At 44.7% G+C, this 288,358-nt stretch overlaps 5 protein-coding genes and 1 long non-coding RNA gene across 7 annotated transcripts in view; 3 read left to right on the top strand and 3 right to left on the bottom strand.

Moving 5' to 3' along the window:
* The window catches only part of LOC140105477 (single-stranded DNA cytosine deaminase-like), a 4,845-nt gene extending 235 nt beyond the window's left edge, over nucleotides 1-4,610 (bottom strand). The window contains exons 1-3 of the mRNA XM_072129426.1: nucleotides 4,603-4,610; nucleotides 856-1,277; nucleotides 94-209 (exon numbers count right to left, since the gene is read on the bottom strand). Of these exons, the coding sequence (XP_071985527.1) occupies nucleotides 94-209; nucleotides 856-1,277; nucleotides 4,603-4,610 (546 nt within the window). The remainder of the gene's footprint in view (nucleotides 1-93; nucleotides 210-855; nucleotides 1,278-4,602) is intronic.
* Nucleotides 4,611-29,615: 25,005 nt separating this feature from the next.
* On the bottom strand, nucleotides 29,616-47,583 carry MFAP5 (microfibril associated protein 5). The gene is made up of 8 exons (XM_072129258.1): nucleotides 47,482-47,583; nucleotides 41,010-41,069; nucleotides 40,856-40,897; nucleotides 36,025-36,054; nucleotides 34,216-34,245; nucleotides 32,416-32,503; nucleotides 30,463-30,536; nucleotides 29,616-30,377 (listed from the first exon to the last, which is right to left on the bottom strand). The coding sequence occupies exons 2-8, from the start codon at nucleotides 41,065-41,067 to the stop codon at nucleotides 30,289-30,291; spliced, it is 411 nt and encodes a 136-aa protein (XP_071985359.1). The 5' UTR covers nucleotides 41,068-41,069; nucleotides 47,482-47,583; the 3' UTR covers nucleotides 29,616-30,288.
* A 48,612-nt stretch (nucleotides 47,584-96,195) lies between these two features.
* On the bottom strand, nucleotides 96,196-124,044 carry LOC140105724 (uncharacterized). 2 transcript variants are annotated; one of them, XR_011850630.1, is made up of 3 exons: nucleotides 123,795-124,044; nucleotides 108,947-109,109; nucleotides 96,196-96,701 (listed from the first exon to the last, which is right to left on the bottom strand). It is a non-coding gene; the product is annotated as an uncharacterized lncRNA (long non-coding RNA). The 2 variants fall into 2 exon arrangements; XR_011850629.1 differs by lacking the exon at nucleotides 96,196-96,701 and adding an exon at nucleotides 105,607-106,435.
* A 212-nt stretch (nucleotides 124,045-124,256) lies between these two features.
* Nucleotides 124,257-138,465, top strand: RIMKLB (ribosomal modification protein rimK like family member B). Its single transcript, XM_072129746.1, has 7 exons — nucleotides 124,257-124,529; nucleotides 127,332-127,388; nucleotides 132,538-132,760; nucleotides 136,443-136,673; nucleotides 136,775-136,861; nucleotides 136,972-137,175; nucleotides 137,935-138,465. The coding sequence occupies exons 3-7, from the start codon at nucleotides 132,589-132,591 to the stop codon at nucleotides 138,432-138,434; spliced, it is 1,194 nt and encodes a 397-aa protein (XP_071985847.1). The 5' UTR covers nucleotides 124,257-124,529; nucleotides 127,332-127,388; nucleotides 132,538-132,588; the 3' UTR covers nucleotides 138,435-138,465.
* Nucleotides 138,466-167,440: 28,975 nt separating this feature from the next.
* On the top strand, nucleotides 167,441-248,794 carry LOC140105474 (alpha-2-macroglobulin-like protein 1). Its single transcript, XM_072129425.1, has 7 exons — nucleotides 167,441-167,512; nucleotides 245,494-245,672; nucleotides 246,166-246,346; nucleotides 246,687-246,843; nucleotides 246,929-246,981; nucleotides 247,593-247,613; nucleotides 248,711-248,794. The coding sequence occupies exons 1-7, from the start codon at nucleotides 167,441-167,443 to the stop codon at nucleotides 248,792-248,794; spliced, it is 747 nt and encodes a 248-aa protein (XP_071985526.1).
* Nucleotides 247,594-287,008, top strand: LOC140106207 (alpha-2-macroglobulin-like protein 1). The gene is made up of 31 exons (XM_072130497.1): nucleotides 247,594-247,613; nucleotides 248,755-248,914; nucleotides 249,110-249,194; nucleotides 250,028-250,133; nucleotides 252,906-253,008; nucleotides 253,124-253,233; nucleotides 255,262-255,426; nucleotides 256,561-256,785; nucleotides 259,885-259,951; nucleotides 260,224-260,369; nucleotides 262,591-262,740; nucleotides 262,926-263,102; nucleotides 263,979-264,069; nucleotides 264,414-264,507; nucleotides 265,605-265,830; nucleotides 267,727-267,853; nucleotides 267,962-268,083; nucleotides 268,609-268,660; nucleotides 268,901-268,990; nucleotides 270,422-270,598; nucleotides 270,749-270,830; nucleotides 270,908-271,064; nucleotides 273,891-273,965; nucleotides 274,138-274,300; nucleotides 275,571-275,761; nucleotides 277,003-277,218; nucleotides 279,424-279,539; nucleotides 283,117-283,207; nucleotides 283,799-283,867; nucleotides 285,685-285,787; nucleotides 286,868-287,008. The coding sequence occupies exons 2-31, from the start codon at nucleotides 248,803-248,805 to the stop codon at nucleotides 286,903-286,905; spliced, it is 3,726 nt and encodes a 1,241-aa protein (XP_071986598.1). The 5' UTR covers nucleotides 247,594-247,613; nucleotides 248,755-248,802; the 3' UTR covers nucleotides 286,906-287,008.
* The last annotated feature ends 1,350 nt before the right edge of the window (nucleotides 287,009-288,358 follow it).

The raw sequence follows: 288,358 nt of genomic DNA, 5'->3' as shown, positions 1-288,358 counted from the left end.
TTGGGTCTGTGTCATAGCAGCAACACTTAATACACAGTCTAAATTTATAAAAGGAGTTTTCAGAAAACCCCTTTTATGTCATAATATATTCACCTCTAAGATCCGGTTCAGTTTCCTTGAGAGTCTGACCGAGTTCTCGTGTAATCCATCCCAGGCCTCAAATTTCTGCTCACGAGTCTCCACAAAGGTGTTCCAGCAATAGAAGTAATCTGAATATAACAGTAAAAGTACACAAAAAGAAAGAAATTCTCACAAATCATACATATGCACAATGTCCTGGAGATGGACCATTATTAAATTTATACCTGAAGTTCTAAACTCTGCGACACAATTTTTGGCGCACAGAACATAAAAATAGACCACACCCCCTTTTAGACCAAGCCACGCCCCCTCAGTCAGACAAGTCGGAAAATGGCTAAAAACAGGTCTCAAAAGCCTCGATACCTATGGTGTAAAGATTTTCACACTGTTGTTTTGGCTCAAAACCACCGGAATTGTGGCGCAAGTGCGTTAATACATCCCCCCCAATGTGTCACATTGTTACTAATAATAATATTATTGCAACAATGTTGGCATTACCTCAACCCAACAGGTGATGGAGACCCGACCCTACCGGATATCTGTGCAACCTATTAGTGGAGACTGGCAAAGCGATGTCACATGGTCACAGGTTGCTGTGTACCTGAGCCTAAATCTAGAAGACCAGTGTGGATGACCCACCAGAGATTCAGAGGATCCTAAACCCATTGCTGGAACCCAAAGATACTGCAGGAGGTCACCTAATTTGGATTTTTTTGCTGGTGGGCCTTAGGCACCCAATGCTGTAGAAGACCACTGGAGACATTGATGTCTTACCTTTGTAACTCATGACTGCCAGCCGCACCCCCGCCCTCTTCAGCTTCCGCAGACCCTCAGGTTCCGCGTTCCGCTCCTCGCAGAAGTACAGCCTGGCGCTAAAGATGCGGAGGGTCAGGTTAGGATGGTTGAGGAGAAACTCAGCAGTTCGCCGGGCACAGTCGCAGCATGGACTCCAAGAACTGAACCAGGTGACCCGGAACGCCCTGTTTGGATCATGTCCCAACCACAAGGACAGGTAGCGTAGGAATAGGATCTCCGCATGGCAGTTACTACGGTTTCGCAGGTAGCCAAAGTCCATGGCACAGGAGACGGCGCTGTAACGACGCTTGACGATGTAACACAGGTAAGTCTCATGCCGCCCCCGCGCCCAGCGGAGGTTCTTGTAGTGGTACAGGAATTTCTTGCGCTTCAGTAGCAGACTAGAGGGTCAGGACAGGGTAAGAAGGTGCACAAAAAGAATACCACAAATTATATACTCCAACAACATGCTTTGTAAGATCTCTACTTGCTGTCAGACACTTGGAACATGAAAACGACCAGAACTTGTCACGAGCTAAAGTACAAAGTGCTCTACTGTCCTGGTAGTTTGCTTTAATGTATCTGTCCTGGTAAAATATTTCAGCATTTCAGGTCACTGAAGATTGTGGTATATGTACATATTTTTAGGTCTCTGGTAAGTAAGTCTACATTTACATTTCTTTGCGTAATGATACATCTATATTGATTCTATATGTACATACGTGGGATATGTCCTGCTGCTCCTTTCCCTTCCCCATGGAAGTTGGAGGAGGACTCAACATCAGCAGAAGCCTGTGATTGGCCTCTGCTGATGTTCAGGGTGTTTCCCCCAGTGATGTCACTGTCAGGACTGCATCTGCCATGAGGTTAGATGAGAATCTTGCCTCAGGTTGCAGATGTTTGATTCCTAAGGGAGTCGTCAGATTTTCCCAACGCTGGCAAGTCCATACAATCAGGAGAAATCAATTGCACCAGAATATGAATTAAAGACTGAGATGAAACTGACATGCAGACCCATCAATCTAATGCTCTGTATGACACAGGTTGGCGTCACATCATCATGCCACCCTGTGTCTTTGCCTGGCAGAAGAGATAGGACTGGGACACGCTGACACTTGGGGGACAGGACAGGGACACGCTGACACTTAGGGTACAGGGCAGGGACACGCTGACACTTGGGGTGCAGGACAGGGACCCGCTGAAACTTAGGTAACAGGTCAGGGACCCGCTGAAACTTGGAGTTCAGGACAGGGACACACTGAGACTTGGGGGTACAAGACAGGGACACGCTAACACTTGGGGGACAGGACGGGGACACGCTGACACTTGGGGGACAGGACGGGGACACGCTGACACTTGGGGGAGAGGACAGGGACACGCTGACACTTGGGGGAGAGGACAGGGACACACTGACACTTGGGGGACAGGACAGGGACACGCTGACACTTGGGGGACAGGACAGGGACACGCTGACACTTGGGGGACAGGACAGGGACACGCTGACACTTGGGGGGACAGGACAGGGACACTCTGACACTTGGAGTACAGGACGGGGACACGCTGACACTTGGGGGGAAAGAACAGGGACACGCTGACACTTGGGGGACAGGACAGGGACACGCTGACACTTGGGGACAGGACAGGGACACGCTGACACTTGGGGGTACAGGACAGGGACACGCTGACACTTGGGGGACAGGACAGGGACACGCTGACACTTGGGGGACAGGACAGGGACACGCTGAAACTTGGAGTTATGGACAGGGACACACTGAGACTTGGGGGTACAGGACAGGGACACGCTGACACTTGGGGTACAGGGCAGGGACACGCTGACACTTGGGGTGCAGAACAGGGACATGCTGACACTTGGGGGACAGGACAGGGACACGCTGACACTTGGGGGACAGGACAGGGACACGCTGACACTTGGGGGACAGAACAGGGACACGCTGACACTTGGGGGACAGGACAGGGACACGCTGAAACTTGGAGTTCAGGACAGGGACACACTGAGACTTGGGGGTACAGGACAGGGACACGCTGACACTTGGGGGACAGGACAGGGACACGCTGACACTTGGGGGACAGGACAGGGACATGCTGACACTTGGGGGACAGGACAGGGACACGCTGACACTTGGGGGACAGGACACGGACACGCTGACACTTGGGGGACAGAACAGGGACACGCTGACACTTGGGGGACAGAACAGGGACACGCTGACACTTGGGGGACAGGACAGGGACACGCTGACACTTAGGGTACAAGACAGGGATGCGCTGACACTTGGAGTACAGGATGGGGACACGCTGAAACTTGGAGTTCAGGACAGGGACACACTGAGACTTGGGGGTACAGGACAGGGACACGCTGACACTTGGGGGACAGGACAGGGACACGCTGACACTTGGGGGACAGGACAGGGACACGCTGACACTTGGGGGACAGAACAGGGACACGCTGACACTTGGGGGACAGAACAGGGACACGCTGACACTTGGGGGACAGGACAGGGACACGCTGACACTTAGGGTACAAGACAGGGATGCGCTGACACTTGGAGTACAGGATGGGGACACGCTGAAACTTGGAGTTCAGGACAGGGACACACTGAGACTTGGGGGTACAGGACAGGGACACGCTGACACTTGGGGGACAGGACAGGGACACGCTGACACTTGGGGGACTGGACGGGGACACGCTGACACTTGGGGGGACAGGGACACGCTGACACTTGGGGGACAGGATAGGGACACGCTGACACTTGGGGGACAAGACAGGGACATGCTGACACTTGGGGGACAGGACAGGGATAGGCTGACACTTGGGGGACAGGACAGGGACACACTGACACTTGGGGAACAGGAAAGGGACACAATGACACTTGGGGGTGCAGGATAATGACTGGATTGTGCCATCTGGGGTTCTAGAACACTTCCATATTTACACAGATATTGTTCTCTAGATAATATATTCTGTATTTCTGAGAATATGATTGAATGTTATAGAAAATGGGGGGAAATCTCCAAGATCTGATGTCAAAAACATACAAAAACGTGACAAATCAGAAATTAAAACCTATGGGCCCTTAAAATGTACAAATGAAAAAAAAAAATTAAAAATGAAATATAATCTGCAAAAGAGCACAAGTAAATCAGAAACTAATATGAGGGAAAAAATTATGGGCAGCTATGATTGAGCTATGATTTTATACCAAAACTTGTTCTGTGCTGTAGTAATAATAATAATAATAATAATAATAATAATAATAATAATAATAATAATAATATTATGTAACACACAGAAACATTTAAATACTAAATAATAAAAAAAAGAACGGAAACTGAGAAAACAGAAAACTGACACAACAGCATTCATAGAAAGCTAATATATATATACAAATTGGCACCAAATAAAAAAAAAAACTAAGAAAAAAGCTAAATTAGTAATTACTAAATTAAAATCACATCCAAAAAAGCCCCATTGTGTCAAGCACAGACTGCACATAGAACGACTGTTATTAATAACCGCTCAGCTTCACTCTGAGTCAAAAAATGGTGAATTCAGCCCAAAATGTTTACAATCTCATTTTTAGTAAGATGTAATTTTTGCAGACGAGTGATCTGACGTGTAAGTTTTTGTGTTGTAAATTATGAGTAAGAACAAAACACAGAGACCATAGGAGACTCATCCTGATACTCGGGGGAGTGCTAGGGTCTCACCTGTCCATTTCGAGAGCTCTTCTCCACGCTCTGAGTCCCGCTGCTATGTGTCGCATTCTTAAAAGACCCCCCTGACGTCACTGGCACAACACTCCTGCCCCTTTATCAGAGCAAACGGTCAGAATTCAAAAAGCTACAAAGTGTCCAAAATTGTTTACTTCATAATCAGTTCCTTCTCTCAATGCAAATCTGATGTTCTGCAGATGAGACTCGTCACATGAAGTACTGAAACGTAGTCACCCCTCACTGTACAATGTATGAACGGGGGTGGCTAGATTCTCAACAAACGTTACAAAAATAAAAAGGAATAAAGCAGTTATATTCTTGTACATAGGGGCAGTATTATAGTAGTTATATTCTTGTACACAGGGGGCAGTATTATAGTAGTTATATTCCTGTACATAGGGGGCAGTATTATAGTAGTTATATTCTTGTACATAGGGGGCAGTATTATAGTAGTTATATTCTTGTACATAGGGGGTAGTATTATAGTAGTTATATTCTTGTACATAGGGGGCAGTATTATAGTAGTTATATTCTTGTACATAGGGGGCAGTATTATAGTAGTTATATTCTTGTACATAGGGGGCAGTATTATAGTAGTTATATTCTTGTACATAGGGGCAGTATTATAGTAGTTATATTCCTGTACATAGGGGTCAGTATTATAGTAGTTATATTCTTGTACATACGGGGCAGTATTATAGTAGTTATATTCTTGTACATAGGGGGCAGTATTATAGTAGTTATATTCTTGTACATAGGGGTCAGTATTATAGTAGTTATATTCTTGTACATAGGGGTCAGTATTATAGTAGTTATATTCTTGTACATAGTGGGCAGTATTATAGTAGTTATATTCCTGTACATAGGGGACAGTATTATAGTAGTTATATTCTTGTACATAGGAGCAGTATTATAGTAGTTATATTCTTGTACATAGGGGGCAGTATTATAGTAGTTATATTCTTGTACATAGGGGGCAGTATTATAGTAGTTATATTCTTGTACATAGGGGGCAGTATTATAGTAGTTATATTCTTGTACATAGGGGGCAGTATTATAGTAGTTATATTCCTGTACATAGGGGGCAGTATTATAGTTGTTATATTCTTGTACATAGGGGGCAGTATTATAGTTGTTATATTCTTGTACATAGGGGGCAGTATTATAGTAGTTATATTCTTGTACATAGGGGCAGCATTATAGTAGTTATATTCCTGTACATAGGGGGCAGTATTATAGTAGTTATATTCTTGTACATAGGGGGCATTATTATAGTAGTTATATTCTTGTACATAGGGGGCAGTATTATAGTAGTTATATTCTTGTACATAGGGGGCAGTATTATAGTAGTTACATTCTTGTACATAGGGGCAGTATTATAGTAGTTATATTCTTGTACATAGGGAGCAGTATTATAGTAGTTATATTCCTGTACATAGGGGGCAGTATTATAGTAGTTATATTCTTGTACATAGGGGGCATTATTATAGTAGTTATATTCTTGTACATAGGGGGCAGTATTATAGTAGTTATATTCTTGTACATAGGGGGCAGTATTATAGTAGTTATATTCCTGTACACAGGGGGCAGTATTATAGTAGTTATATTCTTGTACATAGGGGGCAGTATTATAGTAGTTATATTCTTGTACATAGGGGGCAGTATTATAGTAGTTATATTCCTGTACACAGGGGGCAGTATTATAGTAGTTATATTCTTGTACATAGGGGGCAGTATTATAGTAGTTATATTCTTGTACATAGGGGGCAGTATTATAGTAGTTATATTCTTGTACATAGGGGGCAGTATTATAGTAGTTATATTCTTGTACATAGGGGTCAGTATTATAGTAGTTATATTCTTGTACATAGTGGGCAGTATTATAGTAGTTATATTCTTGTACACAGGGGGCAGTATTAAAGTAGTTATATTCTTGTACATAGGGGTCAGTATTATAGTAGTTATATTCTTGTACACAGGGGGCAGTATTATAATAGTTATATTCTTGTACATAGGGGGCAGTATTATAGTAGTTATAATCTTATACATAGGGAGCAGTATTATAGTAGTTATATTCTTGTACATAGGGGGCAGTATTATAATAGTTATATTCTTGTACATAGGGGCAGTATTATAATAGTTATATTCTTGTACATAGGGGACAGTATTAAAGTAGTTATATTCTTGTACATAGAGGACAGTATTATAGTAGTTATATTCTTGTACATAGGGGCAGTATTATAGTAGTTATATTCCTGTACATAGGGGGCAGTATTATAGTAGTTATATTCTTGTACATAGGGAGCAGTATTATAGTAGTTATATTCTTGTACATAGGGGGCAGTATTATAGTAGTTATATTCCTGTACATAGGGGGCAGTATTATAGTTGTTATATTCTTGTACATAGGGGGCAGTATTATAGTTGTTATATTCTTGTACATAGGGGGCAGTATTATAGTAGTTATATTCTTGTACATAGGGGGCATTATTATAGTAGTTATATTCTTGTACATAGGGGCAGTATTATAGTAGTTATATTCCTGTACATAGGGGGCAGTATTATAGTAGTTATATTCTTGTACATAGGGAGCAGTATTATAGTAGTTATATTCTTGTACATAGGGGGCAGTATTATAGTAGTTATATTCTTGTACATAGGGGGAAGTATTATAGTAGTTATATTCTTGTACATAGGGGTCAGTATTATAGTAGTTATATTCCTGTACATAGGGGGCAGTATTATAGTAGTTATATTCTTGTACATAGGGGGCAGTATTATAGTAGTTACATTCTTGTACATAGGGGCAGTATTATAGTAGTTATATTCTTGTACATAGGGGTCAGTATTATAGTAGTTATATTCTTGTACATAGGGGGAAATATTATAGTAGTTATATTCATGTACATAGGGGGCAGTATTATAGTAGTTATATTCTTGTACATAGGAGGCAGTATTATAGTAGTTATATTCTTGTACATAGGAGGCAGTATTATAGTAGTTATATTCTTGTACATAGAGGGCAGTATTATAGTAGTTATATTCCTGTACATAGGGGGCAGTATTATAGTAGTTATATTCTTGTACATAGGGGGCAGTATTATAGTAGTTATATTCTTGTACATAGGGGGCAGTATTATAGTAGTTATATTCTTGTACATAGGGGCAGTGTTATAGTAGTTATATTCCTGTACATAGGGGTCAGTATTATAGTAGTTATATTCTTGTACATACGGGGCAGTATTATAGTAGTTATATTCTTTTACATAGGGGGCAGTATTATAGTAGTTATATTCTTGTACATAGGGGTCAGTATTATAGTAGTTATATTCTTGTACATAGGGGTCAGTATTATAGTAGTTATATTCTTGTACATAGTGGGCAGTATTATAGTAGTTATATTCTTGTACATAGGGGGCAGTATTATAGTAGTTATATTCTTGTACATAGGGGGCAGTATTATAGTAGTTATATTCCTGTACATAGGGGGCAGTATTATAGTTGTTATATTCTTGTACATAGGGGGCAGTATTATAGTTGTTATATTCTTGTACATAGGGGGCAGTATTATAGTAGTTATATTCTTGTACATAGCGGCAGCATTATAGTAGTTATATTCCTGTACATAGGGGGCAGTATTATAGTAGTTATATTCTTGTACATAGGGGGCATTATTATAGTAGTTATATTCTTGTACATAGGGGGCAGTATTATAGTAGTTATATTCTTGTACATAGGGGGCAGTATTATAGTAGTTACATTCTTGTACATAGGGGCAGTATTATAGTAGTTATATTCTTGTACATAGGGGGCAGTATTATAGTAGTTATATTCCTGTACATAGGGGGCAGTATTATAGTAGTTATATTCTTGTACATAGGGGGCATTATTATAGTAGTTATATTCTTGTACATAGGGGGCAGTATTATAGTAGTTATATTCTTGTACATAGGGGGCAGTATTATAGTAGTTATATTCCTGTACACAGGGGGCAGTATTATAGTAGTTATATTCTTGTACATAGGGGGCAGTATTATAGTAGTTATATTCTTGTACATAGGGGGCAGTATTATAGTAGTTATATTCTTGTACATAGGGGGCAGTATTCTAGTAGTTATATTCTTGTACATAGGGGGCAGTATTATAGTAGTTATATTCTTGTACATAGGGGTCAGTATTATAGTAGTTATATTCTTCTACATAGTGGGCAGTATTATAGTAGTTATATTCTTGTACACAGGGGGCAGTATTAAAGTAGTTATATTCTTGTACATAGGGGTCAGTATTATAGTAGTTATATTCTTGTACACAGGGGGCAGTATTATAATAGTTATATTCTTGTACATAGGGGGCAGTATTATAGTAGTTATATTCTTATACATAGGGAGCAGTATTATAGTAGTTATATTCTTGTACATAGGGGGCAGTACTATAATAGTTATATTCTTGTACATAGGGGCAGTATTATAATAGTTATATTCTTGTACATAGGGGACAGTATTAAAGTAGTTATATTCTTGTACATAGAGGGCAGTATTATAGTAGTTATATTCTTGTACATAGGGGCAGTATTATAGTAGTTATATTCCTGTACATAGGGGGCAGTATTATAGTAGTTATATTCTTGTACATAGGGAGCAGTATTATAGTAGTTATATTCTTGTACATAGGGGGCAGTATTATAGTAGTTATATTCTTGTACATAGGGGGAAGTATTATAGTAGTTATATTCTTGTACATAGGGGTCAGTATTATAGTAGTTATATTCTTGTACATAGGGGGAAATATTATAGTAGTTATATTCATGTACATAGGGGGCAGTATTATAGTAGTTATATTCTTGTACATAGGAGGCAGTATTATAGTAGTTATATTCTTGTACATAGGAGGCAGTATTATAGTAGTTATATTCTTGTACATAGAGGGCAGTATTATAGTAGTTATATTCCTGTACATAGGGGGCAGTATTATAGTAGTTATATTCTTGTACATAGGGGGCAGTATTATAGTAATTATATTCTTGTACATAGGGGGCAGTATTATAGTAGTTATATTCCTGTACATAGAGGGCAGTATTATAGTAGTTATATTCTTATACATAGGGAGCAGTATTATAGTAGTTATATTCTTGTACATAGGGGCAGTATTATAGTAGTTATATTCTTATACATAGGGAGCAGTATTATAGCAGTTATATTCTTGTACATAGGGGGCAGTATTATAGTAGTTATATTCTTGTACATAGGAGGCAGGATTATAGTAGTTATATTCTTGTACATAGGGGGCAGTATTACAGTAGTTATATTCCTGTACATAGAGGGCAGTATTATAGTAGTTATATTCTTGTACATAGGGGGCAGTACTATAGTAGTTATATTCCTGTACATAGGGGGCAGTATTAGAGTAGTTATATTCCTGTACATAGGGGGCAGTATTATAGTAGTTATATTCTTGTACATAGGGGCAGTATTATTGTAGTTGTATTCTTGTACATAGGGGGCAGTATTATAGTAGTTATATTCTTGTACATAGGGGGCAGTGTTATAGTAGTTATATTCTTGTACATAGGGGGCAGTATTATAGAAGTTATATTCTTGTACATAGGGGCAGTATTATAGTAGTTATATTCTTGTACATAGGGGGCAGTATTATAGTAGTTATATTCTTGAACATAGGGGGCAGTATTATATAAGTTATATTCTTATACATAGAGGGCAGTATTATAGTAGTTGTATTCTTGTACATAGGGGGCAGTATTATAGTAGTTGTATTCTTGTACATAGGAGGCAGTGTTATAGTAGTTATATTCTTGTACATAGGGGGCAGTATTATAGTAGTTATATTCTTGTACATAGGGGGCAGTATTATAGTAGTTATATTCTTGTATATAGGGGGCAGTATTATAGTAGTTATATTCTTGTACATAGGGGGCAGTATTATAGTAGTTATATTCTTGTATATAGGGGCAGTATTATAGTAATTTTATTTTTGTACATAGGGGGCAGTATTATAGTAGTTTTATATGTGTACATAGGGGGCAGTATTATAGTAGTTCTATTATGGTCGGGACAAACATATTGGAATCTTCTGCACCAACAGAAGCTTCTTCTAGAACATCTTTCCCAGACACAGGACAATGATCTAAACTCATAACTCTGAGGTTAAACGGAAAAAAGGTTTTAGCACATGGATCTTCTTCCATAGGTTGTGATATAGGGGCTTATTTATGATTTGGTGGCTCCCTGGGACAGTTCTATGTCCATTTTTGGAGCTCTGCTTCCCATAAGATCCATTAAAGTGACTTTGCCCCTTAAATAACTGCTCTATGAGACTTTTTGTTAATCTCACTTTGCACGGTTTACAGCAGACGAATAAAGAAGTGTAAATAGTCCTGTGAGACTTTTTGGCATAAAAAGTCTCAAAAAACCTCAATGTGACTACTTTGAGACTTTTTTATGCCAAAAAAGCCCAGGAAAACCAATGATAAATAACCCCCATATAGCTTATTGGAAACGGTACTAAATCTGTTATCATTCTGAGATTTTATGAAACTTTGTTTCCTATGAGAGAAGTAATTTCATAAAATTTGTTGTTTTTTGAACGTCTCAGCGTCTTATTACGTTTGTTCTTCGTATTAATATTGGCTGAGACCATTATGTAAATGTCGGTGGCAGCTGGATACAGAAAGCTCGGGGTTTGTGGCTCTGATTTCCCGTCACAGAAAGTTTGTATCTGGCGCTGAGGCTGTGAGCGGACGAGCACCCCCCCCCCCAACTATTCTCCGCACATTTACATTCACTTTCTCTGTAGACTAAAAATAGGAAACCACAGAAGACAAAGGTGCAGAGCGATGGTAGAAAGATGACGCTGCACCGAGAGAGATTCTGTCTGACAATATATGAGAGGCCCGGATCAATATATAATGACCAATCTAGCAAATATGGGGGAGATTAATCAGTGCTTCTACACCAGTTTTGGCTGATTTCACAAAAAGAAGCGTGTGCGTTAGAACACATGCGTTTTTAAATGTTACCAGGAATTTGGCTACTCTAAGACCGTTTTTCTTAATTGCTTTAAGTATAAACATTGACAAAGCTGTTTATACCTACAGCAATGAAGAAAAACAGTAGCCGAACGCATCGTAACACTTAAAAACGAATACGTTCTGACTCAAGCATTCTTTTGACGCATCCAAGGAGGCAAGGGTAGCCAGCTATCGCGATTGACCCATTCCTTAGGAGGGTTGATTGTGGGCTGTTGGTGGGAGTCGGGATGGATCGGGCAGCACCGGAAGCCACTCTTAGAGTGGTAGCGTATGCCGATGATGTCACTGTTTTTGTGTCCTCGCGAGGGGAGGCGCAATGGGTGGTCAATCGGATAAGTGTGAGAGTCTCTGACTGGGAGAGGGAGGTCCAGGGTTTGATCTCCTGGACACTCTTCCAGGACTCTGCCAAAGTTCTTGGCATCGAATTTGGCCAGGGTGATTACCCCATGCAAAACTGGGACGGCAGGCTTAAGATCGCCACCCAGAAGGTGGACCAGTGGAAAACTTACCTGCTCCCATTGCTGAAATATCTGGGCAGTGTGTGCATGTTGCCAGAACCCCTCTGGACTCGGGTCTACAGTCTGTTCTTCCAGCTGTTATGGGGGAATAGGCTGAACCAAGAGGGAGGTTACTTACCGCACGAGGAGACAAGGAGGGTTGTGTATGGTCAACCCTGTGGTGTTCCTAGTGAATACCTTTCTTAAGATCAATGTTGCAAACCTCTGGAAAGAGAGGGCTCCTCCGTGGGAATGTGGGAGATCAGGACCATGTCAAGGAAAGTCCTTGACAAGAGGGTTCTGTTTGCCCGTTTCCAGAAGCCTCTGGCCCTCAGGGATTACCCAAGTCGGGATCTTGGGGGGGGCTTAGGTCTTTTGAATTCTATCAGGATCCCCTTGAAGTTTTGGGACTTGGCTTGGCGCTGCTTCCATGGAAAGCTGTGTGTGAGGGACAATCTGAAGTGTAGGAGCTCTGAGGAAAGGGGTTGTCCCTGGGAGGAGTGCGGTGGCCTGCTGGAGAGCATGGACCACTTCCTGCTTCATTGTCCTTTTAACACAGAGGTGTACAACCGGGTGGGCGCTTCCATCCATTGGCCCAGGTTGGCCGGTCTCTCCTATGCGGAGTTGGCCTATGGAGCATTCAGAGGCCTGGGTGGCCGGGACCGCTGCACGTTATTCCTAGTCAGTCTAGTGGTCAGGTACCACACGTGGAACGCAAGGTGTTTAGTATCGACGCAGCGTAAAATCCTCCCGGTGGATGAGGTGGTTAGGAACATTCTGGGTGACCTGGTGAAGGTGCGCTCTCTGGAGTATGCGAGGCTGGGCACGGGGAGGGCCTCTCTCCTTTGGAGGGGCTTCTCCTTTAGTGTCCGTTAGTCTGTCATCGATTTGTTTAGAGATTTGATGTGTGTTATAGTGTATTGTTTTAAATAGATTATTATAGTATTTGTGTATATAAGTTGGTTTGTGTATAGGGATTTGAGGTTAAGATGGGGGTGAACGGGATATTGGACTATACGATCCTGGGCACTGGTCTGGACTACTGAATGCGAACTTTGGATGTTAGACCAGTGTCTGGGTGGGAGGGGGATGGGCGTGGGATTTAGTTAGTTATATTTAATTTTTTTTTGTTTCTTTCCCTGTATATGTCTAATTTCCGTAAGTCTCTTTTAGTTTATATTATTGTTTTGTTACTATTATTATTATTTTGTTTTATTTTGCCAGAAGTTATGGCTTGATTTATGTTTATGATTGTAATGTTTTTCATTTTTATATATAAAGTTAAAGATTTACAGGATGTAACTCAGGATGAGTACAGGATAAGTAATGTCATGTATGTACACAGTGACTGCACCAGCAGAAGAATAGTGAGTGCAGCTCTGGAGTATAATACAGGATGTAACTCAGGATCAGTACAGGATAAGTAATGTCATGTATGTACACAGTGACTGCACCAGCAGCAGAATAGTGAGTGCAGCTCTGGGGTATAATACAGGATGTAACTCAGGATCAGTACAGGATAAGTAATGTCATGTATGTACACAGTGACTGCACCAGCAGAATAGTGAGTGCAGCTCTGGAGTATAATACAGGATGTAACTCAGGATCAGTACAGGATAAGTAATGTCATGTATATACACAGTGATTGCACCAGCAGCAGATAGTGAGTGCATCTCTGGTGTATCTCGTCAGCTCGTTAACTCTCTGTTGCTTCCTAGCCCGCAGGCTGCTTAAGCCTGGGGGCGGCAGGACTGGCAGTGTTCCGCCCCCTCTTTTGGTTAGGGTATAGATCCTCCCTGGCCCGTCCCCTGCCCGGGGTTTTTTTGCGCCGGGCAGCCAATCAGGAGGCCAGGAAGTGCTTCCTGGCCACTTGAACGGCGCTAGCCCTGGGCTATTTAGCCCTGAGCACGGAGCTAGTCCTGCCTCTTTGGGACTTGCTCCGTGCTCAAGAGTTTTCAAGAGTTTCAGAAGCCCAGGAACACCCCTGCAGGACTGCAAGTATGGCAGACCCTGTATTGATGGCATTTGTGGAGGAAAAGCTGAGGAGGGAGGGCTCCGGCTGGCTGGCGCCGTTAATGTCGCAGCCGGATCCCTCTCCTCTGTCAGCGGCTGCTCCCCCATCGCCGCCTCCCACTGCCCGGCCTGCACGGCGCGGACGCGCACCGTGCAGGCTCAGCCCCTCCCCCATAAAGACACGGAGCCGGGCGAGGGCTCCGTCCCGGAACCCGACCTCGGCCCCGATGTCGGCAGAGCGCGCTCGGCGCTCTGCCAAGTCCAGGAGTCGCGTGCCGGCCGCTGCTGGCGGGCCGGCCGCGACCACAGTATTCAGGCCCCCGCGCGTGGAGGAGGCTCAGGACAGGACAGCTCCTGTGCCTCCTCCCCCTGGCAGCGTGCCTGCGCAATGCAGGCTGCTGGGGTAGACAGGCCAGGCCCACTACCCAAACAGCCTGGGCGTTTGGCTAGGTGGTTTGGGCTGGGGGCCTATAGTGAACACAGTCAGCCTTCCCAACCCCCCCTCATTCACCTCCACCCCCACCATCTACCCCGGCCAACCCCTCAGAGTTCAGTGCGCCGGCGCAGCCGTTGGCGTTTGCACCAAGCACCATGCAGCCCCCCGCACACACTTTCCCCGCCCCCCCCCCATCCCAGCAACCGGGTCCAGATAGTGGGAGCGACAGCGGGGATTCGAATGAACCCGTGGATCGCCAGGGCACGATTTTGGTGTCTGGCGGTTCACGGGGCAGGCGGGAGAGGGTCCCCAGTCGCTCGAGCGTTGCCTGCAGTTGCGCAGCACTGCCGCGGCATGGATGTTGCTCGTGGGGCTGGGTCTCGCGCGCGTAGCCCTGTGGGACGGTGTAGGCACCGCTCCCGTTCAGCCCGCTCTTCCTCCCGCGCTTCTTATGCGAGCCGCAGGCGATCCAGGTCTCGTGATAGAGACAGCAGACATTCTGGGAGATTTGGGGCCGGACTTGGTCCAGGCGCTCTTCGTCCTCGTCCAGTGGTGGTCATACCCGCTCAGCTGGCAGGCGGTCAAGGAAAGGCAGGACATTTCTCCCCCTCACGGGGTGGACGAGGCCAGGGTGCCGCCGTCGGTTCCAGCTGCTGTACTGCCCAGTGCACCCATGGCGCCTCCTCCTTCACCAGCGATGACCCAGGTCGTTCCCGCAGCGGGTGAGTTGTTGTGTAATAATGCTTGGAAACAGTCGCATATTGCGGGGGATGATGTGGTAGGCGCCCTTAAGGCGGTGTTAGCCAAGATGGAGGCTGGGGCGCCCCCAGGGGCGACGCATTTGCCGCCTGAGCAGGCTACGGGGTCGGCCGGGATGTTGTTTAGAGATTCTCATTTTTGTGGCGTTGCTCCTCTGGGGCTACGTGTGGCGGCCGACCTCAGGGAAAAGATCGTAAATTTCGAATATATTGATATTTGGTCATTGTTGTCTCCTGAGCAGTTGACTGTCGATAAGGAAAGACGGTTTGAAAAAAGTGATGAGAGGAAACCAAAGGTCGCTAGGACCTTTGGAAATTGGCTCCAGGCTTTCGCGATTATGGCAAGTATTGTGGTTCAGCGTAAGCCGGAGTGTGCTCGGGATTTGTTTGTGTACATGGATACCATTTATACAGCGCACAAATTACATGGTGGTGCGGGATGGTGGAGGTATGATGAGGAGTTTAGACGCCGCTTGGCGGACAGCCCGGAGGTGGGCTGGGCGTCAAAGGCGACCGATGTTTGGATTCAATTCATGATATCGCAGAAGCCGCAGGTTCCCTTTCAGGCGGGAGCCGTCTCGGGCGCTAAGCCTGGGGCGGCCACCAAGCGACCGGGATCATGTTGGCTTTTCAACGAGGGACACTGCCGCTTTTTTGCCTCCTGCAGATTTAAACACGAGTGTTCCATATGTGGCGGGGCGCACTCTGCCCTCCGCTGCTTTAAGAGGAACAGACCCCCATCTAAATCAGCTGCTTCAGGCAGGGGGGAGGACACCAGTACAGGTGCAAAGGATGCTGCCGTGGCTAGACAGCTACCATCTGAAGCGGGAGGCAAAAGTGCTGCGTGAGGGTTTTGCTGTTGGTTTTGTGATCCCTTTTGTGCCTCAGGACGGGCTGATTCTATCCGATAATCTTAAATCGGTTAGGGATAATGAGTCGATGGTGGTTGAAAAATTATGTAAGGAAGTAGAGTTGGGCAGAATGGCGGGCCCTTTTTCTTTTCCGCCTTTTGAGAATTTGCGGGTGTCGCCGTTGGGCCTAGTCCCAAAGAAAGAGTCAGGGAAATTCCGTTTGATCCACCATTTATCATACCCGGCGGGTGAATCGGTGAATGATGGTATTCCACGGGAGGAGGTGGCCGTGTCTTACACTTCTTTCGACAAGGCCGTGCTGCTGGTTAATGCGGCTGGCCCTGGGGCCCTTATGGCCAAGTCGGACATTGAAGCTGCTTTCCGCCTCCTTCCGGTGCATCCATCTTCTTTCCACTTGCTGGGTTGCAGAATCAATGAGTCTTTCTTTGTGGACATGTGCCTTCCTATGGGTTGTTCTATTTCTTGTAGTTATTTCGAAATGTTCAGTAGCTTCCTGGAATGGGTAGTCCGTGTGGAGTCGGGCTCCAATTGGATTATTCATTATTTGGATGATTTTTTATTCATTGGTAAGAGTGGCTCCGCAGATTGTTTGAGGCTGCTAAATGTTTTCCGTTGTATGGCTGATTATTTTGGAGTTCCGCTGTCGGCTGAGAAGACTGAGGGCCCTACTACGAGGTTGACCTTTTTAGGCATTCTGATCGATTCTGAGGCCATGACCCTTGGCCTTCCGGCCGCGAAGTTGGAACGCCTACGTGGGGACATTGATTTATGTTTGCTGTCTGACAAGGTTACGCTGCAGCGTTTGCAGTCACTGTTAGGGCAATTAGCCTTTGCATGCAGGATTTTTCCTATGGGTCGGGTTTTCTCAAGGAGGTTGTCTTTGGCTACTGCCGGCACCGTCAAGCCGTACCATCACATTCGTCTGACTTCGGTCTTAAAGGCGGACCTGAGGGTATGGCGATCCTTTTTGACTGATTATAGCGGTGTGTCAGCGTTTTTGGAGCAGGGGATCGACAACGCCGATTTGCAGTTATATACGGATGCGGCAGGGTCAGTAGGATATGGTGCGATTTTTGAAAAGAAGTGGTCTGCAGAGCGTTGGCCCGTACAGTGGGTTGAGAGAGGTTTCACCAAAAATCTGACATTGCTGGAACTTTTCCCAATTGTAGTGGCGGTGGAGCTGTGGGGGCTAGAAATGGGAAATAGGAGGATTCGTTTTTGGTCGGACAATGAGAGTACGGTGCAGGCTTTGAATAACCTAACTTCAAGTTCATTGCAGGTGTTGGCCCTGCTCAGGCATTTGGTGTTGCGCTGCTTGCAATTGAATATTGTTTTTAGGGCAAAGCATGTTCCGGGTGAAACTAACGTTGTTGCCGATGCATTATCTCGTTTTCAGCTTCAGCGTTTCAGGGATTTCCACCCCCTGGCGGACCAGGAGGGGTCCCCCTGCCCCCTTTTCCTGTGGGAGCTAGTGATGCGCAGTTGACTCCACTGTTGCAGTCCTCTTTGGCGGAGAGTACTTGGAATAGCCACGGTAAGACGTGGGGGGAGTGGTTTAGTTTGCTGCCAGCAGAACAAGGGGATGTGGTAACGGTGGCTAAGGCTACTACGTTAAAATTCTTAGCCAGGCTGCGTGCCGACGGATTGTCGGTTGCGGCTGTCAAAAAGAAGCTGGCCGGGGTATCATTCGTTTTTTAAATTGTGGGGTTTGCACGACGTTACAAAAGATTTTCAGGTTCAGTTGATGTTACGGGGTTGGGGGAAAGAGCCAGTTGTCAAGGATTCGCGCAGGCCTGTTTCTTTTGCACTGCTGCAGCGTTTATGCATGGCCGCATCGGATATATGCTCGTCAGAATATGAGGCATTATTGCTGCAGTGTAGTTTTGCGCTGGCTTTCTTTTGTGCGTTGAGGGTCAGTGAATTAGTGGCGGCGTACAGCCGTGCGAAGGCTAGCTTGGTTGAAGGGGACGTTATAGTGGTTGGGGAATTTGTTAAGGTCCTCGTGAGAAGGTCTAAAACGGACATTTATGGCGCGGGCCGCTGGCTGTCCGTGGGCAAGGTGGGTGGCCCTTTTTGCCCTTTCATCCTATTGGGTAGTTTCATCGCGCAAAGGCCCTCCCCTTCTTGTGCCATCGGGACGGGTCCCCCTTCACAAAATTTCAGTTTATTTCTTTGTTCAAGAAGGCGCTGGCGTGTGCTGGTGCGCCGGTAGCGGATTTCTGTACCCACTCGTTTCGGATCGGGGCCGCAACTGCGGCCGATGCGGCGGGGCTTTCGGATGCTGATATTATGCGCATTGGCAGGTGGAAGTCGGATTGCTTTAGGCGTTATATTCGCCCAAATTTGCTGTTGGATTAACATGTTTTTCTTTTGTTTTCTTGCAGAATTTGCTCGCCCGAAGGTTTGGATTGTAGGACTTTCGTACATACATTGGGCGGCACGGAGGGCCGCTGTCCAGCCTGGAGGCCTGAACTTAGGTTTTACCTCCGCAGATCTGTCCTGGAGGGGGATCAGAGGTCTTAAATGGCTTCAAGTTTTGCCGGAAGTAGTGGCCATCAGCAAAGCTTCTCCGGGGCCTACAATCCTTGTTGTTCACGCGGGGGGGAATGACATGTGTTCAACGCGGCTCGCTGATCTGATTTCGGTGATGAGATCGGATTTCGAGCGTTTTGCTGCCTTTTTTAGTGATCTAGTGGTGGTGTGGTCGGAGATAGTGCCACAGGTCATCTGGAATGGCGCTCGCAGCCCCGAGTCCATAGAAAGGGCCAGGCGCATGCTCAATATGCGGGTGGCCCGTTTTGTGAGGTCCAGGGGCGGTGTGGTTATACGCCATAGGCAGTTGGAGGGGGATAATTCGGGCCTTATGAGAGAGGACGGGGTCCACCTGAATGAGATTGGTCTGGATATTTTTATATCGGGCCTTCAGGACGCCATTGAGAGGGCCCTAATCCTTTTGTGTGGGGGTCGGAGCACAGTGTAGGGGTACACTGTACTCCTGGTGGCCTGTGAGGAAACTGGACCCTCTCGGTTTACGTCGTAATCACCTGTCGGATCAACAAGGACATGCCCCCGCGTAGGCGGGGCCAGGCATGTAGGTGAATAATTCCGGAAGGGTCTGGGTCTTCCCACAGGTCATTTATTTGTAAATATTTGTTAATTAATAAAGCTGTGGCCGACCTCCACTTTTACTCCCATCAGATCGGTTTCAATGTTTAGTTCTTTTGGCGTAGGGGACGGGTGGGTTTTACACCGGTGGGTTTGGTTATTGATACTGCCAGTCTTCCTAGCCCGCAGGCTGCTTAAGCCTGGGGGCGGCAGGACTGGCAGTGTTCCGCCCCCTCTTTTGGTTAGGGTATAGATCCTCCCTGGCCCGTCCCCTGCCCGGGGTTTTTTTGCGCTGGGCAGCCAATCAGGTGGCCAGGAAGTGCTTCCTGGCCACTTGATGGCGCTAGCCCTGGGCTATTTAGCCCTGAGCACGGAGCTAGTCCTGCCTCTTTGGGACTTGCTCCGTGCTCAAGAGTTTCCCACCCGCCCGCCCTTTGGAATACTGTTTCGGGTTTTGGTTAGGTATTGACTAGGGAATTTTTTGTTATATATAATTCTTTATCATTTGTTTGGAATTGTTTTTGTGTTTTAATGTTCTTAACAAAGTTTTTTGGTAGTCACAGCTTGGCCTGTGAGGAAACTGGACCCTTTCGGTTTACGTCGTAATCACCTGTCGGATCAACAAGGACATGCCCCCGCGTAGGCGGGGCCAGGCATGCGAGGTGAATAATTCCGGAAGGGTCTGGGTCTTCCCACAGGTCATTTATTTGTAAATATTTGTTAATTAATAAAGCTGTGGCCGACCTCCACTTTTACTCCCATCAGATCGGTTTCAATGTTTAGTTCTTTTGGCGTAGGGGACGGGTGGGTTTTACACCGGTGGGTTTGGTTATTGATACTGCCAGTCTGTGTGAGGCTGTGTGCTGCTGCTGCTCCTGAGCTCCAGGGAAAACCACCTCCGCCTGGGGCCTGCTCTCTCCTCTCCCAGGGAGGGAGTGGGTTTCCAGGCATGAGCCAGGGCAGCAAGTCCCAGGCTCCTGCTTCCCGGTCTAGGCCGGCGGGAGGCAGGGGTAGCCAGGAACCGGCCAGCGCTGCGGAAGCCTTGGGGGTAAGAAGATCTGCAAGGAACAGCAGCAATGCTGCTCCAAGTACCCCCAGGCCAGCTAAGGCTTCAAAAAGCGCCAAAACCCCAGGAAAGCTCGATACCTCGGGAAAGTTGGGTACCTCGGAAAAGCTGGATACCGAGGGAAAGCTGAGTGCTCAGAGAGGTGAGGCTGACCTCAGTGAAGAGGGCTGGGGAATGCTGAGGACCCGGGAGTCTATTTCCACCTATGCCTCCCGGGCTCTAGGCAACCTCTCTGAGTACGAAGAAGCCAGCAAGACGGTGAGGAGACTGCGGGAGGAGCTCAGGTGCACCCATGCCAGGGCAAGCTCTGCCCCAAAGAGGAAGAAGGAGCAGATTATGGCAGAGATTTCCAGGCTCCAGACTGACATCCAGGCCTTGGAGGAGAGGAAGGCTTACCTGCTGGAGAGGAGCGGTCCATTCAAGGAAAAAATCCTTAATGATGAGAGATTCCGGGAGATGGAGGAGAAGAAGCAGAGGCGGCTGATGGGGCTTCAGCCTGAGAGTCAGACGGAGGAGGAAAGTCCGGTACCGTACAGTGGGCCCCCTGCAGGACAAGCGGCCATGTCATCTGGCTGCGGTTCTGCCGGCCCGGGTGATGATAGTGACAGCCACCAGGGAGGGGTGCTGATGGAGGAGATCAGACGGCTCGAGTCCCCCGTGCACCTCCAGGACTTTACTTTTGGAGACGATCTGCCGGAGGATGCACCGGGGGGCAGCAAACCACGAAGGAAAAAGACCAAATCCGTGGAAGTGGTGAGTCTGGTCTACAGCCCCCTCCCCGTAAAACCCGAGTCGGCCGCAGGGTCAGCTCACTGTGCGAGCCCCGTTACCCAGCCCAGCGCGGGTCCTGCTGTGGACTCAGTGCCAGGGAGCGGGGAGATTACAGGTGTGACATCTGATGTGGCAATGGGCTCCGTCTCTGTTTGTGGTAACAGTGGGGGAGCAGGGGAGGCATCGGCCGCAAGGCCGGACAGTCAGGGCGGCTCGGATGTGGCGATACAATCAAAATCCAGTGCTGTGGTGCGTCCCCCAGTGGGAGGGGGGGATAGCCCGGCACTGGTGGCAGCTTCCGGTGCCTTGGCTCCTCTTCATGCTGTTGCCGCTGATCACTTAGGGGGGGGGGGGGCGGCGGCAGCGTGGAGGGGTCGCTGAGGCTGAGGGTTTCGGACCTCCCAGACAGGACAGTAAAATTTTATTTTGTGTTGGGGATGATCCGGATGCAGGTGAAGAAAAGCGGCGCCAAATACCTGTGAAGGATCAGCGGCGAATTCTACCCAATTATAAGAAAGCTAAATTAACATCTGCTACTGATGATGCGGAGGGCACAAGTGTGGCAAAAGTTGGGGTCCCCTCGGGGCAATGCTCTAAAGGGGGACCCTCGTCCCTTGTGCCTGAAGATGCGGAGGTGGTTATGCCCCCTATTTCCCTTATGGCCCTTAATGTTGCTGCTGGTCCAGCTGGAGCAAATGCTGGTGTGAGTGGTTCAAAAACATTACCAGTTATGGGAGTGAGTGATGGAGTGACTGGTGGTGCGAGTGGCATGGAGGTGGGTAGTGTTAATGTGGTGGGTGCAGGGGTTGGTCCGGTTGCTCCCCCAGTGGCGGCCCCAGTTAAGAGCTATGCCAGTGTCGCTGCTGGGGGAAGTAGGGTTCCATCATCCTCGTCTCTGGGCTCTGGGGACGGCTTTTTGCAACGGCGCCTCCTGCAGGCCTTACAGAAGGGTGAAAGGACGATCAATGTAGCGGGGCAGGAGGTTGATTTGTCGTTTTGGATAGAGAGGCACGGCCTGTCTGCCTTCCGAGAGCAAAGAGGCAGGTAGACATCATGGTCGCTCCCGACAACCGGGCCGGGTGCTAACCGTAGGAATGTGGTCCGTCTTCGGTGGCGTGGCAGTGATGTGTGTCCTCCTTGGGCACAGGTAGTTGAGCTGCTGCTGAAGATGGACTTCAAGGCAGCTGACATCTTTGCCTTGATCCATCCCTATGGTACATCTGAGTTTGATATCAGCTTTATTCGGCCGGAGGGGCTTGAGCTCTTCTGGTCCAACTATGAGCTGAGATACAACGAGCCCGAGTGGCGGGACTTTGCTGTGCAAGCAGTGTCCCGCCAGAGCGAACTCAAGAAAGTGACCGTTCTTACCCGTAACGAATCACTATCTTGCTTTGACATCATGACCTGGATGAATTGTTACGGAGAGGTGCTGGGAGTACCAGAGAAAAATCGAGACGAGTATGGTATCTGGTCAGGGGCCTGGACCTTCATGGTGAAGTTGAAGCGTTCAGGTAACTCAGTCGCCCACATTCCTTCATCAGCCTTCCTGGGGAGGGATCGGATCCTGATCTTCTACCGGGGGCAGCCTAAGCTGTGTCACAGGGGGTGTCGGCCATCTCGCTGCATCCTGTACAGGGCAGATTAGGTGTAACCTGTGTGGTGATCTCGGTCACCCATACAGTCGTTGTCCTCTTTCCTTCGCTATTGCAGGCTCAGCCTCAGCGGATGAAAGCCATGAGGCTGAATCTGCTGGGGAGGGGACTAGCAGAGGCGGAGGAATGTAGGGGCCAGGGAAGAAAGACAGGAAAAAGATGCCTGCCCAGCTGAGGCGTCTAGAGTAGCGTCAACAGGAGAGAGAGGGGGGGAGTCTCGGGCTGCTGGGACAACCTCTGGCGCTGTCCTGGAGACCACACCTGTCGCTGAGGCCCCAGGGGATGATGTACTGGATGAGGAGGTCAGAAGGATCAAGAGAGAGGAAGGTGCCACGTCCTCAGACTCCTCCCATTATGAGAGTATGGACGAGGATAATAGGGCGTGGCTAGAGGAAAAGCGTAAGCGTGGTGCCAAAAAGAAGAAAAAGGGTAAAAAGAAGGGAGGTGTAAGATCTTCTCCCTCCCTGACTAAGGTACCCAAGGAAGGTGCAACCGATCCCCCGCTGGTCGAACTTTCAAATCGATTCCTGGCCCTGGATGGAGCCTCTCCTGCCGATGGACGTGCTGAGGGTGAAGGGCCAGAGGTGGCGGAGCCTGCAGGGGGTGCCGAGTCTCCCCCTGGGGAGTCAGGGTCCTCAAGAGGGGAGACTGGCCCAGAGTCTGGAGACGAAGATGAGGGGGCAGGTCCTGGATCTGCCCCTGAAGCATCAGAGGTGCGGGAGATGGACACCACAATATGTCTAAAAAGGGGGTGTTCATTTCCCGAGGGTGGTGGTAAGATGGGTAAAAAGAAAGCTGTCCAACTCAATCACTCATGATGGCGGCACCCACTCCGTTGACGCTGGCGTCCATTAATGTCGCCAGCATTAAGTCTGATGCGGCTAGATTTGCGGCCTTTGATTTTCTCGGCCGTGTTAAAGCCGACATTTTATTTTTGCAGGAGACCAGGCTGCCAGATTTGGCGGCCGTGTTTAAAGCTAAGAGGGAATGGAGACACAGGCCTTCCTATTGGTCTCTTGCGGCCGAGCCATATAGCGGAGTGGCGGTCCTTTTTACCGCACAGGTAGAATGCCGACGGGTTATTGAGTTAGAAATGGGGAGGTGCCTGATCCTGGATGTCCTCATGAAGGGACAAGAACTTCGCCTAATTAACATCTATGGTCCCCAGTCCAAGTGGGACAGGAAGTGTCTCTTTATGAGGATCAAGCCCTACCTTTTTACAAGTCGGCAGGTGGTCTTTGGAGGGGACTTCAATGCTGTCACGAGGTCCCAGGATAGGGGAGGTTCCAGAGACAAGCTGATTTATGATAGCGTCGCTCTTAATAGCATAGCTAGTGAGGCTCGCCTGGTGGATGTCCACATCCGGCACACCCCAGGCCACGCGGGGTTCACCTATTATAGGGGAGGCTGTAGGTCTAGAATAGACAGGTTTTATTTAAAGGAGGAAGCCATTTCTTCACCAGTTTCTGTTGTTGAGGTGGAGTTCTCCGACCACTGTTTAATTTTGTTTTCTCTGAATGTTACAGAGACCCCCCGGATGGGAAGAGGCTACTGGAAGCTCAATTCGTCTCTCCTGGAGGAAGCGGAGATCAGACAATCCTTTGAGGACTTTCTTCAGAGCCAGGTACCATTGCTGGGCTTTGTAGCAGTAAGTCAGAGTGGTGGGAGATGCTCAAGAAAAGGGTGGCGAGATTCTTCCGCCAGCTCTCGAGCCTCAGGAGCCTGGACAGGTACCGCCTGTACCAGGGCCTGAGGAGGAAACTCGAGCATCTCGTCTCGACTGGAGGTAGTCGTGAGGACATCTCCAGAGTGAAATCCTTGCTGAAGAGGTGTCAGTACGAAAGACACGCATCTTTGGTTTTTGAAAGGGATTACGGGAAATACCGCTCGCCGACCCTTACAGAAACTGCAAGATGTCAGTGAATGGTAAAGTTGTCACGGGACTGGTTGACAGTACGGGATTCCTGAAAAGGTCCAGATCAGGGATTCTGGAGGTCGTCAGATCCTTCTACTCACACCTCTTGGGCAGGAAGGATCTAGATCGGGATGTGATGTCGGCTTTCCTGGCAGAAACTGTCCTGCCAGGAGTAGACCCCTCTCTTGATGTTTTGACAGAGATGATCAGGGAAGAGGAAGTCAGCCTGGCGATTGAAGGGCTCGCCCTCAAGAAATCGCCGGGTCTGGATGGCTTAAAATCCGAGTTTTATAAGACCTTTAAGGACGCCTTGGTTCCCCTCTTGACTGAGGTATTCAATGAGTGTCTTTCCTCGGGCGCTCTGCCGAAGTCAATGAGGAGGTCAGCCCTGATCATCCTGTCAAAGGGTAAGGACCGATTTCATGTTGAGAACTGGCGTCCCATAGCGCTTCTCAATACAGACAGAAAGGTTTTGGCGAAGGTGCTGTTTAATCGGCTGGTGCAGTTTGCACCCCGGCTCCTTTCGGGGACCCAGCACTGCTCTGTTCCAGGCCGCAGTACATTTAGTGCTGTGTTTTGTGTCCGGGAGGCAGTGGAGCAGGGCAGGGCTGGTAACTGGAAGGGGTACTTGCTGTCCTTGGATCAGGCAAAAGCGTTTGATCGGGTTAACCACGAGTACCTCTGGTCTGTCCTTCTGAGGTATGGCCTGCCGGGTGGGTTTGTCAATTGGCTGAAAGTTTTGTATGCAGGGGCAGAGAGTTTCCCGCTTGTGAACGGTTGGATTGGCTGCTCTTTTGAGGTCGGGTCTGGTGTTCGCCAGGGTTGTCCTCTGAGCCCACTACTGTACGTGTTCGCGATCGACCCATTCCTTAGGAGGGTTGATCGTGGTCCGTTGGTGGGAGTCGGGATGGATCGGGCAGCACCGGAAGCCACTCTAAGGGTGGTAGCGTACGCCGATGATGTCACCGTTTTCGTGTCCTCAGGAGGGGAGGCGCAATGGGTGATGTCAGAGGTAGACCGCTACTCAGAGGTTTCTGGGTCCAAGATCAACCGGGATAAGTGTGAGAGTCTCTGGCTGGGAGAGGGAGGTCCAGGCTTTGATCTCCAGGACACTCTTCCAGGGCCCCAGGACTCTGCCAAAGTTCTCGGCATCGAATTTGGCCAGGGGGATTACCCCATGCAAAACTGGGACTGCAGGCTTAAGATCGCCGCTCAGAAGGTGGACCAGTGGAAGGGTTGGTCTTTGACCCTCAGAGAAAGGGTTAACCTGATTAAAACTTACCTGCTCCGTTGCTGATTTACCTGGGCAGTGTGTGCATGTTGCCAGAACCCCTCTGGACTCGGGTGTACAGTCTGTTCTTCCAGCTGTTATGGGGGAATAGGCTGAACCTAACCAAGAGGGAGGTTACTTACCGCACGAGGAGACAAGGAGGGTTGTGTATGGTCAACCCTGTGGTGTTCCTAGTGAATACCTTTCTTAAGATCAATGTAGCAAACCTCTGGAAAGAGAGGGCTCCTCCGTGGGTATACTCCTGCAGGGGATGGTTTCGGCCTTTCTTCCAGGAATGGGAGACAGGAGGACAAGTGAAGGATCTCCGTACACCACATGGGCATCTTCCGGCTTACGCTACCCCGGTTCTGAAGGTGATTCGCCGGTGGGGTCTGGGAATGTGGGTGATCAGGACCATGTCGAGGAAACTCCTTGACAAAAGGGTTCTGTTGACCCATTTCCAGAAGCCTCTGGCCCTCAGGGATTGCCCAAGTCGGGATCTGGGGGTGGGTTTAAGTTTATTGAATTCTATCAGGATCCCCTTGAAGTTTTGGGATGTGACTTGGCGCTGCTTCCATGGAAAGCTGTGTGTGAGGGACAATCTGAAGTGTAGGAGCTCTGAGGAAAGGGGTTGTCCCCGGGAGGAGTGCGGTGGCCTGCTGGAGAGCATGGATCACTTCCTGCTTCAGTGCCCCTTTAACACAGAGGTGTACAACCGGGTGGGCGCTTCCCTACATTGGCCCGGGTTGGCCGGTCTCTCCTATGCGGAGTGGGCCTATGGAGCATTCAGAGGCCTGGGTGGCCGGGACCACTGCACGTTATTCCTAGTCAGTCTAGTGGTCAGGTACCACACGTGGAACGCACGATGTTTAGTATCGACGCAGCGTAAAATCCTCCCGGTGGATGAGGTGGTTAGGAACATTCTGGGTGACCTGGTGAAGGTGCGCTCTCTGGAGTATGAGAGGCTGGGCACGGGGAGGGCCTCTCTCCTTTGGAGGGGGTTCTCCTTTAGTGTCCCTTAGTCTGTCATCTCCTCTCCTGGTGTTGGGCTGATGCTGCACTGTAGATTTTTGTTTTGTGTTCTGGGCATGTAGTGATGTTGCGCTTGCAGGCGCATCTTATTGATGTTGTTAAGGTTTTATTTGTATTCTGTTTTCTTTATGTTATGTTGTAATCAGTGTTTGGGACATAGTGTTAGGTTGGGAGGGGGGTGATGGTGGTGGGATTTACGAACTGACCTTGGACTCTATGACCCTGGGCACTGGTCTGGACTACTTAACGCAAACTTTGGACGTTAGACCAGTGTCTGGGGGGAAGGGGAGGGTGCGGGCGAGGGATTTAGTTTAGTGTAGTGTTGTGTGTATTTGTTATATATTAAAAAAGGGTGTGGGGTGTTATCTGTGTGGGGTGGTTTGTTATTAGGGGGTGTGGGGTGGGTTTATGTATATTTATAGTCATTTATGTTTATTTGTGGGTGTGGCTTGTCTTTGTTTATTGGTTTGGTTTAGGATGTAATAATCGGTTGGGGGGGGGGGGTTGTGGTAATTGGTGTTTATTCATTTCGGTGTATTTTAAGTTATTGTTTTTGCTAGGTGTGAATGGGGCTGGACCAGCAGGTAAGATATTGTATATATTGTATGTTATGTTTTGTTTGTATTGTTATGTTTTTTACTTTTATATAAAATAAAAGATCTACAGGATGTAACTCAGGATCAGTACAGGATAAGTAATGTTATGTATGTACACAGTGACTGCACCAGCAGCAGAATAGTGAGTGCAGCTCTGGATTATAATACAGGATGTAACTCAGGATCAGTACAGGATAAGTAATGTCATGTATGTACACAGTGACTGCACCAGCAGCAGAATAGTGAGTGCAGCTCTGGAGTATAATACAGGATGTAACTCAGGATCAGTACAGGATAAGTAATGTCATGTATGTACACAGTGACTGCACCAGCAGCAGAATAGTGAGTGCAGCTCTGGATTATAATACAGGATGTAACTCAGGATCAGTACAGGATAAGTAATGTCATGTATGTACACAGAGGGGCTTATTTACTAAGGTCCCGCGGTCGCATTTCCGTCGGGTTTTCCGTCGTTTTCAGGGATCACGCAGGGGATTGCGTTGAACGCAATCGTATTGTATCCTAATCGGGCCGGCTTTCATGAACCACAAATAGGGGGGGCGGCCGACGGACAATGCGCAGGATTTAACAAGTCAAATTGTGTCTCACGACATGCACTCACATACACTGGGAAGAAGAAGGTGAACTCTGTCGGACCTGAGCGGGGAAGAGACACATGCAGGATATCAGGTGCACAATCTTAGTGAATTGCAGAAGACTTCATGCTCATCGGACAATGCACCTCAGGGATCGAGCAGCAGGGACCAGGTAAGTAAATGCGCCCTAGTGACTGCACCAGCAGCAGAATAGTGAGTGCAGCTCTGGAGTATAATATGGGGCAGTAATGTCCTGAGTGGTGCACGTTCTGGGGGCCGATGTGATACTCTGCGGTGCGGGGGTGAGCTGCCCTAGTTGCACATTATACAAACACATTGCAGGTGTGCGGATGTGTGCACGGTGCAGGGTTTGGGGGATGTGAAATTCGGTGGGGTGGGGGTTGTTTTGAACATTTAGGGCACTGACTAAATCTGCGATTCATGGTTAGACGTTCAAATTCACTGTTTATCATTGGTGACGGATCCTGGAACAAAACCAAGAAATGAAAATATTCTTCTGCACAGTTTAGTAATATTAGTTACTGTATACTGTGAGATAGAGAGGCACAATATAGCACTACTATATTACTGTTAGATATTGTACAGCACTAGTATACTACTGGTAGGCACAGTATAGCAGTATTATAGTACAGATAATAGTGCTAGGTAGTGTATAACATTATAATAGTACAGTTAGGTAGTGAATAGCACTATTAGAGTACTATTAGGCAGTATATAGCACTATTATAGTACAGGTAGCCAGTGCATAGCAGTATTATAGTACAGTTAGGCAGTGTATAGCACTATTATAGTACTGTTATGCTGTGTATAGCACTATTATAGTGCAGTTAGGCAGTGTATAGCACTATTATAGTACTGTTAAGCTGTGTATAGCACTATTATAGTACTGTTAGGCAGTGTATAGCAGTATTATAGTGCAGTTAGGCAGTGTATAGCACTATTATAGTACTGTTTGGCAGTGTATAGCACTATTATAGTACTGTTAGGCACAGAATAGCACTATTATAGTAAAGTTTGGCAGTGTATAGCACTATTATAGTACTGTTAGGCACAGAATAGCACTATTATAGTACAGTTAGGCAGTGTGTAGCACTATTATAGTACTGTTAAGCAGTATATAACACTATTATAGTACTGTTAGTAACTGTATAGCATCCATGTAGTAGCAGTCGGGCACATTATTGCACTGATACATTATTGTTCGGTGAAGTATAGCGCCATTATACCTGGAGACTCTGCTGCTCAATAGAGAAACATCAGCTAGATGGAATGACGCAAAAACAGCTCCATACGTTCCATAGCTCAGCGTATATTATAGCGGTTGGGTACACATGTGCATCATACAGTTCAGATACAACTGGATTCATTATATGATTTATATGGCAATTGTTACATCATTACATGAATAGGGATACAGAGGCACAGAGATATAGGAAGGGACAAGCCATGTATAACATAGTGCAACTGAGTAAACCCTGTAGACGTGTCTTATACTACTCCCTAATGTCCACCCCCTGACACCGCTAAACAGCCCAGTCCTCACTAGCTGAGGTAAGTCCTGTGCCCTGCAACTACTATAATACTGCCCTCTCTGGACAAGAATACAACTACTATAATACTGCCCCCTATGGACAGGTGTATAACTGCAGGTATAGAGACCGAACTTCTATAATACTGTCCCTATTAACAAAATATGGACCAGAATTGCTCTTTAAGGAGTGTGCAAATGTATTTCTCCCAGTGTTTCTCCAATATACAATTACCACCCTGGTCCGTGCGTGGGGCCAGCAGCACCCTTCAGAATTTCGAGCTCATTCAGAAAAGCCGGCACAAGTTAAGGGTGTTGCTCATTTAGGATGCTACAGGCAACAAACCCATATTCCTGCACCATAGATGGGGACTGCATGGAGGCTGAGCTGGTAGTGGGGTCAGGGTATGGAGTTTCTGGGGTTCTTATGATTCAGTGTTCTGGAGAAGACCACCCCACCACTGGAGGGCATGATACAGAGGGTTTATATTTAGAGTGTGCTACTAGTTAGTTCCCATCGCCTTCAGCCTCTGCGGGTTCCTGAGGGTCAGGGAGGCGTCGTGGAGGGAGCCCGGCAAGCTGGCGGCACTTTTCCTCTGTGTGAATAGAGACATCTCTGTAAGAGTTGGCCGGATACATGGACATCTTCTGAAGCTTAGACCTCAATAGTGTAAGACTCACCTTGAATGATCTCGTCTTCCTTGCACATGATCTTTGTACAGATCTCCTTATTCACCATGTAGACACGACGCACGCTGCAAGGAAAGGGCATGTGTTAGAGGGACGTATGGGAGTCATGCTGTACAACAGGACAAGGGACATCCTCAAAGGTCCATGTGTATGGCAGTGGTACAAAGCTGGACCCAGGGGGTATAGAGACTAATTTGTATTACTTACGTTACTAGTCACCTTATATGGGTTAAAGTTATCAAATGGACCTCCTAAGGCTTGTGAGGCCAGGTGCCACCATATGGAGGTATGGGAGGCATGATGGACAACAATACAAGGGATGTCCTCAAAGGTTCACGTGTATGACAGTGGACCAAGAGGCTATGGAGATTAAAATTGTACTACTTACATTACTAGTCACCTTATATGTGTTGGAATCATGAAATGGACCTCCTAAGGCTCCAAGTGCCACCACATGGAGGTATGGGAGTCATAATGGACAACAGGGCAAATAATGTCCTCGGTGAATAGGGAAGTGGAACATAGGTGGACCTTATTATATATATTATTTACAGTAATAGTCACCATATATGGATAGAGTCATCAAATGAACCTCCTAAAGCACTGATGGCAAACCTTTTAGACACCGAGTGCCCAAACTACAACCCAAACCCACTTATTTTTCGCAAAGTGCCAATGCTACAATTTAAGCAGTAACTTATTACTCCCTGCTCTGTCACATGTTTGAATTGTATAGGCACCTGAGGACACCAATACAGTAGAAGGAACGAGTAGAAGTTTGGATTATCATTGTAGCTTCCTTCTAGGGTTCTGGGCTGCCTGGGACTGCAAGAGGCCTTGAATCCTGTCTGGCGAACTCTGCACTGGGGTGATGACAAAAGTGCCCATAGAGATGGCTCAGAGTGCCACCTCTGGCACACGTGCCATGGGTTTGCCACCACTGTCCTAAGGCTTCTGAGCCCAGTTGCCACCATACCCTTTGCACAACTTCAAGCTACACCCAAGAATAGTCCCTACAGACTATAAGACTATAACCCTATAGTCCCTACATAGTATAACCACCATATGACTTATGGTAGAGAGCACCTCATTATGTGATGGAACATGCCACAATAATTGTTTGTGTATATAAAGGTATATAAAATTGGGCTATAAGGCGGTACAATACGAGACAACGGGGCTCTGTAAATACCATATCTCCGAACCATCCAAGACCTAAATAATGTTGTGAACATGAGACTAAACTGACCCTACAAATGGGGTTAGATGATGACTTAAATACTGCAGCATGTCCCACATCATATTGCATGTAATATGTTCCATTGACATTTCATGTAACCCTCATGCAACTTTGTCACAACTTCAGTCAATCTGGAAGTGACATCACAAAATAGAGTCTAACATGTAACTTCCTGTGTTGGGTGCACAGATCCTGTAGCTTTAGTCCATCCCTTTTAGGCTAAATTCACACTGCCGTGAGCCCGCCGCACCGTAGCACGGCGGGCACACGGCAGCGCGGGGAGAGGAGGAGGAGGTGAGCGCAGCTCACCCCCGCCCCTCTCCATAGGAATTAATGGTGCACGGCGCCGTAATACGGGGAAAGATAGGACATGTCCTATCTTTCCCCGGGCTACGGAGCGGTACGGTGCCGCACGTGTGCTGCACCGTACCGCTCCCGTACAGGGCCGTGAGCCCATAGAAGTGTATGGGGGGCGTATATCGGCCGTATATACGTCGGCCGTATATACGTCCCCCATACTATAGTGTGAATGTAGCCTTAGGTTGCAATTGTGCACAACCAAGTTGTTTGTGGTGCCTGCATATGAGAACGTCTCTGGCACATAACCTCATAAAACATAAAGATTGATCTCATTTATTGGAGTCTTCAGTTAAAGGCTTCTGAAATTATAATTTTTGACATAGTTTTGCCTTTAAGAAGAATACCTGGTGACACACAGGTAGCTGATACACTGCTTGACCGGCTTCTGTACGGAATACACGCGGGTGCACGGATACTTCACCTCTTTACAGTCTGGGAGGGAGAAAGAAAACTTCATGGAAAGTTTTAAAGTTACATGTTAAAGGGAACCTATCACCAGGGACCTCATTTTCACTAAAGACAGGTTGCAGAAGCCCCTCACACCTGCAGTGCACATCTGCCTTTCTGATTTCTCTAAGCATTTGCAACTGTTTTGGATCCACTGCTGTTTGTTTTTGGCTTTTGGCAATACTGATGGATTATTGACGGCACTGATGGACAGGGGCGTTGCTAGGTCAAAAGATCAGGGGCTCGTGCCCCGGACCTTGTGGCTGGAGCCCCGTGTCTCCCCCGGGCATCCTCCCCTCTCTCATCACAATTGGTGTCCTCAGAAAGCAGATTGTTATGAGAATATGTGCAGTCACTGCTTTCCCCAGCAGGAGCTGCAGCTTCTGGGGGAATAATACTCCAGAGGCTGAAGGACCTGTGATGACGTCATAGTCACATGACCTCAAGGGGAAAGCAGTGCACACACAGAGCTGCATCAGTGAGGTGAGGGGGGCTGTGTGGGGGCACATTACCTACTGGGAGGGCTGTGTGGGGGCACATTACCCACTGGAGGAGGGCTGTGTGGGGGCACATTTCCCACTGGGGGGGGCTGGGGGGGGGCACATTACCCACTGGGGGGGGGGCTGTGTGGGGGCACATTTCTTGGGGCGTGTTCACACGTGGCACTAGGACAGGCCTAGGTTTGATCTCATTTGTGTTTCCAGTGAAACCAGTGTGATGGGTAACAAGCTCCTGGTGTTGTTTAAATGCAAGCCTTACAGTATTTGGGGGAGATTGTTAGGGGCAGCAGCAGAATAACACTGTCCAAGATGTAGGGACAATGAGGAACATAAGATGTGATGATGCTGTGCTACAACCTACAACCCTAGCAACGCCCCCTGCTAATGGGTGAAAAGAAGGGCAAAATGATCAATGCAGAATTACTGCCGAAACCCTCTGCACTCTTTTGGGGGGTTTTCCACATGTATCCGCGTTTAACAGAACAGGTTCTGTCGTAATCTATGGAATCATCTGATGTCACTCTTTGATGTTATAGTGGGATCTTGGCCCTCAGCTCAGTCCTTTCGAGCTGGCACAGATGTTACCTTGTCAGGCTGCGTTCCCGCCTCGCTTATTTGGGGAAGTTGGCCTATGTAAGTGCACATGGAAATGAAGAGTGAAGCGATTCTAAGCTGTCATGTGCGTGTCATACTAAAACACAGCATTGTTTGAAGACCAAACCACGCTCCCTATGCATATTTAAGCATGGCACAACGTTCTACAACACCCTACAGGCTCTCTGCAGCCAGGAAATGCCTGTTTTTTAATGATTCGGGTGTAATCAAATTTTGTCAGAAAATTCTGCAAACTCTGCGAATCAAATTTTTGAAAATTTTGCACATCTCTATGTACAGCTCCTCCCTCCTGCTCCTGCAAAGAGGTCACAGCCTGAAGAGCTGACATCAGTAGGAGAGCGAGGAGCTGTACAGGAGCTACAGAGATTTTGGCAGGGTGCAAGGTAAGTTGTAACACACAATTATATTTTAATGCAAATGCTTCGAAAAAGCAGAAAGAAACATTTGCACTTCTACTTGGGCTTCTACAACCTGTCATTAGTGAAAATGTGGTCCCTGGTGACAGGTTCCTTTTAAACTAGGCGCACGCCATACATATTGAATTGAAAGTTGCATAGATACAGCCGCCCAATGAGGACTTACCTCCAGGTGTTGGAGTAACTCCAGCATCTTCTGTAACGCACAAAGAACACCATCAGGGTTTACAAAATGAGCTCAGAACTGCCTTATCTGGGCAAAGCTATAGGAACTATCTTTATGGCCAAACACTACCTATCTTTGTCACTTCCTAGGGTGTATGGGCAAAAGTACAGCCATTACCAATCTGGGAAAAGGTATAGAGCAGTGATGGCGACCCTTTTAGTGCCCAAACTACGACCAAAATCCACTTATTTACCGTGAAGTGCCAACGCAGCATTTTAAGCAGTAACTTATTGCTACCTGTTCTTCCACATCTTTCCATTGTATCGGCCGCCTAATGCCACTAATACAGTTGAAAGAAAGAGGTTCTCTCTGTAGAAGAAGAATGGTGGGTCCAGCAGGAGGACCTCCAAAGATAATGCAGTTCTGTCTGCAGCTTCTCACTTTTCCCGCAGTTCCAAACAGCCAATGAAGTGTTGCTTTAAAATAGCGCTGAGAGCAGCATCTCATAAGTTGCTTGGGACTGCAGGGAGATTTGGTGGATGTGATCCTGTTTGGTGAACTCTGTCCTGTGCTGATGGCCTGAGTGCCCACAGAAAGGGCTCTGAGTGCCACCTCTGGCACCCATGCCATAGGTTCGCCACCACCGGTATAGGGATTACCTATCTGGGCAAAAGATAGGGGACCTGGAAAAAAGTACTTGGCACTACATATATATTATTTCGGCACTATGTATATGGGTAAAGGTTTACGTACTACCTATCTGTATAGACTCTATGGGGCATATTTATCAGGACCTCTCTGCCACTGACTTGGCCCTGAAATAATGGCGAATGCTAGCTTATTGCTAGCACTTGCGATTATTTGCCCCAATCCGCCACCTTCACGCTAGTGAGGCGTGAAGGGGGTGTGTGGCCGGCTGAGCGGAGGGCGACTTTTTTCATATATGCCTGGCGTAGGATAAACGCTTCGCAGCCTCCCGCCCCGATACATCAAGAGGCAGAAGCCTCTTGATGTATCCCGCTACGAATATGCAGCGGTGGGGCTATCATACGCTGGCGCACAAGCGCCAGCGTGTTATAAATATGCCCCTATCTATCTGGGAAAATCTTTTTGAGATCCCTATTTGGGAATGAGTATAAGTGGCGCCTTTCTGGAAATTTTAGAATTCCACGTTATGTTCAGTCAATCAAAAAAAGTATATACTGTACACTACCTACCTGGGGAAAGGAAGCAACACTGTCTATCTGGACAAAACTATAGAGCAATCTTTGTAAAATATAGACATATTACCTTAAAGAGAACCTGTCATCAGAAATTGGCCTGATAAACCACTAGCAGTATGTTGTCAAGCAGCTGAGCAGCTTCTATATCATGTTTCTCTCATGCCTCAGTGTGGTTGCATCATCCAGAAAATCTACTTTGAAATGAGATGTAAATTATATGTATAAAGTCAAGGAGGCGGAGAGTTTAACACTGAAGTCAAGCTCTCCCTGCCTCTGGACACCTCCTCATGCACTGGACTTCAGGAGATCAGATAAATGCTTAATGATCTGGACCATCAAAAACAGTGAAGTGACTGTTCCAGGGCAGGGAAAAGTGTGACTTTAGTGTTAAACTCTCCGCCTCCCTGACTTTATACAATTTACATCTCACTTCAAAGTAGATTTTCTGGATGATGCCACCGCACTGAGACATGAAAGAAACACAATCTAGAAGCTGCTTAGCTGTTTGACAACATACTGGTAGTGAATTATTAGGCCAATTTCTGATGACAGGTTCCCTTTAAATAGATTGACAACAGACACTTACCTGCCTCTGGAGAGGTGGTGGCTGTATCATCTGTAGGACAGAAATAGTTTATTAATCCCTGCGGTGTAATATACTGATGGGGAGTTAAAGATCCAAATCAGAACCCGTTCATACAGACCTCGGTATAGGATGGATGTATCTATTGTCTATTCTGAGAAATATCTAAATTATCCTGGATATAACTGGCTTCCAGGTTCATTCGGTTGCCGAGTTGCCAACATTGATGGACGCCCCACTAATTGTTCCATGCATTCAAGTACAACTAGGATGTACTGCAGCAGATTGAGGAGCGATTTACATGTGTCTCCTCCTTCTGAAGATATAAGATCATATAATACATCACTGACTTCTCCAATACATCAAGAGAAGTTATAAGAATCTATCACTGAAATCATGACATCTACTACTGCCCCCTGCTGGTCCCTTAAGCATCTGATATACTCGTGTATATACAGAGTGTGACAAAAAGGTTGGGACGATGGAATATCTTGTGAAAAAACTAAAAGTATACGTATCAAATAAGATACCAAGTGTTGCCTCCTACCCCCTGGTGCGGGGGAGAACTTTAAAATCTTAATTGAGAACCCCAATTTTTTATTGCAGATTTGGATTCCTAGGAAAATGTATGGTTATTCAATCTACGATTTAAGCCATTTTCATTGACAGATGTCGCTGTATTCATCAAAAATCTAAATGGGTAAAAATGTGTCTCCTCCTCTCACACAGCGGGGGCGGGTATAATGTGAGTCTCCTCCTCTCACACAGTGGGGGCGGGTGTAATGTGAGTCTCCGCCTCTCACACATCAGGGGCTGGTATAATGTGAGTCCCCGCCTATCACACATCAGGGGCTGGTGTAATGTGAGTCCCCGCCTCTCACACATCGGGGGCAAGTGTAATGTGAGTTCCCGCCTCTCACACATCGGGGGCTGGTGTAATGTGTGTCCCCGCCTCTCACACATCGTGGGTGGGTGTAATGTGTGTCCCCTCCTCTCACACATCGGGGGCAAATGTAATGTGAGTCCCCGCCTCTCACACATCAGAGGGCAAGTGTAATGTGAGTTCCCGCCTCTCACACATCGGGGGCTGGTGTAATGTGAGTCCCGCCTCTCTCACAACGGGGGCTGGTGTAATGTGAGTCCCGGCCTCTCACACATCGGGGCTGGTGTAATGTGAGTCCCCTCCTCTCACACATTGGGGGGCTGGTGTAATGTGAGTATCCTCCTCTCACACATCAGGGGCTGGTGTAATGTGAGTCCCGGCCTCTCACACATCGGGGGCTGGTGTAATGTGAGTCCCGGCCTCTCACACAACGGGGGCTGGTATAATGTGAGTCCCGGCCTCTCACACATCGGGGGCTGGTGTAATGTGAGTCCCCTCCTCTCACACATTGGGGGGCTGGTGTAATGTGAGTCCCTGCCTCTCACACATCGGGGGCTGGTGTAATGTGAGTCCCTGCCTCTCACACATCGGGGGCTGGTGTAATGTTAGTCCCCGCCTCTCACACATCAGGGGCTGGTGTAATGTGAGTCCCCGCCTCTCACACATCAGGGGCTGGTGTAATGTGAGTCCCCACCTCTCACACATCGGGGGCAAACGTAATGTGAGTCCCCGCCTCTCACACATCGGGGGCGAGTGTAATGTGAATCCCCGCCTCTCACATATCGGGGGCTGGAGTAATGTGAGTCCCCTCCTCTCACACATTAGGGGGCTGGTGTAATGTGAGTCCCTGCCTCTCACACATCGGGGGCTGGTGTAATGTGAGTCCCTGCCTCTCACACATCGGGGGCTGGTGTAATGTGAGTCCCCTCCTCTCACACATTGGGGGGCTGGTGTAATGTGAGTCCCTGCCTCTCACACATCGGGGGCTGGTGTAATGAGAGTCCCCGCCTCTCACACATCAGGGGCTGGTGTAATGTGAGTCCCCACCTCTCACACATCGGGGGCAAACGTAATGTGAGTCCCCGCCTCCCACACATCAGAGGGCAAGTGTAATGTGAGTTCCCGCCTCTCACACATCGGGGGCTGGTGTAATGTGTGTCCCCGCCTCTCACAGATCGTGGGTGGGTGTAATGTGAGTCCCGCCTCTCTCACAACGGGGGCAAGTGTAATGTGAATCCCCGCCTCTCACACATCGGGGGCTGGTGTAATGTGAGTCCCCGCCTCTCACACATCGGGGGCTGGTGTAATGTGAGTCCCCGTCTCTCACACATTGGGGGCTGGTGTAATGTGAGTCTCCTCCTCTCACACAGCGGGGGCTGGTGTAATGTGAGTCCCCGCCTCTCACACATCGGGGGCTGGTGTAATGTGAGTCCCCACCTCTCACACATCGGGGGCGAGTGTAATGTGAATCCCCGCCTCTCACACATCGGGGGCTGGTGTAATGTGAGTCCCCGTCTCTCACACATTGGGGGCTAGTGTAATGTGAGTCTCCTTCTCTCACACAGCAGGGGCTGGTGTAATGTGAGTCCCCGCCTCTCACACATCGGGGGCTGGTGTAATGTGAGTCCCCACCTCTCACACATCGGGGGCTGGTGTAATGTGACTCCCCGCCTCTCACACATCGGGGGCAGGTGTAATATGAGTCCCCGCCTCTCACACAGCGGGGGCTGGTATAATGTGAGTCCCCGCCTATCACACATCAGGGGCTGGTGTAATGTAAGTCCCCGCCTCTCACACATCGGGGGCAAGTGTAATGTGAGTTCCCGCCTCTCACACATCGGGGGCTGGTGTAATGTGTGTCCCCGCCTCTCACAGATCGTGGGTGGGTGTAATGTGAGTCCCGCCTCTCTCACAACGGGGGCAAGTGTAATGTGAATCCCCGCCTCCCACACATCGGGGGCTGGTGTAATGTGAGTCCCCGCCTCTCACACATCAGGGGCAGGTGTAATGTGAGACTCCTCCTCCCACACATCAGGGGCTGGTGTAATGTGAGTCCCCGCCTCTCACACATCGGGGCTGGTGTAATGTGAGTCCCCGCCTCTTACACATCGGGGGCTGGTGTAATGTGAGTCCCCGCCTCTCACACATCGGGGGCTGGTGTAATGTGAGTCCCCACCTCTCACACATCAGAGAGATTACTAACTTAGGCTACTCCCCTCTGAAGAGGTGTATAATGCTCTACATTATGTACTGGAATTTTATTTTCCTGGGGAATCCAAATCTGCAATAAAAAGGGGTGTTGCCATCAATATTTTTGAAAAATATTTTTAGTTTTTTGATCACATTTCACAAGATATTCCACCATCCAGACCAATTTGTTAAAACCTGTATGACACCATTGGGGCACATTTACCTACCCGATCCTGTCGTGATCCCTGATCCAGATGGTCCGTCGAAGATGAAGAAACTCGTGCGCCCGAGTTTCTGCATCCGTCGCTTCTTTGCTCAGGTCCGCCGGAGTTCGCCTTCTTCCCGATGCTTGTAAGTGCGTGTCTTGTGACACAATTTAAATTTTAAATCACATGCGTAGTCCGAATCTGCCGGGTTGTCCGACAGCCACGTCCCCGATTGTGCCAAAATCCAATCGCGTGCGCCAAAAACCCCAGTTAAATGTGGCGCAACACGGAAATCGACGGGAAACCTCATGGAAATGCGGTGTGCAGACCCTTAGTAAATGAGCCCCATTATGTATCAGGTAAGAAAGGTTTTCATCACGGTTATACATTGCTGTGCTCTGCGCCTTCTGCATTGAACTGCTCCACAGCCCCTCCCCTCTGCTCTGAGTGAAAGCCGCAGTAGATTTTTGGTTACTTCATCAGTAACAGGGAAGAATGGCGATGGAACACTTCAACTGCACAGAGCTTAAAGTGTAGTGTGAGGACACATCCCTACCCTACAATCCTAAAATATAAATCCATTGTTCCACAGTCCTGCTGCTACTAACACTATACATAAAGGGATTATTACATTATCTCTCCAGTGACAATACATAGCACTCTCTTCAGTCTGAGGTTTTCCCTTTGTTAAAAAAATATATATGAAATTATTTAAACAATGTAACATTCAACTTGTCCACTAGATGTCAGCGGCACATCATATTTTCCATATTGTTGGGACATGAATAAGAATTTAGCTCCGGCCTCTTTCACACGGCGTTGTGGGGACGCACATCCGTCCGCAAACTACGTCCCCATAAACGGTTTTGGTGTCCGGCCGTGGTTTGGTGGACCTGCACGTGTGCCACTGTACTTTACTGTGCACGGAGAAAAGATGGAGCATGCTCTATCTTTTCCCATGTTTAATGTTTCACTATGGAGAGGGGAGGGGCGAGCAGCGCTCATCCCCCCCTCCGGTATGGCTGTATGCCGGGGCACTACTGCTGGGTGAAAGCAGCCTTAGACCTGAAGTCTAGGAATTCCACTTTATTTCCATTGAACTTTGGTTCCATTCTGAGAGTATCATGGCTGTCAGGGCTAAGAAGACATCAGGATTGAGCAGACGTGAGGTCATAGACCCATCATGGGGTATTGAATGTGAGGCTTGGAGGTCACATGGAGTAGACTCTTAAATTTCTAGTGTTCAATCTCTGTTATGAAAAGTACTAGCAGCAGGAATGTGAAATATGGATTTATATTCCAGGATTGTAGCTTCTCCAAGAGCACTGGGGGCATATCCTCACACTGCTGTGCACTGCATTGAACTGATCATCAACCTTTCCTCTCAGTTCTAAGTGATTGCTGTGAACGTAAAAGGTAGCAGGCTTCTGGTCGGATGCTACGGAAGTCACTCAGGGGGGAAGCGAAGAGAGGAAGAGTGGTATAATGCACAGAGCTAGGAGCACAGCTGTGTCAGGTCATTCCTTCTAATTCATAAAGATTATATCAAACTCACCAGAATTTCTCCGAACCACCACATTCCCCAGAGCTGGCAGCACTGCACAACACAAAGCAAAATAACATGAAGAGTAATGTAATACTTGGGCATTGAGGTGCAGAAGACCTTGGTGTGTGACGTCTGCTGATAGGTTCTGTATTGTAATACTCACCGACAGCCAAAACTGTGAGAAGCAACAAGCAGCAGCAATGACTGTTCAGGCCGCGCATCTCTGCGGAGAGAAGACAAAGTGTAAGTGGAGACTGAACTAAATAGGAAGAGAGAGGACAGATCAAAAGTGTGAAATATAAGGAAGATGAGTAAAGGTAAAATAGTTTCATACTTTCATAGTTTCCCTCACAACAGAGCCAGATCCAGTACATCGATAAGAGAACCAGAACCAGTGCCGCCACAACAAAGATACAGTCCCTCAATATCAGAAGCATATACATTGCCTCAAGAACAGAGAAAGGATACAGTCCATCTTTAACAGAGCCAGATACAGTGGGGCACATTTACTTACCCATCCCGTCGTGATCCCAGCTGTGCATTGTCCGACAAGGATTCGGAGCTGCCGTGATTCACTAAGATCGTGCGCCCGATATCCTGCATGTGTCGCTTCCCCGCTCTGGTCCGCCGGAGTTCACCTTCTTCTTCCTGGTGTATGTGAGTGCTGATCTTGCAACACAATTTACAATTTGCTTTTTAAATTTTGCGGTTTGTCCGAATCTGTCGGGTTGTCCGACGTCCACGCCCCCCGATTTGTGTCGCATGCAAGCCAGCGCTGATGCAAAACACAATCCGATCGTGTGCGCCAAAAACCCGGGGGAATTCGGTGCAAAACGGAAAAAATTTGCAAAACCCGACGAAAATGCGGCGTTCGGACTCTTAGTAAATGTGCCCCAGTGTCTCCATAACACCATAACAGAGCCAGATATAATGGGGCACATTTACTTACCCGTCCGGAGGAGTTCACAAAAACTGCATTGTCCGTCTATAATGCACTGAGCTGCAATTCACTAATTTCGTGCGCCCGCTCAGGTCCGACAGAGTTCACCTTCTTCTTCCCGGTGCATGTTAGTGCTTGGCTTGCGACACAATTTTGAATGTTAAATCCCACGTTTAGTCCGAATCGTCAGATCGTCCTACGGCCCGCATGGAAGCAGCGCAGCTGCGCCAAAATCTGCTCACATGTGACACAATCCCCTTCTAAATGCGGCGCACATAGGAAATTGTCAGATATTCCGACGATAGTGAGGTCCGCGGACCCTTAGTAAATGAGCCCCACTGTGGCTTATTTACTAAGGGTCACATGCACACTTTTGTCAGACTGTGTACCGTTTTAGGGGGTAAAACGGCTTGCACAGGTATTTTAAAAGTGTGTGTGCTGGGATTTTGGCGCACCCGCACTGGCTTCCATGCGATACAAATCAGGGGGATGGGGGGGGGGGGCGGCCATCGGACGATCCAACTGATTTAACTTTTAAATTGTGTCGCAAGCCCAAGCACTTACATGCACCAGGAAGAAGAAGGTGAACTCTGTCGGACCTGAGCAGTGATGCGACACATTCATGACTTTTGGCGCACGAATCGCAGCAGAGTGCACCATAGTCGGAAAATGCACTGCACAATGCTCTGTGAACTCCGGTGACCCTGTAAGTAAATGTGACCCAGTACCTTCATAGCAGAGCCAGATACTGTCCCTCCATAACAGAGCCAAGTATTGTGTCCCCATAATAGAGCCAAATAAACTGCACATAAAAATGTCAGATGCTGTTCCCTTACACCACAGTCAGATCCATCGCTCCTATAACATAAAAGACCCTATAGAAGATCCGCACGTATAGCGCCCCGGCAGAGTCATTTATTTTACATTCTATAATTGCTGCCACCAAAACTGTTGGACTTTCTGTGCTGCTGTGTGATGTGGAGCTGTTCGCCCTGGAGCCCTCACAAGTTCTGTTCAGGAAAAGCTGGTCCATCAGGAGCGACTGTACCGACTGCTTCATACTACACAGCGCCAGGGCTGGACGCTAGGGACTGGAGGGCGAGGAGCTGCTTATACTCATCATGTTACGTCTAAGAAGCGTATAGCAGAGGGTGGACACTGTACTATAGCATGAGGAAAGGGCAGCTCCCCTCATGACCCGGTCCAATGTCAAGTCCAGTGGATGATATGGACCTCATTGCGATGGTTTTTCTTTCCTATTGTAGCTGATGTGCTCCATGTTGTGCAGGATGTATGTACTTAGTGTGTGTCCAATAGAGTAGAGCATGTGCCGCTTATTATGGAGGATGTGCCCTATCTAATGGGGAAAATAATAAATACCATTATATAGTGACCCGGTGGCACCGCACATAATGTTATCTAATATCAGTACATAATCCTAGTAATCAGGGCCGGATTAAAGGAGGGGCTCCCGGGGCTCGGGCCCCAAGGCCCCAACCACTTTCACTTTTAGAGGGGCCCCCACCAGTTTCCCACAGTCAGCTGAGCTGAGTTGCTGACTGTCTCTGTGTGCGATACACAACATCACACATAGGGGTGTAGGATGTCAGTGAAACACAGCTGCCATTGCTAGGGGAGATCGCTGATGCACTGTATCGGCGGAAGCATATTGTGGGGGAATGCCGGCGGTGAGTGATGACGTCAAGCTATCGGCGCCCGATCACTACATGCTGCCCGAAAAGCAAGGAAGAGCTTACAGCATCGGGGGATCACTGGAAGGAAAGGTGAGGTAAGTATAATGTTTATTATTTTGTGGCTTTTTTCTACAGGGGACTGGTGGCTGTATACTACAGGGGGCTGGTGGCTGTAGTCTACAGAGGGCTTGTGGCTGTATACTACAGAGGGCTTGTGGCTGTATACTACAGAGGGCTGGTGGCTGTATACTACAGGGGGCTGGTGGCTGTAGTCTACAGAGGGCTTGTGGCTGTATACTACAGGGGGCTGGTGACTGTATTCTACAGGGAGCTGGTGGCTGTATACTACAGAGGGCTGGTGGCTGTATACTACAGGGGGCTGGTGGCTGTATACTACAGGGGGCTGGTGGCTGTATACTACAGGGGGCTGGTGGCTGTATACTACAGGGGGCTGGTGGCTGTATACTACAGGGGGCTGGTGGCTGTATACTACAGGGGACTGGTGGCTGTATACTATAGGGGGCTGGTGGCTGTATTCTACAGGGGGCTGGTGGCTGTATACTACAGGGGGCTGGTGGCTGTATACTATAGGGGGCTGGTGGCTGTATTCTACAGGGAGCTGGTGGCTGTATACTACAGAGGGCTGGTGGCTGTATACTACAGGGGGCTGGTGGCTGTATACTACAGGGGGCTGGTGGCTGTATACTACAGGGGGCTGGTGACTGTATTCTACAGGGAGCTGGTGGCTGTATACTACAGAGGGCTGGTGGCTGTATACTACAGGGGGCTGGTGGCTGTATACTACAGGGAGCTGGTGGCTGTATACTACAGGGGGCTGGTGACTGTATTCTACAGGGAGCTGGTGGCTGTATACTACAGAGGGCTGGTGGCTGTATACTACAGGGGGCTGGTGGCTGTATACTACAGGGGGCTGGTGGCTGTATACTACAGGGGGCTGGTGGCTGTATACTACAGGGGGCTGGTGGCTGTATACTACAGGGGGCTGGTGGCTGTATACTACAGGTAGCTGGTGGCTGTATACTACAGGGGGCTGGTGGCTGTATACTATAGGGGGCTGGTGGCTGTATACTACAGGGGGCTGGTGGCTGTAGTCTACAGAGGGCTTGTGGCTGTATACTACAGGGGGCTGGTGACTGTATTCTACAGGGAGCTGGTGGCTGTATACTACAGAGGGCTGGTGGCTGTATACTACAGGGGGCTGGTGGCTGTATACTACAGGGGGCTGGTGGCTGTATACTACAGGGGGCTGGTGGCTGTATACTACAGGGGGCTGGTGGCTGTATACTACAGGGGGCTGGTGGCTGTATACTACAGGGGACTGGTGGCTGTATACTATAGGGGGCTGGTGGCTGTATTCTACAGGGGGCTGGTGGCTGTATACTACAGGGGGCTGGTGGCTGTATACTATAGGGGGCTGGTGGCTGTATTCTACAGGGAGCTGGTGGCTGTATACTACAGAGGGCTGGTGGCTGTATACTACAGGGGGCTGGTGGCTGTATACTACAGGGGGCTGGTGGCTGTATACTACAGGGGGCTGGTGACTGTATTCTACAGGGAGCTGGTGGCTGTATACTACAGAGGGCTGGTGGCTGTATACTACAGGGGGCTGGTGGCTGTATACTACAGGGAGCTGGTGGCTGTATACTACAGGGGGCTGGTGACTGTATTCTACAGGGAGCTGGTGGCTGTATACTACAGAGGGCTGGTGGCTGTATACTACAGGGGGCTGGTGGCTGTATACTACAGGGGGCTGGTGGCTGTATACTACAGGGGGCTGGTGGCTGTATACTACAGGGGGCTGGTGGCTGTATACTACAGGGGGCTGGTGGCTGTATACTACAGGTAGCTGGTGGCTGTATACTACAGGGGGCTGGTGGCTGTATACTATAGGGGGCTGGTGGCTGTATTCTACAGGGGGCTGGTGGCTGTATTCTATGGGGGCAGGCTGTATACTACAGAGGGCTGGCAGCTATATTCTACAGGGGCTGGCAGGCTATATACTACTGGGGGCTGACTGGCTATATTCAACAGGGGGTTGTATACTAAAGGGGGCTGGTGGCTGTATTCTACAGGGGGCTGGTGGCTATATACTACAGGGGGCTGGCAGCTATATACTACAGGGGCTGGCAGGCTATATACTACAGGGGCTGGCAGGCTATATACTACAGGGCGCTGCAGGCTATATACTACAGGGCGCTGCAGGCTATATACTACAGGGGCTGGCTGGCTATATACTTCCAAAAACATTATTGGAAGGGCCCCCACCAGTTTGCACCCAGGGTCCCCCACCACCCTTAATCTGGCCCTGCTGGGGAGATGCCTCAGGTTCAGACAATCTACAAGACCCTAATCTCGAATAAATGAAGTGTCTCAGGCAGCTTCACAAATTGTGGAGAGGCAGACAGGGCTGATATTCGGGGCATTAGGGCTCTGATACTGATACCAAAGGCATTGGGGCTTTTCCTGAGGGAACTGAGATCTACAATGGGACACTATGGCTTATATTGGGGCAAATGGAACTGATACCAGGGGCATTAGGGCTCTGATACTGATACTGAGGGCATTGGGGATTTTCCTGAGGAAGCTGAGACCTACAATGGGACACTATGGCTTGCACCGGGGCAAACAGAACTGGTACTGGGGGTATTAGGGCTCTCATTGGTGGCACTATGGATTGTGGTGGGGCCAATGAGGCTGATACTGGGGTCATTAGGGATCTCACTGGGGACATTGAGATCTACTGGAGGCACTATGGCTTTGCAATGGTGCTGGGATATCGAGGCTTGTACCAAGGGAACCAGGGGAATCTAGGGAAGTGATGAAGGCAGTGGAGACTTTGGATGAGATTGGGGCATAGTAAAATCATTATAACACCATTACCATAGGCACAGTATGGCCACCATGGAGCTATTGGGGATATTCAGCTCCAAAATTGCTATCCCAGAAGAAAATAATACATGGGCACCATGTCATATGGACACCTCCTCCACACAATGGGGCTACTACTCCCCTCAGGAAGGGGATGAAATGTCCTTTCTAGAATTTTCTCTTTTATGTGAAATGTCACCCCTTTACCTATATATTAAAAAAAAATCTCCCACAAAGTCAGGCAAATATGACTCTTCTCACCTCATTTTCAAATGAGATGAGTCAAGTTTAGTAGTTGCAGTGGTAGTATCACTAGTGGCTCCTATCTAGCACCTAGGAACGTGGTGTTGGTGTCATATTACAGATAAGAATCTCATCTTTCAGGTGAGCTACAGAACCAGAGATACAGTAAGCTAAACACATAGTTGGAAATGAAAGCTGCAGATAAAGATCCAGTTACCACCTATTTTTTAAGTGCATGTATGTCCAGTTCTATATATAAACACCATATATACATACATACAGCACACACACACATACATACAGTACCATATACACTCATGTATCATATACACAGAATATACACATCACATATATGCACCCATACAGCGAATACACAGATAAATACAATAAAATATACAGACATACACATCACATATATGCACACATACAGCAAATAGAGATACATACAATACAATATATAGACATACAACATACACACAACACATATATGCACACATACAACAAATACAGAGATACATACAATAAACAGACATACAGTATACACACACACACATACAGCCCAAAGATGCTGGGGCCCCTTGGCACTGTGGGCCCCATAGCAGCTGCTATGACTGCTATCCCTGTAGTCCAGTCCTGACCCTCCTGCACTGACAAACAATTTGCTACACTTTTTCCAGTGTTCAGCGCAGCAACATTGTATAAGTGCAGGGAAACTGGAACAGAATCTTAAGACCACAAAATGATTATTAAAACTATGTCCAAACGACTGCTGTAAGAAGTCAGCAGACGTTGTCAGCTTCCTCCTCGCCTCTCCCCCTCCCCAATCAGACATCTGTCCCCACATCCCCCCAGGTCCGGCCACCACTTACTGCTCCGTGTCCTGGATCTCAGCTTGTCCTGTCCTGCTGTGTGCGGATCTTTCCTTTGTCCCTTCTCTGCTCCCCTTCGATTCCCCTCATTATTTGTCTTTAGTCCAATATTCCTGAATTAAAGGCCGCACCCAGAAACGCCAAAAAAAAAAAAAAAGTGATCACTTGGGCAGCTGCTTGGCCCGGACACAAGGTCTGCACGTGCTCATATAATGTGTCAGTATAGACGCAAATTACGGGTCACACCTACCGTACAGTGAGGAAAGTCTATGGAATATCTGCAGCCCTGATCCGCGGAAAAACACAGCAGTAGTGGGATCAGACACCGGAGCTCTCAGAGATGGCAAAGAAATCGTAACTTTTATAAGCTAAGAAAGTAAAAGTATGGACGACGCGTTTCGTATAAATCAACTAAATAACGTATCTATAAGAATTTAGTGCTGAACTACATCTCCACTGGGATCAGATACTGTCACATGATGATACTAATGGGAGACATTCTATACTATATCTATATAGTGTATATATATAAATCTATACTGGGTCATTATCCTTCTATAGGTAACAAGTATAGACGTGTTAGGTTACACCCCGTGTGGCTTATAGCTCCGGTGAAAAGGGCAATAAATAATAAAAAGAAGGCATTTAAAAAATATATAAGTCTCTGAAGTCTCTTTCAGTAACTGTCTCTGACCTTCTCTTTCAGTGACTGTCTCTGCCCGTCTCTGTCTCTGACGTCTCTTTCGGTGGCGCTCTCTGCCCGTCTCTTACAGTGACTTTCTCTGACCGTCTCTTTCAGTGACTGTCTCTGCCCGTCTCTGATGTCTCTTTTGGTGGTGCTCTCTTCCCGTCTCTTTCGGTGGCGCTCTCTGCCCGTCTCTTTCAGTGACTTTCTCTGACCGTCTCTTTTAGTGATTGACTCTGACCGTCTCTTTCAGTGACTGTCACTGGCCGTCTTTGTCTCTGAAGTTCTCAGTCTTTGACCCTCTCTAAGTGACTCTAAGAGAACTGTCTCTGACCTTCTCTTTCAGTGACTGTCTCTGCCCGTCTCTGACGCCTCTTTTGGTGGCGCTCTCTGCCCGTCTCTTTCAGTGACTTTCTCTGACCGTCTCTTTTAGTGACTGTCTCAGGCCGTCCTTTTCAGTGACTGTTTCTGGCTGTCTTTTTCAGTGACCCAACAGTGCAGATTCCTTTAGCGGACATACACACACACACACAAACACTAAGCTGTATATTAGATTTTATACATTTGCCAATAAGCTCCCAAATTTTGTCACCGAAAATTGAATATTCGGAATCCAACTTCTTGGTGTGCATCTTCCCTTTCCAATCTTTATATTCAACACTCCACTTGCTCTAGCGCCTCAGACTCAAGGTCAAAGATGTCGGCTGCACCCATTGAATTACCTAACACAATTATACTCGAGTTGTGCCTTAAGCCGTGCACAACCACATGGTGCAAGCTGATTCTATACTCTCATACAGTATTCGCCTTTAAATATTACCCTTCGAGCGCTTTTTCTCCCATTTCTTTCTGCTATCCTTTAAATAACATTGAAGGTTATGTTTTAATATAGAATTGTTTCCCTTACATCCCTCCTCATCCAATCCTTTCCCGTCCTTGGTTGAGCTTGATGGAAATATCTTTTTCAACCATATGAACTATGTAACTACAGTGGGTACCGAAAGTCTTGAGACCCCTTTAAATTTTTCACTTTTACTCATTGCATCCAATTGGTAAGATGAGAAAAATTCTTTAATTCAATGAAATCTTACATAATTAATGTACACTCCGCCCCCATTTTGGCAGGAAAAAACTGACATGTAGTTAAATGGAAGACGGCTTATTTACTTGCGGTTCGCGGATCGCACTTTTGTCGGATTTTTTTGGGGGTTTGCACTGCTGTGACAGGTATTTAACTGGGGATTGTGTCACACGCGAACGGATAGTGGCACAGCTGCGCTGCTTTCACGCAACTGAAATCGGGGGGCGTGCCGTTGGACAATCCGACTGATTCGGACTGAGCGCAGGATTTAGGGTTCAATTTGTGTCACAAGACAATGCACTTACATGCACCGTGAAGAAGAAGGTGAACTCCGGGGACCTGAGTGGGGAAGCGACAAATGCAGGATATCGGGCGCACAATCTTAGTGAATCGCGGCAGATGTGCATTCCGGTCAGACAATGCACTTTTGGGGAACGCGCAGGACGGGGAAGTAAATGTGCCGCACAGTGTGCAAAAAACAGATGAAGGATCCCAGACTATGAGAAATAAGATTCCCTGCAAATTGGCACCGGAAGGCCCCTTTAGGCGCAGAATTTTATGTTGCGACGGACACCGTGCTGTCGTGATACAAATCTGGTGCAGATCCATCATAAATACATGTGCAAGCAGTTTACATCCTGTATTATACTTCGGAGCTGGATAGATAAGCTCGGATCTTGGCTGCTTCTCCTCTCCGTATGTTCTGGAGGAGGATGCTGATGCAGCTGTGGTCCTGTACACTGTCCTTGGGCCACCACCTTCATCTCTCCCTGTACATTGACCTCTTAATCACTTCCCCTCTCTCCTCGCTGTGTCTCTGGCATCTTCCCAGCTCTCTTCTCACTGCTTTGGAATTTCTGGAAAATGACCTGTAACATTGTGGCAGCTGCACCCCTCCCTGCGGCGCACTCACACTGCAGCACAGCTCGAACCTCATCAATTAGAGCCATGATCTCAGTGTATACATGGAATACAGCGAGCAGCCATAGAGGAAAGATACAATCAGATCAATGCTGTAGCACATACAATGGGTTTCTAGTAGTGCAAAGATAACGCACAGTGATATTTTGGGGTCAATGAAAATCCTGAGGGCAAAATGCACTAACATTTGTAATAGAGTCAATGGTAATCACCAATAGGTAATCAATAATTCTATGGTACTGAAATAATTGGTCTATTGACTCCTACACTGGACGCAATCGAGCATTTCTATTTTCCCTATTATTTGATGCTTAGTGACTACTGATAAATGATACAATCTGAATCTCCCTTCCAAAACTTCTAACTGATGTACAGAAATGGGATAATGACATATTCCTAATTATACGCGTCAGCTGTAATGTGTGGTATAGTATATACAGGATGCGTCAGCTTTCCTGTGTGGTGTAGTATATAGGTGATGTGTCACGTCTCCTCCTGTGTGGTGTAGTATATAGAGGATGTGTCAGCTCTCCTCCTGTGTGGTGTAGTATATAGAGGATGTGTCAGCTCTCCTCCTGTGTGGTGTAGTATATAGAGGATGTGCAGCTCTCCTGTGTGGTGTAGTATATAGAGGATGTGTCAGCTCTCCTCCTGTGTGGTGTAGTATATAGAGGATGTGTCAGCTCTCCTGTGTGGTGTAGTATATAGAGGTTGTGTCAGCTCTCCTGTGTGGTGTAGTATATAGAGGATGTGTCAGCTCTCCTCCTGTGTGTTGTAGTATATAGAGGATGTGTCAGCTCTCCTCCTGTGTGATGTAATATATAGAGGATTTGTCATCTCTTTCCCTGTGTGGTGTAGTATATAGAGGATGTGCAGCTCTCCTCCTGTGAGGTGTAGTATATAGAGGATGTGTCAGCTCTTCCCCTGTGTGGTGTAGTATATAGAGGATGTGTCAGCTCTCCTCCTGTGTGATGTAGTATATAGAAGATTTGTCAGCTCTTCCCCTATGTGGTGTAGTATATAGAGGATGTGTCAGCTCTCCTCCTGTGTGGTGTAGTATATAGAGGATATGTCAGCTTTCCTCCTGTGTGGTGTAGTATATAGAGGATGTGTCAGCTCTTCCCTTGTGTGGTGTAGTATATAGAGGCTCTGTCAGCTCTGCTCCTGTGTGGTGTAGTGTATAGAGGATTTGTCAGCTCTTCCCTTGTGTGGTGTAGTATATAGAGGATGTGTCAGCTCTCCCCATGTGTGGTGTTGTATATAGAGGATGTGTCAGCTCTCTTGTATAGTGTAGTATAATTTGGATTTGTCAGCTCTCTCCCTGTGTGATGTAGTATATAGAGGATGTGTCAGCTCTCTTGTTTGGTGTTGTATATAGAGGATGTGTCAGCTCTCTTGTGTGGTGTAGTATAATTTGGATTTGTCAGCTCTCTCCCTGTGTGATGAAGTATATAGAGGATGTGTCAGCTCTCTTGTGTGGTGTAGTATAATGAGGATTTGTCAGCTCTCCTCCTGTGTGATGTTGTATATAGAGGATGTGTCAGCTCTCCTCCTGTGTGGTGTAGTATATAGAGGATGTTTCAGCTCTCCTCCTGTGTGGAGTAGTATATAGAGTATGTGTCAGCTCTCCTCCTGTGTGGTAAAATATATATAGGATATGTCAGCTCTCCTCCTGTGTGGTGTAATATATAGAGGATGTGTCAGCTCTCCTGTGTAGTGTAGTATATAGAGGATGTATCAGCTCTCCTCCTGTGTCGTGTAGTATATAGAGCATGTGTCAGCTCTCCTGTGTGATGTAGTATATAGAGGATTTGTCGGCTCTCCTCCTGTGTGGTGTATTAAATAGAGGATGTGCCAGCTCTCCTCCTGTGTGGTGTAGTATACAGAGGATGTGTCAGCTCTCCTCCTGTAATATATAGAGGATTTCTCAGCTCTTCTCCTGTGTGATGTAGTATATAGAGGATGTGTCAGCTCTCCTTCTGTGTGGTGTAGTATATAGAGGATTTGTCAGCTCTCCACCTGTGTGGTGTGGTATATAGAGGATGTGTCAGCTCTCCTGTTTGGTGTAGTATATAGAGGATGTGTTAGCTCTGCTCCTGCGTGGTGTAGTATATAGAAGATGTGTCAGCTCTCCTCCTGTGTGGTGTAGTATATAGAGGATGTGTCAGCTCTCCTCCTGTGTGGTGTAGTATATAGAGGACGGGTCAGCTCTCCTCCTGTGTGGTGTAGTATATAAAGGATGTGTCAGCTCCCCTGTGTGGTGTAGTATATAGAGGATGTGTCAGCTCTCCTTCTGTGTGGTGTTGTATATAGAGGATGTGTCAGCTCTCCTTCTGTGTGGTGTAGTATATAGAGGATTTAGTCAGCTCTCCTCCTGTGTGGTGTAGTATATAAAGGATGTGTCAGCTCTCCTCCTGTGTGGTGTAGTATATAGAGGATGTGTCAGCTCTCCTGTGTGGTGTAGTATATAGAGGATTTGTCAGCTCTCCTTCTGTGTGGTGTTGTATATAGAGGATGTGTCAGCTCTCCTCCTGTGTGGTGTAGTATATAGAGGATGTGTCAGCTCTCCTCCTGTGTGCTGTAGTATATAGAGGATGTGTCAGCTCTCCTCCTGTGTGGTGTAGTATATAGAGGACGTGTCAGCTCTCCTGTGTGGTATAGTATATAGAGGATGTGTCAGCTTTCCTGTGTGGTGTAGTATATAGAGGATGTTTCAGCTCTCCTGTGTGGTGTTGTATATAGTGGATGTGTCAGCTCTTCTCCTGTGTGGTGTAGTATATAGAGAATCTGTTGTCTCTCCTGTGTGGTGTGGTATATAGAGGATGTGTCTGCTCTCCTCCTGTGTGGCGTAAAGTATAGAGCAGTGGTGGCAAACCTATGGCACGGGTGCAAGAGGCGGCACTCGGAGCCATCTCTGTGGGTACCCATGCCATCACCCTAGAATAGAGTTCACCATGCAGGGCTCAAAGAATGCTAACCCAAAAATTCTTCCTGTACACAGGGAACGAGGAGAGAAACTGCAATAGACTGAATTTGCCCTTCTTCTTTCAATTGTGTTGGTGTCCTCAGCAATTAATTACTGCCTAAATTGCTGTGCTAGAACTTTGCCATAAAAAGAAGGCTTTTGGTTGAAGTTTGGACACTCATGATTTAAAAGGTTTGCCATGACTGGTATAGAGGATGTGTCAGCTCTCCTGTGTGGTGTAGTATATAGAAGATGTGTCGGCTCTCCTCCTGCGTGGTGTAGCATATAGTGAATATGTCAGCTCTCCTCCTGTGTGGTGTAGTATATAGAGAATGTGTCAGCTCTCCTCCTGTGTGGTGTAGTATATAGAGGATATGTCAGCTCTCCTGTGTGATATAGCAAATAGAAGATGTGTCATCCCTCCTGTGTGGTGTAGTATATAGAGGACGTGTCAGCTCTCCTCCTGTGTGGTATAGTATATAGAGGATGTGTCAGCTCTCCTGTGTGGTGTAGTATACAGAGGATGTGTCAGCTCTCCTACTGTGTGGTGTAGTATATAGAGGATGTTTCAGCTCTCCTCCTGTGTTGAGTAGTATATAGAGTATGTGTCAGCTCTCCTTCTGTGTGGTAAAGTATATAGAGGATATGTCAGCTCTCCTCCTGTGTGGTGTAATATATAGAGGATGTGTCAGCTCTCCTGTGTAGTGTAGTATATAGAGGATGTATCAGCTCTCCTCCTGTGTGGTGTAGTATATAGAAGATGTGTCAGCTCTCCTGTGTGATGTAGTATATAGAGGATTTGTCGGCTCTCCTCCTGTGTGGTGTATTAAATAGAGGATGTGCCAGCTCTCCTTCTGTGTGGTGTAGTATATAGATGATTTGTCAGCTCTCCACCTGTGTGGTGTGGTATATATAGGATGTGTCAGCTCTCCTGTTTGGTGTAGTATATAGAGGATGTTTTAGCTCTGCTCCTGCGTGGTGTAGTATATAGAAGATGTGTCAGCTCTCCTCCTGTGTGGTGTAGTATATAGAGGATGTGTCAGCTCTCCTCCTGTGTGGTGTAGTATATAGAGGACGGGTCAGCTCTCCTCCTGTGTGGTGTAGTATATAGAGGACGGGTCAGCTCTCCTCCTGTGTGGTGTAGTATATAGAGGACGGGTCAGCTCTCCTGTGTGCTGTTGTATATAGAGGATGTGTCAGCTCTCCTGTGTGGTGTAGTATATAGAGGATGTGTCAGCTCTCCTTCTGTGTGGTGTAGTATATAGAGGATGTGTCAGCTCTCCTCCTGTGTGATGTAGTATATAGAGGATGTGTCAGCTCTCCTGTGTGGTGTAGTATACAGAGGATGTGTCAGCTCTCCTCCTGTGTGGTGTAGTATATAGAGGATGTTTCAGCTCTCCTCCTGTGTGGAGTAGTATATAGAGTATGTGTCAGCTCTCCTCCTGTGTGGTAAAGTATATAGAGGATATGTCAGCTCTCCTCCTGTGTGGTGTAATATATAGAGGATGTGTCAGCTCTCCTTTGTAGTGTAGTATATAGAGGATGTATCAGCTCTCCTCCTGTGTGGTGTAGTATATAGAGGATGTGTCAGCTCTCCTGTGTGATGTAGTATATAGAGGATTTGTCGGCTCTCCTCCTGTGTGGTGTATTAAATAGAGGATGTGCCAGCTCTCCTTCTGTGTGGTGTGGTATATAGAGGATGTGTCAGCTCTCCTGTTTGGTGTAGTATATAGAGGATGTGTTAGCTCTGCTTCTGCGTGGTGTAGTATATAGAAGATGTGTCAGCTCTCCTCCTGTGTGGTGTAGTATATAGAGGATGTGTCAGCTCTCCTCCTGTGTGGTGTAGTATATAGAAGACGGGTCAGCTCTCCTCCTGTGTGGTGTAGTATATAGAGGACGGGTCAGCTCTCCTGTGTGGTGTAGTATACAGAGGATGTGTCAGCTCTCCTCCTGTGTGGTGTAGTATATAGAGGATGTTTCAGCTCTCCTCCTGTGTGGAGTAGTATATAGAGTATGTGTCAGCTCTCCTCCTGTGTGGTAAAGTATATAGAGGATATGTCAGCTCTCCTCCTGTGTGGTGTAATATATAGAGGATGTGTCAGCTCTCCTTTGTAGTGTAGTATATAGAGGATGTATCAGCTCTCCTCCTGTGTGGTGTAGTATATAGAGGATGTGTCAGCTCTCCTGTGTGATGTAGTATATAGAGGATTTGTCGGCTCTCCTCCTGTGTGGTGTATTAAATAGAGGATGTGCCAGCTCTCCTTCTGTGTGGTGTGGTATATAGAGGATGTGTCAGCTCTCCTGTTTGGTGTAGTATATAGAGGATGTGTTAGCTCTGCTCCTGCGTGGTGTAGTATATAGAAGAAGTGTCAGCTCTCCTCCTGTGTGGTGTAGTATATAGAGGATGTGTCAGCTCTCCTCCTGTGTGGTGTAGTATATAGAGGACGGGTCAGCTCTCCTCCTGTGTGGTGTAGTATATAGAGGACGGGTCAGCTCTCCTGTGTGGTGTAGTATATAGAGGATGTGTCAGCTCTCCTTCTGTGTGGTGTAGTATATAGAGGATGTGTCAGCTCTCCTCCTCTGTGATGTAGTATATAAAGGATGTGTCAGCTCTCCTGTGTGGTGTAGTATATAGAGGATGTGTCAGCTCTCCTTCTGTGTGGTGTTGTATATAGAGGATGTGTCCGCTCTCCTCCTGTGTGGTGTAGTATATAGAGGACGGGTCACCTCTCCTCCTGTGTGGTGTAGTATATAGAGGATGTGTCAGCTCTCCTGTGTGGTGTAGTATAAAGAGGATGTGTCAGCTCTCCTTCTGTGTGGTGTAGTATATAGAGGATGTGTCAGCTCTCCTCCTGTGTGATGTAGTATATAAAGGATGTGTCAGCTCTCCTGTGTGGTGTAGTATATAGAGGATGTGTCAGCTCTCCTTCTGTGTGGTGTTGTATATAGAGGATGTGTCAGCTCTCCTTCTGTGTGGTGTAGTATATAGAGGATTTAGTCAGCTCTCCTCCTGTGTGGTGTAGTATATAAAGGATGTGTCAGCTCTCCTCCTGTGTGGTGTAGTATATAGAGGATGTGTCAGCTCTCCACCTGTGTGCTGTAGTATATAGAGGATTTGTCAGCTCTCCTTCTGTGTGGTGTTGTATATAGAGGATGTGTCAGCTCTCCTCCTGTCTGGTGTAGTATATAGAGGATGTGTCAGCTCTCCTCCTGTGTGCTGTAGTATATAGAGGATGTGTCAGCTCTCCTCCTGTGTGGTGTAGTATATAGAGGACGTGTCAGTTCTCCTGTGTGGTATAGTATATAGAGGATGTGTCAGCTCTCCTGTGTGGTGTAGTATATAGAGGATATTTCAGCTCTCCTGTGTGGTGTAGTATATAGAGGATGTGTCAGCTCTCCTGTGTGGTATAGTATATAGAGGATGTGTCAGCTCTCCTGTGTGGTGTAGTATATAGAGGATGTGTCGGCTCTCCTCCTGTGTGGTGTAGTATATAGAGGATGTGTCAGCTCTCCTCCTGTGTGGTGTAGTATATAGAGAATCTGTTGTCTCTCCTGTGTGGTGTAGTATATAGAGGATGTGTCTGCTCTCCTCCTGTGTGGTGTAAAGTATAGAGCAGTGGTGGCGAACCTATGGCACGGGTGCAAGAGGCGGCACTCGGAGCCATCTCTGTGGGTACCCATGCCATCACCCTAGAATAGAGTTCACCATGCAGGGCTCAAAGAATGCTAACCCAAAAATTCTTCCTGTACACAGGGAACGAGGAGAGAAACTGCAATAGACTGAATTTGCCCTTCTTCTTTCAATTGTGTTGGTGTCCTCAGCAATTAATTACTGCCTAAATTACTGTGCTGGAACTTTGCCATAAAAAGAAGGCTTTTGGTTGAAGTTTAGGCACTCATGATTTAAAAGGTTTGCCATGACTTGTATAGAGGATGTGTCAGCTCTCCTGTGTGGTGTAGTATATAGAAGATGTGTCGGCTCTCCTCCTGCGTGGTGTAGTATGTAGAGGATGTGTAAGCTCTCCTCCTGTGTGGTGTAGTATATAGAGAATGTGTCAGCTCTCCTCCTGTGTGGTGTAGTATATAGAGGATATGTCAGCTCTCCTGTGTGATGTAGCAAATAGAAGATGTGTCATCCCTCCTGTGTGGTGTAGTATATAGAGGATGTGCAGCTCTCCTCCTGTGAGGTGTAGTATAAAGAGGATGTGTCAGCTCTCCTCCTGTGTGGTGTAATATATAGAGGATGTGTCAGCTCTCCTTTGTAGTGTAGTATATAGAGGATGTATCAGCTCTCCTCCTGTGTGGTGTAGTATATAGAGGATGTGTCAGCTCTCCTGTGTGATGTAGTATATAGAGGATTTGTCGGCTCTCCTCCTGTGTGGTGTATTAAATAGAGGATGTGCCAGCTCTCCTTCTGTGTGGTGTGGTATATAGAGGATGTGTCAGCTCTCCTGTTTGGTGTAGTATATAGAGGATGTGTTAGCTCTGCTCCTGCGTGGTGTAGTATATAGAAGAAGTGTCAGCTCTCCTCCTGTGTGGTGTAGTATATAGAGGATGTGTCAGCTCTCCTCCTGTGTGGTGTAGTATATAGAGGACGGGTCAGCTCTCCTCCTGTGTGGTGTAGTATATAGAGGACGGGTCAGCTCTCCTGTGTGGTGTAGTATATAGAGGATGTGTCAGCTCTCCTTCTGTGTGGTGTAGTATATAGAGGATGTGTCAGCTCTCCTCCTCTGTGATGTAGTATATAAAGGATGTGTCAGCTCTCCTGTGTGGTGTAGTATATAGAGGATGTGTCAGCTCTCCTTCTGTGTGGTGTTGTATATAGAGGATGTGTCCGCTCTCCTCCTGTGTGGTGTAGTATATAGAGGACGGGTCACCTCTCCTCCTGTGTGGTGTAGTATATAGAGGATGTGTCAGCTCTCCTGTGTGGTGTAGTATAAAGAGGATGTGTCAGCTCTCCTTCTGTGTGGTGTAGTATATAGAGGATGTGTCAGCTCTCCTCCTGTGTGATGTAGTATATAAAGGATGTGTCAGCTCTCCTGTGTGGTGTAGTATATAGAGGATGTGTCAGCTCTCCTTCTGTGTGGTGTTGTATATAGAGGATGTGTCAGCTCTCCTTCTGTGTGGTGTAGTATATAGAGGATTTAGTCAGCTCTCCTCCTGTGTGGTGTAGTATATAAAGGATGTGTCAGCTCTCCTCCTGTGTGGTGTAGTATATAGAGGATGTGTCAGCTCTCCTGTGTGGTGTAGTATATAGAGGATTTGTCAGCTCTCCTTCTGTGTGGTGTTGTATATAGAGGATGTGTCAGCTCTCCTCCTGTCTGGTGTAGTATATAGAGGATGTGTCAGCTCTCCTCCTGTGTGCTGTAGTATATAGAGGATGTGTCAGCTCTCCTCCTGTGTGGTGTAGTATATAGAGGACGTGTCAGTTCTCCTGTGTGGTATAGTATATAGAGGATGTGTCAGCTCTCCTGTGTGGTGTAGTATATAGAGGATATTTCAGCTCTCCTGTGTGGTGTAGTATATAGAGGATGTGTCAGCTCTCCTGTGTGGTATAGTATATAGAGGATGTGTCAGCTCTCCTGTGTGGTGTAGTATATAGAGGATGTGTCGGCTCTCCTCCTGTGTGGTGTAGTATATAGAGGATGTGTCAGCTCTCCTCCTGTGTGGTGTAGTATATAGAGAATCTGTTGTCTCTCCTGTGTGGTGTAGTATATAGAGGATGTGTCTGCTCTCCTCCTTTGTGGTGTAAAGTATAGAGCAGTGGTGGCGAACCTATGGCACGGGTGCAAGAGGCGGCACTCGGAGCCATCTCTGTGGGTACCCATGCCATCACCCTAGAATAGAGTTCACCATGCAGGGCTCAAAGAATGCTAACCCAAAAATTCTTCCTGTACACAGGGAACGAGGAGAGAAACTGCAATAGACTGAATTTGCCCTTCTTCTTTCAATTGTGTTGGTGTCCTCAGCAATTAATTACTGCCTAAATTACTGTGCTGGAACTTTGCCATAAAAAGAAGGCTTTTGGTTGAAGTTTAGGCACTCATGATTTAAAAGGTTTGCCATGACTTGTATAGAGGATGTGTCAGCTCTCCTGTGTGGTGTAGTATATAGAAGATGTGTCGGCTCTCCTCCTGCGTGGTGTAGTATGTAGAGGATGTGTAAGCTCTCCTCCTGTGTGGTGTAGTATATAGAGAATGTGTCAGCTCTCCTCCTGTGTGGTGTAGTATATAGAGGATATGTCAGCTCTCCTGTGTGATGTAGCAAATAGAAGATGTGTCATCCCTCCTGTGTGGTGTAGTATATAGAGGATGTGCAGCTCTCCTCCTGTGAGGTGTAGTATAAAGAGGATGTGTCAGCTCTCCTCCTGTGTGATGTAGTATATAGAGGATTTGTCAGCTCTTCCCCTATGTGGTGTAGTATATAGAGGATGTGTCAGCTCTCCTCCTGTGTGGTGTAGTATATAGAGGATGTGTCAGCTCTCCTGTGTGGTGTAATATATACAGGATGCATCAGCTCTCCTGTGTGGTGTAGTATATAGGGGATGTGTCATCTCCCCTGTGTGGTGTAGTATACAGAGGATGTGTCAGCTCTTCTCATGTGTGGTGTAGTATAAAGAGGATGTGTTAGCTCTCCTGCTGCGTGGTGTAGTATATAGAAGATGTGTCAGCTCTCCTTCTGTGTGGTGTAGTATATAGAGGATGTGTCAGCTCTCCTCCTGTGTGGTTTAGTATATAGACGATGTGTCCGCAGCTCTCCTCCTGTGTGGTGTAGTATATAGAGGATGTGTCATCTCTCCTGTGTGGTGTAGAATATAGAGGATGTGTCTGCCCTCCTCCTGTGTGGTGTAGTATATAGAGGATGTGTCAGCTCTCCTCCTGTGTGGTGTAGTATATAGAGGATGTGTCAGCTCTCCTCTTGTGTGGTGTAGTATATAGAGAATGTGTCAGCTCTCTTGTGTGGTGTAGTATATAGAGGATGTGTCAGCTCTCCTCCTGTGTGGTGTAGTATATAGAGGATGTGTCAGCTCTACTGTGTAGTGTAGTATATAGAGGATGTGTCCGCTCTCCTCCTGTGTGGTGTAGTATATAGAGGATGTGTCAGCTCTCCTCCTGTGTGATGTAGTATATAGAGGATGTGTCAGCTCTCCTCCTGTGTGATGTAGTATATAGAGGATTTGTCAGCTCTTTCCCAGTGTGGTGTAGTATATAGAGGATGTGCAGCTCTCCTCCTGTGAGGTGTAGTATAAAGAGGATGTGTCAGCTCTCCTCCTGTGTGATGTAGTATATAGAGGATTTGTCAGCTCTTCCCCTATGTGGTGTAGTATATAGAGGATGTGTCAGCTCTCCTCCTGTGTGGTGTAGTATATAGAGGATGTGTCAGCTCTTCCCTTGTGTGGTGTAGTATATAGAGGCTCTGTCAGCTCTCCCCGTGTGTGGTGTTGTATATAGAGGATGTGTCAGCTCTCCCCGTGTGTGGTGTTGTATATAGAGGATGTGTCAGCTCTCTTGTGTAGTGTAGTATAATTTGGATTTGTCAGCTCTCTCCCTGTGTGATGTAGTATATAGAGGATGTGTCAGCTCTCTTGTGTGGTGTTGTATATAGAGGATGTGTCAGCTCTCTTGTGTGGTGTAGTATAATTTGGATTTGTCAGCTCTCTCCCTGTGTGATGTAGTATATAGAGGATGTGTCAGCTCTCTTGTGTGGTGTAGTATAATGAGGATTTGTCAGCTCTCCTCCTGTGTGATGTAGTATATAGAGGATGTGTCAGCTCTCCTCCTGTGTGATGTAGTATATAGAGGGTGTTTCAGCTCTCCTCCTGTGTGGAGTAGTATATAGAGTATGTGTCAGCTCTCCTCCTGTGTGGTAAAGTATATAGAGGATATGTCAGCTCTCCTCCTGTGTGGTGTAATATATAGAGGATGTGTCAGCTCTCCTGTGTAGTGTAGTATATAGAGGATGTATCAGCTCTCCTCCTGTGTGGTGTAGTATAAAGAGGATGTGTCAGCTCTCCTGTGTGATGTACTAAATAGAGGATTTGTCGGCTCTCCTCCTGTGTGGTGTAGTATATAGAGGATGTGCCAGCTCTCCTCCTGTGTGGTGTAGTATACAGAGGATGTGTCAGCTCTCCTCCTGTAATATATAGAGGATTTCTCAGCTCTCCTCCTGTGTGAAGTAGTATATAGAGGATGTGTCAGCTCTCCTTCTGTGTGGTGTAGTATATAGAGGATATGTCAGCTCTCCTCCTGTGTGGTGTAATATATAGAGGATGTGTCAGCTCTCCTGTGTAGTGTAGTATATAGAGGATGTATCAGCTCTCCTCCTGTGTGGTGTAGTATATAGAGTATGTGTCAGCTCTCCTGTGTGAGATAGTATATAGAGGATTTGTCGGCTCTCCTCCTGTGTGGTGTAGTAAATAGAGGATGTGCCATCTCTCCTCCTGTGTGGTGTAGTATATAGAGGATGTGTCAGCTCTTCCCCTGTGTGGTGTATTATATAGAGGATGTGTGAGCTCTCCTCCTGTAGTATATAGAGGATTTCTCAGCTCTCCTCCTGTGTGATGTAGTATATAGAGGATTTGTCAGCTCTCCACCTGTGTGGTGTGGTATATAGAGGATGTGTCAGCTCTCCTGTTTGGTGTAGTATATAGAGGATGTGTGAGCTACCCTTGTGGTGTAGTATATAGAAAATGTGTGAGCTGTCCTGTGTGGTGGAGTATGTAGTGGATGTGTCAGCTCTCTTCCTGTGTGGTGTAGTATATAGAGGTTTTGTCAGCTCTCCTCCTGTGTGATATAGTATTTAGAGAATGTGCCAGCTCTCCTCCTGTAGTATATAGACTATTTGTCAGCTCTCCTCCTGTGTGATGTAGTATATAGAGGATATGTCAGCTCTTCTTCTGTGTGGTGTAGTATATAGAAGATTTGTCAGCTCTCCTCCTGTGTGGTGTGGTATATAGAGGATGTGTCAGTTCTCCTGTTTGGTGTGGTATATAGAGGATGTGTGAGCTACCCTTGAGGTGTAGTATATAGAGGATGTCCGAGCTCTCCTGTGTGGTGGAGTATATAGTGGATGTGTCAGCTCTCTTCCTGTGTGGTGTACTATATAGAGGATATGTCAGCTCTCCTCCTGTGAGGTGTATAATATAGAGGATGTGTTTCCTGTGTGGTGTAGTGTATAAAGGATATGTCAGCTCTCCTCCTTTGTGGTGTAGTATATAGAGGATGTGTCAGCTCTCCTCCTGTGTGGTGTAGTATATATAGAGGATGTGTCAGCTCTTCCCTTGTGTGGTGTAGTATATAGAGGATGTGTCAGCTCTCCCCCTGTAGTATATAGACTATTTGTCAGCTCTCCTCCTGTGTGATGTAGTATATAGAGGATATGTCAGCTCTTCTTCTGTGTGGCGTGGTATATAGAGGATATGTCAGCTCTCCTGTGTGGTGTAGTATATAGAGGATTTGTCAGCTCTCCTGTGTGGTGTAGTATATAGAGGATGTGTCAGCTCTCCTGTGTGGTGTAGTATATAGAGGATGTGTCAGCTCTCCTGTGTGGTGGAGTATATAGTGGATGTGTCCGCTCTGCTCCTGTGTGGTGTAGTGTATAGGGGATGTGTCAGCTCTCCTGTGTAGTGTAGTATATGGAGGATGTGTTAGCTCTCCTCCTGTGTGGTGTATTATATAGAGGATGTGTCAGTTCCCCTCCTGTGTGGTGTAGTATATAGAGGATATGTCAGCCCTCCTCCTGTGTGATGTAGTATACAGAGGATATGTCAGCACTCCTCCTGTGTGATGTAGTATATAGAGGATATGTCAGCTCTCCTCTTGTGTGGTGTAGTATATAGAGGATATGCCAGCTCTCCTCCTGTGTGATGTAGTATAATGAGGATATGTCAGCTCTCCTCCTCTGTGGTGTAGTGTATAGAGGATGGGTCAGCTTTCCTCCTGTGCGGTGTAGTATATAGAGGATATGTCAGCTCTCCTCCTGTGTGATGTAGTATAATGAGGATATGTCAGCTCTCCTCCTGTGTGGTGTAGTGTATAGAGGATAGGTCAGCTCCCCTCCTGTGTGGTGTAGTACATAGAGGATATGTCAGCTCTCCTCCTGTGTGATGTAGTATAATGAGGATATGTCAGCTCTCCTCCTGTGTGGTGTAGTGTATAGAGGATGTGTCAGCTCTCCTCCTGTGTGGTGTAGTATATAGAGGATGTGTCAGCTCTCCTCCTGTGTGGTGTAGTATATAGAGGATGTTTCAGCTCTCCTGTGTTGTGTAGTATATAGAGGATGTGTCAGCTCTCCTCCTGTGTGGTGTAGTATATAGAGGATATGTCAGCTCTTCTCCTGTGTGGTGTAGTATGATGAAGATCTGTCAGCTCTCCTGAGTGGTGTAGTATTTAAAGGATGGCTCAGCTCTCCTGTGTGGTGTAGTATATAGAGGATGTGTCAGCTCTCCTGTGTGGTGTAGTATATAGAGGATGTGTCAGCTCTCCTGTGTGATTTAGTATGTAGAGGATGTGTCAGCTCTCCTCCTGTGTGGTGTAGTATATAGAGGATGGCTTAGCTCTTCTGTATGGTGTGGTATATATAGGATCTGTCAGTTCTCCTGTGTGGTGTAGTATATAGAGTATGTGTCAGCTCTCTTCCTGTGTGGTGTAGTATATAGAGGATATGTCAGCTCTCCTCCTTTGAGGTGTAGTATGTAGAGGATGTGTCTCCTTTGTGGTGTAGTGTATAGAGGATGTGTCAGCTCTCCCCCTGTGTGATGTAGTATATAGAGGATGTGTTGGCTCTCCTCCTGGGTGGTGTAGTATATAGAGAATGGGTCAGCTCTCCTCCTGTGTGGTGTAGTATATAGACTATGGGGGTCATTTACTAAGGGCCCGATTCGCGTTTTCCCGACGTGTTACCCGAATATTTCCGATTTGCGCCGATTGTACCTGAATTGCCCAGGGATTGTGGCGCACGCAATCGGATTGTGGCGCATCGGTGCCGGCATGCGCGCGACAGAAATCGGGGGGCGTGGCCGAACGAAAACCCGACGTATTCGGAAAAACCGCCGCATTTAAAAACCGAAAAAGTGTCGCTTGGGGAGCGCTTACCTTCACCTGGTCCGAGGTGGTGCATTCCGGCGCGATGAGATGACTTTCAGCGCAGCAGCGCCACCTGGTGGACGGCGGAAGAACTACATTCATAAATCCCGGCCGGACCCGAATCCAGAGCAGAGAACGCGCCGCTGGATCGCGACTGGACCGGGTAAGTAAATGTGCCCCTATGTGTCAGCTCTCTTCCTGTGTGGTGTACTATACAGAGGATATGTCAGCTCTCCTCCTGTGAGGTGTATAATATAGAGGATGTGTCTCCTGTGTGGTGTAGTGTATAAAGGATATGTCAGCTCTCCTCCTTTGTGGTGTAGTATATAGAGGATGTGTCAGCTCTCCTCCTGTGTGGTGTAGTATATAGAGGATATGTCAGCTTTCCTCCTGTGTGGTGTAGTATATAGAGGATGTGTCAGCTCTTCCCTTGTGTGGTGTAGTATATAGAGGATGTGTCAGCTCTCCTCCTGTAGTATATAGACTATTTGTCAGCTCCCTCCTGTGTGATGTAGTATATAGAGGATATGTTAGCTCTTCTTCTGTGTGGTGTAGTATATAGAGGATTTGTCAGCTCTCCTCCTGTGTGGTGTGGTATATAGAGGATGTGTCAGCTATCCTTGAGGTGTAGTATATAGAGGATGTGCGAGCTCTCCTGTGTGGTGTAGTTTATAGTGGATGTGTCCGCTCTCCTCCTGTGTGGTGTAGTGTATAGGGGATATGTCAGCTCTCCTGTGTAGTGTAGTATATGGAGGATGTGTTAGCTCTCCTCCTGTGTGGTGTAGTATATAGAAGATGTGTCAGCTCCCCTCCTGTGTGGTGTGGTATATAGAGGATATGTCAGCTCTCCTCCTGTGTGATGTAGTATACAGAGGATATGTCAGCACTCCTCCGGTGTGATGTAGTATATAGAGGATATGCCAGCTCTCCTCTTGTGTGGTGTAGTATATAGAGGATATGCCAGCTCTCCTCCTGTGTGATGTAGTATAATGAGGATAAGTCAGCTCTCCTCCTGTGTGGTGTAGTGTATAGAGGATGGGTCAGCTCTCCTCCTGTGTGGTGTAGTATATAGAGGATATGTCAGCTCTCCTGTGTGGTGTAGTATATTGAGGATGTGTCAGCTCTCCTGTGTGATTTAGTATGTACAGGATGTGTCAGCTCTCCTCCTGTGTGGTGTAGTATATAGAGGATGTGTCAGCTCTCCTCCTATGTGGTGTAGTATATAGAGGATATGTCAGCTCTCCTGTGTGATTTAGTATGTAGAGGATGTGTCAGCTCTCCTCCTGTGTGGTGTAGTATATAGAGGATGGCTTAGCTCTTCTGTATGGTGTGGTATATATAGGATCTGTCAGTTTTCCTGTGTGGTGTAGTATATAGAGTATGTGTCAGCTCTCTTCCTGTGTGGTGTAGTATATAGAGGATGTGTCAGCTCTCCTCCTGTGTGCTGTAGTGTATAGATGATGGGTCAGCTCTCCTCCTGTGTGGTGTAGTATATAGAGGATGTGTCAGCTTTCCTGTGTGGTGTAGTATATAGAGGATGCATCAGCTCTCCTCCTGTGTGGTGTTGTATATAGAGGATGTGTCAGCTCTCCTCCTGTGTGGTGTAGTATATAGAGTATGTGCCCGCTCTCTTCCTGTGTGGTGTAGTATATAGAGGATATGTCAGCTCTTCTCCTGTGAGGTGTATAATATAGGGGATGTGTCTCCTTTGTGGTGTAGTGTATAGAGGATGTGTCAGCTCACCCCCTGTGTGGTGTAGTATATAGAGGATGTGTTGGCTCTCCTCCTGGGTGGTGTAGTATATAGAGAATGGGTCAGCTCTCCTCCTGTGTGCTGTAGTATATAGAGGATGTGTCAGCTCTCTTCCTGTGTGGTGTACTATATAGAGGATATGTCAGCTCTCCTCCTGTGAGGTGTATAATATAGAGGATGTGTCTCCTGTGTGGTGCAGTGTATAAAGGATGTGTCAGCTCTCCTCCTTTGTGGTGTAGTATATAGCGGATGTGTCGGTTCTCCTCCTGGGTGGTGTAGTATATAGAGGATGTGTCAGCTCTCCTCCTGTGTGGTGTAGTATATAGAGGATGTGTCAGCTCTCCTCCTGTGTGGTGTAATATATAGCGGATGTGTCAGCTTTCCTCCTGTGTGGTGTAGTATATAAAGGATGTGTCAGCTCTCTCCTCCTGTGTGGTGTAGTATATAGAGGATATGTGGGCTCTCCTCCTGTGTGGTGTAGTATATAGAGGATGTGTCAGCTCTCCTCCTGTGTGGTGTAGTATATAGAGGATGTGTCAGCTCTCCTCCTGTGTGGTGTAGTATATAGAGGATGTGTCAGCTCTCCTTCTGTGTGGTGTAGTATAATGAGGATCTGTCAGCTCTCCACCTGTGTGGTGTGGTATATAGAGGATGTGTCAGCTCTCCTGTTTGTTGTAGTATATAGAAAATGTGTGAGCTCTCCTGTGTGGTGGAGTATATAGTGGATGTGTCAGCACTCTTCCTGTGTGGTGTAGTATATAGACGATTTGTCAGCTCTCCTCCTGTGTGATATAGTATTTAGAGAATGTGCCAGCTCTCCTCCTGTAGTATATAGACTATTTGTCAGCTCTCCTCCTGTGTGATGTAGTATATAGAGGATATGTCAGCTCTTCTTCTGTGTGGTGTAGTATATAGAAGATTTGTCAGCTCTCCTCCTGTGTGGTGTGGTATATAGAGGATGTGTCAGTTCTCCTGTTTGGTGTGGTATATAGAGGATGTGTGAGCTACCCTTGAGGTGTAGTATATAGAGGATGTCCGAGCTCTCCTGTGTGGTGGAGTATATAGTGGATGTGTCAGCTCTCTTCCTGTGTGGTGTACTATATAGAGGATATGTCAGCTCTCCTCCTGTGAGGTGTATAATATAGAGGATGTGTCTCCTGTGTGGTGTAGTGTATAAAGGATATGTCAGCTCTCCTCCTTTGTGGTGTAGTATATAGAGGATGTGTCAGCTCTCCTCCTGTGTGGTGTAGTATATATAGAGGATGTGTCAGCTCTTCCCTTGTGTGGTGTAGTATATAGAGGATGTGTCAGCTCTCCCCCTGTAGTATATAGACTATTTGTCAGCTCTCCTCCTGTGTGATGTAGTATATAGAGGATATGTCAGCTCTTCTTCTGTGTGGTGTGGTATATAGAGGATATGTCAGCTCTCCTGTGTGGTGTAGTATATAGAGGATTTGTCAGCTCTCCTGTGTGGTGTAGTATATAGAGGATGTGTCAGCTCTCCTGTGTGGTGTAGTATATAGAGGATGTGTCAGCTCTCCTGTGTGGTGGAGTATATAGTGGATGTGTCCGCTCTGCTCCTGTGTGGTGTAGTGTATAGGGGATGTGTCAGCTCTCCTGTGTAGTGTAGTATATGGAGGATGTGTTAGCTCTCCTCCTGTGTGGTGTATTATATAGAGGATGTGTCAGTTCCCCTCCTGTGTGGTGTAGTATATAGAGGATATGTCAGCCCTCCTCCTGTGTGATGTAGTATACAGAGGATATGTCAGCACTCCTCCTGTGTGATGTAGTATATAGAGGATATGTCAGCTCTCCTCTTGTGTGGTGTAGTATATAGAGGATATGCCAGCTCTCCTCCTGTGTGATGTAGTATAATGAGGATATGTCAGCTCTCCTCCTCTGTGGTGTAGTGTATAGAGGATGGGTCAGCTCTCCTCCTGTGCGGTGTAGTATATAGAGGATATGTCAGCTCTCCTCCTGTGTGATGTAGTATAATGAGGATATGTCAGCTCTCCTCCTGTGTGGTGTAGTGTATAGAGGATAGGTCAGCTCTCCTCCTGTGTGGTGTAGTATATAGAGGATATGTCAGCTCTCCTCCTGTGTGATGTAGTATAATGAGGATATGTCAGCTCTCCTCCTGTGTGGTGTAGTGTATAGAGGATGTGTCAGCTCTCCTCCTGTGTGGTGTAGTATATAGAGGATGTGTCAGCTCTCCTCCTGTGTGGTGTAGTATATAGAGGATGTTTCAGCTCTCCTGTGTTGTGTAGTATATAGAGGATGTGTCAGCTCTCCTCCTGTGTGGTGTAGTATATAGAGGATATGTCAGCTCTTCTCCTGTGTGGTGTAGTATGATGAAGATCTGTCAGCTCTCCTGAGTGGTGTAGTATTTAAAGGATGGCTCAGCTCTCCTGTGTGGTGTAGTATATAGAGGATGTGTCAGCTCTCCTGTGTGGTGTAGTATATAGAGGATGTGTCAGCTCTCCTGTGTGATTTAGTATGTAGAGGATGTGTCAGCTCTCCTCCTGTGTGGTGTAGTATATAGAGGATGGCTTAGCTCTTCTGTATGGTGTGGTATATATAGGATCTGTCAGTTCTCCTGTGTGGTGTAGTATATAGAGTATGTGTCAGCTCTCTTCCTGTGTGGTGTAGTATATAGAGGATATGTCAGCTCTCCTCCTTTGAGGTGTAGTATGTAGAGGATGTGTCTCCTTTGTGGTGTAGTGTATAGAGGATGTGTCAGCTCTCCCCCTGTGTGATGTAGTATATAGAGGATGTGTTGGCTCTCCTCCTGGGTGGTGTAGTATATAGAGAATGGGTCAGCTCTCCTCCTGTGTGGTGTAGTATATAGACTATGTGTCAGCTCTCTTCCTGTGTGGTGTACTATATAGAGGATATGTCAGCTCTCCTCCTGTGAGGTGTATAATATAGAGGATGTGTCTCCTGTGTGGTGTAGTGTATAAAGGATATGTCAGCTCTCCTCCTTTGTGGTGTAGTATATATAGGATATGTCAGCTTTCCTCCTGTGTGGTGTAGTATATAGAGGATGTGTCAGCTCTTCCCTTGTGTGGTGTAGTATATAGAGGATGTGTCAGCTCTCCTCCTGTAGTATATAGACTATTTGTCAGCTCCCTCCTGTGTGATGTAGTATATAGAGGATATGTTAGCTCTTCTTCTGTGTGGTGTAGTATATAGAGGATTTGTCAGCTCTCCTCCTGTGTGGTGTGGTATATAGAGGATGTGTCAGCTATCCTTGAGGTGTAGTATATAGAGGATGTGCGAGCTCTCCTGTGTGGTGTAGTTTATAGTGGATGTGTCCGCTCTCCTCCTGTGTGGTGTAGTGTATAGGGGATATGTCAGCTCTCCTGTGTAGTGTAGTATATGGAGGATGTGTTAGCTCTCCTCCTGTGTGGTGTAGTATATAGAAGATGTGTCAGCTCCCCTCCTGTGTGGTGTGGTATATAGAGGATATGTCAGCTCTCCTCCTGTGTGATGTAGTATACAGAGGATATGTCAGCACTCCTCCGGTGTGATGTAGTATATAGAGGATATGCCAGCTCTCCTCTTGTGTGGTGTAGTATATAGAGGATATGCCAGCTCTCCTCCTGTGTGATGTAGTATAATGAGGATAAGTCAGCTCTCCTCCTGTGTGGTGTAGTGTATAGAGGATGGGTCAGCTCTCCTCCTGTGTGGTGTAGTATATAGAGGATATGTCAGCTCTCCTGTGTGGTGTAGTATATTGAGGATGTGTCAGCTCTCCTGTGTGATTTAGTATGTACAGGATGTGTCAGCTCTCCTCCTGTGTGGTGTAGTATATAGAGGATGTGTCAGCTCTCCTCCTGTGTGGTGTAGTATATAGAGGATGTGTCAGCTCTCCTGTGTGATTTAGTATGTAGAGGATGTGTCAGCTCTCCTCCTGTGTGGTGTAGTATATAGATGATGGGTCAGCTCTCCTCCTGTGTGGTGTAGTATATAGAGGATGTGTCAGCTTTCCTGTGTGGTGTAGTATATAGAGGATGCATCAGCTCTCCTCCTGTGTGGTGTTGTATATAGAGGATGTGTCAGCTCTCCTCCTGTGTGGTGTAGTATATAGAGTATGTGCCCGCTCTCTTCCTGTGTGGTGTAGTATATAGAGGATATGTCAGCTCTTCTCCTGTGAGGTGTATAATATAGGGGATGTGTCTCCTTTGTGGTGTAGTGTATAGAGGATGTGTCAGCTCACCCCCTGTGTGGTGTAGTATATAGAGGATGTGTTGGCTCTCCTCCTGGGTGGTGTAGTATATAGAGAATGGGTCAGCTCTCCTCCTGTGTGCTGTAGTATATAGAGTATGTGTCAGCTCTCTTCCTGTGTGGTGTACTATATAGAGGATATGTCAGCTCTCCTCCTGTGAGGTGTATAATATAGAGGATGTGTCTCCTGTGTGGTGCAGTGTATAAAGGATGTGTCAGCTCTCCTCCTTTGTGGTGTAGTATATAGCGGATGTGTCGGTTCTCCTCCTGGGTGGTGTAGTATATAGAGGATGTGTCAGCTCTCCTCCTGTGTGGTGTAGTATATAGAGGATGTGTCAGCTCTCCTCCTGTGTGGTGTAATATATAGCGGATGTGTCAGCTTTCCTCCTGTGTGGTGTAGTATATAAAGGATGTGTCAGCTCTCTCCTCCTGTGTGGTGTAGTATATAGAGGATATGTGGGCTCTCCTCCTGTGTGGTGTAGTATATAGAGGATGTGTCAGCTCTCCTCCTGTGTGGTGTAGTATATAGAGGATGTGTCAGCTCTCCTCCTGTGTGGTGTAGTATATAGAGGATGTGTCAGCTCTCCTTCTGTGTGGTGTAGTATAATGAGGATCTGTCAGCTCTCCACCTGTGTGGTGTGGTATATAGAGGATGTGTCAGCTCTCCTGTTTGTTGTAGTATATAGAAAATGTGTGAGCTCTCCTGTGTGGTGGAGTATATAGTGGATGTGTCAGCACTCTTCCTGTGTGGTGTAGTATATAGAGGATTTGTCAGCTCTCCTCCTGTGTGATATAGTATTTAGAGAATGTGCCAGCTCTCCTCCTGTGTGGTGTAGTATATGGAGGATGTGTCAGCTCTCCTCCTGTGTGGTATAGTATATAGAGGATGTGTCAGCTCTCCTGTGTGGTGTAGTATATAGTTGATCTACCGGCTCTCCTGTGTGGTTTAGTATATAGATGATGTGTTGGTTTTCCATTTGTGCGCTGTAGTATATATAGGATCTTTCGGCTTTTTTCTCAGTTCCCACTATCCACATGTTAGCACTAATCTATGAGATTACAATGTCGTGGAGATATGAAATCATCTTATTTTTGGGGGTTACCTCTAACAAACCCAAAGAAGAAGACTTTTTAAGAAAACATCTGTTGTGTTACATGTGGTGATTGTACATGTTGTACATTTGGGCGTTTGTGTTCTTTGCAGAATTCCCCTTGGCTTGTGTTTGAGCTGATTTGCCTTTATTGACGTATGTTAAAATCTTCAAATTGATCTTTTTCGTCCAAGTTCTGCTCAGTGAACACATATGGATAAATTTGGCAAAATTTGTCCCGATTTAATCTTTGCATTTACCCTATGGATTTGAAAATTGGATCTTCTTTCTGTGTATTTTTCTTGCAGATAAAGACTGAAAGCCGGAATTCGGTTCTTGTTTTACAACTTTATTCATTTTATGTATAAATCTCCTATGCAAACCTCTCTGCAAAAGCTTAATGCTGCTGCTTCATAGAGATTTGTGTTGTCTGATCCCATGTATGTGATTTGCTAGTTATCAGCCAGACCTTATTAATTCAATGCTGGAAATGCTGGAGGTAGAAAGGTATGTAGTAAACCTTATAGTTGATAATTTGGGCCGCTGGACCTGGTTTGTGTCGTCATGAGATCTGAGATTCTCACTGCTAAATTGACCCCAGAAATCTGGTCCTAGGTTTTATACAGGGCAAGGTACTTGAGCCAAAAGTGATGCTCCCCCTCCCCTTATATATAGGTCATGGCATATATACATATTGGGGGTCATTTACTAAGGGCCCGATTCGCGTTTTCCCGGCGTGTTACCCGAATATTTCCGATTTGCGCCCGATTTTCCCTGAATTGCCCCGGGATTTTGGCGCACGCAATTGGATTGTGTTGTATCGGCGCCGGCATGCACGCGGGGGAAATCGGGGACGTGGCCAAACGAAAACCCGCTGGATTCGGAAAACCCGCTGCATTTAAAGTCGCTGGACTCGCACTTACCTTCACCAGGAATAGGCTTGTGCATTCCGGCGGACCTCGCCAGACTTCAGCTCAGCAGCGACACCTGGTGGATGTCGGAGGAACTGCCTTAGTGAATCGCCGGAAGACCCGAATCCAATGCACAGAACGCGCCGCTGTATCGCGACTGGGCCGGGAAAGTAAATCTGCCCCATTATATATGTCATACATACCTCCACATCTCCATAACTAACACCTGGCACATGGGCTGTAGCAATGTAGAGAGGTAGAAAGTTTCTCAATGACAGCCGACTGAGCTCTGAACCTGCAGCACCACAAGCAGGATATAATAATAGGAAGGTCCTTAAAAGTATAGAAGAAAAGTAGAATTGTCAGTATGGGATCTATAGCAAATAAAGATAATGCTTTCTCCGACAAAGGACAAAAGGACAAGTGTCAGTGTACAACCACCTAAGGTGCAGGGCACATAAACATGCCAACCTATTGATTTTCACATGAAGTGCACTCCACAGGGTATAACGCATTGTGCACTCCATGACATTTTATTTTACAAGGTTTGATTGCTAATGGGGGTAGTAAATAATCCAGACAGGTCATCCATCTCTTGGTATCTGTCTTAGCTGGTCCTGGAGTGAAGTCGCAGGGTTTACTGATGAAATGCGACCTGCGTTACTATATAGAGGATGAACAAAAGGGAAAGCAGCTGCGGAGATCATGACTCATCTGGGATTCATCCACATTCCACTCTGCAATAGTCAACCCTATACAATGGCTTCAGGGATGCAAGTTCACAGATAAAGCCACCACCCCTAGCCGCACACAGTGATGCGATACAGTGTAATAACACAAAACATAGAAAATACATAGATGACTATATATACATAAAAAAAAAAAATATATATATATATATATATATATATATACAGGCGGTCCCCTACTTAAGGACACCCGACTTACAGACAACCCATAGTTACAGACGGACCCCTCTGCCCACTGTGACCTCTGGTGAAGCTCTCTTGATGCTTTTCTATAGTCCCAGACTGCAATGATAAGCTGTAAGATGTCTGTAATGAAGCTTTATTGATAATTCTTGGTCCAATTACACCAAAAATTTTGAAACTCCAATTGTCACTGGGGCAAAAGAAAAAAAATTGTCTAGAACTTCCATTATAAAATATACAGTTTCGACTTACATACAAATTCAACTTAAGAACAAACCTCCAGACCCTATCTTGTATGTAACCCGGGGACTGCCTGTATATAAATATATATGTATGTTCAAACTGTTACCTTCTTTAGATCTTTAATTAAAATATGTCACGGATGCACCCGTTATCCTAGTCTTGGATCGTGGGCACACCCGTGCCCCTCTGTGTGCTGCGGTCCCCGCTGCCGTTGTCCCGCTCCCCGGCCTGGACTCACCTCTCCTCGTTCCTGGTTGTACTCCTGCTAGGCCGCGCTCTCCCACTGCTAGGGCTCTTTAAGACTTAAAGGCCAAGCGTCCTCCTGATTGGCTCTGGCTGATCTGGCTCAGCCCTTATAATCCGGCACCTCCCTTCACTCCTTGCCGTATCTTGAGCATCATTTCCTGCTAAGACAAAGCCCTCCAGCGTTCTCTGTGTTTCTCTGTGTTTCGGCGTTACCAGTGTTCCTCTGTGTCTCTGCCATTCCTGTGTCCTGCTGTGCCTTCCAGGGTTTCTGTCCTGCTGTGCTTTCCAGGGTTCCTGTCCTGCTGTGCCTTCCAGGGTTCCTGTCTTGCGGAATCTATAGTCAGTGTTCCTCTGTGTGCCAGCGTTACCAGTATTCCTCTGTGTTTCCTGCTGCCATCTCAGGTTTGGACTGTTTCCTGCATTTCCTGCCATAGTACCTTGGCTGCCACCGCAGGCCTAGTCGCACCTGTGGGACAACCTGGTGGCACTCGCCGCAGCAAGACCATCCCGCTTTGTGGCGGGCTCTGGCGAAGACCAGGTGCCACTTAGACTCCGGTCCCGGGTTGTGGCTAGCTTCTACATCCTCGGCGGTGGTCCAGAGGGTCCACAGACTCTTCCCAAACAGACTTTTCCACACACTTTCCCTCCTCAAGTGTGACAAAATATATAATATAAAACATAACAATAACACAAAACATAAACCAAACATTTAATAGAATATATACAAAATAGTAACAATAACTCACCTGCTACTCCAGCCCCATTCACACCTAGCACACTTTTTTTTTGAGAAATGATAATAACAGAACATACACTAAAATATACCATAAATTATTAAATAACACCAAATACCCCCCCCACCACCACCACCACAGCATAAATGAAACCCATCTACAACTGAAAACAAGTCACAACTACAAATTAACATAAATTAACATAGACACAGCACAAAACCTCTAATAACTTTGACCGAAATCAAAGAATACACAATGAGTTCATAACAAAATGTATTAATCCCACCACCATCACCCCTTCCCAACCTAACACTATCGCGAACACGAACAACTGTGGGCTCAAAGGACAACCCTGGCAAACACCAGACCCAACCTCAAAACTGCGGCAAGTCCAACTTTTCACAAGTAGGAAACTCTCTGTAACTACAGCCGCAAGCCTCTGCCTCTGCCTGGAAGGTTTAGAGTTGATTATACAATACACCTCATAAGGAGGAGTTGATAAAACCCCTTGTGGGTGGGAGCACATGGTCCACTCTTAGACTGTCAGTCTGAGTAGTCAGTCCAGTGTACAGCACATACCTGTCCCAAATCAGTAAGCAGAGGTGTAACAGACAGGCTGCCTGACATCTTGGGCAGTCAGGAGACTAAAGCCCAGTGTAGAAGTCCACCATCTGGACTCAGCTCCATCTCTCCTAGCCCAGCCTGAAGCTACCAACCAGGCTGTGAATGGCTTCCTGCGGACCTGCACTCTGATCATCTATCTCCTTCCAACTGAAGTTCTGCTGCTGTTTAAGGCTGTTGCCTGCTGATGAAGTTCCAATAAAGAATTGTGAGTTGATTTGCACCAACGTGCCTCCGTGTGATCTCTGGATCAGGCTGTTCCCCATCACAGGCCACCCATCCTCCATCACGCAGGGATCCCTATCTATACACCAGGGTTGCCCCAGGGAGAAACCTATTCCATCAACCTCTCCCTCCATTTTCTTGCACACACCACCTGCTGGAGACCTGCCAGGCTCTGGACAAGGCCCCCATTCCCATATATCAAGGACTGTGACCATAGCTTGCCCAATACCGCAACATCAAACCACTCTGGTATTCTGGGCCCGGCTTCATCCAGGCCACAAGAAAGGCTAGGTCCTGGTGGGGGTGACAAACTCCCCCGGCAGGCCATACCTCAGAAAGACGGACCAGAGGTACTCGTGGTCAACCCGATCAAACGCTTTTGCCTGATCCAAGGACAGCAAGTACCCCTTCCAGTTACTAGCCCTGCCCTGCTCCACTGCCTCCAAGACACAGAGCACAGCACTAAATGTACTGCGGCAAAATGCACCAGCCGATTAAACAGCACCTTTGCCAAAACCTTTCTGTCCGTATTGAGAAGCGCTATGGGACGCCAGTTCTCAACACGAGATAGGTCCTTACCCTTTGACAGGATGGTCAGGGCTGACCTCCTCATTGACTTCGGCAGAGCGCCCGAGGAAAGACACTCATTGAATACCACAGTAAAGAGGGGAACCAAGGCGTCCTTAACAGTCTTATAAAACTCAGATGTTAAGCCATCCGGACCTGGCGATTTCTTGAGGGCTAGCCTACTCATGGCTACTCAGGGGTTTACTCATGGCTCAGGGATCTTTAGGATCTCCGATCTTTTCAGGGACACACTGGGGACTTGAGCAGCTGGATGTGCACCATGAACGCCCCTCCATGGCTGCCGGTGTCACTGTCCTTCCCCAAGTGAGGTGTTACCGCTGGCTATCCTGCAGGGGGCCCACTGCATGTGGCCTGCTGATCTTCCTGCAGGCTGCCAGGTGTCTCCTGCAGCTTGTCGTCATCATCTTCATTCTCCCCCATAAACCTGGCTCTGAGGCTGCAACCCCATCAGCCTTTGCAGTCTGTTATTACCCATTTGTGCAAATTGGTGGTCATTCAATAGTTTCTCCTTAAACGGATCACTGTTATCACAAATTAAGTTTTTTCTTTTGTACATCTTTGTAATCTCAGCTTTAAGTCTTCACTTGTCTCTAGCCTCTACTTCTTCTGTACTGTATTCACCCTGGCATAGACACATCACAGCTTCTCCTAAAGCCTCCTGATGGTCTTACTTGCCTATTCGTTGTCACAGAGGTGGCTCTAGACACGGCAGGCATAGATGGATAAGGGCTTCCTGGGTCCTGCACCACCCAGCCTCCAGGTGCCTGTGGTCAGCTTAACCTCCGCTTTTTATGTGCAACCGTGGTAGGACCACTCTCACCCACACCAACTTGGAAATCCAGCGTCCAATGACACACCTGGGGGGGGAAAAGGAGATGCATTGCTGGTGGAACATCTCACCCCCGAGTCCTCTGATGTGTAGGCTGGTTACTGTCTTATCCTGCCCCCCACCAGCCTGGTCCAGAAAGCAGGAGCTTTTTCCTCTTCCCTTCCTATGGCTTGTTCCTCTTCTCTTCCTATGGCTTCTCCCTCTTTCTTCCTCTTTTCTTCCTATGGCTTCTTAAACTTCCCTTCCTATGGCTTGTCCCTCTTTCTTCCTCTTCCCTTCCTATGGCGTATTCCTCTTCCCTTCCTATGGCTTCTTCCTCTTCTCTTCCTATGGCTTCTTCTTCTCGTCTTCCTATAGCTTCTTCCTCTTCCCTTCCTATGGATTCTTCCTCTTCCCTTCCTATGGCTTCTTCCTCTTCCCTTCCTATGGCTTCTTCCTCTTCCCTTCCTATGGCTTCTTCCTCTTCCCTTCCTATGGCTTCTTCCACTTCTCTTCCTATGGCTTCTTCCTCTTCCCTTCCTATGGCTTCTCCCTCTTCTTTTCCTATGGCTTCTCCCTCTTATTTTCCTATGGCTTCTCCCTCTTCTCTTCCTAAGGCTTCTCCCTCTTCTCTTCCTATGGCTTCTCCCTCTTCTCTTCCTATGGCTTCTCCCTCTTTCTCCTTCTTCTCTTCCTATGGCTTCTTCCTCTTCTCTTCCTATGGCTTCTCCCTCTTCTCTTCCTATGGCTTCTCCCTCTTCTCTTCTTATGGCTTCTCCCTCTTTCTCCTTCCTCTCTTCCTATGGCGTCTTCCTCTTCTCTTCCTATGGCTTCTTCCTCTTCTCTTCCTATGGCTTCTTCCTCTTCCCTTCCTATGGCTTCTTCCTCTTCCCTTCCTATGGCTTCTCCCTCTTCTTTTCCTATGGCTTCTCCCTCTTCTTTTCCTATGGCTTCTCCCTCTTCTCTTCCTATGGCTTCTCCCTCTTTCTCCTTCTTCTCTCCATATGGCTTCTTCCTCTTCTCTTCCTATGGCTTCTTCCTCTTCCCTTCCTATGGCTTCTCTCTCTTTCTTCCTGTTCTCTTCCTATAGCTTCTTCATCTTCCCTTCCTATGGCTTCTTACTCTTCTCTTCCTATGGCTTCTATGGCTTGTCCCTCTTTCTTCCTCTTCCCTTCCTATGGCGTATTCCTCTTCCCTTCCTATGGCTTCTTCCTCTTCTCTTCCTATGGCTTCTTCTTCTCGTCTTCCTATAGCTTCTTCCTCTTCCCTTCCTATGGATTCTTCCTCTTCCCTTCCTATGGCTTCTTCCTCTTCCCTTCCTATGGCTTCTTCCTCTTCCCTTCCTATGGCTTCTTCCTCTTCCCTTCCTATGGCTTCTTCCTCTTCCCTTCCTATGGCTTCTTCCACTTCTCTTCCTATGGCTTCTTCCTCTTCCCTTCCTATGGCTTCTTCCTCTTCCCTTCCTATGGCTTCTCCCTCTTATTTTCCTATGGCTTCTCCCTCTTATTTTCCTATGGCTTCTCCCTCTTATTTTCATATGGCTTCTCCCTCTTTCTCCTTCTTCTCTTCCTATGGCTTCTTCCTCTTCTCTTCCTATGGCTTCTCCCTCTTCTCTTCCTATGGCTTCTCCCTCTTCTCTTCTTATGGCTTCTCCCTCTTCTCTTCTTATGGCTTCTCCCTCTTTCTCCTTCTTCTCTTCCTATGGCGTCTTCCTCTTCTCTTCCTATGGCTTCTTCCTCTTCCCTTCCTATGGCTTCTTCCTCTTCCCTTCCTATGGCTTCTCCCTCTTCTTTTCCTATGGCTTCTCCCTCTTCTTTTCCTATGGCTTCTCCCTCTTCTCTTCCTATGGCTTCTCCCTCTTTCTCCTTCTTCTCTCCATATGGCTTCTTCCTCTTCTCTTCCTATGGCTTCTTCCTCTTCCCTTCCTATGGCTTCTCTCTCTTTCTTCCTGTTCTCTTCCTATAGCTTCTTCATCTTCCCTTCCTATGGCTTCTTACTCTTCTCTTCCTATGGCTTCTCCCTCTTCTCTTCCTATGGCTTCTCCCTCTTTCTCCTTCTTCTCTTCCTATGGCTTCTTCCTCTTCTCTTCCTATGACTTCTTCCTCTTCCCTTCCTATGGCTTCTTCCTCTTCCCTTCCTATGGCTTCTCCCTCTTCTTTTCCTATGGCTTCTCCCTCTTCTCTTCCTATGGCTTCTCCCTCTTTCTCCTTCTTCTCTCCATATGGCTTCTTCCTATTCCCTTCCTATGGCTTCTTCCTCTTCTCTTCCTATGGCTTCTCCCTCTTCTTTTCCAATGGCTTCTCCCTCTTCTCTTCCTATGGCTTCTCCCTCTTCTCTTCCTATGGCTTCTCCCTCTTCTCTTCCTATGGCTTCTCCCTCTTCTCTTCCTATGGCTTCTCCCTCTTCTTTTCCAATGGCTTCTCCCTCTTCTCTTCCTATGGCTTCTCCCTCTTCTCTTCCTATGGCTTCTCCCTCTTCTCTTCCTATGGCTTCTCCCTCTTCTCTTCCTATGGCTTCTCCCTCTTTCTCCTTCTTCTCTTCCTATGACTTCTTCCTCTTCTCTTCCTATGGCTTCTCCCTCTTCTCTTCCTATGGCTTCTCCCTCTTTCTCCTTCTTCTCTTCCTATGGCTTCTTCCTCTTCTCTTCCTATGGCTTCTTCCTCTTCTCTTCCTATGGCTTCTTCCTCTTCCCTTCCTATGGCTTCTTCCTCTTCCCTTCCTATGGCTTCTTCCTCTTCCCTTCCTATGGCTTCTTCCTCTTCCCTTCCTATGGCTTCTCCCTCTTCTTTTCCTATGGCTTCTCCCTCTTCTTTTCCTATGGCTTCTCCCTCTTCTTTTCCTATGGCTTCTTCCTCTTCTTTTCCTATGGCTTCTCCCTCTTCTTTTCCTATGGCTTCTCCCTCTTCTTTTCCTGTGGCTTCTACCTCTTCTTTTCCTATGGCTTTTCCCTCTTCTTTTCCTATGGCTTCTCCCTCTTCTTTTCCTATGGCTTCTCCCTCTTTCTCCTTCTTCTCTCCATATGGCTTCTTCCTCTTCCCTTCCTATAGCTTCTTCCTCTTCCCTTCCTATGGCTTCTTCCTCTTCTCTTCCTATGGCTTCTCCCTCTTCTTTTCCAATGGCTTCTCCCTCTTCTTTTCCAATGGCTTCTCCCTCTTCTCTTCCTATGGCTTCTCCCACTTCTCTTCCTATGGCTTCTCCCTCTTCTCTTCCTATGGCTTCTTCCTCTTCCCTTCCTATGGCTTCTTCCTCTTCCCTTCCTATGGCTTCTCCCTCTTCTTTTCCTATGGCTTCTCCCTCTTCTTTTCCTATGGCTTCTCCCTCTTCTTTTCCTATAGCTTCTCCCTCTTCTCTTCCTATGGCTTCTCCCTTTTCTCTTCCTATGGCTTCTCCCTCTTCTCTTCCTATGGCTTCTCCCTCTTTCTCCTTCTTCTCTCCATATGGCTTCTTCCTCTTCTCTTCCTATGGCTTCTTCCTCTTCCCTTCCTATGGCTTCTTCCTCTTCCCTTCCTATGGCTTCTCCCTCTTCTTTTCCTATGGCTTCTCCCTCTTCTCTTCCTATTGCTTCTCCATCTTCTCTTCCTATGGCTTCTCCCTCTTTCTCCTTCTTCTCTCCATATGGCTTCTTCCTCTTCCCTTTGTATGGCTTCTTCCTCTTCTCTTCCTATGGCTTCTCCCTCTTCTTTTCCAATGGCTTCTCCCTCTTCTCTTCCTATTGCTTCTCCTCTTCTCTTCCTATGGCTTCTCCCTCTTCTCTTCCTATGGCTTCTCCCTCTTTCTCCTTCTCATCTTCCTATGGTTTCTTCCTCTTCCCTTCCTATGGCTTCTTCCTCTTCCCTTCCTATGGCTACTCCCTCTTCTCTTCCTATGGCTTCTCCCTCTTTCTTCCGCTTCTCTTCCTATGGCTTCTTCCTCTTCCCTTCCTATGGCTTCTCCCTCTTTCTCCCTCTTCTCTTCCTATAGCTCTCCCTCTTCCCTGCCTATGGCTTCTTCCTCTTCTCTTCCTACGGCTTCTTCCTTTTCCCTTCCTATGGCTTCACCCTCTGTCTTCCTCTTCTCTTCCTATGGCTTCTTCCTCTTCTCTTCCTATGGCTTCTCTCTCTTCTCTTCCTATGGCTTCTCCCTCTTCTCTTCCTATGGCTTCTCCCTCTTCTCTTCCTCTCTATGGCTTCTTCCACTTCTCTTCCTATGGTTTCTCCCTCTTCTCTTCCTATGGCTTCTCCTTCTTCTCTTCCTATGGCTTCTCCCTCTTCTCTTCCTATGGCTTCTCCTTCTTCTCTTCCTATGGCTTCTCCCTCTTCTCTTCCTATGGCTTCTCCCTCTTCTCTTCCTCTTCTCTTCCTATGGGTTCTCACTTTCTTTCTCTTTTCGCCCTATGGCTTCTACCTCTTCTCCCTCTTCTGCTTCTCACACTTCTCTTACCGAAAGCCAAAAATGCAACCTACTCTTCGTCTTCTTCTCTTCCCATTCTCATTGCACTCTATTGTGTCATCTTCTCCTTTCTCTATAACCTCTCCTTGTTCTGTTCTCTCTATTTCTCCATCCTTACTGTGGCCTTTCCTTGTGACTCCTTGCGCCCTATGTCTCTAGCTCCTCCCTCCATTTATATTTCTATGACTCCTCCCATTATTTTTGTCCCCTCCTACCATTATGATGATTATTTGAGGCTCTCCATTTCATCCATCATTGGGTACAATCAAGCAAAATGTTGTTTGGAAACACGTTTGACTATTGTGAAATCCTGGGGTTGTGATTGAGGCTTAAGGGATTCACAAGGATATAACATGTATCCAGCAGAGTATACAGCGCCCCCTGAAAGTTACAAAGACCTGAAGTAGACCGGCCGTGACCTGCAGGTCCTGAGGCTACAGAACAGTCACCAATTACCCAATCGCAGCAATAAAATATGTTGTGTAGATAACACTCAGGTTATAATCACCAGGTTATTACAGTCATAGAACTAAGTAAACAGGATGCTCAGATAATTGTCACCTTCTAGATTCATGAGTCTAGTATTGAGTTACAGCCCATGCAGGTAGGTATTCCAGTACCGACCCATATGTGGCCATTACCCAATACACAACTCACTATACCAATAATAATCACTACTCGTGTGTCCGTCTTTACTGTTATTCTGACATTCTTTTCATGAACCAGGAAGCTCAGGATGAATATAAGCTATGCACACTCCCACATAGGAGACATGTGAAGTCTACCTGCCCATGTGAGATCACCCAGGGGCGCGACAATAGAATCCTAGAAGAATCTCAGCAAGAGAAGACATGGACATTACCCTACACTGATAGAGTTACAGTAACCTGTAGGACAGGTCGGGCGAGTGATCAATAAGGGTCAGCGGTCGGCAGATGCATAGAAGCCAAAAATGCAACCAAGTAACAGCTATTGTAGCCCAAGCGGATCCTACATGCACAGCTGAGTGTTTGTTACAATGGCTCGGTCAATAGATATGTAATCATAGCTTTGTACATGTTGTTTGTAGAAGCAGGGCTGTAAAACGTGGACTTATATATATATATATGTTCTCTCCGTGGTTGCGTGGGTTTCCTCTGGGTCCTCCAGTTTCCTCCCATACTCCAAAACATACTGGTAGGTTGATTAGACTGTGAACCTCATTGGGGTGTTAGGTATTGTCCCTGGAGAGATGTGTAATCATAACTATGTAGCAGCAGGACTATGATATAAAGATTTATATTCCTGGGTTATAGCTTCAGCCAGTGCACTGGTGGCATGTCCTCACACTGCTGTGCTCTCTACAGCCTTTATTATGTATTGTCCGTGGATCAATATGTAATCAGACCTTTGTGTGTGTTGTTAGTGGCAGCAGAACTGTGAAACATTGATGTGTATTGTAGGATTGTAGCTTCTCCAAGTACACTGGGGGCTTGTCCTCACACTGCTGTGCTCCATGCCTTGAGATACTCTACATCCCTGCCCTGCAAACTACAGTAGTCATTCATAGCAGAGGGAAGGGGTCTGGAATATTTCAGTAAAGAGAGCACAGAGCACAGCAGTGTGGCATCCATATATCACAGTCCTGCTGCTACTAACAACATACACAGAGGTCTGTTTACTTATCTCTCCAGGGACAATACATAACACTGGCTGCAGAGAGCACAGAGCACAGCAGTGTGAGGACAATACCCTAACACTGGCCACAGTCTGTATGGTCACCAGATCACACTAAAATGTTAGGTTTTATAGGTCAATAGTGGCAGCCATATTATTTGGAGAGGTTAAGGCTTCATGTTGGTGTGGGGTAACTTTGGAGGAAGAGTCTCCCTTTAAGCCTAATTTGCATAAGAAAATCTAAATACTGAACACAGATGAAACAACCTGAGTGAAGTTGGCCCCCCCACCTTGTTCAAATCAAACAAAATTGGTGTCAAACGTTTGTGCTACGTTTGTGCTGGTTTGTGCAGCAGAAATTTTCGTTTGTGCCGCTATCGTTTTTAAGATTTTAATGAAAGTTTCCAGAGGTCATGAGAGGTCAACCAGCCCCCCCCCCCCACGTTGCCCAAATCAAACAAAACTGGGACTGAACAATTCTGCTACGTTTGTGCTGGTTTGTGCTGCGCAAATTTTTGTTTGTGCTGCTTTTGTTTTGAATATATGAACAAAAAATGAAAGTTCAAAAGTTCAAGCAGCCCCCCCACATTAACGGAATCAAACAAAACTGGTGTCAAACGTTAGTGCTACGTTTGTGCTGGTTTGTGCTGCAAAATTTTTTGTTTGTGCTGCTATAATTTTTAAGGTATGTTCAGGTGTTTGAGGTGTTTAGGATGAACTGGTAAAAAACAAACTTAGTGACACTTCCCTGGTTTGATCACCAGGGGGAGCTAGCAAACACATTGTACTTTGGAAGAAATGAACTCTGATGACCTCTGCAAAAAAGTATGAATATATTAAAAATGATAGCAGCACAAACGAAAATTTTTGCTGCACAAACCAGCACAAACGTAGCACTAACGTTTGACACCAGTTTTGTTTGATTCGGTTAATGTGGGGGGGCTGGCTGAACTTTTGAACTTTCATTTTTTGTTCATATATTCAAAACAAAAGCAGCACAAACAAAAATTTGCGCAGCACAAACCAGCACAAACGTAGCAGAATTGTTCGGCACCAGTTTTGTTTGATTTGGGCAATGTGGGGGGGCTGGTTGACCTCTGATGACCTCTGGAAACTTTCATTAAAATCTCGAAAACGATAGCGGCACAAACAAAAATTTCTGCTGCACAAACCAGCACAAACGTAGCACAAACGTTTGACACCAATTTTGTTTGATTTGAACAAGGTGGGGGGGCCAACTTCACTCAGGTGATGAAACATAGTAACAGGAGATATAAGTGTCAGTGGCTTCAGAAGTTCGTTTTGTGTCCACAGGCCTTGTCCTACAATCAGTGGGGGTCTCACATGAAGGACCCTAGAGGATAAGGCTCCAGACTCTTCCCTTCTGATGTCCAGGAGCTTAAAAGCTGCTGCAGAAGCCCCCGGTATAATGAATGGCACATGGTAGGGGCCGCAGTACAGGTATCTGCCACCAGAGGCCGCTGTCACACCTCTCACAACGCAGCATCACAAAATAAGGAGGAGGAGAGGAGGAGGAGGAGGTGGGGGGTCCTGGCAGCCCCCACACATGACATGTTGTTTGTGACCTGCAGAGCTTGCACTCTTATCCCTGCTCACAGCTGCAGCAGACATTGGTCAGCCATCTGCTGCAGTCAGGGAGGGGGAGCTGCTGCATTGCTGCTGCATGGAGGAGGGGGGCGCTGCTGAGGAGTCTTGGTCTGCTCCAATCAGGTTTCGGCCTGCAGCCACACCTCCCCTGCAGCATCATGCAGAGATGACGTCATCTGAGCACAGGAACACGTCACCACCACCACCTGCTGCCGTGTCTGCAGCTCCTGCTCTCAGGCATGATGGGACTTGTAGTCCTCCTGTGTGATCCTAAGCAACAGAATACTGGGACTTGTAGTACCACCCCCACCCCCACTGTCTTTTTGTGCATTGTGCAAACTATAGCCTTGTGTCCTGCTGGGAGTTGTAGTTTATGGAGCACGTGTAGAGGCGCTGAGTTTGTCATTATGTTATATTATGGTGCATGCGCTTATTTTTACATCGATGACCTGTTCACACTGAGTATGCAGCAGAGCCGGATGACATCATAGCGTGAAACATATTTTACATAGGACTGCAGGTAAATTCAATACCTTATCTTTATCAGCTGTAAATCCATGCTTTTACATAGGACTGCAAGTAGGTCCATTGCCTTATCTTTATCACGTATATCCATCCTTTTACATAGGACTGCAGACACAGCCACTGCATTATCTTTCTATAATATACGTGCTTTGACATAGGACTGCATGTAACCCACTACTCCATTCACTCCCTGGGATTTCTGTGCTTTTACATCCCACTGCCTTATTTTAATCATGTGATCGTAATTCTTTTACATGGGACTGCATGTAACCCACAACACCATACTGTCCATGTGATATATGTGCTGTTACATAGGACTGCATGTTGTCCACTGCACCATCCACTCCATGTGATCTCCATGCCATTACATAGGACTGCATACAGAGGCATTGCATTTTCCTTACCATTCAATCTCTATGCTTTTACATGAGACTGTATGTAACCCACTTTATATACTCCATGGGATCTCTATGCTGTTACATAGGACTGCATGTAACTCACTGCATTGTCTTAATCACGTGACCTCTATGATTTTACATAGGACTGCTTGTGACCCACTACACCGTTTTCTCCATATGATCTCTCTAGCCACACCATGGGCTCTCTATGCTGATGCATAGGACTGCATGTAACCCACATGTGGTATCTATGCATTTACATAGGACTGCAGAACAGTTACACGACACACTCAGCTCTGCTACATATGTGAGGGGGATGCCTAGCTGCAGACCCTTCCTGATAACAATGCTCCCAGCAGCCCCCAGGGTCAGACCGCCATCCCTATCCTCCGCCTTATATTGTCCTGCAAGAAGCAGTGCATGCTGGGAGAGTCACCCACTGACACACATACTGCACCATAGCAACTGTGTGTGACAAAGCAGCGCCGGGTGATGCCGGGTGTACGGCCATGAGCCCCTGGGGTGAGAGTCATTATTTTATGGAATATTTGGACATAACACGGAATGGCATAGCCCCCTCCTCATCGCTTCCCCCTGACCGTGACCCTACACTACACGAGACAATTACTTACATACCACTTCCCTAAAATCCAGGTTGCAGAATTAACTCCTTATAAACAAGATGCTATGATACACATCACGTATCAGAAGATCCAGGAATTACGGATCGACTGCGATCGCCTCGAGTTATTTTGGGATCAATTGCATTGGCTCTGACTCTTTAGCAAGGCCCCGGGAAGGAAAGAGTTAAAGGGGCCTTCACTGCTGCTTTCACGGTCTGCAGGATATTGAGTTTTTAACTCTGTTGCTCCCAGATCGTACAACGTGGCGGGAGCAGCATCTGGAGGCTTCCTCTCCTGGGGGTGCAGGGTGCTAGGGGCTGACAGCTGCACTCCCCGGGGTGGGGAGCAACATTGCTCCTGGTCTATACCTATTCCCTAGTTATATCTGATCCTGGGAAAGTTGGGTGACAACTATTAAAGGTCACCACCCACTTTTCCCTATGGGCTCCTAATCAGCAAAGCTGCTATCAATCAGTCAACCACAAAGCTGGATGGCAGACCATAGGGCTACCCTTTCCAAAAAAATGGGTTTCCATAGTTGTCTACAGGTTGTGCATGGTAGTGCATCTCCTCTCTGTTTAATGTAATACCGGACACAAACTATGGACATGAGTGGCGCTGCTTTTGGAAGAAATCGGACATGTTTTTTTCAACCGTGGACAACCCCTTTAAGAGAGGTCATACAGCTTAGCATAATGAAACTGGAAAGAACTTACCTTTAAAAGGGTTGTTCTATGTGTGAATACAATCCAAAGGAGGTGGGATTCCTGCAACTGAGTAGCCCTGGGCCCCGGCACTTGCCCAGATATGCCAAGTGCTGGTGCCGTCTCGCTTGCCAGCACTTTATTCTGTTTGTGTATCCATTTCTAGACTTTTTAATAGAGATTTTTAATGTTTACCAAATAAAATAATCAACTGTTATTCATTTCAATTTCAGGTTTTTGTTTTGGTTTGTTGTACCAGCTTTATGACCGGGGGTGTGTATTTTATTCCCTATCCCTTTAACAGTGCCCATATTTCTAAGAACCCCGATTTTGATGATCATCTTATCCCACATCCATCAACTTAGATTAATTGCCAAAATCACAACTAGTCATAAATAGGTGACCAGAACCAAGATCACTACATAGATACAGGACTAGAACCAAGATTACTACACATATACAGGACTGGAACCAAGATTACTATATAAATAGGGGTGTAGAATCAATCCTACTACATACAAACAGCACCAGAACCAAGATGACTATATATATATACACTCACCGGCCACTTTATTAGGTACACCTGTCCAACTGCTCGTTAACACTTAATTTCTAATCAGCCAATTACATGGCGACTCAGTGCATTTAGGCATGTAGACATGGTCAAGACAATCTCCTGCAGTTCAAACCGAGCATCAGTATGGGGAAGAAAGGTGATTTGTGGCCTTTGAACGTGGCATGGTTGTTGGTGCCAGAAGGGCTGGTCTGAGTATTTCAGAAAGTGCTGATCTACTGGGATTTTCACTCTCAACCATCTCTAGGGTTTACAGAGAATGGTCCGAAAAAGAAAAAACATCCAGTGAGCGGCAGTTCTGTGGGCGGAAATGCCTTGTTGATGTCAGAGGAGAATGGGCTGACTGGTTTGAGCTGATAGAAAGGCAACAGTGACTCAAATCGCCACCCGTTACAACCAAGGTAGGCAGAAGAGCATCTCTGAACGCACAGTACGTCGAACTTTGAGGCAGATGGGCTACAGCAGCAGAAGACCACACCGGGTGCCACTCCTCTCAGCTAAGAACAGAAAAATGAGGCTACAATTTTGCACAAGCTCATCGAAATTGGACAGTAGAAGATTGGAAAAACGTTGCCTGGTCTGATGAGTCTCGATTTCTGCTGCAACATTCGGATGGTAGGGTCATAATTTGGCGTCAACAACATGAAAGCATGGATCCATCCTGCCTTGTATCAGCGGGTCAGGCTGGTGGTGGTGGTGTCATGGATCCATCCTGCCTTGTATCAACGGTTCAGGCTGGTGGTGGTGGTGTCATGGTGTGGGGAATATTTTCTTGGCACTCTTTGGGCCCCTTGGTACAACGCCACAGCCTACCTGAGTATTGTTGCTGACCATGTCCATCCCTTTATGAGCACAATGTACCCTGTAACATCTGATGGCTACTTTCAGCAGGATAATGCGCTATGTCATAAAGCTGGAATCATCTCAGACTGGTTTCTTGAACATGACAATGAGGTCACTGGACACAAATGGCCTCCACAGTCACCAGATCTCAATCCAATAGAGCATCTTTGGGATGTGGTGGAACGGAAGATTCGCATCATGGATGTGCAGCCGACAAATCTGCGGCAACTGTGTGATGCCATCATGTCAATATGGAGCAAAATCTCTGAGGAGCTTCCAGCACCTTGTTGTATCTATGCCACGAAGAATTGAGGCAGTTCTGAAGGCAAAAGGGGGTCCAACCCGTTACTAGCATGGTGTACCTAATAAAGTGGCCGGTGAGTGTATACAGTACCAGAGCCAGGATGACTGCAAAGATACACCACCAGAACCAAGATTACTAAAAGATACAGCACCAGAACCAAGATTATTACATAGATATATTACCAGAACCACCAAGATTTCTACATAGATACAGGACTGGAACCAATATTACTACATAGATACATTACCAGAACCAATATTACTACAAAGATACAGGGCTGGAACCAATATTACTACATAGATATGGGGCTAGAATCAATCCTACTACAAACAAACAGCAGCAGAACCAAGATGACTACAAATATACAGTGCCAGAACCAAGATTTCTACAAAGATACAGCACCATAACCAAGATAAATACATAGATATGGGGCTAGAACCAAGCCTACTACATAGAGATAACACAAGAACCAAGATGACTACAAAGATACAGCACCAGAACCAAGATTACTACATATATGCAAAACTGGAACCAAGATTAATACATAGATAGGGTGATAGGACCAAGCTTACTACAAAGATACAGCACCAGAACCAAGTTTACTACATAGATACATGGCCAAAAACAAGTAGCATAAGACAGACAGCCTTATACCGCACCAGACTGGTATTGGATGATGAATATGATGTAGAATACGATGTCTCTATGTAGCTCCCATCATAGGAGAAGATAACAGAGTCACAGCACAGATTTGTGGGGGCTCATGGGTAATACCAGCACTACTCACAGATGATGTAGAGGATTTCTCTTTCCTTTTTCTTCTACCAGGCTGCCATGTCAGTTTCTTTGAGCCACAACTAATATCTTCCGATTTAGCAACACAAAAATGTTACCTCCTTACTTTATGGTGCAACAAAAGATTTTATTGAGTATTGCAGAGGGTTAAAATGCTTTACACAGTATTTATACATCTTACACTAGTCATGTATTTATTAACAACATTCTTAATACTTTATACTGTCTTCTGCTCCCATAGAGACACTGTTGTAACCCCATAGTAGCCAATATAGTAACAGTGCCTCCACATTGGCCAATATAGTAACAGTGCCCCCACAGTAGTCAATATAGTAATAGTGCCCCTACAGTAGCCAATATAGTAACAGTGCCCCTACAGTAGCCAATATAGTCACAGCGCTGCTATAGAAGCCAATATAGTAACAGTGCCCCTACAGTAGCTAATATAGTAACAGTGCCCCTACAGTAGCTAATAGTCACAGTGCCCCTACAGTAGTTAATATAGTAACAGTGCTCCTACAGTAGCTAATATAGAAACAGTGCCCCTACAGTAGCCAATATAGTAACAGTGCTCCTACAGTAGCTAATATAGTAACAGTGCCCCTACAGTAGCCAATATAGTAACAGTGCCCATACAGTAGCTAATATAGTAACAGTGCCCCTACAGTAGCCAATATAGTAACAGTGCCCCTACAGTAGCTAATATAGTAACAGTGCCCCTACAGTAGCTAATATAGCAACAATGCCCCCACAGTAGCTAATATAGTAACAGTGCCCCTACAGTAGCCAATATAGTAACAGTGCCCCTACAGTAGCTAATATAGTAACAGTGCCCCTACAGTAGCTAATATAGCAACAATGCCCCCAAATTAGCCAATATAGTAACAATGCCCCCACAGCAGCCAACATAGCCACAGTGCTGCTATAGTAGCCAATATAGTAACAATGCTCCCACATTAGCCAATATAGTAACAGTGCCCCTACAGTAGATCATATAATAATAGTGCCCCTACAGTAGCCAATATAGTAACAGTGCCCCTACAGTAGCTAATATAGTAACAGTGCCCCTACAGTAGCTTATATAGTGACTGGGGCAGCAGAAACAGTGTTCCTGCAGTTTCCATTGTACTAAAAGTGCCCCACAGAAGCCAATACACACAGTACCTCACATACTAATGAATAGTCACAGTGCCCCCACACATTACTAAATAATCACAAAGAGAGCCCCCACTCCATAGTAGCCAATTGTCACAGGCCCCCCCTGTAGTCAATACAGTGAGCCCCTGAGTACCAACAGGGACCCCCACAGTAGCCAGATGTCAGTGCCCCCCACATTAGTCAAGTCATAGTGCCCCCACAGTAGCCAATAGTCACAGAGCCCCCAAAAGCAGCCAAGTCTAGCGCCCCATATGTAGATTACATTTCCTGACGATCTATAAATAAAGCTCTTGGCTTGGGATGAATGCTGCCCCTGCATGACGCCGACACATCGCCTGGAGGAAACACATTTATGACCTGAGATTGGATTCTCGGCTATGAGACTTCAGGAGGATAATTTCATCTCATTTTGATGACGAATAGGAGTTTAGAGAAAGTGCGACCGGTTAAACCAGTCCAGCCAAATAAGAGGCACATCCTAATTTGTTTTATATTTAAGATTTACAAGTGTCTGAGAGAGAATTTCCCATCAAACAAACATATGTTACATTAACTAATTATTCTATACAGCTATCTATGTATAACCTTATACCCAGGTTATACCAGCTTGCTCCATATCACCATATACAGGAGATGTATAACTCCTGTACATATATAATTATATACAGGAGATCCCCAGGTTATACCAGCTGTACATATATAATTATATACAGGAGATCCCCAGGTTATACCAGCTGTACATATATCATTATATACAGGAGATCCCCAGGTTATACCAGCTGTACATATATCATTATATACAGGAGATCCCCAGGTTATACCAGCTGTACATATATCATTATATACAGGAGATCCCCAGGTTATACCAGCTGTACATATATCATTATATACAGGAGATCCCCAGGTTATACCAGCTGTACATATATCATTATATACAGGAGATCCCAGGTTATACCAGCTGTACATATATCATTATATACACGAGACCCCAGGTTATACCAGCTGTACATATATCATTATATACAGGAGATCCCCAGGTTATACCAGCTGTACATATATCATTATATACAGGAGATCCCCAGGTTATACCAGCTGTACATATATCATTATATACAGGAGATCCCCAGGTTATACCAGCTGTACATATATCATTATATACAGGAGATCCCCAGGTTATACCGGCTGTACATATATCATTATATATAGGAGATCCCCAGGTTATACCAGCTGTACATATATCATTATATACAGGAGATCCCCAGGTTATACCGGCTGTACATATATCATTATATACAGGAGATCCCCAGGTTATACCAGCTGTACATATATCATTATATACAGGAGATCCCCAGGTTATACCGGCTGTACATATGTCATTATATACAGGGGATCCCCAGGTTATATCGGCTGTACATATATCATTATATACAGGAGATCCCCAGGTTATACCGGCTGTACATATGTCATTATATACAGGGGATCCCCAGGTTATATCGGCTGTACATATATCATTATATACAGGAGATCCCCAGGTTATACCGGCATGTTCCATATAACTATGATGATGCATATTTTTTTGTATTTTTTGCATATTGTTAGTCTGATCAGTGCAGCGTGCGCTCCTCTCCCTGGATGTGTGCTCTCCCTCTTCCCCCTCCCCTCGGCGTCCCCCTCCCTCCTCCTCCGCCTCCTATGTCTGGTTTCAGCCAGTTCATGATGAAACACTGCAGGCAGAGAATACACACCCAGCACATATACACCATGCACACACATATGTCACACTCAGTGCTGCAGAGCATGCGTCTCATACGCCGCAGCGCCCGGGTTATACCGTCCTCCCGTTCTCCAGACACGTAGAGGTGATGCGACATCCCTGAGGCGGCTGCCAGACAGATTGGTGGAGGAATCAGCAGCGCTGTGTAGGGTGTAAGCTGGCGGACAGACCGTGGGCAGCACATCCATCAGTAATCTCCTATTTAAAGGGAAAGCTCCATTAAATCTTCTCTGGTGGTCCTGACGCATAGGACTGTGAGGTCTCGCAGACAATTAACCCAGCACTCGCCACACCTGTCTCATAGATAGATTGTAAGCTCTTGTGCGCAGGGCCCGGATTTCCATGGATGTTATTGCTCTGTAATGTCTCATTTTAATAATAATAATAATTCTTTATTTATACAGTGCACACAGATTACACTGCGCTGCACAGAGTTTACCAAATCAGTCCCTGTCCCCAATGGGGCTCACAATCTAATCATCCTACCAGTATGTTTTGGAGTGTGGGAGGAAACTGGAGGACCCGGAGGAAACCCACGGAAACATGGAGAGAACATAACAAACTCTTTGCAGATGTTGACCTGGGTGGGACTTGAACCCAGGACCCCAGTGCTGCAAGGCTGTAATGCTAACCAATGAGCCAGCGTGCTGTTTGTACATGTCCCCCATGATCTGTACAGCGCTACGGAATATGATGGCGCTATAGAAATAAAGATTTATTATTACTTTCCTATGTGGTAGGGGGGACCTGACAACTTCTCTAAGTGTCTTTTTTTGAGAGGTTGTCACTGTGCCGTTTCGGGGACCCGAGTCATTCTTCTTCTTCTATGGCCAAAGAAACCAAATTTTTTCTAAAAAGATGGAAAACTCTAGGACCAGGAAAACTTTGTGCAGTTAAGGTACGTAATAGGCATACCGTCCCTTTAAGACAGTTGTTAAGTATCTGCTTTCTCGGGGTCAGCAGTGCAGGATAAGATTTATGGCTCCTTACAGATACTTCCTACTTACCTGCTACTGTCCTACACTTGCACATTGTTCTCTGGAAGCATTTTATAGATTTCCATAGATTCTTCGGGACACGTCCCGGATTTTTGGGTTTGCTTTGCCGTCCCAGACAGCATCAGGTCTGTCCTGTATCTGAACTCTATATGTGACCTCCAGATGCAGAGTTGGTTGTAATAATGACGCAAGGAGTCGCGGGTCTACCCCTGCCACTGCTTTGTGAGTCTGGGAGGACGCCGTGTGATGACATCATCACATCTACAGCTGCAGAAGAGAAGGATGCTAAGCAAAATTGGAGGGGCTTTCAAAATAGTGGTGATCTGGTGGACGGATTTACAAAAAACGAACACCAAACTGATCAGGGACACAACGACAATCACATGAGGGTGTGATTTAGCAGTATTTTACTTGGTGAAACATCTTTTTAAGTGTAGGAAACCCAAGTGTCGGCTGCACCCAGGGCTCATGGCTGTATTGTTAGAATAGATCTCTGTGTACTTAGATACCTCATGTTTGTAGTATGTCGGTATTTTAAAGAGCTGTGTTGTGGTATTAGGTAGGTGTGTTACATGCTCATGTGCACACTGTATTACATTGCACTATAGGGAAGGTTGCCAGCGTAAGGCGGGCCCTGGGTTTGACAATCAAATTCCAACTTTCTACAACGTTTCATTCATAGAAATCTTGGCGCCATGCCATAATTCTTTATCTCGCATCTGAAAATCTTGCCCCCGAGGCCATGTTTTATTGACACTTTGTAGTCAATGGTGAAAACTATCCAAAAAGCAGCTGCTACTTTCCCCTGTAATTCTAAGGCTACGTTCAATTTTTTTGGATACATTCAGCATCCCCAGCAGGAAAGCTCAGTCACACACAGGTGGGGGTTCTCCTGTTTGCCTCCGTTTGCTCCGTATACTTAACATCCAGCACTGGATGGAAAAGCGCAGTAGACTGCACTGTATCATCCTGCTTCCTGCTGGAGAGTTCAGTGTACGCTCAGCGGAGGCCATTAGAGGCTATTGGAAACGGATGCAACTGTATGGCATTCATACCCAGCCTCTGCTGAGTGTATACTATGGCCGTATACCTGGTGATGTACCTGTCCAAATATGGACAGCTATGTCACTTGGGAGACACCCTGAATCCTCCCACCATATCCTTCCAAAAGAGGAAGGTAGCCTTACTGTTATCTGCATGTAGATTTTGCAGCAGCTGTAAAGCAAGATACTGAAAAGCAATAAGTGCTCCCTCTGGTGGTCAAATTTATATTATGTATCTTGTTATACTATAATTGTCTGACTCCATGACTCCCTGAATCCAAACTTGTGCCACCTTGCCTCTAATTCCACGCACCCATACATAAGGGTGCCCATACCCAAAGATCGGCACCTGCAGAGGGGCCTTAATTCTCTTTCTGGTTCAACTTGAGTGAGACACACCTTGCCTTTAGTCAAGTGAGTACATGGACGTCACTCTGCCCTGTCTTGATGAGATTGACCCTTTTAACTTTGCGCCATGCCAGATAGGACAAGACACCAGTAGCCTCCCCTATTACCAAACCCAAGGTCCAAACGTGTAGAGGGGCACAATCTTTCACTACATTTACCCTACTCTAGCTAAGCCCACCAAATTCTGAGAAGAGCCATAAAAGCCAAAGGACAACACCAATCTATCCAGTTTGATCCTTAAGTGGGGTCTTATTATCTGGTCCCAACTGAAGAAACCATTCAATATGTCAAATAACATGTCAAGTGTTTTATAAAAGCTTTGTCACCCCAGTGGAGGGGACCCTATGGGGTATGATGGGGTCTTGTATTAGGATCTTATGGGTTCCCCTCATGTTTTTGAGCTTTGCACGTTCTCTTGAATGGAAAGCTCTATTCTTGGGCGGCAGCCTAGATGTACACTAGGACCCAAATGGGTCATCCTAAGCATCGTAAGCCTTTAACTTTTGGGTAGTGTCTAGTCCTCCAGAGCAGGTGTTACTGTATGCAGTAACCCTTCTCCGTGGTTAATAAAGGGGCATCAATGCCCTCACAATGGTCACGACTCATTGTTCGCCATTGCATGGTAGATCATTTCCGGCAGAAGGTTTTAGTACTTTGGTGGGGACCAGCAGCTGGGACTTGCCTCCTTTTTGTCATCAGACAGGTTTGGCTGGATTCACATGAAAGTATTAAGCATTTTTATAAGTGTGTACAGAGATGTCTCGTATTGGGAGGAGATGGGCCGGGAGGATTAGGGCTCCTGGTTTTTTTTCCTTTTACAACAGTTTTTTTTCCCGGCTCCATTGGAAGCTGATATTGTTATGTGTCTGCAACTACTGGACTAAGGATCCCTCTAGGTCGCCCCCTATTGTGGCCGGAATTTTTGGAGTTGCAACGTTGACAACTCTATGGCGACTGATGGCTGCCTTTCCAATGGTCTTAAAGTCCTTGTCAATGGACTAAAAATGGGCATGGAATTGAGTTTATTTTTTTGGAAAAAGTTTGGAACAATAAGAACAGGGATGTATAAGGCCACAATGTGGGTGGGTATGGTCATAGGGTTGGGGGTGCACATTAAAACTTTATTTTCATAGCAGTTTATAAAGCTGTACAGATTTTATGGTGAAACTGGAATAGACCAAAGTAGGGTTATTATAATTTGGGGGCAAAATAGAGGGGACATAATAAGTATGTGGAGGTACAATAGGGGGATTATAAGTTGGGGCACAAAAGGGTAGGGGTATTATACAATGTGGGGGCTACATTACAAGTTGTGGGGGTTATGGGGGGATCTTATACCATGTTGACCTTTCAGAGGGGATTATATAAAGCAGGGGCGACTGCGGTATTATAGGGTATGGAGACACTCGGTGTAGAGTTAGGTGCAGGGTAAGCGTTGCCCCATTTGCCACATCATGAAACTTCTTTCTGTTTTTGTAAAGTTTAGAGGTACACAACCCAAAAAGTTCACAGAGCATCACGCATGTTTGCAGTAGTGAGATGACAGCCCATGATATGAGGTTGTACACAGTGACATGTCGCCGGTGCGGCTTGGTGCGCTGACGTCACTCTCCAATGTTCGTGCACTTTTGTGTGTGTCATGCTCGTACACTGGAAAGGAAATTTGCACACGTACAAAACCCCCCTCCAGCTCTAGTTCTAACCAGTTTTGTTGTAAAGCAGCTGACACATTGCAGCAGCATGCGGAGGCAGCGAGGGAGAAAGGAGGGAGGGAGACAGCAGCCGGAGAGAGGAGAGAGGGAGGGGGAGCCCTGGCCATAAAGACAGGAGGATGCAAGACAGGGAAATAGGACACCCAGAGCAGAGGAAGGGATGTGAGGGCGATGGATAGACAGATACAGTTAGGGCCAGAAATATTTGGACAGTGACAAGTGGACAAGTTTTGTTATTTTAGCTGTTTACAAAAACATGTTCAGAAATACAATTCTATATAATATGGGCTGAAAGTGCACACTCCCAGCTGCAATATGAGAGTTTCCACATCCAAATCGGAGAAAGGGTTTAGGAATCCTAGCTCTGTAATACATAGCCTCCTCTTTTTCAAGGGACTAAAAGTAATTGGACAATGGACTCTAAGGGCGTCTGAAGGCGTCTCCCTCGTCAACCTGTAATCAATGAAGTAGTTTTGCATTTGGAAGCTGTTGCTGTGACCAGACAACATGCGGTCAAAGGAACTCTCAACTGAGGTGAAGCAGAACATCCTGAGGCTGAAAAAAAAGAACAAATCCATCAGAGAGATAGCAGACATGCTCGGAGTAGCAAAATCAACAGTCGGGTACATTCTGAGAAAAAAGGAATTGACTGGTGAGCTTGGGAACTCAAAAAGGCCTGGGCGTCCACGGATGACAACAGTGGTGGATGATCGCCGCATACTTTCTTTGGTGAAGAAGAACCCGTTCACAACATCAACTGAAGTCCAGAACACTCTCAGTGAAGTAGGTGTATCTATCTCTAAGACAACAGTAAAGAGAAGACTCCGTGAAAGTAAATCACATCTAGATGCAAACCATTCATCAATTCCAAAAATAGACAGGCCAGAGTTAAATTTGCCGAAAAACACCTCAAAAAGCCAGCTCTGTTTTGGAAAAGTATTCTATGGACAGATGAGACAAAGATCAACCTGTACCAGAATGATGGGAAGAAAAAAGTGTGGAGAAGAAAGGGAACGGCACATGATCCAAGGCACACCACATCCTCTGTAAAACATGGTGGAGGCAACGTGATGGCATGGGCATGCATGGCTTTCAATGGCACTGGGTCACTTGTGTTTATTGATGACATAACAGCAGACAAGAGTAGCCAGATGAATTCTGAAGTGTACCGGGATATACTTTCAGCCCAGATTCAGCCAAATGCTGCAAAGTTGATCGGACGTCGCTTCATACTACAGATGGACAATGACCCCAAGCATACAGCCAAAGCTACCCAGGAGTTCATGAGTGCAAAAAAGTGGAACATTCTGCAATGGCCAAGTCAATCACCAGATCTTAACCCAATTGAGCATGCATTTCACTTGCTCAAATCCAGACTTAAGACGGAAAGACCCACAAACAAGCAAGACCTGAAGGCTGCGGCTGTAAAGGCCTGGCAAAGCATTAAGAAGGAGGAAACCCAGCATTTGGTGATGTCCATGGGCTCCAGACTTAAGGCAGCGATTGCCTCCAAAGGATTCGCAACAAAATATTGAAAACAAAAATATTTTGTTTGGGTTATGTTTATTTGTCCAATTACTTTTAAGCTCCTAAAATGTGGAGTGTTTGTAAAGAACTGTGTACAATTCCTACATTTTCTATCAGATATTTTTGTTCAACCCTTCAAATTAAACATTACAATCTGCTCTTGAATTCTGTTGTAGAGGTTTCATTTCAAATCCAATGTGGCGGCATGCAGAACCCAACTCGCCAAAATTGTGTCACTGTCCAAATATTTCTGGCCCTAACTGTATATAATGGGATGGATACAGAGATAGAGAAGGAAGAAGGTAGTATAAGATGGGGATAGATAGAAGATGGATGGAGAGAGAGAGAGAAATATAGGAGAAGTAGGTACACAGCAATAGGAACATAAAGGAATTTGAGATGGGATAGATAAATAGATCAATAGATATAAAATGGATAAATGTATAAGAGATAGATAGATAGATGATAGCTAAATAGTTAGATATGAGAAAGATAGTTATGTGATAGAAGATGGATAAAAGAATAGTGGATAGATATATATTAGATAGATATATGATAGATAGATATGAGATATAGAAAAAGGCTCCTTTCAAGCCGAAACGTTGCTGCACATGGAATAAAAGGAAACCACTTTTCAACCACAATTGGACTTCGGAGTGCTGCTTGTTTTGACTTTATAGATAGATATATAGATATATATGAGATAGATAGATAGGTAGATAGATAGATAGATAGATAGATAGATAGATAGATATGAGATAGATAGATATATATGAGATAGATAGATAGATAGATATGAGATAGATATGAGATAAATAGATAGATAGATATGAGATAGATAGATAGGAGATAGATAGATAGATAGATATGAGATAGATATGAGATAGATAGATAGATATGAGATAGATAGATATGAGATAGATAGATAGATATGAGATAAATAGATAGATAGATAGATATGAGATAGATAGATAGATATGAGATAGATAGATAGGAGATAGATAGATAGATAGATAGATATGAGATAGATATGAGATAGATAGATAGATATGAGATAGATAGATATGAGATAGATAGATAGATATGAAAAACGAAAAAAAGAGCAGCACAGTCTATCCAAAGTCAAAAATAAATGGGTGTTTGTGGGTGCTATCCTAGTACTCTTACCAATAGAGTCCAAATGTAGAAAACAGAAACTGGCAGCACTCCGTTGGGAAAGGCTGGGATACAGCTGAAACGTTGCATAGGATGGAATAAACGCCCGTTTTTTTCACACTAACGGAGTGCTGCCAGTTTCTGTTTTCTAGATAGATAGATAGATATGAGATAGATATGAGATAGATATGAGATAGATATGAGATAGATAGATAGATGATAGATATATATGAGATAGATAGATGATAGATAGATATGAGATAGATAGATAGATAGATAGATATGAGATAGATAGATAGATAGATAGATATGAGATAGATAGATAGATATGAGATAGATATGAGATAGATAGATATGAGATAGATAGATAGATAGATATGAGATAGATATGAGATAGATAGATATGAGATAGATAGATAGATAGATAGATAGATATGAGACAGATAGATAGATATGAGATAGATATGAGATAGATAAATATGAGATAGATAGATAGAGATGAGATAGATAGATAGATAGATAGATATGAGATAGATAGATATGAGATAGATAGATAGATAAATATGAGATAGATAGATATGAGATAGATAGATAGATAGATATGAGATAGATATGAGATAGATAGATAGGAGATAGATAGATATGAGATAGATATGAGATAGATAGATAGATATGACATAGATATGAGATAGATAGATAGATAGATAGATATGACATAGATATGAGATAGATAGATAGATAGATAGATATGAGATAGATAGATAGATAGATAGATAGATAGATAGATAGATATGAGATAGATAGATAGATAGTTATGGGGGTCATTTATCTTTTTTTTCCTTGTCGTTGGTGAAGGGGGAAATAAGATAAATGACCCCCCCTGTGTGTACAGTGTGAGTATTTCTCCCGCTGGTGTGATGTCCTGTAGGATCAGGGTAGAGCGATGCTCTGCAGTGCAGGATGACTTGTACACGTTACAGACTATTATGTCCTTATAAAACCCGTCGGTTTTCATGCATATTACCCATTCCTGCCCTGTGTTCCTCAGCATGGAGCATTAGTCAAGGAGAAGACGGCACAGAACCTCTCAAGTGCCTTGAATGTTTTATGAAGATGGGAAAATCAGAACTAAGACTGTAATAGACGGCGCCATGTATATTTCCAAAGTACAGTGTCTGTTACCAGCACTGGCATCACTGATGGGAAAGGATACTCAAAGCCTGTGGCAAATGTGTAACCTGCTCTTCTTAAAGGAGATCTGTCATGTCTGACATGGAGTCTTATTTACTGCTGGCATGTTATAGAGCAGGAGGAGATGAGCAGATTGTACATAGTTTCCTATCTGCTGGCAGCATGTTATAGAGCAGGAGGAGATGAGCAGATTGTACATAGTTTCCTATTTGCTGGCAGCATGTTATAGAGCAGGAGGAGATGAGCATATTGTACATAGTGTCCTATCTGCAGGCAGCAAGTTACAGAGCAGGAGGAGCTGAGCACATTGTACAGTGTCCTATCTGCAGGCAGCATGTTATAGAGCAGGAGGAGCTGAGCAGATTGTACACAGTGTCCTATCTGCAGGCAGCATGTTACAGAGCAGGAGGAGCTGAGCACATTGTACAGTGTCCTATCTGCAGGCAGCATGTTATAGAGCTGGAGGAGCTGAGCAGATTGTACATAGTGTCCTATCTGCAGGCAGCATGTTACAGAGCAGGAGGAGCTGAGCACATTGTACAGTGTCCTATCTGCAGGCAGCATGTTATAGAGCTGGAGGAGCTGAGCAGATTGTACATAGTGTCCTATCTGCAGGCAGCATGTTACAGAGCAGGAGGAGCTGAGCACATTGTACAGTGTCCTATCTGCAGGCAGCATGTTATAGAGCTGGAGGAGCTGAGCAGATTGTACATAGCGTCCTATCTGCAGGCAGCATGTTACAGAGCAGGAGGAGCTGAGCACATTGTACAGTGTCCTATCTGCAGGCAGCATGTTATAGAGCAGGAGGAGCTGAGCACATTGTACAGTGTCCTATCTGCAGGCAGCATGTTATAGAGCTGGAGGAGCTGAGCACATTGTACAGTGTCCTATCTGCAGGCAGCATGTTATAGAGCTGGAGGAGCTGAGCAGATTGTACATAGTGTCCTATCTGCAGGCAGCATGTTACAGAGCAGGAGGAGCTGAGCACATTGTACAGTGTCCTATCTGCAGGCAGCATGTTATAGAGCTGGAGGAGCTGAGCAGATTGTACATAGTGTGGGTCATTTACTAAGGGCCCGATTTGCGTTTTCCCAACATGTTACCCGAATATTTCCGATTTGCGGCGATTTTCCCTGAATTGCCCGGGATTTTGACGCACGCGATCGGATTTGGCAGCACGGATTTGGCAGCACGGAACGCGCCGCTGGATCGGGAATGGGCCGGGTAAGTAAATCTGCCCCAGTGTCCTATCTGCTGGCAGCATGTTATAGAGCAGGAGGAGCTGAGGAGATTGTACATAGTGTCCTATCTGCAGGCAGCATGTTATAGAGCAGGAGGAGCTGAGGAGATTGTACATAGTGTCCTATCTGCAGGCAGCATGTTATAGAGCAGGAGTAGCTGAGCAGATTGTACGTAGTGTCCAATCTACAGGCAGCATGTTACAGAGCAGGAGGAGCTGAACAGATTGTACTTAGTGTCCTATCTGCAGGCAGCATGTTAAAGAGAAAGAGGGGCTGAGCAGATTGTACATAGTGTGCTATCTGCAGGCAGCATGTTATAGAGCAGGAGGAGCTGAGCACATTGTACATAGTGTCCTATGTGCAGGCAGCATGTTATAGAGCAGGAGGAGCTGAGCACATTGTACATAGTGTCTTATCTGCATGCAGCATGTTATAGAGCAGGAGGAGCTGAGTAGATTGACATACACTCACCGGCCACTTTATTAGGTACACCATGCTAGTAACGGGTTGGACCCCCTTTTGCCTTCAGAACTGCCTCAATTCTTCGTGGCATAGATACAACAAGGTGCTGGAAGCTCCTCAGAGATTTTGGTCCATATTGACATGATGGCATCACACAGTTGTCGCAGATTTGTCGGCTGCACATCCATGATGCGAATCTCCCGTTCCACCACATCCCAAAGATGCTCTATTGGATTGAGATCTGGTGACTGTGGAGGCCATTTGTGTCCAGTGACCTCATTGTCATGTTCAAGAGACCAGTCTGAGATGATTCCAGCTTTATGACATGGCGCATTATCCTGCTGAAAGTAGCCATCAGATGTTACAGGGTACATTGTGCTCATAAAGGGATGGACATGGGCAGCAACAATACTCAGGTAGGCTGTGGCGTTGTACCAAGGGGCCCAAAGAGTGCCAAGAAAATATTCCCCACACCATGACACCACCACCACCAGCCTGACCCGTTGATACAAGGCAGGATGGATCCATGCTTTCATGTTGTTGACGCCAAATTCTGACCCTACCATCCGAATGTCGCAGCAGAAATCGAGACTCATCAGACCAGGCAACGTTTTTCCAATCTTCTACTGTCCAATTTCGATGAGCTTGTGCAAATTGTAGCCTCAGTTTCCTGTTCTTAGCTGAAAGGAGTGGCACCCGGTGTGGTCTTCTGCTGCTGTAGCCCATCTGCCTCAAAGTTCGACGTACTGTGCGTTCAGAGATGCTCTTCTGCCTACCTTGGTTGTAACGGGTGGCGATTTGAGTCACTGTTGCCTTTCTATCAGCTCGAACCAGTCTGCCCATTCTCCTCTGACCTCTGGCATCAACAAGGCATTTCCGCCCACAGAAATGCCGCTCACTGGATGTTTTTTCTTTTTCTGACCATTCTCTGTAAACCCTAGAGATGGTTGTGCGTGAAAATCCCAGTAGATCAGCAGTTTCTGAAATACTCAGACCAGCCCTGGCACCAACAACCATGCCACGTTCACAGGCACTCAAATCACCTTTCTTCCCCATACTGATGCTCGGTTTGTACTGCAGGAGATTGTCTTGACCATGTCTACATGCCTAAATGCACTGAGTTGCCGCCATGTGATTGGCTGATTAGAAATTAAGTGTTAACGAGCAGTTGGACAGGTGTACCTAATAAAGTGGCCGGTGAGTGTAGTGTCCAATCTGCAGACAGCATTTTATATAGCCAGAGGAGCTGAGCAGATTGTACATAGTGTCCTATCTGCAGGCAGCATGTTATATAGAGTAGGAGGAGCTGAGCAGATTGTACATAGTGTCCTATCTGCAGGCAGCATGTTATAGAGCAGGAGGAGCTGAGCAGATTGTACATAGTGTCCTATCTGCAGGCAGCATGTTATAGAGCAGGAGGAGCTGAGCAGATTGTACAGTGTTCTATCTGCTCCCTCCGTCTGTCCTGCATTGAAACATGCAGATTCACTGCGGGGCTGTCATGTGATCCAGGGTTTACCGGATCAATGAGAGAAAGTAAATGTATCAGCCCTATTAATTATGTATGTGCAGGTGCTTAGCCAGGAGCAACATATACCACAGCGCTGTACACAGATTGTACACACAGTCATGTCTTATTGATAGAGATATCTCAGGTCAGTGTCACCTACAGGCTCCCTGTCCTTCTTCTTGGGATAAGGTCCAGTCACTGGTCTCAAGTGGTTTCACAGGCAGCAGTACACTGTCATCCAATTTTACTTCTTACAATTCAAGCATCATAAATCCTTCACGCTTACTCTGTACACTGAGATTTATGACAAAAACTGCAAGATGTGCCCTCCCCCCCCCCCCCCCAGAATATAAGTAGCAGTAGGTCAGCATACAGCCCTCAAACTGATGCTATAGAGAAATCTGAAGCTGCAGGGGATACAGTTTTCTCCTTTACTGCATACTCAGAGATGAGCTCCTGTATCTAAGCTACCATTATATAGCCATCCATGTTACACAGAGGTGAGCTGTTTTATCTAATCTGCCGTTATATTGATATTCACCTTACAAAGAGCCGAGCTGCTGTATCTAAGCTGCCCTTATATAGGCATCTATCTTACATATAGCTGAGCTGCTGTATCTAAGCTGCAAATATATACGCATCCACCATACATAAAGCTGAGCTGCTGTATCTAAGCTGTCATTATATAGACATCCACCTTACATAGAGCTGAGCTTCTGTATCTAAACTGCAGATATATAAGCATCCACCTTACATATAGCTGAGCTGCTGTATCTAAGCTGCCATTATATAGTCATCCACCTTACATAGAGCTGAGCTTCTGTATCTAAACTGCAGATATATAAGCATCCACCTTACATAGAGCTGAGCTACTGTATCTAAGCTGCCATTATATAGTCATCCACCTTACATAGAGCTGAGCTGCTGTATCTAAGCTGCTATTATATAGTCATCCACCTTACATAGAGCTGAGCTGCTGTATCTAAACTGCCATTATATAGTCATCCACCTCACATAGAGCTGAGCTGCTGTATCTAAGCTGTCATTATATAGACATCCACCTTACATAGAGCCGAGCTGCTGTATCTAAGCTGCCATTATATTCCATACCCTACCTGAGGGTGTTATGGGTTTAGCCATTACTGTGATGGTATTTCAATGAGGATCACAGTCCTTGGCACTGCTACAAATATTTCATTGAAAAACTTTGCAGAAAATGTAGTTGAAATCTTTTACTGCATAAACTTTACTTTGTGCATTTCAGTTACACAAAAAGCAGAACTAGCAAAAAAAGATAATTACAATGTAACTGCCCCTGGGGTGACACCTCTAGATGTGTGAGAGATGTACAGAACAGATTGTAATAGAAAGAACAGCACTAAAGAAAGTTATAGAAGACAATGAGATATGTATATATGGGGAGACAAGCTAACATTAATTGTCTGCAAGTAAGAAGAACGTTCTGGTGTAGTATTTCTATCTTCCTACACAGGGGGCAGTATTATAGTAGTTATATTCTTGTACATAGGGGGCAGTATTATAGTAGTTATATTCTTGTACACAGGGGGCAGTATTATAGTAGTTATATTCTTGTACATAGGGGGCAGTATTATAGTAGTTATATTCTTGTACATAGGGGGCAGTATTATAGTAGTTATATTCCTGTACATGGGGGCTGTATTATAGTAGTTATATTCTTGTACATAGGGGGCAGTATTATAGTAGTTATATTCTTGTACATAGGAGGCAGTATTATAGTAGTTATATTCTTGTACATAGGGGGCAGTATTATAGTAGTTATATTCCTGTACATAGGGGGTAGTATTATAGTAGTTATATTCCTGTACATAGGGGGCAGTATTATAGTAGTTATATTCTTGTACATAGGGGGCAGTATTATAGTAGTTATATTCTTGTACATAGGGGCAGTATTATAGTAGTTATATTCTTGTACATAGGGGGCAGTATTATAGTAGTTATATTCTTGTACATAGGGGGGCAGTATTATAGTAGTTATATTCCTGTACATAGAGGGCAGTATTATAGTAGTGATACTCGGTATCAGCTAGAAAAATTATATTCATTTTTTAAATACTCTGCAAGTTCCATAGTAGATATACATGGATGTAGCTGTATGTGGGTGGGTAGGGGCATTTCTGTCTCATTGAGTGCATTCTGTATGTGGTGTATATGTACACTCAGAGTTGTGTGTTTGCCTCGAGGCACAAACAAAGGGATGAAGGAAGTAATGTAGAAGTGTAGAAGTATCTGACGTATAAATAGCGCTCAGTGCGTTCACTTTACATTTGGTTTATAATATGTCGGAAGAGATCTGCCCGGAGCGAGTGACAGCCTCATCCTATGACTGCTCACTGCTAGGGAACGATATGGGGATGGAAAGAATCAGAGGCCCTTAAGTTCTTAAAAAAATTCTGTAACCTTTAATTTTTGGCTAAATCCTATACGATGATCAGGCAGAGATGCTATCCCCTGTCTCCTGGGGATCCTCAGCAGTGGACACATAAATCTCAGACCGTGTTTTTCAATGAACAGGAAGAAGTCCCCTGAGAGGCGAGAAAACTTCACCCTCCAGGGGGCAGTGGAGGGGTTACCTTTTGTGTGCCTGGTCATATTGGATCTAATGGTAGACAATGGAAGTAATTAGTGGGGTATATTCACACAGGAAGGAAATGCTGATTTGTGCATGAAAATTATGCAAATTTACAGCACGTTCTGTGGTAGATTGATCACAATGTAATCATACATTTGTGAATGTTGTTAGTAGCAGCAGGGCTGTGAAATATAGCTTCATATTCCAGGATTGTAGTTTCTCTAAGTGCACTAGGGGTGTCTTGACACTGTTGTGCTCTCTGTCATTTGTTTTAGGTATTGTTCTTGCAGAGATGAGTAATCAGGCCTTTGTGTATGTTGTCAGTTGCAGCAGGATGTGAACTATAGATTCATATTCCAGGATTGTAGCTTCTCCAAGTGCACTGAGGCTCTGTCTTCCCATTGCTGTGCTCTGGGCTGTCTGCAGCCTGTATGCACAAGGGGTGTCTTGACACTGTTGTTCTCTGTGAATGTTGCTAGTAGCAGCAGGACTGTGAAATATAGATTCATTTTCCAGGATTGTAGTTTCTCTAAGTGCAATAGGGGTGTCTTCACACTGTTGTGCTCTGTGCAATTTGTTTTAGGTATTATCCCTGTAGAGAGGAGTAATCAGACCTCAGTGTTTATTGTTGTAGCAGCAGGACTGTGAAATTTGTATTTATATTCCAGGATTGTAGTTTCTCTAAGTCCACTGGGGGTGTCTTGACACTGTTCTGCTCTGTGCGACCAGTTTTAGGTATTGTTCCTGAAGAGATGTGTATATGTTTTTAGTTGCAGCAGGACTGTGAAATATGGATTTGTATTCCAGGAGTGTAGCTTCTCAGTGCACAGTGCACTGTTGGAATGTCCTCACACTAATGGGCTTTTAGCTCCCTACATTGAACTGCTCCACAGCCCCACACCCTCACACAGACTTTGTAGCAGTTAAGAGCTCAGAGCATAGAGCACAGCAGTGCGAGGCCACGCCCCCAGAGCACAGCAGTGTGAGGCCACGCCTCCAGAGCACTTGAAAAGATACAATCCTAGAGTAGAAATCCACATTTCACAGTACATAACACTGGCTGCACTGCTGACAGGAAGAAAGACTTTATTGGTGAGGTGAATATAAGGAGAAGGTTAGGGTCATGCCCTTTTATGACTATCATTGACTCTTTATATGGCTGTAAGCACACAGTGCAATCAAACAGAGGTATTGTAATGTTGGTGTAACTACAACACACCTGAGCGCTCACCCTTAGACCCTGATAAATAGGTTAATGTATGGACAAACACAGTATATCCCGGTGGGTGATGCTGCGGAGCACACAGCCCGGGCAGTTCAGCCATCTGTGTACACGGCAGTATTTGCTTGTGATAACGTCCATGCCATTGTGTGCAAAGCGGCAACAGTGCAGAGCCATGAAATGCCGAAAAATAACCTACCCAAAGGGTGATGGCACACGTGGCGTTTTAAAAAACGTATGCAATTTTTGAAAACGCATCCGTTTTGACAGGTTTGACTAATTATCTTAATTGAAACCGGTCAAAAGCGCATGCGTTTTTTGACTGCTTAAAAACGGGCCAAAAACGTGTTCAAAACGCCACGTGTGCCATCACCATAAGAAGAGGCAACATAAGAAGATGACTGAGGTGTCTACGAGGGATCACATAGGGAGCTGCAGCATCACTATAGGGGACCCCTCTGCGCTGATGTCCTGTGCGCTCTACATCTGTTCACCATTGTGTGTCTAATCTATCCCTGCTCAGCAGAGCAGAATGTACCAGTTAATGGGGTGATTAGGGGGTGATAGTCGCCATCGAAAACACCTTCTCAGAGCGTTATCACTTGTGTAGCCGTGATACCGCACGTCTTCTCTGTGTGCACTTTATTACAAGCAAAGAAGAATCTCATTGTCGCTGCCTCTCATTTTACTCTCCGGGACATGGGCCCCAAAAATGTAACATGTTATGTAGATCCACCAGATGATACATATAGTATTCACTAATGTCAATGTTTTATGACAATGCAGATACATGAGCATTGCCTCAACTGGGTCACACTGACACACACTAACATCTGGGGGTACAAGACGGGGACGCTTGGGGGACAGACACACTAAGGCCGGCAGTACACGGGCATTTTAAACCCATTTTTTGGCCGTTTTTAAGCAGTCCGTTAGAAAACGCATCCGTTTTTGACCATTTTTCCCAATTATCTTAATTAAGATAATTGGAAACCGGACAAAAAATGGATACAGACTGCTTAAAAACGGCCTAAAACGAGTTCAAAACGGCATGTGTGCCACCACCCTAACATCCAGGTGTACAGCATAGGGACCCTTAGGTACTGGACACAGACACTTGGGAGACAGTGACAAACTGACACTTAGGGGCCAGGACAGGGACACGCTGACACTCGAACAGGTAGGGACACAATGACACTTAGGGGCCAGGACAGGGACACGCTGACACTCGAACAGGTAGGGACACAATGACACTTGGGGTACAGGACAGGGACACGCTGACACTTAAGGGGACAGGACAGGGATGCGCTGACACTTGGGGGAACAGGGGCCCGCAGACACTGGGGGTACAGGACAGGGACACGCTGACACTTGGGGGGACAGGACAGGGACACGCAGACACTGGGGGTACAGGACAGGGGCCCACTGACACTGGGGGTACAGGACAAGGACACGCTGACACTTGGGGGAACAGAACAGGGACACGCTGACAATCGGGGGATAGGACAGGGACACGCTGACAATCGGGGGACAGGACAGGGACACGCTAACACTTGGGGGAACAGAACAGGGACACGCTGACAATCGGGGGATAGGACAGGGACACGCTGACAATCGGGGGACAGGACAGGGACATGCTGACATTGCTGACCATTAAATATTTTTAAGATTATCATCATTTTTCATTCTCAGATTCAGCAGGGGAGAGACGAGCTGCTTTCACATATCTCCCATATACTGCACACAGTAAGGAGTAGACCCTGCTGCTCCATGTCTTTTCAGTAGAGTTTCATAACCAGCATCAGCATGGCTGATGTTATACAGCAGCACTGAGCAGTATAACAGCAGATCCAAAATTGGGTGAAACAATAAAATACTTACTAGGAGCAGCATCAGTAGATTTTTATGTATCTTTTTCCTGCAGCTGCTCCTCTCTTTACCTTCTCCGGTCAGGAGCTGTAACCAGATCTCTCAGTGAATGATCTCCTATATTTGATTTCATCAGGTACTTGATTTCTTATTATCAGAAGGCAGGAGAAGGAGCCTGAAAATTGGGGAGAGACATGTCTTTAATAAAGCATATTACAACATTTCTTATCTGTGCCCCGATCAGTTATGGGAAAAATTGAAACCACATTTATTTTCCTATTGGTTCCCAGATTTCCCAATCTGTAACTGATTGTGGCATATTCTATGAAATACAAGGACTAGGGATGTGTAATCACTCGGACCATGTCGTGTGCCCAAGAGCTCACATTCTAATCCACCCTGTTTTGTCGGATGCCTATAAAAGGGGTTCAAATGTTGCAGATTTTGTGATTCAATGAGACTGAATTGCAATACCACGCATAGCCACTATACAAAGTGTGGCGCTGTGCATAACTCGTGCACACACACACACACTGGTCTCTGAATGATACAGGAGGTGGATCCCAGATTCTACCAATCCGGAAATGACCATCAAAATATGGGTCTTCAGTATTTCAGTTCTGGAAAATCCCTTTAAGCTAATTCTCAGGTCAGTATCAGAGGGACCTTATCTGTAATGTTGGGGTTTTTCTCCACTTTCCCTTGAATGCAGTAATTATCCGGCTATGTACACAGGGACGGTGCAGATAGAAGACCCCCCCCCCCCTCCTCCTCCTCCTCCATGTGATTGATGTGCTAATGCATTGTGAATGGTTAATGGCAGGGCTCATCCCCTTAATGTAGTGGAAGGGCCATTGTGGCAGATCTAGGGGGGGGGGGGGGTTGGGTTTGGATGCTGGGCAGGGTGCAGTGGGCGCCCGTCACCTTGTTTTGTCAGCCTAGCAGATAGCGGGGGAACAGTAGGGCACCTGGTAAAGGCTGACAGCCCGCCGCTGCAGAGTACACATCAGATAACCGACCAAGTTCTGCAAGGCGCACAGATCATTTTAGGATGTTTCCCCCTTTTTCAGGACCTCTGCTTGCTTTCCTGCTTGATATCCATTGCATTGTTCTCAAAGAGCAGGGCATTATGATGATGAGATGCAGGTGTCTAGGTCCATCATGGTATTTCCCATGTTACATATCATACACGGGCGTAACTGGAGGGGGTGCACGGTTGCAACAGGGCCCAAGAGCCTGGGGGCCCATAAGGTGTCACTTTCCTATATGAAAACAATAGTACTATAAACCATACATTATATTCGGGGGCCTGGCACAGACTGATATCATATACATGTCGGAGGACCTCTTTATGTTCCACGATGTCTGCCGGAGAAGCCTCCCACCATACACCCTGTGGATGTCACCTGCTTTGGCGGCAGCTACCTGGCGCTGGTTAGTACAAGTCAGGTAGTGATCCCCCTCATATCCCTAAATCCTCCCCTAGTCTCTCTCACTCCTTGTAATGTGTGATAATGACATTGTTCTCACACGTATAACCTTACACTCATCCAGATTTCATTTCATTTGTCATTTCTCAGCCCAACCTCCTAATTTCCTTAATTCCTTCCGTAGTGCAAGATTATCCTCCTCCGTTGCTAATTATCCCATTTTAGGAGCGGTATAGTAATTTTTTTTTTGATTCCCGACGAGGAACGAGTGTATCCATAGTAACATATGTAACGCAGGCGCTGTGGACCCATTGGCACACAATTTTGTAACACTAGGGGTATTGGCTGTGTAGTTATCCTTTAACCCCCAGGAAAAGGTTGCTACCTCTTGTGAGTATTCCGCATTTAGTGATGCATAGAACTAAAGAGACATCCACAGGATATGACATAAATACCAGGGGCCACAGGTGACATCTGCGCCTGTATCCCGGGTACAGGTCTCCCTGTCCCTGCAAGGATAGAACTGTTGTTACGTCTCCATTCAAGAGCAACGAATGTATCCCCTAGCCACAATTTTGATAGATTTCAAAAAAGGAAACTTGGGGAAACCCAAGGGTTTACCCCATCCCATCTGGAATTCTGTTCATGAACCAGGTGGCTCAGGATGAGCTGGTGGTGGGTTTGAGGTTGCGGTCACATGTACCACTAGCGCTGTGTTTACAAACGTGTAACGGCCCCTAAGAGCTTATTGAGGTCTTTAAAGAAAATCTACCATCAAAATCCATCATGATTACACTTACTGGTAGATCCAGGCACCGTGACTCTTGTATTTTCTTATATTTGTTATCCGTGGCCTCCTTCCTTCTAAAATCAATTTTTTAAATTATGCTAATCAGCAAGGGTGCTGGGGGGATTACCAGATGTAATCACAGTTGGAAAGGGAAGTGCTCCTGCGCAGTGTAACAACCTGTGAAGCTACAACACAGAGAGGCTCTAGTAACACCCCCTTCAGACTCATTAGCATAATGATAAAAGTTGATTTTAGAAGGAAGGAGGATATTGATTACCACAGTCACTGTGCCTGGATCTATGAGTAGATGTCCCTGGTTTATCATAATGGATTTTGATGGTAGATTTTCTTTAAAGGCCTTTTCAGATTTATTTTATTTTTTTAGAACAGCAGTCTGAACTTACATCCTGAGGGCACGTTCACACGTTGCGTTTTGGCCTGCGCTCTCATTGCGTTTGAAACGCATCGCAACAGCTGAGGAGAAGTGATTTGCCTAATTACATTACTGTTTACATTTCTTAACACAATGTTAATGTGTGCGTTAACATCACATCTACAGTGTTTTTGTAAACTCAAATGTTAACAGTAATGTAAATCACTTCTCAGCTGCTGCAATGCGTTTCAAACGCAGGCCAAAACGCAATGTGTGAACGCGCCCTAAGACCTTATGCTCACAGCCCTATATTGCAGCAAGCTCGTGGCCGCCATAGAGGTACATTGAAGTGCACAGCAGTGTGAGGACAGACCTCCAGTGCAAGCTACACTACTGGAATACAATACTAGAATGGAATGTCAGGGATGGAATGTATCCAAATCACCGCTGCAGATTCTAGGTCCCGGAATTCGACCTTTGCAATACAGAGGTTAAGCCTCGTTCCTCCCCTGCAGCAAAATTGCAGCTTGAAGCGGCTGTAGAAACCATCTGCTGCAGCAGAAATCACTGCAGGTCGTGTTGTTATCTCTAGATCATAAATTGCATCTGTCGTCTGGATCGTGTATGTTTCGCCTCGTAAGGTTTTACCTTGTTCGTATTTTTCTTTTTTTGCGTTTTCCTCTATGCAGATGTTTTCTATGTCTAGACTGATCTATATTATTATTCTGTGTGTTTTTTCGCAGTTGCTGCGTCTTGAGCTCACATTTCACGCCTGTAACTGCTGACTGTGTACGCGATCAGCTTATTCCCATCTAGCAAAGTCATCGGGTATTGATGGATCCTCCTTGCAGAGTCACCACTTACAAGCATATGGCACCCACCCCCCTTCCGCCTCCGTCATGTGAGGGGTTAATAGAAATGGTGCAGTCCCTCTCCTTTCCTCTTGCAGATCCTTCTTTTACAAGTGAAATCACCCTGCAGCAGGAGCAGCAGCGTCAGCTCATTTGAATGGATTTGTCTGTCTCAGCGTCCTCCTAATTGTGGCGCGGGAGCATCTTGTGTGTGTCATTGTATCCCTGTACCTGAACAATACATGGCCGCCGCATCTCCGCGACGCTGTCCCACCCGAGCCCTGGATGTGTAGTGGCTGATGTCTAGCGCAGCCCATGTCTACGTCCCATGTGTTTTACTGAGCGCGGCCGCACTGCACCCAGGCAATAAAAGGATTACTGCAGCATCCCGCCTCGTAAAAGAAATTAATCAGGGGAATTATTATAATGAGGTTTGACCTCCATCGCGGAGGATGATGTCACGTAACGCAGTGGTGCGATGTCGCCATACACTGGGAGCCATCATTGTTCTCCAGCCTCCATACCTAACAACCTAAATCCTTGTCTTCTCTGATCTGAACCCCCTCAGGCCGTATTGTCTTTCCTCCCCAGATGAAATTCATTATCCACCCCCTTCCTCCTCCTCCCGGCTCCTGACTGCAGCCTTCCCAGATACCTAGAGATGTCCATACAGGTTTCCAAGCAGTCCTGTAAAACGAAGCAGGGGGATTTATTACAAGCGGAAGTTTATACAGTCAGTTTTCTTTGCTACAATTTGCACCAAGTGTATCAAATGCCATAAATCTGCTGCGGCTTTAGACAGGTGGCGGAATCGCTGCGGGACGTCCATAGCGCAGAGTCTGACCACATACGTGCCGCAGCTTTCAGCCATGATTTATCCACGACTGGGCTGGAGTTCTGCATTTAGATACCGCAGCAATATAGGACGCTGCATGATTACTTAAATCCCATGATTTATAGTGTAACAGCCAGCGAAGCTACAGCACGGAGGGGCACTGGTAAGGCCCCCCCCCCCCCCCCCGCCCAGAGATCTTAGGGGCGCGTTCACACAATGCATTGCATTTTTTTATGCATTTTTGATGCATTTCAAAGGCTTTAGCTTTGGTCACATGCAAAGTTTCCACTGCGTTTCCACTGCATCTGCTAAAACGCAATGTAACTTCAGCATGTGATCAAGCTTGAAGCTTTTGGCCGGTGACACACGTGGCGTTTTGAACCCGTCCATTAAAAAAAAGCATGCATTTTTTGAAAACGCAGCCGTTTTTGACCCGTTTTAATTAAGATAATTGGGGAAATCGGTCAAAAACAGATGCGTTTTTTTGAACGCATTGCTTAAAAACAGCCCAAAAACGGGTTCAAAACGCCACATGTGCCGCCGGCCTTTGCAACATGTCAAAAATGTATAAAAAAAACCACGTGTGTGAAAGCGCCCTCAGGGTCATTAACATAGCTATACAAGTTGATTAAGTGTCCCTGGTTTCTCATTGTGGATTTTGATGGAAGATTTCCTGGTGACACAGGAGGCGATTTTGTTGCGTTTTTGAAGGCATTCAAAATGCAACGCAAACGCCACATGTGAACGTAGACTTTGGGACCCATAAGTAGTACCCATAATAAGAACTAAACATTCTAGTGGGGGGGGGGCTTGTTACAGCTTTTGCAGTTGGGGTTCAGCAGCTCTGAGTCGCTCCTCTTCCTCTGAAGTATTTACGTCTGGACGCAAAGTTCTTGAAAACACTAAACATTCATTAAATTGTATTTACTTAATATGAGAAAATGTATTTAGACCAGAGGCAGAGGCTGCAGGTTCTTGAGTAATTCCTCTCTTTCTGGGCCTCCATCCTATGAGTTACACACCAGGACTTATCTTACAAACACTGCTGCAAAATCTACCCCTTAAAGGGGTTGCCCCAACTGTGATCGATATCACCTGTTCATAGGATAGGGGTAACAATCTGATCGATTTTGGGGGGTCCAACCACAGAGATACTTGACCAATCATTACGAATAACAAGAGAGATGGAGGTCCCAAGTGTCAGTTCTCCAGCAATGAGGATGTTATCTTCTATCCCTTTAAGGACGCTGTCACATGTCTCGCTAGGCGTCCGTTCATAACGCGACGCTAGCGCACATGGTTCGGTCCTCGGCCCGAACGCACATGCATTTAGAGGGAAACGCATGCAATTGATAAGCCGATTCAGGGAAACGCATGCCGATTCGGACCGAGGTCCGCCCCCTGTGCACTAGATTTGCTTTATGAACTGATGCCAAGTGGAACGTGTGACAGCAGCCTAAAGGAAATCTACCACCAAATTGGATTGTAAACCAATCACACTGACATACTGGTGCCTGCCCCCTCTGGCAGGATCTGCTCTTCTTTAAGCTTCCTTTGCCCTTGCTTTTAAGACAAAAAACTTTTAAAATTATGCAAATTAGCCTGAGGTGATTCAGGCTCCATTAAAACCATTTGATTTGATGCATTATGAAGCAAACATACCTTGAGAATGCTGTAGCTACACTGATGCAGGATCATATCTTGGTTAATCCCTGAGTTGAGTGGTTTTGCTGAAAAAACAATTATAACATTCAGGACCTTGGGAAAGCTGGGTCAGGCTGGCTGCCTACATAAACACACAGAGTTTTTCATTAGACATGGAGACATGGAGGTTAGTCAAGACATGACTAATCAACCTGAGCTGGATCACTCATACACAGCAGTTGAGGGATGGTGCAGCAATTGATTATTTTGCCTTCAGGCACAACCCAGGGATTACATCATCCTCTTCTGCAGTGAATAACTAATGTGCTATGAGAAGCCTCCATTATCTTAAGAGCTTCATTATCATAATTTTATAATTGTTTTATCAGCAAAACCACTCAGCACAGGGATTAACCAAGATATGATCCTGCATCAGTGTAGCTACAGTATTCTCAAGGCATGTTTGCTTCATAATGCATCAAATCAAATGTTAGGTTTCCTTTAACACCTATGGAGCCCGGAGCCCCTCAGTCTCAATTGCATAATTTTAAAAGCCTTTTTTTTGTAAATCCAGGGCATAAGTAGCTAAGAAAGAGCAGATCCTGCCAGAGGGGGCATGCACCAGTATGTCAGCTTGCTTGGTTTACAATCCTTAATCCTGGTGGTTGATTTCCTTTAAGCTGATCATTGTCATTCCAGTTATTTTGACCTGGGGAAGGAGATCCCCTGATCAATCATGTCTGAACCTTCATTTGCAGCAGATGTCGGGGGACTTTTGGGCTACAGACATAAGACTTCAGCAACACAAACCTGACAGCTCAAAGCAGCTGCGGGGAAGTAATCATGACAGTGCAGTAAACCTCCGCACACCCTATTTGCTTGAGGTTGGCATTGACCCTGCGGTGACTGGTGCTAGTAGGGTGGCACTGGTCCCCTCTATCAAAGTACTGCCAGGAGGATCAGGAAGAGGAAATTAAGTTAACTAGTTGCTTAAGCAACTTTGTAGTTAAAACAGGTAATAGGACTCTCATCATCCTCTGAGGGGTTTATATAGAAACACCTGGAGCTTCAGGCTGTGACATCTGTATTACAGACCTGCATCCTAAGTACAGGAGGCAACGTCTCATTTACATACTGAAAGCCCTGGAGGTGTTCATGAAACAAAGTAGCAGAAAGGAAGTGGCAGTCGCCTTCCCCTGCACAGATGTGACGCGTTCCTGGATTGCAGTCACTTACCTGGTGCCTTTCAATGGTGACAATTCTCACGGATCATTCATTTATCTCCCCCCCCAAACATCCTGTTCCCTCAGGTCACACCAAAGCAGGTTACTGCTCTGGACAAAGGGGGTCAGTGGCCACCAGGTATCTCTGGCGCTGCTTATCCCAAGTGAAAATTGGAGATTTGAAATCTACATCACAGGCTGCAGTGTACTCCAGAGCTGCATTCACAATTCTGCTGCTTTTACTGAAGCAAAGTTTCAAGTATGTCGACAAATAACTTTTGTGGCCGCAAGTTACCGTTAAAATACTCCCCTGCTGCTCTCCACCAACATCTGTATCCACAGTACAAGATGACAAGTCACCAATATACACACTGGAGATATTATAGATACTCCTCTACACATCAGCAATCTAATAAGTTACCCACTAAACACCAGGGGTGTTATAAGCAACACACTAGAGACCAGGGCCACTGCAGGTACCCCTCTAGACATAAAGACTATAATAAGTAGATGACAGGGAATAAATATGTACCCCACTAGACAACAGGGACAATATAAGTACTCCACTAATCAGCAGGCACATTATAAGCAACCCACTAGAGATCAGGGCTACTATAGAGACTTCTATAGACATCAGGGATAGAATAAGTTCCCCACTAAACACCAGGAACATTATAAGTATGTCACTAGAGACCAGGGCTACTATAGGTAACCTCTAGACATTAGGGGCATTATAAGTACCCCACTAGATAACAGGAACAATATAATTATCCCACTCATCACCAGGGACATTATAAGTACTCCACTAATTCGCAGGGACATTATGAGTACCCCATTAAATATAAGGGATACTATACATACCACACTAAACACCAGGGACCTTATAAGTACCCCACTAGATAACAGGGACATTCTAAGTACTCCACTAATCACCAGGGACTTAATAAGTACCCCATTAAACATCAGGGACATTATATGTACCCTGCTAGACATTAGGGCTATAATAAGTCCCCAATTACACACTTGATAAATTTGATAAATTCTACGTAACCACTACAGGCTAGGGCTATTATAAGTACCCCACTAGACATTAAGGCTATAATATCGGTATCTTTATAGACATCAAGGCTATTATAAGTACTGCACTAGACACCAGGGCTAATATAAGTACCACACTACATATCCGAGATATTATAAATACCCCGCTAGACACCAGGCCTATTATAAGTACCACAATATTTATCAGGGCTATCATAAGTACCCAAATAGACACCAGGGTTATTAGAAGTACCACACTAGACACCAGGGTTATTAGAGGTACCACACTAGACACCAGGGTTATTAGAAGTACCACACTAGACACCAGGGTTATTAGAGGTACCACACTAGACACCAGGGTTATTAGAAGTAGCACACTAGACACCAGGGTTATTAGAGGTACCACACTAGACACCAGGGTTATTAGAGGTACCACACTAGACACCAGGGTTATTAGAGGTACCACACTAGACACCAGGGTTATTAGAAGTAGCACACTAGACAACAGAGCCATTATAAATACCCCACTAGACACCAGAATTACCTCATTAGGCACCAGGAACATCATAAGCACTACATTAGACACCATTAGTAGCCTATAAGATGCAAGGCATTGCATATTATACATCAGGGAGTAAACTCATTGGTCCAATGTCTGACCGGGTTACTGGTCCCAGAACTGGGTCCCAAACCTCTAGTAGAAAACAATCCAATCTTCAGCTGTTTTGAAGCTAATTGCTTGTATCAACTTACCAATTATTAGACTGCATTTATTATATGATCTATTTGTGCAGGTGAGAATAATAAAGTGACGGCACATGTGATATTCTGACACCAGAATCAGGACCGGGGATAATATTACTCTTTTGTATGTCAGGTTTTCATGTCTATTCCCCAAATAAAGAGTGTGACACAACATTGGAGTCATTGTAACTACACACAAAGTGATAATTATATTGCAATAAAAGAGCAAAAGCAATAAGTGCTGGTACCATTCAGGGGACAGAGCAGAACTGGGGCATTCAGCACACCGCCGGGTCGTGACCATTAGGTCCCAGAATGAAAAAGAGGCAATAAACATCGAAGACAGGACAAAGAAAAAGAGAAGACAATAAGAAAGGGAGGAAGAAACAAGAGCGGGGAAAAGTAACAAAGAGGGTTGTAGGAGGGAGATTAAGAAGTGGCAGATATTGGGGGAAGGATGGAGAAGAGGCGAAGCTTCTGTCCCAGTATCCACTAAGGACTTGGGTACATGGTAGTGAGCCAGAACTTTAGTAATAACCCAGTGGACTATAAATCTATTAGACACCAGAGGCATTACCATGGAAGCTCTCATCCAGGGCCGCGTCTAACCCTCTAGACACCAGGGATGTTATTCAGAACTTTCTAGAGAATAAAGATATCTAAAAAGCAAGTAAGTCATCCTGAGCTGTAATGGAAACAGTACTAGTGCCCTGTACTCAGAAGAATATATACAAGATCCTCAATGAAACCAGAACTTTATCCAGGAATAATATCTAGGACCCTCTAGAAACCAGATATATTATCCAGGACCCCCTAGAAACCAGGAATATTATCCAGGGCCCCCTAGAAACCAGATATATTATCCAGGGCCCCCTAGAAACCAGGGATATTATCCAGGACCCCTTAGAAACCAGATATATTACCCAGGGCCCCCTAGAAACCAGATATATTATCCAGGACCCCCTAGAAACCAGGGATATTATCCAGGGCCCCCTAGAAACCAGATATATTATTCAGGACCCCCTAGAAACCAGGGATATTATCCAGGACCCCTTAGAAACCAGATATATTACCCAGGGCCCCCTAGAAACCAGATATATTATCCAGGACCCCCTAGAAACCAGGGATATTATCCAGGACCCCCTAGAAACCAAGGATATTATCCAGGACCCCCTAGAAACCAAGGATATTATCCAGGACCCCTTAGAAACCAGGGATATTATCCAGGACCCCTTAGAAACCAGGGATATTATCCAGGACCCTTTAGATACCAGGAATATTACCCAGGGCCCCCTAGAAACCAGATATATTATCCAGGGCCCCCTAGAAACCAGATATAGTATCCAGGGCCCCCTAGAAACCAGATATATTATCCAGGGCCCCCTAGAAACCAGGGATATTATCCAGGGCCCCCTACAAACCAGGGATATTATCCAGGGCCCCTAGAAACCAAGGATATTATCCAGGACCCCTTAGAAACCAGGGATATTATCCAGGACCCCTTAGAAACCAGAGATGTTATCCAGGAACCTCTAGAAACCAGGGATATTATTCAGGACACTCTAGAAACCAGGAATATTACCCAGTACCCCCTAGAATCAAGGGATATTACCCAGCACCTCTAGAAACCAGGAATATTATTTGGGACCCTCTAGAAACCAGGGGTATTATCCAGGACCCCCTAGTTACCAGGATTATTATCCAGTACTCCCTAAAACCAGATATATTATCCAAAACCCTGTAGAAATCAGGGATATTATTCAGGACCATCTAGAAACCAGCAGCATTATCCACGACCCTTGAGAAACCATAGATATTATCCACGACCCTTGAGAAACCATAGATATTATCCACGACCCTTGAGAAACCAGGAACATTATCCATGATCCCTAGAAATCAGGGACAATATCTACAACCCTTTGGAAACAACTGACATTACTAAGGACCAGGGTGATTATTCAGTACCATATTAAACCTGGGACATTATTCAGGACCCTCTTCAAACCAGGGATATTATCCAGGATCGTCTAGAAACCATGGATGTTATCTACAACCCTTTGGAAACCACTGACATTATTCAGGACCCTCTTACAACCAGGGCCATTCTCTGGAATCTTCTTGAAACCTGGGACATTATTCAGGACCATCTAGAAACCAGGGACACTTTATCCCAGACCTCCTAGAAACCAGAATCACTCTCTCAAACCCTTTGAAACCCGGGAGCATCTTTGAGGAACATCTAAAAAATGAGGCATATTAAGTAGGACCCTCTAGAAGGGTTATCCAGATTCCTCTAGAAGCCAGGGATGTTATTCAGAATCCGAAAGCAATCAGGAACATTATCCAAAACCCTCTAGAAATCAGTGGCACTACCCTCAACCCTCTAGAAACCAGAAACATCCAGGATTCTGTAAAAACTAGGGACACTAACCACAACCTCCTAGAAAGTCTACAACCCTATGGAAACCACTGACATTACTAAAGACTCTCTTATCCAGGACCCTTTAGAAACCAGTGGTATTATCCAGCGTTCTCTAGAAATCAGAGGCATTATTCTGGACACTCTAGAAACTAGGGATATTATCCAAGATGCTTTAGAAACCATGGATATTATCTACACTTTGGAAACCACTATTAAGGACCGTCTTATAACCAGGGCCATTTTCTGGGACCCTCTTGAAACCAGGGACATTATCCAGCACCCTCTACAAACCAGAGATACTATTTTGAACTCTCCTCCCACCAGTGACATTGGGGCTAATTTACTAAGGGTCCGCGGATCGCACTTTTGGCGTATTTTCCAACATTTTCGGGATTTCTCGACATCAGGAATCTTCTAGCTGTGTTACTTTAAACCCTATTCCCTATCACTTTATGCATGTAAGGGGTTTATTTATTTCTCAGCTACTGTTTTCCTTGGTGATACATTTGATTGTCTCAGAAGAAATTTTTTTCTCCTGATAACAGTGGCTACTAGTCACATCAAAGCCTTGACCTCTAGCCGTACATGGGTGAGATGAAGGGTTCACTCTCTATCAATGCATCTCCTGTTTACACTGAGATAATAAATGTAATACACTGATATTTCATTAAGGTCTCCGTGTTTTGTGATGAATATGTACTTTTTGGGAAATTGCTTGTTAATTAATGATCTGCATTATTATCATTTAGGGCACCCATTAGATTGGGGGCAGTAAGGGGGCTGTTAGGTCTGCTCCAGCGACAAATGCCAAGATAACTCTGATCCGGGAAGTGTAACTCCGTAGATATCATGGGCAATAACAGCCATGGCATCTATGAAGTCGTACAAAGGGTTGGATAATGTTCTCCTGTTTTGTCATTTACTGCCTACAACTTTCCTACTGATGTCTGATGATCTGATCAAGGGGGTTTGACCCCTAGGACCTCCACCGTGAACAAAGTTTCCCCCTAGTGATCAAATTATTTATTTATTGACTATAGGACTGACTGATGTATATGTCGGACACCTATAAACAAGATAACAAACATTATAAAACAAAATAGTTAATCAAACTACATCTGATAATGCAGCATCCGATAGACCGGAATATCTGACAATCTGGCTTTCCTCAAGATGTTCTGATGATGGATTACTAGGAAGTTTATCACATTGCTTCTCCCTAATCATATGGCACCCATCCTAATGAGATGAAGTAATTCATCCGCTGCGCGTGCGGTGGTTGTGTGAGCTTTTTATAAAACGCTCCGGGGGGAAGGTTTGTGGCTTCATACAAATAAAGTTTTATCATTGCGTAATGAAGTGTTTACAAACTTTCTAAGACACTTAATGTTTCACTTTCTCACAACACAATCAGGAACATGAAAGAACATGAAATTCTCAAAGCTTGTATCAAGTCAATGTTCTGTAAGATAAACAGATCAGCAGAAAAAAAAATGTTCTTCTGCCTTGACAGTTTGCTACAATGTATCAGTGCAGGTTACAGATGGAGACAGGGTTGTTTAGATAGTAACAAACCCTTAGGTGTGAAAAAGCACAAAGTATGAATCTGTAAGATGAAGAGGTAGGTGCATCAAGTCCAACCTACAACCCTAGAGTGCCATCCTTTTCACCTAATTCACCCGTATCCTTATTCCCTTGGTCTCTCCTCTGCACCTGCTGTAGCTCAGCTCTGTTCATCTTACACAGAGGTGTTCAGCACTGAACACAATATTCCATGAGATTTATATGACTATATCCTTATCATATCTGCATCTCTTCATGTGTCCCGTAATTTTATCTCCCTTGGCAGCAGCTGCCTGGCACTGAAGCTAAGTTTACTGTCTACCAATACTCTGCTGTCGTGTTACCCAGTGTTTTCCTATCAAAGACAATAGTTATACTTTTCATTTCTTCAGCCCAAGTGAATCCTCCACAAATCCCAGTAATACTATCAAATTCCCCTCTGTATATATTACATTACAGGGCTTAGTATCATCAACGAATGTTGAAATTCTACTCTGTAAAGCATTTATGAGGTCCATGTCTATGTTTTCATAAAATAAGTTGTTACGGCAGAGTATGTAAGAGTCAGCAATAGTCTGGTTTTTACCTATTTTCCTACATGAGCGTAAGATCTCCATAGTGTGTGGGTCTACAGATTGTAGCAATGGAGTCTATCGGAGTTACTATCCAGGTGGATCTGCTTGGGAACAATGTTTCTTTTTCGGGGAGACTTACATGTCTCATAGACCCAGTGTGTGGGGAATAGTAACCTTATTATACATACATGTTGAGGAATGAGGGTCTTTAGGTCCACACATCTGGAGGGCATTGAGTCCAGCTTCCTGGTTTGAAATCACCGGCCCCCAAACCTTCCTGTTATAATGTACCCCCCTCTACTATTTCTACAAGCTACATATAATCAAATAGCAAAAGGTGCTAAAATTAAAGGGGTATTCTCGTCTGGACGCTCACATTCAGTTTCATTAATCTTCCATATATAAACATTTCTTCAATTGGATGTTATTAAAAAAAATGTTCCTGTGTGAACATAATTTCTCATAAATGTAGTCATGTTGTCCCTTAGAAACGAGATGGCTTCCTCGGATACGACCACGTCACACTCTGGCAGCGGTGGCCAGACTTGGGATATAGAGTCCTGCCTGACCTCCTGGATTCAGCGATCATCACCACAGGACTGATGTGGGATTTGCAGTAACTCCCGGACATTTCATATACAAAAACCTTTTGTTTCTTTGTGCAATCCCTCCAGCAGAGGTGGCCGTATCCGAGGAAGCCATCTCGTTTCTAAGGGACCATATCACTACATTTATAAGAAATTATCTTCACACAGGAACATTTTTTTAATAACATCTAATTGAAGAAATGTTTATATATGGCAGATTTATCAAACGGAATGTGAATGCCCAGACGAGAATACCCCTTTAAGGCAGACGGGCACTTTCATCTCCTCCTGGGATCTGAGAGTCAGAGCTAAGGACTAGGCAGTAGGGTTATTGTCAAGACCCCATGACGGGAGCGGGGGCTATCGGTAGCAGGATGCCGACAGCAGACGTTTACTGAGGAACACGTGCAGGGGCGTAACTTTAGGGGGTGCAGAGGTTGCGATCGCACCCGGGCCCAAGAAGTTTAGAGGGCCCTTATGGTGTCACTTTCCAATATGAGAAGACTATTACTATACACCATACCCCACTGAACACGTGTTACTTCAGGTCTCGTTCACACGACGTTCAACGTGATGGAAACGCAACGTTACCTCAGCACGTGACCGCGGTTGGAGTCTTTGGATTGAGCACCGTGTGAACGTGGTTTTAAGAATTTCTTTGACTACATAATAAATCTGCCAGTGGGGAATCCCTAGGGCTCTCCCTGAGGTAGCGGCCATATTGTCCACAACTGAGAGAAGATGGCCACCAAAGTTGAAGTAGTTAGGCCCCTTGTCAATGTTACCTCATACTGTTATTGTGAATGGCTGTAGCTTGGCACTGACTGAATGGGTGACTCACTGTCTGCACTAGTGGCTGGCCTCACGCCCTCACCATGTTACTAGTATATTTTTATTTTCCTGTCATAATCAGGATTCCTCATCTTCGTTTTCCCGCCCACCGCGCTGCTTTTATATACGGGGAGGCCCCTGCTGACGTCGTCGGAAACCCCTAGAGGTGTATGGAGAAGATGAGGAGAACGTAGAGAGCAGCACGATGCTCTCTAGCCCCGCCTCCCCTTCATGTCTAGACCAATGGGCGGCCGCCGTGCCGCCGCACCCTCCGTCACTCACTGCTCCCCCTCCTGCGCGTCCCTGCCCTCATCTTCTTTTCTCCTCCTTTCCCGCCATCAGGTGCCGGCCAATGCGCGCCGCCCTGCTCAGCTGCTGACCAATAGGGCGTCGGCGGTTGGTGTAGGTGGGTGTGGCTGAAGGTTGCAGCGTGTGCAGGCTGTCGCTCAGTCGGTGTGAGTGTGGTGAGGAGCGAGGACGTGACTGTGCGGAGCTGCGTCTTGCCCGGGATCTCTCTCATCTTGTCGTAGCTGCTCCGGCGGCGCGGGTGTCCACCCGTATCCCAGCCCGCCAAGGGGGAGGCTCGCGCCCATCTCATCGGCAGACGTCGTGCTGTACGTGGCCGCGCCGCTCCTTTGTGTTGCCGCATTGTGCTCGTCCTCCCCTCAGACGTAACAAAGACGACGGCTGTGAGTATATGGCGGAGTGATGGGGAGGAGGGCGATGTGCCCGGGTGTGAAGGGGGGAGGTCGTCTGTCGCTTATATCTGCAGGGCGAGCAGCGTTAATGAGGCGGCGGGTTTGAGGGGAGCGTGCCGGCGCGTGGCATCGCGCTGTTATCGGCCGATGTGGTGGCGACCATTTGACTAGTTCATTTGAGTTTCTCCCTCGTGGGGGGTCAATCGTGAGGGATTTGGTCAGAGCGGGCGAAAAAAAAGCGGGATTGCGTGTGTGGGGTCATTTAAAGGGAAGAGATGAAGCAGATGGTAAAGGCTGGGCATGAGAATGTCATAGGGGGCGATACTGAGGGTGATTATCATAGAGCATGAGGGGCTATGGGTGATTGTATGAACAATAGGGGGTGTCTGATGACTGGCATAATGGCTCATACTGCAGGGGGGTTATAGGTGATCGATTTATAGTTACTATGGATTATGTAAATTGAAGGAATTGTATCTTGTATTACCGCGGCATGAGGCTAGTAAAGAGGGTGATGCCTGGATTTGGGGTGGGCGGGGGGCATAGACACTGATATAATAAGGGGTGCTGAGTAAACGGTTGGTAGGGTGGCGTAGGCTTATGTTACCAAGGCATGAGGTTGGTATAGAGGGTGATCACACTATTACGGAGGGGTTGGAGTACTGCGCTATTTATATAAAATATTTGGGGGGGGGGGTGCGCGCAGGTGGGTATGTCGGAGGCTGGCATAACGCTGTGGTATATACGATGTTGAGCTTTATGGGCATCAAGCTAATTTTAGGGGGGGTAATTTCTGCGATTTAAGGTTAAGGAATGCCAGTATATTGAGGAGGAGGAGGAGAGGGGCAGGCTATATGGCTATGACATAGCGGGGCACCATGGAATTGGCACAAAGGGGGGTGGGAGCGCTGTGACTGGCATGTAATGATATAGGCATGGGAGGGGGCACAGATGTTGGCACACATGGTTGCGATGCTGTATAATACGGCATACAGGGACACACAAGGGCACTGGTAAATGATGCCAGCCTGGTTGGGCATAAGGTCTGTGGGGGTCACACAGCTACTTGACCAGCGATGCCAGTTCTGGCAAGTGACGTCATCATCCTGCTAGCAGCTGACTGGGTACCAATCATGAAGGACATGGACGAGTGACATCGGGCATTGTACTATGTGAAGGCTGCTGGGAGTTGTAGTTTTGCAGCAGCTGTAGTGCCACAGGTTGGTGACTATTAAAGAGCGATGCCGATGGGGTGATTAAAGGGACAAAACCACAGTAAATGGATGTGAAGTTCCTCAGCTCCTCACCAGGGGGCGACCCTGAGTCTGTGTACACAGCGGAACACATGGATGTAGTAGACACATAGTTGCGGTTTGGAAGTAGTTCTTAGATGCTGGATGGGCACCTGCAGCACCCTTCTTGGTTACAATTGTCAGCTTTGGGGCAGCTGCTGGGCTTAAGGTGTGTAGGTTGGGGGGGGGGGGTGCATGGCTTGGGTTCTGCATCCTCTGTGCTGCTGTGGCAGCGAGGTGATGGTGGACGTGCATAGATCTGCAGAATCTGTTCTCTTGTCTTTGTATACGAGGGGTTGAAAAGAAATATTGTGCATCTTTAAGGGTCACTTTGCATAAGCAAAGCACAAGATGTGCAGAAAATTATTTTGAGTGACTAGCTAAATCTGCCCTGGGAGGGGTCTGGTGTCTCTGTTCCCCCTCCCCATTTACATGTCTTTGGGTTCCAACACGGGCTAATTAACACCTCAGGTGCCGCTTATCTCCCATGCAATGTGTCTCCGCCTCCTTTTGGGGAAAATCAGCATTGCTCATCCTGCTCTACCTGGTTCATGTGTATACTGGGTCCCACAGGTGCTGGTGATGTAATGACGTAATCGAGCAATCTGCCGCCTAATTAGGAGACCAACAGAACGGCTGAGAGGAATAACTAAGGGACAAAGGCTCATGGAAGGGGTGGTCCAGTACCAGAAAATCTTTCTTCCACATATGGCAGCACACATGTCTGTATGTTGGGTGCTGATTGGCCCAATTTAATTAAGAGAAGCTGTGACACCAGCTGTGACCAGTGTGTATGGGTGATGCCACACATGGCGTTTTGAACCCGTTTTTGGTCCATTAAACGTATCTTGTGCATCCCTTTAAATTGTCACTGTGGTAGATCGGACTCATTACAGGTACTGAGCGTGTGACAGTGTGCCTTAATCATGCCTCATCCTCACACTGCTGTGCACTTTGCATTGATCTGTCCTGTCTAAAAGCTGTAACATGATGCATATCTATAAGAGCTACAGTGCAGAGTGCCTAGAGCACAGCAGTGTGAGTGTCCCTCCCCCCCCAGTGCACTTGCTGACTTGCATACAGCCCTCCAGGACTAATACCGAATACCCTTTAAGCAGCATATTCTGACCAGTGGGCTGTCATTTCTCTCTAGCTATTGTGGGACTAAAGTTCCCAGCATGCTCCAGTCTGTTGGTTAGAAGGACAGATTGGGAGTTGTAGTCTTGTTACATGGAGTGTCTTGAAGGTTACATGGAAGTGTAAAAGAGGTACAGACGCGTGTCTTGTCTGATGTCCGTGACATTTTAAAAGACACAACATACTGTTGGATGGAGGCAGCGAAAGGCCGGAGATAAGCGGCGGCAGATAAGAGGCGCCGGGCTGGTGTTTTTTTTTGTACCCTGTTTATTATTGGATTAATGATACGTTGTATCTATGTTGAGGCTTCTTTATACAATGTATCATCCCATAGACGTCTAATGACTTCTCTTGTGTCTCATAGGTGTCACTGCTCCTCTAGAACATCTGCCGTAAGACCAGGCGACAGCCGCAGCACATAGTAAGTGACAACTGCCTTGTGTAATCTGCAGCTCCTCGGAGGGGCGCTGTGTACTGCCAGCCTCTTGTTTATTGAATAAATGCTCAAAATCAACCTCCCCTTTAAGGATAGTAGTTGTGATGGTATAGAACAGCTATCCATTAGCCGTCTGCTCTGCTCAGATTTAAAGGGCTTCAGATCATTGATTTAAAGGCCTCTACATTTCAGGTGTGAACCGGGACCAAGAGCCTTCAGGTGTGTCCCTTTTCCATAGAGCTTGTAGTCTGACGTGGGACTATGTGGCGGTGTGAGCTGCGTTCCTCTTCCCATGGTCTCGTGCTGTGACTAGTATTAGCTATAACCTCCTCAGGCCTTAAATAATCGCACAGTGACTTGTTCTCCAGCTTTACTTCGCATAGTTACGTATATTCCTGGAGAACCCCAAGAACCCTCCTGATAGTGTGTGTGACCCTGAACCTCTGACAGCTGCTGCAGATAAGGTGTAGCCAGAGCTTTGGGAAGGGACACAGTTGTTAGAATGGAAATATTTGACAAGTGGTAAATGGAAACATTTTAAATATAAAAAAATGCCTAAAAGCTAAATAGAGATTTGGCTTTTTTTAAAATGTATATAATGCATCATAGATGCAAGAAGCCCTTAATTTCCTTATAGCATTCACTTATCCAACCCAGAAATGAGAAATGGCCTTCAAGCACAGCCAGCAGAATAGTGAGTGCAGCTCTAGAGTATAATACAAGATGTAAGTCAGGATCAGTACAGGATAAGTAATGTCATATATGTACACAGTGACTGCACCAGCAGCAGAATAGTGAGTGCAGCTCTGGAGTATAATACAGGATGTAACTCAGGATCAGTATAGGATAAGTAATGCCATGTATGTACACAGTGACTGCACCAGCAGCAGAATAGTGAGTGCAGCACTGGTGTATAATACAGGATGTGACTCAGGATCAGTACAGGATAAGTAATGTCATGTATGTACACAGTGACTGCACCAGCAGCAGAATAGTGAGTGCAGCTCTGGTGTATAATACAGGATGTAACTCAGGATCAGTACAGGATAAGTAATGTCATGTATGTACACAGTGACTGTGCCAGCAGCAGAATAGTGAGTGCAGCTCTGGGGTATAATACAGGATGTGACTCAGGATCAGTACAGGATAAGTAATGTCATGTATGTACACAGTGACTGCACCAGCAGAATAGTGAGTGCAGCTCTGTGTGGGTGGTGGTCTTGGTCCTTTAGTTCAGTGAGTTGTGCTGTTGCGTGTTTGGTTTTGTGAACAGGAAATCATGTGACAGTGAAGTGTTTGCTGTATTTGTAATGCTCTGGATAGTAAATGCCTGGTATAATCTTGTCGCCTTGTTATTCAGGTTCATTGACGTGTGTGATGCTCTGTATATTCCTGTAACATTTCCCTGCTGTGCCCCGGGCTCAGAGGTGTGTCCTAGTATAAAGCCCTGACACATAAATGTGACTTCCTGACCGCTGCACATGGTGGAGGAAGCCCGGGGCAAGTCATGGCAGTGTATACTAGGACCGCAGCAATTACATGCAGAAGACATCAGTTATGTACTGACATTTACCCTACTGTAGCGTTAGTAACTCTGATGCCTCTGATTGCTACTTCATGTGGATCTTGGTGGTTCCAAGATTCAGGCCGCAGTCACGCGTACCGCTAGGCGTCCGTTCATAACGCGACGCTAGCGCACAGGGGGCGGACTTCGATCAGAAAGCACATGTTTTTCCAGAGAAACGCATGCGATCGGCTTATCAATCACATGGGTTTCTCTGGAAACGCATGTGCGTTCTGGCCGAGGACGCCTAGCGGTACGTGTGCACCTTGCCGCTCACTCCCATCTCTGTCATGAATATTGGAGCTTTGTACTCCGCTATAGATGGTGAGTAACGCAGCATATGCTCCATGGCTGAAATGGAAAGGGTCCCCTGTTTCCCGATTGGTTGGGGCACTGCTGATCAGATGTGTCTGTTTGTGAATATTGGGTGACCCATTTATACTGTCGGTTTTCCAGTCTGAGGGGTTTATTTCCCCCCTCTATAGCGTTAACCGTTGCTGATGACTCCTACTGGGGGTGGTCACTTTACTGCTATGTGCTGCGGCAGGGACACCTTTGGCCTAGTTCATGACCTTCATTACTAGGGGCAGATATTTTGGGTGCCCTGACAATCTTTGTATGCCTTACCCCATCCTGATGAACAATGGCTCCCCCGCTAATCCTCACTGTATACCTGGCTGACGCATTTGCCCCCTCTGCATCGTATGATGAATATTAAAGGCTACCACAGATTCTTATTCTATTATCCGCCGGGTATTTTGTTCTGCATGTGTATGGGCTAGTTCAGAGCAGTAATGGGCCACTATGGGCTAGGACCTACGTGGGAGTCATGCCACGCTTCTATACCCTGAGCTGTAATGATTGTAGGGGTCACTGTGATGTATTCAGAGGTTGTTGTGACTGATAAGTAATAAACGGCTTCATCTTGCCATGGTAGATGTAGTAAATCCTCTGTAATTGTTCTGTGTTAATCCTGGAAACAATCGCCACCTGATCTGGTGCCACGTTGAAGGAATTTTATTGTAAGGGCACGGGACAAGATGGCGCCTCTTCACTACAGCAGGGGCCCAGCTACCTTGGAAAAGTTTAATGATTAAAATAATCTGATTTCATCTGGGACCCTCTTTGTGTGTACATGGATGACCCAGAGGAGGTGCCAAGGGTCTGGAAGTGCCTGCCAGATGTGAGGGCCTGACCCTTACAGGTGAGCCCACCCTATATGACTGAGGGGCAGTAGATGAGCTAAAGATGAGCTAATGTAAAGACTGCATGCAGTACAAAATATCCCTATGGAGAGATCCCTATAGAAATACTTCTGGAAACATTACCAGACCTTGAAGCGAGCCCTGTTCATGTAAACTTCCTATCAGCTGACATGTCACAGGTTCACAGCGAAGCTTTTTCTGGATGGTCGTCTTAAGTAAAGGTCTTACATGCACGGAGGATAGCGAAGGTGTATGCAGAGGTCTAGCCCCCTGTTCACACTGGATCTGGGCTTTAGAAACACATGCAGGGTAAATGGGCTGTCTATCTAGCCCACAATCATAATGGGGAAATGAGCGTCGGGCTCTATAGGACGGCTGCGGTCCTATAACAGATCTCACTTTAAGGGGAGTAGGACCCCTGTCCTCGCGATCAGTTGTGATTATACATTAGTATGGTTGAAGGCTGGGGCATCCCCTTTAACCCCCTGATGTGGTTCCTTGTACACAGTATCACCCAATGCAGTTGGCATAGTCTGATGGCTATTTTCCTAGCTTGGTGGTAGATGACTGGCCTTCTCTGTGGCACACCCTGTTGGCACTACTCTCTCCCAAAAAAAAACCCCCTATGGCAGCTTTCTCTCCTAGCCGGCTGGACAGAGGTCACCGTCCTCCCAGGAAACGCTGTGTTACATGTGACCCTTTTAATTACTTCCAAACCCAGAAACCAGATCCGCATGTGCAATCCTGTCCCATATTTCTCGGGGTACAGGTGGCCAATATTGAGGAATGGGAAGGGATGAAAGTGAAGTATCGAGGGGGTGGTTGAGATGCATGGTCGGGTGCATCCCTGTAACCCCTACTAGTGTTTGAGGGGTTTTAGAGACAGGAAGGGGCTCCCTGCACCACTGTGGTTCTACCTCCATGGAGATGATCTGCTCCATACAGGAGGGAGGGGAGGGCATGGACATCTGATTGTTGGTGCACCCGGAGCCCTGTCTGGTAGCGGGGTGGGATTTCTATTTGGAGTATTGGGGGGGGGGGGGGGCTGTATTCAGCTTTTCTCCCCTGCATCCCTTTCTCTCCAGGTTGCAGGATGGATGGGGGGAGGGCAGCATGTGGCGGCTTCTTACATTACAGACTCCATTGTCTGCCGGCTGCGTCTCTGCAGCTGGGGGGGGGGTGTAGAGCTGAGCTGCGTCAGCAATGCCAGCCGGCGACGCCAGGAGGGTGGTGCTGAGGGCGCCGTGCAAACTTCATCACCGGCGCCTCCACCAAATAGAGGGTCACGGCGTCTTTTGTGCCCCTCACCGTGACGATTAACACATTAGTCACCGGGATCACATGACATGTCAGCTTGTATTGTAGTATAGTATATCATACGGACAGGAGGCGGCTTGTACGACTAGAAGGTTCTCTTCTCTGTGTAATTGTGATAATTGCAGGGGACGCTGTATGAATCAGATGGAAAGCAGTCGCCATCTTAATGTAGTGAAGACGACGATTTGGTGCAGTGCCTAACGCTCTGCTGGCTTTGCCATACATTGTAGTGATGGATGTAGGTCCCACATCTAACACCCTCATCACCTTCTAAGCCATAAATGACGTTACTAGAAATCGCTCTGACCTCTGTGCCCAGGCTAGGCTGTATTTCGATGCCAGCGGTGCCTAATTGCTTACTATAAGCCTCCATGTATGTGCAAGCTAGGCTCCGTTGATTGTGCTTCCAATGGTAAAGGGCAAATAAATCTTTGCCTGACACCCAATAAGGGTTGTATTAGATTGTCGGTGATCATCACTAACCTTCTCGATTTTGAAAAGCCCAATGTAACCCAGCAAGTAACGAGCATTGGTAGCAGTGGGTATGATTGTCATGTTCTACAGTACAAATTGGGTTTGCACGGAGGCCCTGGCACAGCTTCGCCTGTTTCTAAGGATATGTTTTATCATAGATTAGTATAGAAACACTTGGTATTTGGCCACATATATCTATTACCATACTCTACTACTTTTGGTGGGTGTGTTTGGGGGGCCTCTTAACACGGTCAGGCTTTTGGGATTTTGATGGGTGGGGCTACCAGGAGGTACATCTACAGGTCTTGTCATGACTCGTACACCAGTCTAAGGGAAGAGGCCAAACACTTGAGCCTTCGAGGAAAGGGCTGACAGCAGTAGGGATTATTGGGTGCCCTAGGCAGTCCCCCTGCTAGCGTATTTGTACGCAAGTCCCAACGGGCCATTTTGTCCCATTTCCAGCTTAATTGTGGTTTAAGTGTGTAGGGGAGCGCAAGGGGTTTGGGTAACTGATGTTGGTATGGTATTATGGCATATTACTTGTTGTAAATCAATGTTTATCTGTTTCTTGCAGACCGCTTAGTAAAGCATTGCGCCCATCTCTACCCTCTCCGGACCTGTGAAAATGTGCAGCTCCAATGGCCGTATCTGGTTTCTTACAGACAGAAGGATAAAGGATGACTACCCTCAGCAGGAGATCCTGCGTGCCCTCAAGGCCAAATGTTGTGAAGAAGACCTCGAGTTCCGTTACTTGCTCATGGATGAGGTGGTCCTGACCATCGAGCAAGGAAATCTAGGTAAGCAGAGTCGTAGCCTGGAACTTTGAATTGTAATTTGGAAACCATGGAAAATGCTTGACTAGTTCCTTCACCTCAGAAGATGCTTTTATCTTAAGTATTTGATCTAGTCTTTTAACATAATCTCCAAGAAGCCATTACTTCTAACCCTGAGGGTTCCTCTATACCATTTACTTGTGTAGGTTGTTGCACTCAAGAAGAAAAACGTAGCCGTGTTACTTAACATGTCATGACCTGCCTGAATCTTGTTATTTGGTTCCAGCCGCTTAACTGCCTTGACCCATGACCAGGTTTGGATCTGTGTCTAGAGCAGAGCGGCCATGTTTGCTAGTCGTTTGGCCATACCCAGCAATGCACTGGGTCGCAATGTAAGGACCTTCTCCCATATTCAAGTTGTTCAGCCTTTACTCCGGTGAATGTAACCCTCTCTCTTTACACAGAATACCCTGAATGGCAGCCTGTATTCAGTGTGTACGGCTGCAGTCAGTGATTAGTTTGTGACCCTTTGTTAGGAGTGCTGCGCAGTATTGGAGGGTGCTGGTTTGGGCTTTTACGAGGCCTTATCTTAGACTGGTTCTAGATGAAGACCTCTTCTAGATCAAATCTGCTGCGCTTGGGGCCTCCTCCTTTAAAGCTGCTGGGGAAACATTACCAGACCTTGAAGCGAGCCCTGTTCATGTAAACTTCCTATCAGCTGACATGTCACAGGTTCCCAGCGAAGCTTTTTCTGGATTGTCGTCTTCCCCTCTCGCAGTCTTGGGATGAATCTGTGCTGCCATAACAAGGGCATGTGTTTAGTGTCCGTGCTATGGACGTGTTGTCTCCAGGGTTATGTAAGGCGTTGGGACGGGGTTTGTAGCTGTTGGTAGTTCATACATTGCATTCACTTACAGATTAACTGAGGTTTGTTGTGTGAAATAAGCACATTAGAGGAAACAGGAGGATAAGCCAGAGTGAATGTTCCCCTTTTCACAAACTGGTATACTACAATCTATCCTTGGCCTGCTAGTTTAAAGGGCTTTGCGGTAGGAAAGAGGCCATAAAGTTCCCCATATTAAATGTGGTGCAAGATTGCATGAATAACCTACTCTTCCTTCACTGAGCCTTCTGGTCCCTTCAGATCCCTTTGCTCCCTTCTCCTAGTTGCAGGGGTCAGACTTGGTGGACCCCCAGGAACAGAACTCTTGTTCCCTATCTATGGAATAGGCCAGCCCCTTAAAGGGCCATTCTTGTATTATGCTTAACTACCTAACGCTCTGCGCCGTAGCTCTACGGCGCAGAGGTATAGGGAATGTATGAAGAGCGCTCAGGGGCTGAGTCCTCGTCATACAAGGGTGGGGGTTGTTGCATATTGCAGCAAACCCCCACCGCTAATAACCGCGGTTGTTGCTTGCACCGATCGCGGCTATTAACCCTTTCACTGCCCCTGGCAAAGTCGGCGGCGGCATTTAAAAGACGCCGGCGCGTGGGCCCCGCCATCTTTATTACGATCGTCACTCCCCCGAATGTCATCAGGGGGTGGCGATCGGTTGCCATGGTAGCCTCGGGTCTTTGTTTGACCCTGGGCTACCTGGCTTCTGTAGATTCGTTACATTGAGTAGGAGCGATCTGACCATCTAGGGTTAATGTACCCTAGATGTCTAAGAAATAGTGAAAAAAAGTTTAAAAAAAAATTAATAAAATATTAAATTCAAATCACCCCCCCTTTCCCTAGAACTGATGTAAGACATAACAAACAGTAATAATCAGACGCATTAGGTATCGCCGCGTCCCAAAATGCCTGATCTATCAAAATATAAAAACGGTTACGGCCGGCGGGACCTCCCAGATGGGAAATGGCGCCCAAATGTCCGAAATGTGACTTTTACACCTTTTTTACATCACGTAAAAAATGGAATTAAAAAATGATGTAAAACCTGTATAAATTTGGTATCACCGCGATCGTACCGAACCAAAGAATAAAGCTGAGGTGTTATTTGGAGCGCCCAAAGTCGTAAAAACTGAGCCCACAAGAACGTGACTTTTTTTTTTTTTTTTTAATTTTTCCACATTTGGAATTTTTTTTTTTCAGCTTCGCAGTACACGGCATGTTAAAATAAATAACATTACGGGAAAGTAAAATTTGTTACGCAAAAAATGAGCCTTCACATAGCGCTGAAAAATAAAAAAGTTATGGATTTTTGAAGGTGGAGAGCGAGAAATGAGGGGAAAAAAACCCTGCGTCCTTAAGGGGTTAATTTACCCATCGTGTAGTTGAAAGCCACTGATATAGGGCCACGTTTCCTTCACAGTAGCTTGCAGGAAACGCTAGAGAGGCCTTGCTGCACTTTGATAGGGAGAAGACTATGGTGGGTGCTGTAATGTTTAAAAATGGGGGTGATTGACCTCTACTGATTGTTCACCCATGACCTTTCCACCTTCAGTAAAAATATTATTTTGAAATTTAATAAGATCCTCCTTCCCCTTTAAGGTGGGAGGCTTGTAATGCAGGATGATGGATTCAGCAGTGTCGGCTCTTTGCCTCCTCGGCTTCGTTGCGCTTTTTTATAATTTTTTTTTTTTTTGTCCACTTAGCGCGTCCTCTGCTTCTAGAAACTCTATTCCCCCATCAGCATTCCAGGCACTTTCCTGTGTCTGCTTTCCCCGGCTGCCGTCTGTCCAGCTCCTGCAATGCGGCAGCTATAAATGTGCTCACGAGACTAGGCAGCTGCGCTCTCGCCCGTTATCGGGTGAGATTATGACCAGGATCTCCCGGACATCCAGGCACATATTGTGGTGGAGCAGTAGAGGTCACGCAGTACAATGAATGGCTTAGCCCTGGGGAGGGCCGGAGGTGATGGAGGAGCTGTATGTATGGTCTCGTGTGTGAAGGGGCTTATGGCCCCGGGGTCCTCTCTATTATGACCTGTTGACATAGTTTTCCTGTTGGCTTTGCTGACCAAGCAGTTGCTTTCTTGCTGCATTTTCCATGAATGAGATAATATATCATGAGTCTTGTGACATGTGATGGCGACACGCACATGTCGGACCCCCGGGCTGTGCTGCGTCCTGGATGCCTGGGAGCAGCGCTTCTTCTGAATGAAATCTGAGCTAAGATCAGCAGCAAGGTTATCTGTGCAAATAATGTAGATGGTGTATGGTCCTTCCAAAATCACTTTCCCACATAAGACACATCCCTACTTTCCTGAGGGTCTGACCCCCCCCCCCCCAGTGATCAAAAAAGGGTACTTAGGGGGCTTTTGGTCCCCTACTATGAATGGGGGGGGGGAGCTGTCCATCAGCTTTCTATACTATAACAGCCTTTCAAAGGGATTGCCCAAGAGTTAGGATGAATCGGGGATAACTTTTGAAACTTGGTGTAACCCCTCTAAGGTCTGTGGATTTTCAGCAGGACCCCTGTGAGTGCTGTCATCCTTGTAGCGTTTATGATCATCACTTCCCTCCATACAAACATATCGTGGGAAATATCTATTTGTGTCTTTCCTGACAAACTTTCCAAATAAAATCAGAACACTTTCAGGAGTTTCCATGCACGGCGAGGCTTCCTGTCATCATTTTCTTCCTCCTTCCTTGGCCTCGGGACAGGTCACTTAGTGTCTCTGTGATATTGTTTTGTGACAGTGGAGTATTAACTCGCTAGTTAAATAGCTTTTGGTCTGACTTCAGTGCTTTATCATTTTAGGTCTCCGTGTAAATGGAGAGTTCATCACTTCGTACCCCCAGGTGGTTGTAGTCCGGGTGCCCACACCCTGGGTGCAGAGTGACAGCGACATCACCGTCCTCAGGCACTTGGAGAAGATGGGTTGTCGGCTGATGAACAGACCCCAGGCCATTCTCAACTGTGTCAACAAGTTCTGGACCTTCCAGGAGTTGGCTGGTCATGGCGTGCCCCTGCCGGACACCTTCTCTTACGGTGAGCCTCTACTTGTCTTGTTTGCTGGCCGAATACAGGAGGAAGGGGGAAAGGCCTTGGGTTTTGTGTTCACTTTTGACACAATTGTGATTATTTCACAGGCGGTCATGAAAACTTCTCCAAAATGATCGATGAGGCAGAGGTCCTGGAATTTCCCATGGTGGTGAAGAACACTCGGGGGCACAGAGGTGAGTCGATGGGACATATTAACCCCCTGCACACACCAGTGTATTGCATGTTTGTAATAGATTACCCCTGCTGTGTATCCAGCATCACTCATATTGTCTGCACTTTCTAGGTAAGGCTGTGTTTTTAGCCCGGGACAAGCACCACCTGGCTGACTTGAGTCATCTCATCCGGCATGAAGCCCCCTACCTGTTCCAGAAATACGTGGAGGAGTCGCATGGACGGGACGTCAGAGTCATTGTGGTTGGAGGACGTGTGATCGGCACCATGCTGCGCTGCTCTACAGATGGCAGAATGCAAAGCAACTGCTCACTAGGTATTTATCCACATGTTTTGCAGCACATACTGATTAAGCATTAGCAACTTTTAATTCAGGCGCAATTGTGGCACACAAATGAAGGCGGAGTAGACTGAGACGCAAGACACTGAACTCTTCTGCAGAGTGGTTTATTGCCTTTTTATTGCGGCAGCAGAGCTCAGCCAGTGTTCACACTTCATGCAGCTTCTGTTTACAGCTCATGAGCTGCTAACAAATATTCTGCAAAAGTAGCAGCTCAAAGCAGGATAGAAAAGTGTGTGGGGGAGAGACAGTACAGCAAAGTGTAGCAGTATAGAAGAGCAGTGAGAGGTGGAAAAAGTACTTAAGTGTCCCGTGTAGCAGGATGACCACACTAGTGTATGAGGACAGCACTGGCCAGAATTACAGGGGGACAGCAGATGATCGGCACTGGGGGATCCCCTCCAGGAGAAGCCACTGCTGAGGATCACCGGGTGCAGTTTCACATACCTGGGCTCAGCTGTGAGTGTTGGCTTCTTACCCACCACGGCATGAAAATGAGTGAAGCTTGTAGGAGGCTTGCATGTAAGTGCCAGGACCAGAAATTGCACCTGAAATGTAGTGCAATTGCAAAATCGTGCAGGGATTAATAAGTGGTTAATGAACTCCACAGATGGCTGTGGTGACTCGGGCGCAATACTGCACCTCAGTCACAAAACTAAAACTAGTGATACATGTGGCCTATTGTCTACCGGTACCTTCTAATTCTAACCTTGTGTCCTTGCTCTTGGTAAACAGGAGGTATCGGGATGATGTGCACCCTGAGCGAGCAAGGCAAGCAGCTCGCCATTCAAGTCTCCAACATCTTGGGAATGGATGTGTGCGGCATCGATCTGCTCACCAAAGAAGACGGTTCTTTTTGTGTCTGCGAGGCGAACGCGAACGTGGGTTTCATCGCATTTGACAAAGCCTGCAACATGGACGTAGCCTCCATGGTGGCCGACTACGCCATTTCTCTTCTGCCAAGTCGACTGACCAGGCGAATGTCCCTCCTTTCTGTCGTGTCCAGTGCCAGTGAGACGAGCGAGCCCGAGCTGCCTGGTGGAACCTCCGGCACGGGTGTTGACGTGCCTGCACCTCTACTCCATCACCATGAAGCTGGTGATAGCATGAGTGCCAGCTCCAGCTCTGTGGACAGTGATCCTGACACTGCCACGGAGAGGGAGCTCCTCACCAAGAGCGCCATCTTTAATATGAACCAGCTTCTCGCCAGCGAAATCAAGCTTTTGGTGGAATAGAAGATTGGAAGGGGGGGAGGGGGTTGTGAAAAGTGGGCTGGAGGGGGGGTGGGGTTATGTTGTGGGTGGGCGGGATAACTAGCACGTGTAAATATTGTAGGGTCCATTACTGCTGGTGTTGGGGACAGGGGTGGGGTTGGGGTGGGATTTGGGAGGATGGGGTGGGCTAATGCAGAATCCCTGTTGTAAATTGATTGAGGCTGCACCACTGAGCTATGAATTGGGAAGTGGGGAAGGTAGTAGCGAGGAGACTTCTTCCATATTACATTGGACATATTTATAGAGGGAAGTCTACAAGGAAGTTTTTCTTCTTTGCTCAATGACTGAACGTTGCAGGTTTGTTTTTACAGAGTAAGGACGCCATGTAAGTAGGGAGTCATCCGATGTTGGTATCTTCATGTGGCGGGTGCAACATTTGAGCAAAGTTTTTTTAAGTTTTGTACTTTTCTTATTGTCTTAACCTTTTCTCCCACCAATGAGCTAAATAGTGGCTTTTGTTGGCGTGTCATTATGTCCCTGCAGAGGGCAGCTACATGTCCTGCCCCTCGGGATGTGGTTGAGCTCAGTGGTGTGAGGTGGTTTATAGATGATGGATGTAGTACTATACTTCACCTTCAGGTGGTGTAGGTAAGAGCAGGGTCAGAAGTCTGTATACCACTAGTACCCATCCAAAAAAAAGTCTGCATGGCTGTCTGACCCTGCTGTACTTTCATTACCCCACTTGTTCTTTGTAATGTGGAAGTGTCAAGGGGGCTTCTTCTGTTAAAGGGAAGTGCAGGCATTTGCATGGTGGGCCAAGCCCATCAGTCCTGGCTTATGCCGGTGTTGGGAGGAATGCTCTGCACCATATCATCCTATATCTCCCATAAGTTGCATGTGCATGAACAGGTATCCCTCTTCCTACTTTCTGGCAGCGTATACGGGACACCTGAGAGCTAAAGTGATATTCCCATCTGTAGTCTAGGACGTCTTATTGATGTCTTTACTATTAGTCTTACTTGGTTCCACCACTTTATATGGAAGGCCCCCCCCCCCCCCCCCCCAAATAGAATTTATTTTTTCTCCTGTGGAACCCTGAATATCACTTGCCTAGAGCGGCCTCTGACTGCCCCCCGGCTGGTCTAGTCATATCTGAATGTTGGCATTGGCCGCCACCTTATCATTGGGTGCCCGACGTCTTAAACGCCGCTCTGCCTGCACCAGGAGTATGGCCCTACTCTCCCCTGTTCATGTTGGCACACTGAATGCCCCCTGTACCATCTCCTATATAAATATATGTGCACACGACTATATGGTTTACTGTAATCCACCCCTTTACTCCCAGAACTATCCCGGCAGCGCGCTGCAAGCCGTGTGATCCCTGTGGCGCGACGCCTCTGGCAGTGAAGCGGTTACTGCTACTTCCCCACTTTCATTAGTTAACCCTCTCACTGCTGTGCCCCAGCAGCAGTCGGGTTGATAGCAGTGTTATATGATACTGTTTCTTTTTTTAAAAAAAAAAATTGCATTTGAAAAGTGTACGTTTCTGTTTGATTTTTTTTTTTTTTTTGTTTTTTTTTTAAAACCCAGGTTGCTGCTTTAGTTTTTTTTTTTTTCTCCACCTTACATTGTACTGGATGAAGGATCTCAGTGGGATTAGGGAGGTTTAGGGATTATTACCCCCTTGTACCTGTTCTTCACTGGCTGCAGGGTTCTAGCGTTGTGCCCCCTCCTCCGGGTTATATTTATAACTACAAGTGCCCACTGTGTGGTTGTGCATTAGACGTTACATTGCCAAGTCAAACATGGGCATCTCATTAGACATGGCTCTAGTACTTTCCTCCTGTCTTGTTGCGGAATTATTTTTCCAGGTATATATATAGTTTTGTGTTTTTTGTTTTACTATTTATGTAATTTTTCATATGCGTGACCGTCCCCTTATTCATTAGGATGGTGCACGCCCGATCTCCTCTGTACAGAATCTTCTTCTCGCCTCCATCTGGACCTATAGAATAATCACAAGACTGATCCTCCATTAGCATGAAAAGTTTGGGTTCCCTCCATGTGCACATTAACAGCTTAGCTGCCGGACCTTTTTTTTTTAAATTATAATGGGAAGACGTCATGTTCAGTCTATGGGAGGCCATTACTTCAGACCTAACCAGGGATCAGTATTGTCTTAAGCGTTGTGAGGGGGAGGGGAGGCCCGCAGCCAGTTTCTTACATTCCTACCTCCTTCCCTGTTCCTTTCTGGTCAGTAATTTTTCTTCAGCCTTTGGAAAAGTCACCCCAGACACTACAGAGGGCAGCAGGGACCCCTCCCTTAACCCATTCCTTCTTTTCAGTGCAATATATAATATTTTTTTTTATATACTTTTTTTTTTTTTTAATACTTTATTTAAGCCAACAGCCAAAAACAGTTTAAAAATATGAATAAAAAAGCTGGAATGTAATAAATTGTCAACTATGAAACCTGAATCGCTCCTTATGTTTTTCTGTGCACTGAGGTTGTGGCTCGTGTGAGCCCTTCCCTGGGTAATAATGGTGTCCAGGCTCGTGTTGAGGGATCAAACCCATGAAGACCGCCTCTCATTACTGTAGGGTCCATCGGATGTTCAATCCAAGCAATGCAGCTCTAGTTTTATGTAGAAGGTGCAGAGAAGGAAGTGTCAGGTCTTCGGTTGCCTTGCAGATGTGGTCTTTGGTTCTCTCAAGGGAGCTTCAGCCTTAAAGGGATTGGTCCCATGTAGATCTTAACATTTCATGGGTTACGCTCTGCGATGCTGGATTGAGACTTTCTGCCATGTATGTTGTATATGTTGGTAGCAGCAGGACTGATTTATAGTCCAGGGTTGTTGCTTCTCCAAGTGGACTGAAACTTCTTTCCATTGAGCAGACCTGTAGATTTCCCCTACCGTCTGGCTGAATTTTGCAGTACATTGTAAAAATGCAGTGTAAACCCAGAGCCTTGCTAATTAAGTGTACAGAGCTAAGAGCACAGCAGTGTGAGGACACATCGCTTGGAGAAACTACAAATATATATCCATGTGTCACAGTCCTGCTGCTACGGACATGCACAAAGGTCTAATGTAACACTGCCCGCAGCCTGGCAAATATTTCTGCAGCCGTCATGTCGGTTGTATAAGAAATGAGTTGCGGTGATGTAGCGTTTTGGCTCTTCCATGGCATTTTCTTTCCCGCACTGCTTATAATCTGCTGCTGGTAAGATCGGACTCCTTGTACATGTCCGAGTGATGCCATGGTCTAGTATGAACTTCTCTTTTAGCTCACAGTCCACATCTAGTGATGCCATCTTACCGAAAGGGGTTTTGAAGACTCTCCTTGAGATGCCAAAGGCCACATTAAAGGTCATTGCCCATGGCTAGAATACTGCTAGGATGTGTAAAACTTCCAACAAGGGACAATGTAAATACCCTAAAGACTGTGCAATATGGGGTTATATTCTGTACAGAAGGCTCTATGTACTATGTACCTTTCTAAATTTTAGCTTCTTTCTTGTGACTTTATAGTTGCCTCCCGCCCTTGGAAGATGGCGTTGTGCGAAACCCTTCATCCAATGGAAATAACCCGCACTGCTCGGAGTCGTAGCATTGTATACAGAATCGTTGCCATGTTGTGTTGGGTCTTGGGAGCTGACAAGAGGATGAAAAAAAAAAATTACCAGAAAGGCACGAGCTGTTTTAGGGGGGTCTCGAAAGATGCAGGATCGCTGCAAACGGGAGCCTGAGAGAAGAAAGCGCTAACCGGAGAGGAGATGCCTATGTGAGATGTATAGACTTGCCACTACAACCCGGGATTATCACTGGATGAGGGATCGGAGACATGTGGTTTCTAGTTAATGCAAGGCAAAGTTTTGTCGCTGCATTAATTATCGCTTCACAGCTCCGGTGCTGAGCGCTCGGCGATAATCTGCTGAGACGCAGCTCTGTGAGAGGAGCCGGAATATCACGTCAGACCCAGAACATCAAAATCTGGTCTCTCAATCAGTGATAAACCTCTTCTGAACACTAAATATGTGCATGCATGTACCTATAAAGCTGAAGGTGACTTGTGCTTGGGCATCCTTAAAGGGAAAGTGAGCGGAGGTGTCATGGAACATGTCAGCAGATGGTATCGGTGGAGGTTGGGATGCCAGGGCCCCCACCGATCTCTAGAACAATGGCTTTTGTATTATTTGTCTTAATTGAATTGAAAGAAGCCATTGGATCTTTCTAAAGATCGGCAGGGGTCTATGTGCCTCCACCCCCACAAGAGGAGTCTGCACAATGCCGCTTGTTTCCTTTAAGGAGGTCTGGAGTAAATGAAATTACCATTACAGGGTTAATGGTCAAGGAGAAGGAAACTCTCCAATTTGACAAAACTTTTAATAGCGGCTCAAAATTGTGAGCAAAATTTGTAATCGCGACACAATGGCTTATTAACTAGACTGACTTAACCCTCGAGGCTGCTGCTGATGCATCATTGTGCAGTTTGCTCATTTTTGTTTGACAATTTTGGCCCCTATTAAATATTGAGCATGTCCTCAAATTTGTTTGCCTGTTGCCGATCTATCAGACTGGAAAAAGTGTCATTACATTTAATAATGTGAATCATAAGCTCTGGCAAGCTCAGGTTTTGTGTGGTTACACTTGTAGAATACCATTGTACATCCACCAACCGCAGCACACGTTCCTAATGGCCCTCGTTATTTGGTAGTTGGTGCATTATAACTAGTACCAACGCAGGTCACCTACAAGTCTTTCTAATGGAGACTTTATAGGAAACCATTGCAAGAAACTAGTTCCTATCATGTGATACTATTACACTGCAGACATACCACACCTCCTGACCCTGTGCCATGTACCAACCGTAACCTATATTACACTGCAGAGATCCAGACCCCTCCTGACCCTGTACCACGTATCATCCATAACGTGTGATATTATTACACTGCAGACATCCCAGCCCCTCCTGATCCTGTACCATGTATCATCCATAACATGTGGTGTTACTACACTGCAGACATCCCAGCCCCTCCTGACCCTGTACCATGTATCATCCATAACATGTTGTATTATTACACTGCAGACATCCCAGCCCTCCTGACCCTGTACCATGTATCAGCCATAACATGTGATATTATTACACTGCAGAATTCCCAGCCCCTCCTGACCCTGTACCATGTATCATCCATAACATGTGGTGTTACTACACTGCAGACATCCCGGCCCCTCCTGACCCTGTACCATGTATCATCCATAACATGTTGTATTATTACACTGCAGACATCCCAGCCCTCCTGACCCTGTACCATGTATCAGCCATAACATGTGATGTTATTACACTGCAGACATCCCAGCCCCTCCTGACCCTGTACCATGTATCATCCATAACATGTGATATTATTACACTGCAGAATTCCCAGCCCCTCCTGACCCTGTACCATGTATCATCCATGTGATATTATTACACTGCAGACATCCCGGCCCCTCCTGACCCTGTACCATGTATGAGCCATAACATGTAATATTATTACACTGCAGACATCCCGGCCCCTCCTGACCCTGTGCCATGTATCATCCATAACATGTGATATTATTACACTGCAGAATTCCCAGCCCCTCCTGACCCTGTACCATGTATCATCCATGTGATATTATTACACTGCAGACATCCCGGCCCCTCCTGACCCTGTGCCATGTATCATCCATAACATGTGATATTATTACACTGCAGAATTCCCAGCCCCTCCTGACCCTGTACCATGTATCATCCATGTGATATTATTACACTGCAGACATCCCGGCCCCTCCTGACCCTGTGCCATGTATCAGCCATAATATTACATGTTATGGCTGATACATGGTACAGGGTCAGGAGGGGCCGGGATGTCTGCAGTGTAATAATACAACATGTTATGGCTGATACATGGCACAGGGTCAGGAGGGGCCGGGATGTCTGCAGTGTAATAATATCATATGTTATGGATGATACATGGCACAGGGTCAGGAGGGGCCGGGATGTCTGCAGTGTAATAATATCACATGTTATGGATGATACATGGTACAGGGTCAGGAGGGGCTGGGATGTCTGCAGTGTAATAATATCACATGTTATGGATGATACATGGCACAGGTCAGGAGGGGCCGGGATGTCTGCAGTGTAATAATATCACATGTTATGGATGATACATGGTACAGGGTCAGGAGGGGCTGGGATGTCTGCAGTGTAATAATATCACATGTTATGGATGATACATGGCACAGGGCAGGAGGGGCCGGGATGTCTGCAGTGTAATAATATCACATGTTATGGATGATACATGGTACAGGGTCAGGAGGGGCTGGGATGTCTGCAGTGTAATAATATCACATGTTATGGATGATACATGGTACAGGGTCAGGAGGGGCTGGGATGTCTGCAGTGTAATAATATCACATGTTATGGATGATACATGGCACAGGGTCAGGAGGGGCCGGGATGTCTGCAGTGTAATAATATCACATGTTATGGATGATACATGGCACAGGGTCAGGAGGGGCCGGGATGTCTGCAGTGTAATAATATCACATGTTATGGATGATACATGGTACAGGGTCAGGAGGGGCTGGGATGTCTGCAGTGTAATAATATCACATGTTATGGATGATACATGGCACAGGGCAGGAGGGGCCGGGATGTCTGCAGTGTAATAATATCACATGTTATGGATGATACATGGTACAGGGTCAGGAGGGGCTGGGATGTCTGCAGTGTAATAATATCACATGTTATGGATGATACATGGTACAGGGTCAGGAGGGGCTGGGATGTCTGCAGTGTAATAATATCACATGTTATGGATGATACATGGCACAGGGTCAGGAGGGGCCGGGATGTCTGCAGTGTAATAATATCACATGTTATGGATGATACATGGCACAGGGTCAGGAGGGGCCGGGATGTCTGCAGTGTAATAATATCACATGTTATGGATGATACATGGTACAGGGTCAGGAGGGGCTGGGATGTCTGCAGTGTAATAATATCACATGTTATGGATGATACATGGCACAGGGTCAGGAGGGGCCGGGATGTCTGCAGTGTAATAATATCACATGTTATGGATGATACATGGTACAGGGTCAGGAGGGGCTGGGATGTCTGCAGTGTAATAATATCACATGTTATGGATGATACATGGCACAGGGCAGGAGGGGCCGGGATGTCTGCAGTGTAATAATATCACATGTTATGGATGATACATGGTACAGGGTCAGGAGGGGCTGGGATGTCTGCAGTGTAATAATATCACATGTTATGGATGATACATGGTACAGGGTCAGGAGGGGCTGGGATGTCTGCAGTGTAATAATATCACATGTTATGGATGATACATGGCACAGGGTCAGGAGGGGCCGGGATGTCTGCAGTGTAATAATATCACATGTTATGGATGATACATGGCACAGGGTCAGGAGGGGCCGGGATGTCTGCAGTGTAATAATATCACATGTTATTACACTGCAGACATCCCGGCCCCTCCTGACCCTGTGCCATGTATCATCCATAACATGTGATATTATTACACTGCAGACATCCCGGCCCCTCCTGACCCTGTGCCATGTATCATCCATAACATGTGATATTATTACACTGCAGACATCCCGGCCCCTCCTGACCCTGTGCCATGTATCAGCCATAACATGTTGTATTATTACACTGCAGACATCCCAGCTCCTCCTGACCCTGTACCATGTATCATACGTATATTCCCCATGCACCTCTCCAATGAATTTTAGCTTAGATTCAACCACACATTTAAGGGTTAAATGGGCCCCACAAAAGCTGATATTTGCCATTTTGATTTCAGAGATGTACATCTTGTCCTGACTAGCATCTGACCGGAAGCCAGACACTAGTGTGAACAAGGCACGGAAATCTTTCAATACTATTACTGTGATACCATTGACTATGTCCACCCAATGAAAATGTCACACCAGGATTTAGCTTTTGCCAACCTCATGAGGCTCTTCATTCCCCTCAAAAGCTTACGTGTGCCTGAATGCCAGTTTCGGAGGCCTTTTTGGCCACAGCTGAAGCCTGGGCTTACCCAGTGATGTTTGCTGCCTTGGTTGTTATCACCAAGAACTTGTGCTTTTTACTTGTCCAGATCAGTAGCCGTGCTAAGCAGAGGGTTCACTCTGAGATTTAAATGGCATTTAGACAAGTAACTTTTTGGGGCAATGTCGCTTCCTTTTGGGATTTGAGCTGAAGCTGAATTTTCATGTTTGTCTACAAGTAAATATCATCATTTTTGTTTTTCATTTTCTTCCTTTTGTAGTTATGACCTTGGTAGGTGACTATTCTGTTTTATACTTTTATACATTGTACACTACTTACGATGATCACAAGTGGCTGCATCAGGGCTGGAATATCATTTGAAGGTTAATGCATCCTCTCCCTTCACTCTTACTGCTGCAGTAATGTTTTTATATAGAATTTTTTAAAATGCAAATGTGATATAGGAAGAGGTCTGGAATGAAATTTGTGACCCCCCCCCTATGAATGGGGCACTGCTCTAGTGGTCCCTGTGTGTCCTGCACCCATGATGTTACATGTATCCTCGTGGAACCCAGCGGATATCACACCTGGGCCTGTTGATTGATTGGAGCGATACAGGTGACATCGCTTCAGGACTGGCAGAGACCACCAGAGCAGGGGAGCATTTTAGGGCTAATTACCATTTAAACCACTTTAACCCCAAAACACATTTTGAATGCTCTGGGAGTTTTCATACTTTTCTTGTATACACCATGTTCTGGGCCTAACACAGTGCAGAAAACCGGACTTGGAGTACTGTAGTCCTGATTGGTCCTTAGTCCCTGTATTCCCTTAGTTTTGTGTGTGGGACCGTAGTCCCATAATCGTTGGATAACGATCTTGAAGTAAGTTTTGTGCTCTGCACTGTTTGGTCTTGTAAGTTTTAGGCGACACAGTATTTCATGGACTGCATATGATGGAGTTAATGGGCCCCAATACTATAGCTTCCTGGTCTGGAGTAGCCATGCTCATCCAATAAATACATTAGTTGTGAACCTACATGTCATGTCCATCACCAATCAACTTGCTGCATGCACAGCCATAGCATGGTCTATATAATGGCCACTAATCCTAGTGCAATCTCCACGGCCCGAGGTCTGTCCTGTTCCTTCAGCATTGATAGAAGCACAGTGTTGGACTATGGTTTCCACCACCTTGACTGTGACCAGAGTGTTATGTCGGCCATACTCTTCTTGCCCACTAGTACGTGTCCCAGGCTTTATAAAGCCACTATAGGACATTGCTAGCGACAACTTTCTATAATATCCCCACACGATACCCATCATCCATGCCCGTGGCTGTCTGTAGTACCCATATGCACTAGACAATCGGCCATAGCTTTCGTAATTGTTTTTACTGTACATAGACTTGCAGCTGTCAACCTTTACGGTCAAACTAAATATTACTCTAGATTTTGGCTTTCTGCCGGCCATGGTTACAAAAATAGCCTTTATGGGAGGAGTGTACACATAGATGATGCTTCCCACAATGATAAAATGTTCCCATCAAAATCTATTAAGCAACGTACCAAGTATAGAGAGACCTTCAACGTGACGAGGATTTGGAACCCAAAACTTTGTAGAACGATAAAATGCTCTCTGTGTTTGTTACATCTCACGACGGCTTCAGGACACCTTGGCAAACTCGGAGCAGGTACTGACGTGAGAAACTCTTACATTACTGCTGCAGTAAATTTATTTTTACAGAAAGTTCTCAACTGGTTTCTGTGTAATAATTGTATGTTCTGGAGAGAAGAACCAATGTGCACCGGTCAAAAAACGCAAAGAAAGCAAATGGCCTCCAGTGTAAGGAGGTAACTGTGAGCAGACGGTAGCATAATGCATTGTGTGTAAATGTGACTACTGATCGATTACATTGAACTGTTCCCGCGATTGAGACTTGTAATATCCTATAAGCCTCCTGTTGGCTGAGTTTTTTTTTTTTTTATTTTTTTTTTTGTTTTTCTATTGAAATGCATCTCGTGTTAAATGCAATCTACCTACAATAAACAGATTTAAAAAGATGAAAATTTGTGTGTATTTTATTGTGTATATGGAATCGGGCCAACGTCTAGCAATAATCCAGCTTTTGGACAAGGGACTTTGTATGAAATTGTATAGATGTGACCTGAACTTCTTTCGACATGCAGAGGATGTAACACTCAAGCTGGAACTACGAAAGTCGGATGGTGGAAAGATTACCATATGATTTTCCAAAGCAGTTTTTCTGATTTTGATTTGTGCCGGCATTTTCCCGAAGTGTGAAGGTTGATGTGACCATTTGCTGAGGAATCTGTGGCAATAATTGAGCTAATTCAAGATGGTGGTAGGTCAACATGTCATCGATAATCTGGCTTCAGTCGGTATCTGTCGCACGTTTTCGGCATGGTTGACAGACGGCCAAAGTCCTTATGTAGACCTCGATCAACCTATTCATTTACGTTCTTGTTAAATATTTTTGTCATTAAGTGATCCTTAACATTCCCTTTTTTTTTTTTTTTTGACTAAAGATGCAAAACGAAGGAAAAGTCATCAACAAATAGTAGTTTTTGGAACCTTGTCATAAATTGGACGCAAATAACAACAGGTCATGAATGACGGCTCGAGACCAATGTGGAAAACCCTTATCTGATACATTCCCCTCCAATCAATATGACAATGCAGGGTAAAGAGCAAAATAACACTTGCCAAATTGAGGCAAATAAGTTTAGGGAAATTTTGGAGACTTATGAATTTCGGACTTATGAATTTACGGCTGTTTGCTAGTAAACATTTTGGAAATAATTTACGTAGTACTTGGAGGACCACAGAAGTCTGAAGACTCCAACAGAAGCCAGAACTTTCTGCAGTTAATACTGCATTTACCAGAAGACTATTTTTAAACCTACAATATACACACAAATAATTTGGCTCTGTGTGTCTTTCCACGTTGTTTTAAAATTCTGCTTTGTCAAATTCCAAAATGGCCGTCCTGTGGGCTGATGAGGAGGAGGAGGGGGGTAATGGAAAATTCTTCTCTTAGGGAAGCGCTCATCTGAGGATATACTTGTATTTATGGCTGGGGCTTGGATTACTTTAAGGACTTTTGGCAATTTTTCTTGATATGGATTAACTTCATGTATCGTGCCCCATATCCTACACTTATTTAGACTAAGGGTGGGTTCTTCATGACGTGTAGATTATACAGTATATAAATGGAGTCTAGTAAAAGGAAAGTGTAATTTCTGTAGATGTGAGGTATATAATTATTGACCATTTATTGTGAAAGTTCTCCTGAATGAGGGGATCAGGTTCTGGCAAAAAAAAAATAGGGTGAAAAAGTTTAGGTAAAGAAATTTGACCTTCCTGCTTAAAGAGAACCAGCCATAAAAATCATCATTTGCCCGTATCCCTAAATGGTTCCTTTCCATGGCTGCAATGTAAAAAAAGAAAAGTTTGGAAACATATACAACTCCTCTGATGTGAGCCATGCATATTAAAATTTACTTGCCCCGCCTCCGTCTTCCTGATTGACAGGTCTGAGTTCTATGATATTCTGCTGTATGGCATGTTGAGAGAGCTCTGTTACATTATTGGACACTTACTCATGTGACCAGGATGACGTCATCTAAGGTCCTGTTACATCTACAACGGCTACCACATGTGTGTATCTGATCACATGAAATCAAAGCAGCCTCCATGGAGGATGGTAAGGAGTAAAAGTTCATTTAAGCTTGTGTGATTTTCATGTGATCCGATACGTTCAAGGGTATACGTAGCAAATGTAACAGGACCTTAGATAATATAATAATCTTTATATAGCGACATCAAATTCCGTAGCAGGACATGCCCTTCTGATGCCTGGTGATATAAATGTTTTTTTTTTTTTAAACTTTACATCCCCATAAACCATTTTAGCTAAGCGAAGGGTGTCTGTTAGTTAATAGGGCTCTATGGGAACCTGTCACTAGCTGTAATTGTGAAAATATGGTGACTGGTTCCCTTTAATGCTGTAGATTGCAGAGGTGCACAAGCTTTTGTTAGTTGAGGGACACATTGGGGCACATTTACTAAGGGTCCATTCTGACGGATTTTCCCCAAATATTTCCGCTTTGTGCCAAATTGCCCTGGATTTTTGGCGCACGCAATCGGATTGTGGCGCGCTGGCTTGCATGCGGCAGAAATTGATGGTCCTAGCCGTCGGACAACCCGGCGGATTCAGAAAAAACGCGGAATTTAAAAATCGAAATGTGCCACAAGATCACGCACTCACATGCACCAGGAACAGGATTGCAGGAAATTGGACGCACGACCTTAGTGAATCGCCGGACCCGAATCCTCGTCGGACAACGCACTGCGGGATCACAAAAGGACCGGGTAAGTAAATGTGCCCCATTGTCATCGTTTCAAACCTCCCTTGAGAGACAACTTGTAACCCAAAATACTGCAGTACTGCAAATAATAATTCTCTGGGTTTGATAAGGATTTCAACTACCCTAATACTCATAGACACTGGCAATAGATCAGTAATTGGGTTTCCACATGGAGAGCTCTAAACAGAAACTGAAGAAGTGGCTTTTCCTATGACCTACGACCACCTTTATGCCAGAAACTAGATCACTCTGGTCAAAGTGGATCCAGCTGCATCGCTGAAGGAGGATTAAACCTCAAAGTGGGAAGATCTCAAAATTCTGTTCTACGCTTCATTCACACTTGACGTTTTATATAAGTATGCTGTATAGGATCCATTACAAACCCTGTTGTGCCTGAAGTTACGTTTTACGTACATATCATGTGATTCTCTTGATAAGGACATATACAAATCCCTGGTCAGACCACGTATGGAATATTTTGTACAGTTTTGGGCACCAGTGTATAAAAAGGAGATAGTAGAACTGGAATGGGTGCAGAGGAGAGCAACCAGGATTATTAGGGGAATGGGGGGGACTAGAATACAATGACAGACTACAAAATTTGGGATTATTCAGTTTAGAAAAAAGACGACTGAGATGAGACCTCATTACAATGTACAAATACCTGAACGGACAGTACAAGGATCTCTCCAAAGATCTTTTTATACCTAGGCCTGTGACCAGGACATGGGGGCATCCTCTGCGCCTAGAGGAGAGTAGGTTCTACCATCAACATAGACAGGGGGCGCCCTCTACACCTAGAGGAGAGATGTATCATCATAGACAGGGGGCATCCTCTACACCTAGAGGAGAGGAGGATCTACCATCACCATAGACAGGGGGCATCCTATACACCTAGAGAAGAGGAGGTTCTACCATCACCATAGACAGGGGGCATCCTCTACACCTAGAGGAGAGATGTATCACCATCATCATAGACAGGGGGCATCCTCTACACCTACAGGAGAGGAGGTTCTACAATCACCATAGACAGCAGGCATCCTCTACACCTAGAGGAGAGATGTATCACCATCATCATAGACAGGGGACATCCTCTACACCTAGAGGAGAGGAGGTTCTACCATCACCATAGACAGGGGACATCCTCTACGCCTAGAGGAGAGGAGGTTCTACCATCACCATAGACAGGGGGCATCCTCTACACCTAGAGGAGAGGAGGTTCTTCCATCACCATAGATAGGGGGCATCCTCTACACCTAGAGGAGAGGAGGTTCTTCCATCACCATAGATAGGGGGCATCCTCTACACCTAGAGGAGAGGTGGTTCTACCATCACCATAGAGAGGGGGCATCCTCTACACCTAGGGAAGAGGAGGTTCTACCCTCACCATAGACAGGGGGCATCCACTACACCTAAAGGAGAGGAGGTTCTACCATCACCATAGACAGGGGGCATCCTCTACACCTAGAGGAGAGGAGGTTCTACCATCACCATAGACAGGGGGCATCCTCTACACCTAGAGCAGAGGCGATTCTACCATCACCATAGAAAGGGGACATCTTCTACACCCAGAGGAGAGGCAGTTCTACCATCACCATAGATAGGGGGCATCCTCTACACCTAGAGGAGAGGAGGTTCTACCATCACCATAGACAGGGGGCATCCTCTACACCTAGAGGAGAGACTTATCACCATCATCATAGACAGGGGGCATCCTCTACACCAAGAGGAGAGGAGGTTCTACCATCACCATAGACAGGAGGCATCCGCTACACCTAGAGGAGAGGAGATTCTACCATCACCATAGAAAGGGGACATCCTCTACACCTAGAGGAGATTCTACCATCGCCATAGACTGGGGGCATCCTCTACACCTAGAGGAGAGGAGGTTCTACCATCACCATAGACAGGGGGGATCCTCTACACCTAGAGGAGAGGAGGTTCTACCATCACCATAGACAGGGGGCATCCTCTACACCTAGAGGAGAGGCAGTTCTACCATCATCATAGACAGGGGGCATCCTCTACACCTAGAGGAGATGAGGTTCTACCATCCCCATAGACAGGGGGCATCCTCTACACCTAGAGGAGAGGAGGTTCTACCATCCCCATAGACAGGGGTCATCCTCTACACCTAGAGGAGAGGCGATTCTACCGTCACTATAGACAGGGGACATCCTCTACACCTAGAGGAGAGACACATATCACCATCATCATAGACAGGGGACATCCTCTACACCTAGAGGAGAGGAGGTTCTACCATCACCATAGACAGGGGGCATCCTCTACACCTAGAGGTGAGGAGGCTCTACCATCACCATAGACAGGGGGCATCCTTTACACCTATAGGAGTGGCGGCTCTTCCATCACCATAGACATGGGACATCCTCTACACCTAGAGGAGAGGAGGTTCTGCCATCCCCATAGACAGGGGTCATCCTCTACACCTAGAGGAGAGGCGATTCTACCGTCACCATAGACAGGGGGTATCCTCTACACCTAGAGGAGAGGTGTTTGTACCATCACCATAGACAGGGGGCATCCTCTATACCTAGAAGAGAGGAGGTTCTACCATCACCATAGACAGGGGGCATCCTCTACACCTAGAGGTGAGGAGGCTCTACCATCACCATAGACAGGGGGCATCCTTTACACCTATAGGAGTGGCGGCTCTTCCATCACCATAGACATGGGACATCCTCTACACCTAGAGGAGAGGCGGTTCTACCATCAACATAAACAGGAGGCGTCCTCTACACCTAGAGGAGAGACGTATCACCATCATCATATACAGGGGACATCCTCTGCACCTAGAGGAGAGGAGGTTCTACCATCACCATAGACAGGGGGCATCCTCTGCGCCTAGAGGAGAGGAGGTTCTACCATCACCATAGACAGGGGACATCTTCTACACCTAGAGGAGAGGAGGTATTAAAGTCAACATAGACAGGGGGCATCCTCTACACCTAGAGGAGAGGCGGTTCTACCGTCACCATAGACAGGGGGCATCCTCTACACCTAGAGGAGAGGCGGTTCTACCATCACCATAGACAGGGGGCATACTCTAAACCTAGAGGATAGGTGGTTCTACCGTCACCATAGACAGGGGCATCCTCTACACCTAGAGGAGAGGAGGTTCTAACATCACCATAGACAGGGGGCATCCTCTACACCTAGAGGAGACGAGGAGACGAGGATCTACCATCACCATAGACAGGGGATATCCTCTACACCTAGAGGAGAGGTGTTTGTACCATCACCATAGACAGGGGGCATCCTCTATACCTAGAAGAGAGGAGGTTCTACCATCACCATAGACAGGGGGCATCCTCTACACCTAGAGGTGAGGAGGCTCTACCATCACCATAGACAGGGGGCATCCTTTACACCTATAGGAGTGGCAGCTCTTCCATCACCATAGACATGGGACATCCTCTACACCTAGAGGAGAGGTGAGTCTACCATCATCATAGACAGGGGGCATCCTCTACACCTAGAGGAGAGGCGGCTCTTCCATCACCATAGACAGGGGGCATCCTCTACACCTAGAAGAGAGGAGGTTCTACCATCACCATAGACAGGGGGCATCCTCTACACCTAGAGGAGAGGAGGTTCTGCCATCACCATAGACAAAGGTTCTTTACTTTAAGACCAATGAGACTATGGAACTCTCTGCCGCAGGAGGTTGTTATGGCGGACTCTATGTACATGTTCAAGAGAGGCCTGGATGACTTTGTGTAGAGATCAAAAATATCACAGGTTATGAGGAAAAAACATTTATTTAATTCATGGCGGTTGGACTTGCGTCTTTTTCCGGCCTTATATACTATGATATATTCTGCTGTTCTTGCTTTTCAGACGTGACAATCGTATCTGCTTCCTCATCGTGTTCTAAAGGTCCTGCAACATCCTAGTGGTAAGAAGTCCATGCGGAACTTTGTGGTTAGGATTCTATGTTAATGGAAGCTATTAGTTACATCTCCTGTGTACATGATAACGGGTTACGTAAACTTTTTCTTTTTGTTTTTTAAAACTTAATTCCCTTCTTAAAGAACTTCTACGTGGACCTAGTCACGAACAATGGACTTATCATGGTAGGAGGACCTGTAGGAGGGGAGTTTAGTTCCTACATTTTTTTAATAAGAAATGTTGACTCAACCTCAAGGAAACTTTATTACCACAGAACTGAGGACCAGATTTGGCCACGGTTACATGTTGTAACATCTCATTTATATCTAACTTGTCGGCTAACCTCATACCTAATAACAAAGGATGTTGTATCTTTAAAATTACACCACGAGGATCTAGACGTAGAAGCCGTAGGAAGATCTACACAGCTGCCGCCCGGTTATCTTTGCATAGTAATCTCCTCTGATCTAATCGGATCACGGTTAATCTTCTTTCAGGCAAACGCCTTCTTGCCCGGCACTAAACATGAAGAATCAGCCGTCTCTCACTGACTCACCGAGTAACCTTAATTTTTAGCTTGGTTCTTAGGATCATCTGAAGGAAGTGGCCCCAGTGCATGCGCTTGTCACATATCGGGTCATTATGGGATTTATTGTTTGATTACCACTAGTTTTTTTTTCAACTATTCCAGCACATGCTACCACGTTATTTCCATTACTGTCATGTGCAAAGATGTGTCTGGGGAAACAATACCTGATAAATTCACTGCAGATACAAGATAGAAGTCATAAGTTATAAGCGGGATCATTATCTTTCTTCTAATCTCCAATTAATAGGGGAATTAAATAGCAGTTCGATATATTTCTGCCAAGATTTAAATATAATCTACTATAACACTGTCCCCTATGTACAGGAATATAACTACTATAATACTGCCCCCTATGTACAAGAATATAACTACTATAATACTGCCCCCTATGTACAAGAATATAACTACTATAATACTGCCCCCTATGTACAAGAATATAACTACTATAATACTGCCCCCTATGTACAGGAATATAACTACTATAATACTGCCTCCTATGTAAAGGACTATAACTACTATAATTACTGCACCTATGTACAAGAATATAATTACTACAATACTGCCCCCTATGTACAAAAATATAACTAGTATAATACTGCCCCCAATGTACAAGAATATAACTACTATAATACTGCCTCCTATGTACAAGAATATAACTACTATAATACTGCCCCCTATGTACAAGAATATAACTACTATAATACTGCCCCCTATGTACAAGAATATAACTACTATAATACTGCCCCCTATGTACAAGAATATAACTACTATAATACTGCCCCCTATGTACAAGAATATAACTACTATAATACTGCCCCCTATGTACAGGAATATAACTACTATAATACTGCCCCCTATGTACAGGAATATAACTACTATAATACTGCCCCTATGTACAAGACTATCACTACTATAATACTGCCCTCTATGTACAAGAATATAACTACTATAATACTGCCCCCTATGTACAAGAATATAACTACTATAATACTGCCCCCTATGTACAAGAATATAACTACTATAATACTGCCTCCTATGTAAAGGACTATAACTACTATAATTACTGCACCTATGTACAAGAATATAACTACTATAATACTGCCTCCTATGTACAAGAATATAACTACTATAATACTGCCTCCTATGTACAAGAATATAACTACTATAATACTGCTCCCTATGTACAAGAATATAACTACTATAATACTGTCCCTTATGTACAAGAATATAACTACTATAATACTGCCCCCTATGTACAAGAATATAACTACGATAATACTGCCTCCTATGTACAAGAATATAACTACTATAATACTGCTCCCTATGTACAAGAATATAACTACTATAATACTGTCCCTTATGTACAAGAATATAACTACTATAATACTGCCCCCTATGTACAAGAATATAACTACGATAATATTGCCCCCTATGTACAAGAATATAACTACGATAATACTGCCCCCTATGTATAAGAATATAACTACTATAATACTGCCCCCTATGTACAAGAATATAACTACTATAAATCTGCCCCTTATGTACAAGAATATAACTACTATAATACTGCCCCCTATGTACAAGAATATAACTACTATAATACTGCCCCCTATGTACAAGAATATAACTACTATAATACTGCCCCCTATGTACAAGAATATAACTACTATAATACTGCCCCCTATGTACAAGAATATAACTACTATAATACTGCCCCTATGTACAAGAATATAGCTACTATAATACTGCCTCCTATGTACAAGAATATAACTACTATAATACTGCCTCCTATGTACAAGAATATAACTACTATAATACTGCTCACTATGTACAAGAATATAACTACTATAATACTGTCCCTTATGTACAAGAATATAACTACTATAATACTGCCCCCTATGTACAAGAATATAACTACGATAATACTGCCCCCTATGTACAAGAATATAACTACGATAATACTGCCCCTATGTATAAGAATATAACTACTATAATACTGCCCCCTATGTACAAGAATATAACTACTATAATACTGCCCCTTATGTACAAGAATATAACTACTATAATACTGCCCCCTATGTACAAGAATATAACTACTATAATACTGCCCCCTATGTACAAGAATATAACTACGATAATACTGCCCCCTATGTACAAGAATATAACTACTATAATACTGCCCCCTATGTACAAGAATATAACTACTATAATACTGCCCCCCCCTATGTACAAGAATATAACTACTAGAATACTGCCCCCTATGTACAAGAATATAACTACTAGAATACTGCCCCCTATGTACAAGAATATAACTACTAGAATACTGCCCCCTATGTACAAGAATATAACTACTAGAATACTGCCCCCTATGTACAAGAATATAACTACTAGAATACTGCCCCCTATGTACAAGAATATAACTACTATAATACTGCCCCCTATGTACAAGAATATAACTACTAGAATACTGCCCCCTATGTACAAGAATATAACTACTAGAATACTGCCCCCTATGTACAAGAATATAACTACTAGAATACTGCCCCCTATGTACAAGAATATAACTACTATAATACTGCCCACTATGTACAAGAATATAACTACTATAATACTGCCCCCTATGTACAAGAATATAACTACTATAATACTGCCCCCTATGTACAAGAATATAACTACTATAATACTGCCCCCTTGCTGAGAGGTTGTGTGCAGTGTGAGCTCCTGAGGTCTCCTCATGTCTGGAGCTAGCCCAGGGCGGGGCCACCCTGGGTGGGGAAGTTCCCCATGCAAGGCCCAGGCTCCAAGGCCTTCTCTGGGAAATAACTCCCAGACACCAAAACTAATGGATGAGAATCCTAAAATCTCCGGTTCAGTAAGTCATGTCAGCGGCTGCAGTTCAGCCAGAAGCAGTCATGTAAAGAATGAAGAGTTTGTGAAGAAAGAAGCAGCAGTAAGTTCCAGTTTGGTGAAATCACCTACCAGTGTGAATGTGCAGCAAAAGCCAGTGAGTGGGAACACAATGTCGGGTCATCCAGGACAGAGGAGCGAGCAGGTTGTGCAAGAGCAGAGGAAGCCTCCAGCCCCAGCCTCACCTGTGCCGTGTACACCTCCATCAGCCAGGCAGAGGAGGACATCTCTGGAGAAGCAGACCTTGCTGGAGAACCTGCAGCAGCCTGTGCTGATCCGCTCTGAGCGCACAAGGTATGGGAGTGGAGGCAGCAAGGCCGAGACCAAACTAACAGGGAGGCCTCAGGCTGCCACAAGTGCTGCTACTGGACAGTGTCACCCCCCAGCAGTAAGAGCCACAGCGCGCCAGAACCCAACAGTGGCGCAGAGGCCCGGACCCAGCAGAGTGCCATCACCTACCACCTGTAAGAAACCTGCAGCAACTCCATGTGCAGCGGCTGAGCGTGCACCTGAGCTCCTCCTGGCTGATCAGATCCCAACACTGGTAAAGAGATTGGGAAACCTGAAGGAACAAAAACTGCTGCTACAAAAAAACATTGACTGTGCCTACAATCTCAAGGCAGCAAACCCGGAGAGACATGAGCTGTTAGACAAGAAGCTGACCACCCTGGCCAAGCATCTCGCTGACAATGTCGCCCAGACTGAGGCTGTCCTGGAGCAGATGGGTCCCCTGGCAGAGACCTACAGGAACCAGGAGCGCTTCCAGGCCCAGAGACATCATGGAGGGGCATCTAATCCGGCAACTGAGACCAAGGGGAAACCTATACTCCAGCCTGCGACTTTCCCATACCAGCAAGGGGATCTCTACAAGAAAGATAAAGCCATGAAACAGCAACCATCCACAGCAGAAGCACCACAAGTCCCAGCAGCCTGCAATCAGCAGAAGGATCACAGCCGTCCCTCTGATGTTACCAGAGCAGAGCAAACACCGCATGTCCCAGCATTCAGCGTGCAACGTGGACATCTGCCTGATGGTAGCGGAGAACAAGCACCACAAGTCCCAGATGATGGCTCATTGCAGCAGGACTGTGCACCTGATCCTGAAGGTAACACTGTGGCATCTGAGCAGGATCATCAGGACTCTGCTGGGACTGATTGTACTGACATTGATGGGACTTCAGTGCCTGATACTGCTCATACATCAGTGCATAATGCTGTTTCTAATATCTGTGATACTGCTGCCCCTATTGTCTGTGATGCTGCTGCCCCCAATGTTGGTGATAATGCTGATGCATCTGTATCTCCTCCTGATAATACCATTGTGTGTGATAATGTTCCAACAGGGGAAGCGCAGTCTGTGTGGGATGTTGCCATAGAGCAGGCAGAGCAGTGTATGGAGGCTGATGGTGGGGAGGGGGTAGTACAGTCTGATGCTCAGGACTTCCCCCCTCTAGTTGCTGAGGTATCAGACCCTCAGAGTGCAGGAGCCCCGCAGCGCCCCAAGACACAGCAGGGTACTGGCCCTCACCAGTCTTCTTCTGGCAACGCCTGGAGCCGGGGTGCACCATCTTTTTCATCCGGCTCTCATTACACCGGTCAGGCATTTAAGAGGAGGAATGTGGTGAGATTTAGGCACAAAGGGGCCAAGGAGGACCTACCTGACAGGCGGTTTGTGGTCAGGTCGCTATTGTGTGAACAAATGGGTTTCTCGCCAAGTGACATTTTGGCTGTAATTAACCTCCCCGATCGCCAGGGATATGACGTGAGCTTTAAGCTGATGGGCAACCTGGACCGCTTTTGGGCCATCTTCCCCAGGTTTAGAGATGCAGAGGGGTGGAATAATTTCAGCTTCATCCCCATCTCTAAACTTGGTACAGTCACTGTCACAGTCATCTTCTGGAATGAGTCTGTTCCCCAACAGGATATTGTCATCTGGCTCAAGAGGCACTGTGACCTCATGTCAGAGCTCACCAAGACCCGGGATGAGGACGGGATCTGGACAGGAGGGTGGAAGGTCCTGGTGAAATTAAGACAATATAACAACATAACCCAGCATCTGCCCAACTCCTTCTTCATTGGCCGGGAGAAGGGGATATGTTTCTATCCAGGTCAGCACCGTAGATGCTTCAAATGCGGTAGAGTCGGTCACATCGCCAGTAATTGCTCTGTGGTCAAGTGCAGCCTGTGTGGGGATATCGGCCATGTGAGTGCGGACTGCCAGAACATCAGGTGTAACCTGTGCGGTGAGATCGGCCATGCCCACAGGGATTGTCCCAATGCCTGGCACAACATATGTAAGAGCTTCCCTGATGAAGACCTATTGGCAGGGGCAGATGACCTGGGGGAGGAGGAGGCTTTGTTATTAGGGTCAGATCAGGCTACGCCAGAACCTCATCAGGTCCTGGAATCAAGTGATGCTGTACCAACACCAGACCAGCCTCAGACCCAAACCACAGAGGGAGACATGGAAGTAGTCCAGCAGGTTGCACCGCCCTCAGTGCTCATTCCCTCTCCAGCCACAACATCTGCTAATAAGAGGAGGAAAAAAGACAGGTCCACCCGGAAGCCTGAGGGTGAGTGGACCACAGTTCACAAGTCATCAAAGATCAGAGTGGACAGTGGAACAGACATGACCATGACTGTGAATAGATTCAGTGTCCTCTCAGAGTCAGACGCAGAGGAGGAGCTAGAGAAGGAACTGCAGAGGATGGTGGCAGAGTATGATGAGGATCCCGATGGTGACCCCCCCTCAAAACGGAGACCCCATAGGGTGGGGCCAGAGTCTGAATCAGACATGGAGACGGGTGGTGAAGAGGAGGGATCTGATCCAGATTTATGATGATGGGGACACTCTCTCTGCTTCTTGTTATAGCTCTAATGGCGAACTTTAATCTGAAAATAATATCTAGCAATGTCAACAGCATTAGAGCAAGAAGGACAAGACATGCGGTGTATGAACATCTACATTATCTCGATGCCGATGTCTTTTTCCTACAGGAGACTCATCTTAATAGTCTTAGTTTGTTAAAAGAAGCAGAGAGAGAATGGCGCTCCGGGCCGTCCATCTGGTCACTGTCTGTGGAGCCGTGTGCCGGGGTCTCCATACTGTTTAATACCCACGATGTCACCATTCACAGACTAACCGAGGTGTCGATGGGAAGATGTTTGGTGCTGGAGGTTACTATCCGAGGTAGAAGGCTCCGGCTTATCAATATCTATGGTCCACAGACAGTGACTGACAGAGTCAATCTATTTAATGATGTGAAGCCCTATTTATTTACATCTCTCCCAGTCATCATGGCGGGTGATTTCAACGCCACTAGGACATTGAGTGACAGACCCACTGGTAGGCCTCTTGCTAGGGACTCTAAGGTCTTAAATGATATTATAGCACAGTCAGGTTTGTCTGATGTCTTTGTGGTACCCAAATTTACCTACTCCTGTGCTGGGAGGTATAGCAGAATAGACCTAGCGCTGGTGAGTCCCTCGGAGGTCATTGGGGATAGAAGTGAGAAGTCTGTCCCATACTCGGATCACCTGGCCCTTTACTTCTACTTGGGTAATACAGAACGGCCAGATATAGGAAGAGGCTTGTGGAGACTAAATTCTACCCTATTAGAAGATGTGTTTGTCCAGGAGCAAGTCCACTCTCTTATACAGGGGGAATTGGAGAGAGTGTATTTCTATAACCACATATCTGACTGGTGGGAGGATGTCAAGGAGGAGATCCGGTCCCTCTTAAAGAGACTGTCAGTAAAGAAGGGTAAGAGTAAGTACGGCCAGTATCTCAAGCTGCGGAAAGAATTGGAGTCACTCTATTTGGCGGGTGGGGATGACAAACAAAAGATTGACCGACTGAAATCTGAAATAAAGCAGTATCAGTACAGCCGCTACACGTCCCTGGTTGTGGAGCGTGACTATGGAAACTTAGTCACACCAGATCCATATGAGAGTTGCCGGGAACGTGTGGCTAAGAAATCGATCACAGGTCTGACTGACTCCCAGGGAGTTTTGCAGGAATCTCGGGAGGGTATCCTGGGGGTGGTGAGATCCTACTATGCTGAGTTATTTCAGAAGAAGGTTTTGGATAAAGACAAAATGGCTCAATTCTTGGAGGCAACTCCAGGCCCTGACACTAGAGATTTGGACTTTTCTCATTTGACAGCAGGAATAACAGAGGAGGAGGTTAAAGAGGCCATTGATAAGTTACATCTGAAGAAGGCACCAGGTCCTGACGGTATTACAGCAGAATTCTATAAGAAGTTCAGGGAACTCTTAGCCCCGATCCTTGTGGATGTGTTTACCAATTGTCTAAAAAATCACCTGATGCCTCCATCCATGAGAGTGTCCTCCCTTATTCTGCTGTCTAAAGGTAAGGAGCCTAGTGACATCAAGAACTGGAGGCCGATCGCCCTCTTGAATGTTGATAGGAAAATTCTGGCAAAAATTCTATTCTCTAGATTAGTCTGTTTGTCCCCGGCACTGTTGGCAGGCTCTCAGTACGGCACGGTAAGAGGGCGGAACATCTCTGGAGCAGTCATCTCGATTAGAGAGATGTTTGAGAGATGTAAAGCTCTGAGGTGTGGGAGATATGTTGTAGGTCTGGACCAGGCTAAAGCCTTTGACAGGGTTGACCATGATTATCTATGGGCCACTTTGTCAAAGTACGGTATTCCGGGACAATTTATAGATTGGCTGAGAACTTTGTACAGAGAGGCGAAGAGCTTTCCTCTGATCAATGGTTGGCAGGGGGATACTTTTGAAGTAGAGGCAGGGGTGCGACAGGGCTGCCCCCTGAGTCCACTGCTGTATGTGTTTGCTATCGACCCGTTCCTGAGATCACTGCAGCGGTGTGATTTTCAGGGGGTGCCTGTCCCCCATTGCTTGCCTTTGAAGGTAGTCGCCTACGCGGATGATGTCACTGTGGTGATATCTGAACCTCGTGAGGTGGAGATGTTGTCTGCAGCCATCAGAAGTTACTCAGAGGCCTCCGGGTCTCTGGTCAACCTAGAGAAGAGTCAGGCTTTCTGGACATTGGATACTGCTCCTGGCTTTGATCTGCCACAATTCACCAAGGCCTCCACCCATATTAAAATCCTTGGGGTTAAATTTGGGAGGGAAGATAATTCTACACTAAATTGGGAGGAGAAGTTGGAAGCCGGAAATGCAAAGGTTCAGCGATGGAAGAACTGGAGGCTGACCTATAGAGAAAGGGTTACTCTGAAGACTTACCTGGTCCCTGTCTTCCTCTACATCTCTGTCGTATTTCCTTTGCCAGAATCTTTCTCCGCTCGGCTCTTTAGCCTGTTCTTCCAGCTTTTATGGGGGAACAGGTTGAACCCAGTAAAAAGAGGGATCACCTACCTGCAGAGGAGAGAGGGTGGACTGGATATGTTAAATCCAAGGGTTTTCTTTGACTCCATGTTTCTGAAAGTCAATTTTGGTTGCCTGGACTCAAACAATGGTCTCCTGTGGGTAAGTAGTGTCAGGGACTGGATATTGCCTTTTGCAGAGTCTTGGGTGCGAGGCAGCAGTCTCAAGAGGGGCCGATGGACTCCTGGCTTCCTCCCCCAGTATCTGGTATATGGTCTGAAGTGTGTCAGGATGTGGAAGCTGGAGAAGTCCTACATTGTCAGTAACACCAGGAGGGATCTCTATACTAGGATATGTCGGGCTTTCTACCACTCACCACTTGCTCTAAGAGACTGTGTGACCACCACCTTACAGAAGAGTCTCAGGTTTCTCAATGCGAAGCGACTTCCCCCCAAGTTGTTTGATATCTCTTGGTTGTCACTACATGGGAAGTTATTTGTTAGAGGGAACCTAAAGTTTGTGATTGTGGCAGATAGGAAGTGTCCCCTGGGGTGTCAGCAGGAGGAGACGATGGAGCATTTCATCTCTGAGTGCTGGGGAGGGAGGAAAATCTGGAAGGAAGTATCTGACCTGCTGAACATCCCGAGGCTACAATTCCTCCAGTACCCGGACATCATCTATGGCGTCCCATCTCCAGATGGTATTATAGATCCGGGAACCATGTATCTCATAATAACAGTGATAAAGTATTACCAATGGCACGCCAGAACCCGGGTGTCCCTGCATAGTGAGGACTATAACTACATGGCTGTGGTATCCCAAATATTGTCTGAGCTAAGGTGGATAAAATCACTGGAAATCAGGAAAGACCAGAGAAATAGGAAATTATGGAGGAATATATCTGGTGTATAATTTCTATATTTATTGATTTAGTTTTCTTCTTTTTCCTTTCCAGCAGCAGCTATGGACTCTAAGTTACATTTACTCTGAGTTTATATTTGTTTGATTCCTAATTGTGTATACAGAAGAATGTATTTATGATTTTGTTTAATTGTATTTTGTTGGTTTTTACAATAAAAATTGCCCCCTATGTACAAGAATATAACTACTATAATACTGCCCCCTATGTACAAGAATATAACTACTATAATACTGCCCCCTATGTACAAGAATATAACTACTGCAATACTGCCCCCTATGTACAAGAATATAACTACTGTAATACTGCCCCTATGTACAAGAATATAACTACTATAATACTGCCCACTATGTACAAGAATATAACTACTATAATACTGCCCCCTATGTACAAGAATATAACTACTATAATACTGCCCCCTATGTACAAGAATATAACTACTATAATACTGCCCCCTATGTACAAGAATATAACTACTGCAATACTGCCCCCTATGTACAAGAATATAACTACTGTAATACTGCCCCTATGTACAAGAATATAACTACTGTAATACTGCCCACTATGTACAAGAATATAACTACTATAATACTGCCCCCTATGTACAAGAATATAACTACTATAATACTGCCCCCTATGTACAAGAATATAACTACTATAATACTACCCCCTATGTACAAGAATATAACTACTATAATACTACCCCCTATGTACAAGAATATAACTACTATAATACTGCCCTCTATGTACAAGAATATAACTACTATAATACTGCCCCCTATGTACAGGAATATAACTACTATAATACTGCCCCTATGTACAAGAATATAACTACTATAATACTGCCCCCTATGTACAGGAATATAACTACTATAATACTGCCCCCTATGTACAGGAATATAACTACTATAATACTGCCCCCTATGTACAAGAATATAACTACTATAATACTGCCCCCTATGTACAGGAATATAACTACTATAATACTGCCCCCTATGTACAAGAATATAACTACTATAATACTGCCCCCTATGTACAAGAATATAACTACTGCAATACTGCCCCCTATGTACAAGAATATAACTACTATAATACTGCCCCCTATGTACAAGAATATAACTACTGCAATACTGCCCCCTATGTACAAGAATATAACTACTATAATACTGCCCCCATGTACAAGAATATAACTACTATAATACTGCCCCCTATGTACAAGAATATAACTACTATAATACTGCCCCCTATGTACAAGAATATAACTACTATAATACTGCCCCCTATGTACAAGAATATAACTACTATAATACTACCCCCTATGTACAAGAATATAACTACTATAATACTGCCCCCTATGTACAAGAATATAACTACTATAATACTACCCCCTATGTACAAGAATATAACTACTATAATACTGTCCCTATGTTCAGGAATATAACTACTATAATACTACCCCCTATGTACAAGAATATAACTACTATAATACTGCTCCCTATGTACAGGAATATAACTACTATAATACTGCCCCTATGTACAAGAATATAACTACTATAATACTGCCCCCTATGTACAGGAATATAACTACTATAATACTGCCCCTATGTACAAGAATATAACTACTATAATACTGTCCCTACGTACAATATATAATATGTATGTTCTCTTCCTTTCTAACCACCCTGTGTTGTAGCTTTCCCTAAGAAAATCCCTAATAATACTGTAGCCAATGATAAAGTCACTTCTTCCCTTCGCTGGCCCTTACAGGAATATGTTGGTTCTCCCTGGGGCTGATCTTACGGTGCGGCTCAGGTGTGAGGACCTGGGGCCAGGATCCACCGAGCACTGATCACAATCCCAGTCTCTTACAGTCAGCACCTCCTTGGAGACTTCATTGTCGAGACTTCAGTGCAGAATGTGCAGAGCATGTACGTCTGTGCTAGGAAGGAGTGGGTTATGTAAGGTGGAAAGCCATTCTTTGGGTTCATTATGGAGTAAAAATGGGGTCACACAAGGACAGAAATAGTTTCCTGAGTCCCAGGGGTTGAAGATTATAGAAAAAATATAGAGACATTACCAACTGAATGGTGGAGTCTCAGAAGCTACACATCATGTTTCCTCTATGGACCTACTGGAGCTACCTCAATGATGGGCTTGACCCTGCTAATCCCACATGGCCACCACGTTATATGACAAGCCACGTCCTCCAGACCCATAGTCTATATTTTTATCTTGCCTTACACCTTCCAAACTTTTACAATCCTGTGGTTGTAGAGTGTACATGCCATGAAGGTTGTAGACTATGAAGATCTTACTAAGCAACTGAAAAATAATAAACAGGCTATCTCTAGTGCAGTGATGGCAAACCTTTTAGATGCCGAGTGCCCAAAAAGTGCTGATTCGACAATTTAAACAGTAACTTATTACTCCCTGCTCTGTCACATGTTTAAATTGTATAGGCACCTGAGGACACCAATACAGTAGAAGGAAGGAGAAGAAGTTTAGGATTATCATTGTAGCTTCCTTCCAGGGTCCTGGGCAGCCTGGGACTGCGGGAGGCTTTGAGTCCTGTCTGGCAAACTCTACGTTGGGGTGATGGCGCAGGTGCCCACAGAAAGGGCTCTGAGTGCCACTTCTGACACCCGTGCCATAGGTTCGCCACCACTGCTCTAGTGGGTCCGAGGTTGGACATCCAGTACAGAGCAGGAGGCTCATGCAGATTCTACTATCTGATTGCGGAAAGAAATGGGCTGATCTGGTGGGTTCAGCTTTCATATGGTGAGGACTTGATGCGGACTTGAGTCTCCTACAGAGGTGCCTTAGTGTCAAGACCTATGGAGACCTCTGGGGGTCTAAGGGCAATCACAGAAAGGGCTACAGTGATTAGGAGCTAGGGAAGAATTCCTTCTCCAGAAGAACTGCAGCAAAGATAGATAGATAAGTGAATTACGGACCACATGAGCGCCGGATTTCCTGGACTGAACACTGACAAAGGAATGGACATTATAGACAACGTCACCGCCCTGTGGGTATGGATGTCTGTTATGCCAAGGGAAATAGAACAGACACATTGGGGCTCATTTACTAAGGGTCCGCGGAGCGCATTTTTGTCGGGTTTCCCAACAATTTCTGTTTTGCGCCAAATTGCCCCGGGGTTTTGGCACGCGTGATCAGATTTTGGCGCTTCGGCAATGGCTTGCACGCGACAACCGGACCGTCGGACAACCGGATTCGGACAGCACGCAAGATTTAACATTTAGAATTGTGTCGCAATACACGCACTTACAAGCACCAGGAAGAAGAAGTGAACTCCGGCGGACCTCGGCACAGAAGCGACGGATGCAGGAACTCGGGCGCACGATCTTAGTGAATCGCGGCAGACCCGAATCCTCGTCGGACAACGCACCACGATATCGCGACAGAACCGGTTAAGTAAATCTGCCCCATTGTCTATATATAAGAATTAGTGTGAATGGGGACCAAGGCCAGATGCAGAGGAGCATTCGGAACCTGTGGAAATGGATCCGTAGGTTGATGCAGCTTTATGGACTGAACACGATGCATGCATGGGTCAATCCATTATACAGAAATATGGTGCAAGGACTCCTTGTCTGTCGGCACAGAAGTAGCACCGGCCCTGCACTGAGTGATCTGAGTGACTCAATGGATGCGTCTACAGTTTGGCCACCGCTGTGCACAACACATGGGTTCAAACCAGAGACCGGCAGCCAGTTCTAATATCAGCCCAGCTCTGTGCCAAGTCACATTTGACCGGATTATAGAAAAGTGTCACAAACAAATAATTTCCCAGAAGTGTAAACACACAAAATAACTATTATCTCCTGATAACAAGACCGGCGCCGGCCAACATCTCCCACAGCAAAGATTATAGGCTGGTTATTTATAGGTTACATGAAAATAAACTTTCATTTTAGGCATTTTTCCTTCTATAACTGTACACAAGCACAAAATAAGAGCAGCATTATACCTGTTATATTCCTGTACATAGGGGGCAGTATTATAGTAGTTATATTCTTATACATAGGGAGCAGTATTATAGTAGTTATATTCTTGTACATAGAGGGTAGTATTATAGTAGTTATATTCCTGTACATAGGGGGCAGTATTATAGTAGTTATATTCTTGTACATAGGGGCAGTATTATAGTAGTTATATTCTTTTACATAGAGGGTAGTATTATAGTAGTTATATTCCTGTACATAGGGGGCAGTATTATAGTAGTTATATTCTTGTACATAGGGGCAGTATTATAGTAGTTATATTCTTTTACATAGAGGGTAGTATTATAGTAGTTATATTCCTGTACATAGGGGGCAGTATTATAGTAGTTATATTCCTGTACATAGGGAGCAGTATTATAGTAGTTATATTCTTTTACATAGAGGGTAGTATTATAGTAGTTATATTCCTGTACATAGGGGGCAGTATTATAGTAGTTATATTCTTGTACATAGAGGGTAGTATTATAGTAGTTATATTCCTGTACATAGGGGGCAGTATTATAGTAGTTATATTCTTGTACATAGGGGCAGTATTATAGTAGTTATATTCTTTTACATAGAGGGTAGTATTATAGTAGTTATATTCCTGTACATAGGGGGCAGTATTATAGTAGTTATATTCTTGTACATAGGGGCAGTATTATAGTAGTTATATTCTTTTACATAGAGGGTAGTATTATAGTAGTTATATTCCTGTACATAGGGGCAGTATTATAGTAGTTATATTCTTGTACATAGAGGGTAGTATTATAGTAGTTATATTCCTGTACATAGGGGGCAGTATTATAGTAGTTATATTCTTGTACATAGGGGCAGTATTATAGTAGTTATATTCTTTTACATAGAGGGCAGTATTATAGTAGTTATATTCCTGTACATAGGGGGCAGTATTATAGTAGTTATATTCTTGTACATATGGGGCAGTATTATAGTAGTTATATTCTTGTACATAGGGGGCAGTGTTATAGTAGTTATATTCTTCTACATAGGGGGCAGTATTACAGTAGTTATATTCTTGTACATAGGGGGCAGTATTATAGTAGTTATATTCCTGTACATAGGGGGCAGTATTATAGTAGTTATATTCTTGTACATAGGTGGCAGTATTATAGTAGTTATATTCCTGTACATAGGGGCAGTAGTATAGAAGTTATATTCTTGTACATAGGGGGCAGTATTACAGTAGTTATATTCTTGTACATAGGGGCAGTATTATAGTAGTTATATTCTTGTACATAGGGGGCAGTGTTATAGTAGTTATATTCTTGTACATAGGGGGCAGTATTATAGTAGTTATATCCTTGTACATAGGGGGCAGTATTTTAGTGACTTTATTCCTTTTGGGGACAGTTATTATTTTTAACCATTGATATGTTTTTATTTCTCATAGATTTGATGTTTTATTATGCTGCAATTACATCATCTAGATCTTGTGTTGTCTTTTATAACAATTATATAATACTTACGTTCTCTTTGTATCTATTTACATTCCTTGGTCTCGCACGCTCCCCCTGGTGGTCAGATGTGGAGGGCTGGTATGTGACTGCAGAATGTATGTGCTAGAAGGAATGTCTCAGATCCTGCCTCCTTCCTTTAAAAATGTGCGTTGGTGATATGTAAAAACAAAGGAAAAGATCCCTGGTGGGAAAGTAGAGCCGAAAGCAGAAGACAGGAAACTCAGATTCTGGGAATCATGGAGGCAGAGACGTGGCTTCTACCTTCTGGGCCCCAATACAAAAATCTACAATAAGGCTCCTATCTAACAATTTTAATGCATAAAACTGCTATTTTTTCTGTGTGGATTGGGCCCTTCTCCCAACAAGGATATCAGTGTGATATACGTCTGCACCCGTCATTGTCGTGGGTTGGGTGTTCTTGTGATGACACAGAACCAAAAGTGTATTAGTCTCTGAGCCGTCATTTTCTTAAAATGACTTCTGACTTCTGCAGGGAAGTTCTTTAAAAGATGTGTCCCTTGAATGGAAGTGCTGTACAAGCAATTCCCTTAGTTATTGCTTTTTCAGCGATTTTTCGAACTTCTCCAGGAAACTGATAGAAAAAACTTCAGAAGCCTTGCACGCTACCCACAATCCAACACTGATCTGTGTGGTAGAGTCTCAGGCTGGACACCGGAGCTGGCAATTATCTCTCACAAGAGAGGTTGGACCAGTTTAACACTAGAGCTTAAAGGGCTATTCCCACTTTGGCAAATTAATGTTATGTATATTGAAAAATGACACAATTTTCCAATATACTTTCTGTATCAATTCCTCACGGTTTTCTAGATCTCTGCTTGCTGACATTCTTTAGGAATTTTCATTTCTTATTTCCAGTGGACAGAAATCTGACCATGGTCACACAGGTGCACGGCTTGTTATATCACAGACAGTAATCAGAGCTGCACCTGTGTGACCATGCTCAGATTTCTGTCCACTGGAAATAAGAAATGAAAATTCCTAAAGAATGTCAGCAAGCAGAGATCTACAAAACTGGAAATTGATACAGAAAGTATTTAGGAAAAAGTGTATCATTTTTCATCATACTAACAATAACATTAATTTGTAATAAGTGGGAATATCCCTTTAAGATGTCAGACTATGAATGCTGCGACTAGGACCAAAAGAAGAGAAGACACCAGCCTCCAGCCGAACATCTCAGGACACAACATAACAATAGAATAACTCACAGTCTGTTAGATGATCAGTCTTGTAACCAGACGGTGTTATGGGGGGCAAACTGGGCATTTGCCCAGGGCCCCCTGTCCTAAAGTGGCCCAGCAAGTGAAGTTTTGTGGGCAGAGGATGTGTTGCTCTTTTATTACCCCTTGGTTGATTGTCCCTGTGTAGAGCCACTAAGTAGCGCATGGCGATGTTTCTGGTATTTAATGATCACGTTAAAGTTCCCAAATCCGATATGGAAAGTAGTGATGGGAGTCACCAAACCCCAAAATACCAAATCAGCCCCTGAACGGGGAAAGCTGCAAGCCTAATCTTTACCTTCTTCCTAAATATCTGCTTAACCCCTAATATACCCCTATGATTTGCCTAGTATATGGGCATCGGGCACATGTTTTGGTTTCGCCGCCTTCTCATCTCCTCTCCCCCACCTGCTACTAATTACATATAATTGCAGTAATCGGCTGCGGAGCCTCCATCCTCCTCCTCCTCGCATTTTATTTTATCACAAATTATAGAAAATGAGCGCAAGCCCAGGGTCACGTGACCTCCAGTGCTAAAGCGTGAGGCACGAGCGCCCCCTGCTGCTCACTTATAGGCCATGCATGAGGATAGCAAATATTGTCAAATAAATGTGCAATGAAAATAGATAATAATTAAAAATATCTTGGAAACATATCAATATGTATAATAGAGGACTATTGTTGGGGGGAAATATTTGTTTAGAGCAGGGAATTAGGTAACAGAAAACCCAACAGACCCCATAATAGTAAAGAGGATTGTGGGAAAGAGATAATAGCGGTCCTATAGGGTTATAGAGCCCCCTATGTGTTCTCATAGGTTATACTGCCCCCTATGTGTTCTCGTAGGTTATACTGCCCCCTATGTGTTCTCATAGGTAATAGTGCCCTCTATGTGTTCTCATAGATAATAGTGCCCCCTATGTGTTCTCATAGATAATAGTGCCCCCTATGTGTTCTTATAGGTAATAGTGCCCTCTATGTGTTCTCATAGGTAATAGTGCCCTCTATGTGTTCTCATAGATAATAGTGCCCCCTATGTGTTCTCATAGGTAATAGTGCCCCCTATGTGTTCTCATAGATAATAGTGCCCCCTATGTGTTCTTATAGGTAATAGTGCCCTCTATGTGTTCTCATAGATAATAGTGCCCCCTATGTGTTCTTATAGGTAATAGTGCCCTCTATGTGTTCTCATAGATAATAGTGCCCCCTATGTGTTCTCATAGATAATAGTGCCCCCTATGTGTTCTTATAGGTAATAGTGCCCTCTATGTGTTCTCATAGATAATAGTGCCCCCTATGTGTTCTCATAGGTAATACTGCCCCCTATGTGTTCTCGTAGGTAATAGTACCCTCTATGTGTTCTCATAGGTAATAGTGCCCCCTATGTGTTCTCATAGATAATAGTGCCCCCTATGTGTTCTTATAGGTAATAGTGCCCCTATGTGTTCTCATAGGTAATAGTGCCCTCTATGTGTTCTCATAGGTAATACTGCCCCCTATGTCTTCTCATAGGTAATAGTGCCCCCTATGTGTTCTCATAGGTAATAGTGCCCTCTATGTGTTCTCATAGGTAAAAGTGCCCCCTATGTGTTCTCATAGATAATAGTGCCCCCTATGTGTTCTCATAGGTAATACTGCCCCCTATGTCTTCTCATAGGTAATAGTGCCCCCTATGTGTTCTCGTAGGTAATAGTACCCTCTGTGTGTTCTCATAGGTAATAGTGCCCCTATGTGTTCTCATAGGTAATAGTGCCCCCTATTTGTTCTCATAGGTAATAGTGCCCCCTATGTGTTCTCATAGGTAATAGTGCCCCCTATGTCTTCTCATAGGTAATAGTGCCCCCTATGTCTTCTCATAGGTAATAGTGCCCCCTATGTGTTCTCATAGGTAATAGTGCCCCTATGTGTTCTCATAGGTAATAGTGCCCCTATGTGTTCTCATAGGTAATAGTGCCCCCTATGTGTTCTCATAGGTAATAGTGCCCCCTATGTGTTCTCATAGGTAATAGTGCCCCCTATGTCTTCTCATAGGTAATAGTGCCCCCTATGTCTTCTCATAGGTAATAGTGCCCCCTATGTGTTCTCATAGGTAATAGTGCCCTCTATGTGTTCTTATAGGTAATAGTGCCCCCTATGTGTTCTCATAGGTAATAGTGCCCCCTATGTCTTCTCATAGGTAATAGTGCCCCCTATGTGTTCTCATAGGTAATAGTGCCCCCTATGTGTTCTCATAGATAATAGTGCCCCCTATGTGTTCTCATAGATAATAGTGCCCCCTATGTCTTCTCATAGGTAATAGTGCCCCCTATGTGATCTCATAGGTAATAGTGCCCCCTATGTGTTCTCATAGGTAATAGTGCCCTCTATGTGTTCTCATAGGTAATAGTGCCCCCTATGTGTTCTCATAGGTAATAGTGCCCCCTATGTGTTCTCATAGGTAATAGTGCCCTCTATGTGTTCTCATAGGTAATAGTGCCCCCTATGTCTTCTCATAGGTAATAGTGCCCCCTATGTGTTCTCATAGGTAATAGTGCCCCTATGTGTTCTCATAGGTAATAGTGCCCCCTATGTGTTCTCATAGGTAATAGTGCCCCCTATGTGTTCTCATAGGTAATAGTGCCCCCTATGTCTTCTCATAGGTAATAGTGCCCTTATGTGTTCTCATAGGTAATAGTGCCCCTATGTGTTCTCATAGGTAATAGTGCCCCCTATGTCTTCTCATAGGTAATAATGCCCTTATGTGTTCTCATAGGTAATAGTGCCCCTATGTGTTCTCATAGGTAATAGTGCCCCCTATGTCTTCTCATAGGTAATAGTGCCCCCTATGTGTTCTCATAGGTAATAGTGCCCCTATGTGTTCTCATAGGTAATAGTGCACCCTATGTCTTCTCATAGGTAATAGTGCCCCCTATGTGTTCTCATAGGTAATAGTGCCCTCTATGTGTTCTCATAGGTAATAGTGCCCTCTATGTGTTCTCATAGGTAATAGTGCCCCCTATGTGTTCTCATAGGTAATAGTGCCCTCTATGTGTTCTCATAGGTAATAGTGCCCTCTATGTGTTCTCATAGGTAATAGTGCCCCCTATGTGTTCTCATAGGTAATAGTGCCCTGTATGTCTTCTCATAGGTAATAGTGCCCCTATGTGTTCTCATAGGTAATAGTGCCCCCTATGTGTTCTCATAGGTAATAGTGCCCTCTATGTGTTCTCATAGGTAATAGTGCCCCCTATGTGTTCTCATAGGTAATAGTGCCCTCTATGTGTTCTCATAGGTAATAGTGCCCTCTATGTGTTCTCATAGGTAATAGTGCCCTCTATGTGTTCTCATAGGTAATAGTGCCCTCTATGTGTTCTCATAGGTAATAGTGCCCCCTATGTGTTCTCATAGGTAATAGTGCCCCCTATGTGTTCTCATAGGTAATACTGCCCCCTATGTGTTCTCATAGGTAATAGTGCCCCCTATGTGTTCTCATAGGTAATAGTTCCCTCTATGTGTTCTCATAGGTAATAGTGCCCCCTATGTGTTCTCATAGGTAATAGTGCCCCCTATGTGTTCTCATAGGTAATAGTGCCCCCTATGTGTTCTCATAAGTAATAGTGCCCCTATGTGTTCTCATAGGTAATAGTGCCCCTATGTGTTCTCATAGGTAATAGTGCCCCCTATGTGTTCTCATAGGTAATAGTGCCCTCTATGTGTTCTCATAGGTAATAGTGCCCCCTATGTGTTCTCATAGGTAATAGTGCCCCCTATGTGTTCTCATAGGTAATAGTGCCCCCTATGTGTTCTCATAGGTAATAGTGCCCCCTATGTGTTCTCAAAGGTAATAGTGCCCCTATGTGTTCTCATAGGTAATAGTGCCCCCTATGTGTTCTCATAGGTAATAGTGCCCCCTATGTGTTCTCATAGGTAATAGTGCCCCTATGTGTTCTCATAGGTAATAGTGCCCCCTATGTGTTCTCATAGGTAATAGTGCCCCCTATGTGTTCTCATAGGTAATAGTGCCCTCTATGTGTTCTCATAGGTAATAGTGCCCCCTATGCGTTCTCATAGGTTATAGTGCCCCCTATGTCTTCTCATAGGTAATAGTGCCCCTATGTGTTCTCATAGGTAATAGTGCCCCCTATGTCTTCTCATAGGTAATAGTGCCCCCTATGTCTTCTCATAGATAATAGTGCCCCCTATGTGTTCTCATAGGTAATAGTGCCCCCTATGTGTTCTCATAGGTAATAGTGCCCCCTATGTGTTCTCATAGGTAATAGTGCCCCCTATGTGTTCTCATAGATAGTAGTGCCCCCTATGTCTTCTCATAGATAATAGTGCCCCCTATGTGTTATCATAGGTAATAGTGCCCCCTATGTCTTCTCATAGATAATAGTGCCCCTATGTGTTCTCATAGGTAATAGTGCCCCCTATGTGTTCTCATGGGTAATAGTGCCCCCTATGTGTTCTCATAGGTAATAGTGCCCCCTATGTGTTCTCATAGGTAATAGTGCCCTCTATGTGTTCTCATAGGTAATAGTGCCCTCTATGTGTTCTCATAGGTAATAGTGCCCCCTATGTGTTCTCATAGGTAATAGTGCCCTCTATGTGTTCTCATAGGTAATAGTGCCCTCTATGTGTTCTCATAGCTAATAGTGCCCCCTATGTCTTCTCATAGGTAATAGTGCCCCCTATGTCTTCTCATAGGTAATAGTGCCCTCTATGTGTTCTCATAGGTAATAGTGCCCCCTATGTGTTCTCATAGGTAATAGTGCCCCCTATGTGTTCTCATAGGTAATAGTGCCCCCTATGTCTTCTCATAGGTAATAGTGCCCCTATGTGTTCTCATAGGTAATAGTGCCCCTATGTGTTCTCATAGCTAATAGTGCCCTCTATGTGTTCTCATAGGTAATAGTGCCCCCTATGTGTTCTCATAGGTAATAGTGCCCCCTATGTCTTCTCATAGGTAATAGTGCCCCCTATGTCTTCTCATAGGTAATAGTGCCCCTATGTGTTCTCATAGGTAATAGTGCCCCTATGTGTTCTCATAGCTAATAGTGCCCTCTATGTGTTCTCATAGGTAATAGTGCCGCCTATGTGTTCTCATAGGTAATAGTGCCCCTATGTGTTCTCATAGGTAATAGTGCCCCCTATGTCTTCTCATAGGTAATAGTGCCCCCTATGTGTTCTCATAGGTAATAGTGCCCTCTATGTGTTCTCATAGGTAATAGTGCCCCCTATGTGTTCTCATAGGTAATAGTGCCCTCTATGTGTTCTCATAGGTAATAGTGCCCCCTATGTGTTCTCATAGGTAATAGTGCCCTCTATGTGTTCTCATAGGTAATAGTGCCCCCTATGTGTTCTCATAGGTAATAGTGCCCCCTATGTCTTCTCATAGGTAATAGTGCCCCTATGTGTTCTCATAGGTAATAGTGCCCCCTATGTGTTCTCATAGGTAATAGTGCCCCTATGTGTTCTCATAGGTAATAGTGCCCCCTATGTGTTCTCATAGGTAATAGTGCCCTCTATGTGTTCTCATAGGTAATAGTGCCCCCTATGTCTTCTCATTGATAATAGTGCCCCCTATGTGTTCTCATAGGTAATAGTGCCCCCTATGTCTTCTCATAGATAATAGTGCCCCCTATGTCTTCTCATAGGTAATAGTGCCCCTATGTGTTCTCATAGGTAATAGTGCCCCCTATGTGTTCTCATAGCTAATAGTGCCCCCTATGTCTTCTCATAGGTAATAGTGCCCCCTATGTCTTCTCATAGGTAATAGTGCCCCTATGTGTTCTCATAGGTAATAGTGCCCCCTATGTGTTCTCATAGGTAATAGTGCCCCCTATGTGTTCTCATAGGTAATAGTGCCCTCTATGTGTTCTCATAGGTAAAAGTGCCCCCTATGTGTTCTCATAGGTAATAGTCCCCCCTATGTGTTCTCATAGGTAATAGTGCCCCTATGTGTTCTCATAGGTAATAGTGCCCCCTATGTGTTCTCATAGGTAATAGCGCCCCCTATGTGTTCTCATAGGTAATAGTGCCCCTATGTGTTCTCATAGGTAATAGTGCCCCCTATGTGTTCTCATAGGTAATAGTGCCCCCTATGTGTTCTCATAGGTAATAGTGCCCCCTATGTGTTCTCATAGGTAATAGTGCCCTCTATGTGTTCTCATAGGTAATAGTGCCCCCTATGTGTTCTCATAGGTAATAGTGCCCTCTATGTGTTCTCATAGGTAATAGTGCCCTCTATGTGTTCTCATAGCTAATAGTGCCCCCTATGTCTTCTCATAGGTAATAGTGCCCCCTATGTCTTCTCATAGGTAATAGTGCCCTCTATGTGTTCTCATAGGTAATAGTGCCCCCTATGTCTTCTCATAGGTAATAGTGCCCCCTATGTCTTCTCATAGGTAATAGTGCCCTCTATGTGTTCTCATAGGTAATAGTGCCCCTATGTCTTCTCATAGGTAATAGTGCCCCCTATGTGTTCTCATAGGTAATAGTGCCCTCTATGTGTTCTCATAGGTAATAGTGCCCCCTATGTGTTCTCATAGGTAATAGTGCCCCTATGTGTTCTCATAGCTAAAAGTGCCCTCTATGTGTTCTCATAGGTAATAGTGCCCCCTATGTGTTCTCATAGGTAATAGTGCCCCTATGTGTTCTCATAGGTAATAGTGCCCCCTATGTCTTCTCATAGGTAATAGTGCCCTCTATGTGTTCTCATAGGTAATAGTGCCCCCTATGTGTTCTCATAGGTAATAGTGCCCCTATGTGTTCTCATAGGTAATAGTGCCCCCTATGTGTTCTCATAGGTAATAGTGCCCCCTATGTGTTCTCATAGGTAATAGTGCCCTCTATGTGTTCTCATAGGTAATAGTGCCCCCTATGCGTTCTCATAGGTTATAGTGCCCCCTATGTCTTCTCATAGGTAATAGTGCCCCTATGTGTTCTCATAGGTAATAGTGCCCCCTATGTCTTCTCATAGGTAATAGTGCCCCCTATGTCTTCTCATAGATAATAGTGCCCCCTATGTGTTCTCATAGGTAAAAGTGCCCCCTATGTGTTCTCATAGGTAATAGTGCCCCCTATGTGTTCTCATAGGTAATAGTGCCCCCTATGTGTTCTCATAGATAGTAGTGCCCCCTATGTCTTCTCATAGATAATAGTGCCCCCTATGTGTTATCATAGGTAATAGTGCCCCCTATGTCTTCTCATAGATAATAGTGCCCCTATGTGTTCTCATAGGTAATAGTGCCCCCTATGTGTTCTCATGGGTAATAGTGCCCCCTATGTGTTCTCATAGGTAATAGTGCCCCCTATGTGTTCTCATAGGTAATAGTGCCCTCTATGTGTTCTCATAGGTAATAGTGCCCCCTATGTGTTCTCATAGGTAATAGTGCCCTCTATGTGTTCTCATAGGTAATAGTGCCCTCTATGTGTTCTCATAGCTAATAGTGCCCCCTATGTCTTCTCATAGGTAATAGTGCCCCCTATGTCTTCTCATAGGTAATAGTGCCCTCTATGTGTTCTCATAGGTAATAGTGCCCCCTATGTCTTCTCATAGGTAATAGTGCCCCCTATGTGTTCTCATAGGTAATAGTGCCCCCTATGTGTTCTCATAGGTAATAGTGCCCCCTATGTCTTCTCATAGGTAATAGTGCCCCTATGTGTTCTCATAGCTAATAGTGCCCTCTATGTGTTCTCATAGGTAATAGTGCCCCCTATGTGTTCTCATAGGTAATAGTGCCCCCTATGTCTTCTCATAGGTAATAGTGCCCCCTATGTCTTCTCATAGGTAATAGTGCCCCTATGTGTTCTCATAGGTAATAGTGCCCCTATGTGTTCTCATAGCTAATAGTGCCCTCTATGTGTTCTCATAGGTAATAGTGCCGCCTATGTGTTCTCATAGGTAATAGTGCCCCTATGTGTTCTCATAGGTAATAGTGCCCCCTATGTCTTCTCATAGGTAATAGTGCCCCCTATGTGTTCTCATAGGTAATAGTGCCCTCTATGTGTTCTCATAGGTAATAGTGCCCCCTATGTGTTCTCATAGGTAATAGTGCCCTCTATGTGTTCTCATAGGTAATAGTGCCCCCTATGTGTTCTCATAGGTAATAGTGCCCTCTATGTGTTCTCATAGGTAATAGTGCCCCCTATGTGTTCTCATAGGTAATAGTGCCCCCTATGTCTTCTCATAGGTAATAGTGCCCCTATGTGTTCTCATAGGTAATAGTGCCCCCTATGTGTTCTCATAGGTAATAGTGCCCCTATGTGTTCTCATAGGTAATAGTGCCCCTATGTGTTCTCATAGGTAATAGTGCCCCCTATGTGTTCTCATAGGTAATAGTGCCCTCTATGTGTTCTCATAGGTAATAGTGCCCCCTATGTCTTCTCATAGATAATAGTGCCCCCTATGTGTTCTCATAGGTAATAGTGCCCCCTATGTCTTCTCATAGATAATAGTGCCCCCTATGTCTTCTCATAGGTAATAGTGCCCCCTATGTGTTCTCATAGCTAATAGTGCCCCCTATGTCTTCTCATAGGTAATAGTGCCCCCTATGTCTTCTCATAGGTAATAGTGCCCCTATGTGTTCTCATAGGTAATAGTGCCCCCTATGTGTTCTCATAGGTAATAGTGCCCCCTATGTGTTCTCATAGGTAATAGTGCCCTCTATGTGTTCTCATAGGTAAAAGTGCCCCCTATGTGTTCTCATAGGTAATAGTGCCCCTATGTGTTCTCATAGGTAATAGTGCCCCCTATGTGTTCTCATAGGTAATAGTGCCCTCTATGTGTTCTTATAGGTAATAGTGCCCCCTATGTGTTCTCATAGGTAATAGTGCCCCCTATGTCTTCTCATAGGTAATAGTGCCCCCTATGTGTTCTCATAGGTAATAGTGCCCCCTATGTGTTCTCATAGATAATAGTGCCCCCTATGTGTTCTCATAGATAATAGTGCCCCCTATGTCTTCTCATAGGTAATAGTGCCCCCTATGTGATCTCATAGGTAATAGTGCCCCCTATGTGTTCTCATAGGTAATAGTGCCCTCTATGTGTTCTCATAGGTAATAGTGCCCCCTATGTGTTCTCATAGGTAATAGTGCCCCCTATGTGTTCTCATAGGTAATAGTGCCCTCTATGTGTTCTCATAGGTAATAGTGCCCCCTATGTCTTCTCATAGGTAATAGTGCCCCCTATGTGTTCTCATAGGTAATAGTGCCCCTATGTGTTCTCATAGGTAATAGTGCCCCCTATGTGTTCTCATAGGTAATAGTGCCCCCTATGTGTTCTCATAGGTAATAGTGCCCCCTATGTCTTCTCATAGGTAATAGTGCCCTTATGTGTTCTCATAGGTAATAGTGCCCCTATGTGTTCTCATAGGTAATAGTGCCCCCTATGTCTTCTCATAGGTAATAGTGCCCTTATGTGTTCTCATAGGTAATAGTGCCCCTATGTGTTCTCATAGGTAATAGTGCCCCCTATGTCTTCTCATAGGTAATAGTGCCCCCTATGTGTTCTCATAGGTAAAAGTGCCCCTATGTGTTCTCATAGGTAATAGTGCACCCTATGTCTTCTCATAGGTAATAGTGCCCCCTATGTGTTCTCATAGGTAATAGTGCCCTCTATGTGTTCTCATAGGTAATAGTGCCCTCTATGTGTTCTCATAGGTAATAGTGCCCCCTATGTGTTCTCATAGGTAATAGTGCCGCCTATGTGTTCTTATAGGTAATAGTGCCCCCTATGTGTTCTCATAGGTAATAGTACCCTCTATGTGTTCTCATAGGTAATAGTGCCCCCTATGTGTTCTCATAGGTAATAGTGCCCCCTATGTGTTCTCATAGGTAATAGTGCCCCCTATGTGTTCTCATAGGTAATAGTGCCCCCTATGTGTTCTCATAGGTAATAGTGCCCCCTATGTGTTCTCATAGGTAATAGTGCCCTCTATGTGTTCTCATAGGTAATAGTGCCCCTATGTCTTCTCATAGGTAATAGTGCCCCTATGTGTTCTCATAGGTAATAGTGCCCCCTATGTGTTCTCATAGGTAATAGTGCCCTCTATGTGTTCTCATAGGTAATAGTGCCCCCTATGTGTTCTCATAGGTAATAGTGCCCTCTATGTGTTCTCATAGGTAATAGTGCCCTCTATGTGTTCTCATAGGTAATAGTGCCCTCTATGTGTTCTCATAGGTAATAGTGCCCTCTATGTGTTCTCATAGGTAATAGTGCCCCCTATGTGTTCTCATAGGTAATAGTGCCCCCTATGTGTTCTCATAGGTAATACTGCCCCCTATGTGTTCTCATAGGTAATAGTGCCCCCTATGTGTTCTCATAGGTAATAGTTCCCTCTATGTGTTCTCATAGGTAATAGTGCCCCCTATGTGTTCTCATAGGTAATAGTGCCCCCTATGTGTTCTCATAGGTAATAGTGCCCCCTATGTGTTCTCATAAGTAATAGTGCCCCTATGTGTTCTCATAGGTAATAGTGCCCCTATGTGTTCTCATAGGTAATAGTGCCCCCTATGTGTTCTCATAGGTAATAGTGCCCTCTATGTGTTCTCATAGGTAATAGTGCCCCCTATGTGTTCTCATAGGTAATAGTGCCCCCTATGTGTTCTCATAGGTAATAGTGCCCCCTATGTGTTCTCATAGGTAATAGTGCCCCCTATGTGTTCTCAAAGGTAATAGTGCCCCTATGTGTTCTCATAGGTAATAGTGCCCCCTATGTGTTCTCATAGGTAATAGTTCCCCCTATGTGTTCTCATAGGTAATAGTGCCCCTATGTGTTCTCATAGGTAATAGTGCCCCCTATGTGTTCTCATAGGTAATAGTGCCCCCTATGTGTTCTCATAGGTAATAGTGCCCTCTATGTGTTCTCATAGGTAATAGTGCCCCCTATGCGTTCTCATAGGTTATAGTGCCCCCTATGTCTTCTCATAGGTAATAGTGCCCCTATGTGTTCTCATAGGTAATAGTGCCCCCTATGTCTTCTCATAGGTAATAGTGCCCCCTATGTCTTCTCATAGATAATAGTGCCCCCTATGTGTTCTCATAGGTAATAGTGCCCCCTATGTGTTCTCATAGGTAATAGTGCCCCCTATGTGTTCTCATAGGTAATAGTGCCCCCTATGTGTTCTCATAGATAGTAGTGCCCCCTATGTCTTCTCATAGATAATAGTGCCCCCTATGTGTTATCATAGGTAATAGTGCCCCCTATGTCTTCTCATAGATAATAGTGCCCCTATGTGTTCTCATAGGTAATAGTGCCCCCTATGTGTTCTCATGGGTAATAGTGCCCCCTATGTGTTCTCATAGGTAATAGTGCCCCCTATGTGTTCTCATAGGTAATAGTGCCCTCTATGTGTTCTCATAGGTAATAGTGCCCTCTATGTGTTCTCATAGGTAATAGTGCCCCCTATGTGTTCTCATAGGTAATAGTGCCCTCTATGTGTTCTCATAGGTAATAGTGCCCTCTATGTGTTCTCATAGCTAATAGTGCCCCCTATGTCTTCTCATAGGTAATAGTGCCCCCTATGTCTTCTCATAGGTAATAGTGCCCTCTATGTGTTCTCATAGGTAATAGTGCCCCCTATGTGTTCTCATAGGTAATAGTGCCCCCTATGTGTTCTCATAGGTAATAGTGCCCCCTATGTCTTCTCATAGGTAATAGTGCCCCTATGTGTTCTCATAGGTAATAGTGCCCCTATGTGTTCTCATAGCTAATAGTGCCCTCTATGTGTTCTCATAGGTAATAGTGCCCCCTATGTGTTCTCATAGGTAATAGTGCCCCCTATGTCTTCTCATAGGTAATAGTGCCCCCTATGTCTTCTCATAGGTAATAGTGCCCCTATGTGTTCTCATAGGTAATAGTGCCCCTATGTGTTCTCATAGCTAATAGTGCCCTCTATGTGTTCTCATAGGTAATAGTGCCGCCTATGTGTTCTCATAGGTAATAGTGCCCCTATGTGTTCTCATAGGTAATAGTGCCCCCTATGTCTTCTCATAGGTAATAGTGCCCCCTATGTGTTCTCATAGGTAATAGTGCCCTCTATGTGTTCTCATAGGTAATAGTGCCCCCTATGTGTTCTCATAGGTAATAGTGCCCTCTATGTGTTCTCATAGGTAATAGTGCCCCCTATGTGTTCTCATAGGTAATAGTGCCCTCTATGTGTTCTCATAGGTAATAGTGCCCCCTATGTGTTCTCATAGGTAATAGTGCCCCCTATGTCTTCTCATAGGTAATAGTGCCCCTATGTGTTCTCATAGGTAATAGTGCCCCCTATGTGTTCTCATAGGTAATAGTGCCCCTATGTGTTCTCATAGGTAATAGTGCCCCCTATGTGTTCTCATAGGTAATAGTGCCCTCTATGTGTTCTCATAGGTAATAGTGCCCCCTATGTCTTCTCATAGATAATAGTGCCCCCTATGTGTTCTCATAGGTAATAGTGCCCCCTATGTCTTCTCATAGATAATAGTGCCCCCTATGTCTTCTCATAGGTAATAGTGCCCCTATGTGTTCTCATAGGTAATAGTGCCCCCTATGTGTTCTCATAGCTAATAGTGCCCCCTATGTCTTCTCATAGGTAATAGTGCCCCCTATGTCTTCTCATAGGTAATAGTGCCCCTATGTGTTCTCATAGGTAATAGTGCCCCCTATGTGTTCTCATAGGTAATAGTGCCCCCTATGTGTTCTCATAGGTAATAGTGCCCTCTATGTGTTCTCATAGGTAAAAGTGCCCCCTATGTGTTCTCATAGGTAATAGTGCCCCCTATGTGTTCTCATAGGTAATAGTGCCCCTATGTGTTCTCATAGGTAATAGTGCCCCCTATGTGTTCTCATAGGTAATAGTGCCCCCTATGTGTTCTCATAGGTAATAGTGCCCCTATGTGTTCTCATAGGTAATAGTGCCCCCTATGTGTTCTCATAGGTAATAGTGCCCCCTATGTGTTCTCATAGGTAATAGTGCCCCCTATGTGTTCTCATAGGTAATAGTGCCCTCTATGTGTTCTCATAGGTAATAGTGCCCCCTATGTGTTCTCATAGGTAATAGTGCCCTCTATGTGTTCTCATAGGTAATAGTGCCCTCTATGTGTTCTCATAGCTAATAGTGCCCCCTATGTCTTCTCATAGGTAATAGTGCCCCCTATGTCTTCTCATAGGTAATAGTGCCCTCTATGTGTTCTCATAGGTAATAGTGCCCCCTATGTCTTCTCATAGGTAATAGTGCCCCCTATGTCTTCTCATAGGTAATAGTGCCCTCTATGTGTTCTCATAGGTAATAGTGCCCCTATGTCTTCTCATAGGTAATAGTGCCCCCTATGTGTTCTCATAGGTAATAGTGCCCTCTATGTGTTCTCATAGGTAATAGTGCCCCCTATGTGTTCTCATAGGTAATAGTGCCCCTATGTGTTCTCATAGCTAAAAGAGCCCTCTATGTGTTCTCATAGGTAATAGTGCCCCCTATGTGTTCTCATAGGTAATAGTGCCCCTATGTGTTCTCATAGGTAATAGTGCCCCCTATGTCTTCTCATAGGTAATAGTGCCCTCTATGTGTTCTCATAGGTAATAGTGCCCCCTATGTGTTCTCATAGGTAATAGTGCCCCTATGTGTTCTCATAGGTAATAGTGCCCCCTATGTGTTCTCATAGGTAATAGTGCCCCCTATGTGTTCTCATAGGTAATAGTGCCCTCTATGTGTTCTCATAGGTAATAGTGCCCCCTATGCGTTCTCATAGGTTATAGTGCCCCCTATGTCTTCTCATAGGTAATAGTGCCCCTATGTGTTCTCATAGGTAATAGTGCCCCCTATGTCTTCTCATAGGTAATAGTGCCCCCTATGTCTTCTCATAGATAATAGTGCCCCCTATGTGTTCTCATAGGTAAAAGTGCCCCCTATGTGTTCTCATAGGTAATAGTGCCCCCTATGTGTTCTCATAGGTAATAGTGCCCCCTATGTGTTCTCATAGATAGTAGTGCCCCCTATGTCTTCTCATAGATAATAGTGCCCCCTATGTGTTATCATAGGTAATAGTGCCCCCTATGTCTTCTCATAGATAATAGTGCCCCTATGTGTTCTCATAGGTAATAGTGCCCCCTATGTGTTCTCATGGGTAATAGTGCCCCCTATGTGTTCTCATAGGTAATAGTGCCCCCTATGTGTTCTCATAGGTAATAGTGCCCTCTATGTGTTCTCATAGGTAATAGTGCCCCCTATGTGTTCTCATAGGTAATAGTGCCCTCTATGTGTTCTCATAGGTAAAAGTGCCCCCTATGTGTTCTCATAGGTAATAGTGCCCCCTATGTCTTCTCATAGGTAATAGTGCCCCTATGTGTTCTCATAGGTAATAGTGCCCCCTATGTGTTCTCATAGGTAATAGTGCCCCCTATGTGTTCTCATAGGTAATAGTGCCCCTATGTGTTCTCATAGGTAATAGTGCCCCCTATGTGTTCTCATAGGTAATAGTGCCCCCTATGTGTTCTCATAGGTAATAGTGCCCCTATGTGTTCTCATAGGTAATAGTGCCCCCTATGTGTTCTCATAGGTAATAGTGCCCCCTATGTCTTCTCATAGGTAATAGTGCCCCTATGTGTTCTCATAGCTAATAGTGCCCTCTATGTGTTCTCATAGGTAATAGTGCCCCCTATGTGTTCTCATAGCTAATAGTGCCCCCTATGTCTTCTCATAGGTAATAGTGCCCCCTATGTCTTCTCATAGGTAATAGTGCCCTCTATGTGTTCTCATAGGTAATAGTGCCCCCTATGTCTTCTCATAGGTAATAGTGCCCCCTATGTCTTCTCATAGGTAATAGTGCCCTCTATGTGTTCTCATAGGTAATAGTGCCCCTATGTCTTCTCATAGGTAATAGTGCCCCCTATGTGTTCTCATAGGTAATAGTGCCCTCTATGTGTTCTCATAGGTAATAGTGCCCCCTATGTGTTCTCATAGGTAATAGTGCCCCTATGTGTTCTCATAGCTAAAAGAGCCCTCTATGTGTTCTCATAGGTAATAGTGCCCCCTATGTGTTCTCATAGGTAATAGTGCCCCTATGTGTTCTCATAGGTAATAGTGCCCCCTATGTCTTCTCATAGGTAATAGTGCCCTCTATGTGTTCTCATAGGTAATAGTGCCCCCTATGTGTTCTCATAGGTAATAGTGCCCCTATGTGTTCTCATAGGTAATAGTGCCCCCTATGTGTTCTCATAGGTAATAGTGCCCCCTATGTGTTCTCATAGGTAATAGTGCCCTCTATGTGTTCTCATAGGTAATAGTGCCCCCTATGCGTTCTCATAGGTTATAGTGCCCCCTATGTCTTCTCATAGGTAATAGTGCCCCTATGTGTTCTCATAGGTAATAGTGCCCCCTATGTCTTCTCATAGGTAATAGTGCCCCCTATGTCTTCTCATAGATAATAGTGCCCCCTATGTGTTCTCATAGGTAAAAGTGCCCCCTATGTGTTCTCATAGGTAATAGTGCCCCCTATGTGTTCTCATAGGTAATAGTGCCCCCTATGTGTTCTCATAGATAGTAGTGCCCCCTATGTCTTCTCATAGATAATAGTGCCCCCTATGTGTTATCATAGGTAATAGTGCCCCCTATGTCTTCTCATAGATAATAGTGCCCCTATGTGTTCTCATAGGTAATAGTGCCCCCTATGTGTTCTCATGGGTAATAGTGCCCCCTATGTGTTCTCATAGGTAATAGTGCCCCCTATGTGTTCTCATAGGTAATAGTGCCCTCTATGTGTTCTCATAGGTAATAGTGCCCCCTATGTGTTCTCATAGGTAATAGTGCCCTCTATGTGTTCTCATAGGTAATAGTGCCCTCTATGTGTTCTCATAGCTAATAGTGCCCCCTATGTCTTCTCATAGGTAATAGTGCCCCCTATGTCTTCTCATAGGTAATAGTGCCCTCTATGTGTTCTCATAGGTAATAGTGCCCCCTATGTCTTCTCATAGGTAATAGTGCCCCCTATGTGTTCTCATAGGTAATAGTGCCCCCTATGTGTTCTCATAGGTAATAGTGCCCCCTATGTCTTCTCATAGGTAATAGTGCCCCTATGTGTTCTCATAGCTAATAGTGCCCTCTATGTGTTCTCATAGGTAATAGTGCCCCCTATGTGTTCTCATAGGTAATAGTGCCCCCTATGTCTTCTCATAGGTAATAGTGCCCCCTATGTCTTCTCATAGGTAATAGTGCCCCTATGTGTTCTCATAGGTAATAGTGCCCCTATGTGTTCTCATAGCTAATAGTGCCCTCTATGTGTTCTCATAGGTAATAGTGCCGCCTATGTGTTCTCATAGGTAATAGTGCCCCTATGTGTTCTCATAGGTAATAGTGCCCCCTATGTCTTCTCATAGGTAATAGTGCCCCCTATGTGTTCTCATAGGTAATAGTGCCCTCTATGTGTTCTCATAGGTAATAGTGCCCCCTATGTGTTCTCATAGGTAATAGTGCCCTCTATGTGTTCTCATAGGTAATAGTGCCCCCTATGTGTTCTCATAGGTAATAGTGCCCTCTATGTGTTCTCATAGGTAATAGTGCCCCCTATGTGTTCTCATAGGTAATAGTGCCCCCTATGTCTTCTCATAGGTAATAGTGCTCCTATGTGTTCTCATAGGTAATAGTGCCCCCTATGTGTTCTCATAGGTAATAGTGCCCTCTATGTGTTCTCATAGGTAATAGTGCCCCCTATGTCTTCTCATAGGTAATAGTGCCCCCTATGTCTTCTCATAGGTAATAGTGCCCCCTATGTGTTCTCATAGGTAATAGTGCCCCCTATGTGTTCTCATAGGTAATAGTACCCCCTATGTGTTCTCATAGGTAATAGTGCCCCTATGTGTTCTCATAGGTAATAGTGCCCCCTATGTCTTCTCATATGTAATAGTGCCCCCTATGTGTTCTCATAGGTAATAGTGCCCCCTATGTGTTCTCATAGGTAATAGTGCCCCCTATGTGTTCTCATAGGTAATAGTGCCCTCTATGTGTTCTCATAGGTTATAGTGCCCCCTATGTCTTCTCATAGGTAATAGTGCCCCCTATGTCTTCTCATAGGTAATAGTGCCCCCTATGTCTTCTCATAGATAATAGTGCCCCTATGTGTTCTCATAGGTCAGTGATGGCAAACCTTTTAGAGACCGAGTGCCCAAACTACAACAAAGACCCGCTTATTTATCGCAAAGTGCCAACAGAGAAATTTAATTTGTGATTTATACTCCCTTCTCTGTCACAGTTTTCATTGATACCTGCCCCTGAGGACACCAATAAAGCAGAAAGTAGTCCCAGGTAGAGCTGTCACTTTAAAATATCTCTGTGCACAGCAAGTCCTGCGCTGTCTGGGACTGCAGGAAGATACCTGGAGTCATCTCTGGTGATGGCCTGAGTGCCCACAGAAAGGGCTCCGAGTGCCACCTCTGGCACCAGTGCCATAGGTTAGCCATCACTGTCATAGGTTATAGTGCCCCCTATGTGTTCTCAAAGGTAATAGTGCCCTCTATGTGTTCTCATAGGTAATAGTGCCCCTATGTGTTCTCATAGGTAATAGTGCCCCCTATGTGTTCTCATAGGTAATAGTGCCCCTATGTGTTCTCATCGGTAATAGTGCCCCCTATGTGTTCTCATAGGTAATAGTGCCCCCTATGTGTTCTCATAGGTAATAGTGCCCCTATGTGTTCTCATAGGTAATAGTGCCCCCTATGTGTTCTCATAGGTAATAGTGCCCCCTATGTGTTCTCATAGGTAATAGTGCCCCCTATGTCTTCTCATAGGTAATAGTGCCCTCTATGTGTTCTCATAGGTAATAGTGCCCCTATGTGTTCTCATAGGTAATAGTGCCCCTATGTGTTCTCATAGGTAATAGTGCCCCTATGTGTTCTCATAGGTAATAGTGCCCCTATGTGTTCTCATAGGTAATAGTGCCCCTATGTGTTCTCATAGGTAATAGTGCCCCCTATGTGTTCTCATAGGTAATAGTGCCCCCTATGTCTTCTCATAGGTAATAGTGCCCCTATGTGTTCTCATAGGTAATAGTGCCCCTATGTGTTCTCATAGGTAATAGTGCCCTCTATGTGTTCTCATAGGTAATAGTGCCCTCTATGTGTTCTCATAGGTAATAGTGCCCCCTATGTGTTCTCATAGGTAATAGTGCCCCTATGTGTTCTCATAGGTAATAGTGCCCCCTATGTGTTCTCATAGGTAATAGTGCCCCTATGTGTTCTCATAGGTAATAGTGCCCCCTATGTGTTCTCATAGGTAATAGTGCCCCCTATGTGTTCTCATAGGTAATAGTGCCCCCTATGTGTTCTCATAGGTAATAGTGCCCCCTATGTGTTCTCATAGGTAATAGTGCCCCTATGTGTTCTCATAGGTAATAGTGCCCCCTATGTGTTCTCATAGGTAATAGTGCCCCCTATGTGTTCTCATAGGTAATAGTGCCCCCTATGTGTTCTCATAGGTAATAGTGCCCCCTATGTGTTCTCATAGGTAATAGTGCCCCCTATGTCTTCTCATAGATAATAGTGCCCCCTATGTGTTCTCATAGGTAATAGTGCCCCCTATGTGTTCTCATAGGTAATAGTGCCCCCTATGTGTTCTCATAGGTAATAGTGCCCCTATGTGTTCTCATAGGTAATAGTGCCCCCTATGTCTTCTAATAGGTAATAGTGCCCTCTATGTGTTCTCATAGGTAATAGTGCCCCCTATGTGTTCTCATAGGTAATAGTGCCCTCTATGTGTTCTCATAGGTAATAGTGCCCCCAATGTGTTCTCATAGGTAATAGTGCCCTCTATGTGTTCTCATAGGTAATAGTGCCCCCTATGTGTTCTCATAGGTAATAGTGCCCCCTATGTCTTCTCATAGGTAATAGTGCCCCTATGTGTTCTCATAGGTAATAGTGCCCCTATGTGTTCTCATAGGTAATAGTGCCCCCTATGTGTTCTCATAGGTAATAGTGCCCCCTATGTGTTCTCATAGGTAATAGTGCCCTCTATGTGTTCTCATAGGTAATAGTGCCCCCTATGTCTTCTCATAGATAATAGTGCCCCCTATGTGTTCTCATAGGTAATAGTGCCCCCTATGTCTTCTCATAGATAATAGTGCCCCCTATGTCTTCTCATAGGTAATAGTGCCCCTATGTGTTCTCATAGGTTATAGTGCCCCCTATGTGTTCTCATAGCTAATAGTGCCCCCTATGTGTTCTCATAGGTAATAGTGCCCCCTATGTCTTCTCATAGGTAATAGTGCCCCCTATGTCTTCTCATAGGTAATAGTGCCCTCTATGTGTTCTCATAGGTAATAGTGCCCCCTATGTCTTCTCATAGGTAATAGTGCCCTCTATGTGTTCTCATAGGTAATAGTGCCCTCTATGTGTTCTCATAGGTAATAGTGCCCCCTATGTCTTCTCATAGGTAATAGTGCCCCTATGTGTTCTCATAGGTAATAGTGCCCCCTATGTGTTCTCATAGGTAATAGTGCCCCCTATGTCTTCTCATAGGTAATAGTGCCCCTATGTGTTCTCATAGGTAATAGTGCCCTCTATGTGTTCTTATAGGTAATAGTGCCCTCTATGTGTTCTCATAGGTAATAGTGCCCCTATGTGTTCTCATAGGTAATAGTGCCCCCTATGTCTTCTCATAGATAATAGTGCCCCCTATGTCTTCTCATAGGTAATAGTGCCCCTATGTGTTCTCATAGGTAATAGTGCCCTCTATGTGTTCTTATAGGTAATAGTGCCCCCTATGTCTTCTCATAGGTAATAGTGCCCCCTATGTGTTCTCATAGATAATAGTGCCCCCTATGTGTTCTCATAGGTAATAGTGCCCCTATGTGTTCTCATAGGTAATAGTGCCCTCTATGTGTTCTTATAGGTAATAGTGCCCCCTATGTCATCTCATAGGTAATAGTGCCCCCTATGTGTTCTCATAGGTAATAGTGCCCTCTATGTGTTCTCATAGGTAATAGTGCCCCCTATGTCTTCTCATAGGTAATAGTGCCCCTATGTGTTCTCATAGGTAATAGTGCCCTCTATGTGTTCTTATAGGTAATAGTGCCCCCTATGTCTTCTCATAGGTTATAGTGCCCCCTATGTGTTCTCATAGGTAATAGTGCCCCCTATGTGTTCTCATAGGTAATAGTGCCCCCTATGTCTTCTCATAGGTAATAGTGCCCCTATGTGTTCTCATAGGTAATAGTGCCCCTATGTGTTCTCATAGCTAATAGTGCCCTCTATGTGTTCTCTTAGGTAATAGTGCCCCCTATGTGTTCTCATAGGTAATAGTGCCCCCTATGTGTTCTCATAGGTAATAGTGCCCTCTATGTGTTCTCATAGGTAATAGTGCCCCCTATGTGTTCTCATAGGTAATAGTGCCCCCTATGTGTTCTCATAGGTAATAGTGCCCCCTATGTGTTCTCATAGGTAATAGTGCCCTCTATGTGTTCTCATAGGTTATAGTGCCCCCTATGTCTTCTCATAGGTAATAGTGCCCCCTATGTCTTCTCATAGGTAATAGTGCCCTCTATGTGTTCTCATAGGTTATAGTGCCCCCTATGTGTTCTCATAGCTAATAGTGCCCCCTATGTGTTCTCATAGGTAATAGTGCCCTCTATGTCTTCTCATAGGTAATAGTGCCCTCTATGTGTTCTCATAGGTAATAGTGCCCCCTATGTCTTCTCATAGGTAATAGTGCCCCTATGTCTTCTCATAGGTAATAGTGCCCCCTATGTCTTCTCATAGATAATAGTGCCCCTTATGTGTTCTCATAGATGATAGTGCCCCCTATGTGTTCTCATAGGTAATAGTGCCCCCTATGTGTTCTCATAGGTTATAGTGCCCCCTATGTGTTCTCATAGGTAATAGTGCCCCCTATGTGTTCTCATAGGTAATAGTGCCCCTATGTCTTCTCATAGATAATAGTGCCCCTTATGTGTTCTCATAGATGATAGTGCCCCCTATGTGTTCTCATAGGTAATAGTGCCCCCTATGTGTTCTCATAGGTTATAGTGCCCCCTATGTGTTCTCATAGCTAATAGTGCCCCCTATGTGTTCTCATAGGTAATAGTGCCCCCTATGTGTTCTCATAGGTAATAGTGCCCCCTATGTCTTCTCATAGCTAATAGTGCCCCTATGTGTTCTCATAGGTAATAGTGCCCCTATGTGTTCTCATAGGTAATAGTGCCCCCTATGTGTTCTCATAGGTAATAGTGCCCCCTATGTGTTCTCATAGGTAATAGTGCCCTCGATGTGTTCTCATAGGTAATAGTGCCCCCTATGTGTTCTCATAGGTTATAGTGCCCCTTATGTCTTCTCATAGGTAATAGTGCCCTCTATGTGTTCTCATAGGTAATAGTGCCCCCTATGTGTTCTCATAGGTAATAGTACCCTCTATGTGTTCTCATAGGTAATAGTGCCCCCTATGTGTTCTCATAGGTAATAGTGCCCCCTATGTGTTCTCATAGGTAATAGTGCCCCCTATGTGTTCTCATAGGTAATAGTGCCCCTATGTGTTCTCATAGGTAATAGTGCCCCTATGTGTTCTCATAGGTAATAGTGCCCCCTATGTGTTCTCATAGGTAATAGTGCCCCCTATGTGTTCTCATAGGTAATAGTGCCCCCTATGTGTTCTCATAGATAATAGTGCCCCTTATGTGTTCTCATAGGTGATAGTGCCCCCTATGTGTTTTCATAGGTAATAGTGCCCCCTATGTGTTCTCATAGGTTATAGTGCCCCCTATGTGTTCTCATAGGTAATAGTGCCCCCTATGTGTTCTCATAGGTAATAGTGCCCTCTATGTGTTCTCATAGGTAATAGTGCCCTTATGTCTTCTCATAGGTAATAGTGCCCCCTATGTGTTCTCATAGGTAATAGTGCCCCCTATGTGTTCTCATAGGTAATAGTGCCCCCTATGTGTTCTCATAGCTAATAGTGCCCCCTATGTGTTCTCATAGGTTATAGTGCCCCCTATGTGTTCTCATAGCTAATAGTGCCCCCTATGTGTTCTCATAGGTAATAGTGCCCTGTATGTGTTCTCATAGGTAATAGTGCCCCTATGTGTTCTCATAGGTAATAGTGCCCCTATGTGTTATCATAGGTAATAGTGCCCCCTATGTCTTCTCATAGGTAATAGTGCCCCTATGTGTTCTCATAGGTAATAGTGCCCCTATGTGTTCTCATAGGTAATAGTGCCCCCTATGTGTTCTCATAGGTAATAGTGCCCCCTATGTGTTCTCATAGGTAATAGTGCCCCCTATGTGTTCTCATAGGTAATAGTGCCCTCTATGTGTTCTCATAGGTAATAGTGCCCCCTATGTGTTCTCATAGGTAATAGTGCCCCCTATGTGTTCTCATAGGTAATAGTGCCCTCTATGTGTTCTCATAGGTAATAGTGCCCCTATGTGTTCTCATAGGTAATAGTGCCCCCTATGTGTTCTCATCGGTAATAGTGCCCTCTATGTGTTCTCATAGGTAATAGTGCCCCCTATGTCTTCTCATAGATAATAGTGCCCCTTATGTGTTCTCATAGATGATAGTGCCCCCTATGTGTTCTCATAGGTAATAGTGCCCCCTATGTGTTCTCATAGGTAATAGTGCCCCCTATGTGTTCTCATAGCTAATAGTGCCCCCTATGTGTTCTCATAGGTACTAGTGCCCTCTATGTGTTCTCATAGGTAATAGTGCCCTTATGTCTTCTCATAGGTTATAGTGCCCCCTATGTGTTCTCATAGGTAATAGTGCCCCCTATGTGTTCTCATAGGTTATAGTGCCCCCTATGTGTTCTCATAGCTAATAGTGCCCCCTATGTGTTCTCATAGGTAATAGTGCCCCTATGTGTTATCATAGGTAATAGTGCCCCCTATGTCTTCTCATAGGTAATAGTGCCCCTATGTGTTCTCATAGGTAATAGTGCCCCTATGTGTTCTCATAGGTAATAGTGCCCCCTATGTGTTCTCATAGGTAATAGTGCCCCTATGTGTTCTCATAGGTAATAGTGCCCTCTATGTGTTCTCATAGGTAATAGTGCCCCCTATGTGTTCTCATAGGTAATAGTGCCCCCTATGTGTTCTCATAGGTAATAGTGCCCCCTATGTGTTCTCATAGGTAATAGTGCCCCCTATGTGTTCTCATAGGTAATAGTGCCCCCTATGTGTTCTCATAGGTAATAGTGCCCCCTATGTGTTCTCATAGGTAATAGTGCCCCCTATGTGTTCTCATAGGTAATAGTGCCCCCTATGTGTTCTCATAGGTAATAGTGCCCCCTATGTGTTCTCATAGGTAATAGTGCCCTCTATGTGTTCTCATAGGTAATAGTGCCCCCTATGTGTTCTCATAGGTAATAGTGCCCCCTATGTCTTCTCATAGGTAATAGTGCCTCTATGTGTTCTCATAGGTAATAGTGCCCCCTATGTCTTCTCATATGTAATAGTGCCCCCTATGTGTTCTCATAGGTAATAGTGCCCCCTATGTGTTCTCATAGGTAATAGTGCCCCCTATGTGTTCTCATAGGTAATAGTGCCCCCTATGTGTTCTCATAGGTAATACTGCCCCCTATGTCTTCTCATAGATAATAGTGCCCCTATGTGTTCTCATAGGTAATAGTGCCCCTATGTGTTCTCATAGGTTATAGTGCCCCCTATGTCTTCTCATAGGTAATAGTGCCCCCTATGTCTTCTCATAGGTAATAGTGCCCCTATGTGTTCTCATAGGTCAGTGATGGCAAACCTTTTAGAGACCGAGTGCCCAAACTACAACAAAGACCCGCTTATTTATCGCAAAGTGCCAACACAGAAATTTAATTTGTGATTTATACTCCCTTCTCTGTCACAGTTTTCATTGATACCAGCACCTGAGGACACCAATAAAGCAGAAAGTAGTCCCAGGTAGAGCTGTCACTTTAAAATATCTCTGTGCACAGCAAGTCCTGCGCTGTCTGGGACTGCAGGAAGATACCTGGAGACCTCTCTGGTGATGGCCTGAGTGCCCACAGAAAGGGCTCCGAGTGCCACCTCTGGCACCAGTGCCATAGGTTAGCCATCACTGTCATAGGTTATAGTGCCCCCTATGTGTTCTCATAGGTAATAGTGCCCTCTATGTGTTCTCATAGGTAATAGTGCCCCTATGTGTTCTCATCGGTAATAGTGCCCCCTATGTCTTCTCATAGGTAATAGTGCCCCCTATGTGTTCTCATAGGTAATAGTGCCCCTATGTGTTCTCATAGGTAATAGTGCCCCCTATGTGTTCTCATAGGTAATAGTGCCCCCTATGTGTTCTCATAGGTAATAGTGCCCCCTATGTCTTCTCATAGGTAATAGTGCCCTCTATGTGTTCTCATAGGTAATAGTGCCCCTATGTGTTCTCATAGATGATAGTGCCCCTATGTGTTCTCATAGGTAATAGTGCCCCCTATGTGTTCTCATAGGTAATAGTGCCCCCTATGTGTTCTCATAGGTAATAGTGCACCCTATGTGTTCTCATAGATGATAGTGCCCCTATGTGTTCTCATAGGTAATAGTGCCCCTATGTGTTCTCATAGGTAATAGTGCCCCTATGTGTTCTCATAGGTAATAGTGCCCCCTATGTGTTCTCATAGGTAATAGTGCCCCCTATGTCTTCTCATAGGTAATAGTGCCCCTATGTGTTCTCATAGGTAATAGTGCCCCTATGTGTTCTCATAGGTAATAGTGCCCTCTATGTGTTCTCATAGGTAATAGTGCCCTCTATGTGTTCTCATAGGTAATAGTGCCCCCTATGTGTTCTCATAGGTAATAGTGCCCCTATGTGTTCTCATAGGTAATAGTGCCCCTATGTGTTCTCATAGGTAATAGTGCCCCCTATGTGTTCTCATAGGTAATAGTGCCCCCTATGTGTTCTCATAGGTAATAGTGCCCCTATGTGTTCTCATAGGTAATAGTGCCCCCTATGTGTTCTCATAGGTAATAGTGCCCCCTATGTGTTCTCATAGGTAATAGTGCCCCCTATGTGTTCTCATAGGTAATAGTGCCCCCTATGTCTTCTCATAGATAATAGTGCCCCCTATGTGTTCTCATAGGTAATAGTGCCCCCTATGTGTTCTCATAGGTAATAGTGCCCCCTATGTGTTCTCATAGGTAATAGTGCCCCTATGTGTTCTCATAGGTAATAGTGCCCCCTATGTCTTCTCATAGGTAATAGTGCCCTCTATGTGTTCTCATAGGTAATAGTGCCCCCTATGTGTTCTCATAGGTAATAGTGCCCTCTATGTGTTCTCATAGGTAATAGTGCCCCCAATGTGTTCTCATAGGTAATAGTGCCCTCTATGTGTTCTCATAGATAATAGTGCCCCCTATGTGTTCTCATAGGTAATAGTGCCCCCTATGTCTTCTCATAGGTAATAGTGCCCCTATGTGTTCTCATAGGTAATAGTGCCCCTATGTGTTCTCATAGGTAATAGTGCCCCCTATGTGTTCTCATAGGTAATAGTGCCCCCTATGTGTTCTCATAGGTAATAGTGCCCTCTATGTGTTCTCATAGGTAATAGTGCCCCCTATGTCTTCTCATAGGTAATAGTGCCCCCTATGTGTTCTCATAGGTAATAGTGCCCCCTATGTCTTCTCATAGATAATAGTGCCCCCTATGTCTTCTCATAGGTAATAGTGCCCCTATGTGTTCTCATAGGTTATAGTGCCCCCTATGTGTTCTCATAGCTAATAGTGCCCCCTATGTGTTCTCATAGGTAATAGTGCCCCCTATGTCTTCTCATAGGTAATAGTGCCCCCTATGTCTTCTCATAGGTAATAGTGCCCTCTATGTGTTCTCATAGGTAATAGTGCCCCCTATGTCTTCTCATAGGTAATAGTGCCCTCTATGTGTTCTCATAGGTAATAGTGCCCTCTATGTGTTCTCATAGGTAATAGTGCCCCCTATGTCTTCTCATAGGTAATAGTGCCCCTATGTGTTCTCATAGGTAATAGTGCCCCCTATGTGTTCTTATAGGTAATAGTGCCCCCTATGTGTTCTCATAGGTAATAGTGCCCCTATGTGTTCTCATAGGTAATAGTGCCCTCTATGTGTTCTTATAGGTAATAGTGCCCCCTATGTCTTCTCATAGGTAATAGTGCCCCCTATGTGTTCTCATAGATAATAGTGCCCCCTATGTGTTCTCATAGGTAATAGTGCCCCTATGTGTTCTCATAGGTAATAGTGCCCTCTATGTGTTCTTATAGGTAATAGTGCCCCCTATGTCTTCTCATAGGTAATAGTGCCCCCTATGTCTTCTCATAGGTAATAGTGCCCTCTATGTGTTCTCATAGGTAATAGTGCCCCCTATGTCTTCTCATAGGTAATAGTGCCCCTATGTGTTCTCATAGGTAATAGTGCCCTCTATGTGTTCTTATAGGTAATAGTGCCCCCTATGTCTTCTCATAGGTTATAGTGCCCCCTATGTGTTCTCATAGGTAATAGTGCCCCCTATGTGTTCTCATAGGTAATAGTGTCCCCTATGTCTTCTCATAGGTAATAGTGCCCCTATGTGTTCTCATAGGTAATAGTGCCCCTATGTGTTCTCATAGCTAATAGTGCCCTCTATGTGTTCTCATAGGTAATAGTGCCCCCTATGTGTTCTCATAGGTAATAGTGCCCCTATGTGTTCTCATAGGTAATAGTGCCCCCTATGTCTTCTCATAGGTAATAGTGCCCCCTATGTGTTCTCATAGGTAATAGTGCCCCCTATGTGTTCTCATAGGTAATAGTGCCCCCTATGTGTTCTCATAGGTAATAGTGCCCCCTATGTGTTCTCATAGGTAATAGTGCCCTCTATGTGTTCTCATAGGTAATAGTGCCCCCTATGTGTTCTCATAGGTAATAGTGCCCCCTATGTGTTCTCATAGGTAATAGTGCCCCCTATGTGTTCTCATAGGTAATAGTGCCCTCTATGTGTTCTCATAGGTTATAGTGCCCCCTATGTCTTCTCATAGGTAATAGTGCCCCCTATGTCTTCTCATAGGTAATAGTGCCCTCTATGTGTTTTCATAGGTAATAGTGCCCCCTATGTCTTCTCATAGGTAATAGTGCCCCTATGTCTTCTCATAGGTAATAGTGCCCCCTATGTCTTCTCATAGATAATAGTGCCCCTTATGTGTTCTCATAGATGATAGTGCCCCCTATGTGTTCTCATAGGTAATAGTGCCCCCTATGTGTTCTCATAGGTTATAGTGCCCCCTATGTGTTCTCATAGGTAATAGTGCCCCCTATGTGTTCTCATAGGTAATAGTGCCCCTATGTCTTCTCATAGATAATAGTGCCCCTTATGTGTTCTCATAGATGATAGTGCCCCCTATGTGTTCTCATAGGTAATAGTGCCCCCTATGTGTTCTCATAGGTAATAGTGCCCCCTATGTGTTCTCATAGGTAATAGTGCCCCTATGTGTTCTCATAGGTAATAGTGCCCCTATGTGTTCTCATAGGTAATAGTGCCCCCTATGTGTTCTCATAGGTAATAGTGCCCCCTATGTGTTCTCATAGGTAATAGTGCCCTCGATGTGTTCTCATAGGTAATAGTGCCCCCTATGTGTTCTCATAGGTAATAGTGCCCCCTATGTGTTCTCATAGGTTATAGTGCCCCTTATGTCTTCTCATAGGTAATAGTGCCCTCTATGTGTTCTCATAGGTAATAGTGCCCCCTATGTGTTCTCATAGGTAATAGTACCCTCTATGTGTTCTCATAGGTAATAGTGCCCCCTATGTGTTCTCATAGGTAATAGTGCCCCCTATGTGTTCTCATAGGTAATAGTGCCCCCTATGTGTTCTCATAGGTTATAGTGCCCCTTATGTCTTCTCATAGGTAATAGTGCCCTCTATGTGTTCTCATAGGTAATAGTGCCCCCTATGTGTTCTCATAGGTAATAGTGCCCCCTATGTGTTCTCATAGATAATAGTGCCCCCTATGTGTTCTCATAGGTAATAGTGCCCCTATGTGTTCTCATAGGTAATAGTGCCCTCTATGTGTTCTTATAGGTAATAGTGCCCCCTATGTCTTCTCATAGGTAATAGTGCCCCCTATGTCTTCTCATAGGTAATAGTGCCCTCTATGTGTTCTCATAGGTAATAGTGCCCCCTATGTCTTCTCATAGGTAATAGTGCCCCTATGTGTTCTCATAGGTAATAGTGCCCTCTATGTGTTCTTATAGGTAATAGTGCCCCCTATGTCTTCTCATAGGTTATAGTGCCCCCTATGTGTTCTCATAGGTAATAGTGCCCCCTATGTGTTCTCATAGGTAATAGTGTCCCCTATGTCTTCTCATAGGTAATAGTGCCCCTATGTGTTCTCATAGGTAATAGTGCCCCTATGTGTTCTCATAGCTAATAGTGCCCTCTATGTGTTCTCATAGGTAATAGTGCCCCCTATGTGTTCTCATAGGTAATAGTGCCCCTATGTGTTCTCATAGGTAATAGTGCCCCCTATGTCTTCTCATAGGTAATAGTGCCCCCTATGTGTTCTCATAGGTAATAGTGCCCCCTATGTGTTCTCATAGGTAATAGTGCCCCCTATGTGTTCTCATAGGTAATAGTGCCCCCTATGTGTTCTCATAGGTAATAGTGCCCTCTATGTGTTCTCATAGGTAATAGTGCCCCCTATGTGTTCTCATAGGTAATAGTGCCCCCTATGTGTTCTCATAGGTAATAGTGCCCCCTATGTGTTCTCATAGGTAATAGTGCCCTCTATGTGTTCTCATAGGTTATAGTGCCCCCTATGTCTTCTCATAGGTAATAGTGCCCCCTATGTCTTCTCATAGGTAATAGTGCCCTCTATGTGTTTTCATAGGTAATAGTGCCCCCTATGTCTTCTCATAGGTAATAGTGCCCCTATGTCTTCTCATAGGTAATAGTGCCCCCTATGTCTTCTCATAGATAATAGTGCCCCTTATGTGTTCTCATAGATGATAGTGCCCCCTATGTGTTCTCATAGGTAATAGTGCCCCCTATGTGTTCTCATAGGTTATAGTGCCCCCTATGTGTTCTCATAGGTAATAGTGCCCCCTATGTGTTCTCATAGGTAATAGTGCCCCTATGTCTTCTCATAGATAATAGTGCCCCTTATGTGTTCTCATAGATGATAGTGCCCCCTATGTGTTCTCATAGGTAATAGTGCCCCCTATGTGTTCTCATAGGTAATAGTGCCCCCTATGTGTTCTCATAGGTAATAGTGCCCCTATGTGTTCTCATAGGTAATAGTGCCCCTATGTGTTCTCATAGGTAATAGTGCCCCCTATGTGTTCTCATAGGTAATAGTGCCCCCTATGTGTTCTCATAGGTAATAGTGCCCTCGATGTGTTCTCATAGGTAATAGTGCCCCCTATGTGTTCTCATAGGTAATAGTGCCCCTATGTGTTCTCATAGGTTATAGTGCCCCTTATGTCTTCTCATAGGTAATAGTGCCCTCTATGTGTTCTCATAGGTAATAGTGCCCCCTATGTGTTCTCATAGGTAATAGTACCCTCTATGTGTTCTCATAGCTAATAGTGCCCCCTATGTGTTCTCATAGGTTATAGTGCCCCTTATGTCTTCTCATAGGTAATAGTGCCCTCTATGTGTTCTCATAGGTAATAGTGCCCCCTATGTGTTCTCATAGGTAATAGTACCCTCTATGTGTTCTCATAGGTAATAGTGCCCCCTATGTGTTCTCATAGGTAATAGTGCCCCCTATGTGTTCTCATAGGTAATAGTGCCCCCTATGTGTTCTCATAGGTAATAGTGCCCCTATGTGTTCTCATAGGTAATAGTGCCCCTATGTGTTCTCATAGGTAATAGTGCCCCCTATGTGTTCTCATAGGTAATAGTGCCCCCTATGTGTTCTCATAGGTAATAGTGCCCTCTATGTGTTCTCATAGGTAATAGTGCCCCCTATGTCTTCTCATAGATAATAGTGCCCCCTATGTGTTCTCATAGGTTATAGTGCCCCCTATGTGTTCTCATAGCTAATAGTGCCCCCTATGTGTTCTCATAGGTAATAGTGCCCTGTATGTGTTCTCATAGGTAATAGTGCCCCTATGTGTTCTCATAGGTAATAGTGCCCCTATGTGTTATCATAGGTAATAGTGCCCCCTATGTCTTCTCATAGGTAATAGTGCCCCTATGTGTTCTCATAGGTAATAGTGCCCCTATGTGTTCTCATAGGTAATAGTGCCCCCTATGTGTTCTCATAGGTAATAGTGCCCCCTATGTGTTCTCATAGGTAATAGTGCCCCCTATGTGTTCTCATAGGTAATAGTGCCCTCTATGTGTTCTCATAGGTAATAGTGCCCCCTATGTGTTCTCATAGGTAATAGTGCCCCCTATGTGTTCTCATAGGTAATAGTGCCCTCTATGTGTTCTCATAGGTAATAGTGCCCCTATGTGTTCTCATAGGTAATAGTGCCCCCTATGTGTTCTCATAGGTAATAGTGCCCTCTATGTGTTCTCATAGGTAATAGTGCCCCCTATGTGTTCTCATAGGTAATAGTGCCCCCTATGTGTTCTCATAGGTAATAGTGCCCCTTATGTGTTCTCATAGATGATAGTGCCCCCTATGTGTTCTCATAGGTAATAGTGCCCCCTTTGTGTTCTCATAGGTAATAGTGCCCCCTATGTGTTCTCATAGCTAATAGTGCCCCCTATGTGTTCTCATAGGTAATAGTGCCCTCTATGTGTTCTCATAGGTAATAGTGCCCTTATGTCTTCTCATAGGTTATAGTGCCCCCTATGTGTTCTCATAGGTAATAGTGCCCCCTATGTGTTCTCATAGCTAATAGTGCCCCCTATGTGTTCTCATAGGTAATAGTGCCCCTATGTGTTATCATAGGTAATAGTGCCCCCTATGTCTTCTCATAGGTAATAGTGCCCCCTATGTCTTCTCATAGGTAATAGTGCCCTCTATGTGTTCTCATAGGTAATAGTGCCCCCTATGTGTTCTCATAGGTAATAGTGCCCCCTATGTCTTCTCATAGGTAATAGTGCCTCTATGTGTTCTCATAGGTAATAGTGCCCCCTATGTCTTCTCATATGTAATAGTGCCCCCTATGTGTTCTCATAGGTAATAGTGCCCCCTATGTGTTCTCATAGGTAATAGTGCCCCCTATGTGTTCTCATAGGTAATATTGCCCCCTATGTCTTCTCATAGGTAATAGTGCCCCCTATGTCTTCTCATAGGTAATAGTGCCCCTATGTGTTCTCATAGGTCAGTGATGGCAAACCTTTTAGAGACCGAGTGCCCAAACTACAACAAAGACCCGCTTATTTATCGCAAAGTGCCAACACAGAAATTTAATTTGTGATTTATACTCCCTTCTCTGTCACAGTTTTCATTGATACCGGCACCTGAGGACACCAATAAAGCAGAAAATAGTCCCAGGTAGAGCTGTCACTTTAAAATATCTCTGTGCACAGCAAGTCCTGCGCTGTCTGGGACTGCAGGAAGATACCTGGAGACCTCTCTGGTGATGGCCTGAGTGCCCACAGAAAGGGCTCCGAGTGCCACCTCTGGCACCAGTGCTATAGGTTAGCCATCACTGTCATAGGTTATAGTGCCCCCTATGTGTTCTCATAGGTAATAGTGCCCTCTATGTGTTCTCATAGGTAATAGTGCCCCTATGTGTTCTCATCGGTAATAGTGCCCCCTATGTGTTCTCATAGGTAATAGTGCCCCCTATGTGTTCTCATAGGTAATAGTGCCCCTATGTGTTCTCATAGGTAATAGTGCCCCCTATGTGTTCTCATAGGTAATAGTGCCCCCTATGTGTTCTCATAGGTAATAGTGCCCCCTATGTCTTCTCATAGGTAATAGTGCCCTCTATGTGTTCTCATAGGTAATAGTGCCCCTATGTGTTCTCATAGGTAATAGTGCCCCTATGTGTTCTCATAGGTAATAGTGCCCCTATGTGTTCTCATAGGTAATAGTGCCCCTATGTGTTCTCATAGGTAATAGTGCCCCCTATGTGTTCTCATAGGTAATAGTGCCCCCTATGTCTTCTCATAGGTAATAGTGCCCCTATATGTTCTCATAGGTAATAGTGCCCCTATGTGTTCTCATAGGTAATAGTGCCCTCTATGTGTTCTCATAGGTAATAGTGCCCTCTATGTGTTCTCATAGGTAATAGTGCCCCCTATGTGTTCTCATAGGTAATAGTGCCCCTATGTGTTCTCATAGGTAATAGTGCCCCTATGTGTTCTCATAGGTAATAGTGCCCCCTATGTGTTCTCATAGGTAATAGTGCCCCCTATGTGTTCTCATAGGTAATAGTGCCCCTATGTGTTCTCATAGGTAATAGACTATTACCTATGAGAACACATAGGGGCACTATTACCTATGAGAACACATAGGGGGCACTATTACCTATGAGAACACATAGGGGGCACTATTACCTATGAGAACACATAGGGGGCACTATTACTAATAGTGCCCCCTATGTGTTCTCATAGGTAATAGTGCCCCCTATGTGTTCTCATAGGTAATAGTGCCCCCTATGTGTTCTCATAGGTAATAGTGCCCCCTATGTCTTCTCATAGATAATAGTGCCCCCTATGTGTTCTCATAGGTAATAGTGCCCCCTATGTGTTCTCATAGGTAATAGTGCCCCCTATGTGTTCTCATAGGTAATAGTGCCCCTATGTGTTCTCATAGGTAATAGTGCCCCCTATGTCTTCTCATAGGTAATAGTGCCCTCTATGTGTTCTCATAGGTAATAGTGCCCCCTATGTGTTCTCATAGGTAATAGTGGCCTCTATGTGTTCTCATAGGTAATAGTGCCCCCAATGTGTTCTCATAGGTAATAGTGCCCTCTATGTGTTCTCATAGGTAATAGTGCCCCCTATGTGTTCTCATAGGTAATAGTGCCCTCTATGTCTTCTCATAGGTAATAGTGCCCCTATGTGTTCTCATAGGTAATAGTGCCCCTATGTGTTCTCATAGGTAATAGTGCCCCCTATGTGTTCTCATAGGTAATAGTGCCCCCTATGTGTTCTCATAGGTAATAGTGCCCTCTATGTGTTCTCATAGGTAATAGTGCCCCCTATGTCTTCTCATAGATAATAGTGCCCCCTATGTGTTCTCATAGGTAATAGTGCCCCCTATGTCTTCTCATAGATAATAGTGCCCCCTATGTCTTCTCATAGGTAATAGTGCCCCTATGTGTTCTCATAGGTTATAGTGCCCCCTATGTGTTCTCATAGCTAATAGTGCCCCCTATGTGTTCTCATAGGTAATAGTGCCCCCTATGTCTTCTCATAGGTAATAGTGCCCCCTATGTCTTCTCATAGGTAATAGTGCCCTCTATGTGTTCTCATAGGTAATAGTGCCCCCTATGTCTTCTCATAGGTAATAGTGCCCCTATGTGTTCTCATAGGTAATAGTGCCCTCTATGTGTTCTTATAGGTAATAGTGCCCTCTATGTGTTCTCATAGGTAATAGTGCCCCTATGTGTTCTCATAGGTAATAGTGCCCTCTATGTGTTCTTATAGGTAATAGTGCCCCCTATGTCTTCTCATAGGTAATAGTGCCCCCTATGTCTTCTCATAGGTAATAGTGCCCTCTATGTGTTCTCATAGGTAATAGTGCCCCCTATGTCTTCTCATAGGTAATAGTGCCCCTATGTGTTCTCATAGGTAATAGTGCCCTCTATGTGTTCTTATAGGTAATAGTGCCCCCTATGTCTTCTCATAGGTTATAGTGCCCCCTATGTGTTCTCATAGGTAATAGTGCCCCCTATGTGTTCTCATAGGTAATAGTGCCCCCTATGTCTTCTCATAGGTAATAGTGCCCCTATGTGTTCTCATAGGTAATAGTGCCCCTATGTGTTCTCATAGCTAATAGTGCCCTCTATGTGTTCTCATAGGTAATAGTGCCCCTATGTGTTCTCATAGGTTATAGTGCCCCCTATGTGTTCTCATAGCTAATAGTGCCCCCTATGTGTTCTCATAGGTAATAGTGCCCCCTATGTGTTCTCATAGGTAATAGTGCCCTCTATGTGTTCTCATAGGTAATAGTGCCCCCTATGTCTTCTCATAGGTAATAGTGCCCCCTATGTGTTCTCATAGGTAATAGTGCCCTCTATGTGTTCTCATAGGTAATAGTGCCCCCTATGTCTTCTCATAGGTAATAGTGCCCCCTATGTGTTCTCATAGGTAATAGTGCCCTCTATGTGTTCTCATAGGTAATAGTGCCCCCTATGTGTTCTCATAGGTAATAGTGCCCCCTATGTGTTCTCATAGGTAATAGTGCCCCTATGTGTTCTCATAGGTAATAGTGCCCCCTATGTGTTCTCATAGGTAATAGTGCCCCCTATGTGTTCTCATAGGTAATAGTGCCCCCTATGTGTTCTCATAGGTAATAGTGCCCCCTATGTCTTCTCATAGATAATAGTGCCCCCTATGTGTTCTCATAGGTAATAGTGCCCCCTATGTGTTCTCATAGGTAATAGTGCCCCTATGTGTTCTCATAGGTAATAGTGCCCCTATGTGTTCTCATAGGTAATAGTGCCCCCTATGTGTTCTCATAGGTAATAGTGCCCCCTATGTGTTCTCATAGGTAATAGTGCCCTCTATGTGTTCTCATAGGTAATAGTGCCCCCTATGTCTTCTCATAGATAATAGTGCCCCCTATGTGTTCTCATAGGTAATAGTGCCCCTTATGTGTTTTCATAGGTGATAGTGCCCCCTATGTGTTCTCATAGGTAATAGTGCCCCCTATGTGTTCTCATAGGTAATAGTGCCCCTTATGTGTTCTCATAGGTGATAGTGCCCCCTATGTGTTCTCATAGGTAATAGTGCCCCCTATGTGTTCTCATAGGTAATAGTGCCCCCTATGTCTTCTCATAGGTAATAGTGCCCTCTATGTGTTCTCATAGGTAATAGTGCCCCTATGTGTTCTCATAGATGATAGTGCCCCTATGTGTTCTCATAGGTAATAGTGCCCCCTATGTGTTCTCATAGGTAATAGTGCCCCCTATGTGTTCTCATAGGTAATAGTGCACCCTATGTGTTCTCATAGATGATAGTGCCCCTATGTGTTCTCATAGGTAATAGTGCCCCTATGTGTTCTCATAGGTAATAGTGCCCCTATGTGTTCTCATAGGTAATAGTGCCCCCTATGTGTTCTCATAGGTAATAGTGCCCCCTATGTCTTCTCATAGGTAATAGTGCCCCTATGTGTTCTCATAGGTAATAGTGCCCCTATGTGTTCTCATAGGTAATAGTGCCCCCTATGTGTTCTCATAGGTAATAGTACCCTCTATGTGTTCTCATAGGTAATAGTGCCCCCTATGTGTTCTCATAGGTAATAGTGCCCTGTATGTGTTCTCATAGGTAATAGTGCCCCTATGTGTTCTCATAGGTAATAGTGCCCCTATGTGTTATCATAGGTAATAGTGCCCCCTATGTCTTCTCATAGGTAATAGTGCCCCTATGTGTTCTCATAGGTAATAGTGCCCCTATGTGTTCTCATAGGTAATAGTGCCCCCTATGTGTTCTCATAGGTAATAGTGCCCCCTATGTGTTCTCATAGGTAATAGTGCCCTGTATGTGTTCTCATAGGTAATAGTGCCCCTATGTGTTCTCATAGGTAATAGTGCCCCTATGTGTTATCATAGGTAATAGTGCCCCCTATGTCTTCTCATAGGTAATAGTGCCCCTATGTGTTCTCATAGGTAATAGTGCCCCTATGTGTTCTCATAGGTAATAGTGCCCCCTATGTGTTCTCATAGGTAATAGTGCCCCCTATGTGTTCTCATAGGTAATAGTGCCCCCTATGTGTTCTCATAGGTAATAGTGCCCTCTATGTGTTCTCATAGGTAATAGTGCCCCCTATGTGTTCTCATAGGTAATAGTGCCCCCTATGTGTTCTCATAGGTAATAGTGCCCTCTATGTGTTCTCATAGGTAATAGTGCCCCTATGTGTTCTCATAGGTAATAGTGCCCCCTATGTGTTCTCATAGGTAATAGTGCCCTCTATGTGTTCTCATAGGTAATAGTGCCCCCTATGTGTTCTCATAGGTAATAGTGCCCCCTATGTGTTCTCATAGGTAATAGTGCCCCTTATGTGTTCTCATAGATGATAGTGCCCCCTATGTGTTCTCATAGGTAATAGTGCCCCCTTTGTGTTCTCATAGGTAATAGTGCCCCCTATGTGTTCTCATAGCTAATAGTGCCCCCTATGTGTTCTCATAGGTAATAGTGCCCTCTATGTGTTCTCATAGGTAATAGTGCCCTTATGTCTTCTCATAGGTTATAGTGCCCCCTATGTGTTCTCATAGGTAATAGTGCCCCCTATGTGTTCTCATAGCTAATAGTGCCCCCTATGTGTTCTCATAGGTAATAGTGCCCCTATGTGTTATCATAGGTAATAGTGCCCCCTATGTCTTCTCATAGGTAATAGTGCCCCCTATGTCTTCTCATAGGTAATAGTGCCCTCTATGTGTTCTCATAGGTAATAGTGCCCCCTATGTGTTCTCATAGGTAATAGTGCCCCCTATGTCTTCTCATAGGTAATAGTGCCTCTATGTGTTCTCATAGGTAATAGTGCCCCCTATGTCTTCTCATATGTAATAGTGCCCCCTATGTGTTCTCATAGGTAATAGTGCCCCCTATGTGTTCTCATAGGTAATAGTGCCCCCTATGTGTTCTCATAGGTAATAGTGCCCCCTATGTCTTCTCATAGGTAATAGTGCCCCCTATGTCTTCTCATAGGTAATAGTGCCCCTATGTGTTCTCATAGGTAATAGTGCCCCCTATGTGTTCTCATAGGTAATAGTGCCCCCTATGTGTTCTCATAGGTAATAGTGCCCCCTATGTCTTCTCATAGGTAATAGTGCCCCTATATGTTCTCATAGGTAATAGTGCCCCTATGTGTTCTCATAGGTAATAGTGCCCTCTATGTGTTCTCATAGGTAATAGTGCCCTCTATGTGTTCTCATAGGTAATAGTGCCCCCTATGTGTTCTCATAGGTAATAGTGCCCCTATGTGTTCTCATAGGTAATAGTGCCCCTATGTGTTCTCATAGGTAATAGTGCCCCCTATGTGTTCTCATAGGTAATAGTGCCCCCTATGTGTTCTCATAGGTAATAGTGCCCCTATGTGTTCTCATAGGTAATAGACTATTACCTATGAGAACACATAGGGGCACTATTACCTATGAGAACACATAGGGGGCACTATTACCTATGAGAACACATAGGGGGCACTATTACCTATGAGAACACATAGGGGGCACTATTACTAATAGTGCCCCCTATGTGTTCTCATAGGTAATAGTGCCCCCTATGTGTTCTCATAGGTAATAGTGCCCCCTATGTGTTCTCATAGGTAATAGTGCCCCCTATGTCTTCTCATAGATAATAGTGCCCCCTATGTGTTCTCATAGGTAATAGTGCCCCCTATGTGTTCTCATAGGTAATAGTGCCCCCTATGTGTTCTCATAGGTAATAGTGCCCCTATGTGTTCTCATAGGTAATAGTGCCCCCTATGTCTTCTCATAGGTAATAGTGCCCTCTATGTGTTCTCATAGGTAATAGTGCCCCCTATGTGTTCTCATAGGTAATAGTGGCCTCTATGTGTTCTCATAGGTAATAGTGCCCCCAATGTGTTCTCATAGGTAATAGTGCCCTCTATGTGTTCTCATAGGTAATAGTGCCCCCTATGTGTTCTCATAGGTAATAGTGCCCTCTATGTCTTCTCATAGGTAATAGTGCCCCTATGTGTTCTCATAGGTAATAGTGCCCCTATGTGTTCTCATAGGTAATAGTGCCCCCTATGTGTTCTCATAGGTAATAGTGCCCCCTATGTGTTCTCATAGGTAATAGTGCCCTCTATGTGTTCTCATAGGTAATAGTGCCCCCTATGTCTTCTCATAGATAATAGTGCCCCCTATGTGTTCTCATAGGTAATAGTGCCCCCTATGTCTTCTCATAGATAATAGTGCCCCCTATGTCTTCTCATAGGTAATAGTGCCCCTATGTGTTCTCATAGGTTATAGTGCCCCCTATGTGTTCTCATAGCTAATAGTGCCCCCTATGTGTTCTCATAGGTAATAGTGCCCCCTATGTCTTCTCATAGGTAATAGTGCCCCCTATGTCTTCTCATAGGTAATAGTGCCCTCTATGTGTTCTCATAGGTAATAGTGCCCCCTATGTCTTCTCATAGGTAATAGTGCCCCTATGTGTTCTCATAGGTAATAGTGCCCTCTATGTGTTCTTATAGGTAATAGTGCCCTCTATGTGTTCTCATAGGTAATAGTGCCCCTATGTGTTCTCATAGGTAATAGTGCCCTCTATGTGTTCTTATAGGTAATAGTGCCCCCTATGTCTTCTCATAGGTAATAGTGCCCCCTATGTCTTCTCATAGGTAATAGTGCCCTCTATGTGTTCTCATAGGTAATAGTGCCCCCTATGTCTTCTCATAGGTAATAGTGCCCCTATGTGTTCTCATAGGTAATAGTGCCCTCTATGTGTTCTTATAGGTAATAGTGCCCCCTATGTCTTCTCATAGGTTATAGTGCCCCCTATGTGTTCTCATAGGTAATAGTGCCCCCTATGTGTTCTCATAGGTAATAGTGCCCCCTATGTCTTCTCATAGGTAATAGTGCCCCTATGTGTTCTCATAGGTAATAGTGCCCCTATGTGTTCTCATAGCTAATAGTGCCCTCTATGTGTTCTCATAGGTAATAGTGCCCCTATGTGTTCTCATAGGTTATAGTGCCCCCTATGTGTTCTCATAGCTAATAGTGCCCCCTATGTGTTCTCATAGGTAATAGTGCCCCCTATGTGTTCTCATAGGTAATAGTGCCCTCTATGTGTTCTCATAGGTAATAGTGCCCCCTATGTCTTCTCATAGGTAATAGTGCCCCCTATGTGTTCTCATAGGTAATAGTGCCCTCTATGTGTTCTCATAGGTAATAGTGCCCCCTATGTCTTCTCATAGGTAATAGTGCCCCCTATGTGTTCTCATAGGTAATAGTGCCCCCTATGTGTTCTCATAGGTAATAGTGCCCCCTATGTGTTCTCATAGGTAATAGTGCCCCCTATGTGTTCTCATAGGTAATAGTGCCCCTATGTGTTCTCATAGGTAATAGTGCCCCCTATGTGTTCTCATAGGTAATAGTGCCCCCTATGTGTTCTCATAGGTAATAGTGCCCTCTATGTGTTCTCATAGGTAATAGTGCCCCCTATGTGTTCTCATAGGTAATAGTGCCCCCTATGTGTTCTCATAGGTAATAGTGCCCCCTATGTGTTCTCATAGGTAATAGTGCCCCCTATGTGTTCTCATAGGTAATAGTGCCCCCTATGTCTTCTCATAGATAATAGTGCCCCCTATGTGTTCTCATAGGTAATAGTGCCCCCTATGTGTTCTCATAGGTAATAGTGCCCCTATGTGTTCTCATAGGTAATAGTGCCCCTATGTGTTCTCATAGGTAATAGTGCCCCCTATGTGTTCTCATAGGTAATAGTGCCCCCTATGTGTTCTCATAGGTAATAGTGCCCTCTATGTGTTCTCATAGGTAATAGTGCCCCCTATGTCTTCTCATAGATAATAGTGCCCCCTATGTGTTCTCATAGGTAATAGTGCCCCTTATGTGTTCTCATAGGTGATAGTGCCCCCTATGTGTTCTCATAGGTAATAGTGCCCCCTATGTGTTCTCATAGGTAATAGTGCCCCTTATGTGTTCTCATAGGTGATAGTGCCCCCTATGTGTTCTCATAGGTAATAGTGCCCCCTATGTGTTCTCATAGGTAATAGTGCCCCCTATGTCTTCTCATAGGTAATAGTGCCCTCTATGTGTTCTCATAGGTAATAGTGCCCCTATGTGTTCTCATAGATGATAGTGCCCCTATGTGTTCTCATAGGTAATAGTGCCCCCTATGTGTTCTCATAGGTAATAGTGCCCCCTATGTGTTCTCATAGGTAATAGTGCACCCTATGTGTTCTCATAGATGATAGTGCCCCTATGTGTTCTCATAGGTAATAGTGCCCCTATGTGTTCTCATAGGTAATAGTGCCCCTATGTGTTCTCATAGGTAATAGTGCCCCCTATGTGTTCTCATAGGTAATAGTGCCCCCTATGTCTTCTCATAGGTAATAGTGCCCCTATGTGTTCTCATAGGTAATAGTGCCCCTATGTGTTCTCATAGGTAATAGTGCCCTCTATGTGTTCTCATAGGTAATAGTGCCCTCTATGTGTTCTCATAGGTAATAGTGCCCCCTATGTGTTCTCATAGGTAATAGTGCCCCTATGTGTTCTCATAGGTAATAGTGCCCCTATGTGTTCTCATAGGTAATAGTGCCCCCTATGTGTTCTCATAGGTAATAGTGCCCCCTATGTGTTCTCATAGGTAATAGTGCCCCTATGTGTTCTCATAGGTAATAGTGCCCCCTATGTGTTCTCATAGGTAATAGTGCCCTCTATGTGTTCTCATAGGTAATAGTGCCCCCTATGTCTTCTCATAGATAATAGTGCCCCCTATGTGTTCTCATAGGTAATAGTGCCCCTTATGTGTTCTCATAGGTGATAGTGCCCCCTATGTGTTCTCATAGGTAATAGTGCCCCCTATGTGTTCTCATAGGTAATAGTGCCCCTTATGTGTTCTCATAGGTGATAGTGCCCCCTATGTGTTCTCATAGGTAATAGTGCCCCCTATGTGTTCTCATAGGTAATAGTGCCCCCTATGTCTTCTCATAGGTAATAGTGCCCTCTATGTGTTCTCATAGGTAATAGTGCCCCTATGTGTTCTCATAGATGATAGTGCCCCTATGTGTTCTCATAGGTAATAGTGCCCCCTATGTGTTCTCATAGGTAATAGTGCCCCCTATGTGTTCTCATAGGTAATAGTGCACCCTATGTGTTCTCATAGATGATAGTGCCCCTATGTGTTCTCATAGGTAATAGTGCCCCTATGTGTTCTCATAGGTAATAGTGCCCCTATGTGTTCTCATAGGTAATAGTGCCCCCTATGTGTTCTCATAGGTAATAGTGCCCCCTATGTCTTCTCATAGGTAATAGTGCCCCTATGTGTTCTCATAGGTAATAGTGCCCCTATGTGTTCTCATAGGTAATAGTGCCCTCTATGTGTTCTCATAGGTAATAGTGCCCTCTATGTGTTCTCATAGGTAATAGTGCCCCCTATGTGTTCTCATAGGTAATAGTGCCCCTATGTGTTCTCATAGGTAATAGTGCCCCTATGTGTTCTCATAGTTAATAGTGCCCCCTATGTGTTCTCATAGGTAATAGTGCCCCCTATGTGTTCTCATAGGTAATAGTGCCCCTATGTGTTCTCATAGGTAATAGTGCCCCCTATGTGTTCTCATAGGTAATAGTGCCCCCTATGTCTTCTCATAGGTAATAGTGCCCTCTATGTGTTCTCATAGGTAATAGTGCCCCTATGTGTTCTCATAGATGATAGTGCCCCTATGTGTTCTCATAGGTAATAGTGCCCCCTATGTGTTCTCATAGGTAATAGTGCCCCCTATGTGTTCTCATAGGTAATAGTGCACCCTATGTGTTCTCATAGATGATAGTGCCCCTATGTGTTCTCATAGGTAATAGTGCCCCTATGTGTTCTCATAGGTAATAGTGCCCCTATGTGTTCTCATAGGTAATAGTGCCCCCTATGTGTTCTCATAGGTAATAGTGCCCCCTATGTCTTCTCATAGGTAATAGTGCCCCTATGTGTTCTCATAGGTAATAGTGCCCCTATGTGTTCTCATAGGTAATAGTGCCCTCTATGTGTTCTCATAGGTAATAGTGCCCTCTATGTGTTCTCATAGGTAATAGTGCCCCCTATGTGTTCTCATAGGTAATAGTGCCCCTATGTGTTCTCATAGGTAATAGTGCCCCTATGTGTTCTCATAGGTAATAGTGCCCCCTATGTGTTCTCATAGGTAATAGTGCCCCCTATGTGTTCTCATAGGTAATAGTGCCCCTATGTGTTCTCATAGGTAATAGTGCCCCCTATGTGTTCTCATAGGTAATAGTGCCCCCTATGTGTTCTCATAGGTAATAGTGCCCCCTATGTGTTCTCATAGGTAATAGTGCCCCCTATGTCTTCTCATAGATAATAGTGCCCCCTATGTGTTCTCATAGGTAATAGTGCCCCCTATGTGTTCTCATAGGTAATAGTGCCCCCTATGTGTTCTCATAGGTAATAGTGCCCCTATGTGTTCTCATAGGTAATAGTGCCCCCTATGTCTTCTCATAGGTAATAGTGCCCTCTATGTGTTCTCATAGGTAATAGTGCCCCCTATGTGTTCTCATAGGTAATAGTGCCCTCTATGTGTTCTCATAGGTAATAGTGCCCCCAATGTGTTCTCATAGGTAATAGTGCCCTCTATGTGTTCTCATAGGTAATAGTGCCCCCTATGTGTTCTCATAGGTAATAGTGCCCCCTATGTCTTCTCATAGGTAATAGTGCCCCTATGTGTTCTCATAGGTAATAGTGCCCCTATGTGTTCTCATAGGTAATAGTGCCCCCTATGTGTTCTCATAGGTAATAGTGCCCCCTATGTGTTCTCATAGGTAATAGTGCCCTCTATGTGTTCTCATAGGTAATAGTGCCCCCTATGTCTTCTCATAGATAATAGTGCCCCCTATGTGTTCTCATAGGTAATAGTGCCCCCTATGTCTTCTCATAGATAATAGTGCCCCCTATGTCTTCTCATAGGTAATAGTGCCCCTATGTGTTCTCATAGGTTATAGTGCCCCCTATGTGTTCTCATAGCTAAAAGTGCCCCCTATGTGTTCTCATAGGTAATAGTGCCCCCTATGTCTTCTCATAGGTAATAGTGCCCCCTATGTCTTCTCATAGGTAATAGTGCCCTCTATGTGTTCTCATAGGTAATAGTGCCCCCTATGTCTTCTCATAGGTAATAGTGCCCTCTATGTGTTCTCATAGGTAATAGTGCCCTCTATGTGTTCTCATAGGTAATAGTGCCCCCTATGTCTTCTCATAGGTAATAGTGCCCCTATGTGTTCTCATAGGTAATAGTGCCCCCTATGTGTTCTCATAGGTAATAGTGCCCCCTATGTCTTCTCATAGGTAATAGTGCCCCAATGTGTTCTCATAGGTAATAGTGCCCTCTATGTGTTCTTATAGGTAATAGTGCCCTCTATGTGTTCTCATAGGTAATAGTGCCCCTATGTGTTCTCATAGGTAATAGTGCCCCCTATGTGTTCTCATAGGTAATAGTGCCCCCTATGTGTTCTCATAGGTAATAGTGCCCTCTATGTGTTCTCATAGGTAATAGTGCCCCCTATGTCTTCTCATAGATAATAGTGCCCCTTATGTGTTCTCATAGGTGATAGTGCCCCCTATGTGTTTTCATAGGTAATAGTGCCCCCTATGTGTTCTCATAGGTTATAGTGCCCCCTATGTGTTCTCATAGGTAATAGTGCCCCCTATGTGTTCTCATAGGTAATAGTGCCCTCTATGTGTTCTCATAGGTAATAGTGCCCTTATGTCTTCTCATAGGTAATAGTGCCCCCTATGTGTTCTCATAGGTAATAGTGCCCCCTATGTGTTCTCATAGGTTATAGTGCCCCCTATGTGTTCTCATAGCTAATAGTGCCCCCTATGTGTTCTCATAGGTAATAGTGCCCTGTATGTGTTCTCATAGGTAATAGTGCCCCTATGTGTTCTCATAGGTAATAGTGCCCCTATGTGTTATCATAGGTAATAGTGCCCCCTATGTCTTCTCATAGGTAGTAGTGCCCCTATGTGTTCTCATAGGTAATAGTGCCCCTATGTGTTCTCATAGGTAATAGTGCCCCCTATGTGTTCTCATAGGTAATAGTGCCCCCTATGTGTTCTCATAGGTAATAGTGCCCCCTATGTGTTCTCATAGGTAATAGTGCCCTCTATGTGTTCTCATAGGTAATAGTGCCCCCTATGTGTTCTCATAGGTAATAGTGCCCCCTATGTGTTCTCATAGGTAATAGTGCCATCTATGTGTTCTCATAGGTAATAGTGCCCCTATGTGTTCTCATAGGTAATAGTGCCCCCTATGTGTTCTCATAGGTAATAGTGCCCTCTATGTGTTCTCATAGGTAATAGTGCCCCCTATGTCTTCTCATAGATAATAGTGCCCCTTATGTGTTCTCATAGATGATAGTGCCCCCTATGTGTTCTCATAGGTAATAGTGCCCCCTTTGTGTTCTCATAGGTAATAGTGCCCCCTATGTGTTCTCATAGCTAATAGTGCCCCCTATGTGTTCTCATAGGTAATAGTGCCCTCTATGTGTTCTCATAGGTAATAGTGCCCTTATGTCTTCTCATAGGTTATAGTGCCCCCTATGTGTTCTCATAGGTAATAGTGCCCCCTATGTGTTCTCATAGCTAATAGTGCCCCCTATGTGTTCTCATAGGTAATAGTGCCCCTATGTGTTATCATAGGTAATAGTGCCCCCTATGTCTTCTCATAGGTAATAGTGCCCCTATGTGTTCTCATAGGTAATAGTGCCCCTATGTGTTCTCATAGGTAATAGTGCCCCCTATGTGTTCTCATAGGTAATAGTGCCCCCTATGTGTTCTCATAGGTAATAGTGCCCCCTATGTCTTCTCATAGGTAATAGTGCCCTCTATGTGTTCTCATAGGTAATAGTGCCCCTATGTGTTCTCATAGGTAATAGTGCCCCTATGTGTTCTCATAGGTAATAGTGCCCCTATGTGTTCTCATAGGTAATAGTGCCCCTATGTGTTCTCATAGGTAATAGTGCCCCCTATGTGTTCTCATAGGTAATAGTGCCCCCTATGTCTTCTCATAGGTAATAGTGCCCCTATATGTTCTCATAGGTAATAGTGCCCCTATGTGTTCTCATAGGTAATAGTGCCCTCTATGTGTTCTCATAGGTAATAGTGCCCTCTATGTGTTCTCATAGGTAATAGTGCCCCCTATGTGTTCTCATAGGTAATAGTGCCCCTATGTGTTCTCATAGGTAATAGTGCCCCTATGTGTTCTCATAGGTAATAGTGCCCCCTATGTGTTCTCATAGGTAATAGTGCCCCCTATGTGTTCTCATAGGTAATAGTGCCCCTATGTGTTCTCATAGGTAATAGACTATTACCTATGAGAACACATAGGGGCACTATTACCTATGAGAACACATAGGGGGCACTATTACCTATGAGAACACATAGGGGGCACTATTACCTATGAGAACACATAGGGGGCACTATTACTAATAGTGCCCCCTATGTGTTCTCATAGGTAATAGTGCCCCCTATGTGTTCTCATAGGTAATAGTGCCCCCTATGTGTTCTCATAGGTAATAGTGCCCCCTATGTCTTCTCATAGATAATAGTGCCCCCTATGTGTTCTCATAGGTAATAGTGCCCCCTATGTGTTCTCATAGGTAATAGTGCCCCCTATGTGTTCTCATAGGTAATAGTGCCCCTATGTGTTCTCATAGGTAATAGTGCCCCCTATGTCTTCTCATAGGTAATAGTGCCCTCTATGTGTTCTCATAGGTAATAGTGCCCCCTATGTGTTCTCATAGGTAATAGTGCCCTCTATGTGTTCTCATAGGTAATAGTGCCCCCAATGTGTTCTCATAGGTAATAGTGCCCTCTATGTGTTCTCATAGGTAATAGTGCCCCCTATGTGTTCTCATAGGTAATAGTGCCCTCTATGTCTTCTCATAGGTAATAGTGCCCCTATGTGTTCTCATAGGTAATAGTGCCCCTATGTGTTCTCATAGGTAATAGTGCCCCCTATGTGTTCTCATAGGTAATAGTGCCCCCTATGTGTTCTCATAGGTAATAGTGCCCTCTATGTGTTCTCATAGGTAATAGTGCCCCCTATGTCTTCTCATAGATAATAGTGCCCCCTATGTGTTCTCATAGGTAATAGTGCCCCCTATGTCTTCTCATAGATAATAGTGCCCCCTATGTCTTCTCATAGGTAATAGTGCCCCTATGTGTTCTCATAGGTTATAGTGCCCCCTATGTGTTCTCATAGCTAATAGTGCCCCCTATGTGTTCTCATAGGTAATAGTGCCCCCTATGTCTTCTCATAGGTAATAGTGCCCCCTATGTCTTCTCATAGGTAATAGTGCCCTCTATGTGTTCTCATAGGTAATAGTGCCCCCTATGTCTTCTCATAGGTAATAGTGCCCCTATGTGTTCTCATAGGTAATAGTGCCCTCTATGTGTTCTTATAGGTAATAGTGCCCTCTATGTGTTCTCATAGGTAATAGTGCCCTCTATGTGTTCTTATAGGTAATAGTGCCCCCTATGTCTTCTCATAGGTAATAGTGCCCCCTATGTGTTCTCATAGGTAATAGTGCCCCCTATGTGTTCTCATAGGTAATAGTGCCCCCTATGTGTTCTCATAGGTAATAGTGCCCTCTATGTGTTCTCATAGGTAATAGTGCCCCCTATGTGTTCTCATAGGTAATAGTGCCCCCTATGTGTTCTCATAGGTAATAGTGCCCCCTATGTGTTCTCATAGGTAATAGTGCCCCCTATGTGTTCTCATAGGTAATAGTGCCCCCTATGTCTTCTCATAGATAATAGTGCCCCCTATGTGTTCTCATAGGTAATAGTGCCCCCTATGTGTTCTCATAGGTAATAGTGCCCCTATGTGTTCTCATAGGTAATAGTGCCCCTATGTGTTCTCATAGGTAATAGTGCCCCCTATGTGTTCTCATAGGTAATAGTGCCCCCTATGTGTTCTCATAGGTAATAGTGCCCTCTATGTGTTCTCATAGGTAATAGTGCCCCCTATGTCTTCTCATAGATAATAGTGCCCCCTATGTGTTCTCATAGGTAATAGTGCCCCTTATGTGTTCTCATAGGTGATAGTGCCCCCTATGTGTTCTCATAGGTAATAGTGCCCCCTATGTGTTCTCATAGGTAATAGTGCCCCTTATGTGTTCTCATAGGTGATAGTGCCCCCTATGTGTTCTCATAGGTAATAGTGCCCCCTATGTGTTCTCATAGGTAATAGTGCCCTCTATGTGTTCTCATAGGTAATAGTGCCCCCTATGTCTTCTCATAGATAATAGTGCCCCCTATGTGTTCTCATAGGTAATAGTGCCCCCTATGTCTTCTCATAGATAATAGTGCCCCCTATGTGTTCTCATAGGTAATAGTGCCCCTTATGTGTTCTCATAGGTGATAGTGCCCCTTATGTGTTCTCATAGATAATAGTGCCCCCTATGTGTTCTCATAGGTAATAGTGCCCCTTATGTGTTCTCATAGGTGATAGTGCCCCCTATGTGTTCTCATAGGTAATAGTGCCCCCTATGTCTTCTCATAGGTAATAGTGCCCCTATGTGTTCTCATAGGTAATAGTGCCCCTATGTGTTCTCATAGGTAATAGTGCCCCCTATGTGTTCTCATAGGTAATAGTGCCCCTATGTGTTCTCATAGGTAATAGTGCCCCCTATGTCTTCTCATAGGTAATAGTGCCCCTATGTGTTCTCATAGGTAATAGTGCCCCTATGTGTTCTCATAGGTAATAGTGCCCTCTATGTGTTCTCATAGGTAATAGTGCCCCCTATGTGTTCTCATAGGTTATAGTGCCCCTTATGTCTTCTCATAGGTAATAGTGCCCCCTATGTCTTCTCATAGATAATAGTGCCCCCTATGTGTTCTCATAGGTAATAGTGCCCCCTATGTGTTCTCATAGGTAATAGTGCCCCCTATGTGTTCTCATAGGTAATAGTGCCCCCTATGTGTTCTCATAGATAATAGTGCCCCCTATGTCTTCTCATAGATAATAGTGCCCCCTATGTGTTCTCATAGGTAATAGTGCCCCCTATGTCTTCTCATAGATAATAGTGCCCCCTATGTCTTCTCATAGGTAATAGTGCCCCTATGTGTTCTCATAGGTAATAGTGCCCTCTATGTGTTCTCATTGCTAATAGTGCCCCCTATGTCTTCTCATAGGTAATAGTGCCCCCTATGTCTTCTCATAGGTAATAGTGCCCTCTATGTGTTCTCATAGGTAATAGTGCCCCCTATGTCTTCTCATAGGTAATAGTGCCCCTATGTGTTCTCATAGGTAATAGTGCCCCCTATGTGTTCTCATAGGTAATAGTGCCCTCTATGTGTTCTCATAGGTAATAGTGCCCCCTATGTGTTCTCATAGGTAATAGTGCCCCCTATGTGTTCTCATAGGTAATAGTGCCCCCTATGTGTTCTCATAGCTAATAGTGCCCTCTATGTGTTCTCATAGGTAATAGTGCCCCCTATGTGTTCTCATAGGTAATAGTGCCCCTATGTGTTCTCATAGGTAATAGTGCCCCCTATGTCTTCTCATAGGTAATAGTGCCACCTATGTGTTCTCATAGGTAATAGTGCCCTCTATGTGTTCTCATAGGTAATAGTGCCCCCTATGTGTTCTCATAGGTAATAGTGCCCCCTATGTGTTCTCATAGGTAATAGTGCCCCCTATGTCTTCTCATAGGTAATAGTGCCCCCTATGTGTTCTCATAGGTAATAGTGCCCTCTATGTGTTCTCATAGGTTATAGTGCCCCCTATGTCTTCTCATAGGTAATAGTGCCCCCTATGTCTTCTCATAGGTAATAGTGCCCCCTATGTGTTCTCATAGGTAATAGTGCCCTCTATGTGTTCTCATAGGTTATAGTGCCCGCTATGTCTTCTCATAGGTAATAGTGCCCCCTATGTCTTCTCATAGGTAATAGTGCCCCTATGTGTTCTCATAGGTTATAGTGCCCCCTATGTGTTCTCATAGGTAATAGTGCCCTCGATGTGTTCTCATAGGTAATAGTGCCCTCTATGTGTTCTCATAGGTAATAGTGCCCCTATGTGTTCTCATAGGTAATAGTGCCCCTATGTGTTCTCATAGGTTATAGTGCCCCCTATGTGTTCTCATAGGTAATAGTGCCCTCTATGTGTTCTCATAGGTAATAGCGCCCCCTAAGTGTTCTCATAGGTAATAGTGCCCCCTATGTGTTCTCATAGGTAATAGTGCCCCCTATGTGTTCTCATAGGTAATAGTGCCCTCTATGTGTTCTCATAGGTAATAGTGCCCCCTATGTCTTCTCCTAGGTAATAGTGCCCCCTATGTGTTCTCATAGGTAATAGTGCCCCCTATGTGTTCTCATAGGTAATAGTGCCCCCTATGTGTTCTCATAGGTAATAGTGCCCCCTATGTGTTCTCATAGGTAAAAGTGCCCTCTATGTGTTCTCATAGGTAATAGTGCCCCCTATGTGTTCTCATAGGTAATAGTGCCCCCTATGTGTTCTCATAGGTAATAGTGCCCCCTATGTGTTCTCATAGATAATAGTGCCCCCTATGTGTTCTCATAGGTAATAGTGCCCCTATGTGTTCTCATAGGTGATAGTGCCCCCTATGTGTTCTCATAGGTAATAGTGCCCCCTATGTGTTCTCATAGGTAATAAATCCCCCTATGTGTTCTCATGGGTAATAGTGCCCCCTATGTGTTCTCATAGGTAATAGTGCCCCCTATGTGTTCTCATAGGTAATAGTGCCCTTATGTGTTCTCATAGGTAATAGTGCCCCCTATGTCTTCTCATAGGTAATAGTGCCCCTATGTGTTCTCATAGGTGATAGTGCCCCCTATGTGTTCTCATAGGTAATAGTGCCCCCTATGTGTTCTCATAGGTAATAAATCCCCCTATGTGTTCTCATGGGTAATAGTGCCCCCTATGTGTTCTCATAGGTAATAGTGCCCCCTATGTGTTCTCATAGGTAATAGTGCCCTTATGTGTTCTCATAGGTAATAGTGTCCCCTATGTGTTCTCATAGATAATAGTGCCCCCTATGTCTTCTCATAGGTAATAGTGCCCTTATGTGTTCTCATAGGTAATAGTGCCCCCTATGTGTTCTCATAGGTAATAGTGCCCCCTATGTCTTCTCATAGGTTAAAGTGCCCCCTATGTGTTCTCATAGGTAATAGTGCCCCTATGTGTTCTCATAGGTGATAGTGCCCCCTATGTGTTCTCATAGGTAATAGTGCCCCCTATGTGTTCTCATAGGTAATAAGTCCCCCTATGTGTTCTCATGGGTAATAGTGCCCCCTATGTGTTCTCATAGGTAATAGTGCCCTCTATGTGTTCTCATAGGTAATAGTGCCCCCTATGTGTTCTCATAGGTAATAGTGCCCCTATGTGTTCTCATAGGTAATAGTGCCCCCTATGTGTTCTCATAGGTAATAGTGCCCCCTATGTGTTCTCATAGGTAATAGTGCCCCTATGTGTTCTCATAGGTAATAGTGCCCCCTATGTGTTCTCATAGATAATAGTGCCCCCTATGTCTTCTCATAGGTAGTAGTGCCCCCTATGTGTTCTCATAGATAATAGTGCCCCCTATGTGTTCTCATAGGTAATAGTGCCCCTATGTGTTCTCATAGGTAATAGTGCCCCCTATGTGTTCTCATAGGTAATAGTGCCCTTATGTGTTCTCATAGGTAATAGTGCCCCTATGTGTTCTCATAGGTAATAGTGCCCTCTATGTGTTCTCATAGGTAATAGTGCCCCCTATGTGTTCTCATAGATAATAGTGCCCCCTATGTCTTCTCATAGGTAATAGTGCCCTTATGTGTTCTCATAGGTAATAGTGCCCCCTATGTGTTCTCATAGGTAATAGTGCCCCCTATGTCTTCTCATAGGTTATAGTGCCCCCTATGTGTTCTCATAGGTTATAGTGCCCCCTATGTGTTCTTATAGGTAATAGTGCCCCCTATGTGTTCTCATAGATAATAGTGCCCCCTATGTGTTCTCATAGATAATAGTGCCCCCTATGTGTTCTCATAGGTGATAGTGCCCCCTATGTGTTCTCATAGATAATAGTGCCCCCTATGTGTTCTCATAGGTGATAGTGCCCCCTATGTGTTCTCATAGGTAATAGTGCCCCCTATGTGTTCTCATAGGTTATAGTGCCCCCTATGTGTTCTTATAGGTAATAGTGCCCCCTATGTGTTCTCATAGATAATAGTGCCCCCTATGTGTTCTCATAGGTGATAGTGCCCCCTATGTGTTCTCATAGGTAATAGTGCCCCCTATGTGTTCTCATAGGTAATAAGTCCCCCTATGTGTTCTCATGGGTAATAGTGCCCCCTATGTGTTCTCATAGGTAATAGTGCCCTCTATGTGTTCTCATAGGTAATAGTGCCCCCTATGTGTTCTCATAGGTAATAGTGCCCCTATGTGTTCTCATAGGTAATAGTGCCCCCTATGTGTTCTCATAGGTAATAGTGCCCCCTATGTGTTCTCATAGGTAATAGTGCCCCTATGTGTTCTCATAGGTAATAGTGCCCCCTATGTGTTCTCATAGATAATAGTGCCCCCTATGTCTTCTCATAGGTAGTAGTGCCCCCTATGTGTTCTCATAGATAATAGTGCCCCCTATGTGTTCTCATAGGTAATAGTGCCCCTATGTGTTCTCATAGGTAATAGTGCCCCCTATGTGTTCTCATAGGTAATAGTGCCCTTATGTGTTCTCATAGGTAATAGTGCCCCCTATGTGTTCTCATAGATAATAGTGCCCCCTATGTCTTCTCATAGGTAATAGTGCCCTTATGTGTTCTCATAGGTAATAGTGCCCCCTATGTGTTCTCATAGGTAATAGTGCCCCCTATGTCTTCTCATAGGTTATAGTGCCCCCTATGTGTTCTCATAGGTAATAGTGCCCCTATGTGTTCTCATAGGTAATAGTGCCCCTATGTGTTCTCATAGGTAATAGTGCCCCCTATGTGTTCTCATAGATAATAGTGCCCCCTATGTCTTCTCATAGGTAATAGTGCCCCCTATGTGTTCTCATAGATAATAGTGCCCCCTATGTGTTCTCATAGGTAATAGTGCCCCCTATGTCTTCTCATAGGTAATAGTGCCCCTATGTGTTCTCATAGGTAATAGCATTTATTTTTAGAGAAACAATTAATTAATTAAATAACCAATAGAAAAAATGCAAAATAGTTGGAACAAAATTCATGCCCATCCGGGCCCTTCGTTTCTTCTTGAGCAAAAACCTTTCACCCGAATAGCGTCAGACGTTATGTGGGCACCTTCATCTCGCCTTCGGGCATGTTAAGATCCGCCAATGCTGTGACATCTGAAAGGAAGAAAGAGAACAGCCAGAAACCGGAAAACCACCTGTAAACGAAAATTAACCTGAGGGCAAGGGTGGGTGGGCGACTTCACACCGCTCGGTCCTGAGGGCAGAAGGAAAGAGGCCCCTCCACGTGCCCCCAATGCTTTTAAAACCACTGGGCGGGTCCCAATAAGCCCGCCCAATCCAGCCCCTTTTTGAGACCGCCTAAAGAAGGGGCCAATCGCCTTTTTAGCCGCCTTCTGCACCATCACCGGAAATCCCCTACAGTCCCCAGCCCCTTCTCTATGCGATTTGGGGCTAATGAGTAGTGGGGTATAAAAAGAAAATATTAAATGCACACTCGGCTTTCCTGAAAATGCAGTAACTAAGAATGACCAGCAGGTGGCACACCTGTGCACAGTTCAAGACAGCTGCAGTTCCCAGCAGCCTGTCACAGATCTCGGATCTCAGAGCTATGGGCTGTTGGGGGTTAATGTTGCAAGGGTGATGCTACAGGGGTTAAGCTGTCTCCCTATGCCCCTTCTCTTTTCCTCCTCAGGCAGGGTGTTAGTCCTGTGGGGTTCCCCTGTTACAGGGCTGGCAGGTATAGGGGTAAGATTGCTTACTGCCGCTGAGGATTGCTGCGTGGTACCGTCGGCCATGCAGGGTCAGCTCAGCAGCTCCAGTCTCTCCGTGCTAGGGGAGGGCAGGATGGGCACGATGATGGCACTTCAGGAGCCAGTGTGGGGTAGTGTGCCCGGTGTACAGTGTGGGGTAGTGTGCCCAGTGTACAGTGTGGGGTAGTGTGCCCAGTGTACAGTGTGGGGTAGTGTGCCCAGTGTACAGTGTGGGGTAGTGTGCCCAGTGTACAGTGTGGGGTAGTGTGCCGGGTGTACAGTGTGGGGCAGTGTGCCCGGTGTACAGTGTGGGGTAGTGTGCCCGGTGTACAGTGTGGAGTAGTGTGCCCGGCATACAGTGTGGGCTAGTGTGCCCGGCGTACAGTGTGGGCTAGTGTGCCCTGCGTACAGTGTGGAGTAGTGTGCCGGCGTACAGTGTGGAGTAGTGTGCCCGGCATACAGTGTGGGCTAGTGTGCCCGGCGTACAGTGTGGGCTAGTGTGCCCGGCGTACAGTGTGGGCTAGTGTGCCCGGCGTACAGTTTGGGCTAGTGTGCCCGGCGTACAGTGTGGGCTAGTGTGCCCGGCGTACAGTGTGGACTAGTGTGCCCGGCGTACAGTGCGGGCTAGTGCAGGATATTGCTGGCACAGAGCTCTTAAACACTGTTAAACGTACAGTACGTCTTGTCTGTTGTATGGTTCTTATATAAGGCGCACCAGACTATAAGGCACACCTTTGATTTCTGAGAAAATTTAAAAGGATTTTTTGTGCGTCTTATAGTCCGAAAAATACGGTATTGTTATTATTATTACATATGCTACAACGCCCACCCAGTCTATAAAAGCCACTACTACCACCTCCAAGTCTACAAATGTGACTTCTACCACTACCAAGTCTACAAATGCCTTTACTACCTCGAACACCACTAAGTCTACAAATGTGACTTCTACCACTACTGTACAACCACCCAGTCTACAAATGCCACTACTACTACCACAAAGTCTACAAATGCCACTAATACTACCACAACCAAGTCCACAAATGTCACTTCTAACTTCACTTATTCTACCAATGTGATTACTAACACCACCAGGTCTACGTACATCACTACACCCACCGACAAATGCCACTACTACCACAACCAAGTCTACAAATTCCACTACTGCCACCCCCAAGTCTACAACCACAAATCACAAGGATATATAGATTTGAAAAGCCTGGGTAATTACCATTCAAATAAATATTTGAACTTCATCATCTGTGTCGGACAAAGCTTAATTGGGGAAGCGCGTCTTACACCAACCCGGGCTTTTCAAATCTATATATCCTTGTGATTCCCTATCCGGCACTACATCTATACCGGACTCCGGGAAGACGCAGCATACCCTACCAACGACCACTGGTGATCAGACGGAACAACGAGTATCTGCTCTAGACGCGTAAGACACAAGGGGGCACATTTACTAAGGGTCCGCAGCCGCGAATCCGTCGGGTTTTTCCCGAATATTTCCGCTTTGCGCTGTATTTCACGGGATTGTGGCGCACGCGATCGATTTTTGGCGCAATCGCGCCGACTTTCACGCGACAGAAATCGGGGGGCGTGGCCACCGGACAACCCGAAGGATTCGGAAAAACCGCGGAATTTAAAAAGCCATTTGTGTCGCAAGATCAAGCACTCACATACACCAGAAAAAAGCAAGTGAACTCCAGCGGACCTCGGCGCAGCAGCGACACCTGGTGAATATCGGCGCACGGACCTTAGTGAATCCCAGTAGAACCCGAATCAGAGTCGGAGAACCCGCCGCTGGATCGCGACTGGACCGGGTAAGTAAATGTGCCCCAAGGTGTCTTCAGGTGAGCAGATACCCTTCCTACTTCACCATACTTTCAAGTTACCCATTACACTAGGGGCGCCGCCTGTGTCTCTTTCTATTTTACAACCACAAATGTCACTACTGCATTTACCAGTTCTACATATGTGACTACTACCACCACCACCAAGTCTACGTATGTCACTTCTACCACCACCAAGTCTACAAATGCAACTACTACCTCCAAATCTACAATTGTGCCTATTACCCTCACCATGTCTACAAAAATACCACCATCCATGATGACCTCTGCCACTTCCATCTAATTATCCTTCTCATCATAGTCCAAATACTGACTAATCAGCAGGCAGACAATTTTGATTCTTGCTTTATGAGTAGGATGTGGGGCCATGTATCAGGATATTATAAGATACCTCACTGTGAAGATAGAGGTGGCGGACTAGAAAGACTGCTATGGAAATTATAATAGGTTTAGTCAAAATAATAGTAGTAACAGGAATAAGCTGAACATTGATTGAAATTTATGGTGTCCCCATCACGTATATCTTGCTGGGTCGATGACTGAGCCGTCATCGGCTTCCTCCAAGGCTCCTGGCAATAAGGTCATAGGATCTGTCTCCTCCGGCTCATCTTTTACGTATAACAGATCCTAAGTTCCTCTGGTTTGGGGCTGCAATTGGCTTTCGGAGAAAACTTTACGCTCCTCTCTAGTCACTGCCTGTCCGATGTATCCCACAATATAACAAATCACCTGTGACCAATGGAAATGATCCAAATCCTGAACATAGAGATGATTTATAATGTTCTGAAACAATAGCTCTGTTCAGATGTCCCCGTACACACAATAGCCTGAGGTCACACTGTGCAAGACAGAACCTGATCAAACACCCCTTGCCCCGATCAGTATATTATCCTGTCTACATCACCTGGAGCAGCTGAGCTATAATATCCCGTCACTGGGTCAACACCCTTTGAAAAATAGAGTTGACTTCCCATTACAGGAGATATTAAGCTGTGGGCATTTCAGGCCCTCCTGACCCTGTACCAGGTATCTGCCATAACATGTGATATTATTACACTGCAGAAATCCTGGCCCCTCCTGACCCTGTACCATGTATCATCCATAACATGTGATATTATTACACTGCAGAAATCCTGGCCCCTCCTGACCCTGCACCATGTATCATCCATAACATGTGATATTATTACACTGCAGACATCCCAACCCATCCTGACCCTGTACTGTGTATCATCCATAACATGTGATATTATTACACTGCAGAAATCCTGGCCCCTCCTGACCCTGTACCATGTATCATCCATAACATGTGATATTATTACACTGCAGACATCCCAGCCCCTCCTGACCCTGTACTGTGTATCATCCATAACATGTGATATTATTACACTGCAGACATCCCAGCCCCTCCTGACCCTGTACTGTGTATCATCCATAACATGTGATATTATTACACTGCAGACATCCCGGCCCCTCCTCACCCTGTACCATGTATCATCCATAACATGTGATATTAATACACTGCAGACATCCCAGCTCCTCCTGACCCTGTACCATGTATCATCCATAACATGTGATATTATTACACTGCAGACATCCTGGCCCCTCCTGACCCTGTACCATGTATCATCCATAACATGTGATATTATTACACTGCAGACATCCCGGCCCCTCCTGACCCTCTACCATGCATCATCCATAACATGTGATATTATTACACTGCAGACATCCCGTCCCCTCCTGACCCTGTACCATGTATCATCCATAACATGTGATATCATTACACTGCAGACATCCCGACCCCTCCTGACCCTGTACCATGTATCATCCATAACATGTGATATTATTACACTGCAGACATCTCACCCCCTCCTGACCCTGTACCATGTATCATCCATAACATGTGATATTATTACACTGCAGACATCCTGGCCCCTCCTGACCCTTTACCATGTATCATACATAACATGTGATATTATTATGCTGCAGACATCCCGGCCCCTCCTGACCCTGTACCATGTATCATCCATAACATGTGATATTATTACACTGCAGATATCCCGGCCCCTCCTGACCCTGTACCATGTATCATCCATAATATGTGATATTATTACACTGCAGACATCCTGGCCCCTCCTGACCCTGTACCATGTATCATCCATAACATGTGATATTATTACACTGCAGACATCCCGTCCCCTCCTGACCCTGTGCCATGTATCATACATAACATGTGATATTATTATGCTGCAGACATCCCGGCCCCTCCTGACCCTGTACCATGTATCATCCATAACATGTGATATTATTACACTGCAGATATCCCGGCCCCTCCTGACCCTGTACCATGTATCATCCATAGCATGTGATATTATTACACTGCAGAAATCCTGGCCCCTCCTGACCCTGTACCATGTATCATCCATAACATGTGATATTATTACACTGCAGAAATCCTGGCCCCTCCTGACCCTGCACCATGTATCATCCATAACATGTGATATTATTACACTGCAGACATCCCAACCCATCCTGACCCTGTACTGTGTATCATCCATAACATGTGATATTATTACACTGCAGAAATCCTGGCCCCTCCTGACCCTGTACCATGTATCATCCATAACATGTGATATTAATACACTGCAGACATCCCAGCCCCTCCTGACCCTGTACTGTGTATCATCCATAACATGTGATATTATTACACTGCAGACATCCCAGCCCCTCCTGACCCTGTACTGTGTATCATCCATAACATGTGATATTATTACACTGCAGACATCCCGGCCCCTCCTCACCCTGTACCATGTATCATCCATAACATGTGATATTAATACACTGCAGACATCCCAGCTCCTCCTGACCCTGTACCATGTATCATCCATAACATGTGATATTATTACACTGCAGACATCCTGGCCCCTCCTGACCCTGTACCATGTATCATCCATAACATGTGATATTATTACACTGCAGACATCCCGGCCCCTCCTGACCCTCTACCATGCATCATCCATAACATGTGATATTATTACACTGCAGACATCCCGTCCCCTCCTGACCCTGTACCATGTATCATCCACAACATGTGATATCATTACACTGCAGACATCCCGACCCCTCCTGACCCTGTACCATGTATCATCCATAACATGTGATATTATTACACTGCAGACATCTCACCCCCTCCTGACCCTGTACCATGTATCATCCATAACATGTGATATTATTACACTGCAGACATCCTGGCCCCTCCTGACCCTTTACCATGTATCATACATAACATGTGATATTATTATGCTGCAGACATCCCGGCCCCTCCTGACCCTGTACCATGTATCATCCATAACATGTGATATTATTACACTGCAGATATCCCGGCCCCTCCTGACCCTGTACCATGTATCATCCATAATATGTGATATTATTACACTGCAGACATCCTGGCCCCTCCTGACCCTGTACCATGTATCATCCATAACATGTGATATTATTACACTGCAGACATCCCGTCCCCTCCTGACCCTGTACCATGTATCATACATAACATGTGATATTATTATGCTGCAGACATCCCGGCCCCTCCTGACCCTGTACCATGTATCATCCATAACATGTGATATTATTACACTGCAGATATCCCGGCCCCTCCTGACCCTGTACCATGTATCATCCATAGCATGTGATATTATTACACTGCAGAAATCCTGGCCCCTCCTGACCCTGTACCATGTATCATCCATAACATGTGATATTATTACACTGCAGACATCCCAGCCCCTCCTGACCCTGTACTGTGTATCATCCATAACATGTGATATTATTACACTGCAGACATCCCAGCCCCTCCTGACCCTGTACTGTGTATCATCCATAACATGTGATATTATTACACTGCAAACATCCCGGCCCCTCCTCACCCTGTACCATGTATCATCCATAACATGTGATATTAATACACTGCAGACATCCCAGCTCCTCCTGACCCTGTACCATGTATCATCCATAACATGTGATATTATTACACTGCAGACATCCTGGCCCCTCCTGACCCTGTACCATGTATCATCCATAACATGTGATATTATTACACTGCAGACATTCTGTCCCTCCTGTCCCTGTACCATGTATCATCCATAACATGTGATATTATTACACTGCAGACATCCTGGCCCCTCCTGACCCTGTACCATGTATCATCCATAACATGTGATATTATTACACTGCAGACATCCCGTCCCTTCCTGACCCTGTACCATGTATCATACATAACATGTGATATTATTATGCTGCAGACATCCCGGCCCCTCCTGACCCTGTACCATGTATCATCCATAACATGTGATATTATTACACTGCAGATATCCCGGCCCCTCCTGACCCTGTACCATGTATCATCCATAACATGTGATATTATTACACTGCAGACATTCCGGGACCTCCTTACCCTGTACCATGTATTATCCATAATGTATGATATTATTGCGTGTGTGACACGCCAAAATGGGGTTCCCCTAGGGCAGGCAGTTATAATAGAGACTTTAGAGCAGATACATAATAATGGAGTCCCTCCCACATATAGCAGTCTATAAAAATGGAGACTCCAGAGCATATAATAATAACAATGAGCTTGCACCTATAAGTGGTAGCTTTTTCATCTTACCGGTGCCTACTGAGCATACAACCGGCATCCCACACCAGGGAACGTTTGTCACTTCCACAGAACGACGTCTCACATTCATACAGATCGCATCTCAGTGTTGTGTCCAATCATAACCAGACAAGTCATCACTATATGCCCAATTACACTATCCTGCACTTTTTCCATTTTTTTAATAATAAAAACAGAGACCATAGAACAAACATTAGAGATGAGCGAGCACTAAAATGCTCGGGTACTCGTTATTCGAGACGAACTTTTCCCGATGCTCGAGTGCTCGTCTCGATTAACGAGCCCCATTGAAGTCAATGGGAGACTCGAGCATTTTTCAAGGGGACCAAGGCTCTGCACAGGGAAGCTTGGCCAAACACCTGGAAACCTCAGAAAAGGATGGAAACACCACGGAAATGGACAGGAAACAGCAGGGGCAGCATGCATGGATGCCTCTGGGGCTGCTTAATCGCACCAATATGCCAAAATTATGGGCAACAGCATGGCCATGACAGAGTGACAGAATGAAGCTAGATAGCATCTAAAACATCCAATAATTGACCCTGACACTATAGGGGACTTCATGCAGAGGCAGCGGCAGCAGCGGCAGGCTAAAGAGTGGCATGGCGACATACCCTAAATGGACTCAGGCTTCAAACCAATGGGTGGCAGAGAGGAACCAAAGGAGGTGAGCAAGAAGCGCTGAAATTATTTCCTCTTTGAACAAAAGGTTGACGGTATATTTAGTCGATAACACAGCATGGTGGCGACATAGTGACCAAGTTCCATAACGTATCTGGTGAAACACCCGAAAAATGAGCCTGACACAGCTCGTTTGATAAGGGGACGACATTTGGAGGCAGCCATGGAGAGGACTTCCATGATTAAGAGCGACAGTATGGGGCATCCATATTGCGCTTCTATGATTGCAACTGCAGGTCTCCAGCATGGTGGCGACAGACGCGCCGAGTTCCACTATGTATGTGGTGAAACACCTGAAAATTCTGCCTGACACAGCTCGTTTGATAAGGGGAACATGTATGGAGGCAGTGAACTAGTAGTAGATTAAAGGTGCTGCAGTTAAAACTATGTTAGTTGGATCTTGAGATGGAGCTGGCGCTCCGCAGCCAGGCGAGCTTTTGCCAATCCAAGCCCCTGTCTCTAGGCTACTCCCCAAACAGCACTTCTAAGAACCTTTGTATAAGATCAAGTGTAGTAGCGTTCTTATAAGTTTAGGATATGGCGGGTGAGGGGAATGTAAACAGATGCGCAAGAAGCGCTGAAATAATATCGGTAAATGATAAAAGTTTGCCAGTATATTTTGTGGATTACACAGCAGGGTGGCGACAAAGTTAACAACTTTGATGTGGAATGCCCTGTAATAGCTCTTGGGCGGTGTGCCTTTTATCGCCTAGGCTCAGCAGTTTGAGCACCGCCTGCTGTCGCTTAGCGACGGCACTGCTGCTGTGCCTAGAGCTACCGACTGATGGCGCCATGCCCACGGATGGTAATTCGGAGGAGGAGGAGGTGGAGGAGGGGTGGGAGGAGGAGGAGGTATAGTAGGCCTTTGAGACCTGGACCGAGGTAGGCCCCGCAATCCTCGGCGTCGGCAGTATATGACCAGCCCCAGGGTCAGACTCGGTCCCAGCCTCCACCAAGTTAAGTGTAGTAGCGTTCTTATAAGTTTGGGATATGGCGGGTGAGGGGAATGTAAACAGATGCGCAAGAAGCGCTAAAATAAAATCCGTAAATGGTAAAAGTTTGGCAGTATATTTTGTGGATAACACAGCAGGGTGGCGACAAAGTTAACAACTTTGATGTGGAATCCATGAAAACAACCCAAATTTCTGCCTGACACACCTCGTTTGATAAGGGGACGATGTATGGAGGCAGCTATATGGACGACTTTTGGAGGTAGCAATGGAGACAACGTGTGGAGGCTGCTATGGAGACAATTTAATTTGGATAGTGCCTGTATATGGCAGTCCAAAAAAGTTTTCAAACCAGAGGAGCAGGTAGGTGGCCCTCCAGAAAAATTGAATCGATTGAGTGCTTGTATGTGGCAGTCCCAAAAATTGTTTAAAACAGAGGACCGGGTAGGTGGCCCTCCAGAAAAATTAAATGCATAAAGCACTATAGCTAGAGCCAGTGGGCCCTGTCAAAAAATAGCCAGTTTCCTCTGCTTTAGTGTATCATAGTATCATAGTATATAAGGCTGGAAGGAGACGCAAGTCCATCAAGTCCAACCTTCAAGAATTAAATAAATGTTTTATCCCCATAACCCGTGATATTTTTTCTCTCCAGAAAGTCATCCAGGCCTCTCTTGAACATGTACATAGAGTCGGCCATAACAACCTCCTGCGGCAGAGAGTTCCATAGTCTCACTGCTCTTACACCAAAGAACCTTTGTCTATGGTGATGGTAGAATCGCCTCTCCTCTAGGCGTAGAGGATGCCCCCTTGTCCTGGTCACAGGCTGAGGTATAAAAAGATCTTTGGAGAGATCCTTGTACTGTCCGTTCAGGTATTTGTACATTGTAATGAGGTCTCCCCTCAGTCGTCTTTTTTCTAAACTGAATAATCCCAAATTTTGTAATCTGTCATTGTATTCTAGTCCCCCCATTCCCCTAATAATCCTGGTTGCTCTCCTCTGCACCCGTTCCAGCTCTATTATATCCTTTTTATACACTGGTGCCCAAAACTGTACACAATAATCCATGTGTGGTCTGACCAGGGATTTGTATAAGGGCAGAACTATGTCTTTATCATGAGAATCTATTCCTCTCTTGATACATCCCATTATTTTATTTGCTTTAGCAGCAGGCGCCTGGCTCTGGTCACTAAAATTAAGTTTACCATCCACCAATACGCCCAAGTCCTTTTCAGCTTCAGTTTTACTAAGTAATTGACCGTTTAGAACATAATTATACCTTTTGTTTCCATGGCCCAAGTGCATAACTTTACATTTATCTACATTAAACCTCATCAACCATTTCTCTGCCCATCCCTCAAGCTTCCACAAATCCCTCTGTAATGCTAAACTATCGACCTCAGTATTTATTACTTTACACAGCTTAGTATCATCTGCAAATATTGAAACTTGACTGTGTAAACCCACTACAAGGTCATTAATAAAAATATTAAAAAGAAGTGGCCCCAATACTGACCCCTGTGGCACTCCACTGGTAACATCAACCCAATCTGAGAATGTGCCATTAATGACCACCCTCTGTTTTCTATCACTAAGCCAATTACTTACCCAGATACACAGATTTTCTCCTATTCCCAGCAGTCTCATTTTATATACCAACCTTTTATGTGGCACGGTGTCAAATGCCTTTGAGAAGTCCAGATATACAACATCCACAGCGTCCCCCAGATCCAGTCTTGAACTTACCTCCTCGTAGAAACCAATCAGATTAGTCTGACAGGACCGATCTCTCATAAACCCATGCTGACGCTGGGTTATAAGGTTGTGCACAGTGAGATACTCCAGGATAACATCTCTAATAAACCCCTCAAATATTTTCCCCACCACAGCAGTTAGACTTACGGGTCTGTAGTTTCCAGGATCGCTATTTGATCCTTTTTTGTATATTGGTACCACATTTGCTATGCGCCATTCCTGTGGAACATAACCAGTCCTCAGTGAATCTTCAAATATTAAAAATAACGGTCTGTCTATCACCGTACATAATTCATGCAGAACCCGGGGGTGTATGCCATCTGGCCCCGGTGATTTATCTATCTTAGTGGTTGCGAGGCGGCGCCGTACCTCTTCCTGGGTTAAACTGTTGACATTATAAAAAGAATTTACATTATTCCTCATTGTGTCTTCCACCAGGGGATTTTCCTGGGTAAAGACAGTTGAGAAGGCGACATTCAGTAGATTGGCCCTTTCCTCATCTCCTTCCACCATGACCCCCATGTTATTTCTAAGGGGACCCACGCTCTCTGTTTTTAGTTTCTTATCATTTATATACTTGAAAAATAATTTGGGATTATTTTTGCTCTCCCTGGCAATATTTCTCTCAGTCTCTATTTCTGCTTTTTACAGGATTTATTTTTCTCTCTATAAACCTGTAATGCCTCATCGCTACCTTCACGTTTTAGCACCTTAAACGCTTTATCTTTATCGCTTATTGCTTTCCTTACAAGACTAGTTAGCCACATAGGGTTTTTCTTGTTCCTTTTATGCTTTTTCCCATAAGGTATGTGTTTCTCACAGGACTTTTTCAGAATATATGAGAAAAAGTCCCATTTTTGGGGGGGGCTTTTGTCCTTGAGAGCATTATCCCAGTCTATGCCTCTAAGGTCTTCCCTTAGTTGATGAAAATTTGCCCTCCTGAAGTTTAGAGTGTTGGTTGCCCCTTCACTAACGCTCTTAGTAAAGCGTAATACAAAATCAATGATATTATGATCACTATTCCCCAGGTTCCCCCCAACCTGTAGTTTTGATACCCTATCAGGTCTGTTGGTAAGGATAAGGTCCAGCAGTGCCCCCCCTCTTGTTGGCTCCAGGACTAGTTGCGACAGGTAATTGTCTTTTGTTGTTGACAAGAACCTGCTACCTTTGAAGGACCTGCAGGTTTCTGCCCCCCAGTCAATATGTGGGTAATTGAAGTCCCCCATGATAAGTACTTCACCATGCTTTGAAGCCGCATCCATTTCACTTATCAGCATTTCCTCTGCTGCCTCCATTATATTTGGAGCCTTATAACAAACCCCTAGTAATATTTTATTATTCTTTTTCCCTCCTCTTATCTCCACCCATAGGGACTCCACATTTGCGTTACTGATGTCATCTCGCAGGACGGGCTTGAGGCAAGAATTCACATATAAACAAACCCCTCCCCCTTTTTTATTTATACGATCCTTTCTAAAAAGACTATAACCATCTATAGTAACAGCCCAGTCATAGCTACTGTCCAGCCATGTCTCGCTGATACCCACTATATCATATTTCCGCTCCAACATCAAGAGTTCCAGTTCCTCCATTTTGTTTGTGAGGCTTCTGGCATTTGTGTACATACACTTTATATGGTTTTCCCTGTCCGTATTCCTTTTGTCCTTATTCCCCAATCTCATTCCAGCCCCCCTTCCTCCCCCATGGACTATGACTCTTCCCAGCTCTCTATGTACACCGTCTATTTGCCCTGCACAAGTGTAATTGCCCTCCCCCCAGGTCTTTAGTTTAAACACTCCTCGAACCTTCTAGCCATTTTTTCCCCTAAAACAGCGGCCCCCTCCCCATTGAGGTGCAGCCCATCCCTACTGTAGAGCCTGTAGCCCACAGAAAAGTCAGCCCAGTTCTCCATGAACCCAAACCCCTCCTTCCTACACCAACTTTTGAGCCACTTTTTTACCTCCTTGATCTCCCGCTGCCTTTCTGGTGTGGCACGTGGTACAGGCAGTATTTCGGAGAAAATTACCTTTGAGGTCCTTGCCCTGAGCTTATGGCCTAAATCTCTGAAATCATTTTTAAGGACCTTCCACCTACCTGTTACTTTGTCATTAGTGCCAATGTGGACCATGACCGCTGGTTCCTCACCAGCCCCTCCCAGTAATCCGTCAACCCGATCCGCAACATGCCGAACCCGAGCACCCGGCAAACAACACACTGTTCGGTATGCACGGTCTTTGTGACAGATTGCCCTGTGTGTTCCCCTAATAATGGAATCTCCCACTACCAGCACCTGTCTGACCTTGCCTGTGCTCCCATTACCCTTCTTACTGGAGCAGACATTCCCCTGGTTGCTAGCGGCCACGTCTTTCTGCAGCATTGCTACCCCAGAGCTGATATCCCCCTCATCCGCCAGCCTGGCAAACTTATTGGGGTGCACCAGATCAGGACTAGACTCTCTACAACTCTTCCCTCTACCCCGCCTTCTACATGTTACCCAACTAGCTGCCCCCTCGTTCTGCACCTCCATACTTCCCTCCCCACAGCCATCTTCCCCAGAGAGTTTGTGCTCCAGGAGCAGCAAACTTCGTTCCATATTATCAATTGCCCGCAGCCTTGAAACTTGCTCATTTAGATCCAGAATCTGGGCTTCCAGATGAGCAATTTTCACACACCCCACACAGCAGTATTCCCCCTCGAACGGCTGTTCAAGGAAAGCATACATGGCACAGGATGTACACCGTGTAGCAATGCCACTTATGGAGTCCATTATTCTAATGGGGATTACAATAGAAATATGCACAGAAAGAAGAATTTACAGTCAAAGTAACACAAAACACAGAAGTTACCTGCTAAGGCCCCTCAAACTTAAGTCCCTTAAACCTAAGTCACACTTAAGACACTGCACACACTTGGGATCAGTGCACACTCGCCGCCAAGCTCACACACTCGCTTTGCTAATGCTTTTTTTAAAGTTATCTGCCACAAAAATATGCAGAGCTCACTGCACAAGATCTGGCTGCAAAACCCAGTGTACAAAGAGGAGGAGAAGGAGGAAGGAGAAGGAGGAAAATGAGGAGGAGGAGTGCATAAATTATTCAGGTTGAGCTTCCTTCACCTGGTGGAGATTGGAAATTATGAGAAATCCAGGCTTTATTCATCTTGATAAGCGTCAGCCTGTCAGCGCTGTCAGTCGACAGGCGTGTACGCTTATCGGTGATGATGCCACCAGCTGCACTGAAAACCCGCTCGGACAACACACTAGCGGCAGGGCAGGCAAGAACCTCCAAGGCGTACAGCGCCAGTTCGTGCCACATGTCCAGCTTTGAAACCCAGTAGTTGTAGGGAGCTGTGTGTTCATTTAGGACGATGGTATGGTCAGCTACGTACTCCCTCACCATCTTTCTGTAAAGATCAGCCCTACTCTGCCGAGACTGGGGACAGGTGACAGTGTCTTGCTGGGTGACATAAAGCTGGCAAAAGCCTTGTAAAGCGTACCCTTGCCAGTGCTGGACAAGCTGCCAGCTCGCCTACTCTCCCTCGCTACTTGTCCCGCAGAACTACGCACTCTGCCGCTAGCGCTGTCAGAAGGGAAATACTGTTTCAGCTTGTGCACCAGGGCCTGCTGGTATTCATGCATTCTCACACTCCTTTCCTCTCCAGGGATGAGAGTGGCAAGATTTTGCTTGTACCGTGGGTCCAGGAGAGTGAACACCCAGTAATCGGTGCTGGAATAAATTCTTTGAACGCGAGGGTCACGGGATAGGCAGCCTAGCATGAAATCTGCCATATGCGCCAGAGTACCAACGCGCAAGTTCACTCCCCTCACTGGCCTGACTCTCCATTTCCTCCTCCTCCAACTCCTCCAACTCCTCTTCTTCTGCCCATACACGCTGAACAGTGAAGGACTGAACAATGGTCCCCTCTTGTGTCTCGCCAACATTCTCCTCCTCTTCCTCCTCATCCTCCTCCACCTCCTCCGATATGCGCTGAGAAACAGACCTGAGGGTGCTTTGGCTATCAACAAGGGAATCTTCTTCCCCCGTCTCTTGTGACGAGCGCAAAGCTTCCGACTTCATGCTGATCAGAGAGTTTTTCAACAGGCCAAGCAGCGGGATGGTGAGGCTGATGATGGCGGCATCGCCACTGACCATCTGTGTTGACTCCTCAAAGTTACTCAGCACCTGACAGATATCAGACATCCACGTCCACTCCTCATTGTAGACTTGAGGAAGCTGACTGACCTGACTACCAGTTCTGGTGGAAGTTGACATCTGGCAGTCTACAATCGCTCTGCGCTGCTGGTAAACTCTGGATAACATGGTTAATGTTGAATTCCACCTCGTGGGCACGTCGCACAACAGTCGGTGAGCGGGCAGTTGGAGGCGGCGCTGCGCTGCCCTGAGAGTGGCAGCATGGACTTCCTGAAATGCGCACAGATGCGGCGCACCTTCGTGAGCAAATCAGACAGATTGGGGTATGTCTTGAGGAAACGCTGAACTATCAGATTTAACACATGGGCCAGGCATGGCACATGTGTCAGTCTGCCGAATTGCAGAGCCGCCACCAGGTTACGGCCGTTGTCACACACAACCATGCCTGGCTTCAGGTTCAGCGGTGCCAGCCACAGATCAGTCTGCGCCGAGATGCCCTGTAATAGTTCTTGGGCGGTGTGCCTTCTATCGCCTAGGCTCAGCAGTTTGAGCACCGCCTGCTGTCGCTTAGCGACGACACTGCTGCTGTGCCTAGAGCTAGCGACTGATGGCGCCATGCCCACGGATGGTAGTTCGGAGGAGGAGGTGGAGGAGGGGTGGGAGGAGGAGGCATAGTAGGCCTGAAAGACCTGGACCGAGGTAGGCCCCGCAATCCTCGGCGTCGGCAGTATATGACCAGCCGCAGGGTCAGACTCGGTCCCAGCCTCCACCAAGTTAACCCAATGTGCCGTCAGCGATATATAGTGGCCCTGCCCGGCAGCACTCGTCCACGTGTCCGTGGTCAGGTGGACCTTGTCAGAAACGGCGTTGGTCAGGGCACGGATGATGTTGTCTGACACGTGCTGGTGCAGGGCTGGGACGGCACATCGGGAAAAGTAGTGGCGGCTGGGGACCGAATACCGAGGGGCGGCCGCCGCCATGAGGTTGCGAAAGGCCTCGGTCTCTACTAGCCTATAGGGCAGCATCTCCAGGCTAATTAATCTGGAGATGTGGACATTAAGGGCTTGGGCGGGCGGGTGGGTTGCAGTATACTTCCTTTTCCGCTCCAGCGTCTGGGGTATGGAGAGCTGAACACTGGTGGATGCTGTGGAGGATCGTGGAGGCGACGATGGGGTTTTTGTGCCAGGGTCCTGGGCAGGGGGCTGACTATCAGCTGACACAGGGGAAGGAGCAGTGGTGTGCACGGCCGGAGGTGAACGGGCTTGGTGCCACTGAGTGGGGTGTTTAGCATTCATATGCCTGCGCATACTGGTGGTAGTTAAGCTAGTAGTGGTGGAACCCCTGCTGATCCTGGTTTGGCAAAGGTTGCACACCACAGTCCGTCGGTCATCCGGTGTTTCCTTAAAGAACCTCCAGACTTCTGAAAATTCAGCCCTCGCCGCGGGAGCCCTCGCCACGGGAGCTTCACTACGTGACACATTTGGCGCTGATGCACCAGCTCTGGCCCTGCCTCTCCGTCTGGTCCCACCACTGCCTCTTCCAACCTGTTCTGGTCAAGGACTCTCCTCCGTCTCAGAAGCACTGTGTTCACCCGGCCTCTCAACCCAGCTTGGGTCTGTCACCTCATCATCCTCCAATCCCTCAGTCTGCTCCCCCCTCGGACTTCCTGCCCTGACAACAACTTCACCACTGTCTGACAACCGTGTCTCCTCATCGTCGGACACCTCTTTACACACTTCTTCCACTACGTCAAGAAGGTCATCATCACCCACAGACTGCGACTGGTGGAAAACCTGGGCATCGGAAAATTGCTCAGCAGCAACCGGACAAGTGGTTTGTGACTGTGGGAAGGGTCCAGAAAACAGTTCCTCAGAGTATGCCGGTTCAAATGCCAAATTTTCCTGGGAGGGGGCAGACTGGGGGGGAGGAGGCTGAGGTCCAGGAGCTGGAGGAGTGCCGATTTCGGTGACATGGGTGGACTGCGTGGAAGACTGACTGGTGGACAAATTGCTCGAAGCATTGTCGGCAATCCACGACATCACCTGTTCGCACTGTTCTGGCCTCAACAGTGCTCTACCACGAGTCCCAGTAACTTCAGACATGAACCTAGGGAGTATAGCTCTGCGGCGTTCCCCTGCTCCCTCATCAGCAGGTGGTGTCTCACCCCGCCCACGTCCCCGCCCTCGTCCTCTACCCCTAGCCCTCGGGTTAAACATTTTGAAAATGAAAGTTATAACTTTAATTTTTTTTGGACTTTTTTTGTGTTTTTTTTTTTTTTTTTTTTGTGTTTTTTAGTTTTTAAAACCAAACGATGCTATCCTATTGCTATGGCTATTTTCTAGCCAAGTATGAAAGCACACTGCTATGCCAGATGAGATAAACGTAAAATAAAAAGTAAATGGCAGACTGTGCCTAATTGAAATCCAACCCCTAATAAATTGTCCAACTTCGGTCTTTGCGATGGATATGTGCGTCACTAAGCGCTAAACACAGTGGTCGCAAGTCTCACTACAAATTCCTCACAATATGGTAGTAGATGCACTACAGCAAGGCCAGCCACCAGCAGATCAACCAGAAATAAAATATATATAACGCTATTGTAGGCCTAACTAAGCCGTTTGGATTCTCCTATGGCTATTTTCTAGCCAAGTATGAAAGCACACTGCTATGCCAGATGAGATGACGCTGAGTTATGAAAAAATAAACGTAAAATAAAAAGAAACTGGCAGACTGTGCCTAATTGAAATCCAACCCCTAATAAATTGTCCCACTTTGGTGTTTGAGGTGGATATGTGTGTCACTAAGAGCTAAACACAACGGTAGCAAGTCCCCCTGCAAATTCCTCACAATATGGTACTAGCTGCAAATAAAGAAAAAAAAAGGTATAACGTTATTGTAGCCCTAAGAAGGGCTGTTGGGTTCTTTGAGAATCACTCCTGCCTAACAGTAATCTACTAGCACCCTAACGCTGTCCCTGACCAGCAGCAGCTCTCTCCCTAGCGGCATCCAGACACAGAATGATCCGAACAGCGCAGGCAGGGGCTAGTCTATTCCAGGGTCACCTGATCTGGCCAGCCAACCACTGCTGGGTGGAGTGCAGAGTCTCCTGGCTTGTGATTGGCCGCCAGAAAGCAAAACGGCGGGAGATGCCATTTTCTCGAGCGGGCGAAGTATTCGTCCGAGCAACGAGCAGTTTCGAGTACGCTAATGCTCGAACGAGTATGTTCGCTCATCTCTAACAAACATCAATAATGGGGACCCAAGATTGTATAATAATCATAATGGAGAAACAAGAGAAAACAAATTAATTATAGTAATGGAGACCACAGAGCAGACACTATTAATACTGGAGATCCCCGAGCCAGAGCCAGATAATAGGGCAGGCGCACAGGGCGCGCGGCCTGGGGCCCCCACTACTTGGGGTGAAGAGGGGCCTCCATCGGGCCAGAGCAGGCATATAAAAATAATGGGGACCCTAGAGCCGACAAATAATAATAATCGAGACCCCAGAGAAGACAAATAATATTACTTGAGACCCGAGAGCAGATAATAATACTAGAAACCCCATATCAGACACTAATAATACTAGAGACCCCAGAGAAAATAATAGTACTGGAGACCCTAGAGGAGACAAATAATAAAAATGAGAATCCTTGAGCAGATAATAATAATAACAATAATAATAATAATAATAATAACAATAACAATAATAATAATAATAGATATAAGAGATACAAGAGTAATTAATAATAGTGGAGAACACTAAGCACTCAAAATAATTCCCAGAATATTAATAATAGGATAAACTTGAGCAGACAATATTAATTAGAGAATAAGAGAATAATAATGAAGACCGCAGAGCAGATAAAAGTCATTTAAACCCCACAGCAGACAACCAATAATAATGGGCACCGCAGAACAGATTACTTTCTTTTATGGTCAATGTGCTGATCTGTGCTGGGCAGGGGAGGACCATAGTGTGGTAAGTACAGCTGACAAGAAGTCACTGTTCCCTGGTCGGAGCATCACCCCGAGTCCTGACAGCACATAAATGCAGAGTAAGGAGCCAAAGCTGCAGAAAAGGACGTGGGAGCAGTGAGTACACGTCAGATGTACTCCCTGATATCTAGGTGGCCACCTACAGGAGGGTGTGAGCCACTACTATAATACTGCCCCCTATGTACAAGAATATAACTACTACAATAATGCCCCCTATGTACAAGAATATAACTACTATAATACTGCCCTCTATGTACAAGAATATAACTACTATAATACTGCCCCCTATGTACAGGAATATAACTACTATAATACTGCCCCCTATGTACAAGAATATAACTACTATAATACTGCCCCCTATGTACAGGAATATAACTACTATAATACTGCCCCCTATGTACAGGAATATAACTACTATAATACTGCCCCCTATGTACAAGAATATAACTACTATAATACTGCCCCCTATGTACAAGAATATAACTACTATAATACTGCCCCCTATGTACAAGAATATAACTACTATAATACTGCCCCCTATGTACAAGAATATAACTACTATAATACTGCCCCTATGTACAAGAATATAACTACTATAATACTGCCCCCTATGTACAAGAATATAACTACTATAATACTGCCCCCTATGTACAAGAATATAACTACTACAATACTGCCCCCTATGTACAAGAATATAACTACCACAATACTGCCCCCTATGTACAAGAATATAACTACTAAAATACTTCCCCCTATGTACAAGAATATAACTACTATAATACTACCCCCTATGTACAGGAAAATAACTACTATAATACTGCCCCCTATGTACAGGAATATAACTACTATAATACTGCCCCTATGTACAAGAATATAACTACCATAATACTGCCCCCTATGTACAAGAATATAACTACTATATTACTGCCCCCTATGTGCAAGAATATAACTACCATAATACTGCTCCCTATGTACAAGAATATAACTACCATAATACTGCCCCCTATGTACAAGATATAACTACTATAATACTGCCCCCTATGTACAAGAATATAACTACCATAATACTGCTCCCTATGTATAAGAATATAACTACCATTATACTGCTCCCTATGTACAAGAATATAACTACTAGAATACTGCCCCCTATGTACAAGAATATAACTACTATAATACTGCCCCCTATGTACAAGAATATAACTACTATAATACTGGCCCCTATGTACAAGAATATAACTACTATAATGCTCCCTCCTATGTACAAGAATATAACTACTATAATACTGCCCCCCATGTACAAGAATATAACTACTATAATACTGCTCCCTATGTACAAGAATATAACTACTATAATACTGCCCCCTATGTACCAGAATATAACTACTATAATACTGCCTCCTATGTACAGGAATATAACTACTATAATACTGCCCCCTATGTACAAGAATATAACTACTATAATACTGCCCCCTATGTACAAGAATATAACTACTATAATACTGCCTCCTATGTACAAGAATATAACTACTAGAATACTGCCCCCTGTGTACAAGAATATAACTACTATAATACTGCCCCCTATGTACAAGAATATAACTACTATAATACTGCCCCCTATGTACAGGAATATAACTACTATAATACTGCCCCCTATGTACAGGAATATAACTACTATAATACCGCCCCCTGTGTACAAGAATATAACTACTATAATACTGCCCCCTATGTACAAGAATATAACTACTATAATACTTCCCCCTATGTACAGGAATATAACTACTATAATACTGCCCCCTATGTACAAGAATATAACTTCTATAATACTGCCCCCTATGTACAAGACTATAACTACTATAATACTGCCCCCTATGTACAGAATATAACTACTATAATACTGCCCCTATGTACAAGAATATAACTACCATAATACTGCCCCCTATGTACAAGGATATAACTACTATAATACTGCCCCCCTATGTACAAGAATATAACTACTATAATACTGCCCCCTATGTACAAGAATATAACTACTATAATACTGCCCCCTATGTACAGGAATATAACTACTATAATACTGCCCCCTATGTACAAGAATATAACTACTATAATACTGCCCCCTATGTACAGGAATATAACTACTATAATACTGCCCCCTATGTACAAGAATATAACTACTATAATACTGCCCCCTATGTACAAGAATATAACTACTATAATACTGCCCCCTATGTACAAGAATATAACTACTATAATACTGCCCCCTATGTACAAGAATATAACTACTATAATACTGCCTCCTATGTACAAGAATATAACTACTAGAATACTGCCCCCTGTGTACAAGAATATAACTACTATAATACTGCCCCCTATGTACAAGAATATAACTACTATAATACTGCCCCCTATGTACAGGAATATAACTACTATAATACTGCCCCCTATGTACAGGAATATAACTACTATAATACCGCCCCCTATGTACAAGAATATAACTACTATAATACTGCCCCCTATGTACAAGAATATAACTACTATAATACTTCCCCCTATGTACAGGAATATAACTACTATAATACTGCCCCCTATGTACAAGAATATAACTTCTATAATACTGCCCCCTATGTACAAGACTATAACTACTATAATACTGCCCCCTATGTACAGAATATAACTACTATAATACTGCCCCTATGTACAAGAATATAACTACCATAATACTGCCCCCTATGTACAAGGATATAACTACTATAATACTGCCCCCCTATGTACAAGAATATAACTACTATAATACTGCCCCCTATGTACAAGAATATAACTACTATAATACTGCCCCCTATGTACAGGAATATAACTACTATAATACTGCCCCCTATGTACAAGAATATAACTACTATAATACTGCCCCCTATGTACAAGAATATAACTACTATAATACTGCCCCCTATGTACAGGAATATAACTACTATAATACTGCCCCCTATGTACAAGAACATAACTATTATAATACTGCCCCCTATGTACAGGAATATAACTACTATAATACTGCCCCCTATGTACAAGAATATAACTACTATAATACTGCCCCCTATGTACAGGAATATAACTACTATAATACTGCCCCCTATGTACAAGAATATAACTACTATAATACTGCCCCCTATGTACAGGAATATAACTACTATAATACTGCCCCCTATGTACAAGAATATAACTACTATAATACTGCCCCCTATGTACAGGAATATAACTACTATAATACTGCCCCCTATGTACAAGAATATAACTACTATAATACTGCCCCCTATGTACAGGAATATAACTACTATAATACTGCTTTAATGTATACGAATATACTATATTTCCATACATACTTTCTAACACAATACTTCTCTGGCTCCTGGATGATTTTTGGTGAGTTGCCCATGGACAAGGTCTAGAGATCACAAACTGAACAATTCCCTGTAGATCAAACCTGGAGAAAAAAAAATTATTGAGCAAACAACAGAACAATGAGATGTGAAGCATGATGGGAGAATTCCCTGGTCACCTGTCATGGTTATAATACCGCCACATAGTGTATGGGGTGAGGGCCTGGCTGGGGTCCACATTGTATAGAGACTTAAATGGTGACTTTTAGATCAGTCAGAGGACGGAGGAAGAAGGACTGAGCCCAACTCAAGGAATAACGATCCAGAACCTCAAGACCCAGAAGATGACCATCTCCGGCTGCACAGGGTCTCTCCGCCTCCTGAGGTTTCTTCTGGGTCTCCTCTTATTACCTTCTGTCCCTGGAGACCCCACTATGCAGCCAGACATGTAAGTAGGCACCTGCCAGGACAGGAGGTAGGTCATGTATTCGGATCACCTTCTTGTAGGAACATTCCCAGCTAAAAGTGAAACTTTAATTGTCACTGGGGCAAAAAATTTTTTTGTCTGGAACTACAATTATAAAATATACAGTTTCGACTTACATACAAATTCAACTTAAGAACAAACCAATGGAACCTGTCTTGTATGTAACTCAGGGACTGCCTGTACTTTATTTTCTATGTTCGATACAATTGTAACGTACCCTCAGCTTTGAAAAGTATTGCTATTAAGTAAAAACGATTACATCTTACAGCAGAGAGTTTGTTACAGTTGTATCCGTGCTCACCCATCCCTCCCATCCTCTTATATTTGTTACAATGTATCGGATTGTGTAGATGAAATAGTGACAAACCCTCAGCTGCTTGTAACGAGGTTCATTAGAAACTATCATAACAACTTTAATAACGTGATTGTCTATGGATCATTCCTGTCTTTCCAGAAATTATATGCTGCTGATCCCGGCTGAGCTGCACTTTCCTTCCTCCGAGAACGTCTGCCTGCTGCTGGATGGGGAGATTCCCAAGGATTTTACTGTGACTGCGACATTAGAGACTCAACAACAGGAGATCCAATTGTTACCAAATCAACCCAAAAATGGCTTTTTCTGTTTCAGCTTCACGGTAAGAGAGAGAGAGTCACTGATTTTGTACATATATGTCATTACTCATGCTGTATTATCCAGAGCTGCACTCACTATTCTGCTGCTGGTGCAGTCACTGTGTACATAGATGACATTACGTATCTTGTACTGATCCTCAGTTACATCCAGTATTATACTCCAGAGCTGCACTCACTATTCTGCTGCTGGTGCAGTCACTGTGTACATACATGACATTATTTATCCTGTACTGATCCTGAGTTACATCTTGTATTATACTCCAGAGCTGCACTCACTATTCTGCTACTGGTGCAGTCACTGTGTCCATACATCACATTACTCGTCCTTTGCTCTACCCCCAGGTTCCTTCCCCCAGTGCTGGTAATGAGGTTGCAACTGTAAAGATTGTAGGTAAAGGATTGGTCTCTTTTGAGGAGAGTAAACAACTTTTAATTAAGACACTTCCGGGTGGAGTTGTGGTGCAGACTGATAAAGCAATCTACCGGGCAAGTGAAACAGGTGATGTGTGGGTCAGGGTCCTGGATTCTGGGGAGGGGGTTGTCAGTTTCTTTTAACTCGTAAGTTCTCTATTTGATTTTCACAGTAAGATTCCGGATTGTGACTCTGGATAAGAACTTTATGTGCTCCAGATTGAAGGTACAAAGCACTTACAATATAATACTTTTAATTCTTAAAATATGGTGGTAAGTTGTTTCAGATTAAATCAAATCAAAAGACGAGGGGGCACTGTCTCCGTCTGGAGAAAACAAGGTTTAATCACCAGAGGCGACAGGGCTTTTTTTACTATGAGAACTGTCAATCTGTGGAATAGCCTGCCTCAGGCGCTGGTCACAGCAGGGACAGCAGAGAGCTTCAAGAAGGGTCTAGATGCTTTTTTACGCCTAAATAACATTGATAATTATATCATATAATATTGTTTCCCATAAATCCCTTCCTCATCCAATCCCTTCCCTTCCTTGGTTGAACTTGATGGACAAGTGTCTTTTTTCAACTGTATAAACTATGATACTATCATACTAAGGGGGAAATTTCCTATCACAGTTACTAATAATTATTAGGCAGGTTCCTGTCACACAGTTATAAATTAGCAGCTCAGCCTCCCTGCCTGTATACTCATGGTAGCATGGATGGCTCTGTCTCTGGCTAACCATGTGCCAAGGCATCACAGGGTTAGTAGTTAAGTAAAGATTACACAGATCATCCAAGTATAAAACTGCAATGTAAAATTTCCCTTTTATCTTTTGCAGTACTCTGTGGTGGAGTTGAAGGTAAGTCTGATAATATGAAATTATATAGATGTTATGGGTGATATATGGATGATATATGGTACATGTAGTCAGGAGGGGCCGGGATGTCTGCAGTCAGGGCGGCAAGGCACCTGGCATACCCGGGCAAGTGCCTGGGGCCCAGAGCTGCTTGTGGGGGTCAGCAGCCTGGCAGAACCTGGTGAGAGTGGCTGTATATAATGAATACATGGGTGGCTGTATATTATATAACCCAAAATATAATTTAAAATTTTGTATTGCAGCCATGTGAGTTCACTGTAAAGGGCACCAATGAGGCTCTGTCGCCCAGGGGCTTACTGAAATCTGGAGGGTCTGCAATGTATGCAGTGTAATACCATGTTACCATGTTATGGCTGGTACATGGTTTCTGGAGGACAGTTTTGTCAACAAGGAATTTTCCTTTCTATTCGCCAATGGTCAAGTGTCATCAACAATCTAGGATGTTCAATTTGGACTTGATGGATCTTTTTTTTCTACCTGATCTACTATGATACTTAAAGAGAACCTGCCAGCAGAAATGTACCTAATAAACCACAACCAGTATGTTGTTAAGCAGCTGAACACCTACCAGATCATGCTTCTTTCATGACCTGGTGTGGTGGCATCATCCAGAAAATCATCTTTAAAGTGAGATGTAAACTGGTTGTATAAAGTCAGGTAGGCGGAGTCAAGCTCTCTCTTCCTCAGAAAGCACCAATCACTGTTATTGTTGATCCTGCATATAGAGACATCACTAACCAGATCTCCTGAAGTCCGATGTACAATGTCAATCACAGAGCAGGAGACGTTCAGAGCTCCACACGTAGAGTTCAGTGTCAAACTCTCCGCCTCCATGACTTTCTACAACCAATTTCCTTTTCACTTCAAAATTGATTTTCAAGATGATGCCATCACACTGGATCATAAAAGATACAAAATCTAGAAGGTATTACGGCATTTGACAGTATACTGGTAGTGGTTTATTAAGCCGATTGCTCATAGGTTCCCTTTAAGAAGGAATGACAGCAGTGTGACTCTATACTACTTTTAAGGGCTAGGGATGCCTATCGTGACCGATCACTCGTCATATATTATCCCAGGTGAGCCATGGTGGGGATTTCACGTATTTCACTTTTTTCCTAAGGACCCTGAAAATAACCGGATCTTTCAATGGTTGGATGTGACGACCTCAATGTGTATCGCAGACTTAAGTTTTAACTTGACATCTGATCCCATGCTGGGCAACTATACCATCAATGTGGAGAACGGACTGGCATTGAAGACCTTCGAAGTTAAGGAGATCGGTGAGAGGTTTCACTTCAGCTGTCGACCTTATTAAAATAGGGGGGGGCAATTCTATAACTCATCTATGACATATCCTATGGTTACCTATTTCTGAAGAACCAGACCATGGCAATGACTTTTTCTCCTTGGCCGATTGAGTTAAGACTAGAACAGAACCACCAGTTGTAATAAATCTCCCCTTCATCACGTTGCAGTATTTCCACGCTTTGAAGTCACCATAGAAGAACCTTCTTCCATTAATACTCTAGATCCTACGATCCCACTGAAAGTTTGTGCAAAGTAAGTTTATGATTTCAATTCAGGATACAATTTGAGCTCTTTTTACACGTGTGATGTGACCAGGATGTGTTTCCTTATCTGTTACAATTTTTTCTACCATTATCTAAAATTATGAAAATTGTTGGGGCTCTGGGACCATGGCGTTGGGTTAGAAGGTTCATAATCTATTTTTTAATTTATTTTAGTGTCCCATTTCAATAAATGCATGGCCTAACGTTAGAAGTACTTTCAAAGTAATATTTGGGCTTCCATGTTGTTGTCAAGTAGAACGACCATGTCTCTTATCGACCCTCTGGTACCACTATGGGGAACCAGATGCTTGAAACAACCTGGCCCCACATTGTAGGCTTTAGTGCTGTGCTAACTGTGCCGTTAGTCACTTCACTTGCCCAGCTATTGTCCCCCCCCCTCAATCTCCTGGCCTACTCTTGGCAATCTCTTCTTTAGCTCCCTGCTCCTTACCGGTGGTCTTTAGGCTCCTTGTTCCTCAATTCATTGACGATGATTGTCCTTCCTCCATCAGCCTCAGCTATACACATCTGTTGGCACTATATGTCACTAGACCGCCTCGCCTGGGTAGGATGTGGCTCCAACAACTCTTAGCCAGGCCTCTCCCTTTTGGAAATCTCATTGCCGGGCCCATCTCCCTTTACTTTACTAATTTCCTACTCTGTCACACTACTTCCCAAGACCCACTGACCTGAACCAACATTTCTTTCTTGTTCAAAGCCCTGGTGATCTTTTATCTTGGATGTTCTTGGACAAAACCTCAAATTCTAAACTTTATATTGCTTTGGCCCATGATTGGCTTTTTCTATATCATTCCATTGCAGGTATACTTATGGGAAGGGGGTGCAAGGTACAATGGTTGTAAAACTTTGCCGAAAGCCCAACTTCTACAGCGACCAGAGAATGATCTGTACCTTATGGGAAGAAAAGGTGAGCTCACATGATAACATTTTTTTTACAACATTTTACTTTAGTCTTTATTGAAGGCCTCTGGGCAGCAGATTGATAAGCAAACATAATAACAATGGGCCATGAAGACTTGTCGGTTTGATCAGCACTGAATGTGCCCCGTAACTCCATACTCACATTTTTTTAGATTGGTTGGTCTTAACGTTGAAATGTTGCTGATTTCTGGAAGAATTGGATTCTCCACTGGAAGTTAAACATTATTAGGGGATTGGGGGGACTAGAATACAATGACAAATTACAAAATTTGGGATTATTCAATTTAGAAAAAAGACGACTAATGGGAGACCTTATTACAATTTACAAATACCTGAACAAGCAGTATAGTACCTCGAAAGATCCTTTTTTACCTAGGCCTGTGACCAGGACAAGGGGCGTCCTCTACTGTTAGAGGAGAGGAGGTTCTACCATCAACATAGACAAGGGGCATCCTCTACACCTAGAGGAGAGACATATCACCATCATAGGCAGGGGGCATCCTCTACACCTAGAGGAGAGACGTATCACCATCACCATAGACAGGGGGCATCCTCTACACCTACAGGAGAGATTTATCACCATCATCATAGGCAGGGGGCGTCCTCTACACCTAGAGGAGAGACGTATCACCATCATCATACACAGGAGGCATCCTCTACACCTAGAGGAGAGAGACGTATCACCATCATCATAGACAGGGGGCATCCTCTATACCTAGAGGAGAGACGTATCACCATCATCATAGACAGGGGGCATCCTCTACACCTTGAGGAGAGACGTATCACCACCATCATAGACAGGGGCATCCTCTACACCTATAGGAGAGACGTATCACCATCATCATAGACAGGGGGCGACCTATACATCTAGAAGAGAGATGTATCACCATCATCATAGACAGGAGACATCCTCTACACCTAGAGGAGAGAGACGTATCACCATCATCATAGACAGGGGGCATCCTCTATACCTAGAGGAGAGACGTATCACCATCATCATAGAGAGGGGGCATCCTCTACGCCTAGAGGAGAGACGTATCACCATCATCAGAGACAGGGGGCGTCCCCTACACCTAGAGGAGAGATGTATCACCATCATCATAGAGAGGGGGCGTCCTCTACACCTAGAGGAGAGATGTATCACCATCATCATAGACAGGGGGCATCCTCTACACCTACAGGAGAGACGCATCACCATCATCATAGACAGGGGGCATCCTCTACACCTAGAGGAGAGACGTATCACCATCATCATAGACAGGGGGCATCCTCTACACCTACAGGAGAGACGCATCACCATCATCATAGACAGGGGGCGTCCTCTACACCTAGAGGAGAGACGTATCACCATCATCATAGACAGGGGACATCCTCTACACCTAGAGGAGAGAAATATCGCCATCATCATAGACAGGGGGCATCCTCTACACCTAGAGGAGAGATGCATCACCATCATCATAGACAGGGGGCATCCTCTACACCTAGAGGAGAGACGTATCACCATCACCATAGACAGGGGACGTCCTCTACACCTAGAGGAGAGGCATATCACCATCATCATAGACAGGGGGCATCCTCTACACCTAGAGGAGAGATGTATCACCATAATCATAGACAGGGGGCATCCTCTACACCTACAGGAGAGATGTATCCGCATCATCATAGACAGGGGCATCCTCTACACCTATAGGAGAGATGTATCCGCATCATCATAGACAGGGGGCATCCTCAACACCTAGAGGAGAAATGTATCCGCATCATCATAGACAGGGGGCATCCTCTACGCCTATAGGAGAGACGTATCACCATCATCATAGACAGGGGGCATCCTCTACATCAAGCGAAGAGGCGATTCTACCATAATCATAGACAGAGGACATCCTCTACACCTACAGGAGAGACGTATCACCATAATCATAAACAGGGGACATCCTCCACACCTAGCGGAGAGGCAATTCTACCATCATCATAGACAGGGGGCATCCTCTACACCTAGAGGAGAGGAGGTTCTACCATCATCATAGACAGGGGGCATCCTCTGCACCTAGAGGAGAGACATATAACCATCATAGGCAAGGGGCATCATCTACACCTAGAGGAGAGGAGGTTCAACCATCACCATCAACAGGGGGCATCCTCTACGCCTACAGGAGAGGCGGCTCTACCATCACCATAGACAGGGGACATCCTCTACGCCTACAGGAGAGGTGGTTCTACTATCACCATAGACAGGGGCATCATCTACGCCTAGAGGAAAGGTGGTTCTACCATCGCTATAGACAAAGGTTCTTTACTGTGCGAGCAGAGAGACTATGGAAACCTCTGTTACAGGATGTTGTAATGGCTGATAATTTGAACATGTTCAAGAGGATCCTGGAGAGGAAAAATATCACATAATATCACATTTTGTTAGTAGTTTCTGTTGATCCAGGGAGTTATTCTGACCGTTATCCTGTGTGGCATCAGCCTTGCAGGGTTTTTGACTTCTTTTGGATCAACACATTATATTGGAAAGGTTGGACTTGATAGACTGATGTATTTTTCTAAGCTTTTTTTACTACGATACTATGTGGATTTTCCAGTGGCTCAACAGCCTACAGCACCCAAGATCCAATGCAAAATCTATCGTGGGGCCCCATTTCCAGTATGTGGTAGAGAAGCCATTAGGCTTGATTGTGACTGCTGCCCCGGCACTCCCTACACCCCTAAAGTCACTAAATTCACTATTGACCATATTGGCATCTCTTTACGTCACCAGACAAACGACAATGGCTGCTACCAGACAACATTTAACTTTGGAGATGCTAGTTACGATTATTACGATCTTGAGATCCATGTGGAAATGCGAGAGGAGGGCACAGGTGAGTGAATTCCGGTTCTGAACATTTGTTGTTTTTTGGATCTTGTTAGTTCAACTAGAATCTGTAATAAAAAGTAAACCTCTTATGTCAAGGAACATTTCTGCTCTTTCTATAGGAATCAGGTTCTCTGAATCCAAAACCATCTCTGCGTCATATGCACCTGGAAGCCTTGCATTTGAAGCAGCAAATTCTTTCTACAAAATTGGGTATCCATATTACATAACGGTAAGTAATAAAAACACAGATTAACTTAATGGAGAATTTCTGTCCTTCATAGATGGTCTACAGCTCACCTCCTCTCCCATTTCCTGCTCAGTGACCTTAGCACAGGTCCCAGAGCAAGCCCACAATACTCCTCTATAGACATCTCCAGTGTATTTCCTAAGGTCTATTTGGCTACTGAAGGACATCTCTCCAGAGGCTGTAGACCGAGGATCAGGCAACATGGTAGCCACATAACATTTAGCAGACAATACATAAAAAGCCCCTTTCACCGGGTTCCGACTGTACTGCATTTAGCCTTTCCCTCCATTTCGGATGCATGCTGGTGCTGCGGAACCAGCAAGGGAGACATGTTACATGTTACAAACAAGTGAATGCTAGCCCAGATGTCGCCCTTTTGTCGATACTCCCTGGCCAAATTGGAGCGCAAAAAAGAGACATTCTGCACTTTTGTTTAATCGCAGCCAAGGCGGTAATCCCACGCCATTAGCGCTCCTCTACTTGCCCCTCCATGGCCGAATGGGCCCAGGAAATGTCCCACCTCTTTCGCATTGGCCGTAATATCTCCAGAAGCTCACGAAAGGTTCCTTCGTGTGTGGTCTCCTTGGATGAGCTTTAGAGAGTCTCAGGACTCAGGCCACGTGATGCTCGTTTTTGCCCTAATGGCACAGATAGCCTAGCTACAGGGGACCGGGAATATCTGCACTCACCGTTCCCCCCCCCCATGACCCGAGTGGTTATTCCCGATAGGATTTCTTCCCTACGTGTCCTTCCCTGAGTGTTTTTGTCTAACGTCTTGTTTTGTCTTGTTTCGTATTTTTGTATTCTTATTTGTTTCATAGTAACGCTCCAGGCAAACAACTCATAACCGCCTTCTGACTCCTTCTTGGCCCCTTTCAGGTTCGGAAGAGGGGAATATGCCTCGGTGGGTAGGGAGAGGATCACTATTCCCTATATACCTGTTTAGGGTTTAATTATCTTATATGTATTCCGCCTCGCCCGAGAGGCTACCTCACTCAGATAGGGCCGTAGCTTAAGGCAACGTGCTTGTCCTGGATAATTGTATTTATACTTTGTACTCCTTGATATTTGCTTTGTTTCATTACCTTTATTAAGTGCATTGTAACACATGCTTGTTTTTTTTTTGTACTGTTCGTTGTTCAATAAACTGATTCAACATAAAAAGCCCCTTTCCAAAAGTAGAGTTACAAATTTTAGAAATTAGTAAACATCAATCACCATATATGTTCTATACTGTGGTCTTTTAAATTCCAAAAAAGCAGCTAATTTTTTTTTGCAACCATTAAAGTGTTTATGGGATGCAGTAGCATAGTAAAATTGGGACAGCAATGGGGGTAAAAATAGCCTCAGAAAGGTACCACTACATTCTCCCAATATCCCATGACTGTGTCATTCCCTCTATGACAAAAAATTCCCTAATGAAATTTATATTAACATATTTAAATATTAATAGTTCTTTTGTTTGAGGTTCCCAAAGTTATAATACCCTCCTACTTAATATTTGCAGAATGAAGTTACCAAGTTTTGCACTGTAGATTTTGCAAAACAGAAAATATTCATAGTATGCATTAGCTAAGGGAAAAATGGGACCGTGATGGGGCCAAAATAATGCCAGAAAAGTTATTTTGTTTGACTCCCCTTGAGGTGCCCAAAGGAATAATGCCCTCCTACAAACTATTTGCAGAATAAAGTAATCAAGCTTCGCACTGTAGATTTTACAAACTAGAAACAGTATCATTATAGCAATTCTCTAAGTATTCGTTGGACGCATTGGTTAAGGAAAAATGGGACCGTGATGGGGGCCATAATAATGCCAGAAAAGTATGACCACCACTGCATCCTCCTGATATCCTATTCCGTGTCATGTGACTAAATTTTACTTGTGGCCACACACAGACTGCACCAATGAAACAGAATCTGATGACCATGGGGAGACCCTGTGAATTTCCCTCTTTGCTTTCTAAAATATCTAAATTCAGAGTTTATTTGACTTTTTAATTTTTTTTCTAGCTGGTCGCCCTATTTCGGGATGGAACCCCAATACAGAACGCAAAAGCAACTCTGGAAGTGAAATTTTCAGAAAAAGTAATCAATGTATTTGGAAATACGGATAAATCTGGGCGAGTGCGCTTTAGTCTGGACACATCAAATTGGAGCAATCAAGTTACAATCCAAGTGAGTGGAAGCCTTCCTAGCTTTTGTGGGTCCTGCTGTTGTCGGCAAATGTTCTTTAGTAAGTAACCAAAGCATTAACGAAAAACTGGTCAGGCATCAGCAACATTTTTGTTTTTTTTTAAGAATTAAAATTTTTTTTTTACTAAAAGTTATAGCGGCCACTCTAGTTTTTCAGGGAGATGATCTCAGCTCAGCCTGGTGTGCATAGCCTCACATGATGAGAGCCTTCACTGCATCCCTCCAAAATTTGTAGAAAGGGTTATCAAACCTTCCATTATAGTCAAATCATCCATTATATCAGATTTTTTTAAAAAATTTCTTAAGATAAATCCATTTACTATAACACATCAGTATCTAATCCTGGGACATGAATAGAAAGGCAGAACTGTCGGGATTACTATACAGGCGGTCCCCTACTTAAGGACACCCGACTTACAGACAACCCATAGTTACAGACGGACCCCTCTGCCCCATGTGACCTCTGGTGAAGCTCTCTGGATGCTTTACTATAGTCCCAGACTGCAATGATCAGCTGTAAGATGCCTGTAATGAAGCTTTATTGATAATTCTTGGTCCAATTACACCAAAAATGTTGAAACTCCAATTGTCACTGGGGCAAAAGAAAAAAAATTGTCTAGAACTTCCATTATAAAATATACAGTTTCGACTTGCATACAAATTCAACTTAAGAACAAACCTCCAGACCCTATCTTGTATGTAACCCGGGGACTGCCTGTATAGGAACAATTGAAAGAAAACTGGTTTAGGCTACATTCACACGAACGTATGGGGGACATATATATAGCCGACGTATATACGGCCGATATACGCCCCCCATACACCCCAATGGGCACACAGAGACCAACGGGAGCGGTATGGTGCGGCACTGTACCACTTCCCACCCTGTAGAAAGATAGAACATGTCCTATCTTTTTGCGAAATACGGCGCTGTGCGCCATATATTCCTATGGAGAGGGGAGGGGGTCCTCACCCCCTCCTCCTCTCCCCGTGCGCAGCCGTGTGCCCGCCGTGCTATGGTACGGCGGGCAATGGCCGTCTGAATGTAGCCTTAGTGTTACCGAATCCATCACTTTTGGAGTAAAAACTAATGTGTTCTTTCCCTTCTGCACTTAGGGATACATAGAGGCTGTTTCTTCGCATGCCAAACCGTTCCGTGGAGTATTTCGTGGTGCAGTCAAAAATGTTGACCCCTTCTACAATGAAGCTCTGAGCTATCTAAGACTGGAGCCCATCAGCCGGACCATTCCATGTGGAGACCAAGTGATTGTATTAGTGGAATATAATATAAATCCAAATGATCTGAAGGATGACACCAAAAGCATCTCATTCTATTATTTTGTAAGAAAATTACATATTACTATTACACATAAGAGCGATATTGTATTTGTTATATTCCTATACACAGGGGGCAGTATTATAGTAGTTATATTCTTGTACATAGGGGGCAGTATTATAGTAGTTATATTCCTGTACATAGGGGCAGTATTATAGTAGTTATATTCTTGTACATAAGGGGCAGTATTATAGTAGTTATATTCTTGTACATAGGAGGTAGTATTATAGTAGTTATATTCTTGTACATAGGGGGCAGTATTATAGTAGTTATATTCTTGTACATAGGGAGCAGTATTATAGTAGTTATATTCTTGTACATAGGAGCAGTACTATAGTAGTTATATTCCTGTACATAGGGGGCAGTATTACAGTAGTTAAATTCTTGTACATAGGGGGCAGTATTATAGTAGTTATATTCTTGTACATAGGGAGCAGTATTATAGTAGTTATATTCTTGTACATAGGGGCAGTATTATAGTAGTTATATTCTTGTACATAGGGGCAGTATTATAGTAGTTATATTCCTGTACATAGGGGGCAGTATTATAGTAGTTAAATTCTTGTACATAGGGAGCAGTATTATAGTAGTTATATTCTTGAAAATAGGGAGCAGTATTATAGTAGTTATATTCTTGTACATAGGGGGCAGTATTATAGCAGTTACATTCTTGTACATAGGGGCAGTATTATAGTAGTTATATTCCTGTACACAGGGGGCAGAATTATAGTAGTTATATTCTTGTACATAGGGGCAGTATTATAGTAGTTAAATTCTTGTACATAGGGGGCAGTATTATAGTAGTTGTATTCTTGTACATAGGGAGCAGTATTATAGTAGTTATATTCTTGTACATAGGGGGCAGTATTATAGTAGTTATATTCTTGTACATAGGGGCAGTATTGTAGTAGTAATATTCTTGTACATAGGGGGCAGTATTATAGTAGTTATATTCTTGTACATAGGAGGTAGTATTATAGTAGTTATATTCTTGTACATAGGGGGCAGTATTATAGTAGTTATATTCTTGTACATAGGGAGCAGTATTATAGTAGTTATATTCTTGTACATAGGGGGCAGTATTATAGTAGTTATATTCTTGTACATAGGGGGCAGTATTATAGTAGTTATATTCTTGTACATAGGGGGCAGTATTATAGTAGTTAAATTCTTGTACATAGGGGCAGTATTATAGTAGTTATATTCTTGTACATAGGGGCAGTATTATAGTAGTTATATTCCTGTACATAGGGGGCAGTATTATAGTAGTTAAATTCTTGTACATAGGGGCAGTATTATAGTAGTTATATTCTAGTACATAGGGGCAGTATTATAGTAGTTATATTCCTGTACAAAGGGGGCAGTATTATAGTAGTTAAATTCTTGTACATAGGGGCAGTATTATAGTAGTTATATTCCTGTACATAGGGGGCAGTATTATAGTAGTTATATTCCAGTACATAGGGGGCAGTATTACAGTAGTTATATTCTTGTACCTAGGGGGCAGTATTATAGTAGTTATATTCTTGTACATAGGGGGCAGTATTATAGTAGTTATATTCCTGTACATAGGGAGCAGTATTATAGTAGTTATATTCTTGTACATAGGGGCAGTATTATAGTAGTTATATTCTTGTACATATGGGCAGTATTATAGTAGTTATATTCTTGTACACAGGGGGCAGTATTATAGTAGTTATATTCCTGTACATAGAGGGCAGTATTATAGTAGTTATATTCCTGTACATAGGGGGCAGTATTATAGTAGTTATATTCCTGTACATAGAGGGCAGTATTATAGTAGTTATATTCTTGTACATAGAGGGCAGTATTATAGCAGTTTTATTCTTGTGCATAGGTGGCAGTAGAAAAGCAGTTATATTCTTGTACATAGGGGGCAGTATTATAGTAGTTATATTCTTGTACATAGGGGGCAGTATTATAGTAGTTATATTTTTGTACATAGGGGGCAGTATTATAGTAGTTATATTTTTGTACATAGGGGGCAGTATTATAGTAGTTATATTCTTGTACATAGGGGCAGTATTATAGTAGTTATATTCTTGTACATATGGGCAGTATTATAGTAGTTATATTCTTGTACACAGGGGGCAGTATTATAGTAGTTATATTCCTGTACATAGAGGGCAGTATTATAGTAGTTATATTCCTGTACATAGGGGGCAGTATTATAGTAGTTATATTCCTGTACATAGAGGGCAGTATTATAGTAGTTATATTCTTGTACATAGAGGGCAGTATTATAGCAGTTTTATTCTTGTGCATAGGTGGCAGTAGAAAAGCAGTTATATTCTTGTACATAGGGGGCAGTATTATAGTAGTTATATTCTTGTACATAGGGGGCAGTATTATAGTAGTTATATTTTTGTACATAGGGGGCAGTATTATAGTAGTTATATTCTTGTACATAGGGGACAGTATTATAGTAGTTATATTCTTGTACATATGGGCAGTATTATAGTAGTTATATTCTTGTACACAGGGGGCAGTATTATAGTAGTTATATTCCTGTACATAGAGGGCAATATTATAGTAGTTATATTCCTGTACATAGGGGGCAGTATTATAGTAGTTATATTCCTGTACATAGAGGGCAGTATTATAGTAGTTATATTCTTGTACATAGAGGGCAGTATTATAGTAGTTATATTCTTGTACATAGGGGGCAGTATTATAGTAGTTATATTCTTGTACATAGGGGGCAGTATTATAGTAGTTATATTCTTGTACATAGGGGGCAGTATTATAGTAGTTATATTCTTGTACATAGGGGCAGTATTATAGTAGTTATATTCTTGTACGTAGAGGGCAGTATTATAGTAGTTAGATTCTTGTACATAGGGGGCAGTATTACAGTAGTTAGATTCTTGTTCATATGGAGCATGATGAGTTGGCCCCTGCCGGTTTATAAAGCTACATAATCCACTCTACAGACAATATAATAAAACTCTGAGTCTTATCAAAAATAATAATAATCTTTATTTATATTGCGCCATCAAATTCCCTAGCGCTTTACAAATCATAATAAAAGACAGATACAACTCCTCTAAATGCATGTAATGTGATATTGGTTTGTCTTGCAGGTTATAGGTAAATCTGGGATCATGTTACATGGACAAAAATCAATCGATAAACTGCTCCCTAAAGCCTGTAAGTGCCGATTCTGAATATGTCCTTGGATGATGATAATAATGGAACCACAGAGCTGAAGAGAAAAGTTAGAAAAATATTACTGATTATATTGTGATCATATTTTAATTTTTTTTAACTATGTTCGATGTTGTAACATGTAAATTATGTAAACTATGTTACATGTAAACTATGTAACATGTAAACATTGTAAATGGACAGTCACGTGACATAATTTCAGGATATGTAAGTCGTATGATGCATCTACCATTATCCCTTCACTTTGACCCCAGCCACACGTGGATCCCTCACCTTCCCAATCATGTTCACGTCAAAGTTTGGACCGGCTCCCAAAATGCTGGGATTCCTGCTGCTGAAAAATGGATTGGTGACTGCAGACAGACTGTTATTCAATGTGCAGAATTGTTTACCAAACAAGGTGAGATGGTCTTTGACTAAGCTGGTGGCATACAGGACACATAGACAACTTCTCCACACTCCTGAAGGTCACCTGAGATCATTTGTCAAGTTTTGTGATCGAAACATGTATCTAGAGGCTACATTTTGAAGTCGGCAGGGTGGAAGTAACTTTCCAGGATACCTGAACCATCTTTAGATGCAAAGGCTGCAGGAAGCTCCTGACTGCACTTTCACATTTACTGAGATTTCTGGATCTGTTAAGAATCCTACAATGTTTTCTAGGTCCCATCTGGATCTTCATTTTTAGGATTCAACATGAATAGTGATGAGCAGGCCCTTTCAGTAACACCCGTGCTTGGTGCTGGCACTAACCCTATCTTTAAATCCTTAAAGGAACCTGTTAAACTACAGCTATCGGCGCCCCCCGAAGATGGCGCTGGTGGGGAGGGGGGCATCATGGGGAAGATAACCCCACAAGGCCATTTAAATGCCACGGTCGCGCTGACTGTGGCATTTAACGGCTTAAGCAACCGTGATCGGAGCTCACTCCAGCTGCGGTTGTAACGCTGGGGCCTCAGCTGTTATAAAAGTGGATTATCTAAATTTGACCTCCTTTTTGATTTAATTACTATAAAGATCTCAAGGGGTTAACAATCTTCCTAAAAGCCGTTTCCGATAGATTTAGGGGTGTAGATTTGAAAATAGGTTTATTTTTAAAATTTCATTAAAAACAATAATTATCCCCCCAAAAGTCAAATAAATAAATGCAAAACTTATCAGCCAAAATTTACCTTTAAAAAAAAAAAATAATAGCCGCTCTGATAAAATAAAAAAAAATGGGGCTGAGCCTTTAAGGACATCTACCACCAGGATGAATGACTGTATGCAAATGACTCTGACGGACTCCAGGCTCCATTAACATCTATGGAGCTTGCGCCCCTCAGGCTCATTTGCATACAGTGCTTCATCCTGGTGGTAGATGTCATTTAAGCTATAAACTGGCTAGGTCCTAAAGGGGTTAAATAAAGAAGAATGATTTTATAGAACCCAAGGTGCTGGAGATTGTTGGTTTTCTGAGACCATTGAGCAAGATCCTTTGCACCCACTGGATTTCATGATATGGCAGATCTCTATTGCATTGTGATACAAGGTTAGGGAGTGTCTACTTGCTTTTTCCCGGATAACTATCCCTATATTGTTCTCCCCTTGCCTGTAAAGTTCCACAGTCTGTTTATAAAGTTGACTCACCATCTATGCAAATGACCCCGTGTGAGCCGGATCATCGTCTTTCCTTTGAGCAGAGTCCAGAATATTCATGTTCTTCAAATTCAGTTGCAATTCCAGCTTCCAGATAGAGATACAGGCGGTCCCCTACTTAAGGACACCCGACTTACAGACAACCCATAGTTACAGACAGACCCCTCTGACCTCTGGTGAAGCTTTCTGAATGCTTTACTATAGTCCCAGGCTGCAATAATCAGCTGTAAGGTGTCTGTAATGAAGCTTTATGGATAATCCTCGGTCCCATTACAGCAAAAAATGTTTAAACTTCAATTGTCACTGGGGCCAAAATTTTTTTTGTCTGGACCTACAATTATAAAATATACAGTTTCGACTTGCGTACAAATTCAACTTAAGAACAAACCTCCGGACCCTATCTTGTACATAACCCGGGGACTGCCTGTACTGGCTGTGTGACTCACTGAAGAGAATTCTTGATACAGGGGGAATGACTTATGCTGACTTGCTGAAGAGAAATTAAGTGCCTCACTATCCTTCACTCAAGAACTCTCTTCAGCAAGTCACACAGCCAGTATCTCTCTCATGACTGAGGAAGGAATAAGGTGGCTGAGCCAAGATGGCTCAGCTGAGGGTGTTAATCAGTAAGAGTGTCTGAGCTGGAAGAACATGAATATGCATATATTTACGAACGGACTGGGGAAGTTTACAGGCATGGAGAAGAACAATATAGGGATAGTTGTTCTATTGTAGAATAGCAGTTTTCAACGTGCAACAGGATGCTTGGTGGCACCATTTAAAGAGTTAACACCCATGACTAGTGCTGGGTGTTACCATCAGATTTGAGCCCGAACAACCAAAGCCAAACTTCCTGAAGTCTAGGTCCTGATACCCAATGTTGGGGTCTGCTCATTCCCAATCATGATGCCCCATTAATTTCAACATGTAATTTTATGGGTTTCTTCTTACTCGATAATTGCTCTTGTCTTCTTCTCTCATAGGCCTCTCTGAAGTTTTCACAGTCGGAAGCCAGCCCGAAAACTGAGCTGAGTCTTGCGGTTACATCCTCCCCTGGATCTATGTGTGCAATCCGAGCCGTAGATAAGAGCGTCCAGATCAACAATGAAGATAAGGAGTTAACTGAAGAGAAAGTAAGAAGAGATGCTTGGATGCATAAAGGGCATCCGAATAACTGTAATTAGTCCTCCATACTGTGTGATTTATGTTACATTTTGTACTAGAATTATTTTCCCACACACTTCAATAACATAAAATTTACATAAAAATAAAGCTAAGAAATAACACAAAAAGTTTTTGTTTGCGGTCATCCTTACAGGTGTTTGGAATGTTTGACAGCACCATAAGAGGAGGATATCCCAAAAATGTGGACGAGGGAACATTCATCAGATGCAGGGCGCCCTGGGGCTGGTTACAACCCCTTCCCGCTTTTCTGTCTAGGTTTTTATGGAGACCATGGCAAGAGGATGTTGTGGATGTTTTCACTTTATTTAAGGTTTGTCAGAAATGTAAGTTTTTTCCATTGACTTTTGCCTTGATTGATTGATCTCCATATTTGCATATAATTGAACACCTGCGTTGGAAGGTTCCGTTACATATTCTATCATCATAGTGGAAGCAGTCATATTTTTTTTCTTCTATAATTAATGGCTTTGTAACCAGAGGAAATCTTCTGTACATCAAATTGTCACTTCGGTAATATAATTATTTTTTTTACCAATTTTTTTAGGAGAACTTTAAATATTTTTTACCAATTTTTTTAGGAGAACTTTGACTATTTTTTACCAATTTTTTTAGGAGAACTTTGACTATTACATTCATTACCTTTGACCAGAAGTTTCTTTGCTATCCTCCTCAGTTGAGCCAGTCCCTGCAGTTGTTGACTACTCTTTCTGTGCTGATTATCTTTGTGAGATCTCTGTGCTGGAGAGGCGGGGCTGTGCTCCCTGCTCCCTCTGGTGGGAGGGTAAACCTTGTAATGCAGCTCTGTCTAGCAAGCAGAGGAACCTTATGTTTATAGATCTGTGAATGGAGAAATCTCCTGAAGAGTATAGTGAGTATATATTTAACCAATAATATAAGGTCATAAAAATATCTAAAATGAGTAAAAATAAACACCTAAAATTAATTTTAGTTAAAGGATTTTAGTTAAGTTAAAGGATTAAAATTATTGATGTCTTTTCTCCTTTCTACAAAATGTTCACAAAAAAATTATAGGAAAAAATGCACCTACATTCAAACAGACAAAAAAGTACATGGGGACCATGAGGTCATAAAATACTGGTGTATCCTATTTGTATTCTATGATGTATGAGCTGGAAATACCCTCTTATTAAATAATATTCCCCATTCTCCATTTTTGACATTATAGGAAACCGGGACAAAGATTCTGACAAATGCTAAAATAATGCGGCCAAGGATTCCGATGGACCCGTGTAATTTTCCTATGGTTTATAACAGTCGTAAGTGACTGGAATTTATATTTTGCGGGGGTGGGGTTGTAAAATCTTACTCTACAAGGTTTACTTATGATCCACTTGTGTCACCAAACTACTTTGGCTCTGTCTTCTCGGAGTAGTCCCGATCTAGGTGATGGCTGGACCAGTCTATGTTGGGCGACACTCATAGTTGTAATCTGGCATGCACTTTTAGCGCAAGAGACGCATGCGTAACAGTTCTCCTGATGCTAGTAGAAGGACATGACAACATGACTAGGAACAGTACAGACCTACCCTCCCATGGACTATTTGGAAACTTAATTTCATGGTACTTGTCTTAAAATTCTCCAATTTGTTTTCATCCACAGTGGCAAGAGAGCAATCTCCAGCATCTGAACTTTCTACGGATGTGGTGAGAAAATTTTTCCCTGACACCTGGCTCTGGGACCTCGTCCCCATTGGGTAATTAACTCTAAAAAAATTACGCGCCTCCTGCTTTGAGAGTGTATGGTCTGTCCAACCACCCTTCCAATCAGTTAGGTTTAGGTGAAAAGACCTTTGTAGTCCATGTGGATCCCAGAGGTAAGGACTGTCCCTATCCTATAGGACCTGGCACTCAAAAATGTATTTTCAAAAAGAGATTTTTATTCAAACAAAAATGCAGCAATGATAACATTTCAGTCATTACAACCTTCATCAGATGCTAAAAGATTGAGGTAAATCGGTATGATCACCCGACAGCTTTAGAAAGAGGGTCTCTTGGTAGATGTTGGGCACTATGCCATCTGAAGGAAAACTGTGCCGGATCCATGATTTTATGCATACTCAGGATTAAGACCCTATCCGGGCACCAGAAGACTACACTGGAGTGCTGTGAGATCCCCTCTCAAAGATTAAAGGAAACCTACCACTAAGGATCTACCTATTAACGTATGTAAGGATAGTCCTTTTTATCTTTTCTAATCTTTAATTATGGTGATATGCAAATTTTCGAAAGAGGCTACTGGGGTGTGGAGTATCTGGAGCTGATTCTGCCGGCACCTTCACCTTGTAGCTGCGCGCACCCGTCCGTGAAGACAGAGTTCTGCACATGCCAGTAGCTGCTCGATCTCGGCTCCAAAGCCGGAGCTACTGCGCAGAACTCTGGCTTTGCGCCCAAGTGTGCGCAGCTCCTTTTAGCTGTGCGCTGAAGATGTCTGGGTTGGAGGATCAAAGAGGCTACTGGGGCGTGGAGTAGTCATGCCAGCAGCCTCAGCTCCGGATACTCCACGCCCCAGTAAATATTAGAAAAGATAGAGGGGAGTAAAGGATTAGCCATAAAGGGGCTTTCCTTACGTCCGTTAGATGCACCTACCACCGGATCTACTTTAATAGGTAGATTCGTAGTGGTAGGTTTCTTTCAACCTATCCTATGGATATCCCACAGATATGTCATAAATACCTTCAATGGGACAACCCCTTTATTAATAAGACACTTCAACTAGTTGTAGGATCGTTGTAGCTAGTTGTAGCTTTCTTAGGGTCTAACTTTTACTAGATTTCTATTACTTCTTTTATAGTAAACTTGGCCAAGCAAGCATCCAAGTCACTGTCCCGGACACCATCACACAGTACAATGCCAGCGCCTTCTGCATGGGGAGCAATGGTTTTGGAATATCCCCACAAGTCTCTCTGACCGTCTTCCAGCCCTTCTTTGTAGACCTGGCTCTACCATATTCCATTATCCAAGAGGAAACACTCGTACTTAAAGCTAATGTCTTCAATTATCTTGATCGGTGTATGATGGTGAGTAAGGAAAACATCCAAAACCTGTCAAGACCTTGCAAAGAATTGGTCCAGTTTTTTTTTAACTAAAAAATGAGCTTTTGTGAATATTTTATTGAGTATAATGGGGCTCATTTACTAAGGGTCCACCGACCGCTATTCCGTCGGGTTTTCCTGAATATTTACGTTTTGCGCCGAATTGCCCCAGGTTTTTGGCGCACGCGATCGGATTGTGGTGCATCGGTGCCGGCTTGCATGCAACAGAAATTGGGGACGTGGTTGTCGGACAACCCGACTGATTCGGACAAACCGCGGAATTTAAAAAACGAAATGTGTCGCAAGATCATGCACTTATATGCACCAGGAAGAAGAAGGTGAACTCCAGCGGACCTCGGGGCAGAAGCAACACCTGCAGGAAATTGGACGCACAACCTTAGTGAATCGCGCCGGACCCGAATCCTCGTCGGACAACGCACAGCGGGATCATGACAGGACCAGGTAAGTAAATGTGCCCCATTGTGTCTGTGTCTTGTCTGTCTTGGCTCACAGACGTGGCAAATAGTCCTTTTGGTTTTATAGAGATTTGTAGGAAGCATATTAAGCATATTATTATGAAACTTTTTGCACAAAAATTCTAGAAAATTAAAAAACAACAACAATAGCTCCAACAGAACAAACTCCATAATTTCTAGAAATTACCAAATACTAAAAAAGGTACGTCTTTTCATCCTGAATCCTCTGGCTGAGTGACGTATGAGTTTAGTGGAGGCAGTGGACGGCTATGGGGAGCGGATGCAGCATTGTCGCTCAGCAGGAGGGAAGACCCGGTGATGTCACTGACCCTAACTGGGTGTTTGCTCAGGGCCCCCTGTCCTAAAGGGGCCCCCTGCATGTGGGTTTTTTATGGGCAGTGGATGCATTCCTCTTTTAATACCCCTTTGTTGAATTCCTGGGTGAAGATGCTTATCATTGTGTTTAGTGGGCCTCTCGTCCTCCTTGGGGCCCCCTAAACACTGTCACACTAGAACCCCCCTGATGGCAGCCCTGTATGTTGGTGGTGCCAGTGTGTGGTCCTTATTTTCATGTGAGTGTTCCCTTTTTTGCATTTGATCCTGCTGCTTGTATTTAATTTTGGATTGGATTGATTTTATTGGTCGCTGATAGTAAAACAATGACTTCTTGTAACTACTAGTTGCTTCTAGTAGTGAGTCGAAACGTTGCTGTATCTTTAAAAAGCATGGAATAAAGAAAACCACTTTTTTTGCACATTACAACTGGAGTGCTGCCTAACTTCTTGGAATATACTAGTTGCTTCTAGTTATTTGCTTATCAGCTTAATAGTATTAAGACAATTTTCTTACTTTTGGCATATATGGTAATTTTTTTCTGTAGATATTTTAAATATTGTGAAAATGCCTTCCAGTACTTATCACTCGTGGGCGCCTTCATGCAATTTTGATACAAACTAAATGTATATTTTTAGAAATTCATAGTTTGTGTGTAAGATTCTCATCCAAGTCACATAAAATCTTGAAGGTTGGTCAGAGGTCATATACAGCCATGACCACAAGCACACGTCTAAACAAAATCATTAAAAATTAACTTCTACAATAAATTTTACAAGTCTGGGCTTGGTTTTGGTAGTGATATCAAAAAATGTTGGGGCAGTTGGGTTTTATAGGGCACCTGTACCTTAGATTTGGGAAAAAAGAAAAGTAGAAAAGTAGACACCCTCAACGTAACACCTTGTAAACATGTCACACAGCACTTTACACTATAAAGTACCTTCATGCAATTTTATATTTTTTAGTTACATTTTTAGATAAATCCAACCCACTAGCAAAGAATTTCATTTTAATCTTATTTTTATTTTTCAATGGCCAAATCTCTTGATATTTTATGTACTTTGTCGCATAGGTCCAGGCAACCCTTCTCGAACCTACAGAATTCACAGTGAAAGAGTGTCAGGACTGTATTACTTCTGGCTGTGTCTGCGGAAATCAAGCTATAACCTTCAGCTGGAATATCGCTACCAATCAGATAGGTAAGTGGCTCAGGTTGTCCATACATAGGTGTAGTTGGAATAGTCTGGATAGGTAGCCGGTAGATGGATTTTAACATCAATTATATCACTTATTATATGTGTCTCTAGGACTGGTGCCCCTCACGGTGAGAGCGGAAGCGGTGGCCAGTAGTGTTTCCTGTCAAGGAAGTAAACCTTATGTGCCCCCTAATGGAAATGTAGACATAATACAAAGACAGCTCTTAGTCAAGGTAAGTTTTTTTTTAAAAAAAACTGCAGTTGTGCCATTAAAGTGTTTCTAAATCCCAATTCTCCCAAATTCTCCCAAAATACTAGCAGTGTTGTTAGAAAGGGTTAACATTGAATGTTATGGCGCAGATATATTGTTTCTCACGCATACTTGCCTATTTCTACCTCCAACGTTAGAGAAAGTGGGAGCTGGAGGATTTATACTTGATGGCTGTTTCCTACCAGTCCCATAATGCCTTGCATGTACTGTATCTCCTTCAGATTTTATGGTCCTTACAATGTGTAGTCTCTTCTACCTTCAGTATAGAGTGAATCCCAGTTATTAGATATTTTAGGTGATATATTATTTATCCCAAATACATAGATTTCCATTACTATAAAAGGCATGTTAAAGGGGTTGTCTGGAATGATTTTTTTTAAATTACTGTCATTTAGTAATATAATTAATACTGAGAATAATAATAATATAATTATAGGACAAATATTTCTGAAATAACCGGTATTTTTTTGTATTTTTTACCTTTTAGCCTAAAGGCATCAAGAGAGAGTTTACTGAAAATATGTACCTGTGTCTGCAAGGTAAGTTTATATTAGGGCTGGCGGGGGGTTGGAAACTTGAGCGGATTTAACTCTTTCTGCACATCCTGTAGTGAACTTATTGTAACAATTTATTATATATATTTTTTGAGTCAGAAACTGTCCATTTTATTCTGACTCAAATTCCACCATTGTCTCCGACCCACAGCTCTGACTCGTCCTGCTTGTACCTCCTAATATATGAAACTATAGGGCGTTGATATATCTCTTCCATGTCTACAGATTCTGCTAATGTTATACAAAGAAAATTCTCTCTCTCTCTTCCGAAAACTTGGGTGGTGAAATCGGAGAGTGCCTACCTTTCTGTGATTGGTAAGAGTACAACTATTCCAATAATGAAACACAAGATGTAGGAACTGTGGAAGATACATATAGTGGACCGGAGACATCCCTGACCCCCCCCCCCCATTGACCCTCCGAAATGTAGGGTTAATAGCAAACACAGGGTATTTCTGTTGAGGTTACTAATAAGCAGGGGCGTAACTATAACTGTGGTGCCCGTGTGATGGGCGGATCATCATTGGTCATGCGCTGCAGAAAAACTTCACTACAAGGGCCCACCAAATAGGAGGAGGGAGTGGGAGTGTTGTTATTAATTTTATGCTGCCCGATCCCTCATGCATTACCCGCCCCCTGCTTGGGGGAGGAGGAAGCGTGATCTACCCACCTCATTCGCCCACCGTCTGATCACATGACCCGACTGCACGACAACATCGACCAGTGAAACATAGTGGAAAAAAAGAGCACCACCAACGCATAGAGGATACAACTTCTGATAAGTATTCAGCTGCATATATATATATATACATACACACGTGTGTATTTATGGTGTGTATGTGCGTGTATCTGTTGTATGTGCTGTATGTGTGTTTATGTATTTGCTAAATACACTGTATGTGTGTGTACATGTATATAATGTATGTATAATGCCTGAATACTGTATGTGTGTATATGATATATGTAGTTTTATGCTTTATGTGTTTATGGTGCGTTTGTACTGTATGTATGTGTACATAGGGTGTGTATATACTGTATGTATGTGTATATAGGGTGTGTATATACTGTATGTATGTGTATATAGGGTGTGTATATACTGTATGTATGTGTATATTATGTATATATACTCTATGAGGGATATTTATCTTGGCCTCTGCACCATGACAGTGGCGTAGAAGACCTGAAATAATCACAAATGCTAGCACTCGCAATTATTTACCACAATCCCCCGCCTACTTGCCAGCCGAACGGAGGGCGTGGCCAGCGGGAAGTGGGCTGGCGTGGGGCTTTACTATCCCCACCCCTTTCACATGTGAAGACTCACCGGCTGCAGATTCACCAGCCTGGCGTAGACCTGTGCAGGTCCCCGAGGAATACAGTAAAAGGTCTGAGCCTCTTGATGTAGCGTACCGGGCTGCGCAAGAGCATTGGCGGGGCTATCATGAGCGCTGACATATGATAAATATCCCCCTATGTGTTTATAATGTATATGTACTATAATACTATATGTACTGTATATACTATAATGTATATATGAGTGTATAAATATATATATGTACATAAATGTGTGTGTATCAGTTTATACATGTGTGTATTAATGTGTGTATGAGAGTAAAACTTTATGTGTGTATAAATGTGTGTGATTTTACAAATAGGTATATAATTTGTAATAATCGTTTGGAAGCAAATAATCCCCCTATGAGGTCGGTATGGCCCATGGTAATGTTGTCTCATTATGTGTGACAGGCGATATTCTGGGGACTGCGCTGCAGAACCTCGATAAGCTCATTCGGATGCCAAGTGGCTGCGGGGAGCAGAACATGGTGATCATGGCGCCCATTATATATGTGCTGGGTTATCTTAAAGCGACACAACAGCTAAGTGCTCAACAAAAGCAAAGAGCCATAGGCTTCCTGCAGAGTGGTGAGTGGTGCACTGCCCCTTCATAGGGGGCTCAGAGCCTGTGTCCAGTACATGGGGGTCTGACATTGTACCTTTAAAGCCTTCATCTCTTATATCAGTCCTGATCCTGTAAAATAACAGCCTCCCTATTATATCGTCCCTCGACCCCAGGATATCAGGGAGAACTCGTCTACAAACGCAAGGATGGCTCATACAGCGCATTTGGAAATAAGGATGAAGATGGAAGCACCTGGTAAGGAATTCAGACTCACAACCGACATTCCCTCATTGTCTCTTATTGTGTTCTCTTATGACTGTCCATGTCCCCAGGCTCACTGCATTCGTTCTGAAGTGTTTCCAGCAGGCGGCAAAAGATATATTTATCGATAAAGCAGTTCTGCAGCAGGCAATGGATTGGCTTTATCTTCAGCAGAAAACGGATGGCTGCTTCGAAAGCCGAGGGAAACTGTTCCACACTGCCATGAAGGTAACATAATACTGCTCTATCTACAAAATTATAACTAATATACTACTGCCCCCTATGTACAAGAATATAACTACTATAATACTGCCCCCTATGTACAGGAATATAACTACTATAATACTGCCCCTATGTACAAGAATATAACTACTATAATACTGCCCCCTATGTACAAGAATATAACTACTATAATACTGCCCCCTATGTACAGGAATATAACTATTATAATACTGCCCCTCTATGTACAAGAATATAACTACTATAATACTGCCCCCTATGTACAAGAATATAACTACTATAATACTGCCCCCTATGTACAAGAATATAACTACTATAATAATGTCCCCTATGTACAAGAATATAACTGCTATAATACTACCCCCTATGTACAAGAATATAATTACTATAATACTGCCCCCTATGTACAGGAATATAACTACTATAATACTGCCCCCTATGTACAAGAATATAACTACTATAATACTGCCCCCTATGTACAAGAATATAACTACTATAATACTGCCCCCTATGTACAAGAATATAATTACTATAATACTGCCCCCTATGTACAGGAATATAACTACTATAATACTGCCCCCTATGTACAAGAATATAACTACTATAATACTGCCCCCTATGTACAAGAATATAACTACTATAATGCTACCCCCTATGTACAAGAATATAATTACTATAATACTGCCCCTGTGTACAAGAATATAACTACTATAATACTGCCCCCTATGTACAAGAATATAACTACTATAATACTGCCCCCTATGTACAAGAATATAATTACTATAATACTGCCCCCTATGTACAGGAATATAACTACTATAATACTGCCCCCTATGTACAAGAATATAACTACTATAATGCTGCCCCCTATGTACAAGAATATAACTACTATAATACTGCCCTCTATGTACAAGAATATAACTACTATAATACTGCTCCCTATGTACAAGCATGTAACTACTATAATACTGCCCCCGATTTACAAGAATATAACTACTATAATACTGCCCCGATGTACAAGAATATAACTACTATAATACTGCCCCCTATGTACAAGAATATAACTACTATAATACTGCCCCCTATTTACAAGAATATAACTACTATAATACTGCCCCCTATGTACAGGAATTTAACTACTATAATACTGCCCCTATGTACAAGAATATAACTACTATAATACTGCCCCCTATGTACAAGAATATAACTACTATAATACTGCCCCTGTGTACAAGAATATAACTACTATAATACTGCCCCCTATGTACAAGAATATAACTACTATAATACTGCCCCTATGTACAAGAATATAACTACTATAATACTGCCCCCTATGTACAAGAATATAACTACTATAATACTGCCCCCTATGTACAAGAATATAATTACTATAATACTGCCCCCTATGTACAGGAATATAACTACTATAATACTGCCCTTTATGTACAAGAATATAACTACTATAATGCTGCCCCCTATGTACAAGAATATAACTACTATAATACTGCCCTCTATGTACAAGAATATAACTACTATAATACTGCTCCCTATGTACAAGCATGTAACTACTATAATACTGCCTCCTATGTACAAGAATATAGCTACTATAATACTGCCCCGATTTACAAGAATATAACTACTATAATACTGCCCCGATGTACAAGAATATAACTACTATAATACTGCCCCCTATGTACAAGAATATAACTACTATAATACTGCCCCCTATGTACAGGAATATAACTACTATAATACTGCCCCCTATGTACAAGAATATAACTACTATAACACTGCCCCCTATTTACAAGAATATAACTACTATAATACTGCCCTCTATGTACAAGAATATAACTACTATAATACTGCCCTCTATGTACAAGAATATAACTACTATAATACTGCTCCCTATGTACAAGCATGTAACTACTATAATACTGCCTCCTATGTACAAGAATATAACTACTATAATACTGCCCCGATTTACAAGAATATAACTACTATAATACTGCCCCGATGTACAAGTATATAACTACTATAATACTGCCCCCTATGTACAAGAATATAACTACTATAATACTACCCCCTATGTACAGGAATATAACTACTATAATACTGCCCCCTATGTACAAGAATATAACTACTATAATACTGCCCCCTATTTACAAGAATATAACTACTATAATACTGCCCTCTATGTACAAGAATATAACTACTATAATACTGCTCCCTATGTACAAGCATGTAACTACTATAATACTGCCTCCTATGTACAAGAATTTAACTACTATAATACTGCCCCGATTTACAAGAATATAACTACTATAATACTGCCCCGATGTACAAGAATATAACTACTATAATACTGCCCCCTATGTACAAGTATATAACTACTATAATACTGCCCCCTATGTACAGGAATATAACTACTATAATACTGCCCCCTATGTACAGGAATATAACTACTATAATACTGCCCCCTATGTACAGGAATATAACTACTATAATACTACCCCTATGTACAAGAATATAACTACTATAATACTGCCCCCTATTTACAAGAATATAACTACTATAACACTGCCCCCTATGTACAGGAATATAACTACTATAATACTGCCCCCTATGTACAAGAATATAACTACTATAATACAAGAATATAACTACTATAATACTGCCCCTGTGTAATATAATTTTTATGTAAGGCAATTTTCTTGACATATTCTGTGTTATTTGAATATCACTTTATATTTACATGCAGAGAAGATGTCCGATGTAACGATCACTCTGAATATATTGCTATTTACATCTTTGCAGGGAGGGGTGGATGACGATCTCTCGCTCAGCGCTTACATCACGGCGGCTCTACTGGAAGGCGGCACCTCGAAGAGTGTGAGCATTGAGCAGATTATATGTGATTGTTAGAGGTCGGAGACCTTTATTGCTACATTTTACCTTGAGCGATTATTAATGTCTGACTGATCCTGAAGAAGCGGCGCTGCAGTATAAAGTAATATCCAAATATCTAAAGTCTAGTAATAATCTGGTCTTCCTCACCTTTCAGGACCACAGGTTGGATCAAGCTCTTTCCTGTCTGAAAAACCAAGCAAAGCAGCCATCAAACTTGTACACAATGGCGCTGCTAGCGTACACCTTCGCCTTGGCCAATGATGATTTTAATAAGCAGAAGTTTCTGGAGAAACTTTTTTTAAGTGCCCAGTCTTCAGGTGATAGTAATCAGGGTCTGGGGGCAAAGGGGGTCCAAAACTTGTATGTGCTGTATATGTATAATGGTGCCAATAGGAGAAGAAGTAGCGGGAGAACCTCCAGATAATCCTAATATTATGAGGTTAACGATCTCCCCCAGAACTGTTAGTGGAGACCTGCAGGAGACCGGTCCCCCATAACTGCTGCTAAATCCTTCTGCACAATACGAAAGGATGTAGACCACGTCAGAACCCCTATGGTCACCATTATATGCAAGTTTTGTTTGTGTGGGCTGTTATTGATGATCTCTCGGATATAGGATATCCCTTCATGGATGACATTAGAATCTCATGTTCTATATAGGATCCCCTGCATCCCATCTCCGATAGAATACATTTCACACCTCCAAAGTTGAGCCAGATATCCCTCACCACAGCCTTTGAGCCAGTCCTTCTCCATACAGACCTTATCCCAGATGTTATTAGAGACCTCAACCCATAATCTCGACTTATAGAAGCCCAACCAGAGGCACAGCTTTTAGACCCCAACCCAGAATTCTGTTTTATAGCACCTGAACCCAGATTCCTGGCTTATAGAGTCCACCCCAGAATCTCATTTTATAGACCCCCAACCAAGAGTCCTGGCTTATTGACTCCAACCCACACTCCCATTTTATAGACCCCCAACCAAGAAACCTGCCTTATAGAGTCCACCCCAGAATCCCATTTTATAGACCCCCAACCCAGAAACCTAGCTTATAGAGTCGGACCCAGACTCCCATTTTATAGACCCCCAACCTAGAAACCTGGCTTATACAGTACACCCCAGAATCTCATTTTATAGACCCCCAAACCCAGAAACCTGGCTTATACAGTACACCCCAGAATCTCATTTTATAGACCCCTAACCCAGAAACCTGGCTTAGAAACTCCAACCCAGAATCTCATTTTATAGATCCCCCCAACCCAGAAACCTGGCTTATAAAGTCCACCCCAGAATCTTATTTTATAGATCCCCAACCCAGAAACCTGGCTTATAGAGTCCACCCCAGAATCTCATTTTATAGACCCCCAACCCAGAATCCTAACTTATAGATTCCCCAATACAGAATCCTGGGTTTTACATCCCAACCCAGAATCCCAGCCTATAGACCCTATACACATATACAAACCCAAGGCCGGACCACTGCTGTATATAAAGACTCCTTTATACAAACTCTAGACCAGTTCCTTATACAGGTTGGACCATTATGGATCATCCACAGTTCTGATGTTCCTCTCTCTCCTTCAGGAGGTGACATCTACTGGTCGCCCTCTCTGGTCTCCTCTAAAGGCTCTTCATCTGCCAGTATTGAGTTAACTGCGTATGTTCTCCTGGCGTTATCCACCGCCCCCACAGCAAATGATCTACAGAAAGCCTCCAAGATTGTCAGCTGGTTGACCAAACAGCAGAATTCAGATGGGGGGTTCTCCTCTACACAGGTAACACCGGAAAACATCTTTCATATACATAAGCAAAAAAGGCAGTCTACCAGCCAGTGTGACCATGAAGATTGTAGCCAGTGTTATGTATTGTCCCTGGAGGCTTATCAGACCACTTTTTATGTTGTAAGTAGCAGCAGGACTGTTGTGTCATCATACTGGGGCACATTTACTTACCCGGTGTAGTCGCGATCCAGCGGCGGCTTCTCCGATGAGGATTCGGGTCTGCCAGGATTCACTAAGGTCGTGTGCCCGATGTCCACCAGGTGTCGCTGCTGCACCGAGGTCCGCCGGAGTTCACCTTCTTCTTCCCGGTGCATGTAAGTGCCGATCTTGCGACACAAATTATTTTTTAAATTCTGCGTTTTTCCCAAATCCACGCCCCCCCGATTTCTGTTACATCAAAATGCGATCGCATGCGCCAAAATCTGGGCAAATCGGAAATCCTCAGGAAACCCGACGAAATTGCGCGATTCGGACCCTTAGTAAATGAGCCCCACTGCTGTGCTCTGTGCAGCCAGTGTTATGTATTGTCTCAGGAGAGATGTGTAATCAGACCTTTGTGTATGTTGTTTGTAGCAGCAGGACTGTGATATATGGATTTATATTCCAGGATTGTAGCTTCTCCAAATGCACCCGGGGCGTGTCATCACACTGCTGTGCCCCTTATTTTTTGCTGCGTTCTGTGCTCTCTGTGCCTAGTGTTAAGTATTGTCCCTGGGTAGAAGTGTAAGCAGAGCTGTGTGTGTGTTATAAGTAGCAGCAGGACTGTTATATATGGATTTATATTCCAGGATTGTAGCTTCTCCAAATACACTGGGGATGTCTCCTCACACTGCTATGCCCCTTATTTTTTGCAATGAGCTGCTCTGTAGCTGCTCTCCCCTTCTTCAGTGCCTGCTGAAAGTTTTGAATCAATGCACAGATATTTACACAGCAGGGCACTTGTATAAGCAATCCTGGAATATAAATCCATATTTCACAGTCCTGCTGCTACTAACAACATACACTAAGGTATGATTAGACATCTCTCCAGGGATAATACTTAACACTAGCTGCAGAGCACAGAGCACAGCAGTCTGAGAACACACCTAGTGCACTTGCAGTGTCTACAATCCTGAAATATAAAGCTTTATACCACAGTCCTGCTGCTACTAACAACATACACAACACAGGCTCCAATCTTCATGGTCACTGATGGTGGTAGCATCCCTTTAATGAGGATATCGCTTCTCTTACAGGATACAGTGGTGGCTATCCAGGCTCTGGCTAAGTACACCAGCAAAACATTCAATCCGAACGGCAACGTGATTGTTACAGTTTCTAAGGGCAAAGACACTTTGAATCAATTGAAGGTCAATGAAAAGAATCGTCTTCTCCTCCAGAAGATGCCTCTACCAGACATTCCCGGGGAATACGACCTGCATATTGAAGGGACTGGCTGCGTGTTCATCCAGGTAATGCAATGGGGCAGGGGGGTATCATATGCAGATGAGAACGCTGTTAGGTGGGCACCAACTTATGGAGTTTGGTCCAAGCTGTACCAATAGACCAGGTGCAGACACACTTGGTTATTCATATATGTGCAACATCACCCACTGGTGCCTATCCTTTTCATGGGGCCCGGAGGTAGCCGGGGCCCAGAATACCGGAGTGGCTGGCGGTTGCAGCCTAGGCACGCGGATGTCACGGTGCTTGGTATGGGGACAGGAGGGCTGTCCTATAGCCTGGCAGGTCTCTAGCAGGTGGTGTGTGCAAGAAATGTGGAGGGAGAGGCTTAAAGAAGTATTCTGGGAATATCAACGTCTGACACAAAAACCCATGATGATATAAATAAATGAATACAGCAATACTCATAGTCACAAAACAGAGATTAAATAGTTTGATTTTATGATTTCCAAAATTTATGGCCTCTCTAAAGTAGGTGGAGTTATCACTAAGATGGCTGCCACTGGAAACTACAAGTCTCATGATCCTTTAGTTCTCAGTAACTCCTCCTCCCTCTTATGCTCTGCTCAGGGTGATGATATAACAGACTTTCTTGCTCTGTTACCATAGTAATGAAGTGTAACCGCCATCACCACAACACTAGCCATACTGGATGCACTGCAACCAACCGACTACAGCCAAACGTAGCGCTGATCCCATGACTTGCCCAGGCAGGTGCAGGACATGTGATGTGGACATGTGACCAGCGGCCATCTTCTTTCCTGTGTCTGCTCCACAACGAACCACGCGGAGGAAATTAACAGACTGATTAAAGGGCCGGTAGCATTTTAATTCCTCATTACAGTCTATGTCACCAGCATTTTCTGCTAAGGGGAGCAAAATTTTAAATAACAACTAATTACACATTAGCTTATATTTTGAGTATCCATTTGTATATGAATTATGCTTATTCCTGGAATACCCCTTTAAGTACTGGTTCTCCCTGGGGCAACCCCTGAGTGTCGGTAAAATATGTCCATGGGTAATGGATGGGGAGCCTGTGGCGGTAACAGCCGTATCCAGGGATCAGACGGAGGCAATGTTAAGCAAATTAACTCACTCTTCTTTATTGAACAACAGGTAGCAGGCTACGGGCCTAAACGGTCAAACAGCAGATCTGGATTCTGGTATTTGAGTGGTCGTGGAGAGTGATCCGTAGGATAAGGCACCAGCCTACTACCAGAGTCCAAACTCTGGAAGCTGCAGCTCTGGATTAGAGTCTCCTGACTCAGTTCCTGGGATTGGGTTCTGTGACAGCACTGAAGTTTGGCTGTGCACTCTATTCACTCAGATCATGAGGTCTGGATTCCTGCTTGTGGAAAGACCAGGAGGTCTGGACCATGTGCTCCCCCTGTACAGGGGTTTTATACTCCCCCTGGTCAGGTGGTAGCACCTCTCCAATCACACTCCAGTTTACAATACAGCCACATAATTGGATAACATCTTACACCCATTTCACTATTGCCTTTCCAGGCAGAGGCTACAGCTGCAGATTACCTGCATTATCCCTTGGGTGAGTTGTGCAGGCTCGCCAGATGGATCCTGACAGGTAGAGAACCTTATTCGCAACTACCCCTTTGCCTAAACGTTGGCAGGGGTGTTGCATATGGACATTTGAAGATTGAAAAGGGAAAGTATTTGGTTTTAGGGATATTGAAAAACTGAACAGGACCAGGAAACATATGGTTGGCAGAGGATAACCTAAGAAGCAGGGTCTAAGGTATCCTTCATTCTTCACCCCTAACCTAAATGTAGACTATTAACTATTGTTTTTTACCCATGGTCATGTTCCACAAAAGAAGTAGTGACAGATCCAGGTTGGAAACAATTGGGTAAGTATCATATCCAAAAGTTGCATGGGAAGGCCATTTTAGAAGGTCAGAATTGGATGAATCCATGGATAGTCAGGTCTAGAGTGGTCCGGTATGCCAGTCCACACCGGAAGCATATCCATGGTGAGGTCACGGCTCATGATGGGTGACCCTGTTTCTACATCTGTGGTTAATGACGTACTGACAAAAGCTAGAAGAGACCCTGTGACAATCTTGCCCTGGGTGGTGGAACATAGGACTGGGATTATTTGGTTGGGATTATTCGGTTTTGACTTATTTTTATTTATTTTATTACGGATTTGTGAGGAAGCCTTTAACCTCTGATTGTTTTTTCCCCAAAAGAGCGTCCTAAAATACAACGAGGCGCTACTGCCCAGACCAGACACCTTTAGTATAACTGCCAAGATTGTAAATTGTGGCGAAAACGCTGCGGTATTTTATCTCAACATAGTGGTCAGGTAATCTTTATATTGAAGTATATATTGATGTTATCTATCTATCTATCTATCTCATATCTATCTATCTCATATCTATCTATCTCATATCTATCTATCTATCTCATATCTATCTATCTATCTATATCTATCTATCTATCTCATATCTATCTATCTATCTATCTCATATCTATCTATCTATCTCATATCTATCTATCTATCTATCTATCTATCTATCTATCTATCTATCTCATATCTATCTATCTATCTATCTATCTATCTATCTATCTATCTATCTCATATCTATCTATCTATCTATCTATCTCATATCTATCTATCTATCTATCTATCTATCTCATATCTATCTATCTATCTATCTATCTATCTATCTATCTATCTATCTATCTCATATCTATCTATCTATCTATCTATCTATCTATCTATCTATCTATCTATCTCATATCTATCTATCTATCTATCTATCTATCTATCTATCTATCTATCTATCTATCTACTATCTATCTTCTATCCATCTATCCTGAGTCATTATACTTCTAAATTTATTCCTATAGGTAACAAGTATAGACGGGCTAGATTACAGTTACAGTTAAAAGGGCAATTAATGAGAAAAAAATATATAAATCTTATGGGTCACCTGAGGCTTTTAATGCTTACAAAAAACTTACCAAAATCTGTAAAAAGGAAATCAAATCAGCCAAAATGCAAAATGAAAGACAGGTGGCCTAAGATAGCAAAACAAAACCCAAGAAATGTTTTAAGTATATCAATGCGAAAAAAATGAGTCAGAACAGGTTGGACCCCTTTATTCTGAAAATGGGGCATCGGTGACTGGAGACCAAGAGAAGGCAGAGATACTTAATGTTTTTTTTTTAGCTCCTTTTATACGATAGAAGAAAGAACTTCTGACGTGGCCGGTGCCAGTGCGGGTCATGCATCCTGTAATATACTAGACTGGGTGAAGGTAGACACGATCCAATTTAAACTCAATAAGATCAATGTGTACAAGGCTCCAGGACCAGATAGGTTACACCCCAGAGTTCTTAAAGAACTCAGTTCTGTTATTGCTGTACCGCTGGCTAAAATCTTCAGGGATTCTGTAATGTCTGGTGTGGTGCCAAGTGACTGGCGCAAGGCAGTGGTGCCAATATATAAAAAGGCTCTAGAACTTTGCCAGGCGATTACAGGCCTGTAAGCTTAACTTCCATTGTGGGGAAAGTATTGGAAGGGTTAGTAAAAGACTACATACTGGAGTATGTGACATCAAATAGTATAATAAGTGACAGCTAGCGATGGGTTACTAGGTATAGCAGTTGTTAGACTAACCTGATCTGCTACTATGAAGAGGTGAGCAGATGCCGGGATGGAGGAGCAGCTGTGGCTATTGTGTCCCTCATAGACGCCTGATGGGTAAAATTAGGGCTATTGGTTTGGCAGAAATCATTTGCAATTGGATTGAAAACTGGCTGAAGGATCGTATCCAGAGAGTTGTGGCCAATGATTCCTACTCGGAATGGTCACCAGTTATGAGTGGTGTACCCCAGTGTTCTGTGCTTGGCCCACTACTATTTAATATATTTATTAATGATATAGAGGTAGGAATTAATAGCACTGTGTCTATTTTTGCAGATGACACCAAGCTGTGTAGTGTAATACAGTCTATGGAGGATGTTCATAGGCTGCAGGGTGACTTTGACAAACTGAATGTTTGGTCATCCACTTGGCAAATGAGGTTCAATGTGGATAAATGTAAGGTTATGTCCCTGGGGGCTAATAATCCAAAGGCAAAATATGTCCTTGGGGGAGTAAATCTGGGAGAGTTGAGAAGGACCTGGGGGTACTAGTTGATCATAAATTGAATAGCAGCATGCAATGCTAATCAGCTGCCTCTAAAGCCAGTAGGATCTTGTCATGAATCAAAAGTGGTCTGGACTCTCGTGATAGGGATGTAATATTACCACTATACAAGGCACTGGTTCAGCCTCACCTGGAATATGCTGTCCAGTTCGGGGCTCCGGTCCATAAAAAGGATGCCCCGGAGCTGGAGAGGGTTCAACGTAGAGCCACAAAACTGATAAGGGGTATGGAGGGTCTGAGTTATGAGGAAAGATTAAATCAACTAGATTTACATGATTAATGTATATAAGTATATGAATGGTACATACAAAAAATATGGTGGTAAGTTAACAGGGCTTTTTTACTATGAGAACGGTCAATCTGTGGAATAGCCTGCCTCAGGCGCTGGTCACAGCAGGGACAGCAGAGAACTTTAAGAAGGGTCTAGATGCCTTTTTACACCTAAATAGCATTAATACTTATGTCATATAGCAGTGGTGGCGAACCTATGGCACGGGTGCAAGAGGCGGCACTCGGAGCCCTTTCTGTGGGCACCCAGGCCATCACCCAGGAATGAAGTTCACCAGACAGGACTCAAAGAATCTTTATGCAGAATCTTCTTGCAACGATAGACAAATTTGCTCTCCTCCTTTTAACTGCATTGGTGCCTCAGGAGGCTGATACGATTGAAGGTTGTTAAAGAACAGGGAAAAATAAATTGCTGCTTAAATTGCTTTTCAATAAATAAATGGCTTTTGGTTGAAGTTTGGGCACTCGGGCTCTAAAAGGTTCGCCATCACTGTCATATAGAATTGTTTCCCCTAAATCTTTTTCTCATCCAATTCCTTCCCTTCCTTGGTTGAATTTGATGGACAAGTGTCTTTTTTCAACCGTATAAACTATGATCTATCTATCTATCTCATATCTATGTCATATCTATCGATCTATCTATCTACCTCATATCTATCTATCTCCTATCTATCTATCTATCTCCTATCTATCTATCTATCTCCTATCTATCTATCTATCTATCTATCAATCTATCTATCTCATATCTATCTATCTCATATCTATCTATCTCCTATCTATCTATCTATCTATCTATCTATCTATCTATCTATCTATCTATCTATCTATCCTTCCAAAAAGCTGGCACTCCTGCAGCTGTTGCCTTGCACCGAATTTCTTTAAAATAAATCTCATATAGCAGTACTGCATTGGACATTTGTATTGACTCAAGTATAATCCTAGGGTGTAATAAAATATCTCCCCTCATCAATAGAATGTGCAGCAGGGTGTCCCCATTAATAGAATGTGCAGCAGTGTGCCCCCATTAATAGAATGTGCAGCAGCGTGCCCCCATTAATAGAATGTGCAGCAGCGTGCCCCCATTAATAGAATGTGCAGCAGCGTGCCCCCATTAATAGAATGTGCAGCAGCGTGCCCCCATTAATAGAATGTGCAGCAGCGTGCCCCCATTAATAGAATGTGCAGCAGCGTGCCCCTATTCATTCATAAATAGGTTCTATTAGTTGGACACTATTCTCCGAAAATTTGAAATTTCCTTGCTACTTTTGTGGAGTCAGAAGAATATACTTCTTGGTAGAATCTGGAATTGGCCGAGAAGTCAGTTATATGGGAGCCATCTTCAGGGCGTGTAATAAGTGGGTCCCAAGCTGTGCTTTGGCTACAATGGATAATAAATTGCTTGATTGTAGCTTATATATTTATTTTTCTTCTCCTGCAGCTATATCGGAACCAGACCCGTCACTAATATGGTCCTTATTGAAGTAGAAATGCTCTCTGGCTTCAAGCCAGTTTATGAAGTATCCAAACTGGTAATACATGATGTAGTGATGTATCTTTTACCTTTTAACTTCTTACAAGTATTACAAGAGATTACAGAGTGACAGCCTGATACAGAAGGTCAGCCTACATTGTCCTCGAGGGCTTACAATCTACGAGGGATGGAGATGAGAGATAAAAGGCCGAAGAGAGAGTCTGATGTGTCAGGGTAGCGCATTCCAGTAAAGAGGGGAAGCATAAGAGAAGTTTTGAAGATGACGATGTATGGAGCAGACAATTTATATGTAAATAATATGGAGAATATATAAATGGAGCAGGTTAGGGAATATAGATTATAACTTTAGGCAATTAAAGGTGAATGTTGCAGTAGTCTTAGTGGGTGACGATGAGGTCACAAAGAAGAATTTTGATGATAGTTGATGTTAGTTTGAGCAAAGAGTAGATTTGACCTAAATTTCACCAAAATCTGTATAAATGTCCCCATCATCTCCCATCTTGACAACGTCATCATGAGCATGTCCCCACATGAGCATGAGAGCCATAGGTCAGAGTAAGTAAAAGAAAAGCATCCAGAAACCAAAAATAATGGAAGAATGTAATGTCCACCTCCATTGTCTTTTCAGATGAAGGATTTTGACCCAGCCAAGAGAGTGAACATCCAGAAGGCTGTCGTCACCGTTTACCTAGATGAGGTCAGTGACTGTCTCATGGGAAGTGAGAACTGATTCTATGGTAGAATTCATTTATCTATAAGTTCCCAAAAAATTGGATGTAAGATTTGTTTTAGAACTCCAAGGGTCGTCCAGGAGAGGAGTAAGTTTGACCTGGTGGTGCCCATGTGCCCCGAAAGCCAACCTCATTGATTGTCTTTAGTTCCCTCTACATATCACCCACATATCTATAGAGTGCCCACCCACCCCATGAGCAGACCGATCCATAAAGTGGCTGGTTGGGCACTCCCGTAATTGTTTTGAACTAGTATTGGGTACACTGGATTTCATGTTAGTATCCCATCGGCATGGATGGTGTTGGACACCTATTGCATTGGCTACACCATATCGGGAGTATATCTTACAATTTTAAAGGGGTTATTCAGGACTGCCGTATTCAAATCCTATCCTTAGGATAAAAGATCGATATAGAATTTGGTTTTGGACCAACACATAGCACAATGACCAATCATCTGTTTGAGGAGGACATAGTAATCGGATGAGGACTATGGACTTTTGACTCTTTACGAAGCATGGCACCACATGTGGTGCCAAGCACTAATGGCGCCACACATAGTATTGTGGCTATGCTTGGCAATTCAGCTCTTACCCTGATAACCAGTCCTAAGTATAGTACCTGCATATATTTTCCAAGAAAACTCCTTAAATTAAAATCTTCGAAAGAATTTTTGGGGGTACTTCCTGTTCTGTGAAGATCACTTCTCAGGAGTCATCTCAACATTTTCAGATCTACCATTCACAAAAGATGATGATCACAATAAAGAACACATACTTAACTTTCTCCGACTTCTGGTTCCTATATCACTCCAACACTTCACGTTTTTGGGTCCGCATCCATCCATGAGTACTGGGGGTGTCACTGGACCTGCTTCATCCACTGAGAGAGACCGCCTTGATCTACGAGACGTCTATTTCATTTCTTCTTGTCATTTCATCCAAGCTTCTCATCCTCTCTTGCTTTGTTAACCCGGGTACAAGTGGACCACTCTTTGAATTAAGTGGGTCTCATAACCCCTCAGAACTGGGATGAGATAAATATGTGTTTTTTCCCCTCCCTGGACCCCAGGGGGTTTTCGATGAGTGTCCTCCCAACACTTACAACACAATAATACTGACTAATTTACATAATAATAATCTTTATAAAGCGCCATCAAATTTTGCAGTGCTTTACAAATCATATTTAAAGGAAATCATCAAAATCCATTTCTCATAGATCCAGATAGATCCATGACTGGGGTTATCTTCTTATATTTGTTATCCGTGGCCTCCCTACTTCAACTTTTAAAATTATGTTAATGAGCCAGGCGGGTTTGGGGGGGGTGTTACCAGAGCCCTCCGTGCTGCAGCTTTACAGGCTATTACACTGTACAGGAGCACTTCCCCCATCTCACTGTGTGAGATTACATCAGGCAGAGGGAGGGGAGAAGTGCTCAGGGAGCAGGGGGAGGGGAAGAAGTGTATTACCCTGTGAAGCTACAGCATACAGGGGCTCTGAAAACGTCCCCAGGAGCCCTTCTATCTCTGTAGCATAATTTTAAAAGTTGATTTTAGAAGGAAGGAGGCCTTATAAGAAGATCTGGATCTATGAATAATGTCCCTGGTTTATCATGATGAATTTTGAAGGTAGATCCCTTTAAGTAAGTTTGCACACAGTTCTGTGTATTAAAGGCATGCAAATTCTGGCTTGGTATTCTAAACCCTTTAAGTAGGCTACCATTTGTAATGGACTCTTTGGTTTCTATAACCGGATTATTACAATCTTCTCGATTCTTCCTCAGCTTGATCATAAACAACGGAATTTCTACATGGCAATATGGCAAGAAACTAAAGTGAAGGACTTGAAACCAGCAAATATAAAAATATACGACTATTATCTGACAGGTAAGTCATCCCGGGGTGAGGATAACAATAACAACTACTTATTGCTAGTGTAACCTGATAGTAGATGGTGTGGGATATTTATCATATGCTGGCACTCTTGTGCCGGTGTATGGTGGCGGCCCCTCCTCGTGTCCTTAGGCTTAGGCCTCTCGATGTAAATGCCGGGCGCGGCTGAATATATTTTTCAAAATTACACAGACACAGGACGGTAATGCCCCCCATGCCGGCCACCCCGCCCCTCTCCATGCTCCTTCCACGTCCACGTGTCTGCCAAGATAGTTTTTCAGAAGTAACAGTTATGTGTATTTTTTAAAAAAATTTTCAGCAGTGGTTCTCAAAAATCCATTAAAAGTAGACCTTCCACCATTGCCATCGCCTTCTGTAGGTTTCGCTCCACTGGTACTTCACCTCTAGCCTAGGGTCGGCTCCAGGTTTCAGTAGGCCCCTGGGCGACAGAGCCTCAATGGGCCTTCTTTGCAGTGAACTAATTGAGAAGCATTAAAAATTCAGAAACTAAAACATGGTTAATTTATATAAAGCTCCCTTCTCCCCCCCATGGATTCCTTATGTGGGCCCTGGCACTTGCCCAGGGCTGGCTCCTGGTTTCAGTAGGCCCCTGGGCGACAGAGCCTCAATGGGCCTTCTTTGCAGTGAACTCATGGAGAAGCATTAAAAATTCAGAAACTAAAACATGGTTATTTTATATAAAGCCCCCTTCTCCCCCCCTTGGATTCCTTATGCGGGCCCCGGCAATTGCCCAGGTGCGCCCAGTGCTGGCGCTGGCCCTGCTCTAGCCCCCCATTCCTGAGCAATCAATGCTGTGAGTTTAGGCACCTAATATGTGAATGAGGCTCTCTCCAGTCAGATGGGCGGTGCAGGGCTGTCTACTAAAGACCACCTACCTGACAGTACAGAGTGTAATGCTTGGGAACCCTAGAGACTAGAAGGAAAATTCCAACTGCCCTGGAATCCGTTCCAATGCCCCCTGTTGGAGGGGGGATGTGATGAAAGTTCATCTTTCTGTAGATCGATTGATTTTCTGATGCAATTGTGATGATCGTTATTCAATTGTTATTACAGAGGAAAATTCTGTCACTACATACAGCGCCTGCAAATGAGGATCCACCTCCCCTCCAGGGACAATATTCCAGTGACTGGGACTATGGGGACCGGTTCTACTGCTATCATGTATATCCGTCTACACTGGAGGGAATGGAATTAAAACTGCATTTTACTTGAAAAGTTTTTGTCATTATTTTTTTAAAAAGAAGAATGACTTCTACCCGACGGCTGAAGTGAATATTTTTATGTAAACGAAGCTCCACCACTGTAGAGGCTAAACTAACAAATGCCTGAAACATACAGGGGCACATTTACTAAGACCAGTGCAGTGTGTGCTATGTGCAGTGTCCTGTGTAGTGTGCAGGGGGCGCCAGATTCAGGATATCTGGTGCACGTTCTGCATGAATCTGGCGCCCCCTGCACTGCTCCAACAGAGCGCACCTTTAACATGGGGAATAAGACACAATTCTGTTGGACTTTGCATGTTAAATGTGGCGCACAGTCCGACTGAGCACCGGAACGCACCCTTCAGAGCAGAAATTTGTGTCTAGTGCAGCCGTGCCACAAAAGGGTCGCATGCAACACATATGTGGCGCAGACACTTCTTAAATACATGTGTAAGTAGTTTTCACTAGAAAGAACGTGCAAAGTCCGACAGAAAACTGGCGCAAGAGCCTTAGTAAATGTGACTCATGGGAAAATCTAATTTTAGGATAAATCAAGTGCTCTAAGGAGTTGGGGTAGGTTTCATTTTAACCCGTTAAAGAAAATCTACCATCAGAATCCATCATGATAAACCAGGGACATTACTCATAGATCCAGGCACCGTGACTGTGGTATCTTCTTATATCTGTTATCCATGGCCTCCTTCCTTCTAACATCAACTTTTAAAATGATGCTATCGATCCATAAGGGCTCTGAGGCGTTAACAGATGTAGATCTACTGGATGGGATTCACTACACCCTCTCCCCACTCCTCTTGAGCTTTTATGTAATCTGACGCCTCAGTGGTTTACCCCTCCATGCTGCAGCTTCACAGGCTTTTACACTGTGCAGGAGCACTTCCCTGTCCCGCTGTGTGAGATTACACCAGAAAGCAGGGAACATCGTAACAGCTTGTGAAGCTGCAGCATGGAGGGGTAAATCACTGAGGTATCAGATTACATAACTGCATAAAGTGGTTGAGTAAACGTAGCAGAGGTCGGATATACAGAACAACTAGCAATAACACAAGATCACAGGGAACAGGTATGAGGCGACTAGTAGAACCAGCAGGGGCAGGTATATAATAGAGTTCCTGGACAACGCCCACGGCAGCTAAGTGGATCGGCCATCCATCACTCTAGTAACCCTTGCTAAATATGTCAGGACTGCACGGAGCTGGATGTGGCTTCATCAATCCCAACACAGCCGCAACCTTAGCCATAGTTCACATACACACAGAACACAGAAGAGATTCAGCGCCTCCTAATCTGCTTTCTGCGGACAGAAGGTGTTGGCACGGATCTT

Source organism: Engystomops pustulosus, chromosome 11 (assembly GCF_040894005.1).
Source record: "Engystomops pustulosus chromosome 11, aEngPut4.maternal, whole genome shotgun sequence".
In the NCBI taxonomy this organism is placed as follows: domain Eukaryota; kingdom Metazoa; phylum Chordata; class Amphibia; order Anura; family Leptodactylidae; genus Engystomops; species Engystomops pustulosus.
Note: the sequence above shows the minus strand (reverse complement) of the source record. Positions and strands in the feature narration are given on the sequence as shown.

Bases quoted from the DNA above. Each gene is read 5' to 3' on its own strand.
- MFAP5 (XM_072129258.1), bottom strand. From the start codon at position 41,067: ATGCGCGGCCTGAACAGTCATTGCTGCTGCTTGTTGCTTCTCACAGTT. The intron at 40,898-41,009 runs GTGAGTATTACA...TGTGTTGTGCAG, and splicing joins TCTCACAGTTTTGGCTGTCG to TGCTGCCAGCTCTGGGGAAT. The intron at 30,537-32,415 runs GTATTCTTCTTA...CTTTCCTTGCAG, and splicing joins AGCTACCTGTGTGTCACCAG to CGTGCGTCGTGTCTACATGG.
- RIMKLB (XM_072129746.1), top strand. From the start codon at position 132,589: ATGTGCAGCTCCAATGGCCGTATCTGGTTTCTTACAGACAGAAGGATA. The intron at 132,761-136,442 runs GTAAGCAGAGTC...TTATCATTTTAG, and splicing joins CATCGAGCAAGGAAATCTAG to GTCTCCGTGTAAATGGAGAG. The intron at 136,862-136,971 runs GTGAGTCGATGG...TGCACTTTCTAG, and splicing joins GAACACTCGGGGGCACAGAG to GTAAGGCTGTGTTTTTAGCC.
- LOC140105474 (XM_072129425.1), top strand. From the start codon at position 167,441: ATGAGCGCCGGATTTCCTGGACTGAACACTGACAAAGGAATGGACATT. The intron at 246,982-247,592 runs GTACAAAGCACT...TATCTTTTGCAG, and splicing joins TTATGTGCTCCAGATTGAAG to TACTCTGTGGTGGAGTTGAA. The intron at 247,614-248,710 runs GTAAGTCTGATA...ATATTATCCCAG, and splicing joins ACTCTGTGGTGGAGTTGAAG to GTGAGCCATGGTGGGGATTT.
- LOC140106207 (XM_072130497.1), top strand. From the start codon at position 248,803: ATGTGTATCGCAGACTTAAGTTTTAACTTGACATCTGATCCCATGCTG. The intron at 264,508-265,604 runs GTAATTAACTCT...CTTCTTTTATAG, and splicing joins TGGGACCTCGTCCCCATTGG to TAAACTTGGCCAAGCAAGCA. The intron at 279,540-283,116 runs GTAATCTTTATA...CTTCTCCTGCAG, and splicing joins TATCTCAACATAGTGGTCAG to CTATATCGGAACCAGACCCG.